General features: G+C 55.5%; 9 protein-coding genes across 17 annotated transcripts; 3 read left to right on the top strand and 6 right to left on the bottom strand.

The window, feature by feature from the left end:
* Positions 1-2,247: 2,247 nt before the first annotated feature.
* On the bottom strand, positions 2,248-17,724 carry ALKBH5 (alkB homolog 5, RNA demethylase; the record flags this gene model as incomplete). Its single annotated transcript, XM_082006852.1, has 4 exons — positions 2,248-3,646; positions 5,378-5,533; positions 10,551-10,631; positions 17,009-17,724. 4 exons carry the CDS (start codon positions 17,722-17,724, stop codon positions 3,463-3,465), a joined length of 1,137 nt encoding a protein of 378 aa, XP_081862978.1. The 3' UTR covers positions 2,248-3,462.
* Positions 17,725-19,064: 1,340 nt separating this feature from the next.
* MYO15A (myosin XVA) lies at positions 19,065-42,307 on the bottom strand (the record flags this gene model as incomplete). Its single annotated transcript, XM_082006746.1, has 64 exons — positions 40,209-42,307; positions 38,843-40,124; positions 37,822-37,904; positions 37,547-37,610; positions 37,342-37,451; positions 37,035-37,109; positions 36,719-36,809; positions 36,178-36,281; positions 35,602-35,665; positions 35,413-35,526; positions 35,051-35,212; positions 34,839-34,952; positions 34,671-34,729; positions 34,265-34,388; positions 34,080-34,175; positions 33,857-33,988; positions 33,286-33,411; positions 33,015-33,092; positions 32,486-32,640; positions 32,286-32,331; positions 32,024-32,148; positions 31,650-31,767; positions 31,397-31,572; positions 31,243-31,327; positions 30,887-30,940; positions 30,630-30,711; positions 30,410-30,540; positions 29,575-29,670; positions 29,249-29,484; positions 28,948-29,126; positions 28,752-28,824; positions 28,407-28,598; positions 28,154-28,233; positions 27,931-28,019; positions 27,710-27,836; positions 27,494-27,555; positions 27,308-27,371; positions 27,058-27,196; positions 26,690-26,780; positions 26,509-26,605; positions 26,133-26,254; positions 25,936-25,995; positions 25,620-25,695; positions 25,101-25,216; positions 24,899-25,017; positions 24,675-24,816; positions 24,314-24,425; positions 24,090-24,164; positions 23,472-23,677; positions 23,268-23,401; positions 23,123-23,189; positions 22,922-22,994; positions 22,610-22,683; positions 22,424-22,506; positions 22,070-22,200; positions 21,874-21,968; positions 21,378-21,455; positions 21,028-21,124; positions 20,781-20,941; positions 20,548-20,681; positions 20,325-20,458; positions 19,593-19,726; positions 19,256-19,396; positions 19,065-19,166 (listed from the first exon to the last, which is right to left on the bottom strand). The coding sequence occupies exons 1-64, from the start codon at positions 42,167-42,169 to the stop codon at positions 19,065-19,067; spliced, it is 10,002 nt and encodes a 3,333-aa protein (XP_081862872.1). The 5' UTR covers positions 42,170-42,307.
* A 7,247-nt stretch (positions 42,308-49,554) lies between these two features.
* On the bottom strand, positions 49,555-58,616 carry DRG2 (developmentally regulated GTP binding protein 2). Its single transcript, XM_082006699.1, has 13 exons — positions 58,289-58,616; positions 56,915-57,075; positions 56,389-56,478; positions 55,142-55,202; positions 54,045-54,135; positions 53,539-53,611; positions 53,296-53,386; positions 53,003-53,100; positions 52,304-52,380; positions 51,768-51,856; positions 50,758-50,816; positions 50,278-50,331; positions 49,555-50,191 (listed from the first exon to the last, which is right to left on the bottom strand). Exons 1-13 carry the CDS (start codon positions 58,350-58,352, stop codon positions 50,105-50,107), a joined length of 1,095 nt encoding a protein of 364 aa, XP_081862825.1. The 5' UTR covers positions 58,353-58,616; the 3' UTR covers positions 49,555-50,104.
* Positions 58,617-61,563: 2,947 nt separating this feature from the next.
* GID4 (GID complex subunit 4 homolog) lies at positions 61,564-68,738 on the bottom strand (the record flags this gene model as incomplete). Its single annotated transcript, XM_082006923.1, has 6 exons — positions 61,564-61,627; positions 62,822-62,952; positions 64,002-64,103; positions 64,874-64,981; positions 65,925-65,984; positions 68,526-68,738. The coding sequence occupies 6 exons, from the start codon at positions 68,736-68,738 to the stop codon at positions 61,564-61,566; spliced, it is 678 nt and encodes a 225-aa protein (XP_081863049.1).
* A 409-nt stretch (positions 68,739-69,147) lies between these two features.
* On the top strand, positions 69,148-76,347 carry ATPAF2 (ATP synthase mitochondrial F1 complex assembly factor 2; the record flags this gene model as incomplete). The annotated part of the gene is made up of 8 exons (XM_082006550.1): positions 69,148-69,277; positions 71,126-71,170; positions 71,520-71,665; positions 72,485-72,582; positions 73,537-73,617; positions 73,746-73,858; positions 75,315-75,430; positions 76,056-76,347. The coding sequence occupies 8 exons, from the start codon at positions 69,148-69,150 to the stop codon at positions 76,191-76,193; spliced, it is 867 nt and encodes a 288-aa protein (XP_081862676.1). The 3' UTR covers positions 76,194-76,347.
* A 1,421-nt stretch (positions 76,348-77,768) lies between these two features.
* Positions 77,769-92,641, bottom strand: DRC3 (dynein regulatory complex subunit 3; the record flags this gene model as incomplete). Its single annotated transcript, XM_082006603.1, has 10 exons — positions 77,769-77,882; positions 78,043-78,174; positions 81,902-82,033; positions 84,743-84,911; positions 86,200-86,324; positions 87,242-87,361; positions 88,549-88,695; positions 89,285-89,451; positions 90,964-91,080; positions 92,485-92,641. 10 exons carry the CDS (start codon positions 92,639-92,641, stop codon positions 77,769-77,771), a joined length of 1,380 nt encoding a protein of 459 aa, XP_081862729.1.
* Positions 92,642-94,576: 1,935 nt separating this feature from the next.
* Positions 94,577-147,366, top strand: TOM1L2 (target of myb1 like 2 membrane trafficking protein; the record flags this gene model as incomplete). 9 transcript variants are annotated; one of them, XM_082006571.1, is made up of 16 exons in its annotated part: positions 94,577-94,628; positions 114,800-114,884; positions 115,573-115,651; positions 117,324-117,473; positions 121,841-121,975; positions 122,960-123,118; positions 123,884-124,000; positions 126,613-126,746; positions 129,244-129,292; positions 130,083-130,206; positions 131,293-131,410; positions 133,316-133,391; positions 136,547-136,633; positions 143,976-144,035; positions 146,620-146,656; positions 147,186-147,366. In XM_082006571.1, the coding sequence occupies 16 exons, from the start codon at positions 94,577-94,579 to the stop codon at positions 147,332-147,334; spliced, it is 1,611 nt and encodes a 536-aa protein (XP_081862697.1). In that variant the 3' UTR covers positions 147,335-147,366. The 9 variants fall into 9 exon arrangements, with proteins under 9 accessions (XP_081862697.1, XP_081862698.1, XP_081862700.1 ...); XM_082006572.1 differs by lacking the exon at positions 136,547-136,633; XM_082006574.1 differs by lacking the exon at positions 122,960-123,118.
* A 9,664-nt stretch (positions 147,367-157,030) lies between these two features.
* SREBF1 (sterol regulatory element binding transcription factor 1) lies at positions 157,031-166,512 on the top strand (the record flags this gene model as incomplete). Its single annotated transcript, XM_082006472.1, has 19 exons — positions 157,031-157,136; positions 160,290-160,688; positions 160,848-161,017; positions 161,092-161,232; positions 161,311-161,529; positions 161,616-161,730; positions 161,823-162,034; positions 162,359-162,563; positions 163,064-163,248; positions 163,665-163,926; positions 164,009-164,175; positions 164,277-164,445; positions 164,527-164,635; positions 164,712-164,821; positions 164,918-165,050; positions 165,249-165,411; positions 165,679-165,864; positions 165,955-166,066; positions 166,280-166,512. The coding sequence occupies 19 exons, from the start codon at positions 157,031-157,033 to the stop codon at positions 166,501-166,503; spliced, it is 3,387 nt and encodes a 1,128-aa protein (XP_081862598.1). The 3' UTR covers positions 166,504-166,512.
* A 3,121-nt stretch (positions 166,513-169,633) lies between these two features.
* On the bottom strand, positions 169,634-177,346 carry RAI1 (retinoic acid induced 1; the record flags this gene model as incomplete). Its single annotated transcript, XM_082006747.1, has 4 exons — positions 169,634-169,648; positions 170,096-170,145; positions 170,474-170,567; positions 171,755-177,346. The coding sequence occupies 4 exons, from the start codon at positions 177,344-177,346 to the stop codon at positions 169,634-169,636; spliced, it is 5,751 nt and encodes a 1,916-aa protein (XP_081862873.1).
* Between the last annotated feature and the right edge of the window lie 90,012 nt (positions 177,347-267,358).

Consider the following 267,358-nt stretch of genomic DNA (forward strand, 5'->3'; position numbering starts at 1 on the left):
CCGCGTTGCCGTGTTATCTCATCCAGCTCTTAGTCAGGCAAGGGCTGTGATGCTGGGAGCTGCGATCCCAGTCCCGAGGCTTGGCTCATCCCAGTGGGGACCGAGCTGGCACCACGGGCGTCGGCTGTTATACCGCCTCCTGGTCGTGTCCGAACGGGGTGAATGAGGAGCCAGGCAGATGGGACAATGCTGACAGGGTCAGGTCTGTGCATGAGCCCATCCTGTGAAGCAGATGGGGAGAAGTTTTGCCTCCGAATTGGAGCTCACCACCCTCCATCCTCCACAGCAGACACATGCCACCGACCTGACCCAAAACCTGACACAGCCAGCAACAGAGAACAGGTACGGGCATCACCAGCATTTTTGAGCCACAGTTTTACCAGACAGGTTATAGGAAGAGATCTAGACATCTGGAGCCACATGAAAATGTGTCTTCTGGTTTCAAATCAAGGTTTCACTCCAATGTTGTTCAGTGCAAAAGAGTTAAAAAAACATGTTATCTACACATATACATCTGTGTGTATAGAAAATGTCTGTACAAGTGGGAAGATGGCCTGCCTACACGCTGGGGACTCCTTGCCCAAGAGATGCTACGGGTCAGACCGGTTGTGTCCCACTCTCTCCACGGTGTCAAGCCCCAACCAGTCAGGTTGAAAACCAAGTGCACGTAAGAACAGGCAGTAGCTGGAGAGCAGCTCCAGCGAGGAGCTCCTCCTGCCCCTCCAGCCACAGCTGCCAGCTCAGACCCACCGCACAGATGCGGGGCAGGGAAGAAGGAAGAAGAGGGGAGAGCTCCTAAGCCTGGCACATGGGAATACAGACACAAACTAGGAGAGGAAGGATACCTGTGCACGTACAGACTGCTCAAGGACTGGGATGAGGTGATGGTTGCTACCGGGCTAGAGGTAAGACCTCAGGATGCCTTGTTCAGCCTTCAGTGGAGATGGAGCCAACACCTTGTCCCACGGGAGCCCTGCTCTGGGAAGTGGCCCCAGAAGGGCAGGTTGCCTCCAGATTCATTTTGGAGTTGAGACACCAGGGTACAGTATCTGTATTGCAGAGGTAGGAGTAAAATTGGGAGCCAATGGAGGGGAGAGAATAGACTGCGCAGAGCCAAGACCTCTGGCAGTAACCACTGCCACCATCAGCAGCACCCACAGGAGAGCCTGACACCAAGGAGGGCACGGGGCACATCCAGGATGAATCCAGAAAGACAGTTAGAAACAGCCATTACTAGGTATCCTATCGCCAGCTTCCTGGAGATGTTTGCACCAGCCATAAGGAAGAGAAGAGATGCTGCTCCCAGCATGAGGGTTTTGCTATCAGGCAAATGCCAAGCTTTCCAAAACAGGGGGGTTGTAGACGAGAGCTGGCCCAGATTCTCTGCAGAAAGCTGGGAAGGTGCGGAACACAGCTTCAAACGCTAAGTGTGGTCTGAAAACGGCTTTTTAAAGGTTTCATAAGCAGAAGCATGAGCTTTCAGATCTCTGGGCAGACAAGACAGGTTCCTTCCAAGGCAGCCCGTGAGGCTGTGCCCATAGCTCCACAGCAAGCTGACAGGGGCTCTCACCAGAAAAGCCATCAGATAAAGAGAATCAGAGACAGGCACTGGGGACCTCACCTATGAAGCCCTTGCAGATCTGCGGTGCTGAAGGTAACTTCCTTTGCACTAATGTCACTGCTAGATCCAGCCTGAGCAGTAACCCAATCAATGGGCGAGTGGCACGAGCTGCAGAAGTCAACAGGGAATGAAAAGGATACCAAGACCCAGATATCAGCAAACATGCTTGATCGCCAAGGAACGGCACTCCAGGGAACAACGCCTAGGTTTTCCGGGTTGTTTTTTGGTTTTGTTTTTGACTGGGAGCCCCTCAAGACAGCAGCAAACAGGTTTCAAAATATATTACATCTTTTTATTGCCAAGCGTGCAGACCATGAAGTGTGTGGGGGACACAACACTAAGAAAAACTACAATTTGAGGGAGGGCAAAGCAGTAAAAATTTAAAAATAAGACTACTCCTTACAACTGCCAACACTTGGGTTCAAAGAATCAATTGGAGGAAGTTTCTTAAAAGTACAGTTCTAAATATGGTGTTGGGCCCCAAACTTTGAAAACACCGAGGCTTCGGTCTGGGCTAACGCAAACCGGGTGGGAAAAGAGGAGGAAAGCGGCAGACTTTCTAATACTAGCTCCACGGGGCCAAATACCCAATTCTTCTCAGCATTTTCTGTAGCAAACAGAAAACTCCCTACCCCAGGAATACAGGCAGGAATAAGCCGGGGGGGGCAGGCAACTGCTGCAGCACTAGCTGAACACACTGCACTGGGGCCAAACTAGACCCTTGCAGCATCCTCGCTCCCAGAGCCAGCCTAGGAGGGGACTGACCGCAGCTGAGCTGCCCGGCTCCCCCGAGGCCACGGCAGTACCTGGTCCTGCTCTGACAGAGCGCAGCCAGTCCCTCGGGATGGGACACTGTGCCGATACTCTCTCCACCTAAAAGGGGCAGGGGGCCAAAAGCCAGTCCCCCAGGCAGTGGAGAACAGCTCTTTTCAGGGGGACCAAGGCAAGCATCCTCATGCACACAGCACCTCTCCTGCTCCTCTTTGCTGTCTCAAGCTCTGGAAAGCAGCATGTACTCAATGCAATCACTCACTCAGCAGTCCCGGGGCTCCAATATGGACCTCGGGTCAATGCTGGGACAGCCTCAGTGAAGCCTGCCACGTTTCCTTCCTCCTCAACCAAAACATACCCTGGTCAGACCAGCACCGAGAAACCAGAGCTCAAGTACATTCTTCTCAGAGAGGGCGACACAAGGCTGCGAGCCTATGCTGGCTTGGGAAAAGGGACTGGAAAGGAAACCTACGGCATTAAAAACTGGTACTAAAGTGCAACAAAAATGTCCTAAACCCTTCAAAATCAACCTGCAAAGCTTCAAACTTCCAGTTACTGCAGGGCACCCTTAAAACAAACCCAACAACAACTAGGTAAGAGCAGACCAAGGAGCCCTTTGGTGAAGCAAGGAATATGAGGCCACCACAGAGAGTTTCAGCTCCTGGGGTCAAACATCATATTTAGAACATTTGGAAAGGAAGAAAGTTAAAGCAAAAAAAAACAAAAAAACAATTCTTGAATCTTGCGCAATGAAACAGTTAAACTTTTTGGTGTTTTCAAAAGAAATCCCAACAGACAGCCTGGCATAACTTTATCTGCTTCCTAAGGGAGAGATGCCCGTTTGACCCATGACTCAGGACACCATGTGCACTGGACATGTTCCATCCTTACATATGTCTCAGCATTCCTCCATTCATAAAAACAAATCGCTAGATCCTTCCTGTTTACTCTTCAGCCTGAAAGGAAAAACCAAAACTGAAGCTTAGATGGAAGATAGCCAGAGGGAGGAGAAAGTTTTCACAGACTGGAGGCCAATCTCATCAGCTCCATGAGCCTGGAAAGTGCAATCCTCAGTGTCGCCTCATTTTAACTTTCCTGGCTGGGCTGCCGTCCTCCTCTTCCTCGTCACAGTCCTCCGTGTACTCGTAAGACCTTCGCCAATAGTTCTCAGAGCTGAAGTTGCTCCGTCTCCTATGTTTTGGTAAGAGGACTGAGCGCCTGTTCTCCTCTTTATCCATTTCTAGAATCCGTGGCCTACAGAGAGAGAGAAAGAGGGAGTGAGAGCACATCCATGACAGGATTTAGGCATTCCTTGTGTGGACACTGTCTGCAGTTTTGCATACTTTGAGTGATATGACTGACTGTTTCCACATTGCTTTCCCAGTCCTGGGCACTCAGCAGAGCAGGAACAGATCACCAAGTTACACCTCCCATGGAGAGGCTGAGAACTTTGCTTTTGATGGTGCAAGTCTTTCCCCTTCCCAAGGCAAGTTTTGGTCTGGACCTCCACCAGGAACACTTCCAAACAGCCCAGTCACCTCTTTCTAAGTGCAGCTTGCAGCCCCAAGAAACACCCCTTGGGCAGAGGGGTCTGTCTCTCCAACAGCAGAACTCACAGCACAGAGCTGAACTCCTTTTTAAGCTGCTGGGATGCTTGTGGTACAGGACCAAACCACAGCTCTGAACTCCTCTATCCTCTCAGTAGTTCTCTCAAACGTTAGCACAGTGCAATTGTTATTTCTGCAGAGCTGCTTCTGCTCTCACCAGCCATCACTTCGTAGTAGGACCGGGCTGGTGGGCTACATGGACCATTTATTTTATCCTAGGTGGCAACTGCTGAGTTCCTCTAAGAGGTACCACTGTCTGTTATACATGCTATTTACCTATGTTATGCTGGAGTCTTTGAGGTCAAAGGAAGAGAAAAACATGTTTTTGATACCCATCTGCTGCAGGATTCTATGCAAGCCTCCTCAGCCCAATAAGGCCACATCAGGCAAAAAACAGTTCTCAAGGATCTGGAGGTTTGTCCTGCATGATCGCTTCTCTAATCACACACCGGCCCACTGCGTGCTCCGAGGTAAGCTTTCGTTTGCAGGCTGGCGTCTCTTCTTGATCTATCTTCCCAGTCAGCCTGAGTCCAGGTGAATGAACACCACTCATAAACAAGCCATCCCCACCCTCCTCCCTCCAGGGCAGGTTGAAACATGGGCTGGGGCCACACAGCAGCCAAGCCCCGGGACGAAGCCAAGTTTTGGTTTTTACACGATGCGCAGAGAATGCCGCCTCGATCCTCAGGAAGCTTTGGAATTGGAGAATACCAGAAATATTGCACGATAGCTGGCAGACCAGCTATCACTCACGGCTATCAGTACGTTCACACAGAGCGAGACGGTGTTTAAAGGAAGCCTTGCTGCAGAGCTCAAGCTGTCTGAAAGCTCAGCAAGGAGCTCCCCTGAAGGTCAGGCTTACGCATTCATACAGTCTGGTTACACACACAAAAATATACACATGCAGCTCTGGAACCAAAACAGGTCTGAGACACTTCCCAAGAAGACCTTCACCGTTCCCAGATAGCAAAACCCCACGTTCTCTCCCAAGATTGCTTTCATAATATAGTTTAACACAACTGCCCAGGTTGCTTAGCAATAGAGGTCAAAAATAATTAGCTGCAGGGAAACTATTGTTCTGAATGACTGCGTTATCAAGAGCCAGCCAAATCTATTGCTTCTTCATTATGCCACTCAGAGGATAAACAATGTAAGCTGCTTACAGCCAGAGCTTATACATTCCTCCTAGGCTTGCGGAGGCTAAAGAACCTCATTCTGATAAAACAGATCTGTACATCACAGTAAGCACCTGGGAGGTGAAAACTAGGATGTTTTTAAGCGTGCTGTGCAGTCTCTCTTGTCAGCAGCTAGGAACCACAGACATGCACTGACCTAGAAATACCAACCAAAACGTTGCTCTTAGGAGAGATCATCCTACCTGTGAGCAGCATCGGGATCTGCTTTGCGATGGGACCGCTTTGGTTTCAGGATCTGGTCCCGGTTGCTCCCCGACAGACGGTCAGAGTTATAACCTGGTGGCAACACAGAGCTACTCAGGGATTTTGTTTCCAATCGAGGTGCATCTAGTCTTGTTCTGCAAATATTTAAAGAGAAGAGAATTTGCAAGGAGTTTCTACAGAACCGCTAGCGTGCTGCAGCAGACGTTTGTCCTAGATGTGCTGAAGCAGAACCCTCAATCCCAGCCACACAGCTCAGGAAGAGAGTCAGGACTATTATGCTTAACAGCAGAACAAGCTGCAGCTTTCTGGTACTTGAAGCTTCAGCTTTAACCTTTGCTGCCTTGGTTAGAGGGAAGAGGAAGGCTTAGGAACACATGTAGTCATGAGGCGAGTATGAATGGTGTTATGGGATACAGAGTAGAGGCACTGGAGCCCCTGTGAAATCCTATGAAGTCACAGTGACTCGTCAATAACTTGCAGCTCCAGTTAAGCCACCTGTGAGATGCCCTGTGAAATTCATCATCACCTGCAACACTAATAACTGCTTCTATCTGGAAACTCCCTACTGTCTCGAGATCTCATGGGGTCAGGCGTTTCTCAACTTGACTAAGAGGTTTAAAGAGTTGAAGTACAAGGCAGGAGAAGGTCTAGCAAACAGAAGCTGCGCCACATCCCTTCCAGCAGCACAGAACCACCTTGATCATGCTGGGATAGAAACATGCTCAAGCCACACCAGAGAGCAAGCACAGCTTGTCCCAGAGCAGAACTGTCGCTGACCCAGGCACAACTGTAGCTGTACACACTTGGAGGGAGGCAGCAGACTGAGCAGCAGGAATGAAAACTCGACGGTGCAGCATCTCATCACAGCGCTATCATCATCTCCAAGCACAGCACAGTTACCAGTCTCAACTTAAAAGCACTGCTAAAGTCTATTTCAAAGATAGACTGAAGTCTAAGAATGGGCAAAACACACTAAAAGGGGGTACTAAGACTGCTAAAGTCTATTTCAAAGATAGACTGAAGTCTAAGAATGGGCAAAACACACTAAAAGGTGGTACTGGTGCTCTAGAGCTGCCAACTTCAGGAGGATCCATGTCACTTCCCAGAAGGCACCCTGATATTGTTGCTGCAGCTCATCTCCCTCCTTGGGATTAGGGGTGAATACTGAAGGGATCTGGGTGAAAGAAAGGGGAGAATCACTACCTGCTCTTTAGTGCTGAACTTCAGCTCCTGAGGGAGGTTTCCACGGGAGAATCCCAACCTAAACTCCTGTTGGGAAGGATGTCCAGTTGCCAAGCTTCCTCTCCGCCATTGGTGAGAGCCTCTTCAGCTAATCAGGGCGGTGCCAGGCTGGCACACGCGAAGCTGGGCACGGCACCCCAAGTGCGCCCAGCATGCCAGAAACAAGGAATACTTCCGTAGGCGGCTGCCAGGCTGCAGCCTGTGCTAGTCCACAACACCGTCGTCCTGAGCCCTTCTCGGCTCCAGGACTGGACTCAGTCCAGCCAGAACACCAAAGGCATTGCAGATCCTGCCCCAGACAAGTTAGGTGGTTTAAATACCTCTCAAATACAACAGCAACTACAGGCCTGCAATTAAAACAAACCACCAAATATACTGCAAGGGCAAGGGAACACCAGCCACGCTCTCTCTGTCCACAGAGCAACGCCGGTACAAGCTGCAGGAGCAGGTATGAGGAGAAGCTATGCTAAAATGGAGAGCAAATTACCTACCAAAGTTCAAGTTAAATAGAGTAACTCCTCCATGTAACTGCCTACAAAGAAGTACTTACAAATGGCAGCACAAACACTCTAAAACGACTGTCGTGGTTTAGCCCCAGCCAGCAACTAAGCACCACGCAGCCGCTCGCTTGCCTCCCCCTGCCAAGTGGGATGCGGGAGAGAACTGGAAAAAAAAACTTGTGAGTTGAGATAAAAATAGTTTAATAAGACAGCAAAGGATGAGGAATTCATAATAATAATAATGATAGTATTACTGATAAAGGAATATACAAAAAACAAGTGATGCACAACGCAGCAATTGCTCACCATCCAGCAATTGATAGCCCGTCCCTGAGCAGCGACTCCCACCCCTCGACCAACTCCAGTGTATATACCGAGGATGATGTTATCTCATAGGGAATATCTTTTGGCCAGTTGGGGTCCGCTGTCCTGGCTGAGCCCCCTCCCAGCTGCTTGTGCACCTCCCCGCTGGCAGAGCATGGGGAGCTGAAAAGTCCTTGACTGAGTATAAGCACTGCAACTACTTAACAACAACTAAAAACATCGGTGTGTTATCAACATTATTCTCACACTAAATCCAAAACACAGCATTGTACTAGCTATTAGGAGGAAAATTAACTGTAACCCAGCTGAAACCAGAAAAATTACTTTCAAGACCCGCTTCATCAATAGGTCTCATTTCTATCCCCTACCTCTTTCAGCATCTCATGAAATTGAGAGCATCGTTCCTCCCCCCCAGCCTCTTGCTCAAAGCACTTCCAAACCTTGTTGGCTCCCCACAGTCCTGCACTCCGATACGCAGGAAACACTGTAAATATCATCACACTACAGCACTGAAGTGTTTATGACCTACTAGGTAACCATGCCGCTCTCAAGCATCCTGCAAAACCCAGTCACTTCTCCAGCTCGCGCAGCTTTGTCCTCCTGCTGCTGCCAGCAAAAAACATCTCTAGAACCACGTGCCCGGAGTAGAGGCAAGAGCGGATCCAGACTCGAACGTCTGGGGCCCAGCAGGCTCTGGCAGCCTATTCAGAGCCAAGTGTCCCAGCTCCTAGCTGCCACAAAATTTATGCTGCTGTATGACCCAACTGATCTGACCCCGCTGGAAAGCTCGAGGCCGATTGCTACTACAAAGATGAGGAAGAGGAGTTCTACGAGGCCGCTGGCTGCTCCCAAGCCTCTCGGGCTAGCAGGCTACCCGCGGAAGTAACTGTTTTCCTGGTTGCATAACACGCTATTTCAGACTCCACAAAGTCGCATGATCCGGGACTAGGGAATGGCATTTGCTGCAGCAATACATGCCGTGGGGATGCAAGCGCATACAAAGGTCACCACAGCCCTGCTGCGCATGCATGCATGCACACAGGACTCAGCGAGGAGACTGCCACCGTCACAAGGGATAAGCAGCAATTAATAAGCTCTATTTGGCAGCAATCAGAGTGCACCCTTTGGCAAACAGGCAATTGCCATGTATTCACCAGGGCTGCTAAGCTCTACGGAGATTACACAAAAATAATTACCAGGGGGTTTCCACTTTGCTCAAGAGAAAAATCCCGTTGTGGTTTCATTCAGCCTGCCAGTCAAGTCAGCCCATCTTGCCTGCTTGTGACTGGGCAGAGATACTTCTCTAACCCCTAAAGCAAATCAGGCCCCTAAAATCGGGGGAAGACAGAAGGACACACTGCTAAGCAAACATAGCCAGTACAGCTCTGCTAGGAGCTAATGGGCCTTGTCTGTTCAGCAGTGATGTGCCAGGCCAGCCGCATAGGTGCTTGCCCAGCTGCACTTTGAGGGCAGTCAGGCTAGACTGAAATAACTCAACGCCTTTAGCTTACAGAGGCTGACAAAGGCAAGAGGTAGAGCCAGTTTAAACACGTACGTTAGACATCCACACCAATTTGGGCAGCTTTAGCTTATTTAGCCAAGTCTGTCTTTTCTAGGGAGCTGCTCCACAGCCTAGGACAGGCAGCTTCTCTATCCTAAAGCCCAACTAAAGCAGCTACAGGATTTGGAGATGCGTTCCACTGGTGCTTGTCAGCACTCATGCTGCTTTTCATTGGCTGTAGTAACCAGCAACATGAACATTTTTAGTTCTTCTAAGAACTTTTAGTTCTTATTGCAATCCTCTCACCTTAAACCTCACGTGGCAATAACCAAGTATTGCGTGGTTTGGTTCTAATCTTTCTTTCTTTGATCCCACTCTATCACCTGCCACGTCTCATCCTGCCTCCTTGGGTCTGTGCTGAATTTGCCTGGCTAACGCCTCAGGGCTGCTGTTTTTCCTGCCTTCATTTCATGGGTCTCTAACCAGATGTCCAACTCCACTCCACTGGCTTTGTGCCATATCTTCACAATGTTGCCAGACTTGTTTTGAAACCAATTAAGCTGTCCAAAGGCTCAGCAAGTCTGAATCTAGACCACTTGCCTGCTAGCCTTTATGCCGGCCTAGGCCACAGCTGCAGCCCTGCCCTCATGTCCACACTTTCGTCTGGGTTTACAGTACTCAAATCATGTGTGTTTTCCCTTGCAAAAAGATTACTTGACAGCAGAATTACTGCTAACACCTTCTAAGGCACAATCAACATGAGTCAACATGTGGCAATCACATTTTTTTGGTCTCCTAGTAGAAGGAACTGATGAGAGGGGACATTTCTGGGTACAAAAAAAAAAAGGTTATACTGAGGAGTTTGGGGTGAGGTTGGTTTGTTTGGGTTTTTTTTCCCCTCCATTTTCTTTTCTGAAGAGCTTAGGAACAGACACTGGCTGATGAAACGCCATCAGCTGACCAGGACAGCGTATCTCCTAAAACAGGAAGCGTGCGATACAGCTTACAGAGCTTGGCTTCCCAACACCGACTCGAAGGACGAGCTCTGTAAAGTGATCACTAAATTCACTGCATCCGCTTCCCTTCAAAGCCAGCATCTTCCTCTCTCTCCCCAGGAAATGAAAGCCAAGAAAACTTTATCTGCTTTGAAGGAGATTCTTCATCATAAGCATCAGCTTCAAAGGACTGTCCAGGTAACTTACACATGTGGGCATCATACGATCAGACATAGCCCAAAACTAGAGAGTTTGAAATCCTAGCTGTTTGGAGTTAGGAGGCCAATGAAAGCCAGGTGTTTGGACATGAACAGCACTTGCAAACCCAGACATTACAATGAAGTACTGCTGCACAGAGCCAAGAAGTGATTAACTCCGCAGTAACAAGTTCCATCTACTTCCACCAGCCAAGCGATGGGTACGGCAAGACACAAGTGAGCATTGCAGTGACATCTAAACAAGGTGTAAGATCAAGCCAGCAAATTAACAAGCATGGCAGTTTTAAAGCGTTTTCTTTAAAAGCACCTTAGGAAACATCACACCACCGTGTTCAAGTTTATCTTACTGTCCAGAGGGCTTCAACACTTACTTTCGAAGAATGATAACAGCTCTTCTCTCCTTGATGTCCTGTGGTCGAATACAGTGTGTAATTTCATCGGCTGCATATCCACTGACAACAAAAACAAAAAGCCGCTGTGAGAAAGATGATGGGCAGAAGCAGAAAGTGCTTGCCAGCGTCAACAACTCAGTTTGGACAGTCACTTCCTAACTTCCACCAGAAATTCCTCCTCCAAACACTATTGCCCAGGTACACAGGAGCTAGACTTATAGAAAGGAAGAAACTTCAGGAAAGAATGAAGACAGTCAGGGTTTGGGGTTTTTTTTTTTGTACTCAATTTTTTAGCGTACACCAGAGGAAACTGCCACCTGCCACAACACTGTGAAATAAGACTTGTAGAAAATGAGTTTATGGAGTGTAAATTCAGCCAATTCATTTATCAAGAAATTAGGGAGAAATATGGAAAAAAGATCAACACGTTGCCCCAAAGCATCTTCTCACACATGTCCCCAAGAAAAAACATCTCTCATGGCTGAGGTGCACAGCATACCCAGACACAAAGGTGTACCGGAGTAGATGAGAAGATTCATTAGTTGAGGAAGGGGTGCAGCAGTAGTAAGAGTCAAGTGTCTCACCCCCCTCACCTGGGCACAAGCACTGCCATCTCAGCATCCTCACTCTCTCCGCCATCCTGTGTGGCACATCTTCAGCCACATTATGAATGTCACTCCCAACACAGCCCAACCCCAACACAATGCACACAGGGTGACCTTCAAGTTCAGACCTGCAAACCAAACTGCACTCCTAAAACCTCCCTGCCACGGGGCTCACAAGGCAAGACAGCTACCTGGGCCGATGAAAATTACACCAGGCTCAAGCAGCTCCATGGCCACGCAGCAGCCGTTCTCAGGATTGTTTTGCTATATGAGATGACTTCACCTACATCACATTTCTAGCAGGCAGGAGGAAAGCCATGGCCAACAAGGGCTCCAGCTACCTGCCACACACAGGAGTGTATTTCTTGTGGCTGGCTGTTGTTCAGCACAACTCCTGGGGTCCAGCACAGCACATGAGATCACGGAAGGTCCGTGGAGAGTGGCCATCACACCTGCACACACAAACCACCCCGCCAGGCATGCATCTCATCACTCGCATGGGTGCTAGCAAGCACGTCTGAGAGGTGGGCCTGCCCTCTACCTGCTGTTTGGAGAGTGTCTGTTCACAAAAGAGCCTTCTAGAGTCCAGTACAGGGAAAAGAGCCTCCTGAAACGGCTGACAAGGACAGGAATGCCTTTGAAGGGTGAAGGCTGCTCAGGCCACACAAACCTAGCACGCCCCCACGCCAGTTTAACCTGAAGAAGAAGTCACTGAGCCCACTCTCCCCACAAGGCTTTACCGTGAAGCTGCTGCCACACCGGCTGCCAGCCTGCCCTCCAGGAGCATGGCTTGCAGGTTATTGAGGACGCTTAGAGCAGAGACGATCACGCACACGCAGGTCCTCTCTGGGGACAGGACCGGGTTTCCTTTATCTGGTTAGATAACCCACCCACTCACCGAGAAACACACACCTCTCAAAGATGGATTTACTGCTTTGAGAAAAGAGTTGGGAGTCTAAAACCTGATCAGTTAAAGCAGGGGGTGATGTCCATCCCCCCGTCCTCTGGGGCATTGCAGAACAAGACAGCGTTTTGCGAAAGGTCTTATAATGATGCTCTGTTATGTTCCAGGAATCTCTGCATCAAGCTCCAGCAAATTCATTAATGTCACCCATGTTAACATTCAACTCGGCACATCCTCAGCGACACCCTGAACATCAGGAAAAGGTCTGCTTCCAGACCTGCGCTCTCCATCATGAGAGGTCAGCCTGGCCACTCGTTCTCACTCCCCAGGCAGGAACCCGCTTTTCAGCTTGCTTTCAGAGCAGTGCCAGGCAGAGCTTGTGGTCCCACATGCACATGGGCAGCACCAAAGCACCAGCCCCAGCACCCTTGTCTGAGGCCCTAATGGGGACCCACCAGTCTGCCCCAGTGCCACACCTGTGTGGGAAAACCCAGCTTGCACCATATCAGATACAGTGATGGTGTCTCTCCGCATGGCCCTCCAGCAAAGGGGTTCACACAAGCATCAGGCAGAGAAATGGAAGAAAAAGATGGTTTGCTTGTGTCACGTTTGTTCTGCTTTGTGCCAGCATGAACTTCTCGCCCACTGCCAGGCCTTGCCGCATCCTGATGATGGGTGAAGGGGAAGATACTGAAACAAAACATGTGTAATGATATCAAGGGTCTACACAGAGATGTCTTGTCCAGACAACAAACCCAAAGCACAAGGTAAGAGATAACTTGCTAAGGAAAACCCTAAATTGCTGCCCACGAGAACACCCAAACATGTCATCTCCAGCCCAAAGCATTTTCCAGAAGAACATGGGGAGGTGCAGATGCTTTTCACACGGTCCCCCAACCAACACCGCAACTCCTAACCAACCTGCCAGATCTTACACCCCCCCAACTCCTCCCCAAGTCTCTTTTTCAGTCCATAAGAGCTGCTTCGAGCTGTGTCGAGTCACAAAATAACTGATTCACATAGAGATGAAAGCAGATTTTTCTGTACAAACATAACCAGAAAGGAGGCCCTGAAGTTCTGCAGAGTCTCAAATGAGAAATATTTCTAGGGATTGACAACAGCTCAGAGGCAGAGGGACCTCACACACTAACCCATCGCAGGGTTTGAGCAGCTCAAGGCTTTACTTGTGGTTCAGGAAAGCTCCTGCCACAAACCACGGATGTGACACCGACCAGTTCAAGCAGAGCTTGAACAAATATATTTGCCTCATCACCAGTGGCACACCCAGAACTTCCTCTGCACCAACGGCCTGTTCTGAGGGATCAGACTTTTCTGGAAAAGCATCTAATCCAGGCAGTTGCAGACAGATTCCTCCAGCTGGAAAGAAAGCAGGTTCACCCTCCAGAGACACCAATCAGCTCCGATTATGCTACCATCAGGCATGCCTTGAGACAACAGGAGAGACAAACATCATGATGTTTCCACCACTATCACAGTGGGGAGACAACCTGGAGCACCCACCAGCTGCAAAAGGAAACCCGTATGGCGTACAAGCTCTCAGAACTCAGGAAATATTACCTTTGACCATTCGTTCCTCTGGCTAACTGCAACTGCACTATTTCCAACCATGGGTAAATTCCTCCATCTCCTCCCCGCTGCTTCTATCGATTGATGCTTATCAAATTATTGTTAAAAAAAGAAAACCCACAAACGTGGTCCAGCCAGCAGCCCCCAACAGACAGCTGATGGTTCACAGGGCTGAAATCCAGCTTAGCTCCAACTGCCCGAGAGCAGCGCAGACCAAGGCACTGCTGCCGCTTCCCCTCAGCCTGGTTGGTGGGAGGACAAACCTGCAGGAGTACCCACTTGCGAGGGCTGGGGGAAAAGAGGGGACTGGAGGAGGTCTTCTTCTAGATGTCAAAACCTACAAGGACAAATCATCACCGCAGATGCAAAAGGAGAAGAAAAAGTGCCTTGCAAGAAGAGCAAAGGGCTCGTTAGCAGGTCGTGGAGTGGCTTAGCCTTTGTCCTGCTGGCAGAGGTGCACAAGCCCAGCTGGAAGAATCTCCAGTCCACCTTCCAAAAACTAACCTGTCATCCCAAGATCTGAATACTTTCCAGCAAGTTTGAGGAGGGTTCCGTGTTTGCAAACACTGCAGCCTGCTTCACGGTAGGCAAATAAAGTCAAGGGAGGGATATGGGGAAAGCCCCTCTGCAGAATCCCTGCCAGGTAGGTGGCTACGAAATAGGGAAGACAATTTGGAACAGGCTGCTGAGAGCAGGCACAGGACACAGGTGATCTGGGGAGAGTCAGGGAACGATGTGGGGGCAGAGAGATCTGACAGCTTTCTTTCGATCCTCACAATTTCCACACGGTAACCAAACGCATGCAGCTACCCTGGGTTCCCCAGAAAGGCGGCATGCCAGCAGCAGCCACTGACCCAGCAATATTTGAATCACAGACATTACAAGCATGCCATTTCTATCTGCGCCGTTTCCCTATCTCCAGGGCAACTGCCTTCAGTGACTGTTTACTGGGAGGAGAAAAAAGCCAAGTTTGGGGAGTTGACTTAAACAGGACCAAGGGCTGGATTTCAGAGATACACCCCTGAGAGCCTACCCACAGTCTGCACCTCTCCCCACTCCTCACAAATTGCTGGGGTTAGCGGGGAGACAAGGAGATCTGCCCAAGGAGTCGAGGAACTTGCATCCAGCCACGATCATACCATCACAGAACAATCACTTTGGCAGAATCTCTGTTAAGTGAGTGCTAAGTATCTGCTAACTGCTGTACCAAAATTGAAATAATCCCCCTTTTAAAGTTTATTATTTGCTGGAAAGCAGAACATCTTAACTGTGGATTAAGCTAGTGAATGCCTGTGGTGGGTCCATCAGAAAGCAACCTTCTATTTGGGGGGAAAAAAAGATATCTTCATCTGATTTGCACAGTTGCTTCAGCCACATTAATAAACTGATTATGGCACCCAGGTGATGCTGGCCAACAGCCCAAACACACAGGCCTGGGAGACACCCTGCTCCAATTCCAGGAGCACTGAGCCAGCTGCCTCTTCCCAGCAGCTCTGGGGGAAGATTGAGGTTCTGGGACAAGAAAACATCATTCTCTGGTCTCAGAGCAGAAAAAAGCACCTCTCCCACCATCCTCCCACTGCAAAGTCCCATTCCTCTTTCAGACACAAGGCCACGAGAGTTTTTTGACTACAAGACTACAGACAGACCCTGCAGTAACAGCCCCACCAGCATGCTTCTAAGGAACAAAAAACTCTCACCATCCTTAAAAATAAAAAAAAAATAAATAAAAGACCTCTGGCTGTGAAAGGAAGGACAACTATTTACTTCGACCCCCCTGGGGAAAGGCAGCACAGGGGTTTGCATCACCAATAGGAAAATTAGGGTAGAAAGTTTCCCTCCTCTTAGATATGAGGAGAGGACAGGGAGCGGAGCGCCCACCTCACTCCCAGCAGTCTCCATCCCCGGGACGGGGCTTGCTCTGCGGTAAAAGGGCATGTGGCAGGACTGGGCCCTCCCGGTCCCGTTTCACGAAGCCACCCTGACCTCTGCCTCCCCCTCCACCCTCCCTGCCCCAGCCAGTCCACCAGAGAAGGAGAAAATGTCCTCAGCGCCATTCCTGCTTCCCTCTGCGGCCTTCCTCGTCCCTCACTAATTCACAGAAGTTACCTAACACCGGGTGTATGGTGAGGATTCGTTAATGTTTGTGCAGCTTTTCTGAGATAAAAGCTACATGAGATCTCACCATTTATTATTGATGCACTAGTCAACGGTGTGAGGCTGTGTGTATGTGGGGGGGAAAAATTCCTTCCCAAGCCCTGCAGTGATCACTTTACAAGCCAAAGCAGGGGATTGTGTTACGGCCTGGGAGTCCTGAAAACCAGCCTGGACCTTCACTAGTCCAAAATAAAAACAAACCCAATACCACCAAAACCCCAAACTCCAAACGAGGATAGGCAGCTGGTAGCTTGAAGCACTGCTGGCAGAGGCCGGGTGATCCCTGCTCCTGGCAGGGAGCACTCTGACCTTCAGGACACGAGGGGCTGGTGCTCACTGAGTCCGGCAGCGCTGGCTTTCGAGCCACCCTCCCCAAGGCCTGGACAATAACGGGTCCGTAGGCACCAGCCTGCAGATGCCCTGTCTGTCCCCTTACCTGCCTGCTCTGCCCGCCCAGCACGTAGCGGGAGGCAGCGAGGATTAGGAAGCAGGCGTTTCCCAGTGCCAATCCCAGCTTTACTACCGACCAGCTGCATGACCTTGGGCAGGTCATTTCACCTCCACAGCTCTGCCCCCACTTGCAAGAACGCGCATGAAGCCCAGGACCCACTGCATTTCCAAGCGACAGTCCCATGGGGCTCTGCACTCCAGTCTCCCCATCGGCATTGGGCAGGGAAGGGTTTAGCATTCCCAGTTTACAGACTGGGAAGACAAGGCCATTCACACCTCCTGTCTACGTTTAAGGTCAGGTCAGGGAGGCACCAGCCGAGCTAAGAATAGAGCCAGGAGCCCCATCCCAACCAGCTGCTCCTCTGGTACGCTCTTGGGCAGAGGATCCATTTTGTGTCTTAATGTGTTATTTTAACGATTTACGGGAACTACAGCAAAGCTCAGCTCTGCATGTGACCGCGCTGCCACCAGAACTTGCCTTGAGCCCTGCAGAGGGGACAAAACTCCCCAAAAAAATCAATCACCCACCCAAATCCCCATCCGCCACGGCGGCAGGACACCCCCCCCAGATCTTTCCTTCATCCCTGCTGCCGCAGCGAGACCCCACATGCCCACAGGCAGGCAAGATCAAGGCCGAGCTGCTGTCAGGGTGTGCATCCGCGTGCCTCGTGACAAGCGTTACACAACCGAGCCTCGGCACGTTAGCAGAGGCCTCGGCAACGCGGGCGAGTTACCTGAGCACCGTGACGCTTCCCCTCTTCACGGGCAGGAAGAGAACGGGCTCCGAGACCCTGATGGGTTTGAACTGGAATTTACACCCGAAGCAGAGCGCCGAGTCGCTGAAGAAGGAGACGGAGACGATGGGCCTCTCAAAAATATGGATGGGGTCCACGTGGGAGACAATGCAGCCCCCCGGCTGGTAGTCGTTGATGACGGCACTGTTCACAAAGCCCTCGGGAATCACCCGGTGCTCCACCAGCTTCCTGATCACCAGGTCGTGCACCCACTCGGGAATGGCGTCCACCTCTCCCCGTGGGTACAGGCGCTCCTGGCCAGGGCCTCGTCTCTGCAGCTGAGACCCGTAGGTATAGCCCTCCCCAAAAAAATACTTGTTCCGCAGCGGCGCCCGATCCACTGTGTGCTCCTTGTAGAGCCCCTTCTCCGCCCGGGACACGACGTCCTCGATCCGAGCTTCGATCTTGGCGCACTCCTCGGCGCTGAAGAGGCGAAGCTGGCGGATGCCGCTTTTGACTTTCCGAGCTTCTTCCTCCTCCTTCTGCTCCTCGTAGTCGCTGGGCTCGGAGCCGGAGTCCTCCTGGTGCCGGCGCTTGCGATCGTAGGGGGGGTCAGAGGGCTCCCGCGGGAGGCCGCCGCCGCCTTTGTGGCTGTCCCGGTAGGGCATCATGGACTTGAGCTTCTCCCGCAGGTCGGTGTAGCCGCTGCCGGCCATAGTGCGTCCGCGGCCCCCGCCTCTATCGATCCCGGCGCTGCAGGCGGCGGCGGGCGGCGGCGGCGGGGGGGGACGCGCAGCTGCTATTCATGGCACCAGCCGCCCTGCTGGAAGAGCCCCGGAGGAACGGGGAGGTGAGGACGGAACTCTCGTAACCCCGGCACCGCGACCGGCCGAGCCGTGCCCGCAGCAGCCCCGGGCTCCCCCCCACCCACGCCCCGGGAGATGGGACACCCCCCCCCCGCCCCCGGCGGGCGGCACGGCTCCCGCCCGCTCCCTCCCTCCCTCCCGCCGCGACGCCTCTCCCGGGGGAAAGGGGGCGGCCCGGCGGACGCCACACTCACGGCTTCGCCCGGGGCGAGCGCGGACAATGCTGCCGGTGCCGCCGGCGGCGCTCACGCGGCGGCCGGGCCTGGCACATGCCCAGCGTTGGCCCCGGCACGGCACGGCGCCCTGCCCGCTCCCGCCGCCGCAGCGCGGCCCATGGCGGGGGGAGGGGGGGAGGCGCGCAAGGGAGGGGGGGGTCGGGCCGGGCCGGGGGGCGGCAGCGGCGGCCGAGGGTCTCGCGCGGCCCTTCCCGCGGCGCGCTACGTCACCAGGAGCCAGCCCGACATCCCGGATCGCCGCGGGGCCGCCCACCGCCGCCTGCCCCGCCCCGCCGCGCACGCGCCCCGCCGCCACCGCCCCCGGCCCCGCCCCTCGTACGGCACGTACGGCGACGCGGCGGCCCCGCCCCGCCCGGCCGCCGCCACCTCCGCCTGCGTCTCGCGCCGTAACGGGTACCGGCAGCGCTTCGACAGCCCGCCCCGCCTCCCGGCTCGGCGCTGATTGGCCGGGAGGGCGGGCGCGAGAGGCCCGAGCCGGCAGCTGATTGGGCAGTTGGCCGGGCGGCGCGGGGGCCTAGCAGGCGGGCGGGCGGGCGCGCGCGCGGCGGCGGGTGGGAGGGCGGGGGTGAGGAGTTGGGGTGGCCGCCGAGGTGCCTGCGGGCACGCGGCGGCGGGGCGCGACCGCCCCCTGGCGGCCGGGCTGGGGCGTGGGGAGCGGGTGTCACCCGGCCGGGGCTGCCGGCGGGAGACCCGGGCACGGGGCGGGGCTGATGCCTGGGAACTCGGGGGGAACTGAGGCACGGGGCGGGAGCACCTTCCCCAGCAGCGAGCGCAGCACAAAACCATGGACGCCGAGTCGGGCCGGGCTGACGGGCCTGTATAAACCCCGACAATGACAGCGAGGTGTGAGCAGCGCCCAGGGGACAGCGGCCACCGGCCGCGGCGGGGACGGCCCGGCACTGACGCATCCTCCGTCCCCCGTGGGGGGGGTCCGTGGCCGGAGTCCGCGGGGGGTCAGAGCAGGGTGATCTCGCTGGGCGGCAGCGTCAGCCTCTTCTCCCGTGCGCCCAGCAGCCTTTCCATGTGCGCGGCCACCACGCGGCACAGCTCCAGGCCCTGCCGAGGGGCACACGCCATCAACGGCCGTGCCACCGTCACCGGAGCCCCGGCAGGGTCCCCCCGGCCGCCCCCCGAGTGTCCCCTACCTGCTCCAGCTGCAGCTGGGTGATGCCCTGGGCCAGGAGGTTGCCCAGTGTGATCTCCACGTAGGGGTAGCTGGATCCGGCTGTCGGACGCTGCGTCCGCGTCGACTGGATCTCCTTCAGCGAGAACTTGGCGATGGGCTCCTGGGGGGACAGGGAGGGTGGCCCGCTCACTGCTGGGACGCGGGAACCCCATCAAAGGGACCGAGGACTGGAGCGGGTGCGGACGGGGGCAGGACGGAGGGTGCCAGCGATGCAGCCCCCTGCACAGGGTGGGCACGGGCGGGCCTGGCCCGGTGGTGTCCATGGGACCCCATGCCCCCCCCAGCCCCCCACCTACGTGGGTCTCCTTGCTGAGGAAGTTGAGGCCGTTCTGGTTGACAGCCAGGATGCAGGGCGAGACGATGGTATTGTTGCTGCAGCTCTGGATGTAGAAGAAGGATGAGCCGAACATGGGGTAGGCGCTCAGCAGCCCTGTGGGGCAGCGGAAGGGGGTCTCAGTGCCTGCTGCCACCCCCTCCCACCCGGGTCCTGGGGTGACTTGCACCCACGGGGGCTCCACTGAGGGTCTCATCCAGCCCAGTGCCTGGCAGGAGCTGTGTTGGCTCCCAGAGCCTCACACCACTTCAGGCCCCGGACTGGGAGCAGGATTGGACCAAGGAGCAGCCAAGGGGCCTGGCTGCTGTCAAAAAGGGTGGCCGAGCATGGGGCCCAGGAGCAGCCCGCCCTGCCTTGCCACTGCGGTCCTGTCACCCACACACAGCATCCTACTGGCCCCACAGCATCCTGGGCTCCACACAGGGCCAAGGTCTGCCTGTCCCAGCCTCCCTGCGGAGGAGCCACCCAGCAGCATCGCATCCCCGGCAGCATCGGCTCCTGGGCAGCATCACATCCTCAGCAGCATCGCGTCTCCAGCAACACTGCACCCTCATTAGCGTTGTGTCCTAATTAGCATTGCATCCCCGGCAGCACTGCATCCTCATTAGCGTTGTGTCTTCGTTAGCATTGCATCCCCGGCAGCACTGCATCGCCGTTAGCATCACCCCCCCAGCCCCGCCCTGTACCCGCTCACCCAGGAACTGTGCCCTGGCCTGGTGGGCGCTGAGCGCCTGGGCTTGCTGCATGTGCTGGGTCACCATGTGGAGCCAGGATTGGGCCTTCAGCAGGTGGAAGAGCTGCGGGGGGACGTAGTCCTGCACCTCCCGCCTGCAGGGAGCCGGAGGTCAGGGCCAGCACTGGCCAGTGGGTCCGATGCCCACACACGTGCCCCCCAGACCGCCTGCCCCGGGCCTTACACAGTGGGGAGGTGCTGGCGGTCCTTGGCTCGGTGCTGGAGGGCAGCCAGCTTGGCCACGTGTGGGAAGTGCTGCTCTCCTGGTCTCGCGGGCGGCAGGACGGTGAACAGCCCCTTGAGGTAGTCAGGGAGCACCTGGGGGGGACAGAGCGCAGGGACACGGCTCGGCAACGAAGGATGCTTGGGGGACACACACAGAGGTGGCCCCGGGGGAGCCTGGTGGAGTGGCCCAACCTGGTTGTAGTGGACGGTGACATAGAGCTCGTTATCGAACTTGAGGGGCTGGCCCCAGACCACGCGGCGGCACCAGAAGGTGTAGCCGGCGTCCCGGCGCTCTGTCTCGGTGGCCACGTCCAGGACGTACTCCCAGCGGGTCAGTGGCCGCACGCTTTGCCCTGCGCCGCCCCGGGAGCCTGAGCATGGCCATCAACGCGTGGCACCCGCCGGCGGCACGGCCGTCCCGTCCCCGCCAGCCCCTCACCTCTGTCAGTCACCACGAAGAGGATGTACTCGTCGAAGGCCTCAGGGTGCTGCAGCCCCATCTCGCAGCACAGCTCCTCGATCACATCCAGAGCCACCTGGGCACGGGGACAGGCAGCTGAGGCACTGCCACGTCCCCTTGCCACGCACGGGGCCACCAACGCATCCTGCATTGGGGCTCATCCCATGCGGCTCTTCAGGGAAGGGATCTCCCTTTCCCAGAGAAAAAAATCCCCAAGCTGGTTGACAGCCAGGAGTGCAGCCCCCCACATCTGCACTCTCAGGGTGCCCACAGCTGGGGGGGTCACCACAAGCCTGGGGTGCACAGAGCCTCTTGCCCATCCAACTCACTGAGCACGTCTTGATCTTGAGGTGCCTCTCGATGCCGCCGGGCAGGAGGAAGAGCTGGCGCTTGGCGCTGCGTCCAGCCTGTATGGGGGGCACACGTTGGGGGGCAGGAGGGCCCTTTGCACAGCAAGACCCCAAAGGACACCCCAAATCCCCAAGCTATCCCGTGGGCACCATCCCTTGGGGACCATCCTCTATCTTGCACATCCTGCAACGGATGGGCAATGAGCCGTCATGCCCCCTGCCCCACCTGCACAGAGCTGCATCCCCATTGGGGACCCCTGAAAGCTCAGGACACCCCCAAAGTGGTGCTCCTGGAGAGCAGACCTCCAAAATGACTGAGGTCCCCACACCAGTAAGTGGCCATCAACTCGGCCCCGGGGCAATGCCTGGGGGGGATCCCGAGCCCATGGTGGGATCCCAAACCTCCAGGGGGGATCTCAAGCTGGCATCAGCCCTGCCCCACACCCCATGGGCACCCGTGAGCACCCGGCCTCACCACCATGGCCTTGAGCTCCATGCTGCTGGGGAAGAGGCTGCGGCCGCCAAACTGCAGGGTTTTCCGCAGGTTTTGCTCGCAGGCTTTGGCGATGCCTGCAAGGGCGAGGAGCAGGGTGAAGGACGGGGCTGAGCCACCTCTCCAGAGCCCCGTGACACCCCTGGGTGTCCTTCCCCACCGTGCACCCAGCCCCTACCCTGGAAAGGCAGCTCTGGGTGGCTGCTAGCATCCTGCAGGAAGGCCAGGAGGAAGGGCCTGAGCACCTCGGAACACTTGTAGTAGGCGGCGAGGATGTAGAGCAGCCTCCAGCCCTTCTGGCAGCTGTCCCTGCCGGGAAGAGCCGGGGCTGAGCCCCCGGGGTGGGCGAGCGTACGCACAGCGGCTGCAACGGCACCCACCACCCCAGGGAGCAACGCAGCCTGCTGCGAGGGTGAGATCCCCGGGTCTCCCCTCGCATTGGGGCGGCTCAGCCCAGCCGGGGACGCAAGTGTCCCCAGTGCCAGCCTCTGCTGTCCCAGGCGGGGTGGACGGCAGGGCTGCAGGGACTCACGGCTTGGAGCTGGTGTTGTTGGTGACCTGCTTGATGATCTGGCAGTACACCTCGTCCCGCAGGACCTCGTGCTCCATGCACAGCTGGGGGACAGGCACAGCTCGCTCTGTGTCTGGGGGACGTCCCCAGCTGCCACCCTCCCACCCAGGCCACCCCCAGGACCCACCACCCCAGCGGGGGATTTACCTTGAGGATGGTGCAAACGGCGTCCAGCTCTGTCTGTCCCCGCAGAGGGTGGTCACCCATGAATTTCATCACAGCTGGGGACAACAAGCCGCATGGTGACACGGGTCCCTTCCCCAGGGACGTGCTCCCCTGGGCATGGGCAACATCCTGGGCTCCCAAACCACAATACATGGAGCAGCGGGGCTGGAGGAGCTACAGTCTTCCCGGGCCACCCCATCTGCCCACCCCATCCTGCCCCCACCCGCCTCCAAGGACAGGACTGGGAACGGCCCATGGGGCAGGGGGACGGGGCGCTCATGCCCCTCCAGCTACCTTGGAAAGCCTCGGCAGCCAGTTTGCTGATGCCACCATCCACAAATTCGATGAGCGACTCCTGGATGGGGGTCTGGAGGGGCAGAGGGTCAGCTCCCGGGAGCAGCCAGAAGGATGGGATGGGGGTTGGGGTGGCATTTGGGGAGCTCCCAAGCATGCCATGACCTTGGGGGGACCCCAATACACCTTGCTTCCCCACACCTTGGTGAACATCAGCATCTCCAGCACACTGGGCACGTCCTTCTTGGCCCTTGTCCCGCAAGAGTCCCTGGGAGAGGGACAAGGGAGCGGGTGGGCAGGGGTGTCCCCACCACGGGGTGTCCCCATCCCACCGCCAGGCACTCACGTGGTCCTGTGCCGTGCAGCGCGGAAATACCGCCGGGCGAAGGCCAGCATGGGGCAGGTCCCCACGCCGTCCCCGAGCCGCTCACCACCATCTCCCTCCAGACCCTCCACGAAGGCAGCGCTGGCAGGGGACACCTGCAGAGCGGGGCCATGAGCACCGGGCACAACCACACCGCTCTGGCAACGGCTCCAGGCCAATACCCACCTCGGTTTTCCGGTCCAGCTCCTGGGCCACGGCAGTGGAGGCCACGGCCACGGCCACGGCTGCCGAAGCTGCCACCTTGCCCTGCTTGTCCCTGGGCTCCTCTTTCCTCTCCGCCGTCAAATGGACGAAGTCGGGGGCCGCGACGGGCTGGACATACTCGACGGGGAAGAGCCCCGACCTGCCGTGGATGGCCCCAAACCTCCACCCTGCACCAGGCAGATGGTGGGGATGGCCCTGGGCTGGCAGCCCTGGGGGTCACCCCCAAAAAAGCCTCTGCTTGCTCCCGCCCGCTCCCTGAACCCCAAGCCCTTTCCAGGAGGACTGGCCACGAGTTTTGTCTGGAAACGGCTGCGGTTTGGCATTGCTTGAGGTAAAGGCACAGACCAGAGGCCACAAAGCCCATCGCCTGCAAGGATGTGGGGCAGCACCTTGGGTGCAGTTTTCCCAGGGTGGAAACTGGAGGGGAGGAACCACCTGCATGGGGTCAGTGCCAAAAAGAGCCAAAACCATGCTGCTGGGGGGTGACAGCGGCAGGATCCTGCCCCAGCCCCAGGAGGGGACAGGCTCAGGGCAGTGTACACGCACCAGGAACACGCACAGGGACAGCATGGCACCCACCAAAATCCTGGGTGCCCGTCTTCAGCTCTTCCAGGTACATCACCTTTTTGCGGACCACACAGCCATAGTAGTGGTCTGCAGGGACATCATGGGGACACGGGGTGTCACAGGATGCGAGGCCAGGGCATGGCCACCTCTGGGGCCAGTGAAGCCATCAGCCCTGCTGCCCCCCGTTACCCCTCATCGAGGGCGTTTCGACGTGGGGGGCCATGGGGGCCGCTCACCGCTCTCGGGGCACTCCAGCGGCTGCAGGTGGATGATGTCCCCTTTGTGGAAGCTGAGCTGGCCCCTGTCCTCCGGGCTGTAGTTCCTCACAGCCACCACGTACTGGGAGTCCTGGGCACAGGGGGGGCTGGCACAGCCCGTGCACGCAGGCACACGCAGGCACACCCACGCACACCCACACACACCCACACACACCCACACACACCCACGCACACCCATGCACACCCATGCACACCCAGCACAGGGACTTCAAGCACCCACACGACTGCAAAACCACCCCAGAGTTCTACGGGCACACAGGCAGAATCTGGCCCCCAGGACATGCCCCCAGCTGCCCCCCGGCCCTGGGGCACTCCCCACCTTCCTGAGCTCCGTGATGAAGTGATCGACCATGGCCTTGACCTGGGGGGCTTTGGGAGAGAAGAGGATGAGCTTCTCGCTGCGCAGGTTGAACTCCAACATGTTCCTGGACGGGGTGGTCACGAACAGCACGTCGGCGTAGCTGGGGCAGGACGAGGGGAGGCTGAAACATGCGGCGCCCACGGCCCCGTCCCACCCCGACCACCCGGGCTCCTCGCCCCTACCTGTACGCCCGCAGCACCCGCAGCTGCTCCCCGGGGACGTTGGTGCCCTTCACCAGCCGCAGCAGCTTGACGCCAGCGTGGGACACGGCCAGGATCTGCACACCCGTCCCCACGCTGCCCTGCGGGCAGGGACGCTGCCTCAGCCGGGGGCACGGGGCTGCAGTGTCCCCCACGTCGACCCACCCCACGACCGGACCCTCACCGTGGCGGGGAAGAGACGTGAGAAATACACCTCGCAGCCGTCCCGGGCTGCAGCGATGATCTCCCTCTTGACGCTCTCGGTGGCCACAGGGCTGAAGGAGTCCAGCTTGTTTGCCGCTGTGGGGAGAAATATCCGCTAGTGAGTGTCTCCCCCCTCCCCGGGGAGGATCCGGACACAGGGTTCAAGGTGAGAGCAGGGATGCTCATCCCCTTCCCCAGCCTGGCAGCACTGTGATGGTGAGACGGGTCCCCCCACCCCGGGGCACACCCTAAGGCAGCAAGCCTGTCTGAGACCTGACACAACTTGTGACTTTGTGGAGCACTAAATCACAGGGGGTTCATTGCATTTGGAGTCAAAATTACCCCAGCTTTAAGCAGAGACAAATGGGGCGTGGACACGCCCAGGAGATGAGGATAGGCACCAGAGTGGCTGGGTGTGAGCCCCCGAGGTTTGGGCCCCCCGGGGGTGAGCCCCCCAGCCAGGGAGCAGCAGGACACGGGGGGTGTGGGCAAGGGTTACCAAAGAGGGATTTCAAGCGGAGCCGCTCCTCCTGGCTGATCCGGATGCAGGTGTCGGAGAGCGTGTCGTTGAAGATCTGGGGAAGGGGATGAGGAGTGGTGGGGCCATAGGGGGGGCATTGTGTGCCCCCCAGCCCCTCCACCCTGCCCAATTTCACCCCCAGCAGCCGACGGGGACACCCCCTGCTCCTCCAGGGCAGCTCGGCAGGGGAAGACAGGACGGCCGCGCTGGGATAAGTAAACCATCGCCCTGGTGGGGGGATACCCCAGCTCCCATGGGACCCCCGGGGGACTTCGGGGCCATCTTGGTGCCTCACCTGCCGGAAGATGAGGTCGAGCAGCAACGGGTTGTTGATGCTGTCCTTGGGGTAGAAAACCTGCCAGGAGGGAGACCAGCCCGGCTCGCCGGCACCGCCGGCATCGCTCACCCTGCAGGGTCTCGGGCTCGGCGAACAGCCCCCTTTACCCCTGTAGCACTTTGACACCAGCCTGTCCCCGTCCCCCTGCCCCGCACCTCCTTGCGGATGTATATTTTCCAGGGCACGTTGTGGTAGGTGTAGAAGTCCTCGCTGCAGCTCCGGTGCAGCTGGGTCTGGACCTGCTGTGCCTCGGATGGGAGCTCCCGCGAGACCGAGACTGCGAAGGGACGGAAAGCCCTGCACGTCCCTGGGGGTGACCGCCAACAGCCCCTCGCACCCGGGGAAACTGAGGCACGGGGGCCAGCTGTGGGGCAGGGAGGGTTTAGCCGGACACAGCGGTTATCCCGTGAGGATGCTGTAGAGCCGGACCCGCTCCCGGACACAATCAGGCATCACCCGGTGCTGGTGGGGAGGATGAGGTGCCCCACTCCACCCTGGCCCCCCCAGTGCCGTGGCTCTGCCCTGCAATACCTGGGGGCTGGGTGGCTGCCGGACGTCCCGTTGGTGCTCGTGGCTGGTACCTGCCACTGGTGACCGGCTTCACCGCGGCCACTGTCTCCTTGGGCCCCTGCGAGGCAGAGAGTGGGCTGTGGTTGGGGCCGGAGGTTCCCCCAGCCCAGCACGGGGTACACGGGGGCAGCCGCATCCCTACCGCAGCCGCCGGCACCCGGGCTGCCGAGAGCTGCTCCTTCAGGATCTGCATGGCTTCCTCATGGGGGTCCAGCTTCTTCCCGAAGAGTTTGCTGCAGAGACAGCACCCCACATCACCTGCACCCCAAGTACCACCTGCACCCCCAGCATCACCTGCACCCCGGCATCACCTGCACCCCAGCATCACCTGCACGCTGGCATCGCCTGCACCCCGGCATCGCCTGCACCCCGGCATCGCCTGCACCCTGGCATTGCCTGCACCCCGGCATTGCCTGCACCCCGGCATCACCTGCACCCCAGCACCAGGGCGAACACATGCACCCACAGGCAGGAGAAGCCCGTGGCTGGGCTGGGGGCTGGGATGGGTACCTGGGGGGCTGGGGGCCACGCGAGGCTGGCTGGCACTGCCGGATGATGTTGCGGATGTCGTGTGTGGGCCGTGGGACGTGCTCCGAGTTGAGCCGGGAATGCCGCACCAGCTCGCCGGGCCACCGCCGGCCCACGGGCACTGCGGGGCCAAGCACGTGGCTCAGGGGTGGCCGGGCATCGCCCTCACGCCTGGGGCCTGGCTCTGTGCCGCAAGCCCCCGTTGCCACCCCGTTGCACCGGGACCCCTTACCGGCTTTCTGCAAGTAGGGCCGGGGCTGGGGGGCGCGGGCTGGCGTCCCCCCCGCGTCTCTGCCCTGCAAGGGACACCGCGCCGTGAGGACCCGGCACCCTCCAGCCGGCCCCATCCCCAGGGAGCTGCCTGGGAGAGCTGCCCTGCTCTCGACCCCTCCCGGCCCCCCGGCTCTGCCCCACTGACCGGGGTCCCAGGCGGCTGGTTGGCCTCTGCCCGGCGCTGCGGGGACGGGGCTGGCTCCGCGCCTGCAATGGCAGAGGGGAGCTCGGCCGGGGTGTCCTGCAAGCCCGTACCGGGGCTGTGGGGCCCTGGGTGCAGGGACGTCCCCCACACCAGGGATCGGGTGGGGAAACTGAGGCAGGAGCCGGGTCGGGATGCAGGAGTGCTCGGGGCGCTCACCCCTCGGCTGAGGCGTCTCCGCAGGCACGGGGGGTCCGCTCCGCTCGGCGTCACCGGCGCCGTCCCCCCCTCCCGCGCGACCTCCTCCCTTCATCCTCTGTGAGATGGCGGCCGGCTTCTCCAGCTCCTGGGGGGCAGGTGTCAGGGGGCAGAGGCCAAGCCACCTGCACCCCCAAAACACTGGACTCCATCTGCCTCGGGCAGGGGGACGCCCCTCTCACCCCATTGCCGTAGGAGAGCACGGGGTCAAAGAGGCTGTCCAGGTACCGGTCCAGGCCCTTCTGGCTGCGCGGCTCCCCAAATTCCCCATCTGCTGGGGGGCAAGGAGGGATGAGCCGCAGGTGGCAGGGCTTCACCGGCATGGCAGGGCTTCACCGGCATGGCAGGGCTTCACCGGCAGGGCCCCGCCAGCAGCGCTGGGGGACGGATGGGGGGATGCCTTACCGTGGGGGTGGTACGTCTCCGGGGATGGCAGCGTGGGGGCTTTGACGGCTGGGGGAGGAGGCACTTCATCCAAACCCAAACTGTGTCCCAGCACCCTGCAGAGAGGGAGGATGCGCTCATCGTGCACCCACTGGGTGCCAGACCTGCCCCTGGGGATCCTGACCCTCGCCTCTGCCGGCACCCATCCAGCCTGGTGCTGGCGTTTCCTCCACCAGCCCGGCAGCGGGGAACCCGTCCCTGCCCGGGTACCTACGCCCGCCTGTCCCCGTCGTGGCTCTCGGCCCCCTCCCATGCGACGAGGAAGCAGGACTTCTGTTTGGGGAAGTCCCGGAGCAGCTCGAGGTCGGAGATGAGGTCCAGGACATAGTCGTGGCCGGCCAGCTCGGCCCACCGGGCGCCTGCCTTCATGGCCACGGACCAGCCATGCCAGCCCTCCGCCAGCCCCCTGCAACAGCGGGACGCTGGGGACGGGCACAGGCTGACAGCGGTGCCCCGGCTCCACGGGCACTCCCTGCCCAGAAGCTGGGCATCCCGGCTCCCAGATCCGGGGATCACCCGACACGGCCCTGGGGTGATACTGTGCCGGTTCAGTGGGTACCTGTGCTTCAGGACATCCCCTGCCAGGTCCTCGCCCGTGCTCCAGGAGTGGACAGGGCAGGACAACTGGTCACCTGGGGAGGGACGGGCGGTGAGCGGGTCCTGCCGGTCCCCTGCTGCCCATGACGGTGGCAGGGTGGTCAAGCTGGGACCGACCCTCACTGCCACCGTGCCCCCAGCCCCGCGCTGCCCCGCACCGTTGAAGCAGTGGAGGTCGAGCGCCATGCTGGCTTGCTGCCGGTTCGCCGTCCACTCCAGCAGCGAGGGCGGGTAGGCGCGGGCGGCCGCGGCGCCCAGCTGCGACCGCGCCATGGCGTGCATCAGCTTGCGCTGGCACACCGGCTTGTAGCCGGCAAAGGCGTAGTCGGAGACAAACCTGTGGGCAAGGGAGGATGCCGCAGGAGGGACCCAGGCAGCACCGCCAGGCACGCGTGCCGGACTATCCCCGAGGGTCCCAGCCAGCCCCGGTCCCTCTCCCTGTCCCCAGCCCCGGCTCACTTGAGCAGGTACTTGTCGAAGGCGGCAGAGGGGGGGAAGGCGCCGAGGCAGGCGGCCAGCAGCAGCCAGCCCCGCTCCTCGTTGTTGACGTTGGTGTTACGCCAGACCTGGTTGGCGGCTTGTGCCAGGAGCTCGTCCCGCAGCCCCGGCGCCGACAGCCCCTTCTGCACGATGTAGTTGCCGAAGAGGGTCTCCTGTGGGCCGCCCAGCCCCGGGTCCCCCATGAACCGCAGGATCTGTCGCGGGGACAGCGAGGTCCTCCCTCCGGCCCCGGGCGGGGAACGGGCAGGGGACCGCGGTGCCGGAACCTGTGCCGTCCCACCTACCAGCTGGAAGAGGCTGAGCGCCTCGTGGCACAGCTCCTCGTCCAGCCGGGTAAGGGGGGCTGCCAGCGGGGCCGTCAGCATCCCGAATGCCGGTTCCTGCGGTGACACCCGCACCCGTGGCTACCCGGGCCCCGGGGACAGCCTCAGGCCACGAGGGCCGGCCCCAGGGCGCTGAGCGTGGCGTTGACGCTGGATGAGGACTATGGGGCTGCAAAAGGGCTGGGGTGCAGGATGGGGCCGGCAGCCTCCCGGCAGCAGGGCAGGGACGGGCTCAGGCTGTGCTGGCAGCACCAGAGATGCCAGCACCTCGGCGAGGCCGAGAGCAGGATCCGGCCCCGGCGCTGTCACTCGGGATGCTGGGGACTGGGAAACATACAGCAAAAATAGGGGCCAAGGAGGAGGAAGGGGGCAAAGCGACCGGGGATGGGGCTGGTGTCCCGGGAGCAAAGCCACCTGGTCTCCCGCCCCAGCATTTCCGGATCTGCCCCGCGTCAGGCGTCCAGGACGGCTCGGCGGGTCTCTCTCCGATAACCTCAGCGGGGTCCCCCCGGCCTCTGGAGACGACAGGAACCCACGGGGAGGGAGGGAGGTGGCGGCCGGCTCCCTGCAGCACCGCAGCCGCCCCGGATCCGGCCCCTCTCGCATCCCGTGGCATCCCCGGGGCCGACGCCGGGGCAGAGCCTGGTGGGATGGTGTGGGGAGCCGCCGGGCTGAGCCGCCGCGGGGACCCTGAACCTAACTGCTGCTCAGCCACGACCAGGGCGCCGAGGACTCCCCGAAAGCCAACTGCCCATCGGGGCAGGCTCCCCGCCGCTGGAACCGGCGCCCACCTTACCTGGAAGTGGCCCCGCACGTACTTGGCCATGGGGTAGTCGTTGATGTCGAGCGGGAGGGTGAGCTGGGAGTCGGGCTGCAGTGCCGGCGGCGGCACCAGGACCACGCAGCCGGCGTTCACCTCCTGGGCGGCTATGGCACAGCGGGCGGCTATGGCACAGCCACGGGGATGGGGATGAGGGGCTGGGAGCGGTGCCAGTAGCGGTGCAGGACCCGCTCACCTGCGGCCGCCTCCAGCAGCCCCATCAGCTCGGCCGGGATCTCCAGGTGGGTGACGTCCACCACCTCCCTCCTCGTCAGCTCCTGCCGGCGCAGCACAGGGATGCACCCACTTGCCACTCTGCTCGCTGCCCCAGCACCCATGGGTGCCTCGACCGGCAGCGCAGGGACGGGAGAGCACATGGCAGGGACGGGGCACAGCAACACGGGTTGCACGTGCATCACAGATGCGCGCTCCCCCGGCGCCGCACCCTGTTACCTGCTTCATCCTCTCCCTCTCCTCCTCCGCCCGCCGGCGGGCATCCTCCTTGCTCTGCAAGCAGAGCAGCCGCGCTAAGCCCCCGCCGGGAGGGAAGGAGGGAGACCCGGGGGCAGCAGGACCCCCCCGGGGTGCCATTGCCCCCCGGCATCGCCAGGCTTTCACCCCAAAGAGGCACTGCCCCCATGGGGCACGGAGGAGGTGGGGGGGATGGGGTCTGGAGGGGGCTCGGGGTCTGGAGGGGGGCTCAGGGTCTGGGGGTGCTGCTGTGCCCTCTCCAGACCCACCATGAAGCATGCAGCAGGGTGGGAGCGGGTGCTTGGGACCCCCCTGGGATGTGCCAGCCCCCGCCTCACCTTGAGGTACCGCCGGCGGTTCATGTAGATGTGCACCAGCGACCTGAACTTGATGAGCGTGTGCCGCATGCGCCGGTATCGCTGCCTGCAGGAGGGCACCCATCACCCTCTGCCACCCACCTGTGCCCACCCACCACCCCCCCGGGACCCCCACCTGGCCAGGTAGCCCCGTGCCCGGCTCTGCAAGAGGATGATCTTGCGGCGGAGGGAGCGGAAGCGCCTCTTGATGAAGAAGGTGCGAGCGTAGCGCTGGAGCGTGAGCGCGGCCAGGTGATGGGCGCGGGCTCGCTTGCTCTCCAGCGCCTGGTACAGCTGCTCCTTCAGGAAGAGCTGGGAGGGGGGGCGATGCCATGAGCCCCCGCCTCGGCCGCCCTCCCCCAGGGCATCGCCGGAGCCCGCGACGGTACCTTGCTGACACCGACGTAGTACATGCTGGGGTTGACGGGGCAGAGGTTCCTCAGCATCTCCACGCAGTTGGCTCCATTGGGAATGACGCTGGACCACATGTCGACGAGGCAGCGGTACCTGGGCAAGCCCAGGACACCGTCACCGTCACTGTCACCGCATGGGACCCCACCGGGACACTGGCATGGACCCTCCCTGCAGTGATGAGCACCATGTCTGGGATAGCAGCTTCTCCCGGTGCTGTGCACCAAAGCGGGGGGTTCCCAGCTCCCACTGTGGAGGAGCCCCAGGCCAAACACTGCCCCCCAAAACACCCACAAGCTGCGTGGTCTCCCCTCACCGGGATGGTGATACCCAACCCGCAGCCCCCAGGCACCTGTCGATGAAGACGAGGAAGGGGATGCGGATGGGGAAGCCTTCCTTGCGGATGCGGATGGTCTCCAGGATGCCCGAGTACCGCAGCTGGCTGCTGACCACGTCAGCCTCGAAGAGCCCCGGCTCCTTCGGGGGAGATGGGGAGAAGCCTCGGCGGCCGCGCAGACAAACCCCTGCCCACCACGCGCCCGCCACGCTCCGGCATCATCCCGCAGGCAGCACCGGCATCGCCGCAGGCAGGAAAGCCGCAGGCCAGCTCTCACCTTCTTGTTGTTGGGTTTGAGACAGCGCACGAAGAAGGGGTTGCACCTGCATTGGAAAGACCCCACCGGCCATGGGGGACAGGGGACAAAGCCAGCCTGGCCACCACGGGCTCGGCTGCGGCTGTCACCCTGCTCCTGCCAACCCGGTGCATGGCCTGGCTGCCTGCCCTGCCCGCCCTGCCTGTCCTGCCTGCCCTGACCTCTCCATCTTTTCCACTAGGTCCAGGAGGGACTGCTGGAACCGGGCGGCCACGGTGGGAGCCTTGTACCGCCGCGTCCTGGTGCTGCTCCTCCTGACCAGGCTCCTCTGCCGGGCCATCACCTGGGCATGGCCGAAGAAGAGGTTGGCCACCACCTTGGGGAGATGGGAAGGGTTAGGGAGCAGGAAGGTGGCCAGGATGGCGCAGCTCTCCTAGCTCCAATTCCCAGCCCGGTCACTGCCTTCTTGCCCAGCCTTGAACGAGTTGCATCCCCAATTTGTGGCTGGGGAAGCGCAAGAGCAGCCCACGTGCCATTTGTGCCAATGCTGGAGGGGGTCAAAGCCCAGAGGACCCGGTGGGAAGAGGGCACGGGGTGGAGCTGGAGGCATCCTCTGCTCCTGGTCCCCCAGCGCTTCACCGGCCATGGGGACACACGTCTGGGGACATGAGAAGTGGTGTGTATGGAAGGGGGCTACCTGTGCCCGGTGTCCCCCCAGCACTGCAGAGCCAGCGCTGGGCAGGGCCCTACCTTAGTCCTGCTGCTGATGAACAGGTCCAGCACGTCCTGACGGACCTGGTCATAGTTTTTATCCAAAAACTTGTGAACCTGGTAAAGAGCAAAACCTCACGGTGAGGAGCCCGGCGGCAGGGTAGGGGGAGGTGAGGAGCTCCAGGCTGGGATGGGGGGTCCCCAGCCAGACCCCCTGGGCTGCCCCTCATGCCCTGGTGCAGGACCAACCCCATAAACCTCTTCTTTAACCCTCCTTAAAACACCAGCTGGGCATCCCACTGCCGCACACCTGGTAGGTCACCTTCCCCGCGTAGTGCTTGATGGTGAACTCGGGCAGCGGCATCTTCGGCTTGGTGTACAGCGGGTTCATCCCGTGGTGGTAGTGACACTTCTGGAGGAACGTGTGGTCGGTGGCCTGAGGACGGATGCAGGGGTGAGGCATGGCTCGGGTGGTTCGGCAGCCCCAGGGATGCAGGCACTGGGATGGGGATGCCCGGACAACCGGCCAGACCCCGTTCTCGGCTCTGCCACCGAGCAGCCGTGAGGTCATGGGCATCTACCACTCTGTGCCTCAGTTTCCCCATCGGCAGAGAGGGTGCAACCACCCTTCTCTCTTTTATAGCGCAGCCGGGAGGGGCTTTTCAGTAATTCCTACAAAAGCAAGTCCTCTGGGGGAAGTCACTCCAGTAGCACCAACTTGGGATCTCCCAGGGCTTATTCAGCCCGGAGAAACTGGGGGGTCTCCCAGGTTGTCCGAGATAGCCCAAGAGTGAAGCAGCCCTGGGCCACGGTGTCACCCTGGGCATGGTGACCACGCGGTGCTGCCATCCCTGCCGCCTCGGGACCAGGCAGCCCCTCACCTGGGGAAAGCAGCTCTGGTCATCGAGGATCCGGAGGATGCCGAAGGGCTTCTGGGAGATGAGGTCAATGCAGGGCTGGTTGTCACTGAAGGGAATCTCCTTCCACTCGATCTGCTCCCGGAGGTACTCCTCCTGCGGGGCCGGCACTCGGTCAGCCCCGCGCCCCCGGCCCCGTGGCAACGCTCGGCACGGGGGCAGAGCCCGGCACCGCTTGCCGGCCCACCTGCTCCTCCTGGAAGACGATCTTGTTGAAGAAGAACTGCAGGTACTCGTTGGCGTAGTTGATGCATAATTGCTCAAAGCTGTTGAAGTTGAGGTCCTGCGAGAAGAAGCGGCCGGCGGAGCCTGAGACCCTGCAGCCCCGGGGCTGGTGGACAGGGGGATGGAGCTGGGATGGGTCCTGCTCACCTCGAAGCCGTAGATGTCCAGGATGGCGATGGAGAGAGCGTCCTGCCGCGGGTACACCAGCTTGTTGATGCGGTCCGTGAGCCAGCCGAAGAGCAGGGAGTAGAGGGTCTTGGCAATGGCGTCCCTGGGATGGGGCGAGACGAGCAGAGTGCTGGAGCTCCGGCACGGCGTGGCACAGCACGGCACAGCACCGCGCACAGCCCCACCACCATGGCCAGCACCCATCAGAGCCCCAAGTCGTGCACGGGGCCGCCCTTGGGGCTGCAGTTTTAAGCACCAGAGAGCCTAATCCGCACCGGGGGACCCGACCGTCCCCTTTCCCAGCCTGGCGTTTCACCTCCCACCCCATCGCAGGGGGCCGGACACCCCCGGTGCCCCCACGCAGCACAGCCCCCCTTCCCTCTACCTGGCATCCACGGCGCTTTCGACGGTCAGAGGGGTAAAAATCTTCTCCCGCAGCGTTTCCTGGTTGGGGCGCAAAAAACCAACGGCGTGATGGAGTTTCATCACCAGCCATGGTCCCCCAGAGATCAGGGACCCCCCGCTCCCTGCCTGTGCTCCCCCCCACACTCACCGTCACCTTGAAGGTGATGGCTTTCTGCAGCCCCTCAGGGGAGATCTGCAGCAGCTCAGCCACCGTCCGGATCTCCGTGGCGCTCACCACCGTGGCGACCTCCTGGCAGTCGGTCTGCGGGACGCGGTGAGACGGTGGGAGGCGGTGGCCCCCCGCTTCCGCCGCGTCCCGAATCGGGCCCGAGGGGCGCGGCTCGGCTCCCCTTGGGGTACCTCGTATTTTTCAAAGTAGACGTTGCCCAGGTGGAGGACGGAGGAGAGGATGCGGAAGATGCTGTTCTGCTCCTCCACGCTGAAGCTCAGCGCCTCCATGGTGCTGAGCAGCCGACGGAAATCCTCCGCGTCGTCCTTGCCGCGGATCTCACAGTTCCCACCCTGGCACGGCCCCCCTTGATGCCATCAGTGCGTTTTGGGGGGCAGCACCTGGGCGGGGGGGGGGGCGTGACACCCTGCCCTGAGCACCCTCCCCATCCGCACACCGAATCCAGGAGGACTCAGAAACCCGCCGGCGTTCCCGGCTTAGCCAGCCCCCCGAAAATTGGGTAGTGGGGGGGGCCGGGCGGGGGGCACGCTACCTGGTTCAGGTAGTAGTAGGTCTCGGCGCCCTGCAGGCAGTACCGCTGCCGCTGCTGGGCGGGCAGCCCTGCCAGCATCTCGTAGAAGATGTGGTAATTGCGCTCGCTCTTGGCCTGGGGAGCAGAGGACCAGGGTGTCAGAGGGGGCAGCTTGTGGGGGGCAGCGCCCGGGACCCCCTCATCACCCACCTGGAAGACGACGCGGGACTTCTCCAGCAGGTACTGCGAGGTTATGGCACCGCAGATCAAGCCACTGCGGGGGCGAGAGCGGGCACCCGGCTGGCAACCTCGGTGCGGGCACGGGCTGTGGGCCCCCCCCCGGCACCCACCCCTGCCCCGATGCTGCCCCCGGCACACGGGGGTCAGTGCCACCCACAGGTGCCCCCCACCAGGGCAGGGAGAGGTGCCTGCGCCCGGCTGCCGGCGAGGGCTGGAGCTGCTGCACCCCGGGGGGACATCAGGCAGCCCACGTTGGGATCAGTGGGGCTGAGCGAGGGTGGGACAAGCCGTGGGGACGGGGACGGGAGCGGTCAAGGTGCCAGCCCAGGGGACAGCATCCCTGCCCCTACCCCGGGCACAGAAAACGCTGCCTGTCTTCAGGTGACATCGCCTTTCCTCCACCAAGCTTTGTCCCCAAAAGTGTCCCCGTGTGTGTCCCACCCCAGAGCAGAGGGGCTGGGGGCTGAGTTGGCCACCGCGGGGGCAGGGAGAGGGGCATAGGGGGTGGGGGCCGGGCACACACGGGCGTTGCTGAGCATTACTTACTCCTCCAGAAAGATTTCCACAAACTTCCCAAACCTGCTGGAATTGTCGTTCCTCACGGTTTTGGCGTTGCCGAAGGATTCCAGCAAGGGGGTCGCCTCCAGGATCTGCCGCAGCGATGGAGAGAGCCGTGGGGTCAGCCCAACACATCACGGGATGTCCCCATGGCTAGGGGACCCCCCCCTTGTCACCCTGCCACCCATGCCACCCTCCCTGCTACCTCCTGCCCGTTGCAGACACCCACGGGTGCCAAAATTCGGGGTGTGCACCGCGGACGGGTTGCATGAGAGCGCAAGGACCCCAAGCGCGTGCATGCACCGAGCTCCGGCTTCCCCTCCCCGCCATCCCCCCGCAGCTGGGGTGACGTGGCAGAGATGCCACCACGATGCTCGGTCCCCTTGAACCGTCCCGGCCCACGTGTCCCCCCCGGTACCTCTATCTGCCGTGGTCCGCGTGGAAGCGTAGGGACAAGGAGAGAGCGGTGGAGCCATGAGCGGGGGAGAAGGGACAAGGGGACGGGGACGTCCCCAGAGCAGCGCCCTACCTGCGGGGCAGCGCTGCGTTTCTGGCTGACGGCTGCCAGGTAGCGCAGGATCAGCTTGGTGGCTTCGGTCTTCCCCGAGCCGCTCTCCCCACTGAAATGCAAAGCGGGGCGGGGGACACGGCCAGGGCCGTCACCAGCCGAGCAGGGGGCCGGGAGGCGCACCCATCCCAAATGCACCCAGCACCCCATCCTCAGAGGCGCCCATCATCCCCGGAGCCAGGCCAGGCCGGCGGCAGCATCCTGCAACCGGCCATTTTGGCAGCGCTGGTTAGGGGCCGTCGCGGGGGGGCCGTGCCGGGGGACAGCCGTGTCCCACCTGATGACGATACACTGGTTCTGTTTGGCATCCATCACTTTGGAGTAGGCGACGTTCGCGATGGCAAAGAGGTGCCTGGGCGGGGGGGAGCAGAGGTGGGGGGTGCGGTGCCGAGTCGCCCCGGCACGGGGACCCCCGCTGCGCCCCGAGCGTCCCCACGCATGGACACAGCCGCTCCAGCACCCTGTGACCGAGGGTCCTCGGAGCCCTGGGACCACCCAGCCGGGGGGCTGCTGTAGGACTCGGGGTGGGTGACGACGGGTAGTGGTGCCCCACGCAAGACGTTTGGGGACACCCCAGTACTCACGGTGGGTTCTCGCCCAGCGCTCTGCCTTCGTACTGCAGCACCTGCTCCGTCCCGTAGATGTTGTAGAGCCGGTACGGGTTCACCGACACCAGGATGCTGCCGATGTAGGTCTGTGGGAGAGCCAGGTTTGGGGCTGCGAGCGCTCGGAGAGCGATGACCCCCATGCCTGGGGTCTTCGGGGGACACTGTAAGCCCCTAAGCTTACGTAGATGAGCTGGCGCTCGAAACGCGTCCGGATGTTGCTCAGCACCGCGGCCTCCTGGAGGTCCCTGGCACGGAGCAGAGGCCGTGTTAGGGGGTGGCAGGGGGGCAGGAGGTGACTGCTGTCCCCAAGCGTGTCCCCAGCCCCGGGAGGCTGGAGCAGAGCCCGTGTGGGGACAGGATGGGCTGGGGAGCAGTGGGGGCCGTGGGGTGCATGGGGCGGGGTTGCAGCCCTGTTGGCCCCCTGCAGCGGGTGTCGGAGGGGAGGGGGACACTCACTCCAGCTGGGTCATGTCCTCCAGCCCGTCCTCCTCCTGCGGCTCCTGGTACCGCACGATGGGCAGGCTGCACAGCGACTGCATCTGCAGGGAGCAACCCAGCCCGGCTCCGTCACGGCAGGGCCACACCAGCCCCCTCTGGCATCCCACCCACCACCCCAAAACCACCGTCTGTGACCACAAACCGGAGATCCCGCAGCCAGCGACAGCAGGGACCCCGAGCAAGCATCCCACGGCCCTGAAGCGGGTCCCCCAGCAAGAGCGTCTCATGCCGGGGGAGAGCAGCAGTGCTGGAAACGGACATGGGGCCACCAAGGCATCCTTGGGGACCGTCCCAGGAAGGGCTGTCCCCAGCGAGTCCCGGTCCCGCTCGCCGTGGGCAGGCAGGAACAGGCAGAGGCGGCTGCGCTGCCGCCACCACAACATGCCGCAGCTCTCCCAGACCCCCACGGTGGCTGCAAGGGGTGGGTGACGGAGACCCCCGGGCAGGGTGGCACCTCCAAGGGAGATGATGGAAGGGGGCTGCGGTAGGGGCTGATCCGTGGGGCTGGGGGCTGCTCCCCACGGCCGTGCCCCACGGCCATGCGCAGAGGTGACGCGGGGCAGGTGGCTCGCAGGAGGCTGTGCTGGCGGCCGGCCAGGCGGCAGGCAGGAAAGCGGACACCCACCCGGTCAGCGTGCCACCCGTGCCCATCCCAGCCGGAGATCAGGTCTCAGCATTTCCATATGCCAGAGTCAAGTGTCCCCACGGGGGCCGTGCACGGGGGGGACATGGCACGGGTTATGACCACCCCCCTCCAGCCTGGTCCTCACGGCAGGACCCCCACCAGCACCCAGTGCACCCATAGTCATTTACCCCCCACCCTGGGCACTGCAAACCCCCCGGCTCTTGTGGCTTTGTGCCCCGGTGAGCCGGTAGCTACCTCAACACGCCACCCCATCCCGGGTCCCTCCGGCTGCTGGCTCGCCCCCCGGCTCCGTCCCACCGCCGGCACCCATGGCGGGCTCCCCACTGGCGTTACCTTGCTGCGCCAGGGCTGCTTGGTGCCCAGGTACCCGTCCGCCCACGGGTGCCTGTCCCGCCAACCGCCCGCCGGCGAGCTCTGGCTCAGGTATCGGGCGATGTCAGCTCCCCGCTGGCTCCCCCACCGCCGTCCACGTTGGGTGGGCTGCCGGGGGGCACCCTGCTCGGCCATCCAGGCGTCGGGCATCTCCCGCACCCGCACGACGTGCTGCGTGGACCAGTGCTGCTTGTACATGCGGGACGCCCGCCGGAAGGAGCCCAACCTTTGCACCTGCGGCGTCACCACCGCGTAGCGCCCCGCGCCCTCCTCACTGGCCGCCCCATTGCCCTCGATGGCCTCCACTGGTCCTGGGCCACAGACACCGCGACACAGGGAGGCCGGCGAGCTGGGGATTCGGTCGCAGGGGGCCGGGAAAGCGGTGCGACGCTGCGGTGAGGGGCTCCGGTCAGAGGAGGGGAGAACGGGGAGCCTGGCGTCAGCCCAGCCCCGGTGCCTCGCCGGTGTGTTTGATGGTCTGTGGGTGCTCCCGTCCCGCCGGGATGGGCGCTGGGGCGAGGAGGGTGAGCGGGAGGAGGGACGGCGGGCGGGCAGGGGGTGTTCAGCGGGGGCAATGGTCCCCACAAGCAGCGATGCCAGCGACTGCCCCCGCCCTGGGGGGGGACTGCGGCCCCCTGCTTCGGCCCGAGACGTCCTCGCCGGCAGGGAGCAGGGGGCCATCCCGGCGAGGGGCTGCCCAATGCGCTGGATGAAGGTTTTGGGAGTGCTGGGAGCGGGGCTGGGTGGGGGGGGCACCCCGGCGAGACCCTGAGCAGCGGCCTGCCAGGGGGGCAGCTCCTCGTCCCAGGAGGGGCCGGGGGGGCTGAGGCGGCGACTGCCGGGACGGGGGGTCGGTGCCAGGAAGGGGGTCCTCTGCAGCGGCTTCACCGCCTTGGTGGGGGGCTCGGGAAGCCGGGGCCAGGCCTGGGGGAGCGGGAGCCCGGGGGGGCTGCTCCGCCGCTGGGACAGGGGTCTTCCCGACCGCGCCGCCGGCACCCCTAAATGCCGCCGCGGGGGTCCCGGAGAGCCGGGCGGCTTGGGGCCGAGCCGCGGGGGGCTGGCCCCGGGGGGGGCCCGCGGGCTACCGGGCGGCGGCGGCGATGGGAAGCGCCCGGGGCTGGCGAAGGGGTTACGGGGCGGCTGCTCGCGGGAGGGGGGCTGCCCACCGGGCCCCGGCGGCGGGGGCGGGTCCCGGCCCCCTGGTCCGGCGCTCCCCACCCCCGCCAGCCTGCGGCCGGAGCGGCTGTAGGCGGACGGGGGGGCGCGGGGGTCCCGAAATCCCGCCGCCCCCCGAGGCGGGCGGCCGGGGGGCTGCGGGAGGGCGCGCGGGGGGCAGCGGGGGCCGGAGGCTGTCGGCGGCGCCTCGAACTCGTCGTAGTCGTCCTCGTCGCGGGTGGGGGGCAGGTGGGGGGACGGCGGGAGGGGGACATCCAGGCGTTCCCTGCCGAAAAGCTTGACCTGGGGCCGGGGGAAGAGCCTGAATTTCCTATTGAGGGAGAGCTTGGAGGAGAGCGTCTCCCTCATGCCCCGCAGCGAGGCGGCGCTGAGGATGGAGACGGGATAGTCCCCGTCCTCCTCCTCCTCCTCTTCCTCCCACTCCTCCGGCTCCTCGGCCTCGGCGATCTCCTCCAGGGCCAGGGCGTAGGGGTTGCAGGAGGACTGGGCGTGCGGCGCCCACCCCTCCTCGCTGTACTGGATGCGATGCTCAGGGTATTCACCCCCCGGGTACCCCCCGGTGAGGGGCTCCCCAAAGTCCTCGTAGGGGTCCCCCCCATAGCCGAAGGGCCCCGCCCCCTCCTCGCCGTACTCTGGGTCGCTGCTGTAAGGGTCGCAGATGCTGAGGGGGGACCTGCCGCCGAACAGTCCCTCATCCTCGAGCTCCGTGTAGCCGCAGGGGTGTCTCGGCGGGTCACCCTCCTCCCAAAACCCCCTGTAGAAGCCGTACTCCTCCTCCACCTGGTAGCCGGGGTAGGGAGTTGGCACTGCATCCTTGAAGCCGTACGCTGCTGGGTAGACTGGGGTTTGGATGTAGCCTTCCTCCTCCTCGGCGTAGCCATGCCAGGGGCCATAGGCTCCGTCCTCCTCCTTGGTGTAGCCACGCCAGGCACTGTAGGTGCCATCCTCCTCGGCGTAGGCATGCTGGGGGCCATAGGCTCCGTCCTCCTCCTTAGTATGGCCAAGGCGGGAGCCATAGGCTCCATCCTCCTCCTTGGTGTAGCCACGGTGGGAGCCATAGGCTCCATCTTCTTTCTTGGCATGGCCATGGCGGGAGTCGTAGGCTCCATCCTCCTCTTTGATGAAGCCACCCCGGCGGCTGTAGGCTTCATCCTCCTCCTCGGCCCACCCGTAACGTGGCACCGGCGGCTCCACAGGCACACGCTGGGATAGCCGCCGGGACGGACGCCGCACCGTGCTGCCATGACTCTCCTGGCCATGCTGTGCAGCGCCGGGGGCCGACAGCCTGCTGCCACCGGGGATCCGCTTCATGTTGGCCCGGTGCCTGAGGATCTCATCTTCCGCAGGGAACGGCAGCTTCCTGGCACCAATACGGGAGAGCCAGGCCATGTCGGCCGCCCGGCCGCCCCCCGCCAGCCGCCCACGCCGGGAGAGCACCTTCCTGGCCAGCCAGCCCGTGGCAGCGGCCGCCTTGCTCAGAACCTGCGCCCGCGGCTTGAATTTCCTTTCCGGGCGCCGGCGGAAGAGGGACGCGCCGTCCTCGGCCGCGTGCCCGCCCCGCCGCAGCAGCAGGAAGGACGGCTTCGCCGGCGGGGAGCTGCCGGCTGCCTCCTTCCTCTTCTTGCCCACGCGCTTGAAGCGGACCATCAGGTTGGAGGTGGACTTGAGCACTGCCTTGTTCTTTTTCTTCTTCTTCCTCTTGGTGCTGTGCTTCTGCAGGCCCCAGAAGAAGCGGGACGTGTTCTTGAACTGCCCCTTCTTGGGCCGATGCAGCCCCAGCTTCTTGAAGCCCAGGAAGAGCTTGGAGGTGCTACGGAGGCTCCGCTTCACCCGGGCCTTCGGTGCCACCTCTGCCTCCTCCTCCTCAGCCAGGCCGGGCTCTGCAGATTCTTTGGGCTGGCCCTTGGCCTCTGTGCCCTTGGCTCCCGCGCCCTTGGCCCCTTTCTTTTTCTTGGCATTGTTGGCCGCCAGCCCCATCACCAGCTTGGAGGTGCCCTTCAGGTTCTTCTTGGCCAGCGCAGCATCGCTCTCACCCTCCTCCTCCTCCTCCTCCTGCTCCAGCTGCACCTTCTTCCCTCGGCCAGGCTTCTTCACCACCACCCCCTTGAGCATCCCCTTCTTCTCCTTCCCCTTCCCCTTCTTGGGCTCCTCCGGAGCCGCCGCCTCCTCATCCTTCTCCTCCTCCACCGCCTCCACCTCCTCGCTCTCCTCTGCTTTCAGCAGCTCCGCGTCCGAGGTCTCCTCTGACTCGCTGGGCGCCTCCTTCTTGCCCTTCTTGCCATCCTTCCCTTTCCCTTTGCCCCCCTTCCCTTTGGCCTCCGCATCTTTTTTGGGCTCCCCCTTCCTGCCGACCATCCCGGCGGTGACGGGCGCTCATGCTCTGGCCCCGGCGGGGCCCTGGGAGATGATACCCCGTGCCGGCACGAGGCAGCTCCCGGCACACCGTCCAGCTCCCGACCCCGCAGCCTGCCCCGGGGGGGTATTTACCTGCACCCAGTTTCGGCAAGGCACGTGCCCGTGCGCGGCTCCCTCGGCCTCCAGCAGCCCCCCGCTTGGCATGGCGCTGGGGCGGCGGGATGGCAGCCCCGGCACAGCCCGGCGGGAGCTGCCTCCTGCCACCCGCGGTGCCCCGCGAGTTAGGCAGCGTGGCGCCTGCGGCCGGGCTCCAGCTGTAACCCAACCACCGGGGCTCGCGGCGGCATGAATAATGTAAGGGATGCGCCGCTCCGGCCCCGAGACTTTTCCGAAGGAGCAAGAAAGTGCGCTGCGGCGGGCGCGGGGGATGGCACAGAGCACCGTCACCACCCCAAAACTGGTCCCTGCCACCTCCCCACGCCTTGGAGCTCCCTGGGGAGTCAGCCTCTTCCTCCAGCCAGCATGGAGGAGGATGAAGCCCAGGGACCTGTTCGGCCCCACAAAGCCGAACTGCGGCACCGAGAATGAGATCGTTTTGCAGAGGCCAAGGCACGCGCCGCCCCGGCGCTGGGAGCACGGCCAAGGGGAGCACCGCGAAGGAGGAACCCAACACCAAACCAAGCCCTGCTGGGAAGCAGCGGGGAGCCCGGGAGCCCGCGGGGGTGCCCCCCATGCTGTGCCGTGCAGGTTGTGCGTGTGTGCGGGGTGCCACGCGTGCCCACACGCAGCTGGCGAGGGGGGTTGCGTGTGCCACACGTGCCCCGTGGTGGTGCCGGCAGCGTGTTTGCACACACGCGTGCCCGGGCGCAGGGTGACCACATCAAAAGTTAATGCCAGGGCTGGATTCCTGCGGCTGCAGGTTCATGAAAGTTTAAGCAGCCGCGGTGGGAACTTGCTGGCCCGCGCGGATCACCTGCGGGCAGCGGCAGGACCAGCGCGGGCAGGGGCAGCACCCGGACCACCCCCTCACAGGGGGTATTTGGGGAGGCCCATGGGAGGAGGAGCGGCAGTAGCATCCAGCTGTGCAGCAGCTTCGGGAACCCAAAACCCAGCAGCAGTCACTGGACCAAGCCCATTGGCCTCCCTCAGGCCCAGGAGAGCCCCGCAGCTGGCACCCCACGGCACGGTCTTCTCCCCAGCCTGGTCCCTCCCTGCCACGGTTGCGGCGGAGGAGGTATCAGCATGAAGTGATGGCTTTGGCCTCCTCCCTGCATTAATTTCTGGGTGGAGACGCCCCGGTGGGGTCCGCGCAGAGGGAGGTCACCCCAGAGCTGCAGGGAGAGCAGGGGGTCAGAGCAGGAGGGGAGGCACCCGGCGGGTGTCAGGAGAAGATCTATGGGGTGACAGAAACATAGGATCAGTGGGAAAGAGCATCAGCAGCGCCCGAGCCACGCGGGCAGCATCGCCTCGCATACCCTGCCGCGGCACCGGCACGGTCCACGCACGAGTTTGCCATCACCACCGTGCCGTAGGCGGCTGATGCAGCCTGCTCTGGCCGCAGGGCAGGAGCCTGGCCCAGCGCACCGCCCTGTCCCTCCTCCCGGCGTGGGCGCACGGAGCAACGCCCGGGCACCACGATGTGGCAGGGAACCACCACGGACGCTGACGCCGCCTCCTCGGTCCCCTGCTGCAGGTCCCCACCTCCGTCCCGCGGCGCTCGGCGGTCCCCACCTCTGTCCCCACCACCCTCGGGCGGGCCGGGCCATGGCCGTGCCGGCGGTGCCCGCCCGTGACGAGGGCGCACCCAGAGGAGACACGGAGGAAGGGAGAGCAAGGGGGAGCGGGCAGCCTGGCCTCAGCCCAGCAGGCTTCACCCCCACAGGGTCTGCCTTTCACAGTCCCAGCCCCCACGGGCCCCCGCCGCCTCCCTGGGTTGTTCACCAAGGGCAGAGCGCTCCCCGCCCGCCTTCGGCACGGCGGAGCTGGGCAAGGGGCAGCCAGGCGCAGGATGGTGGCAGATGCTGGGGGGCAGAGGGGGAACCCACAGCCATGAACCCCAAACCGTGGGGCACCCATTCGTGGTGGCTGTTTCCAGGGTGTCTGGGTACAGCCACATCCAGCAGCGGGACGAGGGAGGGTCCCAGATGCCCAGAGCATCCTCTGACCCCAACATCCCTGAACGGCTCCAGCCATGTGGCTGAGCCAGGGAAAGCCACCTCGCCCCAGGGACACGGCCCAGGGCAGCCCCTGCCCCACCACAGCCCGGGGCCGTGCCAGGGCTGGGTGCACAAAGGGGAAGGGAGACTTTGGCCACCAAAGTTCTGCTTCGCCCGCCCCAGCCCGGCACGACGTGCGGTGCCCGGGACCTCTGGAGCGCCGGCATCGGCGGGGCAGAGCTCCCGGGGCGGCAGATCTGTGGTGACCAGCTGGCCCCGGGTCCACTTACAGCCCGTTTCCAGTTACAGCCTGAGCAGGGCCGCGTGCCACCGCCCCATGCCACGCTGGCCCCACCGCTGCCGTGCCTCGTGGGAGCTCTGCACCCCGGCCCCATGGAGCCAGCCCCAGGCACCCCCCGGCTGCGGCATCTCTCGTCACATCCCCTTCCCCGTCGTCAGTTCTGTATCACTGCGCATCCACTTTTAAACGCCCGTGCGCAGGCAGGGCAGCCCTGCCACAGCTCTCGCAGCTCCAGCCACGAGCCCAGGAATGCCGGGAGCACCGGGACGGGCTGGACCCTTCCAGCGATGGGCACTGTGACAGCAGCACGGTCCTCCAAGCCCCCGAGGGGGTTTCTCTCCTTGCCCTCCTGAGCATCCATCACCCCCTGAGCCGACATCCACCCCCTCCCAGCTCCCCACTGCAAACCAAGGACAGGGACCCAGCCTCTCCCGGGGGCTGCAGACCGTGTCCCTGCCTGCTGGCCGCTGCCCAACACCGAGAGCTGCCCGCAAAGGAGGCGTTACGGGGAGGAGAGAGGCCGGAGCAGATGCTGGAAGCAGAGACCAGCTGGGCGCGAGGCGTCCTGGGCTTGGTGCTGGCATGCACCCAGAATGCTGGCTGGTGGCCTCGGAGCCGGGTCACTGCCCCATGCCATCGCCCCGGCGCCGAGCCCAGGGGCCCCGCAGAGCTTGGCTGCAGGGCCAGGCAGTTTTCCCGGGGTAAGATAGCCCCAAGGTAAGAGGAACGTGGGGAAGGGGTGGTAGGAGACATGAGGCGGAGGCTCCTGGGGAAGGAGGGGGCAGCAGGAACACCGGGCCTGTAGGGAAGGTGCGAGTCAGAAGGTGAGATAAGGGGTCTAAAGGCAGCAAAACAGGCGGGGACAACCAGACACGAGAGGACACCGTACGCCCTGACCCTGACGAGCCGAGCCCCACGCTGCAGCATTTGCATAGGACCAACATGGCACGCGAAGGTCCCTCCCTGGTCCTTCCTGTGAGCCCAGGGAACAAGGCGCCTGGCTGGGGGGCTCACAGCCACTCACCTGGGGTAGCCTAACTCGCCCGCATGGCACTGGACCGGCTCGGTGCTGCCCAAAGACCCCGGCTCTGCCAGCGTCGTGCTCTTGGCCTTGCTCTCCGCTGGGGATCGTCGCTCCCGCGGCAGCCGCGGGACCACATTTGCTGCATGGCAGCTGCAGGCTGCTGCTATCCAATGCATATTTGATGACGGCTATTATTCTCATCTCCACTCATGAGCAGAGGGACGGGAGCTAATCTTCCCTCTGCAGAGCTGGGGAACATCAGGGAGGGAGCGGCTGGAGGGGCGAGGGGTAGCCAGCTCTGGTCCCTGTCCTTTCTTTCCCCGGTGAGGCAGCTGGAGGGTCCCGCAGCCCCTTCCCTCCTGGGATGCAGATCTGTGCCACCTCGCAGTGTCCTGAACCCCAGATGTGAACAGCTGGTGAATGGCCCCGGCCCGCTCCTGCCCCCAAGCCAAGGCAAATTTAGGAGGAGAAGTCACAGGGACATGGGGATCCCTCTCCTCCAAAGCGGGTCTGGGACAACCCCCCAGCAGACCCCAGGCCAGGCAGGGAGGAGGGATCTAGACCACAGCATCATCCTGACAGTACCGGACCACCCTCTCCTCCCCAGGACAAGCAGGATGTTTCCACCTGCCTTCACAAAGCATCCAAGATCAGCCCCAAAGAGCCTTGGGAAAGCTTCATCCTCCCCCCTCCAGCACTGGGCTCCTGCACCACACCAAACCAGCGGCAGAGCCCGCGGCTCTCCCAAACGCGGGGGCAGCGGGAGCATCCTGCTGCAGGCGCTGCACCAGGAAAAACCTCCGCTTCTTTCTCCTCCGTGCAGGCACGTCCCTGCCGTAATGCGGCGGGTATTTATTATGCTGATTCCTCGGAAAGCGAGGGCTTAACTGCAAATTACAATCAATAGCCCCAATCCCCAAGGGGCAGGTTCATCATTTAGCAGACGCAACCAGAGGAATTCAAAACTATTTGCCAGCCATAAATCCTCCTCTCCGCAGCCTCCCGAGCCAGCCCCGCACGATGCGGGATGGCTGGTTGGGGTGACCCTTGTCAGCATTTGAAACAATTAAGCTGTCACTGCGGATCGTGACTCTTATATACAGCCCTGAGCAGCACTTTAAGATGTCAGCGTGAGGGGGTGAGGGAAGCTGGCTGAGGCGAGCCCGCCGCAGTAACTGTCTCTCATTGAATTAAATGAATGTATTTGGAGTCAGAGTCTCTTTTTATTACCTTGCAAACGATTCCCAACTAAATTAAATTATAAAAGGAGTGTTCAGCCAATCAAACCTGCTTGATTGCCTGGAACAGGCATTTTAAACAGAGCACGCCTCGGGCCGCCGCCGTTTCCAGGACTAGATGGAGGGTGGCTGATGGAGTGTGCCGAAGCCGATCCACCCCGCTTCACACCTGGAGCGCTGCTCAGCAGCGACGCACGGCCACACGTCGCAAGCGAGGCGGGCCCAGGGACAGGGCAGGATCAGCGCAGCCCTCCGGGCTCAGGGTACGGTGCTGATGAAACTGGAGCTGGCTGAAAGAGCAGAGGAATGGCAGGGGGGTGCAGCCCAGGAGAGCAGACCACCAGCCAGGCTGCTTGAGCATCGCGCAGCCAAGCCTTCCCTGCTGCGCTGCTCTTCATGGGGGCAAACACACAGCTCCTGCCTGCCTCATCCTTATCTTTTTTTTTTTTTTTTTTTTTTTTTTAAGAGAGCCTTTCTCCAAACACACTCAGCAAGGAGGCTCTGAGCACATCTCCCTTCACTAGCTCCCCGACAGAGCTAACGGGGGCCCTTGACCAACTCCATAAACCTCAGGAGGCTCCGGTACAATCCTAACACTGCAGTAGATTTCCCCCACCTTGCCCTTAGGACCTTACTTCCTCAGGATTCAGAGAGATCTTCAGGCAAACCTGCTCCTGCAACATTTGCAGCTTTTAACATTAGTGCAGAACAATTAGGGAAGCCGTCTGGAAGAATGAACACTGCAATTAAATGCAAGCGTTTTCAAATACAGCTATAAACTTGCTTGCAGAAAAGCTACTCCCACTAAAGAAAGAAGTTAGCTGCTTCTGGCTTAAGCCTTTTGACTTCATCCCCATTCCAAATTTAACCATACATCAGTTTGTTTTGAACAGGATGAAATGCCCAGTTTACTAAATGAAGAGTAAGGCTAATTAGATGATGGCACACTAGACTACAGAATTTGAAACCAGAACTCACCGAGAGGTAGGCACTAACCAAGGACATGTTTTAGCAGGCAATACTGTGCATTTCAGCTTCACACAAGCATCTGCCATTTCCCCAACTCCACACACCACCTGGCCCAAGGATGAAGCCCAAAAAGCAGTTCTGGCTGCCTGGTCGTGTGCCGGGGCTTGACAGGGTCCTAGGTTTGGAGTGAAAAGTCAGAAACACAGGGACAAAATGAAACCAAAGGAACTCTTTGTGCAGGCAGCTCTGCCTCTGCAACCTTCACAGGAAATTTAAAGGGCAAGTTAATGTGCTGGAACGGCATCCCACCCAGTGCACACAGAGAAGTGCCTGCTTTCTCCAGCCAGCTCCGGCATAATGCGGCTAATTTGGAGCTCATTCTCCACTAGCTGCCACCGCGGTCGGGATTTGCTCTGCACTCCAGCTGTGAACAAAGCCAGGGACAAGGAAGGGAACTTACAGAGTTCAAAGTCACCTTCTTAGCTTGGGTATTGCGTATAATATCTATTTATCTCCCATCAGGCCTCATCAATTCCCCTCCAGCCTCAGAGCCCTCCTGCAGCCGCTTCACAATCTACTCCCACCTACAACCTCCTGCAACAGCATCCAGGATTCCTCAGGTGGCCGAAGGTAAAAAAAAAAAGTCAGAAAACACACCAAACCGTCTACCCACTGCAGGCAGACACCTACAGTTCACATGAAATAGCAACTTTTATTTTCTCAAATAAAATAATCCTTCCATTTCTGCTCGATCAGTTTGAGAGGGGTGGGGAGGAGCACAAAGGAGAGGGAAGGAGCCCTGCTCAGACAAGTTTGCTATCAGACCTGTCCTCACAGTTAAGAATCCACATCAGACCGAACCCTTTTTCAATGAAAGAAAATAAAAGCTATTGGCAACTCTTGATCCCAGAAGGAAAGAGCTGTTCTCTATCAGGCACTCTGAATTGTTTAGCATCAGTATTCAATGAAAAAGCATGATTAGAAAAATCCCAGATTTCTGATGAAAAATACCCAGACAAGCAACAATGTTTAACAGGGCTGGGGTAAAACCCACGGCATGGGATGGTACACTGAGCTCAAAGAGCTGTTACTGGAATTTTAGGGGCATGACTGAGAAAACAGGAGATCCCCAGTAATACTCCTGGGGACTAACGGGGAGGACAAGGGCAAAGGAGGAAACTCCCGAGAGAGCTCCTCGATGAGGGATATGCCAGAAGCAAATCCCCACTGCAGTCTACGGCTCTTTGATCGTACCCTGCTGCAGTTTGCCCAGATTAATCATTCATTAACAAATTTTCATTTCTCATCTCTCTCAGTACCAGTTGGACCAAGATGTCCAACAAAGCCAACTGCAGAGCTAAGGAGAGGCATGCAGTGCCACGTTTTGATGTTAACTGAGGTGGGACCACTACAAATTCACCGGGGTTGTCTTGGACACAGAGATTCAAGTCTCCAACGGTGAAAGCTGCAGAGACAACGTGTCCAATAAGCAGGGGAGGGGAGAACTTTGTTTGTGTTTCAGATCAGTGCTTAAATTAAGTGACTAGATAAGCAGCAAAGCATTAGCAATGTTCTCTCAGCCCTGGCTCCCCTGTCCCAAAGCACAGGGCCAGACTTGTTCACACAAACTCATAAACTTCCCACTGGAAGTTTAACACACAGATCCATGTGCAAACCCTATAGGGGCAGGACATTGCTTGCTGTGAGAACTGTGTCCTAGAAGAACTGGCTTCATTTTTATTTTTAAGAAACGTTACTTTGCCTGAAATGCTGCAAGATGGAAACCCATCTTCCCCATCCCCACCTGCAAGTACAGTAGCCTCATTTTCTGCCTTTCTCCAAGAGAAGAAGCTTCACAGAAGCTTTCTTGCTTTCTTGGCTGTAGAACACTTCTCCCTTTTTCTTTTTTTTTTTTTTGTTTTCTTTTATTTGTTTTGTTTTGCTTTTATGTGGTCAGTTCCAATTCTAGTGATTAAAGACAAGGCCAGGCACCAGCAAAGAGGGTTACTTCTTTACGATCTGAATGACATCTTCATGCTCCATCATATGGGTTAAGCCCACTCTTTGAGGGCTGTATTTTGTGCTTGTGCCCTTCAAAGCAAAAGGGGGAGAAGGGTTAGGAGAAGACCAGTCAGAGACACACAGGACAGGGAATTTGTTTGCTGTTAAACACTTACCCACACCAAGGCATATTTGAACTGGCTGGCTAATGATCTGTGAATTCGATGGCACTGCAAGACAGACAGACAGCGTGTGAGGCAGTTCAATGACACTACTTTGCAAACAACTTGCTGAACATCCAGGAGTGAGAAGCCACTCAGGTCTATGTCAGAAATTACAATAGTGACTTTAGAAGCCAGTTAACAGAACTTGAAAGAATACAGAACAGACACACAGGAATCACCAGTCCACATAAAAAGCCCCATCCCACTGCTTCCATGTGCTTTTGCACTGGACCGCATTAAGCAATTTTATTTAAACCTTTCATAGCAACTAGGAAAGAAACCTGAGGCAGATGGAATCAGTAAAAATAACAAAAGGAGAAGCCCAACTAAACACTGACATATCCCAAGCTTTATGAAGCACAAATCATAGCAGGCTCCAAGAGGAACCTGCCTTCTACAGACAAGGAAACATAAAAGATGCAGAGAAATTACCACATGCTCCACAGAGGCCCCTTTCCGTAGAATAATGGCATCTGTAAAGTCTGGTCTCTCTGTGGAGAAGCAGGAGAGGGGGGAAAAAAAAGCATTAGACTTCCATCAAGTGTGTTCTAACATGCTGACACCACCTCACATTGCCATACTACTCCCAAATTCCTCCTCCGTTACACCTGCCAGCTCCAGACAGAACAGGTAGCTGCGTACTTGAAAGCATCAAATCAGTTCTGTAGACACTCCAGTACCCACAAGTACGGCTACCCACGTCACACAGTCAACAGCCTCCTCACAATTCACCCGCTCCAACTCCATTCCAAATACTTGACTTAGGACAAAAAAAAACTAGCCAAGTTTTACTTGAGCACACACCTGCTCAAGTAAAGCCAAACCACTCTGTAGTTTTCTGTAAAATCCCCAAGATTTCATCACTTAACAAGCTCATAGGAAGTTCCTTAATCTCCTCATATCCATCCAAGTTCAGAGTCACAGCTGTTCACAACCAAACAGGAACAAGTTATAGACATGCCTTCATCACTGGGAGAAGCTGCAAGTGAATTGTAAAGCAAAAGGAGGATCAAAGGCACTCCTGAGCCTCAGGAGCCTGGCACGGGAATCACCAAACCTCTCACAGCAGGAGCAGGAGACCTCTTCTGGGTAGTGATGGGATGAACAGTTCATCACAGAGTGCGCATAACAATGAAAAAAGCTGCGAACTTGCAGACTGTACTTCCTTGTATCATCATGCAAAGTCTTATGAAAATTCAGCTTTTCTAGTGCAGAGAGAATAGGAGGGCTGTGGGGGGATACACGCATGGCTGGATGAGATGGAACAGAAAGTGTTTCCCAAGAGCTGAAAGCTGGTTAGGGAAAGCGTAGCTGCAGCATTTCCAAGACACACAAGATCACTGACAGCCAGGCATCCGAGCCCCACTGGCAGCCTGTCTGCCTTTGACGAGCCACAGCCTTTTGTGCCTCTCGAACCTTCTGTTCAGCTAACGGTCACTTACGTCCTCGTTTCTTGGTGTAGATGCAGGTGAGTGCCAGGTATTCCCACAGCTTCTCCAGCAAGTAGTCCAGATTGAGTTTCATGCCACAGCTGCAAAACACCAGCAACATCTCCGTGTTTACTGCTGTTGTGCTTTAGAGATCCAGAAGAACAAGGTGAAACGTCTTATTAAAGTGCTAGGGAACAAGGGAAAATTCTTTAATGAGGCCAGCAAAGGAAAAACACAAGGTGAAATAAATATGGCTTTCAGAAGGGCAAGCAGCTTTGAAGCAGCAAAGCCCCAGTCAGATATATCAGCACTTCTAAGGAAACAAGCTAGACTAGCTTATGCTGGCCTGCAGAGAGTGTGGAGAAGCCAGTCTGCCTCTCTGGGGGAAGCAAGCCTGGAAAAAGCTGCCCAGCAGCTCTGCTTCTCATCCCAGCAGCTGCAGGCAGTGCTGGGAGAGGCCCCTTCTTGAGGGAATCTGGAGAAGGGAGAATGAAATGAACCACCACACCATCCGGGCCAGTACATCAGGCAGTGTGACAGGGTCCTACCTGATTACAACACTGTGGGGTCTCCGAGCAAGACGATCCACTTCCTCCATAGATATCTGATCAATCTTGTTATAAACCTAGATCAAAGGAAAAACAACACACCCTTTAGGAAGCCAATTCAGCACCATTGCAAGGAAGAAAGGCACATAGGCACAACAAGGTAGTTCCAGCATCTAAAACAGAATCTCAAATCCTGTCAGCCAGAGGACAAGCCAAGGCTCTTAGGAAAATAAACTGTTAAAATTCAGAAGCCTAAATGTAAGTTTGGGTCTTCTAAAGTTCACCCTTGGGATGACTTGCAACACGTTCTCCAGTATCTTGGATTTCACTATAGACCCAGCTGCTATCAAACAGAGCCGTTAAGTGACCTCTGGCATAAGGAACCAGTAGTGAAAGCCCAAGCCGCAGAGCTTGCAGCACAGGAACCGAAGGCTTTGCGCCGTGGGAGCAAACCCCACGCCACCAGGACACGCAGCTCGTGCTGCTCCACGGCAGCCAGCCACAAGAGGGCACAGGGAACACACACAGAGCACAGCCGCATGCATCAAGCTTACAAAAGGCTCCCTGTTGAGGTACGCTTTCCACCTCTTAAACCCCAAATCCTTACTGCTTTAGGAAGCAGGAAGACCCAGTGTTTCCTTCAGCAAAGAATGGAGATGCTCGGTGCTGCAGAAGGCAGGCTGTTTCTGAGATACTCACGTAGAGGCACGGCATGTAGACCCTGTTGCCTACAATCACGTCAATGAACTCGTCAGGGGAACAGTCCTCTCTGAAGAGGACCTCAGCATTGAAGATTTCTGAGATGAACATTGTCAAGGCCCAAATCCCAACACACCTACACACCACTGTAAGCCAACAGGCTGAGCTTGCTTGTGAAAGCCTGTTCTCAACCCAGCAAGCACCAAAGACACAGCAAGGCTGTCCTGCAGCAGGTACCACTTGACTCACGAGCTGCTGATGGCTCAGAGGTCTCCTGTTTTAGGAAAGGATACTATACTCATGGAGGATGAGCTGCACCAACTTCTCGGAGCACTGAGTCAATGTGACAGTTGAGTTGAAGGAGATACCTCCACCCTTCTTCGGCTGCAGGGAAGCAATAAAGCAACCTAAGAACAGTCTGCAAGATCCGCAACGCCCCTTCAGTCTGTCCAACAGGAGGGACAGCACACAGTGACCTTGGCTTTCAGGAGGCAGCCAGACACAAGCTGTGCTTGCAGCAGCCCAGGAAACCTCACCTTGAAGTAGATATTTGGTTTGCTTTTGTTCAGCCGGATCCCTACAGATTCCAGTTCTTTCTCCAGCAGGGCCCTGTAGGGACACTGCACATTAGCACCTGTGAGACTGGGCCAGTCAGGTGATGCCCACACCTTTCCTTTTTAACTATAGTAGATACAGCCTTGCCATAAGCTTTCACTGCAACCTAAAAACCACAGCTAACGCGGGACAGTCTGTGGTGGAAATCTAGATTGACATCCCCATCTCTGAAAGGCCATCCTGGGGGAATGATCCGTCAGCTGAGAAGCCCAAGTGGAGATCTGTAGAGAGCTCTGTAAACGCTGCTCCCAGTTAGCTAGAGTGCTTCTAGTGGAGTACAACCTCTGTCTCGCACTCAATAGCTTAAATACTGGTTGCCCAACATGCACAGGACATACAGGGAGCTGGCATGTTTTCTGGGCACGTGAGAACCCCTGAACCTGGCCCACCACCACCCAGCTCCAAGTGCCCAGCAGCACCCACTTACCTCTGTACTTCACCCTTTGTGGCATCCAGCATCATAATAACAACATCTGCTGTCCTGGCCACAGCTATCACCTGCCGACCTCTGCCCTTCCCTGAGAAGAGAGGAGATGGCCGTACATCAGGGAGAGAAACCATCTACGAGTTCTGCAACAGACTGGGACTCCTGCCCTGCACAGCTCCTTGGAAGCAAGGAAAAAGATCCTGCAATGCTGTACTGGCTGCAGTCAGTGGCTGGGGGGGCCCTGAGTGAGCATATCTGGTCCATCCGTATGGTCTTATGTCCAGCACAAGCCCTAACAAATACTCTTTGCTGCTGTTCCTGCACCACAGGTTGCATGAACCAGTGTGTGTAAAGCTATCTGAGTACAGCTGCACAGACGGAAATGACAGCTCTGCCAGCAGGACAGACATCCCCAGACATGTGCAATGGCAGCAGCTCCAGGCAGCAGAGACAGCTTACCCACAACAGTGATGTGGGCCTATGGCCCCTGTGCAGAAAGGTCATGTATGCTTTCTGGTCAATAAGGAGAGAGACATTACTAACCAGGCCATGCTCCTCAAAAAAAAAAAAAAAAATACACCAACAAAAACCCACACACATGAGACCATTAGGAGATTTTCCAAAGTTTCCTAAGGCATATTCTGACACAACTGGCCAATCTGGACAATGATGAAGCAAAGGGACAAAGCCAACACCTCTTCCCAGAATCAGGAGTCACAGGAGGACTGGCAGGAATTCACGAAATTAGTCAAAAGAGGTTACTGTTTAGCTGTAATTTCCCCCTCCGCCTCTCTAGCATCTTTCTTTAGATTTCCTCTGTACCACAAAACAGATGAGCAAGATAACACTCACGCAAAAAGGTGAGAAGTGACTGGCTTGCTTTGGCTCCCACCTCCAGAAAAGCATCTTTTCTGCTACATATAGAACCTTACGTGGGCTCAAGGATAAGAATCGTGCCTCACATAAGATCAAGGACCCTAAAATCTGGAAAGCAAATGAGGGAACTATTGGCCGAGGAAACCTGCTAATGTTTGAGACACCCAGGTACGCTATTGAGGGCAAATCCCTACTCTACATGAACACAGAGATCAGCCAACCTTGTGCTGCTCCTTCGATGATTCCAGGCAGATCCAGCAGCTGAATATTGGCTCCTTTGTACTGAAAAGGAAACGGAAGGACAGACAGCTGAAAGCCTTGTGCAGGGCACCTGAGCTACCTCAAAAGTCCCAAGCGTGTGCTGGGGATCCAAAGCTGGCAGAGAGTGGAACTGAATGAACCTGACAGAGCAGGACAACTTTGCACACAGTTGATGGCTCTGTTTTGTCAAGACAGCCTCCAGAGTGCTTCCTGTGAAGCTGTGTTCAACACCACATACTGCGGTATGTTAGGTCCTGGCCTCCTAAACCATCACATGATTGCAGTTTGACAAAGCACCAGGAAAACACCACAGTAGAAGTGTAGCGTTATCCTGAGTTGGTGAGATGAAAAGGAAAAAAAAAACCAAAACCCAACCTACTCTCTTGGTCTAGCAAGAAAGCACTGTGACAAGCAAGTGCCACCATCTCTTACTGCGATGGATCACAACCATTCAGATGTGTTGCATGTCTTACAACACCAGGAAACAACAGGAGACTTTCGTCCATCAGATCCACAGGGGCATTAGCTTTCAAGCTACTGTTGCAGTGATGCCCTCAGTAATGGCTTTAACGAGTGACTGCAGCTCAAGGCTGTGTTTGGATGTGCTACAATATTTGTGTTTATTTCAATATGAATACGGTTACTTTCATTATTTAACTCAGCTTCCAATTCTGACCCAAATTTTCTCATTGCTCTTGGACACTTTTCAGTTTTATGACCTTTATCATTTGCTTTACTTATGGATGCTTAGGCCACCACTAATACAACTCCTCAAGGACAGGAGTAGTTGGATTTTGTTTCCAAATTGATCACAGTACAGATTGCCTCTTTTAAAGCTTCATTAAAAACAAATCTGTCAAGGTTTCCAGCCATCTGGTCAATGGCGCCAATAGCGGTTATAAAAAATTCAGTTGAGAATTGTCGTATTGCTCTGGTCAGTCAAATGGCAGCATATGAAACCCCGCTCAGGCAGTCAATCCTGAAGAGTTGTGTAGCCAAGGGAAGCGCTAAATTAGCACTGCAGGTTGCAGAAGACCTGATACTGCAAGCATGCAAGACCTCCTAAAGTTTAAAGCAGAAGTCAGCACAGACCTTTGGATATCACTGCTTCTTACTGGTAGCACAAGTGTAACTGGTGTGAACAGACATATTTACACGTCTGGGTTTCTTACCATTTCTGTGCCAAAGGGATGAGAATCCTACTTACTTCTATGACTCCTGGGATACACGTCAGGGTTGTGAACTCGTAAGACGCAGCTTCACTGGCAGTTGAGGTCATTAAACTCAAAAATGTGGACTAAAATGCAAGAAATCAGCATCACTAAAGGTACACAAATGGAAGCACCGGTAAATGTTCAGCAAAACAAGCAACCCCAAAGTGTTCCTCAGCTTTTAGAAGTCGTGTTGTGGCTGTTCCAGGCACAGGGACCGAGGAGGTGATGGGACAGCCAGCACTTTCACTGAATGAAGGTAAATCCTGTACTCTCAGCTATTTTCTCAGCAGCGCTGTGGCTGGGCAAGACCAAGTTTCAGGCTGTTGCCACAGGGCACCGCACAGATGAAGAAGTGTTTCCCCCAGCTCTAACTTTCAGCTCTCAGCATATCATAACCTTCTGTTAACTCATGGCAAGAAGGTAAAAGACAAAGAGAAAATGGATATCTGCTTTACAGCCACTGGTAACCACAAACCTAGGAACACACATGCCACGTGGTTAACGTAGACACTCACTGACCTTACCCACAGAAGGAAAACCGATCAGCGCCACCCGGGCATCTCCAGATTTCATCACATCGAAGCCTTCCCCTTTAGCAGCCGAGGATTTGGAGGGTTCTAGTAACTGAGCTCTGTATTTTGCAAGCTTTGCCTTCAGCAGGCCGAGGTGGTACTCAGTGGCTGGAATAACATGAAGGCAACAACTGGTTGATGGAAAGTTGCTAGTAAGTCACTTCTAGAAATACGAACGTTCCTAAAAAGAAACGCTGTGGATCTCAGTCAAGGTCTTAACCACTGCCACACACACGAGCTACCCCACAGCTGTTCTGTAACCTTTTGAAATATCGTCCATTGAGAGCAAACCTTCTAGTAACCTGCACAGAAAGCCAGACTCAAGACAAATAAACAGCCAAAAAATTCCTGGTTAAAAGGAGCAAGCCAGAGGGAGAGCAGGTACAGGAATGAACGGGTGAAGGGAGGCAGTTCAGGACGGGGAGATCACAGGGGGAACGGCCGCTCCTTACATTCAGTCACATTCAGCACTGCAAAAATGCAAGATTTTTTTTTTTCCCCCACATGTTCTTGTCAATTTTTAAAGACATGTTTAACTTGGAGCTCACACACGTGAAAGTACTTTATTGACTTATTCTTAGCAAAACATTTGAATCTACATCTGATACAGAAAAAAAAAAAAGGTACTTATTTTTGTAGAACGTCTCTTTGTAACAGGGAAGGGCAAGAAACCCAAAAGCTTACGGGATTTCCTATTTTTCCTTTCCATTATTTACCACAGCCTAAAGCCTCCAGAAGCAGCAAGGTGCTAGGCACCCTCCCTGGCAGAACCAGAAGGGAGCTCTGCTCCCCGTCCCCTCCTCACGTTAAGGCCTTCCAACACCAGCCCGGGGGCCCCACAGCAGACAGCCCTGGACCCCCTGCGCCGGCAGCATTGGGGTCCCGGGCCCAGCTCCGAGGAGAGCTGAGGCACTGCCACGGCTCCAGACCTCACCTCCTCCAGCGTGCGGCCCGAGGCTTCCCCCCGCAGGGGCCCGGGCATCGACAGCGGGGAAAGAGGGTGGCTGCCAGGAGGGACAGCCCCCCCTACACCCCACCCCAGCCTCCGGGCTCACCCTGCCCCAGCCACCACCACCCCAAGCCCTTCAACCACCCCGATCCAGCCGCTTGTACCCCCACACCCGCTCCACAAGCCACCCCACATCCCGCCTCCCCCATGGCCCAGGCCGTCGCCTCTTCCCCCGGACCCTCTCCCACGCCCCCCATAACCCAGCAGCCTCCCTTACCCCCAGCCACCTCTTCCCCCGTACCCCCCCAAGGGCTCTACCCTGCCCGGTATCCTCAGGTAACTTAGCCCCTGGCCGCCCGCGCCGGCACGGACCTTTGTTCTTCTGCGTGCGAGCGATCTCCTTCTCGATCTCGGAGATCTTCTCCAGGATCCCCATGGCGGGGGCCGGCCCGGCCCGTTCCGCTCCCCAGGCCCGGCACGCCGCACGCCGGAAGCGCCGCCGGCCCGTCCGTCCCCTTCAAACGTCCGGGCCGACCCTCGGCGGGCTGTGCTGTGCACCCGCCGCGCCGCTCCGGCCGCCTCCCGCGCCGCGCGTTCCGCGTTCCGCCCGCGGCCACCCTTAGGGCACGGGTGGGCGCCCACGGACTCGCTGAAGCTGGCTGTCAGTGCGAGCTGCCCGGGAAATGAGGCTAAGGAGAGGGCTAGCGAGAGGTGCTTATAGGGAAAGGGCTAAGAAACCCAGTAGGTTTCACAGGGAGCCCACCACACCAGGCCTTGCTCCCTCCTGCTCCTCTAATTACGATCCTGCATTTAAGGCAATCAGCAGCTTACTGGATTCCTGGAGAAACCATCGAAGCAGGAAATGAAGCACGGCTCTCCCCCAGAACCGAGAAACGCTTTGGTCGACAAACACACACAGACACAGACCCCTTAAATACATTTCATGTTTAATTTGGACGTTGATCGCTCTGCAAAACGCCTCCTCAGCCCCTGCTCCGTCTGCCCACAAGTACACCCCTTCTGCAGCCAGCACAGTTAAAAAGAGACATTGCAACCTCTTCCAAGACCAAACACCCCACTTCTTACCTCCGTACCCAAGATCCTCCCTGGTCAGTTCTCTCTCACCACACCGCGACATACGTAACATCTCTCCTTAGCTCATCAAACAAGTCAAAGGAAAAGAAAACCAAAACGAAGGCTTTAGAGGAGGGAAGCTCTGAACACCGACAGACCCTGCAAACCTCTCGGCTCCATGACCTGCCACAAGCATCCCACAGGGTGGCATCACCCTGGCAGTTTTGGATTTCAGCCTAAATTGGCTGCAGGATGGTGGGAAGGAGACAGGCAGAGAGCAGGATGCCCCTTCCCCAGCCTTCTCACAACATACCAAGTCTCAAAGAAAAACTTCAGAGGTTTTGGGGTAGTTATACATATTAAACCACCCCAGGATCCTCCCTAACCCAGCTTCTGCCAACGACCAGTGTTACTTCAACTAAACCACGACCCAAGTGTCACGCTGGCACCGACAGCCCTGGGGAATGCAAGGAGCCTGGTGCTGCCACCAATATTGCACACAGACAGCTCTGGAGGGCTGCAAAGAGCCATTGGGAGCTGGGTCCCTGCAGCCACACAGCACCTGGGAGGAGGCTTCACCCCCACGCTTGGTCACAGTGGAACAGCACTGCCAATTTTTGCCTCTAAAATCAGGGTGTCTCCCAGCACCGTCCGTGAGGAAACCCCTCTGCCCACTGCCAAAAGGGCAGAGTTTCTCCAAGAGGAGCAAAATAAAATCCGCTTCCCAACTGCTCCGCTCGCAGCCACTCTCCCTCCGTGCCTCGAATCGCTCTCCCGCTTGCCTTCGTGCTACTCTACACATCTACCTGCAACGGCCAAGACAACGGTGCAGGCGTCCTTCATTGCGGCGGGACTCCTGCCCCACAGAACGGCCAGGTCTCCCTGCTTCTCCCGTAAGCTGGTCTCTCTCCATTTGTGCTGGGGAAAAGGATTCATCTGCGGCAAACAGCACATGCAAGGCAGGTGCTTTCCGCATCATCTTCCAAGACCAGCCTGGCCACTTGTCCCATCACACAAGATCCCAACTTGGAATAGAGGAAAGGGGCTCAGTGGACAGCTGAATACTTTCTTCTTAAGGCTTAAACCAGCAATTCAGCTGCTGCAATAAACAAGACATGCTGCCAAAAGGAAGAAAGTTAGTTAAAAAGAAGAAAACCCAAACCACCGTGGTGCTAGGCATGCGGAGGCTTTGCTTTCATCTTCCAGGTGGCAAACCAGTCCTCAACACCTACCCGGTCAGTGTGTGACACAAGCCTGCTTTAAGGGGGTTGTTTTTAAAACAGCCATAAAAACGCAAACTAAACTCTCACAAAAGCCCCGCAGGTGGGACTGTGACATTAAATATACAACCGAGGCCAACTTTTAAAATGTCTTTAAAAAAAAAAACCACACGCGCATACACACACACTTTGGCACACAAGCCTTAAGTTATATCACTTGAAACATTTCAAAGTCAGAGAAGAGCTACTGGGGTGTTTTTTGTTGGGTTTTTCTTCTCCTTTCTTTTTTTTGCCTTGTAAAAAGGTATCAAGCAGTGGTGTTGGTGAAGCATGACGTGCGAGTACAAGTGCTGAACAGTCCCAGTGCTGTTCCTGCGATGCTGCTCAACACTTGCACTCCGATTACTTTCCCAAAGCGGCTAGCTGGTTACATACACGTATATAAAAACTAACGCAGACATTCCCAGTTTTCAATGTGAAAACGGTAAAATGTAATTGAGTACTTGTGCATTTGCCATAGGGTCCTTGGGAAAAGGAACCATAAAAATATGTCCTTTAATAAAAGTCTTTTTTTTTCTTTTTTTTTTTTTTCTTTTTTTTTTTACCCTTAACTTAAGTAAAGAGCAAATATACACCTATAAGCAGAGTTCAGATCCACTTTACTGAGAGCCTGGAAGTCCATACATCAAATTAATTCCCAGTGGCATATCCAGACACTGGAATAGCTCCCAGCTCCAAAGGGCCAGCGTTCCTGAAAGATCTGCAGCTCTGGCTAACCTCGTTAGCCAAGGCGAAGCAAAGACTCATTCAAGCCTTATCTGTCCCAGCCAACGCTCCCCCACCAGGCTCTGCAGCTGAGCAGCTCTCTGCCAAGCAGAGCCTCACACACAGGACCCGGCTCTGGGAGCATCAGAGCTGGCAATCTGGGCAACAAACCCGAGTCCTGGTGATTTCAACCCATATCAGGCTGTAACAATGAAAATATAAGCACTGAGCTTATATTTTCTTATTACTCAGAGGACAAACCACTGATTCCAGCTACTGAGAAACAGCTTCCAGAGGACAGCCAGGAGGAATTTCAGTGATAGAGAAACTAGCTGTGCAATAAGAAAGTGCATTTAAAGATAGCTTAAAACCAGATTAAAGATCAAATCGCCACTCGACAGGAGGGAGAATCAAGCTCCAGCAGCCACGCTCCTTGGGCTGGGTGGGTTAACATTCAGGCTCTCTCTCGCGAGTCCGAGGGGCAGGAGAGAAGCGTGCATTCCTGTGCTCGACAGGGACACAGTTCTCCTGGCAGGCCATGCTCTCCTGCCCGGTTTGCTTCTGTGCGGTATCAGTTCTGGACAGCTGTCATCGGAATTCATAGATAGGAGCGCTGTGCTCAGGAACATGAGTTAAATTCAATGACTGATACCTGGGAGAGAGGAAAAAGATGGATGAGAGGATTACATAGAGCAACAGAACTCCCTTAGCACTCCCCAAGTTCCTGCTTGGCAGGAGAAGACATCCTGGTGGCTGGCTCCTCTCTTCCCCCTTAGGGTCTCAGAGGTATTCAGACACTCAACACCCACTTACCCCTGGTGCCAAAACCCCGTGAGGATTTGGCATCGTTCCTCATTTCCATTCCCATGCCTCTGAGCTACCTGCAGCCAGGCTGCATTCGAGGTGGGCTGACTGTGGTTTTTGGACACCATTTGAAGTTCAACAACTTTCATGTTCAAATGGTGTTTGCTACAACTGCAAATTACAATCAGGTCTTTCAAAGCATAGCTTGAGGGGATTCATCTGAAAGCCTCCCAGGTACCTTCCCTCCCCCTGCGACTTTCCAGATTCAGATTCACTTGCTGCATGTGACAAATATCCCAGGCTGTCAGAGGGAAAAGAGCTCTCCACAGCTACTTGTCAGGTGGCTCTAACAAGAAACCAAACAATTCACTTCAATTGTTCCCTGTTTCTTACAGCAACAGTCCAAGGACCTCAGACTACAAAGCACTGGCCTAGCAAGATTTCTGCCCGAAGGGAGCAGTAGCCAAGCTATTACATATGAGAAAGCACCAAGCTCCCTCTCAAAGGCCCCTCTGACAGCCTCTGAAGGGCCAAGGCATGGAGAAGCTTGAATCACTGAGCAAAGTACAAACTGAGGAAGCACAACCCTGCACACAAGACCAGGCTGCCCTACTCTTGCCTGTCCCCACGGGAGGGCAGGAGCAGGCAAGCCCTGCGAGTGTTTGGACTGGAGACCAGGCTTCTGGAGGGAAGCTTTTAGAGAACCACAGCTGGTGTCTGCCTCCCAGCATACCTCACAGAACCACCAGGCCATTGCTTTGCCGGGCCACACCACATCTCCAGACCTCTTGTTTCCCCTCCATCATGTTGCCAGCCCGGTTATCCCCAGCCATGCAAAAAGGGCTGCACTAGAATGCTGTGGCCAAGCATGGCACACACACCCTCCCTTCCGCCTCCAGGCCCAGCCGTCAGACTGAACCTCCTTCCCAGCCCAGAGAAGCACTGCCTGGACACTCCCAAGGCTGCAGACAAGCAGAAGAGGAGTCACTGCTTGGTTTGAGGAGCCACCTTTCAGTCTGCAGGAGGAAGGAAACTTCCTTACCATTCTGAACTTCTATGGTAGTAATAGCCCTCTATAGATGCTGCTGACTTCTGGAAGCAGATGTAATAGAAACCAGCAAAGGAAGCACCACTGATGTCTTTGATAGTGTGATCTGGGACTAGGAACTGTTCCTGCACACAAAACACAGACCGTATTTTAAAATGCCAGTAAAATACTAACCCCTCCGCTGCAATCTGCCCTCCCAAACTGAATATTGGCCCCCCTTAACACAAAGGCATTCCTGGCTGAGCACTCCCTGCACTCGCAGCAGCCCACACCACAGAGACCAGCGTGTGCTTTTGCCACCGTAGGCATCTTACAGGGAAGCAGACAACTGAGAACAGAACCAGTTTTAAGAGTGTATGAGATCAGTTTCAGTTCAACACCTGCCCCCTGAAAACTAGAGGCCTATTGCAAAATCAGAAATCAGAGCTGCCTGCTTGGTGAAGAGAAGGCTCCAGGGAAACCTTATTGCAGCCTTTCAATACTTATAGGGGGCTTATGAGAAAGATGGAGAGAGTTTTTTTTACCAAGGCCTGTAGTGACAGGACAAGGGGTAACAGTTTTAAACTAAAAGAAAGTAGATTTAGATTAAATACAAGGAAAAAATTCTTTACTATGAGGGTGGTGAGGCACTGGAACAGGTTGCCCAGAAGTTGTGGATGCCCCATTCTTGGAAGTGTTCAAGGTCAGGCTGGATGGGGCTTTGAGCAACCTGACCTAGTGGAAGGTGTCCCTGCCCATGGGGGACGGGGAGTGGGTGGACTTGATGATCTTTAAAGGTCCCTTCAAACCCAAACCGTTCTGTGATTCTATGATTTCCCTCCCAGCTGCACAAGGCTCATGTAAGGAGGGAAGAATCGATCCAGCTGAAGAGCAGAGAGCTGCAGGCTGACCAGTCTGCATCAAACACACAGGCCCCACACAGGGACTGGAGACACCAATTCTCTCATCCTCTGGAGCTTCACCAAGCAAGATTTTCCTGTTGTGTTTTAGCCATGACTGCAGTCCTTAAGGATGCAATTAGCTGGCTAGACAGGAGTCACACTGGAATTTGCAAGTATGGTGGGTTACAAGGTGGGTCGGGTGAGATCTGTCTTTAAACCAGCATAGCTTTCATGCACCACAAGCCTCTCAGTTACTTGTAAGCAGCTCAGAGAAGGAGACATGCAGAGTTTACCTTCCATCTCATGAAGACATAGTCCCCATTTTTCAGATCCTCATAATCAAAGTCATCAGAGTTAAATGTTTTTGCATACTGGTAAAAAGCCTGGAACTTCCCCTGAAACAAAAAAGAAAAAAACACCAGGATGCTTATTCCAGGAGCTGAGCTCAGTAGCATCAGCTGCTATTTAGGAGGGAAGAACTGCTACAGAACAGGACCTCCTCACCAAAAGGTCTGCTTTTCCCTTGGAGCAATGCTGAACGCACACCCCAGGACAAGCACAAGGAAACACAAAGGACTGCCAAAGACCCAGAGCCATATCCAACCTGGCTGGAGAAGCTCCTACACCTCCAGACGAAGGTATTTTGACAGAAACATAGTAAACATCAAAGTCTGGCAAACAATAGCAAAGGTCAAGGCAGCGAGGCAATGAGCTGGCTGCCGTGGCCCTGACCCAGGGCAGTGGCACACACACCCCGTCCCGAGCAGAGGACCAAGGTGGCTGGAAGCATGGCTGAGACACAGGTACCAACAGCCCTGCCTGTCCCAGAGGGGCACCTCTCCATTTTGCGATAAGCCTTCAACACAAGGAGCGTGTTCTCCTAGAGGGTCAAGAGACGGGGATTGCTCCTGCTCCCTTCCAACCCCGGGGCCAGCAAGGGGAAAACAAGACACCCTTTTCTCCTCTCCTGGATCACAGCCAACGCCTGCTGAAGGGACCTCTAGCTGCAGAGGTGCCGGTGGGGGAGAGAGACAGACACCCAAAAAGGAGAGGTTTCCAGGCCCTTCTGACAGCTCTTGCATGGGTACACGCTGCACCTCACCTCCAAACCAGCTGCTCAGCCAGGACTGCATCAGACCCACGTCTGCACCCCAGACTTATTTACCCAGTGTTTACGATCCACATCTTCGTCAGCATCCCACTTGCGTGTTAAGAAAGGGTGCTTTTTACTGATTATTTCCCCTTCAAAGAAAGTGGTGAGGGTTGGGTACTCCTAGGAGAGAAGAGAGATGAACAAGAGGTCAGAAGATTTGTCACCAAGAGACAAACACAAACACAGATAGAGGTGAATGCGCTCAGCAAAAAGCAGGATCTCGCAGCAAGAGCTCCGAGCAATCTGAGGCCGATGCTCCCGTCCCTCCAAGCAGCACCCTGACTCGTCCTGCCGTACATCTCAACCTGACTCGTACGCAAGCACAGCCTCTTATTCCAGCCTCTCTCTGCCTTTCTCTTCCCTTCATGAAACCAGAAGGAGCTGCATCAGAGCTGGATGATCACAAGTGACCATTTACAGCCAGCACCGCTCCTCAGTAGATACCCGGCAGTTGCTGCGTAACTAGCTACCAAGCCCAAAGGCTGGATTAAGTCACTTCCCAGGGAAGAAGGTGCTCCTCTTCAGCTCTGCATTGGCACCCAATTAGGAGAAGACAGGCAGGGAATAGCAGGCTCAGATGGGGTGAGCAGGCTTCTCCAAGCACTCCCGGGTAATGACAGACACGCAGTGCACTGCAGCCGAAAGAAGCATCACCCCTGGGAGACAGTTCTCACCGACTGTCCGACACCATGAGCAGATCTTAGAGAACTGATCAGGAAGGAAGTGTGTAAAAATCTGACTGTTTGGGTCCTGGTTCCTTTTCTTTCAGCAACACACCACCACTGGTAGAGTGCCTAAAGCTGACTGCAGGGTCAGATTTGGTTCTGCTCAGACCTTAAGGGATGCCAGATAAGCTTCCCTCATTCAGGACTCCCATTGAGGCCCACTGTACTTGCTCAGCGTGCCAAGAACAACAGAATGAAGCTATTAAACTACTCAGTGGTCAAATTTACTGTATGCTTAATCCCTCCACTTCCTATTTCTGGTGGCAGCTTCTCCCAGCTGACCAGGAAAAAGAACACCCTTTACATAGCACCTTTGTTATTTTGCAGTTAACACTCACCTCTGTAAGGCCTTTAATCTTCAAGTATCCACAGAGATAGGAGTTTTCCATATCCACATGCTAGAAAAGAGTGCAAAATCCAACCATAAGCATAGGCATGAAGGTACTCAATTGATCCACCCTCCAAGGCTAATTTCAGCTTCAACTGGTACAGACTGTCCAGCTCACACTGGCAGCCCTGCCCCATGGCTGGGAACCACTCAGAAAGATCATTCATAGGTGCCCAGCTCACCTCTGACAGCCTCGACATCCCAGGCCTGACAACACCACCCCCTCCCCTGCTTCCAGCTCCACCACACTGAGGCAGCACCCTCTGCCCGACAAGAAGCAAAGCCCCCCTCTCCACCCAAAAGGAGCACACTCACAGTTTTCTCCAAGCGAAAGCACCACTGGCATAATCACCCACACCCCCAGCCCACCGCTAGCAGCGAACTGGCATTCAGGTGAGAGAATAGTAAAAAACATCTATTTACTGCAGATAAGTCAGGCTAGAGGAAGAAAGCACAGCCCTGAACTTCACCATCTGCTTATTTAAGAGGCCTGACCCACAGCTCTCTAACATGCTACCTGTACTCTCTGCCTAGTACCTAGCCTGGCGGCACAGCGCACGCCAAAGCCGGCACAGAAGCCAGACAATGTCTCGTGCACTTTGAAAGAGGCCTTTCTCCCAGATCTAATGCTTTTATGCCACCCTTCTTTTGAGTTATGGGGCTGCACCTCACTGCTGCTGCGCAGGAATTAGGCAGCGGGCTGTGTCTGTTCCAAGCACCCGAAAAAACAGAGGATTTTCCAAGCTTTTGCCCAGTGTCTCCAGATCAGTTTTCAAAGCAAACAGCGAGTTATTTGGGGAAGAGCAAACATCAGTTGTGAGAAGATGGATCTTCCCCACCTGTGATCAAAGAAAAGCAACATTTCTCTGCACTCAGCACAGAGAGAGCAGGCAGCCACCTCAGCTGACACGCACAAAACAGCAGCATTTTTAGCACAAAGCCACAGCCAGCCCCTGCGAGAAGGCAGCATGCAGTGAAGCTGATCAGCCATAGGATGTCCCCATCACAGCAAACCACACCAGGTACGCTTGTGCTGTTGACAAGTGGAGGACCGTACATGAAAACAGACAGTCCGGTTCAAATTCTACCCCATCTGCTGACCCCGGGGCTCTGACACTACTCCACAACGCCAGCACACGCGTCAAGCTTCATTGCTGCACTTGCCACATGCTCAACCACCGTCCTTCAGATCCCGTGCCACCAAACTGGGAAGAAAGCTGTGACTCGCAGGGTGCTCTATAGGAAAGCGTGTATCAGATGTCTGGCTTGCCTGTGTACTAATGACTCCACACCTCACCAGCTCTGCCCAAAGTGATCGTGCCAATGCCTGGGACTAAAAATAAAGCACGCAGGGTGACAATGACTGCAGGGAGGACTGGGAAAGCCACACGAGCTAGCGTCCCGATTCCCTAGCACAGCTGGGCACTACAGCTCTCTGGCCGCATTCCTGCCAAAGAGAAACCACCGCGCTTTGCCCCAGGCTCCCTGCTCAGCCTGGGGGAGCCCCCAACACCCTAGGGATGGGGAACCCTGGGTCCCAGGTCCAGCCAGACTGTGCTCTGCCAGTCAGGGACTGGGGCCTGGATCCCTACTGATTTCCAGCCAGGCCTGTAATACAGGCTGTCCCACTGGTAAGGAGTTCCCAGGACACCACCCACTCTAAGGCAGGCTCTTACCCTTCCGCCCTGTGGGACACAGAGGTGCATGGCCACCCCAGAGCCTGAAGGGTGTATCCTGTAATCCCAGGGTAAGGATCCTGGGTTAGGAACCTTGCCAGGCCTGAGGGGAACGGGGAAAAGAAGTGTCGGGAGGAGAGGCTTGTGTTCGCTCCTCGGTGTTTGAGGGGAAGGGAGCAGGGCAGTGGCTCTGGGCCTCACTGGGTCTGAGGGAAAGGCACTGCTCCAGGGGCCTGTGGGGAATAGGACGGGGTCTTTTCCCTGGATCCTGAAAGGCAGGGAGAACACACAGGGGGTCAGAGATGTCTCCAGAGCCTGAGAACGCACAGCCATCACCGGACTTGATGGAACCAGGGGAAGCACAGCCAGGTCAGAGAGGAGAAGAGGCACAGAAGACCACAGGCCTTTCTAGGCCTGACGGGAAGTGTTCCCTGATGCCTCTGACACCCCAGTCCCACTCACTGGGGCTGAGGGGAATAGGGAAGCTGGGACTAAAGGAAAGGGGTCTCGCCCACCTCAGCCACAGGCCTCGCTGGGACTGTGCAGGGGGCACAACAACATCTGGGTTCTGAGGGAATAGTGGAAGGGCAGACACCGACCCGAGCCGGCAGGGGCCGGCAACCGGGGCCTGAGGTGAACGGGGCCAGAGAGGACGGCAGCCCCCGGGGGACGGAAGAAGGAGGAAAGGCGACTGGGCCTGAGAGGACGGGCGACTGAACGACCGCGGCCTTAGGGGGTCGGGAGGGAATAAGGTGGGGCGGCCGCGGCCTGAGGGGACCGGCGGGACGGGAACGGCGACCGCGGCCTGAGGAGAGCGGTGCCCCGCCGCGCCGGGCCCGGGGCGGGCGGGAGGCGGCCGCCGGCGGGCCCCTCACCTGCATGACGACCTCCACCTCGTAGGCATTGCCCTTGCTGCGCTGCTGCCCGCGGAACTTGGCGCCGCTGTAGAGCAGCGAGGTGGCCACGCCGGGCTGCGCCGTGTTGATCGGGGGCGGCGGCACCAGGCTGCTGGCGGCCGCCCCGGAGGGCGGCGAAGAGGCCGAACCCGCCGCCCCACCCGCACGGCACCGCTCGCTCCGCACCGGCATCTCGGGAGGGTCCCCGGGCGCCAGCGTGGCCGGGGCCGAGCGCGGCCGGGAGCGCCGCCCGCTCCGCTCCTCCGCTCCCCGCACGCCGAGGCCGTCGCCGCCGCCGCCTGGCTCGGGGCCTCCCGGCAGCGCCTCCGCGCGCTCCCATTGGCCCTCGCGGGCGCTGCGGGAGGGGCGGTGCCGGGCGCCGGTTGGCCGCGGGCGCGGGGCACGCGCTTCCTCCCGGCAGGCGCGGCCGCGGGCGCTGCTGGGAAGTGTAGTTTACGACATCACCTCCCCTGCGGGACGGGGCGGCCGAAGGGGCAAAGCGCGTTCGCGGCGCGGATTGGCTGTAGCCGCGGCAGCATGGCGGCGCCCGCGGAGCTGTGCTGAGCCGGGAGGGCGGCGACGGCGGCTTTTTCTCGTCGCGATGTGGCGCGGCTGTTGCCGGCTGCTGTGTGGCCGCTCCCCGCTCGCCCGGCTCCCCCGACCGCTTCCTGCCGCTGCCGGGACCGGCCCGGTGGGACCGGGTGGGGGCCGAACCTACGCCCCACCGGCAGGTGAGGGAGCGCCAGGCCGCCCGCGGCCTCTCCATCCCCGCTTCAGGGAGCGGGGGGCCTTCCCTGGCCCGGCAGGGCTGGTCCTGCTGGGGGATCCCCTAGCCCGGTGGGACCCCTCAAGGTCACCCTGGGACAGGGGAGGGCTGGGCTCGGCGCCCTCGGGGTGGGTGGAAACACGGGAACCGGTCACCGCCCCCGCGGCGCGGCCGGGAGCGTCGCCAGCGGAGCCCCGCGGAGGCCAGGCTCCCCGAGGCCTTTGAGCGGTCCGGGTAACGCGACCCAGGTGCGGGGCCTCCCCCCGCGCCCCTCTCCTGGCATCAGTGGGGTCTGGAGGGGGCTGCGCTGGCAACATGGCCGGGTCCTCAGTGCAGCAGTTTGCTGTTGTGTTTTGATGGCTTTTTAGGGATTTGGGGGGGAGCCAGCCAGGATGGTTCAAGCACATTGTGGGCTGTGTATCACTTCCACAGATTTTGCTGGAAGCATGCGAGTTTGAGGACAGTAAAATTGGTCTCATTTTGTCTGAGATGAGGTTGCGGAGTCGCGTTGGCCCATGGTGGGTGTCGGGACCCCACTGACATGACTCAGGACTCTTCTGGTCTACACACACGTTAATCTTTTCAGACCTGTGCCTTAACAGTGTGGTGTTTTCTGCGGCCCCAAAGCTCAGAGGTTGCTAAGCCTGAGCAAATCCTGTTGCATTTCCCCAGCGGGAATGTCCTTTGGTTAGCCTAGAATAACAGACCTGCAGCCAGGTGTGCTCGCTTCACCCTTCATGAGGTAGATTTATGGGTTTGGGATTTACAATCTAGTTGCTTTCATCAGGGGAATGGCTTGCGGATTCTTCCCGCCTTGTGTGAGAAAGAGAAGCTTTTGCAACACGTGTAATCCAACTCTCAGGTGTTGGGAGTGCATGTAGAAAAGGAGACTGCTCTTAAAACAGAGACCTGCAATCCCCTCAGGCTCACCTTGCTGGTAGAGCAGGCGTATTCCCAAGCTAGAGCGGGATGTGTGGGCTGGAGGCAGCTGTGGGAGGTGGTTCCTCCCTGGAGTGACTCAGTCGCATGCTGCAGTGTGTGCAGCGTGTCCCCACCACCATCCAGCTGTTACCGCGTGCACCTGCAATAAACCTGCCCCCATGGGCGGTCGGGGTGGAGGTAGCAGCGTCCTGCCCCTGCACGCTCCGAGCCTGCCGGCAGCTGTGGTTCTTCCAGTGGGTACATCAGCTGCAAGTCAGAGTGCAGAACGAGCAAGATGCACTGAGGGAGATCGTGCGGGCTGGCACTGTGTGGGTTTGTTGTCATCAGGGATGGAGAAAGAGGTTGCTGTGCCCTGCCCTGCCTCTAACCCAGCTCTGCTGGGTTTCTTGTTGCTCTGAGACAGAATATGCAGGGAGAGATAGTTAGCCAAGGCAGTTCAGGGATTAATTTGTCAAACATGATTGCAGTGGGAGAATCTTGAAAGATCGAGCCCAGAGTGAAACTCCAGAAGGAGTGCTGGCACAGGTCTGCTTTGGAAACCGCCCCTGCCAGGCCCTGTAGAAACTTGGTGCAGGCCAGTTCGAAGGGTGACGAGACCCCAGCCTGGCAGAAGGGAAGCTAGTCCTGTTCACTTGCCGGTTGTGCACAGCAACCCTGTGGTTCTCACCAGTTTCATGGCACTTCTCCAGTTGAGTGGAGCTCACTGAAACGCTGCAGTGCTTGGAAGCTGTGGATGAGTGGGCTGGATTTTTGTGGCCAGGCCACCTCAACAGCATCAACGGCTCCATCTGTTCTAGGCTGTGATGGGGAGCAGGGGAAAGGACTGAACCTTCTCTAACTGCCCTCTGAATGGCTCTATTTTTGCCCGCAGAGAGGAAGCGGTTTTACCAGAATGTGAGCATCTCGCAAGGAGAAGGTGAGTGCGGCCGCAGGGACAGGACGGAGGGTCTGGTTCCCGGGAGAGGCGTTATCACCCTACACCGCTTCAGCGAGAGCATGGCATACTCGCAACCCAGGCTGTGCGAGTGGGGTGTTTGTCACCAGCCTGCTATGCCCTTTCCTCATCTATAGCAAAGCTGTGTGACGGGAAACAGCTTCCAAGACCAAGTATGTCCAAATGATGGTGATGGTGGGAAACCTGAGTGTCCCTGGGCCCTTGCTCCTGTCAGCTCCAGCTCTGAATCTGCTCCGGCTGTGGGGTTGTCTGTTGTTCCTTAGTGCCTGCTCCTCTTTGATTCCCCAGGATTTCTACTCTGATTCCCCAGGAGGTTTTGAAATAAACCTGGACCACCGAAAGCTGAAAACACCCCAGGCCAAGCTCTTCACTGTCCCCAGTGAGGCCTTGGCCATTGCAGTGGCAACAGAGTGGGACTCCCAGAAAGACACCATCAAGTTCTACACTATGCATCTGGTGAGCACAGCAGGTTGGGATGCTGAGACCTCGGCAGGGCAGAATGCAGTGTGCTGGGAGCAGTCAGGTCAAGGAAGTCGGGTTTAAAGACAGGGAATCGAAATGCCAGGGGCTAAATATGGGTTTGCCAGCCACCGTGACCTGGCAAGGGCTTTGACAGCTGGCAGGATGGATTCCAGAGCAAGGGTTTAGAACCGCTTTGGGGTGTAAGTCTTGTGCTGGGATACATGAGATGGGGGCATCTTCTGAGAGTGCTTCCTTCTGTGTCCTGCTGCCCCCAGCTCTCACGAGTAATTGCAGCAGAATTGGCATGGCTTGGTTTAAAACGAGGGTGACTGTGTAGACATGAGAACGGTCTCCAAATGCAGAACATGGAGGGAGCAGGTTGTCCTAACGCCCATGGAAATGGGGAGCAGAGGTTGGGACTTTCGCTGTGCACTGGGGAGAACCTTGCAGTTGTGAGGGTGGTTAGATACTGGCTGGGTGACTGTCTAGGGGGAATCTCTGTCATTGGGGGGATTTGAGAAAGGGCTGGCCAGTGTTTTGGTGATAGACAGGGGCAGGAGGAAACGATGAGCTCTGGAGCAGCCTGTGAGCCCTCTTCCCTGGTGCTTAATGGGCCTGCTTCAAAGGCTTCTGAACTCAGTGAGAAGATTCCTATTATACAAGCTGTGTTCTGGCACTGCACCCCGCTTTAGCTGCGCCCTTCGGTTCTCTCTCTGCCGCAGATTCCTCTGCTGCTTCTTGGCTTTGGACAATGGAAGCTGTTGCTTCCACAAGCCTTGAATAACAGCGGTTTAAACTGCCTTTATCCCACAGACCACACTGTGCAACACGGCGCTGGACAATCCCACGCAGCGAAACAAAACACAGTTGATCCGTGCGGCTGTGAAGTTCCTGGAGACTGATACTGTCTGGTACGAGATGGGGTCCCGCTGGCACAGAGGCGAGGTTGTCTTGTCACAGTGCAGTTCTTGAAAAGGTGGTTGGGGGAAGTGAGGGAAAAGGTCTTCTGTGACGCAGTCAAGTCATGACCTGGTTTTGGCCTGAGGGTTTGAATTAGCTTAGGCCAGTCCTATGTCTACAAATCTAGTGGAAGTCAGTGCACCCAAAGGGCGTAGGTATGAGGGAGAATGGGGATCTGGTCCTCTGTTGAACTCTGTTTTGGAAACCTCCGTGCTGGGTAAGGGTGGGAGCAGCAGGAAGTGAAGATCTCGGGGAAAAGAAAATGTCTTTGAAAGGCCTGGGGGAATCTGTCAGCCCGGTCCCTGGTACTCCTGTGCCCGTACAGGCAGCTCAGATTACTTTTACCAGTAGCAAAATGCCCTTCGTTCCTTAAAGTCCCTGTGGGCTGCAGGATCAAGCCTGTTCATGCCCAAGCTCCTGTCTCACAGTCCCAGCCTCTGAGGTGTCCACTGGCAGCTGCTCAGCTCCGGTGGGGAGAGGGGAACAGGACTCCCCACATCTGCCCCTGTGGCAGTGGGCGTGCCAAGCTGAGCCGCTGGGCAAGGTAAGGCAGGAGGAGTGGCCCCATATAAAGAGTTCCAGTGGGATATGTCCCCTGCTCTAACCACTAAACCTTGCTGCATCCCATGGGTGGCTTGGGGCTACGTGCAATTTTCTGTTGGCTGGTTTGCTGCTCTGATTTGTAGTAAGATAGAATTGTGCTTCCTAGAACAACAAAAAGCTCAACTCAGGGAAGAGTGGGGGGATTGTTCCCAGTCACTGCTGCCGGTGCCTGACTGGACAGGAGGCCCTTGCTCCCCTTGCTATGGTCTGGGGAGGGGGCAGCTTCTTCCCAGAGGTGTGCCTCAGCAGTCTGGCAGCCTGGGAGTGAACATCCAGTGTGGTTTTGTTCTGCAATGTCCCAGCTATCGTGTGGAGGAGCCGGCTGCCTTGGCAGAGCTGCAGAAGAGTGAATGGGATCCCATTGTTGCCTGGGCTGAGAAAAGGTAAGAGGTCAAAGATATTTCTGTCTGCTCATGCCCTGCTGAGGCCAGGAGCTCTAATGCTTGTGACTGTTGGAGCTGCAGGGTTCATAAGCCCTCTGCTTTTCTAAGAGGCTGGGCGATTGTTCCAGGTACAACGTGGCAATTGGCTCCTCGACCAGCATCCTGGGGCCAAACATCCCAGCCAGCACCAAGGAGACCTTCGTCAGCCATCTGGCATCGTACAACATGTGGGCCCTGCAAGGTGAGAGGGGCTGAGCCAGGGAGCCCTCTGCTCAGGCTGTGCCAGTGGAGGAGGCGGTTCCTCTCCACAGGGAAGAAGGCTGTAACGTTTTTCCTCTTCTGCTGAGATAATTGGAGTGTTGAGGTTTATGTTTTAAATCTCCAGGCCAGTCCCTTAGCTGTGTTTGTTTGTTAAGGGTAGGGACTCTCCCTTTAGTGCTGCTAGTGTTCAGGTCTGACTGCACTGGCCTGCGAGCTATTTGCTCTACCCTAGCACAAATAACTTCTTTAATGCCAAACTCCCTAGTGACTTAGTGCCCAGCTTTGTTACCAGGAAAAGAAACGGGGTTTAGTGCTCCAAGTGTCTGTGGTTCTGTGTGCTGTCCTCACTTTTTCACCCGTATAGCCCACTTGACCTTACTTGATACTGCTGAATGACATTTAAAGATAAAGAAATTAAGTTATGTTTGCTTTGCTCAAGTCCTCAAATAGAAGACTTGAATGAGCAGCAGACAGTGGAACCCACAGGAGACACTAGCTGAGCAGCCAAGGAAAGTTAAGTGTTGGTTCCTGGGACAGGACTTGCAAAGCCTTTTCATTACCCCTGTAAAGATATTTTTTGATGAATCATTTCTTTTCCTCACAGTTTGTAATATGGGTAGGCAGGGTGGAAGGGAAAGGCATGTGCCTCCCCTGGGCAGTTAGTCAACTTTAGACCTGAAATTCAAGGTCTGGCCTAGATTGGTAGCACAGGGTGAGTCTGACTTCATTTCCTTCCGTAGACCCTGTCCATGCACAGGCACCTCCATTTCCCATCAGCTTGAACTGAACCGTGACTGTTCAACAGCTCAGAGTTTTGACCCCTTCTTTCCTCCTCCTCCTGGGTGTGCATGCCTGTGGGATTTGCTCCAGTCCCTCAGCCGCCAGGCACTCACTCTGCCCCCCTCAAGAGGGATGTCTTGCAAACCAGTAGCTGGTGGTGTGGCAGGAAAGAGCTCTGCTGTTTTATCAGCTGAGCCCAGCAGCTGTGTCCTTTGCTGACACAGTTCTTCCAGGGCATGGCACACCACACACATTTGCACAGTGTTTTTCTAGGAGCGGTTATAGATGTGAACAGCTCTTTTTAGCACCAAACAGTATACAAGTGCCTTTCATCCTGGACTTTCATCTGAACTCCAGAATACTGGGGCCTGGCTGGTTATCGCTTCCCTTTGCACAGGGCAGGTTTGTGGCAGAATAAAAGGAGGCAGTTTCCAAGGCAGGGCCTTTGTCACTGCAGTGACAGTGGCCAGAATAGCGCTTTGTGCCCGCTGTTAAGTGCGGATCTGATGCTTCAGTGCCCACATGGAAGTGGGAGGTTTCACTATCCCTGAGGAGATACCACACCCTGTCTGTCTCTTCAGAGCATGTGAAGATGCTGCTGTAATACTGCAGAAAACAACCATGAATCTTGTTTGTTTTGGGTTATTCCCTTCCAGGTATAGAATATGTAATCACCCAGCTGAAATCTCTGATTCTGTCCATGGGTCTGATTGACAGGCACATTACAGTAGAGAAAGCTGTGCTTCTGTCTCGCCTGGAGGAAGAATACCAGGTAAATTATGTTACAGAACAGCCCTATAATTCAAATAGCAATAATCTCAGCATGACAAATGCGTCTCCCACCACAAATAACTAGCAAGGGAAGTGCCTGCTATAGAGGTTCCACTCTGCTAGTCTCCTCATTTGAGAGAGTTTGGAGTGCGCTGCTGTAGAGCAACATCATGGGTGCAACAGCCCAGAGTGCTCCTGGGGCTGCCAGTTTCTTTTTGCAAAACCCAGATGGATGCTTTTCTCCCTCTCTAATCTGAAGTGCAAAGTCGTGGCTGGCTTCTCTTGCTGTGGGTTATCCAGCCTGGAGGTCTTGGTAGACACCAAGCTAATAACTTGCTTGCTGGAAGCTGGTCTGGTGTGAAGCTTTCCCTGACCCGAAAGTGGCTAAAGTTGATGGGAATCTTTTCATCTTCCCTTTAAGGGGCTTTGCCTCAGACCCCAGTACAGATGAAGCATGTCCTTTCACTGAACTCATCTGGAGATCTCCCTACCCCCATAATCAGGGATCAGCACAGCTCCTGGGGGCTTACCCGTGTTTCACAAACATGAAAAGGGAGGCTGAGAGTTGCTCAGCAGCTCTGCATATGATCGGTTCTGAACTGACTCGCATTCCTCCTCTCCTTCAGATTCAGCGGTGGGGCAGTGTGGAGTGGGCCCATGACTATGATCTGTGCGAGCTGCGTGCTCGTGCAGCAGCTGGGACTCTCTTTGTTCACCTCTGTTCAGAGAGCTCAACTGTAAAACACAAGCTGTTGCAAGACTGAGGCTGCTGGGCTGGGCGCAGGAGGAAATTGCCCAGCCGTGGCTTGCTGGCATGACCCAGTGGATGGTAACCACCCTTCTGCCACCAGGCCTTTCCTGGGATCATCGTCGTGCTGAGGAACTGCGACTTTGTGGGCAACTCCTCGCTTGGACTGCCTGCCGCAGTGCAGTGCCAGCAGTTTTGAGCCCACAAAGAGGAAAGGTCAAGGTGAACTTCCTCTGCATCCCCAAGACAGCAGCTCTGTCCTTTACCGATGTCTGTAACTCATCAGAGGAGCTCCCATGAAAGAAACAGCTTCCTGGGCAGGGCGCGGCACAGACATACCCAGCATATGCCACATGTCTTCATAGCTGCCAGCTCCTGACACACACTTGTTATGGAAATCTGAAAACAGACTCCATTGCATCTGTTCTTCATCCCTCAGTGTGCCTGTATGTAACACCAGGGTCTCTCTGTTTGATTAAAGGCACGCCCCTGCTAGATACTGAGAGCCAATGCTGCCGAGTATTTCTTTGTTTTAATTGCTAAACTGTGGTGTAGGTCCGGAGCTGCCTGGCTGCAGGCTGAAAAAAAACAGAGCAGAGCTGAGCAGACACTAACTAACAAACAGATCTGCTCCCTCCACATCTCTGCATGAGCCTCTCCCTGCTAGGTGCCCTGTCCTTGCAGCCAAGGAGTAGGAGGGAGCTGACTGTGCAGTCCTGGAGGAAGAGGGGGAGAACCTGGGCTCCTGCCATCTTCAGAAGCACAGGGTACTACGAGCTAAATCTGTGTATGACAGGCAGCACCAGCCACAGGGTTTTTGGAGAGACCTTGTCTCTCCCCAGAGTGTGTATGCAGCCACCCCCTCATTTAACCTTCCCACCTTTCTCCTTGCTGCTTGCCTTGAGCCGTGCCGCCCTGGCCAGCATCATTCCTCAGAAGCTGCCCACAAGTCAGCGTAGCAGCTGCTGTCATCGAGCAAGGAGGGGAATTAATGACTCCTTGCTTGGCTGTTGCGAGCGGCAGTGTGTGAGCTCCTGTGGAACCATTGATTTCCCTTCCTGCTAGCTGGGGGCTGCTCTGTTCACGCTGCAGAAAGCTGCTTTTGCGAGAGGTGGTGAGAAGACAAGGCTCCCAGGCACACAGAGCCCCCGCCAGCCTTGTGTTTGCTGAGCTGGAAACCTGCTGTTACCTTGGGAGTGGTTTGATGGAGAGCACTCCTCTGGCAGGCTGCTGCCACGTGCCTTTGGCTCACAGGTTCCTGCCACTGCGCTTGCAGGTACCAAAGCTTTCAGGCATGATATGCTATGATGATTTGGTTCAACCAGCTCACAGCTGATCCATAACCCCTTGTGACCAGGTCTGAGCTCTGTCTGCATGGGCTTCATGCCAACATGATGGAAGAGACAGAGCTTCATATGCTTTTCCGGAGTCAAGAAATATCTTTTTATTTTCAGTTTATGGTGGGATGGAAGAAGTATGCCTTTGGCCTGAAATGTCCCAGGCAGCTCAGGCACGTCCCTGCTGGGTGTGCTGCTGCTGGGGGCTGCCCTGTGTGCGCCCAGCTAAGGCAGCCGCCCGGCCAGTGGCAGACCTACTCCATAGGCTCCAGGATCTCCATGTTATCCAGCTCCTCCTGGAGACTGTCGATGTACTGAATGATCTCCCTGACACGGTCGCGGTTTCTGTCGATCTCGTTTTGGAAAGCCTGAACAGATTGATACCAAGCAGTGAATCCGTAGGCTTGTCAGGGTTCCTGGAGCCCAGAGGGCTCCAACAAAGGCTAGGGAGTGTCCTTCCTAGCTGTGTCCCCACCGTTTGGGCCAGACCTGGCTGTGCCCCAACCCCTGAGCGTGAGGGTCTCTTACCTTCTCTGTCACGGAGGCCTGCCAGCAGTAGGTGTTGCTGAGGATGTCGCTCTCTCGCTTATAGATCTTTAGCAGACGGATGCCATGGGACGTGTTGAGTGTGTTGACAATAGTGGTTTTGTCCACAAGAAGCTAGGAAGTAACGTGACTGGATGAGGGGAGGGGGCCGGGCATACAGCGAAAGCAGCGGAGCTTCGAACTAGCAGCAGGGTAACTGCAGCACTCGGTGAAAGAAAATCAGCCCTCTGTTTCAGCCAGACAAAGCCCTAGTTATCAGGAAGAATCCAGTGCTTTACCCTTGGCAAGGATGTGTCATGGCCTTGCTACAGTGTAATGGTGTATTATACCTAGTATGGGTGGGGAAACTGAGCCAGAGCAGGGAGCAAATGCCCACTGCTGAGTGCTCTGCTGCAGGCAGGCTGCCGCGCAGCACATGGCAGGCCCCTGCGGGCAGCTGGTGTTGAAGCAGGGCTGCATATGCTCCAGCACGCCTGGCCCAGCAGGTGTGGGAAGTGGAAAATTGCACTTGGAAGGGTCTCTTGCACTGGTGGCACTGGCTGTAAATCTTCATTTTTGGAGAGTCCCAGCTTCCAATCGAAGCAGTGACTTCCCCTGTGGCTCTAAATAGAGTGTGGCTTCGCTAAACCATAATGACTCTCCTCCTGCAGCCAAGTGCAGCTGTTGAACAAATGAAGATTGCTTCTCCGTGGAAATGGATTGCAGCAAGGCAAAATGGGTGCACAGCAACGGTGCGTAACTGCAGCCATCTGCACAGGCCATAAAGCAGGGAGCTCCCCCGGGGGAGGGCTGAGGGGTCTGGTTTGTGTCTGTCAGCTCTTGATTACCTGGAGTAATGGGGGGCTGGGATAATCTGTACAGAGCAAAACCATAGCAAATGCAAAACTCGAGTCATTTAGCCACTAAATGAAGGAATAACGAAGGCAAAAGGGTCAGTGGCATTGCTGACTGGAGCACTTGCAACTATCTTTGTGCTTTCTGAAAGGCCTCTGGGATCTTTGGTATCACAGCAAGACTGAGGGCGCAGTGGAAGGCTCCGTTTGAAATGTCATGTCCTGCCTCCAGATCAGCTCATGGGCTGGGGAGCTCTAGGAAGGGCTTCTGAAATCACTGAGGCAAACAGAGCCCTGATGTAAGAAAGTCAGAGTGGTGTTCAGATTCTCCTGGGGAAGCAGGCAGAATCTGAACAAAACCAGCTGCGAGTGCAGCAAAACTGCTGCCTAAGTGCCTGCTGGGTTGGGGCTGTCTGGAAATCAGCCAGAGAAGTGAGCTGTGCTGGAGGCAGGAGAGAGACTTTCTCACCACCTCTCCTGGGCTGCTGCCACCAGCTCTGGCAGCGCCCAGGGAAACCTGCAGTGCAGTTATCAGCGGAGATGTCCAGCGGCACTGCAGTTCAGCCAAGTGGCTGGGCCCATCTTGGGAGGAGGTTATGTTCTGGTTTAGGCATGGCTCTACCTGTACTAAGCCTCCTGGGAACCCTGTCCCTTCCGAGGAGAGGCTGTGGCCTCCTCTTCTTGCTGACTCCCTAACAGAGATGAACTTTTTTGGTGCCCTCACCATTTGAACATCAGCTGGCAAATCCTCATCAAGCTCATTCTTGACCAATTTCTCCAGTGTGGTGATGGAGATCTCTAGCAGCTTTTCATGGTGACGGTTTTCCAGGTCCCGGCACTGGGTCATTGTAGAGAAGATGGTTAAGGAAAAGGCTGACCACACCACTCACTTGTAGAGATTAAATGAGCTCCTGTAACTAGAGAATGAGTGTCCACACAGCGGGCCTCCACAGGAAAGAGCCTGGCTGCTGCCAGAAGCTGCTGTGATGTCAGGATATACACTTTCTGTTCTTAGTTGCAGCTCACGTACATCGGGTCTCATCCTCACCGCAATATATTACACAGAACTGAGAGTGGGCTTGGGTTTGCAAAGGAAATGGAAGGAAGCCTCCCACGATACAAGCTAAGCTCTGACTATGCCAATTATTGCACCAGGCTAACAGATAAATATATTTAAAGTAGTGTAATCTCTCACTGAAGTACTTCCCTTTGGTATTAGTATCTCACTTTGTTCCAGAAGACATCAACAACACAAAAATGAAGGCCATTTAAAGAAACTTCATGAAGAACTGCAGGTATTTCATTGGCTGCTATGGCAAGAATGTACACAGAAAACAGTCTAACCAGATCTTCCCAGGGTTGTGTTATGCCTGTCTGGAGAAGGAAGGAAGATTCCCAAGGGGGAGAAAGCTGCCTAAGTCCTACAGGCTTTCAGCACAGGAGAACTTAGATCCTTCTGTGCTCTCTAGAGTCTTCACAGAAAGAAGCTGGGCACCTTAAATGACCATTGCTGCAAAGCTGGCAAAAGACCTTTTCTGTTGATTAAAAAAAAAAAAAAATCTATACTGATGGCTCATTTCTGGATTTAGAAGTGAGATATACTTACATCACTGGGAAGTCCAGGCCAACATACTGTCAAAAGGATATATTCCTTTAATGTTTTCAATGAATGTTGATGCTATGACAGCAACATTTCCTTTAAAATCCTTTATTAGTTCCTTAACAGAGGGGAAAAAGAGGAAATATTACAATGAAAACTTGCATAAACATAAAAGGAAGTCAGGGAGTCTAGGAAGAATCTACAACTGATTATAATTTGGACTCACTGCTGTTATTAGCACAGTCAGAAACTGAACTGCCTCGAGCGTTTGAAGTGTTTTGAAAGTGCTGCAAGATTTTCTTTCCTCATTCAGGGACAGAAAATCAGAATCAGTTTATTGTAGAGAAGCTGACTGAATGATACCTTTACCTGGTGTGTGGAGCAAGCCAGCTGATCCTTTTTTACCTTCACCTAAGTAATGCAGAGTGTGCTGTATTCCCATATACTGCCATGCTGCAGTCTCCTTGTATGTATGAAGAGCCTCTTGTCAAAAGTATAACCAATGCCTGGGCTTACTGCAGCTTTTATTTTAGTCCTCACAAATTAAAATTGCTGCTGCCTATTCCCTCTCTCAAAAATGGCTGATGGGGAATCTGTGAAGTGTTGCACTTCAGTGTCTTGCTACAACAATTCAAATACAGCCACCTGAATCCTGCAAGTCCAGAAGGGCATGCAGGGAGAAATGCTTCTGCTTGTTCCATCGGTGACTGCAGATACATGAGCACCAAGTCAGAAAACACTAAAAGGCACAATCCTGATGCAGTGAGGAATCCATTTTGAGTTCCTGCTTTCTGTCATGCACATTCACAAAAGTAAACTGCTGCATCTGTTTGCACACAGGCCGCAGCTCCTGCCTGCTAATTTTTAAACAGGTTACTTTTTTTTTTTTTAATGAAGATGCACTTTAAAAGCCCTGCCCTAGTTTTTGAGGAAAAGTCTGGGGAGAAAAAAGGCTGCTATTATGCAAGCAAATGCAGTAAGCTGAGCAGGAATGTGTATAATCTTATTCATAGCAAAGATCAGCTTCAAAGAATTATACCTCTAGAATCCCAAATGCATATCCCATGCTATGCAGCAACTTCTGTACACAGACCTATAAAATGACTGAATGACCTCAAGTCCCTTTCTCTAAAGTCTAGGAAATCAACCTGGATAGATGCACAGGATATACTCCGCTCTGCTCTGAGAAACAGAAATGTGTTGCAATGGATCAATGTCCAGGGCCTGATCTCACCCAGATCATCTCTGAGCAGAGAAGGAGTAAGATGGAGACAAAACATTAGCCTGACTGGAAGATCTTTGCCCCCCTCTTTGTGCAATGGGCTGCTAAACAGAGGGGTGCAGCAACAGAAAAATGACCCCCCATGTTCTGGACGTGAGGTCTCACAGGTATGTGCTTGACCCTTACCTCCAGCTGGTCAGCTATCAGCATTTCCAAGGTCATGAGTGCTTCTGACAGCTGAAGTATGTCCTCCTTGTACTCGGCTCGTTTAGACTCAGCAATATCATAACTACTGGCATTATGAATCTCATCCAGCCTCTAAACACAGAGATACATAAATTACTTATAGTTTGTGTTCAGCACTCCAGTGCAATTTAATTAACTTGTTACATATGTGAGAAAAGTTCCTGCTGCTGATTAGCTGAAATGAAATGTGATGATTCAGGAAGTCTCCAGATTTACATACTGGGTAGTCAACAGTGCTGAGGTATGCTACTGCGCTAACGATCCGGGGGCAATGCAGTGGAATCGGTGAAAACGCTTCCTCATCCTCCAGTCAGCAGAAGAGTTTGCCCCTTCTATGCTTCCAACTTTGGTTCCCCTTCTGACACATTTCAGGTTAAAAAAAAAAAAAAAATTAGATTCTTGATGTTGCTGGCCATGAAGAGTAACAATTACTTTGCAGAAAGAAATGCACGCCTAAATCCTGATTCCCTTCATGTCAAGGAGAATCTTGATTGACTTCTGTAGGGTCAGGATTTAATATTCTGAATATGGAATACCTATCATTGCCTGCCTTCCTTTTACAGCAAGGATTTACTGCCCTTCAGAATTAAATATTGACGTCAGTTTTGTATCAAACAAGATTTATGATTTCTTGGATCAAAAAAAAAATCCTCTTGTGCTGAGCAATATATTATTTTCAAGTCTGTTCAAAATAAATTAACAATCAAATGTTAATAGGAGGGGAAAAAAAATACATGTTTTAAGGCATCTAATCCACTTCTGAGAGGGAATGGAACAGGCTAAAATAGATAACTCTGACAAAAATCATTGCCAAGACTTGTGTCTGAAAATGGACTAGATTACCCAAACTTTGCAGTGTTAAAAGGGAGGAAGGGGAGAGCAAGGTATCTTCTTTTCTAAGTAAACAAGTTAGGAAGATGAAGCAGCTCCCCAGCCATTCAAGCCGCACCTCTGGGAGCAATAATTTCAAAGTTCAAGGCCTTTAATGCTTCTTTGCTTCTTAACCAACTTGAAAGCAGAGTTATTTTACAGGTTACCCAAGCTCGCATGAAAGGATTACAGCGGGGCAAACAGCCCCCAAGAATGCTTGCTTACAAATTTCAGTCTGCTGGAACCTCTGCACCTTTTGAACTCTCCCAGCAATTTTAAATGAATGGGGAAATACTGTTAATATACAGCGTTCAGTTTTGACACCGACTCCTCCAGTATTTCTATGAAAACTGTCACGCTGACCATTGAGTCCTGTTGTTGCAGCTCAAACCCTCGCTGAGCCTGCAAGTCATCGGACAAAGACAAAGGGTCAAAATCTGGCCTCAGCCATGTTTCCTTGGGGTTTGGCGCTTTTTTGTTGGTTTGTTTGTGTGTGTGTGGTTTTGTGTTTTTGTTTTTAAATGAGGATATATTGGGAATTCAAGTGCAAGTTAACTGAATATGCATATCAATCTTTATGTGTCACCTTCTGGTAAGGCGGCAAACTCATGTCCTGATGCGAGCTGATGGAGTCGGTTTGCCAGCATGAGTCAGCAAGGTTCAAGGACCTGGGCGCAGAGTGACTCAGCAGGCTGCCAGTGTGTGACAAGGCACCTAAATAAAAGTGACCTGGTTTTCAAAGGGAGCCAGCGCTCGTGACTCTGCCCGGTGTCAGTTGTCAGGGACTTGCTCTGCTCAGCTGACAGCGTTACCAGGCTTTAGCCCTCCCTTATTTTTTCTGTGGAAACAAAATAGTGATCCACCTATTATACACAATCAGAAAGGGATCCAGCTAGAAGCTACGCCTTTAGCAGCCACAATGGGTAGCTGTAGTTGAACAGAATGAAAAAAGATAGTTACTGTAACGTATTTCTAATCTTTTTAGAGCAGAAACTATCTAATTTTTTGGTTAAAGTTCTTTGAGCTGTTGTTGACAAAATGAACTGAAGCAGAAAATTACTTGAAAACAAATTGAATACCCTCCAATCTCCTTCCTTTTCTTCCCATTTTTCAATGAAGGAAGAGCTATTGGAGGCCTCAAAGAGAAGCGGAGTGGCATTAAATCTGATAAATCTATCTATCTATGTTAAATCAACTTCATCAAAATTATTTAAACCAAGAGAAAGATTGAGTATTTCCATTTTCTTAAAGACCAGTAACTTTTCTGGATGGCAAAAAAAAGTAAAAAAACCTCAACATATTTAGCCACTTTTTTTCTGTAAAGCCTTGAAGGACAATAAGATAACACTCTGACATGTTAATTTTGTTCTATGCTGAATTTCCAGTATAAGCAAAGGCTGCCAGTGTTGGCTGGTTGTGGTTTGCCCAAAGGGTTGAAACTTCGATCCCCAAGTTCTTTTCCTGCATAAAGTACTAAAAAACTTGTAACATGCTGTTAGTTAATGACATTATATTAGCTAACACAACAATTTTTCTTGGTATAGATTTATACTGTAAGAAACATGTAAAGAAAGATCAGTGACTGAGCACTGGAAGAGGTTGCCCAGACATGCTGTGGAGTCTCCATCCTCAGAGGTAGTCAAAGGCTGTCTGGACATGGTCCCGGGCAGCCTGCTGTAGGTGGCCCTGCTTGAGCGGAAGGGTTGGACCAGATGCCCTCCGGAGGTCCCTGCCAACCTCAACCGCTCTGTGATTCTGCCCTTAGGGATCAAGTACTGATTCCTGTTATAGCAGTGTAAATCCAGATTAATTTTCCTAATTTTAATGGAGTTACCTTCACTCTCAGTGAAATTAAAAGCTGGCATATGATGTAGAGAAATCATGTATCAAACAGAAGTGTAACAACATTACCCTTTTGTTCCGATTTTCGAAGTCTAGGATTGTTTTCCTGCATTCTTGTTGGTTGGCTGTTAACGCTTCATGAAGGCTTTCGTAGAAATCCGAGACTTCAGCTTCTCGTTTTTCATACTCTTTCAGACCATAGTTAAATAGGTTCTCACAAACTGAGACAAACTCCTTCCTGTACGTGACATCAGAGTCAAGGTATTTTGCTTGTTCAGTGGAGCAATATGCTATGTTCCTTCTACTTCTGCAAATTTAAGCTACAAGAATTACAAGCTACTGTGATGTAAACTCCGTAGTTCTTGCTGGGAGCGGGCTGCCATACATTCTGTCTGTGGCAGGACTGGGTCACCCATTCACATATTGAGCACTGGATTTTGCTACTTTAAGGGTATGGAGAAAGCTATGGCAACTTGAGGAGAAAAAAGGCCTTGAGGAAAAAAAGGAAATACATATACTTCTCTGACTCTTTTTTGACACAGCAGCGGAATGAAGCATACAACCCTATCTGTCTTCAGAAGTGTGAATACAGTGCCTGCGTAGTTAATAAATACAGCTCTGGTCCCTACAGCCAGAGCACAGAATAAACTACTGACTTGGTAGCATCACAAAAATAACGTCAATTTTTCTTCTGCTATTATCTTGGCAATGGAATTGTTTCTAGACTCTATTGTAGTTAAGCCATGATGCATTTTTCCCCAACAGTGTAATGCAATTTTAAGGAAGGTCAAGTTACTGGCCTTGACAATGCTCTATTAATCTGAATGAGAAAAGAAAAAAGAAAAAAAAGTGTCTGCTTTCTGATCCTCCATGTAGGAGCAATGATCAGAAAAAAAGTGCTGGCCTGAAAACTTCATGTTGCTGTCTCTGGCAGGTTGTGAGATATGCGACTCATATCATTCTGATTAGTCTGTTCCTGTCTCCTACCACTTCAATTTCAACATGATTTTAGCAACTGCGCTCTTACAATCTAACTGACAGATTTATCTTATAGCTCATTTTAAACGTTAAGTGGATTTCAGACTTAAAGAAAGTACAAAGCCTTGATTCTCAAAGGGTCAGAAAAGAAGACTACCGAAATTGTGTTTGATCCAAGTGAAGGAAATGGAATATGGTAATTACAATGGTGAGAACTTAAAACGCTGGAATCTCATGATCTGTTGGTGATAGAAATGAGTGGTTTTACAAATGGGATGTTTCAAGCTGGATTGGCCAGCTTGCCAGTAATAAAAACCATTTGTTTGTAGCCCTCATATTTCATGAGATACCAAGCCTTAAAGCTGTCAGTGGTCTCACAGTCTTGCAGTGGTTTTTTTGGTACCATTCCAAAATTGAACACAGATCGTCTCAGATCTTAGATCAATGTAGCTTTCAGCCCTAGACAAAAGCAACGGATGAAGAGTCCCTGTGGATGCACCTCCTTCTTAACTCAAGGCATTACATTTTAGGTCTCGGTATTCTAAAGCCAGGAAGGATATGCCTGCAGCAGGTCACCCACTCCAGGGAGGTAAGCCAGTTTGGCAGCTTCCGTATCCTCTGCATACATACTGTCAAACAGGAACGATCCGTTCAGGTACTCAACAAAGGCTGTCTTTGAAGAGAATCAGAGCAATGTAAGTGAAATAAAGAGTGCCAACCTGCTGTCAGTCCTCAGGATGTGTCTCTCGTATAAGCAATTTGCTGGCAGAGGAGCACTGGTGCAGACACAGTGATACCAACACGATAGATATCCCAATCAGATCATGAAAGCACCCTGCAATCAGAGTGAGAACCATCCTGGTTCACATGTGACTTTGCTTCTAGAACTCTCTAGACTAAGGATAGAAAACACTGTTTAATCTTATATAAGACACTATCACATACAACCACATACTGCAAGGCTATTAAGCCTTTCAGATAAGGAGTCAGTGGACTTTGGGGAGGGATGGAGGGAAAAGCCGCGCGTGTCCTCCCTGCCACTTAACCGCCTCCTGCTTTTCAGCCAGTTTGATCTTCTAGAGGGCTGGAATACAGAGACAGACCATAACTGAAGGCACCATTCTGCCTGGTCTTGTTTTCAGTCTGTTTACAGGACTACAGTGATCTCTGAAAGCCCTGAAGAGTTTAACCATAAAACTAATAAAAAGCATTAACTTAGTCTGAAGGAGAAAAAAAGTCACAGCACCACGAAAATGCTAACAGTTCCCTCAGACCTGTAATTTTCTTAATCTCATGTCAGGCTGATAAGATTCTTGGGTATGATTTACTACATAGCTTCACAGTGTCTGTATCTGTAGTTTCATTGTTCAGCCAAAAGACTTATGTTCCCCCATTTCATGTGTATTCCACAGCGGTTCCTGTTTTCATTCAAAAGATGAGATTCAGAGATCACAGAGATTAATCCTAGCCTTAGTTTTAGCACAGTCGATGTTAACCTCTCATTAAATCTTCAAGCAGGTAAAAGAGAAGTCAATACATGTTGTGCTTGTTTCTCCTGAGACAATATACAACCAGCCAAAGAAAACATACCTCCTGGTACTCCATCTCTTTCTGCTTTGCCTGTTTTTCCTCCAGCTGAGCCAGGGCCTGAGTCTCCTGACGTTCCAACAGCTCAGTAAGATCTTGGTACTTTGAAACTGCAAATTCTCGCTGAGAAATACAAAGGAAGAAAATATCTTTATTCGATCATCCAGCAATGCTCAACAAATCTGGGCATAAGCATTTGATCTTTCTATAACATGCACCTGAATGACATCTGCATCTCCATTTGTGTGCTTTTTATAAACACTTACAAAGTTTCTAATCTATTCCTCATCCCATTTTTTGTTGACATACTACTCTGACTCTGCATTCAATGTATCTGAGCTGATTCAGCCCCAGGAAACTTTTCTCTCCCCATTTCCTCATCTTTAAGGTTGTTTTTTCTTTTTTAGCAGGAGGACTTGTTTTGACTTCTAGAATTTGAGCTCTGATTTGATCAACTAGCGAGTTTAATACATTTACAAGGGAGGAGAAGGCTTTTTGGAGGAGTGGATGGCAAAGTAGTAGCAGGGGCAAGAACCTAATTAGTTTGAAACTGAAGCTTGACAAATTTAAGTATGCAATTCTATGACGTACTGTCTGTATGAGCAGGGACTGGACTCAATGACCTGGAAAGCCCTTCCAGTCCTATGGTAAGAGCAATTTATATTCCAAGTACAGCTCCTGCTCTGTGCCCAGCAAATTTACAATTAATCATGTTCTTTTGTTACTAAAAAAACACAAACAAAAAAAAAAACCCTTCTTTGTTCCTTTGAGCTCTAGGATCAAAAAGCAGCCCCACAGGTTACTGGTGCAGATGCACTGTCCTGTCCTCAGAAATCAAGAGCGGGAAGTGTATTTGGTGGCATCTGCTTGCCTGGATAGTCCATTAGTCCGCTACCGAAACAAATTGTGCAGCAAGCAGCAGGACCACCAAGCCTCCCTTCCCCTGGATCCATGTCTCAAGTTTGATCTTCTCTGAGATTTTCTGATCTCTAAGGTGGCTTGCACTCACGCAGCCTCTCTGTGGCAACATTAACCAGGCCCCTCTCCCACGCACAGCTGCTGATTTTCACAAAATCTGTGAAGACATCATGCTTCTGACACCTCTACCTCTCTGTCAGATTTGATAGAATTTGGCCTACAGGTTCACAGCTGTTAGGTGGAGGCAGAATAAACACTGTGTGTTTCTGTAAGCCTAATTTCTGCAGGGAACCTGCCCTGAATGCTAGAATATTGCTGGCATACCAACAAAGCAAATGCTCTGTAAGATGCTGTTGCCCAATTTCACAAGCAGGGAATGCAGATATGCTTACCGTGGCATTACTCACGAGCTTGAAGTCCAAGTATACCAGGTCTGGAAGATGTGCAACAACAAACAGTGTATACTGCTCATCGTCACAGAACGGGTTCCCAGTGAGATTCAGTGTCCGTAAGCTTTTAAACCTCCTGAGGTAGATCACCTATGCTGAGAGAAAAGAGATGCTGTACTTCCCAGTGCTGGGGAAACACACAGCCTTGAAATTCACTGCTCTATTACAATTATGCAATACATATCCTGCTCTGCTGCCAAACACAGGTGACATTAAATTATGAGTTTCTGATGCTTTTAGGAAAGGAAATACTTAAATTCACATTGTGAATATATAAATGATGGATGTAGAGAGAAGGTGGATGGGGTGCACAAACCTCGGGTCTTAGACTGGTAAGCTGCGCTCAGAAGAACCCCAAATAAATCCTAGTCTCCACTTCCTCCTTTTCTCATATGTAGCTATTTATTTCTTTTCTAGCTTTCAGGGGAACAAGTAGGAATTTCGCCATGGCTGATAGCAGTCAACGAACCAGGCCCCCATGAGTCAATAAAAGAGAAATAGCTGTAGTAAGCACTTAGCACCAGGACAGTTTACCAAAACCATAACTCAGATTACAGAGGCAATGAAATCCTACAGAGAATCTTCTCCTCTAAGGAGGGGCTCAGACACAGTGGCAAAGTCAGTTTTAGAATATTTGATTCTTTGACAGGGAACATTTGCAAAGACAGGGAGCACTCACATCCTCCAGAGTGGTCAGGTTATTCTTTCCTATGGAGAAAATCTGTAGCTCTTGCAGTGCGTCCATGTGCTCAATTTTAGATATTCTGTTATTGTAGAGACTGAGGTCCTGCAGTTTGACAAGGGTATCCAGGCCCTCAATTACTTCAATATTGTTGAAGGACAAATCTGGGGAAGAGTTTAGAAATCAAAAGTTTTGCAAGCAAAAGTTAAATTATTTCTAGCAGAACACCCTGATTTAGACCTTGCATTTAGCCTGGTTCTTGATTTAGGAGTTTATGTACAGTATTTTCCTCAGAGGTGTTCAGAGTCCCACAGGAAAGGCTTGGCATTAAACCATCATTCGTTCATATCTCCTCCTTGCAACTGTCCATGCAACTTTCAAATGAGAGGAACAGTTGAAGGTACTCCATGCAGAGTCCACATACGCAACCTGAAAGTGATTTCTACCTTATGTGGAAACCCAAAATACAAGTGAAGAGATGGGGAAATGCCCTAAAAGGAGGGTATTTCTGTGACAAATTTGACACCCCCTGCCTTGTTTCATGCAGACTCTTGCCTGCCACTATCCACTGTCATGGTCATTCCCACAGTATCAACATATGCCAGCTCCACACTCAAAATCACCCTGTTGTCGATGGAGATACGCAAAGGCATACACTCACTTTAGCTATTTCACTCATTGAAATTTCCCCTTATCCTGCCAGAACATCTATCCTAACACCTACATTCATCATGACTAAGGACAGTATTTGCCCTCAGGCCAGTACTGAGCGATTCAGGAGTCCAAAGATGGTTGATGAGGCTACCAGCTGTCTTTGTAACCCCAACCCCTGGTTGGCTAAGACACTCATACACCAGCTGCTGAACCACTGCAGCCTTTGGGCAAACGAAACTCATGAGAATGCTTCAAAACACTCTGCTTACATTGTGGCGATCAGCTGTTGATTCACAAGTGCATTAGTCATCTGTGCAGCAGAACAGTGCAGAAGAACCCATTAGACGTTTCAAGATGTGCTTATGAACTGAAGCCCTGCATGCTATTTTCAAAGACGGCTGAGGATATATTTACACTGCTAGCCAACAATGTATCTGCAGTTCCCAGAGAATGCTCTAAGCTATGAATCTGTAGCAGCAAGCTCCCCGATCAGCCCAGCATCAAAACCTGCACCACCCTGTGATGCTGCTATCAACATCCTGAATTTTTAGTGGAAAGTAGTCACGTAAGACAACAAGGATGGGCACTTCTTGGGACAACAATGATGACAAGCCCTTAAGTATATAGGAGTAAAGATTGCGGGTTCTAGGCTCTGAAATACCTGCCTTAGTTTTGAAAACAGAATACAAGCTTCTAAATCACAGAGGTGTTTCCATAAATATTTCTGAAAGTCATCTCCAAATACAAGTACAAACCCTGGAAAGAACCTTGAAATCTCACCTTCCTGTTCCTGCCACACCAAATATATTAAAATCAGGTTTTAAACATTTGAAGAATAGTTTTGCAGCTCTGATATTCAGGCATTTTGACATTTAACAGTCAAATGAAGAAACACACAAACAGCTGACAGCCTTCCCTGGGAAAGCTCCTATCAGTTGTGTTTGAGAAGAAATGTGTCCTGGCTTTATCGCAGATTGTTTTGCACCTGTGAAGGCATCCAACCTCATACGCCTGTATCTCACCCAGCCATACAAGGTGAACCAGACTCTCGAGAGCTTCTATCTTCTCAATGATGTTGTTGTCCAGCTGCAGTTTAGTCAGATTCTCAAACTGCCACAGATTATCAATCTGCAGAATATCTAAAGCCACAGGAAAAAATACAAGAAAATTGCTTTTCATGTGAGACAGCTTTCAGTTTATCTGACACACTATTTTGCACAAGGAAAACATGTCCAGTCTTACCTCCAAAATGATTTTCAGCACATTATGATAGCGTGTGATGACTGCCCTAGAGAGCTGAGAGGTCCACTGGCTGGATGAGATTTCAATGAAACAGCCCAGTTAACCTCAGTGTCCCACACCAGCGCACGCTGCTCATCAGCGATGCCAATGAGTCGCTGAGGGGAAGCTGACTACAGCTCTGCAGTCAAGAGTGACTTTATGAATCCACTACCAGGAGGCCGTGACCTTCATTTTCCTTTCCAGCTCCAAGAGGGAGGTTTGGGATGAGACTCTGCTTTTCTCTGCGTTTGCAGGCTAGCGGTGGCCAGCTACTGCTTTTGTAAATTACTCTCCTACTCCTGGGATTCTCATCACAGGAGAGTAAGTTGGGGTCTACTCTTTCTGTGAAGGCTGCAGTTTAGAACTAATCAATATCCCTGCATTTAGCTTCCTCCAAAAACAGAATCACAAGGGCAGATCGTTAGGCACTACAGCAAAACATTAGGACCAAGGTGACAGAAAATACAGAACAGTCTCACTCCCAATTCTCTTCCCCCCGCAATGGCTTCCCAGAAGATTTCATTAACTGCTCTGCTGCTATCATTGTTTAGCGAGTGCAGAGTAAAGCAAGGAACTCCATGCACAAAATATTCACACAGTTCTATATTTTGTATTTGCAAACACACACATGCAGGATCAGATAACAGGGAGTCTGTTGTAAGGAACTCAACTAATACACACGTTATTTTACTGCAGCATGCAATGAATAATCAAAAGCAGATTTTTGCCCATGAAATTACATCCCCCCAAAATACTCAAATATTGAGCCAAATGTTCTTCCTTTTCATTTTTTGAATGCAAGTTTATGGCTGGTTTGACAGTAAAAGGCAAGCTGCAATAATGCTATGGATGACCAGAGGAAGCTACCAAATTGGACTGTAATCATCCTAATCTATCAAATAGCTCTCACATAATCACCAGCGATGGCGGAGCCTGCCCTGGGTTTGATTTGTCCACGTACAGAAGGGCCCAATAGGCCTGTGGCCTGTAGGTGTCACCACAATATAAATGTTAAATAAGAATTGCAGTGACAATAATAGCATCAAGTTAAGCATCTTTAAAGTTACCTATCAGCAAAGGCACCCAGCTCTCTCCATTGGAACTACTTCATACAGGTTTGACTAAAAATGTAAGTCCAGATGTTACTTTTCACATAACAAATCCAAGCTAATCATGATTGTTTAATTATCAGTCATTCTTAATTCTATTACCCTCTAACAAAAGAAGAAGAAGAAGAAAAAAGTATATATTCTGATACTCACTTCTAAAACTAAGCTGTAGCTCTGTCACATCCTTAAAGTTAATACCTTCCTGTTTGGCAAGCTTTCCTATGTCCTCTGGACATTGCTCTTCAACAGCTTTCTGAACCATTTCATCATCAATAATGTTCGGCTCAATGCTATTGTATAACTGACTCATTTTTAGGTGGTGTCGGCCTTAATGGACAGAAAAGAAAAATAAGTAAAATCTGGTAACTGCCTGGTTACTACTTCCAACATTCATTGAACAGGCACGACAATTCCAAGGAATTGAGAGCACAGCTGAGCATTAAGACCTAATACCTCACAGCTGCTATCAAAGACAGACTTGACTTCTATCACAAAGTCACAGACTCAACTCTAAGCACAGCCTTAGAGCCCCAGCACTGTAAAATAGCACGATTGCATGCAAACTTCGCACCATGTTTGAGTGTTTTCCATGACGAATGCCAGAATTTGGCCAGACAAATAGACCAGGAAAGGAGGCGCTGTGCAGCACCTATGAACAGCAATGGTCCATCTCATGGCAATTACCTGTTGCTGAAACCCGTCTTCCTGACGAGGGCATATTCAAGGCCCTATGCGCCATTTAATCTAGTTTTTAAAACTAAAAAGGTAAGTTTCTCATTATAGGCACGTTGGCTTTATGGAGTAAGAGGCATGTATTTATAGCATAGGAACATTAACAACAGCAGTTCACTAAATTTTGAACACCAACATCATAATAAAAGTGAAAACAAGGAAGGAGAAAAATGTATAAACAATAACAGCATTTTCTGAAAAAGGCACTTACTGCAGATCCATAGTAAAGGCTGACTAGTTCAATCAATATATAGTAAAGCACACAAACACCTTTGCTTGGGGAAACAGACAATTCTGTCAGTCAAAACTTTCTGTCCCAGCTTTGTTGCTTAAATATCCCTCATGTTGCCCAGAAGGCAATGAGGCTACTTATCCTTCTAGAACTGTGCACAGTTAATGAATCGGTAAGTAGGACTTGAATCATTCAACTTTTGCTTGTGTAAGATGTCTACAATTATGGAAGAAGCTCTGCTGATTTTTTTGCATAGGAGGACAGGAAGGATAAACGTCTGGGTTTAAAAAGTTATTTTCTCATCGTGGCTTTTAATTAACAAACCAAACCTCTCTGTGCTCAATACAGACCAAGGAGTAGCAGGTTTTGGGTTTATTAATCCTTGACCTGCCAGATTTTTCACTTCCCTTGTATTTGTCCGTTGTCTCTTTAGTCAATGTTGGTTCCACAGAGCTAATCACACTGCGCAGTCAGCGCCTCACTGCACCCCGTGGGAACAACGTGGGTGTCGGTGCGAGCAGCAGGCCGGCCACCCAGACAAGAAGCTGCTGCTCACAGCCGAGGCCTGGGAAGCAGCGCCACGTCTCCGACACCCCCCCGGCCCTGCAGGGCCCGCGATGGGGACCCTGACTATGCTCCGACCCAGGTGGGCTGCCCCTTTCCCTCCGCGACCTATCCACAGGCCCAGATCCCGGCCCCTCCGGCCTCTCACCCCCCAGGTCCCCAAGGCTCCAGGCCCGCTCCGCGCCCCCGGTGCCTGGCCCGGCCCGGCCCGGCCCCGGGGCTCAACGCCGGCTGCTAAGGAAGCCGAGGCACGTTGCTAAGGGCGGCCACGTGACAAGTTCAGCCGCCAATGGTCAGGGGGAGGGTGGGAAGATTGGCTGCTAATCAGAGCGCGAGAAATCCGTGTCAGCCAATCAGCGTCGGCACCGTGCCCTCGGGGCGGGAGGAGGCTCGCATAATTGACGTTTCTTTTGCCCAATAATATTAGAGAATCGTTTGGCTGTTGCCCAATGGAGAATGGCAGTAGTAGTGTCCCTGCTGTCCATCAACTGGAGGGCGTGGAAAGGGCCGGGACGACTGCGGGGGCGGGGCCCTCACTTGACAGTGATAGGCACGGTCTCTAGCCTATGACTCCACGGGGCGTCCAGCCACTGCCCAATCGAATGCAAGGAGGCGGGCCAGGCTTGGCAGAGCAAGCTGCGGTTGGTGACCGTGGGTGCCAGTCAGGGCGGGGAAGGGGGGGGTGGCCGCCGGGCCACTGTTTGTTGTCATCCCAAGATGGAGTTTCTGCTGGGGAACCCGTTCAGCACCCCAGTGGGTCAGAGCCTCGGTAAGGCGGCCCGGGGGGTGCAGGGAGCGCCAGGGGGACCTGGAGGGGCTGGGGGACTCCAGGTAGCGGGGGGCTCTGGAGGCAGCGGGGGGCTCTGGGGGTCGGTGAGGTGCTGTGGTGGCGATGGAGGGGTCTGTGAGGGCCCGCGGGGTGCTCTGGAGTCAGTGGCGGGCGGGGCTGTGGGGTTTAGTGGAAGTCTTTGGTTGTTGTGGGCATCTCGGGGGGTTAATGGGGGGCTCTGGAGGCGGTGAGGCATCTGTGGGGGCTAGTGGGGGTTCTGGAGGTATGGGAGGGCCTCTGGGGGTAGCAGGAATTTTGGGGTTAGTGGCAACTCTGGAGGGGTGGTGGTGGGCTTTCAGGGTTGGTGCGTGCTGCAGGCCTTAGTGGGGGTCGCTGTGGGCAGCAGAGGCCTGTGGGAGTAGTGATGGCTTTGGGCAAGCTGTTTGCCATGAGGAAGGGGAAACTCCGCTTCAAGGTGGTTGACGGATGAAGGAAAGTTGTTGCATTCCCCAGCTCCTTTTCTTGAGAGTGAGTGCCTTGTTACAGAGCAGCTCTGTCATTCAGCCACGTTTTTCCTAAAGTGTTGAAACCTCCCTGGGCATATGCACGGAGGGTGATGTGGTTTAGAGATAGAAGTATGTGCTCTATTTTCAGCCCAGAGCTTGAATTGTGGTTTTACTAATGTTATGGTGACATTAGGCAGGTTATTTTGAGTGGGCTTTCACTACGCAGCTAGCCAAGGCCTTCCTGGGTTGCTGTGTCTACTCCCTGCCTCCCACAGTTGTGTTTGGTCTCAACTGTGGCAAGTGTGGTTTCGGTCTGGGTTGCCACAGCCAGGGCAATGGGAGAAAGCCTGGGCACCACTTCTTCGGAGTTTGATAACTTGCCCACAGTTGGGTGGGCCGTCATTGCCTTCCGCTTTCTTCTCTTAGGCCCTGAAGAAGTACAAGATCTCTCACATTGTGGTGGGAAAGCACAACAGACTGGCTCAGGTTCCCGCAGTGCGTGGACCGTGGCATACAGTCCCAGAAGCCAAGGCAATATTCAATTGAATGCACTTGGCGCTAGCATCCCTCTCCAGTGAAACCATGCTCTTAGTTTCCTTGATTTGCTTTATAAGCAGCAGTAATTCTAATGCCTTATTTAGGGGTTATATATAGTCTAATGTATAGCCATGTATAGTCCAGGCTATAGCTATTCTACATTGATTTATGGAAGACTTGTGTCTTTGGAAATTGAAGTGGAAAAATTTTGCAGAGTATTTGGTTGTGGCCTCAATCCCTGGAAGTTCTTTTATCATAGTCTCCTCACCCGCACATGCAGAGACACCCCTTTGTAAAGGTAAAAGGCCCTTAAATGGGTAAGTCTCACACTGTGCTTTGAAGATGGCTGGACTCTTGCTTTGTCAGACTATATGAAGCATATGTATAGCTTGCTGTTTTTCTTTAGCCATCTGGGGTGTTTATTTCTTCTGCTTAGGGAGAGAAGTGCCGAGAGTTGGAGGATCATAATGAGAACAGTGAAAGTTAAACATGGTTTTAAAGTGAATTTGCTTAGTTATGTTTGGCCATCTGACCACATCTGCCAGGACAGCTGGCTGCTTTGCAGCTTGGACAAGCCTTCTACAATGAGTGTTGTTAAGGCAAGGCAATAATTTCTCATCTATTTATTGTCGGTTCCTTTTGGCATAAGTAAGTGGTTTAAAGGGGCTTCCTTAAGACTTAAGAATTGTTGGGAGGGGTTAGCAGTAAAATCTGCTTTTCTAGTCTTCTGCCTTTCTAACTCTGGAGCGCAAAGATTTTCATAGCTCTTACATCCCCTTGCTCTCTTTGAAGGAGCAGTTGCTGTCAACTTAGAGGCTTCGAACACAAGGCTCTGAGGGAGCTGCTTTCATCAGATAAGGTTAGGTGTATGTGAGGGGCTTATAATGCAACTTCCCTCAATGCAAAATTCAGCTGCACTTGAGAATGTTTTTTCATTCCCGGGGGGAAGAGATAGCTGCAGATTTTATTTTGGAAGAAAAATTGTCTGCTTCTCATAACACTGCCAGTTATCCCTTTCTGAGACAACAGCAAAACAAAAGCATGCCTTGTTCTCAGGCAGTGCTATTTGCCCAGTGTTTCCACAGTTTTTTTTTCAATGAGCTTGTGGAATACAATTTTCACTTATGTTTCTCTTCATTCTTTAAAAGAAATGGAATAATTTTGTATTTCTGTTTAAACATATTGTGTTGAACACAGTTGTGATGTTTTCAAGCAAGGCCTAACACTCACCATAAGGGAGAAATGCAGAAAATTATGTAGGTCCATCAGCACACCAAGAATGCGTGTTCTCTGCCAGGAAGTAGCAATGGTTCACAGGAAGATTTAATTAGGGCTAGACAATGTCTTCAGATAAATGCCAGGTTTGAAAGAACAAAGATGTCAGGGAACGTTTGGGGAGAGCTGAGAGAGGTAATACAAGGGATTTTCTCTTTTCTCCTTCTCTTTATCTGGATAATGTCTGAAGCTAGACAGGCTTTTTATGTTAACTCTTTTGCTTAATGTGCAAAAGTAATGCTAGGATGAGCTCAGAGGATTTGTAATGGAGATGGATAGAGTCTCCTGCATCTAAAGTGCCAGTTTAAATGGCAGCCAGGTTCCTCATCACTGAAAGCTGCCTGATTTTTGGACTGGCTTGTGTGGTAGCCTCTAGTTTCCATTGGTAGCATAACAGAAACTGTATAAGCCATCACCATAGCTACTAATTACAAACCTCACTTAATTTTTCTTTAATACTTCAATTGACCCGTGAGTGCTGAACTGTCCTTATGTCTCTAGCAAGGTCCTTTACTGAGCCGAGGGGTGGTTTTTGAGAGGGCTGTTGTATGGAAGGCAGTCAGCTGCTGTGGTGTGCCTAGGAGATTCCTGAAATTAAAATCCATTTTGCCATTTGGCTTTTAACCTGGAGGTTGCAGTGAAGGGAGGTAGGTAATAGCACCATTTTACATATAAGCTACAAATCTCATCCAGGATTATATGGCAGAATCCATTGCTTCCAAAAGGCTTTGTGAGCAAACGCTGCCATTTCAGCGTCCCACGGGACTTAGAAGAAGTCTTCATGGTCGCTTCACCCCTTCACAGTGTCGCTTTTGTTTGTGGTCAGTGCTTTCTAGCAAGCCTCCTCGGGAAGATCCCTGAGCAGGGGTTGTGTGTGTGGAGGCCGATGTGCTGCTGGTGCTTTTAACTGGTGCTGCGTGCTCCAGGCCCGGTGAATCCAGCAGCCATGCTGGATGAGAAGCCCCGGGGGGACACCGGAGCTTTCACTGGCAGCTTGTGCTGCACGGCTCTGCCCAGCTGAGGAGTGGTTGTGCCACCAGCCCTGGCGAAGGTCTTTGTGAAAGCTGGCAAGAGTCTAGAGGGTGGAATTGGGTGCCGTGGGTTTTGTAGGCTGCCGAGTATGTCAGGGCTGACAAGATCCTTTGTGGCACTGGGTGCTGGCCCATTTCTTAGGACTGAACTGTTTTATTTTTTCCAGTTAATACGATAGACTAGATGCTTAGAGGAGGACTATTTTGAAGAATACTCCTGATCAGTAAAGAGGAGGAATACAGGAAGATGTGTAGTAAAACAGCGAAGACAGACTGCTTGCTATCGAGAGAGGGGCTGACCTAGGGAAAAAGCCGCAGTTTACAGTAGCGGGAATTTGCCTTGAGATTCAACATCCTGCCATAAATTGTGTTTTTATCTTTCTTTGTTCAGGGGAGCCATCTTTAAAGTGTCACCACTCTATTCAAGGTTATTAGAACAAATACCCTTACCGTAGGTTAGTGAAAACATCTTTAGATGATTAAAGCTGATTGAATTACAAGAATGTAGAGTACTGGTGACTTTTTTTGCTCATTGTGCTTATTTGATGTAAGCCGTATGGCTTGCACATGAGGACACAGTAAAACCAGTTACATTTTATAGGCTGTTTTTTTTGTTTTTTTTTTTTACTCTGGACTTTGCAATGGCTTTGGGAGAGTGTTTATTTTTTTAAATCCAAACCAAGTCTTGCTGCTGGCCCCTCCAGCTCCCTCAGGTGTGAAGGGCTGAGCTGGGGCAGCAATGTGTGAAATGGGCTTCTCATGGGGTGACGGACAGGAGCGTCGAGTTCCGTTTTGGTAAGGGCTCTGGTCAGGGCTGTGTGTGCTGCTGAAGTCAGCCGTTCTTGCCACAGCCTGAAGTCTGCTTGACTCGGAGCCAAGACCTCCAGGGAGAGAGTTCCAGCACCTGAGTTAAATACACAGAGACCTGAAAGTTAATTTTTAACAATATGGTAGAAATTAAGGTGTCCTGCAAAACTGGATGCAGGGATGTTGATCAGACAATGTTGGTTGAGTTCCCTGATGGCTGTTGGTGAAGGGAGATTTGAATGAGGGGTGCCAGTCTGGGCAATTGCTTTGGAGTCTTTTTTCGGAGGACAAACAGTATGGTGATTTAATACAGAGTATTGTTTAAGGAGACTGCAAAAACAAGGTTTCAGCAAAAGATACAGAGGCACTTTCTTGAAGTAACAGTGAGGCAGACAGCTTTTTGATTGATTTTTATCAAAGCACTTGCAGTTTCCATTCAAGGCTGTTAAATTGATAATAAATATGGTGGACAGAGTCTTGCTTCCAGAGCTGCTGTTTTGTTCCCCCCTCTTTTTTTTTAATAAGAAAATTCCTCAGCTTGGGGGGTGTATAAACACCTTTTTATTTTCCTTTCCATAAGAAGCACTTAAGACCTTTCTTCAGGTTTCTTATATCTTAAGATTTTTATGAGTCTTGGAATAAAAATAGTTCCTAAATAAATGAGTTGATGGCTACATGCAGGAATAGAGAAATGTATTACAGTGAGCAGCCCATGGTGATCCTGCAGGAGGAGTTTTTTTCTTGTCCACATACACAATTTGCCTAAGTTCCCTTCAGAGTAAATTTACTACTTTGCTGTTCTGTAAGTAAAACCTTTTTTAAAAAAAAGACAAACCTTTTCCCAATGCCAGAAGTCAGTGCTTAAAGTGCACACCATAATCTTAGGATCTGGTACCAATAAAATTTCCTGTTTGCAGCGTAATGTTGGGGTCTGAATCATCTCTCTTTTCATTAATTGCAATATAATAAAATAAAAAGTCCTAAGAAAGATGCTTGGATTTACCCATAACCACTGTTGTGCCCTGTTCTAAGGGAAGCTTTTCTCACTTCTAGCTAGCAGTAACTTTTCTTGCTATCAGATGCCCACAGCATCAAAAAGATTAATTTTGTCTTTTCCCATGGGGAAGAGGGCACAAAAAGTGCTCTCCTCAGAGTTTAAGTACATTTATAGGTACTCCTGTAGCTGGTCACTCATTTAAAATCCAGCCCCTAACTGTTCATGTAGAATTGTGCTAGTCATGCAAAAGAGAGTCTGATAAAATACTTTTAGTTTTATAAGATTATTTGGATCTGCTTTCACTTCATGACAATGGATTATGTTGTAAGGAAAATCTCCATGAAATATGAAAATGGATATCTTTGCTTTTAAAGGAGCAAATAAATACTGAGTCATGAATCTGGCAACTTGGAGAAACTACATACATGTGTGAAGCTGGATAATTAGTATAATACCATTTAATACTAGGTTTCTAAGACTGGATTTATTTTACAGGCACAAAAGCAGATTGTAGTTCATGAAGGTATTATAGCATGTATTTTTGAGTAATGCAGTTTTATCTCTTCCAGCACAGTACACTTAAATGTATATTCCATATGCTTCTAATATAAATCTATACATGAGAGGTTGCAGTGTGAGGACAGCTCGTTCCCAGTTTGATACTGCTTTGTTCCTGTACCCGGCAGATTTTTTAAACTGCATATTTAAAATATGCTTGACAACACACAGTTAGAAAATCCCCACAGACCCTTCCAACTGATTTTGTATTTCATCCAAAACAATTTTCACCAAAAAAAGAAGTATTGTATGTTTGCCATAGTTGAATTAAGAACAATTTTAAATTAGTCAGACTTTCCTTTGGTTTTGTAATCTGTGTTGGGTTTTTAATTAAGCATTCTGTGAAGGTGATCAAGGCGTTTGGTAGTATCCTCAGTGATCACGGTCGGTGGAGGGACAGCAGCAGTTGTTGCAGAAATTTCAGTGAGATGATCATGGGGAAGGATGCTGCATAGTACCTGCAGGGCTGGTGCTCTTCAGGGCTGGCCTGGCAATCTCTTTCCTCATCTGATATTTCATATTTGACTCTGGGTAAATCATTTCACACCTTGTGTTTTGGTTTAAAAATCTGTGCAATGTGTAGGTGATGAAAAGCATGCTGTTTGGAGAACACAGGGGAGAAGGAAGCGTTCTAAGAGCCCTGAGAAGTTAAGAAGCGACCTGAAAGGCCAGCCTGCCTAACACCATTTTCCCCCATATGAGTCTGCACAGATCAACCAGAAGTAGTTTTCCATTTTCTCGTTTGCACCCACCTGGGGAATTAATAGTTTTCTACATAAAAGAAACTTTGCTGAGTATAAAAATCCTATCTAGGATAGATAGGCATTATCTTCCATATTTGCTTAGTCATTCTGCTGACAGTTCTCCATGAGTGTTTTGCTCATTTGCTTCTGTTATCATCAGTGGGAAAGGGCTCTTTTAAAACTGATGGTTCTTGAGCAAAAGATGCTGGTCTAAAGACTTTGCTACAGCCTGGTCTCTCTTCCCTTAGGAGCAGGTCCTTTGCTACAGGTAAACATTTCTTTACCTAACTCATGGACCAGATTTTCCAATCGGTAGGTACTCAGCCTGTTGCTGAGGAAGGGGAGATGCAAATAAATTCAGCCAGTCTGTTACTGATAGCACTGTGTTTAAATTTAAATGTACTCTCTATGATTGTTCTGTACCTGCCAGAATTATAAGGCAGGCCCCATGGTGTAGTAACCCATTTCAAAATCAAGGATTAGGGAAGAAAGTAAGTCTATGTATGTATGTATGTATGTATACCCTGTCTGTGTTTGGGCAATTCCTGGCACGGCTATGTATAGACTATTTACCCGTGCTTCTGAATGGCTCAGTTGAGAGAAACGCTTTGACAGCTCAGTGTTTGCAGTGTAGTCTCAGAGAGTATCAGGAGACTCAAAAAATGAGTAGATATTCAGGAGAAACCTGTTGAAGGATTTGCTTAGTTGGGAAGCCTGCTTGTTCTTTGAGAGTAAGCCAGTCTGTTCCCCAGCTGGTCCGCAGAAGCCTTCTGGGTTAGATTTACTTTGGGAAGAAATTCTTTGTTCAAATTCAGATCAAAGAAAACATACACAAAGTAAAGGCACAGATCAGTGTTATAAACTGTGTTTGAACCCCAAGAACTTGGCAGAGCATCGGTTTCTTATTCTTAAGGCAAGAAAGACTTCGTTACATCCCAAATGTGGTCAGGAATGTTGAAGATATTGTTAACTTGGGTATGTTGCATCCTCTGTATTTTCATGGGATACATCTATTGCAAGAAGTGTGACCAGCTTTGTATTTGACCTAAATAACAAAAAATTCACACACATTTCTTGCATAGCTGAGTAAATGCAGAAAAAGTGCCTTTTTAAAATCTGGTGTTCCCTGACTTTTTTTTTTTTAACTTTAGCTTTGTCTCAAATATAGCTTTCTGCATTTATTTTCCTTTTGGAAGGAAAAGGGCATCCTTCCTTGCCTATACACACAAAAAGCTAACTTGAGCAGATTAAATAAACTGCAAGCTTCAGCAGCTTTGCCAGCAAATTTTGGAAGGTCCTTATGCTCTACTAGGCCTACAGGCTAGCGGTATTTGATAGCTTCCAATCACTTTGTCTTCTCAGACTAACAAATATGTCTGTATGTTTTAATAAATGCATTTTACTTAAACTGTGATGACCAAATACTTACTGAAATACAGATTAATTTTTTTTTCAGACATCGTAAGGCTTTAATTAGTAATCTTGTCCAAAAAGTCAAGCCTGAAGTAAGTTTTTGACTGAGGTGATGCAGAGATGAGATACTATATTGTAACTCTTCCTTCCAAAACATCTTTCATTGCAATTGGTAGATTGAATATGTGTTGGGCTCAATACAAACACTTTTCCCTCTTTTATATGGTGCTGGCGAGAATCTGAACTCCTCAGTGTTCACCGAAAAGTGCTCCTATCGGTTAACAGAATGTTATTGAATTTCACCAGTTAATTGGTTCCTAATTTAAAAGTAGGAGAGAAAATTTGCAAACTTTACAGGAATATTTCATGTGGCGTGAACATTGAACTCGGTCTCTGCATTGTGACCAGTTATTACCGGAATGCTGTCTCTCATTTTTCTGAGTAGTTCTTATGGGATATAGGTATGATAATAAGATGTTTGATAGTGAAAGGTAGGGATTAAGCAGGATCCAGCATGTATTTGGGTTTGGGGTACCCTTATCTCATGTTTAAGCTGTTGTAGTAAATAGCTTGTTTTTTCATTATCTTTGAGCTGCCCTTTCTCTACTGATTTTCGGTTCTTCTAATTAGAAGGGTATTTTAGTGAAAAGAGCGATCTCAGACCTTTGTGAAATTTTCTGCTAGTACAAATAATGGTAAATCTGAAATCACTTATTAGACAAGAAGTTGTTATGGCAACTATAAGACGGTTAGCTAATCAGAGAGTGAGATCAGTTTTTATTTACAAGCGTAATGAGCAATTAAGTTTGAGCAGCTGTCAGACTTGGAAAGTGATTAAAGTTCAGCAAACAACCCAAATGGGTCAGTGTTCAGTTCTGGTCGTTTTCTGACACTGCAGCTTGATCATGTGTCGGTTTTACCAACTATAATTAAAACTGCCTTTAAAATCCCCATCTATGCCAATGACTTGGCATAGCCAGTGAGTAATGAAAAATCCCTCTTCCAACCAGGTTCCTTAAAGGGTATTGGCCTTGAGTCTTGCAGCAGCTAATGAGGTACTTCACGTGTAGCATCCCTTAAAGCAAGCCTTAGTTTGCATGCTGGCTTGCAGAATCGTCTCCAGGCCGTTGATGATCACCAGGAGAGAGCTGAAACGGTGCAGCCTCACTCAGGCAAGCTTTACACCTCCAAAGGGCACTCTTTCATAAAAGGCATCATTATACTGTTGTTGGTTGCTTAGGAAGCTGCTGCTGGGCTCAGAGGAAGGCTGTGCACTGTGTAGAGGAATGTAAAACCCAAAAGAAGTTGAGAAGGTCTTGATTCACCCAGAAACATAAGGGAAGGCTCAGGAGAGGCTAACCTCAGCAGGAGCTGGTGAAGCTCAGTCATTCAGCTGGCCACCAGTGAACGGGGCCGGGCTAGCACCTCTGCTGGTGCTCATTGCTTTCCCAAGCAGGAGCAGTGATGCTAACATATATCAGCGTCACACTGCCAAAAAGGCTTCAGAAGGTTTTGTATTCGTTATTCAGTATCCTGTGACTTCTCCTGTATTGTTGATTAACAAGCTGTAAGCAGCAAAGACCAGAGAGCTGGGTCGCTGTAGATTCCAGAAGATCGCATATGTTTGCATTGGGAAAGTTACCTTCCCATCCATACTCTGCAGTTTTCAGGATGCACTAGATCAACCCTTTTCATTTGTTAGGGTTTTCTTCCCTGCTACCATGCTTAAAATCCATATTCTAATTAGAATTTTAACCGTCCAAGGACCAATATAGTTATTTTCCAAAAGTATGCTGCAGTCCCTTGATAGATTTACATTGTTTTTAATTTTACCACACTAACAGTATCATGTAATATAGGTGATTGCAGTGGAATGTGAAATACATTGGGACAGTTCCTGACCTGAAGAATTTACAAAGTCGTATAACCAGATAACACCAGTTGGTGAGCAGGGACTTAGGAGAAAGTTAAAATGACAGTCTCAGAAATAGGCATTTGCATACTTGATCTAAACTTCTGGTATTTACATTTTCTATTTATCAGTCTTTTTCAGGCTTGTCTACAGCAGTGGCACATGAGAAACAGGGTTGTAGAAATGGAGCAGAATTTTTAGTAGGGTTATTAGAGACTAAGAAATCCGCATTTCTCAGCCCATAAAAGACAGAATGGCACACATGTATCTCGTTATTATTGTTGCCTGATTTGCACTCAGGTTTCCTGAGAAGATTGGAAGTGTTTACCTGCTAAGCTTTTACAGGCATAGCAAGCTTGGCTTGTTGAAACGGGCAGCTGGCAATAGAGCCCTTCAATGACGGCAGCATTGGCAAAAGTGATTCCTGTTACCTAGTGGAACAGGAGCCAGCTCTCCCTGCTTCCTGTGGTGAAAACGCTTACAATATTCCAGACATTGGTCTTCAAGCCGTGGGGATATTGGAGAGTTTGAATGGGATCGGAACAAGCTGCCTCTTGCACAGGCCTGCTGTCATCTTGTAGAGCAGTGTGAGGGAAGGCTGCAAAATTGAAAAGCGCGCTGAAGCATTTCACACTAGGAAACGTGAGCTGTCAGCCCTCAAAAGCTGCAGACTCCTTGCTGTCTAATTCACTTCTGTGTGTGGGATAATCGTGGTTTTCCAGAGGACACAGCTCTCACCTTCGTAGTTGTAGATATAGAGGAGAGCTGGGTGTGAACACGCACATGAAATACGTCTACTGCAAGAGTTGTTTCTTTTCATTCGTAACACATTATAATTATTGTGCATGAACATTTACTTAAGAATCTGCTGTAGCGTGCTGCAAGTAAGGAGTAAATGTGTGCTTGTGACTACTTTCTTTGTAGGAATGAAAGATTTTGCCTTTTTCGCCCTCACTAAATGTAATTAGTGTTTTCAGTTTATTTTAAGCATGTGAGAATGTGGGCAATTGACTTTAGGAGTAACCTGCAAAAAAATAATATAAATAATACTAATGTAGGAGCCTGATGGATTATCTTTGCCTTATAGTTTGTTTGCAGCAAACAACATGTTACGAGTGGGTGGGAGGGGGAGTTTTAAATATACGGGGATGGATTTTTAGAGTTTGCAGCTGATGTGGATTAAAAATTCTTAGAACATTTCATCCATGAAAGGCAATTAGTTTTGTTTTATGAATATGAAAAGCACGTAGCTTGTAAGTACTGGAGTGAAGTCCCAAGTGAGTTATTAGAACTTGCTTTTCTCATGTAGTACAAAATTAGCCATCAAGAGCTGATAGATTTCAAATATAGCTCACTGACACACTGATCATCCATAACTTTCCATAAAGACGTTTTTTCGGTCACACCTGTAATTACTGGATGCTGTTGAAGTCCTGAACAGGGGCAGCTAGCAGCTAGTCACAGATCAGGACACCTCCTTGCTCTTGATGGTGCTTGCAACGTTTTGTAATAGTAATACCGCGCTGCCTGCAATTCTGGGTGGTGAAACCGCATCCGCAACCGATGCGTAGAATATTCCTCTTTCTCTTACCTCCTGGTAGTATCTTACTGGACAAAAACATTCTTCTGCTTTGTATGTGTGGTATTGTTTTTCTGCCTTTTTGGGGGAATGTTTAAAAAGCAGTTTGCAACAGTTTATTTAAGGAACTGTCATACTGGTGTTCTTATAAATAACAAACCTTCTGTAATAAACCCTTTAGGCACACTTGCTAACAAAGAAGTTGAGAAATAAATCACTACTTTCAGCTGCCCCTTTTCTCAGATCTGTAAGTTAAGGGTGATAAAGTGAATGGAGTCTGCATATTTTTTAGCGTTGTTTTTTGGCTTTAGGACAAATTCATGTATATGTATTAGTTGTTTAAGAGCTTTTTTGAAGATTGGGGTTGTCTGTAGTGAGTTGTCTTTCTGGTGTAATAGCTTCTCTGCTACTAAGAGGTATTTGGAAGAAGACTACTTTTTCAGCTTCCTTGGATAGTTTTTTTGTCTGGCTTTTTTTTTTTTTTTTTTTTAAGAACTGGCATTCTTCATCCAGTAGGTCAGTGTTTTAATACCTGAGATTCTCAATTAAGGAACTGGTAGCCCAAATTAAGGAACAGGGTATCAAACCCCCCCCAGTCATCCCAATTTCTTGGTGAAATTAAAACAATATAAAAACCCTTTGGCAAGTAGTAGGCTATAATCCAATTTCTGCCTATGGAAATGACTAAATGTTGGTGCGATTTGGTATAGAGCGCCGGCTGCCTTACTGTGGTCAGAGGAGGAGGAGATTCGGGTAGCCATCCCAGTTCACTGACCTGTTTAAACAACACTGTGCTGATAAGTTCTCCCATACGGAGTCAATATATACATATTCTCCCATACAGTCGCAGTCAAATTCAGAAAAGGCAAATCTGAGGGAGAAATTTCGTCACTCGAAAGGTTTTAATTTATGCTTTCATGCCTCTCATCTAGAGAAGAAAGGTGGACACTCGGAGTGTGATATTAGACTACTGGAAGTGTTGCCTAATAGATCAGAGGTTTGTGAAGTGGCAAGCCATCATCTCCACCAATACAACAGTACAAGGGGACAGTCCGTCATGAGACGTGACATGTCATAAAAGAACATCGATTTGTTTCTCCCCTGCAGTAAATCACACGGTAAACATCTCCATTCAAATCCATTAAAATCCATTAATACAGGATGTATATTTTAAAACTGCTTTGACATTTCTGATTGAAGGCTTTAGCATATTGATTTCTGACCTGAGCAGGTCTTTGTTTGTCAATCGTAAAGCAGCACCATACTTTGAATATCGTGGGTTTGCAGTGAGATGGGAATCTGGCCAAGGTCACTGCTGAAAGAGGTGAAGAAACGTGTGGTGCAGGCTGAGTTTTAGGGAAGAGTGCCTCCGAGCACTTGGCTTGATGAGCTGGGGAGCTGCTGCCGTATGACCTAGCTCTGAAGGACAGCTATTTACAGTACATGGGTCAACACGTTAGCATTAGTGAGTGTACAGTACATAGGAGGAAGGCGTTTTTTTGTGGTTTGTTTTTAAAGCTGTGTAGAATGAAAAAGTCAAAGGGATTTCACTTTGTTTTAAAGAAGCAGTAGTCTCTGCCATCTGTTTTGAAAGAGAGCAACTTATATACACATGTCATTCAGCAGAGCATGCTGTCAGCAGCAACAATTTCTGCTGATGGGGGAACTTCAGTGAGAAGATTCATAACAAAAGTCTTCATCGTATAGAAACACACCATTCTGCTTGGGATCCAGATTCCAAATGCTTTTGAAGACTATGACTAAACCATCATTTGTGGCTGAGATGAAGGACATCTGAGTACAGAAACTGCTTGGACGAGGCTACCCTGTCAGGCCATTTCGGTACAACACAATAGCGCAGGACTGGAAGGTCCATCTGGTTTTACAACCTGCAAATGTATTGAAACTAATGAGTTGTGGTAAACTAAGTGAGTGAGGCTGATACGCTCCCTTGCCTACTCTGATATTGCTATAAGGATTTCTGTTTTGTTTTTCCTTTTGTTCAGGTGAAGCTCTGAGTATGAAAGAAAAATCTTCTTTGTTGTACAGTTGTTAATATTTGTTTAATATGTATTAATCCATTCACCTTCTCTGCTTCTGAAACTGCTGCGCAGCTATGCTCACTTAATCAGCTATAGTTTCCTGCTCCTGAGAGGCTGAATCTGTGGGAGACGTTGGGCGATGTCTTTTCTGCAGCATATCTAAATCACAGGAATGTTGTAGCATAACTGTGAATGCCATGTGGTCTTTAAAAAGGCACAGTAATTGCATATTACATATTCATGATTGCAGGTAAGTGTGGTCTGGAAAGCAGGTTTGAAGAGGTTTGGAGTTTGGGCGGCAGCTTCAAAAAGAAGAAAACCTGAAAGTTAATTGGAGAAAATGACAGTTTGTCACTGTGCCTTCAAACAGCATTCAAGCTAAATACTCATTATGATTACACATATGCATGTCCACAGCTTCTCTTGTTATTTTGTTTTAACATAGACTCGGCAGTCATTATAAACTATGATTATTCATTTATTCAGCCCCAGAAACTTTGGCAAAACAATCAGTGGAGGATAGATGACTTCATCCCAAAGCATCTTGATGTAAGCATAGCTAAATCAATTGAAAAGTCACAACGGTCAAAGTGGATGTCCAGTGCCGCAGCAGTACAACCCAAATCACGTTTTTCTGTAATGCCTTGCAGTTCAGATTGAGCCCGTTTGTTCTAGCTGACTGACTTTTTCTTTGGAAGTGTGAAGCTCAGCATTTTCAGAACAGTGTGAAATAAGGAATGTAGAAAAAGGACTTGGAGCAGTGAGGTGGCTAATTGAAAAATGCTATTGGAGCTGTGCTTTCCAACAAAGAAACTGGCAGGTTTTTATGAGGAAGTCACTTCGGAGTTGAGTTTTGATCTTGAATTTTGAATGAGTCACATTTATTTTTTAATAGCAGTATTCTGATGAAAAAACCTCCTGTTGGTTACGATAATGTCTAAGTGTCCATGACTGTCTTTCTAAAAGCAAATATAGAGAAAGCAAGAATAGACTGTTAGGTCCAGCAGTATGCAAGTGTGTTATTCTAGTGTATCTCTGCCTTCTAAGCGAAATGTCTTGGACTCAGCAACAATGCGAATGCTGCGGATCTTTAGTCTCATCTTCATAATGCCTGGACAGCTGAAATAGTTTCCATGGTCTCTGTACAGTCTTTCCCCAGGTCTTATTGACGGTGCTGTGCAGGTCATTGATGATTTGTTGAATCCAAGAGAGACAACTGCAGTCACAAAACGTAATGATGCTTTAAAGCAAAACAATTCTATAAGCTACAGCTCAGAGGAGAGATGTTATCGTCTCATTCAATAGCTTATCTTCTCTTGTGAGCTATCTTGTGTGTTTTGCACTGCCTTGCAAAACTCTTTCTTTTTTTCCTGAAAGACCTTTGTCCATTCTATAAAAGCATTTTGCATTTGACCTCAGCTGATAGCTCTTGCTTCTGAGAGAGCTCCACTGTGCCAAAGGGAGGGGGACCAGTACGATGGAAGTAAAAGCCTGCTAATACTGTGGCTGCTTCTGTTCCCTGTCACCTATTATGCAGCGTGAAAATATAACACAACTGACTGTTTGATTTTGTAATTTCAGTCTTGGAGCACAGCTGGTAGGCAGGTGGACTGTTAAGAGGCAAGACAAAGATCTAAGATCCACAATCTTCTGAAGTTCCATGTAAAAAAAACCCATGATGTTTTATGCTGCTTGAACACCAAATGCTGTTGGAGGGGAGAAATTTGGAATCAGAACTTCCTTGCTTTGGGATCAATACGGTGCTTTGGTGTGCATGTTTCTTGCATAAACAGAAGGTCATTTTTCATGTGTAATTCTTCCCAAACGTATGAATTGAGAGTCTCTCAAGCAACATCTGGAGAAGTCCCAAGAGAGAAAACTGTGATTTCTCTCAACACAAAGATCTGTTCATTCACGAGATTCTGGTATTCAGACAGAAAACAGGGCAGTTCTCCCATTTTCATTTAATATGATTTCTAGCTAGTGCAACATTTAACTTTGACTTTTGCCTTTTTCTTCCAAGAACATTATGCAGCACCACAATCACTTATTGGTACTTACAGATAGACCTTTCAGGGAAATTTTTACCCTGACTGTGTCTGCTGTCATCATTCAGCTAGAGTAGCTGTTCTCCGTGCATCCAGCAGTTAGTTTTTCAGTCTCAGCTGCATAAACATGCATATGGCATGGGAGTTAAACAGCATACAGACTTCAACGTGGGCAGTCACAATCCTGACGAAAGTCTTCAGGCTGTCTCCATCGCCAGGTTCAGTATTATGGCCAGAGATGAGCAGTGGAACGGGGAAGCAGGGAAGAGCGAAGAGTTCTGCTTTATCTTAGCTGTGTCTGAAGAAAGTAAAATTTTAAAGTGTGTCATCAACATTGAACTGTAACTTTGAAACAAAATCAGTATGGACTGTAAAGGGCTATGAGAGTAGCTTCTCGAGGACGGCCAGTGTTTGCATTTCTTTGTTAGGTGACTTTTGAGCTGGGTTCAAGATGGGTGGTAAAAGTTCTTCTGTTTTTTTTTCCTGCATGTAAAAGAGCATTCCTGTCCTGCCCTGCACAGCCTGTTTATTACGTGGCGGTCACACAGGCATCTCTGACTTGATTTCCTTGGGGTGACATCTCTCAGGTCAGAGCAGAGGGAAGAGGCTTGGCTGGGAGGGGTGTGCACCGAGGCTGTTTACACTGAAAACTTTACGCTACTGAGCAGCGCACCTTCTAAATGCCATCAACTATACACGATGTCAGTGTGAGCGGGGAAATACTGATACTGCCATTTGTCAGAGTGTGGAAATGTGACCACAAGAGTTAGAGCTCAGAGGGAAGGTGTGAATGAAAAAATAGCACAATTTTTTTCTCCTTCTCTTTGCAGCCTAGAGATAAGCTTATGCTTGCGTGTGCATATGCAGTGTCCAAGGTCTGCAGCATGTCAGGCGTGGAGTGCCAGATTGTCTTTCTTTCTACCAGAACATTTATGCTTTAATTTGGGAAATGTGGTGGGAACTGATAGCATCTTGTTTCTGAGAGAGACTTTCTGATAATCTCGCTGGTGGTATCATGTCTCTGTGTGAGACACTTAACTCCTGGTCCCTGCTGCGGTGATGAAGTCAGCAGTAACACAGCGCTTGGACTTGCTCTCGGGTCAGAAGCTGTGCAAGGCGCCCTTGGCACCCAGGCTGGGAGTTGCCAGCCCTTTTGTTACGCAATTAAACTATACCATAAACTCTTCAGTTCACTGAGGGGAGAGGCAGGAGGGAGTCATACTCATTGCCTTTTTTCTTGTCTGATTTAACATTTCTTATGTCACCTTGGAATCCTTTGGTCATGTTGCAGAGTCCTTGTGTGAACTAGTGCTATTGAGATGCCTTTTAATGAGCTTGAAAGGGATTGAGGAACTGGTGACTTTTTTAAAGGGTATTTGCATGATTTCCATGCCATTCCTTTGCAGTTCTGTGATAGTTTCCAAAATCAGTTTAATCTTGTCAGTCATATCTACTTGCTGTTTGAGGAGGAGCCTCAGAGAGAGGCACGGCTTCCAAAATGTCCATTAAGTACTGGACAGGTTAATGAGTATTTTTAATTTACTGCAGTTTGGATATGTTGGGCAGGGATTCTCTTACCGGTGGGTGCAGGCAGAGCTGTTTCACCAGAAATCCAGAATTACAGCCTGCTGCTTTTTGGTTCTAGAAGAGCTCTATAGGCTCTCAATTTATCACAGCATAATACTGTTCTTCAAACAAATCACACACAAACTCGTATGCCTTCTCTGCAGTCAGTTAACTCCTTTGTAACAGTTGAGAGAGCATTGCAGCAGCAAATCTGGGTCACACACCCTACAAAGGACAAACGACTACAGATGACATGTGCTTCTGTGCTTTCCGTTGCTGAAGAAGAGACTAAAATTAGCTTCCAACTCTTATTCAAATTAAAAATTGCCCAAGGGGAAAAGAACTAATTCTCAAAAAGACAACTGTTAACGTCTTAAACCCACACAGTCTCAACCACGCGTTACTCCAACTAAAGAACAGAAATGCAAAAATAAAAAGGCGGTAACCAAACTTCCTGGGAGAAAGGGGATTTCAATTTCCCTAGTGTAGCTCAGAAGGGAAATACGAATAAGGTTGCTGGGGACCCCAGACGAATGTTCCAGTGCTACACTCCACACAGTGATGCAGCAGCATCTCTTCACTCTGCCATCTCCAAAACATCAGTTTAGCTGTGGAGTACTGCCATGTACACATTTTGACAAAATAAACCTTAACTAAATGGGTTTTACAAGACGAATGAATGAATTGGCTGCTAGCACAACTTTGTGCAGGATCAGCGTTTTCCACAATCATTTATAAAAAGTGATTATAGCAGACCAGAGAGTATGAACGTTGCTAAGTTGCTGCCTGATGCCAAATGCTGTCAAGAACACGCAAATTTGTTAATATAGTTTTAGATGAAGAAAACAAATCATATGCCCAGCTTAAGGAATACTTTCTATTTTAAGGCATAATCTCTTATTTTGCAGCACTGTGCTTAATGCAGCTTTGAGGATCACCTTCTCCAGCAGAGCAGATGTAGTGATTTTTTTAATGTCTCTGAATATTGAAGTTTCTTTCTAATGCTAAATAAAATGTTTTCCTAAGCAACAAGGTCTATATGGAGGTGAAGGCAGATCACATTCTGCAGCAATAAAGCCTTATGTACAGTGTAAGAACAAAATGCAACTAATAAGAGTGATTATTACAAGTAGATGTGCACAAAGACGAATTTCTGTATCCCAGAAAACATTAAACAGCTCTGCCTGCACTCTTCCTTAAGAGAATCCCAGCCTAACATAGCCTAAATGCAGTAAATTAAAAATTCGCAATAGCCTGTCCAATATTTATTGGACATTTTGGAAGCCAGGCCTCTCTCTGAGGCTCCTCCTCAAACAGAAAGAGTTTTCATTGCCAAAGTGAGCTCGACCATGAGGTGGTGATGGCTGAAAAAGATCCAGAGGTGAAGATGGCACAGCTGGGAGTTTTGCAGCCTCTGTTTCCTCCCCGGTGGGTGAGACGCTGTGCAGTGATCTGCGTGCCTTGCAGCACTGCCTTTCTGAATGGGAAGCGAGGCCTGCAAAGAATGATCTCCGGCTCCATAATCTCCTTTTCTATGGTGTCCTCTCCGTTCTGGAGATAGATGGCTGCTTTTCAGCAGTCTCTGCTTAGATTTTGCATAGCTGTCTAGTGTGTCTTGGACTTCTGTAATTACTGTCCTTGGTGGAGCTGCTTTATCCATGATTCTGGTGTAGACAAGTCACTGAAACTTGAATTACCCAGACATACAGTCTTTCTCTAAATAATGTCCCAAAACTATGGCCTGTGGGCATCTGTATCCTCTGTCACAGTGATAGAATGTTAATGGGAAAAACATCTTTGGTAAACGGAAAAAGAGCTGTGTGAAGACCTTGGAGCCTGATGTTCTCAAACAAAATCTGCCTTGTTCTGGGGACAAATTGGGGTCTGATGTAAAGACAGAAGGATAGTTGGAGAAGACTATACCTGTGTTTTTGTTTCTGCTTTAAAATGTTTAAAATTTGTTGTTTTTCTTGGTTTATTTTAAATTTTTTAAATGCTTTTGTTTACCCTGTTTACCTTCAAACATTGGATGCCAAGGATCCATAGAAGAACCTAGACTAATTTAGAGGAGAAGGTTGTGTTGAGCTCTAAGGTCCCCTTTTTAGGTCTCTCTGGTGGCAGGCTTTACATTCAACTCGATAGCATTTCTGAATGTGGGTAGTGTAATGCAGACAGGGTTTGAATGCTGCAAGTGAGAAGTGTGAAGAATTCAGGGGGTGTTCTAGGCACCACTAGACAGAACTATATTGATTTAGGAGGAAATCCCAAGGAGGAAATAGTTCTTGTCAACTAATTACTTGAAGTTATGGTTATGCTACTCTTGCAGTCGTCCATAAATTAAAGTGCCAACAGTTGGCATCTGCCACTGTCACAGAGCTGTAGGTCATCCTTCCTGTAGAATTTGGTCCGATGCCGGAGTGACTTACCTGCCACGCAAATAGTGAGGGAGCATTTGGGGGTCATGAGGAAAGCAGATTGTGCTTGGGAAATATGTACGTAGCCCCAGCATGGTGAGGAGATTGGGGACATAGCGTGGGACAGAGGGAAGCCGTGCCCAGCCCCCTGGCAGGCAGATACTGAGGGACTGCAGTACAGGAGTCAGAGTCCTGGGCAAAAAGGGGTGCCCATGAATGATATCGTGATCTGAACTGTCATGTGCGAAAGGTTTTCATGTGCTGGTGGTTCTTTTCATGCTGAAATTCTGGACTTCCTTGAATTCTGTCTCCAAGTTGCTATCTTTCCTCCCTCGATTCATGTGGAGGCATCACCTACTAAAACAGGGAGGAGGTCATGTTGATTTTGGGGAGATTTTCCTACCTCATAACTTGCCGACAATGCAGCATCTGAGAAGTTTAAGTTGGAATTAGCTGACATTTTCCTACTCTCCCAGGAATTTAGGAGTCTTTGAAGAAGAGCCCATCTATGTGGGCTGAAGGTAATGAGCTTGAGGGATAATTGATTCTGTCTGGAAACCTCTATGCTGATCCCTAAAACCAGGAGGGAAGGTTTGACATTACTTACAGTCAGTGGGATTTTTTTTTTTTCCCCCCTATCTTTTTTTTACTGGGTAATTTCAGCTCAGAGTAACTGAATATGGATTGAACTATAGTACCTAATCAAGAAGATTTGAAAAGATTTATTTTTCTTTACTTTACAGAAAAGGCCACAGATGGCTCCCTGCAGAGTGAAGACTGGACCCTTAACATGGAGATCTGTGACATTATCAATGAGACAGAAGAAGGGTATGTGCTATTTCAGCAAATGTTGAAAGGTTCATGAACACAATCTTCATCCAGTCTTACTCAGCATGTGAGGAGGTGCAGTGAGTCTGGGAGCAGATGCTCATAGTTTGAATGCAGTTTGTATACGAGTTGCTTAGTTTTCCTGCTCCTTAGACATTTCAGAAAACTACTGTATGATGCAGCACTTTCTGTGGTCAGTCTCTGCTTGGGAGGGCTGGCATGAAAAAGGTGGTGTTGGAGAGGGTACCGAGTTTGTACTTCTGGGGTTCTTGTCTTCAGCAGATGTATATCTTTGCAGTGCTGCAATGTAATTCCAGCCATTGAACAGAGAGCTTCTCTGATACATCTCCTTTAGCATCAGAAAAGCTGTGCTGCTTGAAGTTTGCAGGAGAACTGACCACTGGTCTTATGCCCTGGGCTTTTTTATGAATGACTGTCAGTCTTTCCTGCTTGGTCAACATCCTGCCTTTTTGAAGGCCTTGGGCATTGCTCTGGTCTTGACTTCTGTGATATCTTGTCTCCTTATATAATTCTACATGACCCTAGTTTGGTTGTAGTCAAGTAATCTGAAGTTAACACACGTGCTTATGTCCAGCTGAAAATTGTAAAGGATTCTTTTTCCCACAGTATATGGCATGTGAAAAGCATGTCTGAACTGTTTTTTAAAAATGGTATGTTTCCCCTTCAGTCCAAAGGATGCCATTCGAGCACTGAAGAAGAGGCTGAATGGAAATAAGAATTACAGAGAAGTCATGCTGGCGCTGACGGTGAGTAGGGACAGCTGGAATGCCTCAAAAGGGCAGAGCCCTTTTCTTTTGTCATTTTCCTTTTCCTGGCACTCTCTTGAATGTACACAGTATTTGCATTAACAGCCACTGCTCTGCCCTTTTCTTCTCTTCAGTTGCTTCCTCACTTCCTTGGGGAGAGTTGCTGGAAGCTTTGCATAGCGTTTTTCTGACTCAGTTGGTTTCTACATGTTTTGGGGCTCTTATTCATCCCAAGTACTGACTGAGGAAAGTTAAAGTAGCCCAAATGGTTCTGTGTACCCTTTGGGGCTTTCCCTTCTACTCTCATCTTCCTGTGTCCAACCGTTTCCCCACTCCAAGGCAACCGCTGTGGGCATGTCTACAAGTGGGGATGATGAACTTGCCTTACCTTCAGCTTCCTAGGTAGCTGATGCACAATTTTCCTTGTGAGTGGATCTCTGTAGAAGACTCACATTCATTTATGCTGATCCAATTCCACTCAGTAAAGTGTAAATTACAGTCTGTGCATTTAGGCAGCACTGCTAAGGTGTGAGATAATTTGCCAGTGATCTTTCTTACAGTGAACTTTCTTACTGATGACTGTAGCTAGGGGTTTCCTGGGTAATGCAGTGCTCCTGAAGGTGTGGTGCTGGGCAGGCTCTGCGCCACAGCAGTCTGAGCAATGAGCAGCAGTAACTAGATCGAGTTCTACAGCTATGGGTAGGTGATCTGTATGATTCTTTCACAGAGCTCTTGTTGCATCTCCCTGATGAAGCGTGACTGTACGTTCTGTCTTTTTGCCATTTCCTATCCTGGATTGTCATTTTGACAGATTACCTAAGACCAAACCATGAGATTATCCATTGTGCAGGAAAGAGCGAAATTCATCAGGAATGAGTCCGTGTCATCAGGGCTGATGAAAGTAGCTGAAGTAGGAGAGTAATTACAGACGACTCAGATACAGAGTCGCAGTGGTTATTAGGCATGGCTGTAAGGAGAGGTGACGCATTGGATTTATCTCCATGCTAATCATGTTCTTCAGAGAAAAATCAACAGCTGTGCTTCCATGGCAGTTGAATGGCAAGTGGAAGGTGCCTCTAGCTAGGTTGCAGGGGGAAAATGTCTCAAAGTATAACCTGTCAGAGCATTCACAAGGGAGTGTTTTGAATGAGTGAAGATCATTCACCTGAATTCCCAACTCTAAAACATGGCTTGTAGCTCAGAGCAACTGGGTCCAGCTGTGTTCCAGGTACATAGAAAATGGTGGAGTGCCACAGCATGATAATATCTCACTGTGACAGGATGTCCTCTGTCTTACCTGCTTTTGAGGCGATGCTGTATACTTAGCTGTTCGGCTGCGCAGGTTGGAAAGTTCTGCTTTGAAGAGAAAGAAACTTTATATTTCTTTACCTTGAAAACAGGCAAAGGTAGATCACAAAAGTGCCCAATATGTTAATTGTGGGTGAGGTACATCTAAATGTGTCTGTAGAGAGGAAGCTTGTTGGTAAAATTGGGGAAGAAAAGAAGAATTAAGTGTGTAAGTGTAATTTCTCCTCTATCTTCTCTCCCTCCCATAAAAAACTTTAAAATAAATTAAAAAAAAAACAACCCACAATCGGAAACCAACCACATAGGTGCTGTGTGTGTGATCAAGCTTTGCTCCAACAATGAATGTATTTCTGTGTGTGTGTAGGTGTTGGAGACCTGTGTGAAGAACTGTGGCCATCGCTTTCATGTCTTAGTGGCAAACCGTGACTTCATAGATGGTGTCCTGGTGAAAATCATCTCGCCCAAGAATAATCCCCCCACTATTGTCCAGGATAAAGTACTAGCGCTGATTCAGGTACACAGCTTGTCTCTGCTTCCATATGTTGCTGCCTGAAATAAGGACTGTCTGCTTCAGTGCTACGCATCGCTAAACATGCTGTCATCATTAAAAATGTGGCAAGTTTTTTATATGTAAAAACAAACAATATATCCAGATTGGCAGGGAAGAGCAGACATGCACACACATAGATATTTTATCCAGGTAGAAATGTCTGGATTCTTGTTAGAGAAGTACCGCTCTACTCTAAAACAAGAGGACTTAATAAATGATAAATGGATGACTTTGCAATTTAACAGTCACATCTAGAAGCTGGAGACCTACTTCTGTGATGGGCTTGTCATCTGAGACCAGGAAATTTTAGAGGATTGCGCTTTCACTGTCAGTTGCAGAACACTTACCTTTCTGTATCTGTTTCCCTGACCATAAAATGAAGCTGTTTCCCTCCATTAGAAAGCATTCTGAATTCTTTTTAAAGATGATTATAGAAAAGTAAATGACCATATAGGAGTTAAAATGGTTTTGGTGTCTTTTCTCTGGTTATTGTGCAGTAAAAGTGCGCTGTCACATCCTTGCCTGCAGTGGGGAAGTTCAGACATAGGCCTGTCTGCCACTTCTTCTTCTGTGCAGCATAACAATAAACAGCCATGTTAACTCCACAAACCATTAGCAACACATGAGGAAACATTGGTGCCTGCCTGCAGGAAATCTGACAATTATAGGAAGCTTTATCACTAAGCTCCTACAGGCTGTTGCATACACCAGAGACGAAAAGACACTGTGTATTTAAAATGATATAAACCTGCTGCAGTGTTTCTTGTGGGAAAGTATTTACAAATGCGCAGCATAGTTTTCCAGAAATACTTCTGATTTTTGTGGCAAAGCATGCAGTTGAATTTCTGCTGGTTTATTTGTTATTTGGGTACACGGATAGGACATTGTTACAGCATGAAAATGTAAATAAGTTATTGCCAAACCAGAAATGGGCTGGGTGGGGAAATCAGGTGGGAATTGCACTGGGGTCTGTGGAGTCTCTTTACTTCTGGTCTCTGATCTCAAGGCTTTTTTAAAAAAAAGCACAAAAATAATTAAACTATTAAAGCAATTCTTGTGCATCTGACTGAGCCCTCAGGTGTGTCTGCCTGCTTTGGTGGGAGAGCTGATGCATATGGTCACCAGGAGATGAGGTTACATACTGTCCTATAAAGAGAAACTGCGCATGTTTCCATACTGTTTGCTCTGCTACAGCGTTTTAGAGGATGTTGGTTATGTGGGGTCCTGGATTTAAGTGCAAGTAAAATGGAAGTGTTTGTAGCATAACCAAAAAGCTGCAGTCATTGCCTGAGTGTATTAAACAGAGCTTTATCTCAGTAGACTTAGTGCAGTAATACTAAAAGCCTCACTCTGGGTACTAAATGCCTTTTGGTATAAAAAGCCTAAGAATTATGAAAGTTGCCTGTGGGTGGGTTCTGTTAGTGTCGCTTTAGCTGGAGGTGGTAGCGGACTTTGTTTTCCAGATTGCCTGACAAGTTTGAGAAAGTGATTGCAGTCACTCAACTCAGCTGCCCTATGGACACGCACACCCAAAATATCCCGTACGTCATGGCCACTTTGCTCAGCTTAGACTTTCCTCTTTAGAGCTCCCTGTAGTTAGAGTTAACTCCATTCCAGGGGACTGATCTCTTCTCAGCTCTGCTCCACTGACATTACATTTATCCCCTTCTGTAGACTTTTTACAATTTGATATCAGGGAATTAATAAGAACAGAAATGAGAGGATTAATAGCACTTGGAAGTATGGAAAAAAGCTGTACAAACAGCGTATGTCTTCAACCATACTGCTCTTGTACTCCTGGGCCTTTACATAGCAAGAGTAGATGAAGCTGCCATCCAATTTCTTACCTAGAGACTGGACTGTTTTGAGACTTTGGGCATCCTGAGTCTCACTTTCTCAACCTCTTTCCCAGCGTACATGAATTAGCGTTTATTACATATTGCTTATCCTTCCTTCGCCTTGCGAAAAGGCCTTGAAATATTCCTTATCGCTGTGCCTCTGGTGAGAGCTTGCATATCACCTCGGAGTTCATACTGCCTTGCTGCCCAGTAGCTGAGCACTGTCATCAAAGATGAAAGATGGGGAAACTTTTAGGGGCATGGCAAATTCTTCTGAGGGTACCTGTGTTAAAACGTGTCTGACACTGGAAAAATTGTCTTAGGATGGTCACTGATTTAGGGGGCAGATTTGCGATGGTATGTAATTAACCTGTTTGGGCACACTGACGTTCCAAGTGGGATTTATACAGCAGCATCCTTAATTATCTGCCTTTGATAGTCTGTCCCAAAGTCTTAGAAGATCCAAATTCAATCTCACCTCTGTCATATTCTTGTTTGGACAATGGGCAAGTGGGCAAGTCTCCTGAGCTCTGTGTGTAGCTCCTTATCCGTAAAGTAGAGCTAATATTACTGTTGTCTAGTCGAATTGTAAGCTGTCTAGGACAGGGATTGTCTTACAATGTGTATAGACAGCACTTAAGACAATAGTGCCTGGTCCTGGTTGTGACCTCTGAGAGACATGCTAATATAGATAATGCTCCCAGCTCAGGTGAAGAATAATGCAAATGAAAGTGTCTCCTTTCTCCAGGGAAGAAAGTTGCAGAAGAGAGAGTATATTAAAAAGGTAAAATGCAAATGAAGTGAGTTCACTATGACAAAATCTATAGGAAGCCAGTGAAAGAGGTGATGCATTAGTACATCCTCCTGGGCAAACAAGCCTCGTTAAAAGTTGGGGGCAGCAATACAGCATACTTTTGCCTGTTAAGTTTCTTTTGAGACATTATTAAATAGACCATCCCTTGCTTAACATTTTTCACTCTTACTTGCAGATAGAGTTGAAGTGGGGAACACACTATGTAGAAGCATCATTCAGATGACTTCTTCTGTAAATCAAAAATGCAGAGAAGGTGCAAGGGTAGAGTTACTTGTACAGTCAATATCTCCATCAGAATTAGGGATGGTTTTAGAAGGTCAGTTCCAGGGAAACAGAATGGCTCTTTGCAGTGGGGGCTATTTTCTCTGGCTCACACAGGGCTGTTTGGACTTGCACTGCATCAGAACAGTTGATGCAGTTAATTTACTCTTTAACAAAGCTGAGAAGCAAACTCAGTATTGTTAGCTTGCAGCTGATAATGGATTGTCTCCTGGGCACGTAGGGTGGGAAATGCCCTTTCTTAGAATTGAACAGAATAGGAATGTAAGTAAAATATTAATCTTATTTTTTATCTTGTTTTGCTATCTTTTATTTCTCTCCTCTCAAATATAAAAAGTGGTTAAAAACAGCTTTTAAAGTAAAAATAGTCAAAGAACTAGTGTAAAAGTGAAGACTAAATGAATTAAGTTCAGAGCCCACACACACGTCTCACAGTAGTTCTGGATCCAGCACACTGATACTCTCCCTCACATATGTGGGGGCTTGGGGAATGCTTCATTATTAATTGAGTCATAATAATTTTTCCTTCCCCTAAATTTTTAATACTTGGCTAATTTCCAGCAAAAGTGAAAGGAGGTAGAGGCTTTCAAGATATTACACTCCTAGCAGCTTCATGAGTACAGGAGGCTGGCTAGCGAAGAGAAACATATAGTACTCTCTCTGAAGGAAAAGCTCAAATGTGAACTGAAGTCTTTTTAGACACCAGAAAATTCATGCGGGAGAGATACTATGAGTGTTCTGGCTGTGGGAAATTCTCCCTTTAAACTTGTTCTTTCTGACACACCGGGATGTCTAAGTGTTGGATATGCTCCTTAAGAACCCAGGCTTCATTAGTTCTGCTGCTCATGGGACTACATGTTTCACAATATAAGAGCCTCAGAAACTGCCTTTTTTATTTAAGTTTGGTCCACATAAAACACTGAAGAAAACTTGACAGCTGTGTTTTTTCATTGGCAACAAATAAGGGTGTTTCACAAAGTAAATTGAGATTACCTAAGATTATTGTAGGACTTTAAATTGATCTAAGCAAAATTCATAATCTTTTATACAGGTTTTTGGTGGGTTGTTGGCCATAGAATATGCAAGAAAAGATCAGCGTGCAGTCAGTGCTAAGTAGAAGAGATTGGAAGAGGCTTTCATTTACATTTACAGATTTTGATGATGTCAAGGGCTAGACATAGCTACTGTGCACTGGGTTCCTGTCTCTTTTATATTTGAATAAAATGTGTATGTGACTGTCTTACTAATTAGTACTTGCAGGATCTTTTAGACCAGGTCTAATGATTACAGCTTGCCTTTCAAGCTGAAATACATGAAAGCTTTTGTAGTCAGTATCTGAGGTCAGGGTGGAGCTGGAACTTCGTTTGGAACCTTTATGGATAATCCCTCATGTTTTCCAGGCTTGGGCTGATGCCTTTCGAAGTAGCCCTGATTTAACTGGAGTAGTGCATATTTATGAAGAACTGAAAAGGAAAGGCGTAGAGTTTCCGATGGCAGATCTTGATGCTCTGTCTCCAATACACACACCACAGAGGGTAAGCTGCAGTGTTGCAATTCCACGGTTATTCTCCCAAGATGTCTAAATAGTTGGATAACTACTGTTCTTTCCCATTCTGTTGCTCTGAATTTGTCTCATTTTCTCATTCTTGGAAGGACTTTTTTAATAGTGAAAGGGCATGTAGGAGAAGCATAATACAGCTGGATTTGACAGGCTGATAAGCTAATGGTATCTCCTCCCTGGAGTCAAACATGAATCTGAGAAGAGAAGAGAGTTTGGAGGAGGTTTGTACACTTGTCTTGTACCACAGAACCACCAGACAAATGCAACTAATTTGTTCAGAGAGACTCCAGCAGGATATATGATTGAGATTTACTTCTTTTGCTCAAAAGTGTGGTTGTTTCTGTTGGTGACAACACTGAACCAAGTCTTGCCTGTCTTTCAAAGGTGTACAGAGTCTGAATCTCTCATTGATCCCACAGTAATGTGAGATCTTCACACCTCTGAAAACTTAGGTCTGGAAAGTTGACAGAACTGCTGGTAGGAAGTAACTTAATGATCACAGGTGTTCTCATTATTCACTCTGAAAACTGAAGTCAATGAATCTTTGAAGTGGTAAATGCAAGTGTTCAAGGACTGAAAGATTACAGTTCTTGTGTCAAGATTAATTAAATTCAGTATCTATGTATCACATCATCTTTTGTAAGCCTGCAACTTAATTCCTAGTCTAAAATAATTTATAATTATTTGTCTTTGGCTCTTGTTTTTATTTGCTTCTCACTTTTTTTGTAAAGGTAAATTGACTTAAATGCATGTGGGTTAGATCAAGAGATATGGGCGTGCATTTTTGTTGCAGCTGTCTGTTTATGGGCTGGCCTGCCCCTCTGTTCTCGTAACTACACTGACCTTTTCTACAAGGTGCAATTATGTTCTGTATTTGAGCATATTTGGCCTGAGGTTGCTGACAAAGCAAGTGCTGTCACAATTCAGCTTTTGAACTCCTGTCTTTCTGATGTGGCAGAGTGTTCCTGAAGTTGATCCTGCAGCAAATATGCACAATTCACAGTCTCAGCAAAGGATGAGCACCAGTTCCTATTCTTCATCTTCTCCAACGGCGTATTCTGCTCCTCAGGCCCCAGCTCTGAATGTCACTGGTCCCATCACTGCTAATTCTGAACAGGTATTGGGATGATGATTCTTTTGAGTGAGGCTCTTTTAGCAGATCAAACTAGAAACCAATTTGTAGAGGAACTTTCATCTTAACTATTTTGACTTTGCCTCCTAGGTCTGGTTCTACTTAGTAATCTTTCCTCCTCCTGTTATACTGTAAAATCTAGGCTTTCGATTTGTATGTATGGCCTCCTAATGGCAGCAGTTAAAAACCTCACAATCTGATATACCAGTCCACTCTGTGGTTGTGCAGTGAGTTAGCAGTTATTCTCATTATACCCCCTCCTTTAAAGGTACAGAATGTCTTGCAGATGCAGGAAGTCTAACAGGGAGTTAAGTCTGCATCCATAAGACCCTTGCAAATGCCCTAATAGAGGATCTTCTTTTCTCTCTGCAAAAGTAATAATTTCAGAGCCAAAGGTCCTGCTGAAAATTTGTACATCTTTCCCCACGCTTGAGTGAGGTGTGCAAGGTGTACTGCAACTGAAGTCTGTTTTTAGCTGCCATTTTCAATTGCTTCCCTTCCATACAAGCATAGCACGTCTGGGTTTTTTGTGATAGTGGTTCTATAAAGTTCTTTTCTTTTTCTGTTCCTTTTCTAAAATTCTCTGCTGGGTAACCTTTTACCTTTAGATTTTTTTTCCCTGCTAGAATGTCCAGAGCCTCAGATATCCAGTCAAACAGAACCAGACATATCACAAAGTCAGTTCTTGAAAATGATCTGCTTAGACCAAAAGATTATACAGTATTTTGCTGTCTTTTTACGCAAATCTAGATTGCCCGGCTGCGCAGTGAACTGGATATTGTTCGTGGGAATACAAAAGTGATGTCTGAAATGCTGACAGAAATGGTACCTGGGCAAGAGGATTCCTCAGACCTCGAGTTACTCCAGGTGACAGTTTCCTAGCAAATATGATTCTCATCCTTTCTGTGCTTGAGTTTATCTGTGGGGTGTGGTTTTTGTAGTTTACTTCACTGCCTTGGCTTGCTTTGTTTACATAATGAATGTGGGCTATGCTTGACCCTGGTTAGTCTCATCACTTGATGTTCTTCATTTGTTAAAGCTTCCAGTGACAAGGATTTCCTAACTTCCCTTGAAACTTGTTCCCGTGCTGCCTTCTCCGTGCAGCTAGAGAATTTTCCCAATGTTGAATGTAAGGTCTCCTTTACCACAGAGCAGCTTAGAATTGCTATAGGCTCTGTAAGCTCTGAGCATTTCTGCTTCTTTTACAGCCTCCACCATCACTCATACAGCGTCAAAACATTCCCAGTCATTGTGCAGGAAAAAAGCACTCCATGTTTCTAGCTGGATGAAGTATTTCCAAGGTTCTGGGGATTCTTTGCCACTTAGAATCTTACATACGAGCTAACTGTCTTTCCAGAAGATGTGCTGTTGCTTCTCCTGAAGGTAGTGTCTTAAGGCAGGCGCCCAGGCGAAGCTTCATGCTGTCCGGAGGGTTGGACTGGGTAATCAGAAGGGATTTCTTTGCTGGAAAGTCTCAATCCACTGCAGCATTTATTATCTCAAGAGGGCAAATGGTATAAGTTGAGCTCATGTCTTAGGCTTCATACCTGTTTCCCTACACCGGTGGTAGCAGGGTGGCCTTTTGGCTGAGGAAAGTAATACAGTACCACATGCAACACCGATGAGGAATACTGTGATCTAGCATTCCAGCTGCTACCCTTAACGTGGTATTTGCTTTTCCGTAGCTTCAGAAATAGGCTTCTGTTTTGACCCTCCAGCAGAGAGGATGGACTCCTACAGCAGCATATTTGGAGGAAGGCAGGGAATTGCTCTCTGTTTGAAATCCATCCAAAAACTGGTCTCTCCCATGCAGCGGTATTGTGTGTTTGTCTCAGAGCCATCGTGGCAGCTGATGAGAGGCATTGCAAGAGCTTTTCAGTTACTGCCCATTTGGGTCGGACTGCTCAAAACAAAAGAAGCTTCCAGGAAACCATGACAGACCAAAACAGTGTCGAACAGTTTGCTTACATTCAGAAACAACTACTAACATCTTGACAGCGTAACCTCACAGTGTAGCTTTAAGGTGAAAGAACTTGATCATAAAGTGGACTGACAGCAATGATTCTTTCTTCCAGCTGGTTCCCTTCTTTGACTGATGCATCCAGAATCTGAATCACAGAGCTGGGGAGAACCCATTTTTGATCACAAAGGATGGTTAGTCTTTTGAAAGCCGTTGAGCTGGGTGCTGCATGCAAGGACTCCTTGCTTTGAGGTTTATATAGCCCTCCTCCTTAAATAATTCCTGACATTTTCTCCAACAATCAAATGTAAACAGCTTGCTAGAGAGCCAGCTCTGAGCAGAATAGATAGGTACTGTCAGGCCTTTCAGAAAGGCAGCAAACAAACCTCTGAAATGTCACAATCTGCTTCTAAAGTGATGGGATCAAAACTGACATTGGAGAACACATTCCTCAAGCTGTTAAGGCAGCTGGATTGCACTAGGTGAAATTTATCCAGAGCTTAGGATGTCAGACCAAGGAAGGAAAACAAACACATTTTTGCTTTCATCCCGAAGGTTGTGTACCAACAAGTCATCCTTGTTTAGTGCTGAATTTTTGCTGTGAAGTGGAGCTGGGGGGGTGGGTAGAAGATGACAGAGGGACATGCTTTAGTTGAAATGTCAATGCTTATTGAAGTAAAACCGTGGGCCTAATCAGTGGCGCCATGCCATATGTCACGTTTCTTCTTGTAGTTCCTCCTCAACAGACCAGTTTTGACCTTTGGTCTTGAGGCCTTTCAGGAGTAAAGACTTGTGCTAAGTAATTGGTGATGGAAGAGATGTCCTGGAAGCATGAGAATTCCTGGTTTTGGCAAACTCAAATCTAGATTTCTTGGCATGAGAGACTTCTACACTAAATGCCCTTACTCTATATTCTTTAAATTTCTTCTGAAACTCCCCACTGCCCTTTTGCAGTCTCTTGTCTGTAGACTTGCTCAGTTGAAGGGAATGTTCAGTACTGAAGTGTGTGTGGAGTACTCATCTTTTCATGCTCCTGCTCCTTGTTTTGTGTTCACCCTCATGTTCTTGGTAGTTGGTAAGTTCTGTGTCCCCAACACTTTTTGATGAACTTTTTTTTCCCCCACTTGTTCCACCATGTGCATCTTTTAGTTTTTAAGGATGATATTGCCAAAAAGAGCAGATTGAGTTTTCCTTGAAAGCTATCTTCTAGAAAGCTGTTGTATTAATATGTTTTATTCTTAAAACAGATCACTAAAACATAGATATTTATTTTCTGAAGTGCTCAGAGTTAAAGAATCAGGATGTTGAATTGTAAATAGGCTCTCAAGGTTTTATGCCATCATCTCTTGAAGGGCATGTTTGATTAGATGTGCTTTTGGGTGACATTTAATCATGCAAAGATAGACTTGTCTTAGTGTTTCTCAGCTGGGGGATATGTTTGGCTGTGAACAGAGCTCAACTAAATCTACTTATTGCTAACTGCTTATCAGAATGTGTGTGCACAATGCATTCCTCCTAGGAACTGAACCGAACCTGTAGAGCTATGCAGCAGAGAATTGTGGAGCTTATCTCACGAGTGTCCAATGAAGAAGTCACAGAGGAACTTCTGCATGTGAATGATGATTTAAATAATGTTTTCCTCCGATATGAAAGGTAGGGCACCTTTTCCGTCAACTATTTACATTCGTTCTGGGTTTTCACCCAAAGTGAAAAAGTGTCAAATAGGTCAGCTGACAAGAGTTGGCCATCTGGGCCAATGGTCCAACGTAACAAAATGCAGAGAACCAAACCACAGAAAGCAGTTGCAAAGTCTTTTTATGGTCTTCTATGGCAACATTCCTGTCTCAGTTGTTTCCTTTGGTACTATGATTTTTTTTTTTTTTTTTTTTTTTTTTTTTTTTTTTTTTTTTTGGTCCTAGCCACTGTGTTTTTGTGGAGCATATCCATAAAACGCAGGGCAACCTTGTGTAAAATGCTGTGAACTAGCAGAGACTTGAGTCTGGAAGTCCCTGTTGTGTGGTGCTGTACAGATGTAGGGACTTGGGACCGAAAATAGCACAGCCACAGTTGCTAGTTCTACTTGCTAGCTTGAGCTCTGCAGAGATCCTTGTGCTGCTTCCTGGCTTAGGGAGGCTCCCATGAGCTCTCTCTGTCTTCTGATCTCTGAGCTTTCTAGTTCTAGTACTGGTGCAAGGGGAGCTGTCTGAGGTGGGTGTGACCTTCATTCCTGTAAAGGGTTTTGTTTTTAAGTAACACTTTAAATCTTGAAAAAAGCTTGTCTTGCACAGACCTGAGGTTTTGAAGAGTTGGCGGGAATCATCCCCAGGGGTGGGACGTGGGTCATAGGACTTCCGACATGTTAGACAAAGGCGCTGTCAGCCACATCTGCTGCCATAGGTGACACGTGATACAGCAGTCTTGGGAAAGTTTAATCTTCCCCTTAATGACAGGCCTGGGGAGTGAGGCACTAAAGAGTACCCTTTGTTCCTTGCTCTTAGCGCAGGGCTTTGTTTCTCAAGCCTTTAAAAATAAATTAGACTCTAGATCTGTGAATCTGTGCTGTCACAGCAAAGGCTGGAAAGAAGACTCAGTGGCCTCGATTTTGCCTTTGATTTAGTCGTTCAGAGGAGATCAGGGCAAACTTTGAAACAAATGCTGGCTTTTTATGTGAAATGGTATGTGTTTCATGCACGAGCATGATTCTGCAGGTGGCAGAGTGTAACTGTCACTAAGGCTTAGTCTGGTAACCCTTAATATTTTTTCTATTTTCCCCATCTGTGACTTTGCTGACTGGGGCTAATGTATTTGTAGTCATTATACACTGAAAGGTGAACTGAGTGACGTTAGCGAGCTATTTGTGGCAGAATAGCTGCACTGGTCTGAGCGTTTCAATAAATTCCAGTTCCTCCTCTGCTATTCCAAAAGACCCACATTCATCACGCTGATTTCTAGTATGGGTACAGAGCTCTGTCAGTCACTCAAGCAGGAGCTCTGGCCTTCACTGTGAAGCCTTGGATGTAAACGAATGTGTGGTGAGAATTTTGTAGCCTTTGGGTGAGAAATATGAGGTGGGAGGTGTCTTAGGTTTCCAGCTAAGGGAGCTGGATTTCCAGTAATAGTAGACACCCACAGGTTCCTAAAATTGAAATTTGGGCCTGAATTTGTTTTTGCTGCCTTTTAAGTCTGCATTTTCCTCTGTTACATTAAGAAAACATTTTAGTTTACTTGAGATTCCCTGTTGTATTTTGTCTATCTGGGAGAAAACCCACAGGATTATACGAATGTTATGGGCTTTTTACTGAAAAGAGAGGCTACATGTGAAACTACTTTTAATGAGGAAAAACTCTAGCCTCAGAGAAATCACGGTGTTTTTCCTGGTAAGGAAGGAGATTGGACTGGCCTCAGACAGGCCTTGGGAGGAGGTAGTTCCCCCTGCTCTTTTGAGTTTATGAAAGTTGGGCTTAGGTTTGCGGCCCCAGATGCACAGCTGGTTGGGGAAGGAGTAGAGAAGAGACCAGATCTTGACTAGCCAGATTTCGTCCCCTAAAAAGTATGAGGATTTTTATCCAACATTGTAACTTTTCGTTCTTCAAAAGTACCAAGCTATTTGAACATAGGCTCTGACAATCTTTGAGCTGACCCAGAATGTTTTAAGAAATGAATCTGCTAAGCATTGTTTCTCTTACTGCCTGGGTAAGGCTCTGCTAGCATGCATATGGCTTCTAATTTACATGTATTGCAGCAAGAGGGAGCTGTTAAGTGGGAGTAAGACTTGCTGCGGTGCTCAGTTTATTTATCTGGGAGCATCAATCTTGCTGCAGTTCCTCCTGTCCCTTGGCTAACAGAATAGGCTATCACGAAGCACTTAATGAAAAAAAAAAAGGCAAAGACAAATCCTATTTTTCAGGCACGTGTGTGCTGCAAGATCAGATTAGTCAACTTAATATCCACATTTGCTAAGAATGCAATTTCTGCAACTATCCTCCCTTTGTACTAGCTTGGAGTTAAAGCTTTCAGGGTTCCCTCTTGAACCAACAAAAACTAAGTTCAGTGGCAAGCATGATTTTGCTATAAACTTGTGTTTTTCATTGTTCATTGGTGGCTTTGGTAGTCCATGTTGGGGTTTTTTTGTTGTTTTTTTTCTAAGCAGATTTGAACGATACAGATCGGGACGTTCAACACAAAATGCCAGCAATGGAGTAAGTACCTAACTCCATTTATTATATCAGCAACTACACCATACTAGCCATACTGATACCACTGGTATCAGACTTTTTATCTGTCCAGCCCTATGTCCTGCCTGTAGTGGCTAATAGTGGTTACCAAGAAAAGTGCATAAGAATGTGACAAACCTCAGGTGACAACTTCTAGCTCGGGAAGATGCTACACTAAAACATCTCTGTGTTTACAATCCCTGATGGATTTTTTTCCTCTGTTAACTTTTTTGATTGCTTTTGCGTCCATGAAAACTTTAGAGATTCACAATGTCCTTAAGCAGTGAGTTCCACAGTTTCACTACACTTTTTTACATATTTATGTGAGTATGTATATACAATAAATAATTTGTTTACATTTTAACAAGTCACTTAATGATTTTTATTTGATGCACTTAATCCTTCTTCACTGTGTCTTACCATACCGCTGTTCCGATTTATTTTCTTCATGCCACTCATAATTTTAGGAACCTCTCTGATCTCCTTTTTCAACAGCCCATTTCCAAGCTGAAGAGTTACAGTTCTAATTATTCTTTCAATGAAAACTATATTATAGTTCTTTTATAGTATTCAAGATCTGAGTTCATGAGTTTTTTTGGTGACTGACCCATTTTATTTTACAGTCTCACCATTGTATTCAAGAGACTGGTTCATTTGGCAGTATGCAAGAGAGATCTTTTTAGGAAGCACCCATTATTTTTTGGTGTTTAATGTTGCACTGCAAGAAGAAATCTCTGGCATGTGTGAACTTGCTGTGTTTTTTGTGTCCCAACAGGTACTGAATGAGGTGACAGAAGATAACTTAATAGATTTGGGTCCTGGCTCTCCAGCTGTAGTGAGCCCAATGGTCGGAAACTCAGCACCACCGTCTTCACTTTCTTCACAGCTTGCAGGGCTTGGTGAGTACCTGATCTAAACAGTGCTGATGAACAGGAGGCTGCAAGGCATGGACCTTTTCAAGCCTGACCAGTCTGTGGGCCTTGGACAGTGTGCAGGGGCTGCTAGATAATCCAGGTGTGTGATTGTGGGAGCAAGTCTGAGTGGTTGCTGTGACCAGCCTGAACACCAAGTGCAAGCTCTTATCACAGTGGACTGTTGGGATTTATGAGGAGCCATTTTTCACTTGTGGGTCAGGAATTTTCTGCTTGCTTTGGCTCTCTACTACATGATTAATGTTGCCATGTAGCCTTCTGAAGGTTTGGGTACACGGCTTACAGGATTAGGAGGACCTTCCCACCCCCTGGCACTGTAGCAATCTGTAATTGGGAACCAGCCTGGGACACAGGCAGGGATTTATTAACCGAAGGGGAGACTGAAGGAAAGGGTGCAGGTTCTTGTTCATGGTAAACCTTGTGCTACTACTTTTCTTTCTGCTTAGATACAGCTCTCCATGAAATCAATTTGGTAAATGTTCTTGATTCCCCTTCTACAAATAATACTGGAAATCTTTGGATGAAAGGCTGTATGAAACTGTTAGGTGTTTTACATTAAAGCAAACCAAAGACTGCTTGATAGATCACTTGATTTGACTGAAGGTTCTCCACCTCCTCCAGCACTGTGCCCGTATCATATCACTTGATTTGAAACTGTTGGTTTCTCAGTCAATAGCTGAGAGACAACATTGTGGAGAAGACTAGTATCCATGCCCAAAATTTTGGACCATATTAGTGAATAGTAAATATCTCGGGATGAGATAGGCAGCAGGTGCACACCAATTCCGAAATGCTGGCTTCTTGATGAGGAGTACTCACGGTGTGGTGCTTCCAGGAGGAATAAGACAATCTCTACATTTTTCTTTTAAGAAATGCATGCTTAGCAGCCTCCAGCCTCTTCTGAACAGAGCTGTGCTCAGTGCTGCAGCTATTAACTAGATGATATCTGTAGCTGTCCTGTATTGTTAATGACTTCCTCTGTAACGAACGTATGGTGGTGCCTGCATATGGTTTGCTATTTCATTGGTTCGCTTTTTTTGCCTCTGGTTGCAGACTTGGGTACAAACAGCGTCAGTGGCACACTCAGCTCTCTACAGCACTGTAATCCTCGTGATGACTTCGACATGTTTGCACAGACAAGAGGCAGTTCCTTGGCTGAGCAGCGAAAGAAGTATGTTGGAGTTTGTCTTTAGTGCTGTTTGACTCACAGCATTGCTTTTTTCTAGGGGCATAAATCTGAAACTTCTTGACTTCATTCCAGATTAAAAAAGTAGTTTTGGTGTATGTTTTTCTGCTTTTAATCCAGTCCTTATCCTGTTGGTCATTATTAGTATGAGCAAGTGAAGAAGTTCCTGCTGCTGGGCAGAGCAGACTGTCTGAGTTATGTTATTTCACTGTCTTAGTTAATGAGCTCACTGGAAACTTGGAAATGAACTTGCTTTTACTTCCACAGATGCTTCCTCTCAGAAAGGCTTGACATCCCATCCACCCGACTGGTGCTTGAGATATAGGAGCATAAGTGTCCTTCACCTGAAGGTCATGGATATACTTTGGTGACTGAATTACTGTCATCAAGGGCTTGGAAACAGAATTACCATCCAGTTAAACTTTCCCTTTGGCCCAGCAGTCAGACTCTCGCAGGCTGTCAAGGCAGCGTAGATTGCCCGGCTGCCATACTATCCCTAATTTGTTTATATGCATAGGGCTTGCATCTCTAGAGCTGCAAATCTGGCACTTTCAGGGGCATTTAACAGATCAAATTATTTTAATGTAAAATAAGCCTATTCACTTATTTAAAAATCCTTTGATCCCTGTCAAGTGATACTCAGTAAAAGACACACTCAGGTATATTTCTTTCATATATTATTTCTTGCCTCCTTCTGGTTTCAGATTCTAGAGGAGGTAGTGGCTACCAACAGTCAGAACATCATCAATATCTTGCCTCAAACTAAGAAGTGTTGTTAAATATTTTAGCTCGAACCTTAGCAGATTATCAAAAACTCACCAGCTCTGTAAAACTTGAGCCAGCAAATTTATTAGGATCTTTTATTTGCAGTTATCAATATAGCTATTGGTACTGCCTCAAGTGTAGTATCAGTGTTGAGAAGACATGCTCTGCTGTAGAGGCGTACATTACCACTGGAGATTTCAGGCTGAGCACCCTAATGTATAGTCAGAAAGGAGATGCATTGCAGAGAGATCTAATGGAGGTCCCTCTGTCTGTTGTGCTAAATGAAGCACAAAACTTGTCTTCCCACACTGCACCTCTATCTCCTTCTGTGAGCTAATGGAACAAGTAGCACACATCAGTCCATGATTTCACGAGGGAGGCTTGCTGTATCTTACTTGGATTGTACGCTGTATAAATGGAGCATCAGTAAAGATGCAAGTGTGACTTCGCGCAGTATGTAGGTGAGAGCCTCTGGGTGCTGTGCTCAGAGCTTGGGAGAAACCAGCACGCTGGAGGGGAATGCGCTCCTCCCACTCAGACATGCAGCTGAATTTATGGGCAGCTGTTAGCATCTGCTTCAGCTCATGGTTCACCATTGTGCTCTGAGAAATGATGCTATTGCCTCTGTCACCTGACTGCTGCATGCCCCTTTTGCAATTTAAGAAGTTTTTTTACACATCCAACCCCTGTAAATGGTGCATTTCTTTGTATGCTTTGCTGTAGTTGCTTAGTTATGTTTCATCTGTCTTTGAGTCTCCCTCTGCCTCCCCACATGCACACGTCAAATTCAGGCTTCCAAATGTCATCTTCAGAGCTTTGCAAAACGTATTCCGTAATCAGGCCTCTTTTCATAGTCCCCTGGAAGCTCTTGGACATGCTTATGATGCCTCGTAACCTGTTTGCCAGTCTTACTCTTTTTGCTTCAACACACTCACTGAAACTGATGGATGGTCTTCATACAGAGCATACTCCTCTTCTTGGAATACACTTGGTACACTTGAAGTCTTGTTAAGAAAAAGAATGTGCTTTCTGATTTCCAGGGGGGTAAATCAGAGTAGCAAGCGTGTTGTGCATGGGTGACTGCTGGACTTCCTTCTAGTTCTGTGGTTTGTTCCTTTCTTTCAGCGTGACGTATGAGGATCCACAGGCTGTCAAAGGACTAGCATCTGCCCTGGATGTTCGAAAACAGAACACAGGAGGGGTAGGTCACTGCTCTGTGTTTTGTTATCTGAAGCCCTGCGTGGAATCCAAGCTGTAGGCAGCTGCTTTGACCTAGACTTCTTATTCTGTATTCCAGTGACATGCTAGTACTGGCTATTTTGAAATTGATATCTAGGAGCAAGTACTTGCTCAGTAATGATCTCTAGAGAGCCGCTACTTAGCACACCAGCCTAAAAGACTTCAAAATCATAGTGGGTAAATTCTCCTGTGTTCTTGCAGCTTGCCTGGGGGGTCTGGCTCTTTGACTGGAATCACTGCTGAAAAGAATAAGTGGGGAACGTCTTGTGAACACTGGTGTGCATTTGTTTGGTTTGGTTTTGCTTATGAAAATTGGTGCATTCTTAATCTACTAGACTTTGCTCTGAGTGTACGGATACACAAGCAAGTTACAGGGGGAGAAATTATGTAGACTTTTAATGTTTTATGTGCCTTGCCATAAGTGCCCCTGCATGCAGTCTGTTCTGTCTGTCCCAGGGCAGGCTCCTGCTGTCTTGTGTGGGCAGAAGAGGCTTGTGCACTGCCACCTCACAGCAGCTGATGCTAGAAACATGTTTGAGAGAGTGAGCTTGGCCAGCTTTGTCTGCACACCTTGGTGAAGGCAGAAGTTAAAAGAGCTTTCAGATCGTCCCTCAACCCCTTTCTACCCCCTGTTTTTTTAAAACTGTCCTGCTCTTTAGTACTCAGCTGTGTGTAAGTTTTTAGATGACTAAGTTCAGAGCCTTTTCCTAGTCTAATTTTGGTCTGTACTGACCACTAGGGAGCATGGCAGAGCCAGTGTAGCATAGGAGAGCTAGTGCAGCATGCACACGGCTCCCTCCATGGAGAATTGCCTCCCCATTCCTTGGCTGATCCCTCCCTGGTTCTTTCATAAGTGGAAATGGGAGTGCTGGGGGCAGCTGGCATGCCTGGCAGCTTGTGCTCTGAGCCAGGGAGAATTTGCTTTTGGAGCCAGCTGGGGTCAGATCACAGCTGCCTGCCTGCCTGGGCCATAGTTCAGTGGTAGCAGGGCTTCAGCAATGATTTTTTAAGGAGCATCCTCCCACCCTGCAAATCTGTCTGCTTGTTCCTGTCCTCCTGCAAAAAAGGGTTATTTATAACCCAGATCATCCCCGTGACCAGTTTCAAGCTCGGCCCCAGAAAAACTCATGCCAGCAGTACTTACTGGGGTAAGAAAAAGGGGAAGCATGGGGAGGCAGGGGCAGGAGTATATGAAGGTGGGTGAAAGAGGAATTCCTGAAGCCAGTGTGACAACCCAAGCCCCCAGTATCACTGAGCTGTGTTATTGTCAGGACCTGGGAAAGGATTTGAGATTCTGCTCTTTGTTCCTGGCTAACCAAATGCAAGGGGCTTGCATTTAGCTACTGGTCAAGGGGGCTATATTCCCTTGGTGGCCACAGGGTCATGTCCTTATTTATTAACGCTTTTGTTCTCAGCCAATTCTGCTTGAGGCACCAATGAGATGTGTCATTCACACCAGCAAAGCTGCTGCTCTGCCTGAAGTGGTGTCAGTTCAAAGGGCTGTGTCTGAGCTAATCTTGACAGTCAAAGTTTTTTGGGGCAAACACTTTATGGGTTGTGGAACTTTGGGCTCTGAGATGTTGTAGAGACTTTCAGCCTCTTTTCAAAGGTCCTGATGACTGTATCGTGTAATCAGAATAGCTTGTTTTGAAATGCAGTCTTTTGGAATTGGTAAACACTACTTTTTGTCAAGTGTTAATGAGGCTTGTGGCTGTCTCTTCTTAAAGGAAATAAAAATTAAACTCTCCTAAAGTTACCAGCCCCAGCATGTGTAGCAAAAAACTGGCAGTGCTCAGTAAACGAAAGACATGCGTTAATTTGGGTAGAGAGCTAATTTAAGAATAGCTCTAGGGAGGAGCCAGAAGCTTCACAACACATTCTTCACACACATCTTGTTCCAGCACAGTTGTCCAGTGGTAAAATTCAGCACATCCGACATTTCTAATGTAGTCATTCTCAGAATGATCTGTAGAGAGATGGCTGATCACGTGGCATTAGCTGTCTTTTAATATGATTTAGCAGCTGGAAAGAAGAGGAGCTAAAAATACGGTTTTCTTAATATTGCTTTTCCATGTTGGGAATTGCTTTTGCTGCCACAGAGTTGTTGCATGATCACAACTGGGAGGAGAGGTGTCCAAGAAACAATTCTCTGGTGTTACACAGATAGTAGATGAAGTTGGAGTGATTTTTGCCCCTGTTTTTTTCTCAGCACAAGTACTGAAATGAGGCATAAAAGATTACAGCTGATTCTCATTATCTGTGGTAATGGGGACAGGAGAGGTATCTCATGTATACGGGTATCTGGGTAAACACATCAGGGGCTTTCTGCTGAGCTAGCCTAGTTCTGGCAGGGTCGGTGGGCTGGAACCACTGCGCTCTGCCGGTCCCAAGCAAGCCTCTCCAGAGCTAGAAATTACTCTGCTTCTGGGCCCTGGCTCCCAGATGAGATGCTGAAGGACAAGAAGCCATCTTGAGAGTCTTTGTGTTGCTGTGCCATGCGGTCTGCAACTTGCAACCTGCTCCGCGTTGCAGTTGGATGCATCAGCGGTCCTTTTAACCTCTGCCGCTTTTAGAGAGGGGCAGTTTGAAAGACTGCCAGAAGACTGCAGTAAACTGCCATTACTTACCCTCCTGCTCAGCGCCATCATTAGAGCTGTCGTACTGCTAGTGTTTGGGGCAGAGTCTGTCTGCTGAGATCAAGGAGGTAAGTAGGGTGTGCTGCAACTCACAGCTTCGTAAGCAAGGGAAACTCCACAGCACATGCGAGTGTATCCATTAAAGTCTGACTGATTTTTAGTAGCTTGTATAGCCTACATTTTTTCTTCTTCTAAGAAGATGTCAAACATCAGCCTCAGTATTAGTGTTTTTGTTTTTTTTTTTTTAATATCACTATTATGGAGGAAGTGCTAAAATTCTGTGAACTGTCTGTAGGAAGTGCAGAGGTCGGGGTGAGGCCTGTCCCTCCACAGACAGGACTGACAAGCAGCAGAGGGGGATACAGCTGCTGCCAGAAGCTACTGCAGGCAACTCTGTGTGTCTATGTGTATGTGAAGTTTTTAACTTGATGCTGTTACATTACTTTATCACGGGTTGTTGCTGTGGTTTCTCTCTTTATGGACCTTTCTGTTCTCAACACAGAGGAGAGGTAAAGGTGGGAACTCAGACATGGAGCCCATAGACAAGTGGCTAATTACACAAGGAATGGTGAGGACTTCACCAGTGAAGCGATTCCTACTACCCACCCCAGTCCCTTTACCTAGAATAACTATCCTCCATTCACCTCTCATCCTGCCCTACTGAACCACTTAAATCAGACAGTACAAGGAGTTTATTTCCCACCTACATCATTACCTGGGGCAAAGGGAAAGATTTGCACCAATTTCTGCTTTATACAACACAAAGGCCTGTAACCAGCTGAATCATTTGTAGGCCGCATCACCTTCAGAAGAGGCCTGGGGATCCAATTGGTTCCTTATACTGTCTTGATTTATTTATGCAGTATCCACTTTTCGAGGGATAAACACAAGTCTCACGGATCTTGTTCATAAAGAGGACAATTTCTACACATCTTTAAAGCAGCCTTTTCTGGTAGTGCTTAACTTCGTGGACTGGAATAAACATATGGAAGTTGTAGGATCATACCTAATTGAATTGAGTCATGTAGGGATAATTCTTTATGAAAAGAAGGGAATTGGATAACTGCTACCCAGATTGACATCTTCTACCTCGCTGACATTAGGATTCAGACTCCAAAACGTACAATAGTGTTTCTGGCTTTAAGGATTTAATTCCCATGTCTAGTGATGCCAGGGCTCTGATAAAATCAAGCTTCTGAAGATCCCTGAATCGGTGCACGTTTTGACCTTGTTTCAAGTTGTCCTTCATCAACATGGTTGCAGAGAGAAGTTCAAAAGCCTGCTTTAAGTGCAGAAGTCAGAGGTAGATAAAAAATAGCCTCAGCTATGCCTTAAAGCCAAGTTCTAAGACCAATTTTGTATTTTTGGATGACATAACCCATCACTTTAAGCGTTTGAGATTAGTACCAGTAATGTGACCTAACTGTACAAAGTCCTTCTGAGGCAGTCCTGACTGCAGCTGAGTTCAGAAGGGTGCAGTGCAGAACTCCCTTTGGGCTGGGGTGTGCTTGCAGTCCAGCATGTGGGGCTGGGCAGCAGGAGGCCCATGGAGCAGGAATGCCTCAATCCAGGGAAGCCTTGAATGTCCCAGACTAAGCTGCTCAGTGCTTAAAAAGAGAAACATCCCAGAGAGTTTAAGGTTGAGAAAATCCAGAGCACGCAATATCAAAATGCACCAACTCTGTGAAACGCTTTCCATTTATTCTTCTAGACTTAGGGCTAATGCAGATTATTTCTGAGGGCCATCTTGTGAATTTGTCATAATTTTGCATGGCTGGTGCATGCACAGTGCATATATATGGTTGGATCTGCCTGCCTGTGCAAGCACCCAAAAGCAGTTCTGTGTCGGCTAGCACATGTGGGTAAGCCCAGCTGTAGGTACAGATCCTTGGGAGCCAGAGTTTCGTTTCAGTGCTTGTCAGAGACCCACAGCTCGTAACATGAGAGTCAAAGAGCTGTAAAGTGAGCAGCGCTTGCTTTGCCTCTGATACTGTTGACTGTGGTTCACAGAGGCTCTTGCTGTTCAGTGGCTCTGTTGCAGCCAGAGATGTGCTGTGCCACTGTTAGATGTTCATCCATAATGAATAATCCAGTGATTGAGTTAGTTCCTCATCTTTGCCTGTCCACTGTTTACAGGAGCAGGGAAGCATGAAATCAGCACCCCTACTGTTCATACCACTCACACCACTGCTTTATTAAAAAAAACAAACACAATATTCGTTCATTGGCTTGTGGTTATTCAGTCTGGAAAAAGGATACTGCAGCATTCATGGAGGCATATGGATTTGGGGAGGGAAGGGGGTCTGGCTGTCCAGCCAGTTGTTGCTCTTACAAGCTTGTCACCTTGTTTGTATGCTCAATATGAGAGAGAAATACCTAAAATAAAACTAAACTAATCATTAACTCCGTTTCTCTCTTAACTGGCTGTAGTTCTTAACCGTATTTATTAATACGACTTTGTAGCATTTGCAGTACCAGTGGAATAACTAGCATTCCAGGTATGAACTTGATGTGCACATTCTTTGGTAACTTTTTGTACTTTTGAGATGAGGGGGAAGAGAGCAGTGAGCTGACATTGCCATTACCTGTGCCAGTACAACACTGAGACCACTGAAAGGGTGTTCTCTACCTGCCGGAGTGGTACTCATAAGTGGTACCTTATGACCTGACGTTGTTCTTTCCAAACAAGTTTAAGCTTAGGGTTGAGTTCTTCCCAATTCTTTTCTGTGGATCCCGGTTCACCAACACACCTTTGCAGAGGGAGGGTCATCCAGGGCTCCGTGTGTACTCTCCCAGTGCATTTGGCAGCATTGGTTCTGTTTCAGCTTAATCTACAGCTTAGTTCTGCTGACAAGGTGATGCCAGGATGGCGGAGACACAAACCACACCTTTATCCATTCCAGCTATGCCTACAAAAATAACGTAGACAAAATGATAACTGCAGAAAATGTTCCTGGTTCAAACGTGACTTAGGCATGTTAGCTGAGATGTTCCAGTACCAGATCTGTTTGCAGTGTAAGGTCTGGGTTTTTGCAAGTTAGGCCATGCAGGTGTCATACAGGAGTCTGTATCAGCAGCTCTTAGGCACAGACTTTACCATAAGGCCACCACATTTTAGTGCAGGTAATTCCAGCTCCCTTCTCATGAATTTGGGCAGCTATTGAGATTTGCATGAATATATTCATTTGTTAGAATAATCTGTCATCCTGCTCACATGCCAAATGGATATTTATTACAAAAGTGAGAAGCGGGTATTGCTTAAGCCACCGCATCAGGACAGAGACTTTGGGACAGTGGCAGGGGAGGAATGAAACTGAACCAGAATGCACAGAAAAGTGATACAAACAACTTTCAGCATTGCATCTGGACCACCAGCGGCATGCCTGGCTACAGAGGAGATTCCTCTCTGTAGTAAAGGTGCATGAGTAAAGGTTGAATGAGACCTTTGCTGAGATGTTGTTAATTCGTAACAAAGTGGGATGCCGCTATGTATGCCTTCAATAGGGAGATAGGATCTAAGATGTGGAAATGACTTGGGTAACATGAGACTCTTGAAATACATCATCTCGTTGGAGACTAAATTGCTTGAATTGTGGACAAACTGAGAAATAAACGTGTGAAGATCTCATTTCTTCTGTGTGGTAGGATCCTTCTCCCTTTTGAAGGCAAGCAGGCATGTTCCCTTGTTCTGAAGACCACGTGGGTTTCGTTACCTGTCTGGCCATGGCCGGCGTTTCACAGAGCACTCTTAACAAGGACAATCTGAACGAAAGCTTTTGGTGTCTGGACATGCCTATCAGATCCAGAGTGGCTGGCTGTTGTACGGGCACAACAGGCTGTGTTGGGGAACATACTGCACCTGAGCGCTTGCCTTCCCTACCTATGCGATGTCTAAATGCAGTTACAAGTAATCAAGTAGCTAATTCAGTCCTTATATGTAAAGTCAAATGTGTTCTAATAGTGAGGGCAGGGAGCTATTTCACGATCACAACAGGTTTAAATAGATGGTAAGGCTGTAGTAGTAAGCTGGAGTAGACTGCTAGTGTGCACCTTAGTGCTCTCCTTCTGCTACCATAGGAATGACAGACCTTTCTTTACTATTGCTAACTAACGGGGGGAGTGAATAGCAGTTAATAAGTATTGGTGTCAGCTTTGTTAAACGTACAGAAAGAAGTGGAATTAACTAAGCTACTACAAGACAGTAGTCTAGTAACAATTAGCATGAACCTTGTTAAACATTTTAAGAACATTAATGAGCTCACCTGGAGACCTGAATTGTCATTTCATACCTGCTGCTTTTCCAGTGGGATCACTTTTAATAGAAATAAAATGTGATAATAATAACCTTAAACTGTCTTTTTAAGGGTAGAATATTGGATTTTATGACTTCTGAGGAAATATATTGGCAATACTCTTTGGCTTTTGATTGCTAGTGAGAACACCAACACAGTCTAACTTAGATGAGTATGAACTTGAATTCTGGGTTCCAGTGGGTTTTGTGGGATTGAACGCTTGCTTTTGTTCTCCCAGCCCTCCTTTTCCTTTTTCCTTTCAGGACTGTTGAGATGATCCCATTTGTAGGATTTTCCAAAAACTAAAAAAAAAGAATTCGAACAACGAGCCCAACTTTTAATTAAAGCCAGTTGCTTAAAGTACCCCAAAAATCTTTTGTGACTTAATTTCCATTTACTTTGAGTATAGACTTTTAAAAATGAAATCACAATATCATTATAAAAACAGCTCTTGCAGCCAACACTGACTATCTAGGGAGCTGTCTTGCCAAGACAGAGAGCTTCACTAGGCCATGTATGTTTGCATAATCAAAGTATTAACAAGACAGTATCGCATTCTGGAGCCATTTCCATGTAATGTGTGGCTGCCACTGCTGTTTGTTTCCCCAAAATTTTGTCTTTTGAATGTGTAAACTAGCTAATTTATTTTTACATTGCTTCTGTTGTGTTTTAGGGGATTAGTTTTCACAAAACTCCCCTCCACATTTTTCAGTTTGGGGCTTGTGGAAGGGGGAAACTTGCCAAATATACAACTGACTGGCAACAAATGAACTTCTGTGTGTGGTCAGTTTCCAATGAAATATAAATGGTAAAACGTTATAGTTAAAATACTTTAAAACATACGGTTACTCTTGAGAGTTCCCCCACACACACACTTTATTCTTGAACAAATTAAACTTGATACATTTAATCCATGTTTTATGGGGAAAATGGGGCTCAGAGTCTGAGTAAATTGGAAGTTTGAGCACGGAAGGAGCAATAGATACAAACCCTTGGCTCTCCTGTAAGCGTGCTGGAAGATGGGGAAGCTTTTTAAAAGGCCAGTGCTGACCAGCAAACAGCTGACATGCTCAAACGTTTATCTTGCAGCTCTCTCTGCTTCTTACATATGACCTGTGAGAAGTGTTCTTGCACTTCTGAGGTTTTTGTTTGTTTGTTATATAAAGTAGGACTGTCTGAAAGTAGAATTCCTTTTTTTTCTTTTTTAATCTCACAAAACACAGCAGCGCAGACTCCTATACTGCTGAGCTGTTCTTCAAGGACTCCTGCAAACTTGAGTCGTGCAATTCTCAGGAATCCATTACTTTCTCAGTCATCTCTTGTGTTTTCAGGATAACCAAGATTTGAATTGCTGTCCCTCCTAATACAGGGACCACAGTACCACCATGCTTTTTAGAACGCCTGCTTTTATTTTGTTCAAAGAAAAATAAAAAATCTCTTCTGTTTACCTCCTCCTCTCCATACAGATTTTCTTATCCTTAAAAAAACGTAAGTACCTTTCTGAGCTGCAAACTAGCCAACAGCTCTGAAGGCTACACCTACCAAAGCGTTACTTATTGTGCAGAGTGTTAAGCAATACAGGAGAGAGACAGCAGTGAAACTTCGGCAGTAGGTTTTAGGCTGCTGTAGGCTGAATAAATTCATTGCTTTGTATTTCTGAAGCCAGTATTTTCCAAAGCTGTTAAACTAACAAGCCAGTTCAACAAGATGCAACTTGTCCTTGGGAAGGAACTTGCTGGAAGATGTCTACAGAGCCGTCCTCTCGTTAATGGCTATCTGGGCCAGCTCGCAGCAGCTTCAGCACGCTGCGTTAGTGTTGTACATGCATGATTCAGCTCACCATTGCAAATTAAAAAGGGGCAATTATCCTACATCTGTCCCATTCCAAAGAAAGCTGTGGGAACTTATCTTCTGTTTGGCATCTTCATGTATTAGCTGAAAGCAAAATGATAACTTGCACCTCTGACCCTTCTTGGATCTGTCACGTGCACTTTGTCCAGCAACCTGCAGAGTTGGAGCCAAGCCGTCTTCCCGGTGCCTCTCTTGGTGGGTGATGCCTTGGATTGAGCCCTGGATTTCCAGTCCTTTGACAAAACTAACCCACCTTAGCAGACCTCACCTCAAGCAAGGGTTTAACTGACCTCCTCAGTGCAAAGGGCCACTCAATTAGAAAAAAAAACTCTTGAGGAGCTCTGCTAAGCAGTGTCAGCCTGTGCTGCTGCCTCTGTAATTCAGCGTCTGTCTTCCTCTGCCAGAAGTCCCTGAGAAAACTACATCTCCCAGCAAATTCATTTGCAGAGCCTCTTTCAGCTCTCCTTCCCATAAGGAGTTTCAGGCAAAGCTGTGGACAACCCCTGACACCTTTTCTTCCTAGAAGAGCCTCTCCAGCACCACGAGCTCTCTTGCCTGCCAGCCCTGCTGCTTGGCTGCCGTGCTCTGGCCTGGAATCTGCGTGTCTGACATTGCTTTCCAAGTGTTTTTCTGGGTGTCCTTACGAGAGCTATTATGGTGTTTTCCTGTTTACTTCTGCAGCTCTCTGTTATATTTAAGCGGTGTAGTTAAATCAGGAAATTCTACACCTAATACATGGTAATTTCCCTTCGCTGACCCAGTTGCCTGTAGTGCTTTGTGAAATAGCTGCACTTCAGCACTTGGCGCGCTGCATCTGCGCTGCCTGTCGCAATCGCACAGCGTAACGTGAGCGGTTTTATTGCAGGAGGAGAGGCAAACCTTCCATGCCTTTTTGTTAAACCATCCCTGGAGGCCTGACGGGCCGGCTCTGGTGAGCCTTGCTGCAGCACTGCAAGGTGTTGCCGGTGCTGGAGCAAGAGGGGAGAGGAGCGCGTGCTGTGCTCTCCTCCTCTGCCTGCGCCAGGAGCTGCTGCCCCATCCTCCTCCTCACCTTCACCTGTGAGACTCCGGACTTTGCACTGGCACACGTTGGGTTCTGCTGCCTCCACTACGAGAGGGTCACCTTTGGCAGAGGAGTGGGGCTGCGGAGCCGGGACAGTTTTGCTTTAAACTGGTGTGCTGAGGCTTGCCAAAGCTCGGTGGTGGGGTGGGAGGAGGAAGGATCTGGAAGGAAACATGACTGTGTACCCTGAGCTCTGACTGCCTCCACCTGCGGAGAAAATCAAATTGTTTTCGTAGGAGTGGTGCCTGAAGACTTTAAGCCCTTTTTTTGCTAACCCTTCACTGTAGCTAATACCCATTTTAAAAATAAAAGGTGTAAATTTAACATTCCAAAACCTAACTGATATCCAGTATTCTACCCTTAAAAGCTTTTCACGATCAAGATTAGAATCATCAGTCCATCTTGATGGTTTTAATATGTGGTCGAGAAGTTACCCGTCTTGCGCTGGCATCAAGTCACGTCATTCCCCATAATCTTTCTCTTGGTTTTTTTTAGCCTTGTTGTTCATAATTTCCTTTCCAAGTGTTTCTTTATTTGAAATGCCATTTATATTTTGTTGCCTTTTTCTGTTCCAGCACATCTTACATCTTTGTTTTTGTTTTGTTTTTAATCTTATTTCTGGCGTTTTCCATCGCTCTGTGGCCATGATTGTGGATGTGTTTTGGTTTTTGCCTGCCTTGCTGTTCTCTCGCTGCACTCCCTAGATCCCTGTTGCACAGTCCTCTGTCATGGATGACATTGAGGAGTGGCTCAGTACCGACTTGGTGAGACTCTTTATATTTTCATTTTTCACATGAGCAATAGCACTTGTACGGATAACTTTCAATGCATTGCTGAGTTACTGGTACTTGTCGTAACAGGAGGCAGTGGAATTTCCAAATCATATAGCTCATTTCCCTTCAAAGGGAATATCTAAGCAGGAGGAGATAGGGTCATGTTCAGCAATTCAATCAAAACATTTTTTTCTGAGTTGTTTTATTTTCACTTCTCCATCTTAACATCACAGAACAGCATGTGTTCCAGAAATCGTGTGTTTCTGTCCCCATATAGGAAGACATTTAAACATGTGCTGAAGTTTACCTGTGTTCTCCACCAGACTTGAAGTGCATGTTTAAGGCTGCATTAGCTTTGACAGGATCTAAGTACATGCTTAGGTTGAGGCATGATTGCTTGCCATGTTTCATAATAGTAATAATAAAAGTTTATAACAGTCTCTCTTCAATGTTTATAACTTTCAGTTTTTCCTATATTATTATTGTCTGGTAATTATTAAACAAACAAACAAACAAAAGACAGAACTAAAAGTAGCTTTTTCTTCATTCTCGAGTTTGTTTTGCTGTACCAATGCACGTTTGATTTAAACAGTGGTACGGCTAGTACGCATTTCTTCTGGTCTCTTTTTTTAATGTAAGCATCTGACTCAAATTAACCAAATGCATTTTGGGGACCGGTGGTGGGTTGCGCTTCGGACTGTTCTTTTAAACATGGTTTTAGTGAACTGAACTGTTTCCTTGTGGTCACCATATCCCTAAGGATTGTCTCTTTCCGTTACTTCTTATGACTTCAGATATTGTCCCTAGATCACTCCCTACTCCTTGAGGTCTCCCCCAGCGCCTTGCTATTGCCTGCTCAGGGTTCAGGCTCCGTTCCCCAGCTCTGGCAGCGGTGCTGCAGGCGTGCTCCGGCATGTCAGCCCTCCGCTCCAGCACCGGAGCAGCTGACTGTACTGAAAGGAAGAAAATGCTCCTGCTCTCCAAAGCTGCCTGAAGTGCTTAAACAGATTCTGGGTTTCAGTGTTCAAGTTTGGCAGGCTGACTGGCTGTCTTTGAAACATCACTGATTTTCAGCTGCAGGTAGTTTTTTCAGGCCTTGGTACAGGCAGTCATTTTCAAATTTAATTACAAACTGGCCTCATTTTGTTAAAGAAATACAGTAAATGTAGCATGCCCACTCTGCTTAAAAAAAAAACTTTTGTCTTTGCCATTTAAATTAATTTAGCAGGAGAGAAGATCTTATGGAGACATATCGAGGTAGCTCTGTACATCTGTCATCCCCTAGATAGTCTTGCTCAAAAAGAGCAAAGGAGAGAAGTGCCGTGTAAATGCCTGCACAAGCCTGGAGATCTCACGCGCTGTGGCTGTGACTGTACCGGCTCCCCTTCTCCCTGATACCTGGGTCCCCATCCTGACCATATGTGGGTGCAGCTTAGAGATGCCCTCTGAGAAAGTTTGGACTGGATTTTTGTTTTTCGCTCTGGGTTCCCCCTCTCCTTTTTTTGTTAATGGTTCATTTGAGTTCTCTGCTTCCCAGCTGAGGAAGTTACAGATCAGGTTAGCTAATTGTTGTTTATTTCTTTACCCTTTTTGGGGTACATTGGAACAAACAGTACCTCTGCATGTGAAGCAGTGTGTGTACCTTAGGAAACCTCTGTGCAGTTTACTAGAAAGCTAGTAGATGCTAGGTGGCATTAAAATGGCATTAAAACCCTTTGTGAGGCCAATCAGTATCTTCCCACTCTCCTGGGAGAGAAACCAGGGTATAGACAAATACTTTTCTTTTTCAAAGCAGGTCGAACATGAGGTTTTCAAGTAGTATTTTCGTCCATTTTGAACATCCTGATAAACTGATGATGCCACATCCTCAGAGTTTTGATTTCCTTCTTAAAGCACTGCTGGAAATTCACATGTTGAAATGCACACGGCTGGTAGAAATGCACTGACCCTCCTGCATCCCAGCCTTTGTGTCTCATGGACAGATACTAACTGCCCATCAGTATCCTTCGTCTAGCCCACCCTGGCCTTGTCTTTGTAGAGCATGGGCGCCAGGAAAGCTGCTGTATTTTTGTATGAAATCTAAAATGAACTCCCACTCCGCACTATTTTGTGGCATGTGTACTTTGTCAGCTAAAAGTGCATTTTATTTGAAGACGCAATGCAAACCACAGTCCTGACTTTTTAAAGAACTGTGTGACAAAAGATGGCATCTTGTACAGTGTTTGTATGACTCACACAGCTCAGTTTTTGACCAGGCCTACTGTCTGAAGTGGAAGCTGGGCTGCCATTCAGGTCCGATGGGGAAAGTTTAGCTCTTCACCAGCAATCTGCAGAAGCATCTCTAGTGCAGAGATGCACTCTCTCATCCTTTTGCTCCGCAGTGCAGTGAAATGTCAGTTACCACTGGCCTCCCGACACGGAAGCCGTGCGATTTTCCCCAGGTTGCCCTGTTCAAATAGTCAGCACGTGGAAATGAGCAGTGGTAACTTTCCAGTTGTATTAAATGTGTGTAGAAGATAATAGTGAAGGTGAAGCGCTGCCTGTGTGTTCACATGCCTTTTTGTTCCAATTGCAGAAAGGAGACGAACTGGAAGAAGGAGTGACCAGTGAAGGTAAGCAGAGATGCCTGTGGCTATGAGCCGTTCCCAGGTTAGTGCGCAGACTGAATTATCTGCTTTGATCCCTGCTGAGATGTTGACTTCTCCAAGCCTGATGTTCCCCAGCAAATGCTTCTGCACTCGGAAAGGCGGGAGGAGAGCATTTCAGAGCAAAAAGTTAGTATTTATGGTGTGAGGAGCCCTCCTGGCTGTAAGTGCTTTCCTGCCATCTTCCTTGGCTGTGCACTGTGTTTGTGCCAGCAGGAATGCATCCCCAAGCTACTCAGCCCTTTGGAATGATGTTTCCCTGCTTCTGTCGCAGCCAATGGTGTAGCGTGGTTTGATTCCCTCTGCTGCCTGAGCTAGGGTGTCTCAAAGGACGTCTGTACTTTTTCCTGAGGAAGTCAGTAGAAGTATGTGTGCCTGCGAACATAGCCCGACGGGACACCAGGCGCTGGAATTTCAGACCCTACTAACCTCTGTCCCCAGGACTAAACGTACAGCTCCAGTTCTTACCTGTCTTCCTTCTTTTTTTGCATTGCAGAGTTTGACAAATTTTTAGAAGAGCGAGCCAAAGCAGCGGAGATGGTTCCCAATCTGCCATCCCCTCCCCTGGAAGCCCCCACCCCTCCGACAAATCCTTCCAGCAGGAAAAAGCAAGAGCGCTCGGAGGATGCCCTCTTTGCACTGTGAAGATTGCTCTTAGCTGCCCTCCCATCCCCATGTTCTGCAGGCAAATGTCGCTGTACAGCCACTTTGTCCTCCCACAGTACTTGGCTAACAACGACCCTCTTCCTCCCGATTTCATAGATTGCTTCTCCTTCCCCCTCTCCCCAAACAATCCACCCCCACAAGCTGACTCTTTCTATTTAAGTCCAACACTATTCCTGCCAGACCACGATTCTCCAGCACTGCTTAATCCCATCCTTCCTATCCCAGCTGCACAAAACCAGCTCTTGATGCTGAAAACCCCTTTAGAATGCATGAGTACGTCACACTGTGTTGAAACAAAAGCCCAGAGGGGAGAGAGCAGCCTTGCCCTTCAATTTATGTAGGGATCATCCTCTTCTGTAGGCAGGTCCTGCCAAGTAGACTGCTCTGTCGATCAGCATGTAATTGCCTGAGCTGGAATGTTCAGGAGGAGTGTGTCTTTATTTTTAGATAAAATGTTAATGTATTGGCTTTCGTGTCAGATTCGACAGCAAGGAACAACTGTTCCCCTTTCAACATGTGCTTCACAAGTTAAAATCCTTTACTCTCCCACTCACACATCTCCTGGTACCATATGGTGGTCGCTTTTCCCCACTTTGTGCAGCACTTCATATTCTAAATCTCACAGGGTATTTTTTTCCTTGTGTTTTATCTGGGCTTGCTCTAATTTGAAAGCAGTCTGTTGGCCATGTCCAGTAGCTCTGGCAGTTGACGAGAATGAAAAACGCTGAGCTAAATGGATGCTGTAACGTTAGCGCATGAAGCATTTTGCTCTTTGGGAGAGCATTGTCACATGAGGATTTTTTCTAGTGTGTTTGCCTTTTAAAATAGCTAGGTTATTTTTTCCTTACCTTAGATTCCTTCTTCAGTGACTGTAGAGCTCTGCATTTGTGTCAGCTGTTGTAAATAACATCCATGCAGATGGATGGGACTTGCTCATGGACTGGGTGTGAACTGAGGTTCCTGGATTCCCTGCCATGCCTGGTAGGATAGACATGCCGGTTCTTGGTGGTAGGCATGAGAAAAGGAGGTAAACCCCACACAGGCTTGTAAAAAATGCTGAGGGAGATGGTTACCATGGAGGGGTTAGCCATGCCTGCCTGTGCAGGAGGTGAAACTCCTTGTTTCCTTCTAGGTCTGGGCCTGAGAAAGTGTTGAATGATTGTGCCCATACTATTTGTAATTTTTGGAGTGTCCTTTGATACCTCTGCCCCTTTATTAACTCCCAAGTCCTACGGGGCCGCAGTCTCCCTCCTGTCTGTGCAAACAAGCATATTCCCTTGCTTGCCAGAGGCATGGCTGAGAGTGCTGCTCTTCCTGGAGCTGCCAGAAGGGATTCCAGCATGTGTGCCTGCCTTGCTGGGCTGACAAGCAGAGCTAGAGCAGGCAGCTCCAGCCATCACTGCATCCCCCAGCATGTTCCTTGGTAGGAAGCCAGTGGCGCGAGATGGCAGTATCAAAGAGAGCGCGGAACGCTGCATGGCGGGGAGAATCTCCTGTCCTGACAGAGAGGCACTTTATCAGATGAACACCCATGCAGGCAGCAGCGCTCAAGCCCCTCTTCCTCAAGGCGCTCATTGTCTTAGGCAACCAGCTGCTTTGTTCTGACTTGGCATGTCTGAGCTTCCCAGGATACTGCTGTGTGTTGAGCTCTCTCAGGAGTTGTTCTAGACCAAGAAGCTGCGCTATAAGCAGCTGATGTGAAAGTCATAGAAGTTTTTATCTAAGCATAGTTACTTCAGCTCATAACATACTCCCTAGGGTACACCATGCTTTGGTAGGTTGGGACACATAAAACCTTTTACCAAATGGTCCGATTGCAACACTGATGGTCTTTTGAGAGTGCTCACGTTAATCTTCAGAGGGAAGCGTTGTTTGGTGCAGGATTTCCAAGCCGTCCCAGGTCATATGTCACTCTGTGCTGTCCGTGCTCATCCTCTCTGTCCTGCCCTGCCTGCATCCTCTTCCAGGATCTGTCTGTACATAGCTGGGCCCAGGCAAGGCTGCCCTGCCACCCCTCTGGCACTGACTTGGCACCTCGTCGCTGCTCCGTAGCTCACTGCTCCCTGTCAGCTCTGCACTGTGCAGAAAATAGCATGGCTTGCAAGTGGATGGGGAAAATCAGTCTAAGGATGGAGATAGCTTGGGGATCAAGCTGCCTCTTCTCCCTACTTGCTGGCCCTTTTCCCAGTTGAAGCCCTTCTGTGTGGGTCTGCAGAGAGTTTCTCTCTATTTCATCTGCTCTGGGGCTAATGGAAAGTGCCAGGACAGTCTGCCTTGGTTGCATGGATGCGCTGCTGCTCTCGCCCCCCTGCCCTCGCTGTTTGGCACAAGGTGAGCCCAATACTCAGGCACTGGCTGCCAGACACCCCGCTGCCAGCTCCTGCCAGACCCTGCCTTGCTGCAGCACGTCAGATGTGGCCACCAGCTCCCAGAAACCTGAGGAAACTTCTGTTGTGTGCTGATTTGATTTCAGACAGTGTCTGGTGATTGCCTGAGCAGACTTGCCAGCACAGAATGAATTGTTGGTATTCCTGTCAATGCAAAAAGCTCTGTGGGTGTTTTAAGTGTGTATTTTCTCTTCTAAATCTTTGAAACACATTGACCCTGTAAATGGCTACATCAGGTGATTCTAAGCATGTTAATCCAGCTTCCCTGCCAAGCCGGAGGAGATAATCGCATTGCTCAAGCATGGGGACATTGTCAAATGATGCTGAGTGGCAAGGATATCACCAGCGCTGTCACCGAGGCCCCCTGCAGAGTCTCACTGCTGCGGATTTGCTGGCCCTTTTCCCTCGCCCCTAAGCAAAAAGGGCGGCGGGGGCGTATGCTGTTAACGCCGCTGCTTTCTGTTGTGCTAAACCTGTCCTGGGACTTCCAAGTTGTTGCTTTAGAGAGAATTTGATCCCTTTCTGGAAGATCTTGCAGAGCTGTCAGTGACTGCTCCCTCCAACCGGGTAGGAAAAGAGTTGAAGCAAGAAGGCTGGGTCTGAGGGGAGGGTGTGTTGGCACAACTCGAGGGACTCTCTTCTGTGCTGGCAACCTCAGGCGCTCCGTGGTCCGCACTGATGCCCCACGTTATCTGCTGGAAAGCAAGGGCAGTGTTTGCAGGGGGTGGCAGTGCCGTCGGCACAAGCAGTGGCTTTGCTGGAAGTAGGGCAGCACTCGGGACATGCCTTCCTTGGGAGGTGTGTGCCCAGCCTGGGGCAAGGGCTAAACGTTCTTTTGCTGGGACCCTTGATGGGTCTGGTAAAAGCGCAGCCCTGCCATGAGTTCAATTTGGAGCCCGAATCCATCAGACCTGGCTCTTGTGGCCTGAGCACGTTGGGGGCTGGAAGCACCAAAGGGGACAGAGCATGTGGCAGAATGGATGGTTTAGCCCAAACCTTCTTTAACAAATGTAAGAGCTATGCTAGAGCTTCCCTAATGTCCTGTATCAGGATCTCTCATCTTCCCCATTCTCTCGTGGTCTGCAGAAAACCTGAGTGGTGGATACTGTTTGAGGGAAAGGGAAGGGGTTTTTCACTTCAGAAGACCAACCTCTCGATTTATTCTTCCTTTGCTTTCACTCTGAGTGGTTCCTCTGTGCAAGTGGGCAGAGGGCTTGTGTGGCTCCGATGCTTTCGAGAAGAGGGATGGAGCTGCAGCCTGATCCACTTTCCATAAGAAATACCGTCCCAGCGCTTTCGAGGCATATTAGGAATCACAGCTTGACTCTCAATGACACTAAATTATTATTGGGGTCCTTTGTAAGTTCTAATCATACCCTATTCTAGGTTAAAATATTTATTTTGTCTATATATTTTCTTTTTGGTGTGTTTTTTAACCTCTTCTGTTAACCCTTCATGTACTGAGATGTAAGAAATTAATGGTTTCTATTTAAATACATCCTTTCGGGTTTTTTAATTGTTATGTGTAGATTTCAGCTGCATCCTTGGCAGGTGTAGTAGATAACAATGTGCTGTACAGACATTTAGGGTGTTTAGTATGTAGGTAAGGCTCATAGGAGAATTGCTCATAAAAACGTAGCACGGTGTCTCTTAAAGGGAACAGCATAAATGCAGAGACCGGTCCTTACCGGGACCCTCATGTAGCCTCCAACATAACTTTCCCCTTCCGATTATCACAGCCTCCGTCGCTGAAATGTGCTGATGAAATCAGCTCTGCTGTTTTCAGGGCTGTTGTTACACTTCCAAGCTGAAGAGGGATTTTAGTGGGGGTTTCCATTCGTTAGACTCCGTTCGGCTTTTTTTTTTTAATGGGATACATTGGCTGTTTCCACTTTTAAATGGAGGACTCAGCAGAGCTGGCTGTGGTGGCGAGATGTTTCCCTCCAGTGGTGGAAGAACAGATCCAGACAGTGGTTTCAGACCCAGGGCAGGGGTGATGGTCCCCCTCTGTACGCAGCCGCAGGAGCTGGGCCCACGCTCTCCCGGCACCCCGGCCAACGCAGCCTGTTCCTGGTCCTCTCTATTCAATGCTCTCCTGCTTTCACCCATGAGGACAGGACATGCAGACCAGGAGAGCAAACAGCAGCGTTTTCAGCAGTCTTTTTCATCCGATGAGCTGCCAGGTCTCTTGCGGCTGCTGGGAGTCCTGTGGAGTGGGAACTGGTGTGCTATCTCCATCCCCAGGCCAGCCTCAGCCGGCTCAGTCATTGTTTACCTCCTGAACACTAACCGCGAGGCTTGCGGAGCCTAGCCTGGAAAAAAACAGCTCAGGACAGTTATTTTGATGGAAATAATGAAGCAGGCAAAGAGTGAGTGGATTTATAGCCTTCTTGGAGGTAACCCTTCAGCTGCTGGGGGCATCCACCCCCCCTGACCCACCAGCAGAGAGGAGGAGGCTGGAATCCCCGTGCCTGGCACCCAGAGGCGTTGCTGGTGCCCGCGCAGCACCGTCCGCTCATCCCTCCCGATCTGCAGCCTCGGGAGCGGGCTGTGCCTGGCTGCTCCGTGCCCAGGCGTCCAGCCCCAGCCTCCCCGCAGCGTGCGCCAGGTTGCTCCTCCACCCAGAGGAGAGGTGAGGCTGCGTTTCACCGAGAGCCGGCTGGCTTTCGAGCGACGCCGAGCTCCGGTGCTGGTTCTCTTTAGCCCACGGCAAACCTGCACCAAACCCTGCTCTGTGTTTTTATGAGTACGAGCTCCTCATTCTGTACATGTTATTATGAGCTATCGTTAACCCTACAAATGTAACCTGTGTAATAGCTTCTCTGTATATTACAGCTGTAGGCTTTCCAGATAAAAGTGGATAATATTTATTTACTGAAGATATTGGATATTTTTTTGTTTGGGAATGGGGTAGGGGGAGAAGGGGGACATAACTGTTTAAAGAGATTGACTATATAAAGAGAAACAAAATACACAAAAAGCAAAGAAACCCAACACTAAAATGTTGCTGTATTCACGTAGAAGATGTTTACGTTAAGGACGATACAACTGTATTAATCTGCCATTGTTTAACTTGCTCCAGAAATCATCTCTACTTTGGTTCCTGCATGTGAGATACTCCAATAAATACACTACTGGTGTGACCTGGAGGATGGTATCCGTCTGTCTCTCGGGTGGTGTCCCGCTCTGCTTCACTGCCCGGCCTGAACACACGGTACGAGTGAGCGCGGGAGACACGCACGGTCTGTAGCTGCTGTTGGGTGCCTGTCAGATGTCAAAACACGACGCAGCCTTTTGGGAATCCTCTGTTTCCTCCAGTTGACAGAGACCCGGCTATTCTCACCGGGAGAAGGGTTGTCCCCAGTAGAAGATGCTCTTTATGTCTTTACGTGGGTCTTGCTCTGCACGGCGGTGTGTTGCCGCTGCCGGTAAATTTGTTCCCCACTAAATCTTTGGCACATCTTTTGTGGCTGACATCAGACGGGCACACGGGTGACAACCTTGGCGTTTGGGGGGACGCCTGCCTGCCTTGCAGGGCTTGCCAGATGGTCCTTGGGGCGTAACGTCAGATCGCCTGCCTCAGTGACCTAGAAAATGACGGGAAAGGAGCTGTTGTGCACTGCAATGCAGGTGATGTTCCCGCCCCCAGGCGACTTTTCCTGACTCATCTGGCAGGAATTTGTTCCAACATCTTCATTTATGACGGTGGTTGTGATGGGCAGAGGAGAAGGAAGAGCAGCCATCTAGGAACCCCGGAGAAGTGACGTGGCATTACTTTGGCCAAAGACGAACCAATGTATCAGAATCATGCCCTCCATCTCACACACGCAGGTCAAAACTGTGGTTTAAAAGCTGCTTTGGGGAAGGAGTGTGTGTGGAACAGCTTGAAAGATGAGTTTCCCCTCCTTGTAGCTGCAGATTAGCATGCATTAAATCCAGCTCTGCCCCAGCTTGTTTACCATCGCACTGATCACGTGCCTGACTCCGTGTCGGATCTATTCGGGTAAGTTCATGGCCCAGCTCTGTTGAGAAAGGTGCGGAGCTACCGCTGCCCTGACAGAGCAGAAATCGCACAAAAAGTCATAAATTCCCAGCGCTGTGCCAGGGGAAGGCGGCCAGAGCAGGGGTCTGCTGCCTTCGGGGGGCTGCACCACGCCGTCTTCTGCAGCCCCACGGTTAAACGCGTGAGGCAGAGATCCCTCTAACCCCACATTCTGTCTTCAACAGGGGCCAAAGCGGGTGCAAAGGGAAGAGCGTAAGAGCAGTATGGGCATGCGGGGCCATTTCACACGCATGCTCCCCCACACGTGACTCCCCAAACCAAGTGTGGCTTCCCTGGGTTTGTGAACCCTGGTGGGCTTCTCGTCTCCAAACCTACCTGGGATCCCGCAGAGACCGCGCCAGCTCCCAGCATGGGCTGGGGCTTCCACAGATCACCGTCCCCCACCGTGGGCCACCGAGCCCCGGCACAGAGCGCGCTGCAGAGCCCGGCAAGGGCTGAGCCTCGGACAGGGTGCGTGTCGCTGCTTTTTGGCTTTGGGCACCGAGTTTGGATCCCAGTGTGAATGGGAGGTGACCACACGCGTGTTTGCCTTTTCCCATTTCACCTTGGGGTGAACAAACCCCAAGCCGGGGCTGCGTGTTTACCCAAGCCGTGGCTCAGGAAGGGACAGTTGACAAAGCAGAGTTACAGGTAGCGAAGGAGAGAAGAGGCTTTGAATCTGTTTGCGACATGAAGTAATGATTAACGCCGCGCTCTGCCGTAGCACAACAAACCCCGGAGCACGAGGGATGCTGGGGGCTGGGAGCGGGGCACGTCAGCAGAGCCCTGTGCTGGCAGGGCTGCCTTCAGCGCAGGGTTACGGTGCGCTGGCGGGCGGCGGACGTCCGGGGGCTCGCGTCTGGCTGGGGACAGCGTTTTGGGGGAGCCCACCCGGCTGAGCGAAGAGGCGGAGAGATGGAGGATGCTCCATGCAGGGTGCCCGGGGCTGCCGCATTTGGGCTCTGCAGCTGAAGCACAGCACGTCCGGGAGCCTGTCGCTGCCGCCGGTGCAGCTCGGGGCGATGCTCCGCGCTGCCGGCGAGCCCCACGCAGCCACCCGAGCCCGCTGCAGCCGTGCGAGCCTGCCCGGCCGGCTCGGCGGCCAGAGCCCAACCGTCCTGGGGCCGGTTTGTTTTCTGTCTCATCCCTGCGGTTTCCCTCCCAGCCTGCGCTCAGGAAAACGTCTCAGCGACTCTGGAGCAACCACGTGGCCCCGCTGCCATCCCCGCAGGACCGACATGATGTAATCACAGGCCCTGAGCCGTGATGCAGAATCACTCCACTCCGGGCCGCTGCGCTTATTGGCTGCGTGGCCCTGGTCCTACAGGCGGGGTTTTCCCTGCCCCACAACCAAGCTTACCCCGGGGAGCCCCACCCCGCGTGGCATCCATCGGCCTCCGAACCCACCCCGTCCCACGGAGCTGCCGGGGTGCTTAATCCTTCATCCGTTGCGCAGAGGATGCTGCTGCTTTGCTTTGATCCCCAGGAGCAGGGGGAATAAACCGTGTGTGGGTCCCCGGGGTGCACGGACCCTCCGGCTCAGGGGGACGCTCGGGGTGAGGGAAGGGGCCCTGCGAAATCTGGCTTTGCCTGCACCTTGTGTGTAAATAAAACTGTGTCCCGGGTCTTGCGTGGGTTATTAAAGGCGCGTGAGCCCCACATTGGCGTGGGGCTGTCCTAAAACCTCGCAGGGCCACAGCACATCCATCCCCCTGGCCCTGGAAACCTGCCCGCTCCTCCTGTGGCACACGGGCTGCTGCAAGGGCTTTCCTGAATGCCAAGGGAAAGCTCTGGCCGCCACGGAGCCTGGCTTCTCCCCGGTGACCCGAACAAAGATGTGTGTGGGGAGCACAGGGCCCCCCTGCACGCCCCATGGCAAGTTGTGGATCCCTGGAAGGTTTTTCTTGCTGTGGGTGAGAGACGCCCGGGTGGCTGCCAGCGGCCTGCGTGCAGGCGACGCTGCCCCAGCGCAGAGCTGAGCCAAGACTCCCTGGGCTCGTCCCCAGCTCGGGCACAGGTTAATGTCCCCGGCTGGAGGAGGCTCGAGTGGGGGTGAGGGTGCAGAGGGACCGGCAGGGCTGCGCACCCATGGCTCTGCCACCACCCCGCACACACAGGAGGTACTCTGCGTGGTCCCTGCTGAGCCCCACAGCTGCACTGGGGTGCCCCGTGCCATGCAGGGGATCCCCGGTATTGCGCAGGGGTGCCCGCTGTGCCACCACGTGGAAACCAGTGAAGCTGGGGGGGTTGGTTAATGGTGCAGCCAGGTTTGATTAGTGCACAAGTAGCCTCAGATGGTGCTCGGTGGCGCAAAAGAGGAAAGGGCAAAATTTCAGGGGGCTGATGTTGCAGCGCATTTTCTTTTCCTAAATTATTTCTGGCAGCAAGACAAACCCCGCAGTGCTGCAGGGCACAGCGATACTGCTGTGGCATTGCCCTGGTGCAAGACCCCCACGCTGAGACCCACCACCCGTGGGGCAGCCACGGGGCTGACCCCAATGGCACCAGCAGTATTCCTGGTTCCCACAGCTCATGGCACTCAGGAGTGTGCGTGAGCCCAGCCAGGGCTCACAGGGCGGCATTGGCCCTTCAGCATCCCCCAACCGGGGGCACGGGAACTTCTCCCACCCTGAGCCATGCCATGGTCGGGCAGCGGTGCTGGGACGTCCTCCAAACCCCGGAGCTGGGAGGGGGAAGGCAAAGGAACCTCAAGAGGTGATGTGGTGGCCCAAGCTCACCCCACAGCACGTGGCTTCCATGAGGTGCTGGGGGCTACTCCAGCCACGGTCACCACCTTCTGCCCACGCCAGCCCAACTGCCTGCTCCCACGTGTGCCCCGATCCGGGGCCAAATGGTATTTAATGCCCACCCCAGGTGTTCGGTGCCTGTCCCCGGGGCTCGATGGCTTTCCCTGGGGCTCAGTGCCTGCCGCCGGGGAACTGCTGCCCCTCTCAGGGGCTGCAGCCTGCCTCGCTCCCCGCCCGGTTCCGCCGGGGGTCCCGGCGCGCTGCAGGCGGTGCGGGGCGGGGAGGCGGCGGCGGCGGCGGGGCGGGACGTGGCGGCGGATCCGCCTCCGTCCCCTCCCTCCCCTGCCCGGTAGCAGGTCTGGGCACGGTTCGCGGGAGCAAGTTGGCGGCTCGTCCCCTTCCTCCCTCTCCCCGGGCCAGCGCGGCCATGGCGGGCGCGGGCGGGCGGCCCTGCCGCTCCTAGAGCCGCAGCCGCCGCTCGGGAGCCGCCGCCGCCGGGATGAGCACCCTCGCCTTCGACGACGCGGCCCTGGAGGGGCTGGCGCCGTCCCTCGGCCTCGCCGGGGCCAGCGACATCGACACGGCCCTGCTCAGCGACATCGACGGTGCGTCCCGACCCGGGCAGCGGCGAGCGGGGCCGGGGTCGGGGCACGTCCGGGACCGGGCTGGGGGTATAAGCGGGGCTCGGGGCACGGCCGGGACGAGGCCCAGTGCGTGGCCGGCGAGCTGAGGGGACCTGGCTCGGTGCAGGGTCAAGGAACCGTGGACGGGGACATGGCCGGGGGAGCGGGCTCGGTGCACAACCGGGGCTCGGTACGTGGCCGGCGGGGGTGAGTGCGGTACACAGCCGGGGCTCGGTGCCGGGCCCGGCGTGGCGGGGGACACACCGAGCTGCCGGAGCGCGGAGTCGGTGCAGAGCCGGGCGGATCGGGCCCGCTCCGTTACCGGGGGCCGGCTCCGATAAGGTGGCCGGCCCATGGCGGAGTAGTCGGGAATGAGCAGAGTCCCGGCGCGGGGGGAGAGGGGCGAAGCAGGACAGCGGGACCCCCGGGCTGGAGGTGCCGGTGCCGGGACAGCCCCGACGGGGCCCCCGCCGACCGCAGGATCGTGTCGCCTCTAGCTCCGCCCCTCCGTGACGTCACCGGCGGGGTTACTCCCGGTCATTCCCTCCAGGCCGCCTGGGTTCCCCGCGCTCTTCAACCGCGACGGGGGGGGGTGTCATCCCCGGGGCTGGGACCCATCGGCACCCACCTCCCCGCCGAGCTGGGGGTCCGCGGGATGGGGATGCTGCCGAGGTGAACCCACTCCCCAAGGAGACCCCACTCCCCAGTGCCGAGGTGAACCCACTCCCCAAGGAGACCCCACTCCCCAGTGCCGAGGGCACCCACTCCCCAAGGGGACCCACTCCTCACCGCCATGGCACCAAGGTCTTACCAGTACTGAGTGCAGCGTTACCATGGCTTTAGTCAAAAAATTGGGTTTCCCGGCCCTCGGCCAGCCCCACGCCTGCCTTGCCGCATGCTCCACCGGCTCTGCCGGTCTGCACCACCGGCAGAGCCGGTGGAGCATGCGGAGAGGCGGGTACGGGGCTGGCCGAGCCCTCCAACGGTGCCAGGAGCCATATCTCCTCCAGCAGCCGGGATGGAGGTGGCGTCCCAGGCTTGGAGGCTCATCCCAATGGTGGTCGGGTTGTATCAGGGCAGATCTGGGTGCCATCTCCTTCCACGGGTGAAGTTTTGGTGTGGGCAGGGAAGGATGGTAACCGCAGGCAGGAGCGGTGGTCTGAAGCTGTGTCCATGTCCCCTTGGCTCTCCTGGGACCCGTGCCAGGGCTGAGTGATGCCCAGTGCAGACTGGCCGTGTGGGGTGAGGGTGTCCTGCCGTGGGGTTTTGCCGCGCTCCTTTGCGTCACAGCCATCCCGGCCAGCCCGTGCCCCACAGTTCAGCCACGTGGCTTGACCCTCCACAGGCCGTGGGTTGGCCACCGGTCCCTGGGTGGCCACAGGTGAGTCCCTTGTCCCCGTGTCCACCCCAGGGTGACTGTGGGATGCCCTGTGCCCGCTGGGACCTGGACAGGACCCACAGCCATGCGGCTCTGCCCCACGGGCTCCCACGGCCTGAAGCAGCGGGGTGGGGGCAGCTGTGGCACCCCTGGGTGCCCATGTCATGCTGATGGTGTGGGTGGCAGCGGGTGCCAGGGGATAGAAATATCTGGCAGGTGCTGAGCGGCTGGGAGAGCCATGCCCACCGCCGGGGCTGGGCAGCAGGAAGGGGGGGCCAGGAGGGAGCACCCCACCTCTGCACCCCCAAACTTGCTCTCTTGCCCCTGGACCATGGGGGAGCCTTTGGGGGGGTCTCTTGAGCAGGGCTGAGGCTGGGAGCGCCCCTGGGAGAAAACCCACCGGCGTAGAGACGGGTGCTGAGAGCTGCGTGTCTTGTGGGGGGGAAACGCGGCTGCGCAAAGACCTTGATCCTTGTGGGGTGTCTCCTCCGGGTGCTGGACAATGAGTGGGGAGCATCACGTGGGGCTGGCCCGACGCGGGGGGCGATGGGGCGCGGGGCGAAGGGGTTAAGGCTGGCTGACCCCGAGTAACCGCCGGCGGGTTACGGCAGGGTGCCCGGCAGTAACCCGCTGCCGGGCTCACCTTGGCACGGCCGCGGGGCTGTCTGGGGGCGGCGGGCGCGCGGGCGGCGATTGGCGGAGTCGCATCACCCCATCGCCGGCCTGGCTGCGGGCCTGGCGCGGGCAGCGGCGGGGAGGGCCGGCGGGGAGGCGGCGAGAAGATGGCTTTAAAATATCCCGGTGCCTCGCCGCGGCACGGGGCTGAGCGAGGGCCGCAGCCTGCTCCTGGGGACCCCCCCGCACCCCCCGGCATGGAGTGCACCTTCGAAGGTACCCCCTCCTCACCATCCTCCTCCTCCTCCCTGCCTGGCGGGGTCACCGCCGCGGCACCTCCCCAGGGTGCTGCACCCCACGGGGGGCGTCTGGGGGCTGTGCGCCTCGGTGGGGGCACCCGGGGGTGCGTGGGGGGGGGTGTGCCTGGGGGTACCGCGGCAGGGGCATCCTGGGGTGCTGTGGTGGGAGCATCCCAGGACACCTCGGTGGGGGCACCTCAGGACACCCCGATGTGTGCGGGGTCTCTGGGCGTGTTGACGGGGACCTGCCGGGGCACCCGGGTCCCATGGAGTGGGGCAGACACCCCCCCCCCAGCCCAGCACTATTTAACCCCGTGCTTGCCCAGCTGCCCTCCCGGGGGGTGCCGGGGCCAGCACACCCAGCACAAGGGTCCAGCATGTCCTGGCTGTGCCACCCCCCTGTCCCAGCCCGAGCACCCCCAGACCCTGATACAGGGGCTGTGTTGGGGGTTGTTGGGGTTTCCAGTAAGGGATAAATGAATAAGGTGGCACGAGCTCGTCTCTGCCCCCCTCAACCTCAGAAGCAGGCTGAGATCTGCGCTGGCACCCCAAGACCAAGCTGGAAACCTCCGAATGCTGGTGGCCAGACCCTGGCAGCCCCATTGCAAGTGCTGTGCCTCAGTTTCCCCACTGGCGGGGTGGCCAGGGAGGCTGTGAGGAGCAGGGCACAGCTGCTTCCTGGGCTTTTTGGGGAATTTTGCCCCTGGGTTATGGAGGTCTCTCCCCAGAGTGCTGAGGTGTGCACTCTGTGGGGTGGGCAGCATGGGGCTGGGACTTTGGGGGCCCCTTGTGAGGTGTGGGGCCGGGGCAGCCGCTCACAGCACTGGGGGGGTTGTTTTGCAGACATGCTCCAGCTGATCAACACGCCGGACAATGACTTCTCGGGGCTGTTTGACTTGCCATTCGGTGCCCCCGACAGCGCTGTGCCCCCGGGGCTCCCCCCCGCCCCGGGCACCCTCAGCACCTACCTGGGGCCCAGCAAGCCGCCCCCCGCCGCCCCCACCGGCAGCGTCTACCCGGGGTCCCCCGGGATGGCGGCCTTCGCCCCGCAGCCCCCGGCCCCGCAGCCCCCGGCCCCGCTCCTGCCGGCGCTGGCCCCGGGTGTCAAGGAGGAGCCGGCAGCCGTGCCCAGCAGCCAGCCCCAGCCCGGTGTGATGCTGGCCCCCAGCTTCGTGCCCGCGTCCCCCGGGCAGTTCAGCCCCCAGCCCTTGGTGGGCTACCAGAACCAGCACAGCTTCTCCGGTGAGGATTTGGGGGTACAGGGGGGGTCAGGGCTCCCTGGGTGGGGAATTGTTGGGGGGGGCTCTCCTGGAAGGGGGGATGCATCCCTGCGGGACAGGGGTGCCCAGGGTGGGACAGTACCGGGGGGTCCGGTAACGCTGTCCTCTGCTCCATGTCCAGCCGTGCAGCCTGGGGGTGCGGGGCAGGCCCTGCCCAGCCCCCTGCCTGCCCCACAGCCGGGTCAGCCCGTGGCACTGCCCGGCCCCGTGCCGAGCGTGGCACCCCAGCAGCTCCTGGCCCCCACCGCTCCTGCCGCCCAGTCCGTCTCGCCCCAGATCCAGCCGGTGCCGGTAAGCCCAGGGCCAGTGGTGGTGGGGGTCCCAATGGCCCCCCCACCAGCCCCACTGATGCCCCTGCCCCCCAGGTCCTGCTGCAGCCCCATTTCATCAAGGCTGACTCCCTGCTGCTGACGGCCGTCAAGACAGATGCCGGCAGCGCCAAGACCTCCAGCATCGCCTCCCTGGCCACCAGCGCCAGCGGCTCTGCCGCCCCGCTGCAGATGCCGGTAGGTCCCACTGCCGGGGAGCGCTGGGGTGGGGGGATTCCCTGGGACCCCCACCAATGCCACCCCGCATCCTCGCAGGCGCTGGTGAGCGGAGGTACCATCCTGGCCACGGTGCCGCTGGTGGTGGACACCGAGAAGCTGCCCATCAACCGGCTGACGCCCAGCGGGAAGCCGGCACTGGTGCAGAGCCGGGGGGAAAAGCGCACGGCGCACAACGCCATCGAGAAACGTTACCGCTCCTCCATCAACGACAAGATCGTGGAGCTCAAGGACCTGGTGGTGGGAACCGAGGCCAAGGTGGGAGCCTGGGGGCGGTGGGGCAGGGGCGGGCAGGGGAGGGCTTCGCCCAGCATTTGGGCTGAGCCGTCCCTGCCCGCCGGCAGCTCAACAAGTCGGCGATCCTGAGGAAGGCGATCGAGTACATCCGCTTCCTGCAGCAGAGCAACCAGAAGCTGAAGCAGGAGAACCTAGCCCTGAAGATGGCCATGCAGAAGAACCGTGAGTGGAGGGGCAGGTCCCGGGGTGGCTCAGCCTCAGCGCCGGGGCTGCCGTACCCCCCAGCAGCCCTCAGCGCGCTCTGCTCCCTGCAGAGTCCCTGAAGGACCTGGTGGCCTCCTGCAGCGGGGGGGCCAAGGCGGAGGCCCCCATGGAGGTGGTGAAGGCGGAGGTGATGGAGATGCTGACGCCGCCGCCCTCGGACGTGGGCTCGCCGTCCCACAACAGCCCGCTCTCGCTCAGCGGGGGCAGCGGCAACAGCAGCAGCGACTCGGAGCCCGACAGCCCCCTCTGCGACCACGGCAAGGTGTGGGGGGGCTGCGGGGGGGATCCCCCCTCCCCGAGTGTGGTGGGGGATCCCTTGCATCACCCTGGGGTTGCCAAGACCAAAGTGTGCCAGATGTCGGCATGGGGAAAGGAGCTGAGAGCCCTGAGCTGCTCCTCACCCAATTTGGGGCTGGAGGGAGGGGTGTGGGGGCGTTCTGGGGTGCAGTGGGCTGCTGCGCCCCATGCGCCATGCTCTCTACCCCAAAATGCGCCCTGTGCCCCGTGCCTATACCCGGCACTCCATGCCCTGTGTTCCATGCCCGTGCCCACATCCCAGGGCTGACGGCAAGTTCTGCCCGTGCAGGTGAAGCAGGAGCGCCCGCTGCCCTCGCCCAGCAGCCAGGGCATGCTGGACCGCTCCCGCATGGCCCTCTGCGCCTTCGTCTTCCTCTGCCTCTCCTTCAACCCCCTGGCCTCCCTCCTCCGGGGCTCTGGTGCCCCAGCTCCCGTAGGGAGTCCGGGGACTGTTGGCCCCGGCAGGAGCATCATGGCTGAGTCTGGCACTGTGGGTAAGCTCTGGCAGGCGTGGAGGCCACTGGGATGGAGGCAATCAGGGTGGTGGTTGTTGGGGTGGGCCATTGGGATGGACATCACTGGGATGGAGACCGTTGGGATCGGTGTAGCAGGAGGCTGTCAGGGTGGGCGTGGGGAAAAGGCTATTGGGGTGGAGGCTGCTGAGGTGAAGACTCTCGGGGTGCAGGATGTTGGGGTGGGTGTGTGTCAGGGGCTACCTGGGTTGAGGCTGTTGGGGTGGAGCTCATTGGGGTGGAGGCTGTTCGGGTGGGCATGGGGTGAGGGCCATGGGGATGGAGGCCATTGAAGTGGAGAACATTGGGGTGGACATGGGGTGAAGATCATCAGGAGGGGGCTCTCGGTGTAGGTCTGAGGTGGGAGATGATCAGGGTGGAGGATGGTGGGGTGGATGCGGGGCAGAGGCCATTAGGTGGAGGCTGCTGGGGTGGGCGCAGAGTGGGGGCGGCAGGGTGGCGCTGACCCCCTCGCCGCGCAGAGGAGCTGTGGGGCTGGTCGCAGTGGCTGTGGCCCACGCTGGCCTTCTGGGTGCTGAACGCGGCGCTGGTGCTGGGGGCGGTGGTGCGGCTCTTCGTCTGCGGGGAGCCCGTCACCCGCCCCCACTCGGAGCCCTCCGTCCTCTTCTGGCGGCACCGCCGGCAGGCTGACCTCGACCTTGACCGGGTAAGCCCCGCCCCTTGTCCCACCCTGCATGATGTCACCTGCCCCACCCAACCTGGCCACGCCCCACTTGGGCCTACCAGCCCGCTGTCCCAGGACCTGCTCTGGGTTAGCCACGCCCATTTCACTGTGCCCCGCCCATTCCATCGGCATTAGCCACTCCCACCTGGGATAGCCCCACCCACTCTAGGCTACGCTATCTGGCCACACCCCAGCACCACGGGTTGCCCAGCCCACCTGCCCCAGCCCCACCTGTTCAACCTGGGCTAGCCCCACCCACCCCATCTAAGCTTAGCCCACCTATCCCTATAGGCCCCGCCCCTACACCCCTGCCGCTACTGTAGTCCCGCCCCTCGCGAGTAGCCCCACCCACCCGCCCAGTCCCTGCCCCCCGCTGACCCGCCGTTTTCGGGGCGCAGGGCGACTTCGCGCAGGGCGCCCAGCACCTGCGCACGGCGCTGGGGGCGCTGGGGCGGCCGCTGCCCGCCTCCCACGGCGACCTGGCCTGCAGCCTGCTCTGGAGCCTGCTGCGGCACCTGCTCCAGCGCCTCTGGGTGGGCCGCTGGCTGGCCGCCCGCGCCGGGGGGCTGCGCCCCGACCCCCCGCCCCCCGCCCACGTCCGCCAGAGCGCCCGCGACGCCGCCATGGCCTACCACCGCCTGCACCAGCTCCACCTCGCCGGTATGGCCCCGCGCTACGGGGGGCTGGGGGACGAGACCCCCCGTGCCCCGCATGCCCCCTGAGCCCCTCCCCGTCCCCGCAGGGAAGCAGGCCGGGGGGCACCTGCTGGCCATCAACCTGGCGCTGAGCGCCGTCAACCTGGCCGAGTGCGCCGGCGACGCCATCTCTGTGGCCGCCCTGGCCGAAATCTACGTGGCGGCCGCCCTGCGGGTCAAGGCCAGCCTGCACCGCTGCTTCCACTTCTTGGCTGTGAGTGCGGGGCAAGTCCCCTCCACTGTGCGGCAGGGGGTTTCGAGTGTCCCCCGGGACACAGTTTTGGGTCCCCTCCCGACCTCTCCCTCTCCCCGCAGCGCCCCTTCCTCTGCAGCGCCCGGCGTGTGGCCTTGTCCCACGGCGGGGCTGTGCCCCCCAGTATGCAGTGGCTGTGCCACCCCTTGGGCCACCGCTTCTTCGTCGATGGGGACTGGGCTGTCAAGGGTGTCCCGAGGGAGACCATCTACAGCTCTGCCAGCAACCCAGGTAACCCTGGTGCCCCTAGGACCCCCAAGCCCCCAGTTTTGGGGTGGAGGCATGCCTGCTCACCACCCCTCTGTGTCGCAGTGGACCCACTGGCACAGGTGACCCAGCTCTTCCGTGAGCACCTCCTGGAGAAGGCGCTGTGTTGCGTGGCCATGCCTGAGCCCGGCCGCCCCGCTGCCCAGGGAGAGGGGTAGGTGCCGGGGTGGGGACCCCGCTCCCTTCGCCCGATGTGGGGCCGGCCCCGCTCACGGCCCCTCTCCCGGCAGGCGGTTCTCCAGTGCTCTCGAGTACCTCCAGCTGCTCAATGGCTGCTCTGATGCCAGCGGCACGCCCGGCCCCACACCCTCCATCAGCTCTGGCTTGGCGGCCATCACAGGTGAGGCCGGTGTGTCCTCCCCCAGGGACATTTCATGTGGGGGACCACAGCAGTGGTGGACACCACACTCCCACCCGTGTCCCTCCCACCCCGCAGGCACCGACCCCGTGTCCAAGTGGTGGGCGTCCATCATTGGCACAGTTATTCACTGGCTGCAGGGAGACGAGGAGGGGGCCGAGCGCTTCTACCCGCTGGTGGAGACCATGCCCCGGGCGCTGCAGAGCTCTGAGTGAGTGCCGGGGCCATCGGGGACGGGGTGGGGGGTGACAGCTCATGGCACGCGTCCCATCCTTTTCAGGTTGGCACAGCCCCTGCTAATGCACCCTGAACACTGCGGCTGTGCTGCCCGGTGTCTGCTGAGGGGGGGCACGGCCGCGCGCAGCGAGGGGCCTGCAGCGACTGTGTGTCGTGTCCCCCCCCTTTGCAGGAAGCCCCTGCCCCGCGCCGCCCTGCACTCCTTCAGGGCCGTCCGAGCCATGCTGAGCAAGCAGGACGGGAGCCAGGCCAGCCTGGGCCACTGCGAGAAGGCCAGCAGCTGCCTGCGGGAGAGCCTGGAGCTCGGCAGCCCCGCCAAGGGCACCATAGACAAGGTGAGCCGGGGTGGGGGGGCGAGCTGGCCGCCCGCCCTGGGCAGGGGGGAGCGCCCGGCTCTCGCGGGAGGTGCCCCCGGCCCTCGCGGGGGTGCATTGTAGTTGCATTGCATGTGTCAGACTGGGAGTGCAATGCCCCTGCCATGCAGCCCGGCGGGGGCCCCGCGCAGCAACGCCTGCCCGCAGGGACCTCCTCGGCCCCCCCGCCGTCCCTCTGTCCATCTGTCCGTCCCCCCCAGCTCACTCAGCTCCTCTCACCCGCCCCAGGCGGTTCAGCTCCTGCTGTGCGACCTGCTCCTCGTCACCCGCACCAACCTGTGGCAGCAGCAGATGAGCGTCAGCCAGCAGCGCAGCTGCCTCTACCAGGCATCTGCCCTCGAGCTCCGCGGCTTCCAGCAAGACCTCAGCAGCCTGCGGCGCCTGGCCCAGACCCTCCGCCCTGCCATGCACCGGGTAAGTCCCCCGACCCTCATCCTCGGGGGTCCCCTCGTCCCCTGCCTCCAGCTGTGCTCACTGTGTCCGTTCCCCCCCCCCCGACTCCAGGTGTTCCTGCACGAAGCCACCGCCAGGCTCATGGCCCGGGCCAGCCCCACGCGCACCCACCAGCTGCTGGACCGCAGCCTGCGGAGGAGAGGGGTGCAGGGCAGCAAAACAGGTGGGACACGGTGCTGCACCCCCCTGGGGACACCCTGCTCCCCCCCCACTCGCAGCACCCAAGCAGCGCTGGAGCTTCCTGCCCACGCTTTGGCGGTGGCATCTGCCCTGGGGTGGGCGAACGGCCCCGTCGCCATGCCAGAGCACCCAAGGGAGGGTCGGCGGCTTCCAGGAGCACCCTTGGGCCTGACACCCGCTCTCCCCTCCCTTGCAGCCGGCGAGCCGGAGAGCCACCCCACACCACGGGAGCACGCCGAGGCCCTGCTCCTGGCCTGCTGCTACCTCCCGCCCGGCTTCCTCTCGGGGCCGGGCCAGCGCGTGGGCATGCTGGCCGAGGCCGCCCGCACGCTGGAGAAGCTGGGCGACAAACGGACGCTGCACGACTGCCAGCAGATGATCATCAAACTGGGCAGCGGTACCACCGTCACGTCGGGCTAGCCGGGGAGGTGGGGCACGCTGCCAGCCCCTCTGCTAGCCCCCCGCTGGCTCCGTGGCTGGGGGTGACGGGGAGGCACGTGCCTCAGTTTCCCCCTGCTGTGGGACAGTGTTAGGGAGCGGTTTTTAAGGGGAGGGGGTGGGAGGTTGGGGAGGGGCAGGGTGATGCCCGGGGGTGTGGGGGCTCCCGGCGTAGGACAGCCACGCGTGGGGCTCCCCGCGTGGGCTCGGCCCACCCCATGGCTGGGTCCCTGGCCCCAGCCCGCTGGGTGGTGGGACGTGGGGACCTCTAGTGACACTGTCCAGTATTGCACGGCACTGGGATGCTCGGCCTGCCTGTCCCAGTATGCCCCAGTGCCCTGGCACGGGGCGGGGCCCGTCCTCCCCCCCATCTCCTGGTGTCCCTGCCCGGCCCCCCGTGGGTCCCACTGCCACGGGGGGGCTTGGGGCGCCTCGATTTTGCCCCCATTATGGGGGGAGGAGGTTTGGCCCCACCGTGGCGGCTACAGACCCTCTCCCCAGCTATGCCCATGCAAGAGGAGACCCCCAGCCTGTCCTCTCCGACTCCCCAGCACTGACCAGTCCCCCCAGTTAGGAGCTGCCACCCCCCCCGGGCACGGCCGGGCCTGAGCGCTTTCGGAGAAGGGATGGGAGGGTGGCACCAGGCTCCGGGGGGCTGGTGGGTGCCCCTGTCCCCTTGCTGCACCCCCACCCCTTGTACATAGCCCCCCGCCTCAGCGTCCCCCCTGGCCTTGCCTTTTTAAACGGTATTTTCATAGTTGGAGAGTTTTGTACAGACAATTAAAGCTGATTATTTATACTGGTGTGTGCTGGACTGGGGGGGTGGACACTGAACTTGGGGGGCACACAGAGCCTGGCTGGAGCCAGGGGAACCCCCCCCCCCCGGCTGGGCATCCCCAGCTGTGGGTCCTGCCTTGCCCCCCCAGGGGAGCGCTGTAGGGGATGGGGGGGATAAGGGTGGCAGGGAGGGGGACACTGGCTGCCAAGGGGCCCCAAACACACCCTCCTTACCCCAAGATGAGCTGGGGGGGTGCTGCCCCTGCATACCCCAGCCCCCACCGCAGCGGCATCCCCTACAGCGAGACCCCACGGTGCTGGTGGTACTGGTGGTACCTGGGGGGTCAGGTCAGGCAGAGGCTGGCATGGCCCGGGGGGACCCCCGGCAGCCCCCCGGGAGAAAGAGAGGCTACGAGCAGGGCGCCACGTACTTCCAAAACAATCGTTGTATCTTTATTGACGCTCTGAATGCAATGACCTGGTTTTTACTCTTAAGGAAAATAAACATCTTTTAGAAACAGCTTGTTACACACAATCTTCAGTGTGAAGCAATATACTAATAAGAACACTAGTCTTAACATTTACAGTCTTCATATATATTATATATATGTATATGTATACATATATATACACTATATAATGAGGCAATATATAATACACACGGTTTACCATTTTACAGTCATATGTACAAGATGTCACTAAAAATAGCCAGATTTCAGGCAACACTGCCAGGGACACTGGGATTTTTATTTTTGTCTTTAAATTAATTCTTTTTATTATTCTTTTTTTTTTTTCCCCTCCTTTTTTGTGTTTTTCACTCCCGTGTCCGAGGCACGCTGCTGAAACGACATTTTGTGGCCAGCAAACCTTGAGGGTGAGGGCTGGGTGGGACGGAGGGGACGCAACAGCCGGCGGGGACACGGGGCGCTGGCTCTGTGGGGTCGAGGGGGGCCCAGCGCTGTGCCCCCCACTTTGCAGGATGCTTTGCAGGTGGGGGGCGGCTGGCGGCTCACTTTTTAGGATGGGATTTGGGCTTGGTTCACCCTGGGTTGGTCATTTGCTACCTGTGCCAGGGTGTGGAAGGTGCAAGGCTGGGGTGTGCAGGGTGCAGAGGTTGGGGAGTCATGCAGGGCACCCTGCTGGGACACGGGCGGGGGGCGATCCCAGCGCTGGGCAGCCCCCCAGCTCCACCGAGGTGGTCGGGAAGGGAAGCAAAAGCTGAGGGAGCTGAGTGAACCCGGCACCCAGGGCAGCGAGAGGCAAGCCAAGGCCATGCAGAGGGAGGAAGCAAGTGCCTCCTCCTCCTCCAGCAAGGACCCTGCTGCCAGCTGGAAGCCATTTCTGGGCTGCTTGCATCCTTTTGCACCAGGATAAAACCCTGGGGTTTGCACCAGAGCCTGGGGTTCAGCACCCAGAGCCCTGGGGTCTGCAGAAGCACAATGCCTGTCCCCAGCAAGTGGAGCCGCAGAGGAGGTGCTGGCGAGGCCGACCAGAAGGAAGAGGGTCGGTCTTTGGGGTCCCAGAGAGCAGGACCAGGTATCCCCAGCCCAGCAGCGCCAGCACCCCATGAGGCGGGAGGGCGGTGGGTGCAATGGGCTGGGGGCCAGAGGGAGGGATTGGGCTGGGGCAGCCCGGTGGGCACCCACCAGCCCGGCCAAGTGCCCTTTTCACCGATGGGACCCGGCTGCCCGGCGCAGGGGCTGGCACCCCAGGAGAGGCACGGTGGGTGCGGGTGGGGGCAGACAGGAGATGGAAGAACAAAACGGAAAAAGCAGAGTGGTGTTTCAAACAGCAGGCCGTTGTTTGTCTTTTTTTTTCTCTCTTTTTTTTTTTTTGTCCTTTTTTTTTGTCTTTTTTTTTCCTTTTCTCCGCCGCACGTATATACAGACACCGTGAGGTTTGCTGAAGGCAACATCTCAGATCAGATCAGTGTGAGTTATGGAGAGCCAGGACCCGCGGGGGGGTCCGGCGGCCCCACAGTAAGACAACATCGCCGGGACCCCCTTGTACACGGCCCCCACCCCCCGGATCCTCCCCTCCCTCCCCTCCCCCTGTGCAGCCATCCCGGGCCGAGGGATCCCGTTCCGGGGGATCCCGTTCCGCCTCCCGGGCAGCCAGGCCGGGTTTTGCCGGGGCCCGGCGAGGGGGGGAGGAAAACCCGGCGCTGGCTCTGCCCGCCCGGAACGGGCTCGGGGAGGAGGGCGCGGGGTGGGGGGGACACGGGGGGCGGCAGAGGGGCGGTTCCCGGGGAGCCCGGCCCGGCCCCGCTCCGCTCCCGGGGCGCTGCCTGCTCCGCCGGTCCCTCGCTGGCGGCGGGGCGGGTGCCCGCGGGGCGCTACACCGGCTGCCTCTGCAGGGAGAAGGGGGGTGTCAGCCCGGTGGTCCCGCTTGGGACGGGGGGTGTGTGTGTGTGTTTGACCCCTGGGTCTGGTTCCCCGCTGGCGCCATCAGCAGCCATCCTGCCCACCCGTGAACAACTGCCCACCCACCCGAGATGAGGCGCTTTTAGCAGGGATTCAATTCCCCCCACCCCACCCTGTCAGCGCTCAGGGAAGGGGGGTAAAACCCCCGTGGCCCCGCTGGGGGTCCCAGAGCTGGGGGTCCCAGAGCAGGGGGGGCCCAGGTGGCCTGGTATCCCCCAGGGACATGACACCCCACCGCAACACCCCCGTGCCACGTGGGGCTGAGCGCCTGGAGTGGGTATGCTGTGGAGCAGGGTGTCCCTGGGGGGACGTGGTCCAGAGGCAGGACCCCCCACCCCAGGGGCTGCAAAGCACTGGGGGGGCTCTGGGCTTACCTTATGTTTGGGACATTTCAGAGAGAAGCTCTCTTCGGTTAATATGCAACCTGCAAGGAGAAGAGAAGGCCGTGTCAGGGGGGTCCCAGCACTGCGGGATGGCTGTCCCCCGAGTGGTGGGGACACCAGCCCACAGCCTCCCGCCAGTGTCTGGACTAGCCGCAGCGTTTGCATGAAGGGTTCAGCTGAGGCCGGCCAAACTCAGGGCACCAGCTGGCGCTGCCGGCGTAGGGGGCATCGCCATCCCAGTTGGCAAGGAGCCACGAGCCCACCCTGCCCTTGGGTGGGCTCAAGTGTTGCGGAGCTGCCGGCCCCATGGCCAGCCCGGTCAAAGGGTGCCGGAGGTCCCCGCACCCCTGTCCCCGCAGCCGGGCTCACCTGTGTCGATGGCACACGCGTAGTGGTAGGTGTGGGGACACCCCTTCTGGCAGCAGCCCACCGTGGCTCCCGCTTGCTGGCAGCTCGAGCACTTCTTTAAATGCACCCAGGAATTTGGAGCAGGGAAGGAGAGATGCAGAGAGACAGAGAGACCCCATCAGAGCCCAGCTTGAGATCTCGCAAAGCGCCCCGATGTCTCCGGCCACGAGGGTAACGTGCCGGTGTCCCTGTTCCTCTCCAGCCCCACGCTGCCTCCCCGGGCAGCATCTTTCCTCCCATGCCGGCACACCGTGGGCAGTGCCGTGCCTCTTGCTCGGCTGCCACGCAGCCACGCACGAGGTTTCTACCCGCCGTATCGCTCCCCTGGATGGCACTGAGCCCGCAGCCATCCTCCATGGGGCAGGAGGTGTGGAGGTGAAGGGACATGGCCTGGGCCGTGCCATGGCTTGGTGGGAGCAGTGGCGGAGGACCACGGTGTTCCCCACCTCCTGCCCCGTCCCTAACGGGGGCTGCAGGGGTGGGAAGCCCCAGCCCCGCGGTGCGTGCAGGGAGAAGGCAGCAGCCTCTGCACAGCCACATCACGAGCACGCATGCCTGGGGACGACAGGAAGGACGCGGCCAGCCCCAAACCTGGTACCAGGGGGCTTGCTGGAGGCCCCCTCCCAGCCTCTGCCAGATGGCTGTCCCCTCCCTCTCCCCAGCACAGAAGTCCCGTGTCCCCGTGGTGGTCTCCCAGCAGCATCCTCCCCTCATCTGTGCACCAGAGTGAGAGGGGCAGGGCAGGGCCATCCGCTCCCTTCAGCTCCCCTTCCCCTGTTGCCCATCATCATGGCATCAGGCCACATCGTGCCCATTTTCATCACCCATCCTGCCTTAACAGGCTGCGTCTGTCCCACTCCGAGCCACCCCCTGCGACGCACGGCTGGGCTGGGGGATGCGACCCGCTGGGCTGAGCAGTCTCGTGGTCCCGGGGGGACCTTCCCGCCCTCCCAAAACACAACAACAAATAAGCTTCTATGCCCAAAACGGGGGGGTTTAGGAGCTGTCAGAGACGCGGCAGCACAAATCTCACGGGAAGCCAGCGGGGTTCATGGCACCTGAACACCCAGCCCGCTCTCCCAGGGCGACTCGTTGTGCCCGGATGCTCGTGGGCCAACCCTATTAATTTTCGTCCTGGCCAGAGGTGCAGCCACTGGAGCGGCTTCGGTGGAAGGAGGCTGGTGGGAGATGCCACCCCGGGATGCCGTGCCGTGTCAGGCGGGCGGGCGGCCGAGCTCTTACCAGGTCGGCAGCCGCCTTGACGGCCTCCTGCAGCCCGTAGAGCTTCCCCGCCACCAGGAAAACCCCAGCGGTCCATACGGCACAGGCCTCATGCAGCCAGTGCTCCTGCGTGTCGCCCGCCGGCTCCTGCGGCGGGGACTCGGCCTTGTGACATTCGTGCCGCCGGGGCTTTTCGGCCACCTCCTCGCCCTCTGTCCTCTCGTCACAGCAGTAGCAGCTCTGCAGCCTACGAAACATGCCCCGCGGGCTGGAGCGCAGCGCGCTCTGCTTGGCCGCCTCGGCGGCACCCTCCGGCCGCGCCGCCTTGCCGCCGGCACCGCAGCCTCCCTCTGTCCCTCGAGGCGCCCGCTCGGCTGCGGCGGGTGGGATGGCGTCCTCGCCCGGCCCCTCCGCCCGCGACTTCTCCTTCAGCCGCGACTTCTTCTTGGGCAGGCAGTCCTCGGGGTAGTAGGGCCCGCAGAGGTCCCCCAGGTCCTTGTAGTTGGCGGGGCTGCGGCACAGGCAGCAGACCAGGCAGGCGGCACTCAGCGCTTTCGACACCACCGGCCCCATGTGCATGGTGGAGGAGGCGGGCAGGGCTGCCCGCGGTCGCGGCGCCGGCCCGGCCGGTCCCCGTTGCAGCCGGGCCTCCTCGCCGGGCGAGTTGACGACGGTGCAGGCGGTGGTGAACTCGCCGTGCCGCTCCACGCGGACGTAGGGGGCAAAGGGGGGGGCCCGGCTGTCCGCCCGCAGCCGCTTGCAGGAGATGTACTTCAGCCGGATCTCGGGCTCGGTGGGGTGCAGCAGCGGGGCCTGCTGGGCCTGCCGCCGCCGCTTGCCGCGGCTCTTGCACCGCGCCGGCACCGCCTTGGCCTTGCCGTGGGCCAGACGCTTCCGCTGCCGCTTGGAGTAGCCGTTGTAGTTGGAGTGGTTGGCCCGCGGCTTTGGCCCCCGCGCCGGTCCGGCAGCGGGGCGTCCCTCGGGGGGGCCCTCGCCACCCGCCGCCTCCTTCTCCTCGCTCTTTGGTTTCTTCCCCTCCCGCGGCGCCTCCTCCCCGCCGCCCGGGCCGGCCGCACGCTCCCGGGGCAGCGGCGGCGGCACGGGGCCCAGCGGCCCCTTGGCCATGCCCAGCGTCGCTGCCTTGCCCTTGCGGTTCCTCTTCTTGGGCAGGAGCCCCAGGCTCTTGGCTGCCATGGTGGAGCTGGGCTGGGCCCCCGGGGCGGGCGCACAGGCCTCGCCCTGGCAGCCATCGGCAGAGAGCTTCTTCCCACCGCCCAGCTTCCCCTTCAGTGCTCGGCCGTTGGGGTTTCGGCAGAGCTGCTCGGCTGCCGGCATGGTGGATGCCTTCTGCGCTGCCGCTGGTTTGGGCAGCCGCGCGTCGCCCACCGCCAGGGCCACCCCGCCGTGCTTTACCACCCGCTCCCTCTCCACACCCGCCAGGCTCAGGGAGGTGCCGTAGGCAACCGTCGTGGCTGCCGCCGCCGCCGCTGCTGTGGTTGCCGGTTTGCACGCGAACTTCTTCAGGTTGGGCGAGGTGATCTTCTGGACGATGGCCTCCAGCTTGAGACCGCGGCCCTTGCGGGGAGGCAGCACTTTGGTCTTGGTGGCCTCCTGGAAGGCCGCCCGGGAGGTGATCTTGATGCAGACGTCGGGGGCCTCCTTTGGCGGAGGGGGCTTTGGGACGGCTTCGCCGGAGCTCTTGGGGGGCAGCTTGGCTTTCACCTTCTTGGCCACGGGCATCTTCTTGAAGAGGCTGGGGGGGCCCTCCGGCTTCTCCTCCTTCACGCTGCCGCTGTTGCTGCGCAGGACCAGGTTCCTCTTCTTGGCGGGGATGGGGGAGATGAAGGTAGACTTCCTCTTCAGCGAGTGCAGGGGCCGCTCGGACATCTTGCCCCCCACACCCGGCCCTGCTTTGGGCAGCTTCATCCGGGTGCCCACCTTGCCCTCCTTGTGGGGGCTGCCCGGGGCCGCCAGCTTGAAGGCAGGCGGGAGGTGGGTGTTGGAGATGAGCTTCTTGGGCGCCTTGCAGTTCTTCAGCCGCACGTCGGCCGCCCGCTTGCCCCGCCGCCTCTTGGTGTAGAAAACCTCCTGCGTCTTCGTCCGGGAGCGCAGGATCATCGACCGCTGGTCCCTCTCCCCCACCTCCACCGCATCCCCCTCCGGCGGCGTCGGCCCCGCCACCCCCTCCGCCGCCACCAAGCTGGGCACCAGAAGGGTGGCATCGCTGGTGTTTTGGACCACCTTGGGGGCCGGCCGGCTGCTGCGCTTCCTGGCTTTGAAAGCCACCCGCTGCTTCACGCCGCAGGCGGGCTTCTTCCCCAGCTTCTCCTGGTGCGCGGGGGCCTTCAGCCCCTCCAGCGGGGCCTGGGCGCGGGGCTCGGCAAGGGCGGTGAAGGAGCGGGTGCACATGCGTGCTGGCAGGCCCTCGGCTGGAAACCGGGGCGTTTGGCTGTGGGCGTTCTTGCTCGGTATCTCCACCTGGCCGTCTGGCCCGAGGCAGGCGCTGGCCACACCGCCAGCTGCAGGCAGGTCATCGAAGGGGCTCGGCACGGCACTGCCGGGCCCGTCCCCCTCTGGCAGCCGGCAGTGGACCCTCTTGTTGCGGATGCTCTTGCCCCGTGCGACAGGCTCCGTCTTCCCCAGCGTGTTTTCGGGCACAAGTTGCTGCTTCATCGCGACCAACAGGGCGGATTCGGCATCGGCCACCTCTGGATGGGACGTCTCCCCTCCACTGCTCTCCTCCTCGGGCTGAATGTGGGGCAGGGAGGACTTGAACCAGCTCTTCACCTTGGTCTCTGTGCCCACGGCAGGGCCCAGCAGGATGACAGACTGGCCGGAGAGGCGCGCGGCAGGAGCCGAGCTCTCCTTCTCCACCGTGCTGACGGTCTCCTCGGCAGACACGGGCACCTCGCTGGAGGACAGCACGGCGGGCATCTCCGGGGGCTTGGGCGGCGACGCGTCATACGTCACCGACTTCTGCTCCGAGCCAGCCAGGTCGCAGAGCGAGGAGTATTCCTCTGCCTCCAGGTCCGACTCCTTCAGCTCCGGAGAAGAGATGATGGGGATCTCACTGAAGTCCCCGGCTGAGCAGCAGTGCCGGGTGTCCTGCAGCCACCTCTCGCTGTCCGCCTTTGCTGCTTCGTCGTAGGTCAGCGTCTCCTCCTCCTCCTCCTCCATTGCCTGCTGGCTGAAGTCCCGAGCAAGCTCGCTCTTGGCCGGCTGCTCGCCGTCGCACAGATCCAAGCCGCAGGCATTTTTTTTCTCCTTGCAGGAGCCCACCAATTTGCTGGGAAACAAGCCCTTGGGGAGGTCGGTGGCTTGCAGCTCCTTCCACCGCAGGCACGCCTCACCCAGGCTCTCCTCTGGCCACTCAAAGTGCTCCATGGCGTTCTCGGACCCCACTGAGTTGGCGGTGGTGTTCGAGTAGCAGCTGTAGCTGGCGGCTCCCGCGCTCGACGTCGCCGCCGGGATGCTGGGCTTGGAGTTGAAGGCCAGCGGGGCAGCGTCCTTCAGCGCGTCCTTGGTCTCGGCGGCCGTGAACTCCACCTGGGCACCTTCGTACACCTCCTCCCCGAAGTCCTTCCCTGTGCTGGCCCCCGAAGCCTTGTCCAGCTTGAGGGGCTCGGTGAGCGTGCTGGAGTCACCCTGGCTGGGCCAGGTGCCCTTCACCATGGAGTCCAGGCAGGGCCGGTGGTTCTCCAGCTGGAATGGGGACTTGGTGGCCTCCTTGCTCAGCATGGGTGAGTTGGCCCAGGCTTTGTCCGCCTTCTCGCTGATGGCATCCTGCAGGACGATGATCTCGGAAGCCAGCTCCTCCTGGGACAGGGCACTGAGTAGCAGCCGGGGACAGTCCCGTTCGTTGGTCACATACTTGGTGAAGGTGTCCAGGGGCAGGCTGGCATGGATGCTCTGGAAGGAGTCGTCTGACTTGGTAGACATGTCGTCTGGGGACGTCACGGAGCAGGTGGACACCGACTCGGGCTTTGTCTTGGAGTTGCTGTTGACGCGGGCAGGGCTGCGGTTCTGGTTGCAGTACAGGAAACTCCTCTCCAGCTGGTCCTCCGACCCACTGAGATAGTCGGCATCCTGCGTCTCGGCGTGGACAGACTGGGGGGTGCTGAGCGGGTCAGATAGGGGAGTCCCCACCTGCTCCGCCGAGTAGGTGCTGCTCTCAGGGCTGCAGTGCTGCCCCTTGAGCTGCTCAGGGGTCCTCGCTGGGGTCTTGATGCCCTTTTTCTGGGGCACGGCTGCTTTGGAGAGCAGCAGCTGCTGGACGGTGTTGGAGATGTTCTCCACCTGGGAGGTGAGCGCCGTCAGGCTCTGCAGGCTCAGATCCGACAGCAGGTTTTCGGGCAGCTTCTCCTTCTGCAAGTTTTTGCAGTTCCCAGACTGAGCGTCGGGGCTCGTCCCATCAGTGGGAGAAGGGTTCAGCAGCGGCATGAAATGGCTGTGGTCGGCAATGCCGGCCGGGAAGGCTCCGGCGCTCAGCGGCTGCTGGCTGTACTGGAAGTTCTCCAGGTTGGGCATCAGCGGGGAGGGAGTGGAGCTGTAGGACGGGGACCTGCCGACAGAGCGAGCCGGCGAATGGCTGGCGCTGGGGCTGAAGGTCTGGTAGTACTGCTCCGGCGTCCGGACGGGCGGCGCGTCGCCCTGGCAGTAGGTCTGGCCTGGCTGGTTGTAATGTTGGTACTTGGCCAGGTTTTGGTAGTGGAGGGTCTCTGGGGCGTGATGCCGCCCCTGCAAGGGCTGCGGCGGCTGCGGGGGCTGCGGCGGCTGCGGGGGCTGTGGCGGCGGGGGCTGCGGGGGCTGCGGCGGTGGCTGCGGGGGCTGCTCGTAGCCGATGCGGTTGGGCTGGTAGCCATGCAGGTTGGGCACGCGGGGGCCGGGGGCCAGGCTGGCGGCGCTGCCCAGGGGCCGCTCCAGCGGCGGCTGCCCCGAGGGCGCCGTGCAGCTCTTGTAGGAGTGCGCCGGCTGGCTGCCCCCCGGCACCGAGGAGTAGGTGGAGGAGGCGGGGAAGGACTGCGAGTGCTGCCCGAAGTGGGGGCTCTGCGAGAAGGGCATGGGCGAGGAGACATCGTTCGGCAGCTTCTGCCGCTGCAGCTTGGGGTAGGGGAGCGCGGGCGGCTGCTGCTGCTGCTGCTGCTGAAAGTGAGTCCGGAAGGGCAGCGAGGCGGCTGCCGGCTCGTGGTACGCCCGCCCGCCCGCCAGCGCCGTCGTCTTCTTCATCAGGCTGTCCTCATACTTGGCCACGCCGCCGGGCAGCGCCTGCGGCTGGCCGCCCCACGCCTGCAAGCTCTCGTCCCCCGAATAACGGGTCGGGTAGGGGCTGTTCTCCTGCACGGCGTAATTGGAAAAGGCCGGCCTGCCTTGCAGCTGCTGCCCGGCTAATTGCTTGTTTCCCCGGTGGTATTTCTCCACGGCGCTGTTCTCGTAGCCCGAGTACGGCAGTTGCTGCTGACTGTAGTACTCCTTCGCCACCAGCCTCTGCCGCTCGCAGTTCGGCCCTGCCTGACTTTGATGCCTGTAATTCTCCAGGCGTGATGTATCTTGTGAAGTCGGCTGGTAGCTCTGCTGGTTGCCATGGAAACCACACCTTTCTCGAAAGGACTGCATGGCGCGGGCTCGTTATCTGCGAAGAGAGAGAGGCGAGAATTCAAATGAAGCATCGCCACCGCGGCGGGCCGGGGAGCGCGGCCGCGCGCGGAGAGGGGCAGCGTGGCGTGCGCCGCCGGGGCATCGCCTTCGCTTGCCGTGGCGTCGCCCCGCTGGCCGGGTGTCACCTCGCCGCCGCCGTGGCGCGCGGCACCTGGCGCTGCGTCGCCTCGCGTCGCCTCACATCGCATCGCGTCGCCCCGCATCGCCTTGCATTTCATCTCCCTGCATCGTGTTGCCTTGCACGGCATCGCCCTGCGTTGCATCGCCCTGCATCACATCGCTCAGCATCACATTGCCTTGCATTGCATCACCCTGCTTCGCATGACCCTGCGTTGCATCGCCTTACATTGCCCTGCATCGTACCACATCCCATCGCATCGCATCGCCCTGCATCGCATCGCCTTGCATCCCGCCGCCCTGTTTTGCCCTCGGTCGCGGCAGCTGGCTTTGCAGCGCCTTGCACTGCCCCGCGTCGCATCGTGTCACCCCTCAGCACATCGCTTGCCATTGCATCACCTCACCTTGCACCGCCCTGCATCATCCTCTACCGTATCTCCTTGCATCGCCCCATGCTGCACCGCCCCGCTCCGCAGCCCGGGGCCCACGAGCAGGGGGGTGGCTGGGGTCCGGCTGCCTCCCCCCTGCCTGCAGCGTGCCCAGCCAGCCCTCCTGACCCTGCTGATGGGAGCCTTCCCCGTCTCTGCCGCCCACCCGGCTTCGCAGGGCAAACCAACCCCCTCCCTGCCTGACCTGCGTGGGGCAGTGACCCCCTGCACTGTGCTGGGGTCCCCCAGCCCCGGTGCTCTGCACTTCACATGCCCGCTGCCCCTCGCCTCTGCAAATCACTTACCCGGCTCCTCGCACGCCCTCCCCGGGGATGCCGGGATCCTGCGAGCCCCTCCAAACACCCTGCTTATCGCCATTCTTTTTAATTATTGGACTAATTACTGGAAGCAGCGGTGTGGAGGGCCAGAACCGCAGGCTCTGCTACAAAAAAAGTCATTTCAACTTGCTGGCTCTGCCTGTCTCTGCCTGCTGCTGCCTCCCGCAGCCCCCCCAGCCCCAGCCGATCCCCCTGCCCCGGCGCGATACCATCTGGACGCTGTCTGCTCCTGCCAGCAGCCATCTATTAGCCGAGCGCCTCACCACCGGTGTCAGGAAAGCTCCCCGTCCCCTAGCCCCACGCGCGTTAGGTGCGGGGAAGCTCCCGGCTCACCGGTTTGATCTCGGAGGCAGCCAAGTGGCTTGCGGGGGCTAACGAAGGGCTCAGAGGCAGGGGGGATGCGTCCTGCCCGTCCCCAGCACCGGTGGGTCGGAGGCGCTGGGATGAACACGAGCCTGTTTCGGCAGCGGCTTGAGATTTGGGTGTCTGGGTTAGGGCAGCCCCAAGGGTCTGCCGGGGTCCTCCCCGGTGCTGCTCCCTTAGCACTGTGCCGCGGCGGTGACCCCAGTGCTGGCCGTCTCTGGCACCCAGCACCCGCCGGCAGAGCCAAGCCCAGCCGTGCTCCCTGGCACACCTCCCCGCGGTGCCAGCCCTGAGCCGGGGCGGGGATGTGTGTGTGTCCCCACGTGTCCCCCCCTTCACTCTCCTGCCACCGCCACAACATGCCAAACGGCGCGTGGCTCCGGACAGTCCCTTTCACGGCGGCTCTGCCATAGCCACTCAAACTGCGCCGCAGGTTTGTTCAGTCCCAGCTCGGCCTCGTTTCCTCGCAGCACCCCGTGGCCACCGGTAACGTCTCAGCGCCTTGTCAGGGTCTACGTACGCACACGGGGCTTTATTTTGCTATATTGCCGTAACCGCCAGCAGCTCAGGGTTGCACCGTTCACACCGTGCCCTCTGGCATCACTGGAGCCAGCCTCAGTGCCACCCATGCCAGCCTGGCACCCCGTCCCCCCATCCCCTTTTTGGATGCTTTCCGTGTTGCTCCCCCATATTGCAGCTGCATCTCGCGGGCTGCACGGGCAACTGGCTGCGGTTAAAGCCTAAACCCCGGAGAAACGACGGGTCAGAGAAAAAGCCGGTGAGGTCGGTGTGAAAGTCCCTACCGCGGTGCGGGCACGGTGCTGCCCTGTCCTGCGCCGGGGCTGCTGGAACAAAGGCAGCAAAATCAAAGCCAGGCCTCTGGGGCAGCCTTGGGCAGCAGCGAGAAAATTAAAGGGAGAAAAGGGCCCCTCACACTCCACAAGGAAGTGGGTTTGGGAAATGAAATTGGCTTGAGAAGACCCTGGGCTGGTGCTTTATGGGGAGCTTTTTTCCCCCCTTTCTCTTTTATTATTAATTATTGTTATTAATTAATTATTGATACTTTTCCAAACAGCTGGGACAACGCCAGGCTGAGCAAATGCACCCGGTGCAAGGGGATGGGTCGCTCGCCGGCACACAGAGGTGGGGATGCGCAAAGGGAGCATGTTCGTGGGGCGTGCACGCGTGCGGGGTCTGCACGCGTATGCAGGGCGTGCGCGCAGGCGGTGTGCGCGTGCACGCAGGGTGTGCGTGCCCGCAGGGTGTGCGTGCCCGCAGGGTGTGCGTGCATGCAGGGTGTGCGTGCATGCAGGGCGTGCACGCCCACAGAGCGTGCAGCGCTGTGAACACCAGTGGGGTGTGCACGTGTGTGGGTGGGAGGAAGGCCCTGGGTAGGATCAGGCCATGGCTCTGCCTGCGGGCTAACCCCAGCCGGGGACAGCCGGCCACGTCCCAGTGCCTTGCAAGGCCTGCAGCTAATCCTGCGCCCCGGGGCATCTTCGTACAGGGGTCGCAGCACGAGGGGCTGGAGGAGGCCTGTGGGGCAGGAGACCTGGCTGGGGCTGCCCGTCAGTCCCGTGCTGAGCGAGGCGCCTCGCGCGCAGCCGCGGCCCCATCTCCCGGCCGGCCGGCCGGGCACCGGGCTCTGCCGGGGGTCAGATGCCGCCATTCAGGGCCGGGAGGGGACATGCTCTTCCCCGGCAGCACCCGGACCCGTCGGCAGAGCCGGAGGCCAGCTCAGCCCTGGGCTCTGCCGCAGCTTTGCCGGAGCAGGGCTGTAACAGATGTTGCCGCCTGATGTAGGCTGTTTCCGAGCAAACGCTTTAATGGCATCAAACCAAGCTGTCGACAGCAGGGAGGTTACGGCCCTTCCCGGGGGCCCTGCGCACTCGCTCCCTTGCCACGTTCCCCAGCGCCGAAGAAGTTTCCAGCCCGGCTCCCGCTGCCCTCGCGAAGGGAACGGATACGCGGCCGTCGGCGCGTGGCTCCCCGGGAGGGGTTCCCCAGGACACTCGTGGGAGAAGGCTGGGACTTGGGGCCATCGCGGTGCCCAGAGCCAGCGTGACCCTGTTCCGGCAAGGCAAGGAGCCATGCTCACCTCCGGCTACGGCCACCCCGGAGCATCCCGTCCCCCCAGTGCCCGGGGACGTGTGGACAGCCCAGCTGGCCCCACAGCTCCCAGCACAGCCCCGGTGTCACCCTTCGGGGACACTCAGGACCCGCTGCACCTCCCAGAGCCGGCGCGTGACCCGGCGCGGTGCCGCGGCGCGCGAGGCCGCGTTGCAGCGCGCGGGGCTGACGCGGCGCAGGGGGCTGACGCGGTGCGTGGCGCCGATGCGGTGCTCAGGGCCGGTGCTGGGAGCCGAGCCGGGGCAGCGTGCGGCGCTGCCAGGCCAGCGCAGCCCCGCTGCCGCAGACGCCCGCCTGCGCGGTGGCTCGCAGCCTGCCTGCTGCTCGGGAGGATTTGTGCTGCGTGGCTGGGTTTGGTGTTATTTTCCTCCCCCCACGCCATCCCTCCTTCCTTCCCTGCCTTCTCCCCTTTCCTCCCCCTTCCCTTGGCTGGCAGGGACACGGCGGGGCCGGATCCGGAGCCCTCTGAAGGCAGCCCAGGACTTTTCGTGGCAGGGGACCCTCGGTAAGCACCCAAGACCCCCAACGCCTCAGCCCTGGGTGGGGGGAGCAGGCATCCCCTGGCCCCCCGCACCCCAGCCTCGCTTCCCGGCTGCTGCTCATCCCGTGGGGCCGGATCCAGGACCCCCCAGTCCGGCTGCGTCTCCGGCTGCTCCTCGCCTTTGCCGCTGCGCCATCAACAAGGACGCAAGGACTAAAAATAGCAGCACCGCTCTCGCAGGGGGATGCTTCGCCATCGGAGTGGCGCCGGCACCGCGGACCCCCGCTCCCCCCCTCCAAAACCCCTGCACCAAACTCCCATCCCAGCCCTCGTCCCCCACCCAGGGGTGCAGCCCCACACGGTGAGGCGGCATCAGAGCGGGGGAGCGAAGGGGTAAGACCCCCCCCAGCCCCTCTCGGTGGCTCTCGGGGGGAATAAGCGCCTATCAAGGAGTGTCAGCCCGGATTTGTTTAATTGTGAGCTGGTGGAGTTTAAAGAAACCCTTTCTGGCCGGCTGCCACACCGCAAACTGCTCCGGAGAATGGGATTATTAAGGGAGGAGAGAAGAGGGGAGCCTGGGGAGGGGGAGCGTGGGACAGCCTGCACCCTGCCCCAGGAGCTGGGATGAGAGGAACAGGGAGGGCAGACGGACAGACAGACAGACCCCCCAGCAGTGCAGAGGGACCCACGGGGCTGCCCCGGGGCGGGGTCAAAGCCTGCGGGCGGTTGTGGAGCTGCTGCCGTCCGTCTGTCCCTGAACCCCGCGGACGCCCCTGCGGTGCCTGGCACTGGGCGACGGCACCCAGCTCGGAGGGGTTGGGCACCCCGGTCGTGTGCACCCGCTGTCAAGGCACCCCCCGTTCCATGCACCCTCTAATGCCCCCCGTTAATGCAGCCTCTCTCCAGTGCACCCCGCTAATGCACCTGCCCGCAGTGAACCCTTTAATACACCCTCCCTCCAATGAACCTCTTTAATACGCTCCATCCCCATGCACCCCGTTAATGCATCTTCCCTCAACGATCCCTTTTAATATACACTCTCCCCAATGAAGCCCTTTAATACACCCTCTCTCCAATGCACTCCCTTAATCCACCCTCTCCCTAATGAACCCCTTTAACAACACCCTCTCCCCAATGCACCCCCATTAACATACCCTCTCCCCAATCCCCCCGCTCCCCCTCCCACAACGCCAACGCTCCATTCCAGTGCAGCGACCGGGGCGGGGGGGGGGGTACCCACAGGGCAGCCCCCAGCCCGCCGCTCCCCCCGCCATCGCCGCGGTCCCCCCCTTTTCGGCGCTCAGCCGACCGGAGCAGCTGTTCCCTGCACACTTCACTTGCCCGCAGATGATGATAAATGGAGCTGGGGCTGCGCCGCCCATTGCGCCGGGGTTGGGCGGATGCGGGTAGCGAGGAGGAGGAGGAGGAGGGATGGGGTCCCCATCTCCTGCAGCCCCCCCAGATCATGCTGCTCCTCCCATCCAGCTGCTGGGGAATTCCCTGGGCAGCCCCCCACACCCCCCCACGAGGGGGAGTTTGGCGGGGGGGACACACACCTGCCCAGGGAATCCCCATTGCAATGGGGTGCATCCCATTAACAGCTCAACGCCCCATTTGGGGGGCACAGTCCTTCATCCCTGCCCCCTCCCAGCTCCGCTCCTCCTCAGCGAGGAATTTTATTCAGGGAAAAAAAAACCCCATCGCCTGCGAACCGCACTCATGACTCAACGTTTCTGCTGGCCCCGGTTCTCCGTCGCTTGCCAGGGGAAGCCCGTGGCCTCCCCAGCCTCATCCCCTCGCATGGAAATCCGGCTCATCCGCCAGCTCCATCCTCTCTCCCCTTGGTTTTTCCTCCTTTATTTTGGAGGGGGGGCGGATTCTGGGTCCCTGATGCCAGGGCTGGGAGGTTTGTAGAAGGGTGGTTGGGCTGGGGAGGAAGGGGGGAAGGCTCTGAGAGTCAGCAAGTTGCCGTTTTTTCTTGCTGCTGGAAAATGCCAGCTGGCAAGAAAGGATTTGAAAAGGAAGGGAGGGGGGAAAAAAAAAGGAAAAAAAGGAAAAAGAGGGGGGAAAAAGGGAAAAAAAGAAAAGGAAAAAAGAGAAAAAGAAAAAAGGAAGGAAAAGAAAAAAGGGAAAAGAAAGAAAAAAAGAAAATACAAGGGAAAAAAAGAAGAGGAAAACAGAAAGAAGTAAGAAAAAAGGCCAAAAAGAAGAAAAGGAAAAGAAGGATTGGGGAAAAAAAAGAAGACAAACAAGGCTGGCAGCTCACTGCAAAGCAGATGCTCAGCCTGAGTCTTCCTGGGCAAATTCCCTCTCCGGTGGGAAAGCGTGCTCCGGAGCAAAATTCATCGCCGGACGTAACATGGAGGGCGGGGGCCGCCTGCTCTCGCTCCCCAGCAAGGGGGTTGGCATCAGCCTGGAGGCGCCGGCAGGGAGAGGAGAACAAGCCGGTCACCAGGCTGGGAATCCGGCCGAGGTTACGGAGGACCCGGCTCGCCCAGCCTCCGCGCCCACGTCGCGCCGCAGCCCTGCCTGCAGCTGCCAGCGCGGGCGGACGGCGGCAGGACGGGCGAAACGAGCCCGTGCCGGGGGCACCGACGGGCACAGCCGCGGCCGTGGGGTGGCCGTGGGGCGGCCGCTCACCGCCGCGCTCACCTTCAGCCAACCCTACAGCCTCAGCGCAAGTGAGCGGCCCGGTGCCAGCGCGGCGCCGGCGTGAGGCGACAGCCCGGCCGGGGCTCGGCACGCTCCCGTTTTTCTTCTTTACTCGTTTTCTGCCTGACGGGTTGGGATCCTTCGTCCTTCCTGCCTCCCCTCCCACTCTCGGCCTGACTCACTTCGACTGCAATAATAATTAACCATTCCAATCATTACTGCGACAGCTAATATTACCCCCCCCGCCCCGTTTCGCCGCCTGCCTCAGTTTCCCCTCGAAGCCGGACAGAAACCGCATCCCTGCAAGGAAAGGGATGGGATGGGGAGCAGAGCGACCGGAGCGATGCCGGCCATCGCCGCCCGTGATGAAGCGCTGCTCTGCGGTCTCCGGATGCGGCCCGCCGGCCGTGCCGCCCAGGGCCGACGCCGGCTGATCGCTCGCAATATTTCGTGCGCGGCTCGTATGCAAATCACCAGCGAGACCCTCCCCGCAGAGCAGCCTCCCCACTGCTCGCTCATCGGCACGGCCGCCGGACAAGCTGTTTCGCTGAAACTATATGAACACGGTGCTGGTTCGTTACCGGCAGGAAAGCGGGTGCTGGCCGCCCGAGGCGCGGCCGGACCCCCCTTGCTGGGTGAGGAAAGCAGGATGCCCCACGGGGTTCGCACCGAAGCTGAGGCCCCACGGGGTTCACGCCGCTTGCAGCAAAAAGAAAAGCAAATAAAAGCTCTCCCAAGGACGGGGCGCAGGGCCCGCTCCCCCAGCAGCTGGTTCCCCGCAGCGTTGCTGGAAGTTTTTCCCAGTGGAAAAAACCACTGCGGAGGCCATCATGACCTGGGTGGCCCCCGTCCAGGGCGGACACCCGCTGGGAGGAGGTCGGGGACCCCACCACGGGCTGGCCCACGCTGTGCTGGCCCGGCAAAAACACACCAAACCCGGCGGCAGGACCCGGCACCCGCCCAGCACCGCGGCTCGGAGCTGGCCTGCACCCCACACCGGGAACCTGGCTGGGATGGGACCGCTCTCCAGCTGTGCCTCAGTTTCCCCACCTCTGGGCTGCTCCGCGTTTGTGCGTGGTGCTGGGGGTCCCGGCCCCTGCCAGTACCGCCGGGCCGGGAAACGCCGGGCTGGGAGATGCCGGGTGGGGAGCACAGGGACGGAGCGGGCTGAAGCCCCAGCCCCGTGGTGGGGTCCCCGACCTCCTCCCCAGCGGGTGTCTCCATCCCCGGCAGCCCTGGAGACCCCAGAGGGTGACGGGTGGCCATCACCCCCAGGTCATTTCCAGCTTTCCTGAACGTGCCGCTGGGTCCACCCCGCTTTGGTGGGTCGGGCTCTGCTCCGGCCGCAGCCGGTTTTTCCACTGGGAAAAACTTCCAGCAAATTCACGCTGCGGCGGCCGAAACCAGCTGCTGGGGGACGGGTGCCGACGGGCAAAGAACTGACCCTGGCACCCGGCTGCGCCCCGTCCCCCTCCCTCGCTCCCGTTCCAGGCCCAGCTTTAACCAGGGTGATGGGGCTTTGCCACTGGTGACCCCATGTCCCCGCTGTGTCCCCGCCGTGTCCCCTCCCTGCTGGCTGGCACACAGGGAGATTTATGCCCATGCTTCAGATGAGCATCTTTGAGTGCTACCGGTGGTCCCAGTCCCATTGAGACCCCCTTGCCGGGAGCCACCGCTATGGGGGGCATCACCCCATCCCCTCTCTGCCTTCCCGTAGTCCGGTTTTGCAGCATCTCCTGCCTTCGCTTTTGGGGCGGCCGCTCTGCCGTGCCAAATCGCACCGCCCAAGCCGGAGACCCGGCGACTGCCGGCTCCCCACCGCCAGCACGACAAACCCCCTGGTCACGAGCACCCCACGGATGCCGAGTTTTGGCGTCTGCCTGCAGACAGGTCTGTCCGCCGGAGACGAATTCGGCTGTGCCGCTGCCAGGCTCTGCCCTCAAAGTCATCTCCCGCCAGCAGCAGACAGCTCGGTAATGAAGCGTAATGCTCCGACACTCCCCTGAGTGACAGTGGCCAGCACCGGCTGCGTCCCGGCGGCTCGGCACAGCCTCCTCTGCCTGCTGCAGGGGGGAAAGAATGGGGAAAAATGAGCAGCCTCTTACCACGAGCGGGGCTGGGGGCTGTGGAGCAGTACATCTCCCACCCAGTACCCCCAGCTGGGCCACTGCTAGGGGATGCTGAGCAGGAATCCCCTGGGAAAAAGGAAAAAAAAAAAGAACAAAAAGGGGTTGAAAAAAATAGACCGAGGTAAAAAGAAAAAACAACCCAGAATAAAAGGGGTCTGAAAAAAATAAATCGAGGTTTGATGTCGTGTGATAAATTATTTTGGTATTATACATTCCTCGTCTCCAAATCCCAAAGACAAATACGGGGGCAGGTGAACTGGGGAAGCAGATTTCCAAAAACCTTCTCCTGGTTCCCGGTTATTGAGTCTGTCAATCACCGCGGGCGCCGTCCCAACCTTTCGCACCCCGCAAAATCTGCTCCTTTTGTTCCTGCTGAAAAACCGGGGGGGTCGAAAGAGGAGGGGAGAGGAATTTGGGGCAGGGAACTTCCAAAAGGGATGATTAAGGAGTTAATCTGCCTGAAATAGATAAGGAGCTTAGAGCTGCTGGTATTTGACTGTCCAAGTTTGGATTCAGCGTGTCTTAAACACTGGCTGGAATGTACTTAGATATGACCAAAGTACATGTCCCCCCGAGGAATTACCAGGTTGCCAATTAGATTTGCTTCCCAGATTCACTCAAACCTTCACAAGCTTCTTCAGAGCAGGAAAATTGCTGCCTGTCCCCGGGGAGGCGGCGGAGCAGCCGCTGCCGCCCAGCCCCGCAGCCGGCACGACACGGCAGAGATTCCGGCGGCGTGTGGGCAGCCACCGGGATTCGGGGGAAGGCGGCACAGCCAGGGTGATGGCGAGGCGGCCATGCGTGGGGGCACCGGGCATGGCCTGGCGGGTGCTTCCGGGGAGATTCGGGTGGTTTTGGGTGCTTGGGGATGTGGGCGTGCGCCTCGCGGCGGTCATGGCTCGGCACCGGGGATGCCGGTGCGCTGGCTGGGCTCTCACCGGACCAGGCTCAGCATCCCACGGGGTTGCAGAGCTGGGGCTCTCCCTGCCTTTGATCAGGTTCCCGGTGCTGCCGCGCAGCCAAATCCAACCCAAACTACCCCAAACCCGCTCCCCCTGAGCCGCTGGCAGCCAGAGCCATCCCGGCCTCTGGGCAGGGAGCACAACGCCGAGTGCAGCCGCGACAGGAAGGCAAACAAGCACCAGCGGCGAACGCCCAGCTCCCGGTCCCCGCAGGCACCCGGCACACCACGAGCTCACCGTGAGCCCGACGCTCAGATCAGCACAACCCACTGCCCGCGCCGGGGTGGGGGTCACCAGCCGGGTGGCACAACCACAACCACCGCCGGGGCGAAGCGGCGGTAGAAAAGCAAACGCCATCCCTGCCAAAAACGCGTCTCTCATCCATTTTAACTACTCCGTTCCCATCCTCATTATTTACGGTCCTCCCTAACGCGATGCTGAGATTAATGAAGTTTGGGGGTTACACGACCATCATGGAGGGAGGACCATAGCGGGGGACCCGCACCACCGGCTCCCGCACCCCAGCACGCAGGCGCTGAGCTCCTTTCCCACCCCGGCAGCACAGCCGGGCTGCACTCACTAAACCCGAGCCGGGTTTCTCTGCTGGCATCCCAATCCCACGGAAAGGCGTCGGGAGTGGCAGCACGTCTCACCGGGCCGGTGTCAGCATCGCCGGAGTGACGGCGGCATGATGGAAAGTTGCTGGAACATCAGCTTCGGATGCCGAGTCCTGGTAACAGTTGCTATGTGAAACATTCAGAGGTGGAATTTACTGTCACAGTTAATAATAGATGAAGGTTTTAGAATTTTTGATGCTTTACATTTTAAGCCGTTTGATTTATAATGTTTCAGAAAAGGAGGGGAAAGGCGGGGGGGAGAAAGGCAGTTGCCGAATGGCAGCGCGTGGTAAACACGCCGAGCGGGGAGGCGGGCGGGGGGGCTCCATCCATCCCCCTGCCCACGCTGGGGACACGGGCGAGACCCCCTCAACCACAGCCGTCGGGACAGGGTCTCCCCGCCAAGCACAGGGACCAGGGAGCATCCCTACGGAAAAACAGGGTGCGATTGGGACCAACCCCCTCAATCACCAGATCGCGCTTCATTTTTCTTTTTTTTTTTTTAAATCCTTAATCCTTCTCATTCTGCCCGCGTGCCCCCACCGGTGTTTTTATTCCGGCGGGTTGCTGGGTTATTTACTTGCTGGCGCTCCTCTCCCCTCTTGCAGGTGTATTTCAAGTAGGCTCCTTAAATAGCAGTGAGCCGCGCGCCCGCGGCGGTGCGCGCTGGGTCGTGCTGATTAGCAACACGCTGCCAAAAACCAGAAGGGTCTTATTCCCCCGCCGAGCTGCCGCCGCGTTGGCGCAAAGAGGCGCCGATGCCCCGGCGCGCGGGGACGCTGCGGCCGGATCCGGAGGGGCTGGTGCTGCCGTGTCCGCTCCGCGCCCGAGATCTCCTTCCTGGAAAGAAGCAGCGAGCACCCGCGCCGGCACCGTGTGAGGGACCTCGGCGTCCCCTGGCGTCCCTTGGCATCCCTTGGTGTCCCTTGGTGTCCCTTGGCGTCCCTTGGCGTCCCTCAGTGTCCTTTGATGGGCCCCAAAGCCGCCCGGCAGCTCTGGCACCTTGCTCCAGCTTCTCCCAAACCCTGGAGCATCCCGACATCCCGAACGTGCGTGATCAGGATTTAATCCCAGCTCAGCGGCACTTCAGGTCAGGCACGAGGCGGGGAGCAGAGGACCCCGTGCCTCCGCCACCAGCGCTGGGCACGCAGCGATGTCTCGATAGAACTGGGGGGGGTCGTGGATGAGACGGGATTTCCCCTCCGCTCCCCCAAACCAAGGGAGGTGCGGCGGCGCAGCGGGCAGGAGCCACGTCGCGGTGCTGTCGGGAGGACTCGAAGGGGAGGACAAGGGGGCTGGGGCCGGGATGCTGGAGCGTTCCGCCCCTCCAGCACCGGGAGACATGGAGCCCTAAACAGCTCCGTGACTCCTGCCAAGGCCCCGGGCGGATGCCGGGGCTGCCGGACACCAGGAGGTGGCTGGGGCGCATCCCCCTCCAGTCCCTCCGCACGGCACGTCTTGGTGTGGAAACCATTCAACCCTTCCCAAAAAGCAGCTCCAGGAAAAGAGAGATCGAGGCCCGCGCGGCTCCGGCATCCCCTGGTACCCACAAGGTCCCTGCTCAAAACACTGAACCCTCGATGTCCTTGTCCGAGCGGGTACCCGCTCTCTGCCACGGCCCCGACCGAAGACACCGTTCCCACCGGGCACAGGCTCAGCCGCCGTGGCGGCTGCCAGCCATCAGCCCCACATCACCACAACCGCCTTCTTAAAAAACATTAAAGGGCTTTAAAACCCGGGACTTCCCCAAGAGCAAGTCTCTCCCTGCAGAGCCCCAACAAATTCAGCGCACCGGTTCAACCCTGCCACTCCCCCCCAGCCCCCTGCGGGGACCCCCGTTAGCGGCGGGTGCCTCGTTAGCCAGCGCCGTGCCGGCGATTGGCTGAAACTCGTTTGCGGCGTCAAGCGGCTCTGCCCCAGACACCTTCTCATACGACCGGAGGCGCAGTACGTCCCAGGGCACTGTCACAAGATATTAAGACGCGGCGCTAAAAATAAGCGACGGCAAAAATAAGCAAGGAAATCACAGTCCCTGCCTGCCCCTGCCGGCCTCGTGCGGGCAGAGCCCCCGCCGCCGCACGCGAGCTGGGGAAGCACAGCAGGAAAGAGAGGATTTTGCTGGGTTTTATTAAAATGACGTGTTTTTCCCTTCCCTCCGCCCCCATCTCCAGCCTCACCGGGGAGCGAGCCCGGCGGTGACACACAGGACTTGGTGACAAACCATCCCGGGGACGGGGGGAGTTTCCCCACACGCTGGTGGTTCGGGGCTGGAGCAGACCCCTCGCCCACCCCACGCAGCCCGAGACGAGCTCTGCCCCCCGCCGGGGCCATCCCCAGGGCTGCCGAGCCGGGAGCCGCGGGCGCAGCGCCACGTGCCCGGCCACGCTTTGCCGCCGAAGGACGGACGGGTTTTGGCCAGCCCGGTGCTAGACGCAACGCCCAGGCTGGTGCCCCGCAGCCGTCCCCATCCCGGCAGCTCCCCAGCGGGGTACCCATCTGCAGACACCCCATTTTCCCCGCTCGCTGCCACGCGGGCGCGCGAGCGCCGGCGCGGCACAGCCCGTGGGGTGGCGGCTGGGAGCACCCCTCCTCCCCGGGGAGGCATTTTGCACCGGAGCACCCGGGGAGGGGGCAGACGTGGGCAAGCGGCTGCCCGCACCCATCCCGCTGCCCGCACCCCGCCGGTCCCGTCCTCCGTGCCGGGTCCCGCGGGGACGTGGCAGGGACCAGCGGGGACACGGCCCCGGCCATCTTCGGGAGATGAAAGGGCAGCTCCGGGCTCGGGGACGGCTCCGTGCCTGCAGCCGACGGCGCGCGGCCGCCCTGCGGCCTCGGCTGCGGCTGGAACGCGTGCACGCACATACCTCTGCCCCGGCACGGGTGTTTGCTCTTCTCTTCCGCGGCTGTGATTGATTAAAGGATCAGGGACATCTGAGAATGGAGGCAGCAGCGGCAGCAGCAGAAGCAGCTCCCTTTGGACTTGGAGAGCTTCCTTGCCTGCTGCTTGCTGCTGCCGTTGCCTGTCAGGCAGCTTTTAATCAAGGTTTGCTTATATCTGCAAAGGCCTTTCCCAGAGGGATGAAGGGAGGAAAAGAGGGGGGGAGAGTATATTAACATGCCAGCCACCCTCCCTCTCGCTCTCCTTTGTTTATGGAGAGGGTCAGTGCTTGGAAATGGCTGGCGGGGACCGGGAAAGGCGCTTTGGGGGTGCTGGGGGCTCCGATGGCACGGTGCAGCTCTCGGCGGGTCCGGGTATGGCATCGGCACCTGGCTGAGACGTGCTCGGCAGCGGTGCACCGAGGGAGCGCGACCCGGCGGCCGGGGCTCGGCGGCTTCGGGCGCGTGGCCCTGCACATGTGGCATGTCCCCATGGGTGCTGCGGTGGGCACGGTGGGGACACAGGGACCAAGCCGGACACCCCCGAATCAGGGTCTCAGCCCGGAGAGACCCGCACTGTCCACACGGCCAGACCCGCACCATCCATACGGCCAGACCTGCACCGTCCATACAGCCAGACCCTCACCGTCCATACGGCCAGACCCGCACTGTCCATACGGCCAGACCCGCAGCGTCCATACGGCCAGACCCTCACCGTCCATACGGCCAGACCCGCAGCGTCCATACGGCCAGACCCTCACCGTCCATACGGCCAGACCCGCACTGTCCATACGGCCAGACCCGCAGCGTCCATACGCCCAGACCCACACTGTCCATACGGCCAGACCCGCAGCGTCCATACGGCCAGACCCGCAGCGTCCATACGCCCAGACCCTCACCGTCCATACAGCCAGACCCGCAGCGTCCATACGGCCAGACCCGCAGCGTCCATACAGCCAGACCCTCACCGTCCATACAGCCAGACCCGCAGCGTCCATACGGCCAGACCCGCAGCGTCCATACGGCCAGACCCGCAGCGTCCATACGCCCAGACCCTCACCGTCCATAGGGCCAGACCCGCAGCGTCCATACGCCGAGACGGCCCAGGCGGGGGGAACCCGGGCCTCGCCATCCCTCCCCCAGCCCTGCAGAGAGTCGGGGTCTTCCGTCCTACAGCAGCACCAGGGCCGCAGCCGGGACCCCCGGGGTGGCCACGTCACAACACCCCATCTCTCGCTTGGGCAGCGATACCGAGGCTGCAGAGGGACCGATGCCGGCCCCAAACCTGCCCCGCAGCACCCCAGGGATGGGTTTGCAGCCCCGGCAGCGCCCGCATCGCCACCGTCACCGGCTCCAGCCGCCACCGGAGCCCGCGCACGCCCGTGCAAGCGGTGCAGGGGGGCAGGCGACCCCCAGCCCCGCGTCCCCCCGTCGAGCGATGCGTTTGCCTCTGCTGCCGCTGGCACGCATCACTTGGGCTCTCCGCATTATCTTATTGCTCAGCTAATGACCTGCTAAAAGTATTATGTGAAAAACCGCACTCTTAGCCAGCCATTAAACTGGTTAGGACCAGCGGGTCATGCTTTATTGCTTTAATAACTGAGTTTATGAAAGGTCGTCTCATAACTGATAACATGCATAATTTTTGTAACTTAATTAATGCTGCTAATATACTGGAGTCTCCATCAGCTGCTGTTGCAGCCAATGTGCAGTTTGCATCCAGAGCGGGGCCGGGTTGCGCATCCCGGGCCAGGCTCTGCTCCGCTGTCCCGGCCAGGCGGCACCCGTGATGGAATCCGCACCGACACCCTGCCGTGCCACTTCTCCACGTTGGAGCATCCCGTTCGGAAATGCTCCAGCTGGGAAGGGGATTGCTGTGAGTGAGCAGAGAGGGAACGGGGCCAGACCCCGGCTCCAGACCCGATGAGGCTGTATAGAAGCGATTCCTTTGCTTCCCCCGTGCGCAGCCAGCGCAGCCGCCGAGGGCGGACGTGGGACCTGCAATCAGGGGGAGTTCCGCCTGCGGAAAGACCAAAGACCTCTGCGGGATGGGAGTCGCTCCAGCAATCCCATACATCCCCACCTGGAGTTAAAACCAAGCAAAGGAGCTTTGCCCGGAGTGGGGATTTGGAGTCGTGCCCCGGGAGGGAGCCCCAGGACTGACCCCGCTCCTCCCGGCGATGCCGCGGGCAGCCGGGCTGGCACAGGGCAGGCTCCCGTGTGCCGCGCATCAATCGCGGCCCCGCGGAGGTAAATGTCACGGAGCCGTCCTCCTTTCTTCCCAGCGCTGTATTTTTTAAGGACAACCTCCCTGACAAGAACACGTTTTTCTCATTAAAGGGGGAAAAAAAATAAAGCAGCAAACAACTTCTCCCCATGGGCCCTCGCGCACACCTGGGGGGCTGAGCGTCGGCGGCGGGAGCTGGCAACCGGAGGCATTTTCCGGGCAGCAAAACTGGACCCTTCCCTTTGGGGGAAAAAAAAAAAAAAAGTAAATAGGAGCCCAGGTGCATGCGGTGTGCGAGTCCCTGATATGCTGCCACCAGCAAATCTGGTGAGCTGCGAATCCCCGGCACCGCGCATCCAGCGCCGCAAATCCGAGCTGCTCCCGTCGCCTGCTTAGTTTTGCAAATTCTTTCCTGCTGGCTGAGAAAAGCCAATATGTCTGCTGCTCCCGCTCCAGCGCAATAATTGTTCAGCGCTGGTTATCATCCTGCCAGAAAGGCACGAGCTACCGCTGGGGCACTCTGCTTGCTGTAAATGCAGCGAGATGATTTCCTAGCAAATGCAAGTTTTCCAAGGAAGTGGGTGGAATCTGCTCGCCTCTGATTAGACAGCTTGGGGTTTTTGTTTTCCTGGTGCTTTAGAGAGAAGGCGGGGGGGGGGAAAAAAGGAGGCATAAACTATGTGGCTTTCCATCCCCTCTGCCCTGAAACGCAGGCTCGCACGCATCCCGGCGATGGTCCCCGCGGGACGCGCAGCTTTGCCCACACTCTGAGCAATGATCCCGTGGAATGAGGCTATGATCTGTCATCAATCACTGCCGAGCGCTTCTCCCTCCCGTGCCCCCTCCCCGGGCCGCGTCCGCCGTGAGCGCGCGGCCCCGCGGCTCCGTTTTCCCTCCTCGCCTCCCAAAATCGAAGGGTGCGGGGTTGGCCGCCCCAGCACCCGTGAGGTCAGGACCCTGCTCGGGGCCGGGGGGCACAGGGCAGCCCCTCCGCCACCCTCCCGGCTCAGCAGGACCGAGGGAGGGGATGCGGGATGCCGGGGAGCCCTTCTGCAAGGAGAGGCTTGCCGGACCGCTGCTCGCGGGCAGGGCGAACCCCGAATCCCGGGGCAGTATCCAGGGATGCTGCCAGGAAGGTGGGATCAGGACAAGCCCTGAGGCTGCAGAGAGGCAGGTCTGCCTCCCCGCCCTTGCCGGGGGAGGAAAAATGACTTGAAATTAAGATTTCCTGATGTTCGGGGGCTTGGAGACCTTGACACCCTCTGCGTCCATCTGGCTCTTCCCCTCTCGCGGCGGCTCGCTCCCGCGTCCCCGTCTACCCGTGAATACCAATTATGGTTTAGGAGAATGTATATCTGAGATGTGCAAATACAAAAGGCAGGAAATAAAAGTCATCTCTTACTGAAGAGGAGAGGTAACCATGACTACCTGGGACCTCATTTAAAACTGTGCCGGCCGCAGGCTAAAAGGCAATGCTTCCTATTGTTACACACGTTTACGGAAAGCTTTGAAAACCCGTTTCGCCCCCAAAACCAGCTGGGAAGTAAGAATGAAAACGAGAATTGGAGGGGGGGAGGATGTCGAAGTTATTTATTGGTGTTTGCGGGCTGGTTTTGCATCTCCCCTGTGTGAAAAACAGCCGGTGAGCTGAAACTTCAAATGAGCAACTCGGAGGGAGACGGAGCTCCGGCGGCTGCGGCATCGTGGCTCCAGCGCCACGTGGCAGCCGGCCGGGAGCCCGCGCGGCAAAGGCAGAGCCACGGCTTGAGTGCTCGGAGAGAAGCGCACCCCGGGAGGAACGTGGGGAGCGAGCAAGCCCGTGAAGGGCTCCTGATGCCCCAAGTGCGGCCGGGATGCGCCGGGGACTTGGGGGGAGCTGGAAGGAGCTGGTGGCTCTCGGTGCCGGCCCCAGCCACACTGCACCGTTGCTGCCGGCTGCGCCACGGCCGGCACCCGGGCACGCTTTGCCCGCCGGCACAGCCTGTGGCCGGGGGGATCGCGGGGGTGCCCCGGGCAGCCGGGGCTCGCCGAGCTCTCTTCTGCCATGGGCAGGAGTTGCATGCCGGATCCCGCACCGGGAGGGACCTCGCAGGGTGGGGGATGACCGGGAAGCACCGGCTGCCTGGCTGACTCTCCTCACCAGCCGGGTCCGCAGTGCCAGCGCAGACCCGGACACGGGCTCGCTGCCCCGGGGCCTCGCACCGCCCTTGAACTTGTGGTTGCAAGGCCAATGACGGGGCAATTAAATTCCCTGGTTTTTGGTTGAAGAGCCATCCCACCTGCCACGCTAGCAGCGTGCCCCTCGCCAAGGCGAAGCCGGGAAGCAGCGAGCCTGTGCCAGTGCTCGCCCTTCCCCGCCATCCCGTGAGCGGCCGCCAAGTCCCGGGGTTTCGGGGACGGCTCTTCCTCTGGGGGACGGGACCAGGACGGCCGCCCCTGCATCAAGCACAGCCAGCCGCTGCCAGCGAGGGATGTCTCGGCGGGGCCATCAGCGGGAGTTGGTGCCCCTGGGGAGGAGCCAGCACGGGGAGGAGAGGGGAGCAGCCGCTCCGGCACGTCCGGGGCCGTGGGAGGTGCCAGCGGTTCCCACCTGGGTGATACGAGGTTCCTGCTCCAGCCTTACCCCGTCTGACGCGAGGAAGACTCGCCTCCCTGCGCGCACAGATTTGCTGCGCCCGAAGGAGGGATCAGTGCCGGCCGGCACCGTGCCAATTCCCCACCGGGATAAAGCCACCGGAGCAAAGCCCTGTTCCTGCTGCCGCACGCTGTGCAGCGAGCACCGCTGTGGTCTGCACCTCGTCCCCCACACCCGGGGTCACAAAATCCTTTCCCGGCACGGAGGGCACGAGGGAAGGGCCCCGCGGGTCTGCGTGCCCCCGAGCCGCCACGGCACGGCTCACGGGCGCGCACAGCCGGCGCAAATCACCTCGAAGCCAGACGCCGCTTTCGCAGGGAGCCGTGTTTGGTGCGCGGCACCCAGAGGCATCGCTGCGGTTGTAGCCGAACGCGGCGCTCGCCTTCACCCCCAGCGTCCCCAGGTTGCTGCCGCGGGCTCCTGCCGGCAAAGCTCTCCTCTGCCGGCTGCCGGCGTGGCCGTGGCCCTCCGTGCCCCCCTGCCAGCGCTCCGGCCCCACACCTAGGACCACACAACGGGGCTGCAGGCAGGAGCCCAAGCCAGGAATTACGGTCTGTACAAAAGACAATGACAGTGAATCTTGTTACTGGCTTTTCAGCAAACGTAATTCCTTTTTATTAGAAAATTAAAGGGTATGAAAAGCTTTCCAAGGCTGAAGAGCTGAAATGTGCTTTCATAAAATATGCGGCGTCTGATAAAACGGATTTGCTTGTCTGCCTACCCCGGCCCCTTCCCCCTCCCGGTTATTATTCCTACCGGCAAGGTGATGCCTTTTGCCAAAACGCCGATCCCGGTGTGGCCGGCTCTCACCCGCGGAGACCCTTGGGGACCAGCGCTGCTGGCTGGCACCCCGGCCATCCGGCCGCGAGGCACCACGCAGCTTGCGCCTGTTTGGGGTTTTTTTTCGCTAAATAAAACTCGGAAGGGCAGTTTTTCCTGTCCGGGGCTGCAGGTAAAGGCTGATGACGACCCAAACCACCACCCCGAGCCCAGCCGCGAGGATGCAGCAGTTGCAGGCAGGAGGAGAGGTGAAGCCAGGCGACGGCGGACAGAAAGCGGTGGATTCCCCCCAGCCATGGCACAAACAGCAACTATTAAACACCGCCCGGGGAGCCCCCTCCCGAAGAGGAAGCCGTGCCACCCTCCCGAGCACCGGCACCGAGCTGCGTGCCAGAGGTGCCGAGGGCCCGCGAGTTGCCGGCATCAGGCAGCGGGCAGCTAACGTAACGCGAGGATTCTCGTTTTCTTCCCTTTAATTGTTCCCTCTCTCTGGCTTTTTCGTCTTTCCGACGGTCCAAGTCAACCTCCCAGGTCTGCGAGGTTAAGGATTTCTCGTTCTCTCCCACGCGGGCTTGCGGGGCTGGCACAGGGACCGCGGCACCGTGGAGCGATGCTCGCAGCCAGCGCTGCCTCTTCCACCTTCCCTGGGCAGAACGGCCTCGCCAGCCCTCCACCGACACGGGCCGCGATGCCGGGGCCTGGCTCGACCCTCCGGGTTTTGTATTTCCATCCCGTCACCGGGGTCAGTTTTGCCTCTGCAAGTCCCCGGGGATGAACGGCAGTGGGACGCATCCGTCCCCGTGCAGCGATCACCATGACGCAGAGAGGGTGCGCGGGGACCTTGCCGTGACCACCGCGCTGGCAGGCACGGGGCCGGCACCCTCCGGCAGTTTGTCACCCTTGGCATGGCGGGGACTGGGGAGGCGAAACAACGTCCCCTGGGTGCCATCGGGGAGCCGACGCCTCGGCTGGGCGAGGACCCGGCGGCCCTGGCCGCCGTCCCCAGATGACTCCAGCCCCGGCGATGTGACACAGGGGCAGGCAGCGAGGGGACGGCAGCACCGCCGGCATGCTGCAGCGTGCGGGACGAGCCACCGGCCACGGGGCCACGGGGCCGGTGGCAACAGGGACAGGCAGCACCCAGCCGTCTCCCCGCCACCGTGCCAGGCATCAGCACCGCCGCGGTGGGGAGAAGCAACCCCGGTGCCAGCGGATCGTGCGTCCCCGAGTGCTCCCTCCCTCCCCTCGTAAGCAAGCGCGCCGCGACCCAGCTACGGTGGCTTCTCCTTTCCACCCCATCCGCCCCGGCGGCCGCGGCCTCCCCGTGCCGCCGGCAGCGCCGTGCGTGTGACGCCTCGCCGGCTATTACCACAGGAAGAGCTGTAACGCTACAGCAAACCTCCGCGCTCAGCTCTGCTACAAATCAGGGTCAGGCGGCAGCGCTGTTAGACAGAGCCTGCTGCTACGTGCTCCTGCTCCTAATGTCCTCCCGGCACGCTTAACGGGGACGCAGAGGAGAGCGGCGCGCTGAGACGCCGGCTCGGCCCCGCTGCCCATCCGGGGGTTGCTGGCCTCCGACCCGGCTCCCCCGCTAGCCACGCTGGCTCTGAGCCGGGGCCGGCAGCGCCAAGGGTTAACGCCTGGGAGGCACGGCCAGGGATGTTTTCTCCCCCAGGGCTGCTCTGGCTTTACCTTTAACATCTGCAAATGTGGTTAAAAGTTTGCCGAGCCTATTTTTAGAGCCTCTCGCCACATGCGATTTCTCCATCGTGAGACAGGAAACGCTGATGAGGTTGTTCGCCACGGAGCTGCTTTCTCCTCCCCGGACGGCCTCCGAGCTCCCCCAGTCCGCGCGGTGCTGCCACGCCGCCGGCACGCTGGCCGCCACCGCCCGGCGAGGGGATCGCGTCCTGCGGCGGCAGCTACGGCAAGCCTGAGAGCCAGGACAGCTGCCCGCATGCCACCAGCTTGCCCCGTGCCTCAGTTTCCCCAAAGCAACAGCAGCGCCCAAGGCTCGGCAGCCGCCGCATCTCCTCGACCAGGGGATGCATCGATGCCTTGGCACCGGGCGCGGGGGCTGCCAGCAAGGAGACCCCGGCGGGGATGGCCACCAGCCACCCCCCGTGCCTGCCGCCCACGGCACGGGCTGCTCGGCGTGTCCCCGCCGTCACGCTTAACACGAAATGCTTTGGAGCCGAAGCCGATCCCGGCTGCCCCATCGGGCACCGGCCCTTCTGCCGCCTGCCACAGCCCCGTGCCTGAATACGCGACGCGGGCTCGACAGCCCGCGAGCGCGGCTGCGGCTGGGCGGCGTGGGTACCTGCTGTTTGAATGTCAACACCTCATTTATACATCTTGATTGGCTCTCATCAGCCATGCTGCGTTACACCTGATTGCTCCGAGCCGGCGCGGGGTGCCAGACTGCAGCGCCTAATTTCATTTAATTGGCCCTCCATCTGAAGCAAAACAGAAATAGAGGAATAAAGAAACAATAAAGCATCCTCCCCCCTAAAAAAAAATAATAAAATCTCTGCGTTTTGGGGGTTGGTTTTAGTTGGCGACCGTGAGCAGGCCGTGCCGTGGGCTGTGGGAATCCCTTCCCGGCGGTGCCGGACCCCACGCGAGCTGCGAGATGCTTTGCCACCCCGCGGGCTCGGGGTGCTCGCGCTCCCCCTCGGCCCATGACGAGCCCCGCGCTCCTGTCACGCTCGCCTGTGCTCCTTCTCCCGCCCGCTCTCGCAAACCACTGAGGCTGAAATTTCAATTAAGAAAGAGAAATAATTACCCGCCGCTTCACATTTCCTCTAAAATGGTAGCCAATGCCAGCAAGCCGAGTCACCGCCTCCCGCCGCGTCCTGGCGCTCACCGGCGGGCTGGCGTTTGGCTGACATTTCCAGGATAATGCCGGCCCAGCCGCCGCTCGCCGGTGGCCGCTATCGCAGCCGTGCCGGGAGGCCAGCGCCGTGCGGATGCTTGGATGAGACGCTCGCTGCCGCGGCGAGAGCGGGGCTGCCATGAGCCCCCGCCACCCCGGCTCGACCTTGTGCCGGGTCCGACCCCTCCGCCCGAAGCTGCCCGCACCCGGCCGTGCCCCGGGCGGGGGTCCCGGCGCCTGGCGGAGGTGACCCGCGGTACTGCCTTGGCTTGCGTCCTCCCGCGCCGCGCACCGTGGGGAACCGCCACGCTGCCGTCCCCAACGGCCTCCGTGCACGGGGATGGGGCGCACGGGAGGGCAGGAACAAGAGGACAGGCAGCGCCGGGGCGGGCAGCAGCCTCGGCTGCAACGGCGGCACCGCCGGCGTGTGGGGAAGCACCGGGGAAGGGCAGATGGACCCACCTTTGGGACGTGTCCCCGGCTTGGGGACACCAGCGGCGCGGCTGTATCAGCCTCACCCACGGCGCTGCTCTGGGCAGGTGCCCCAACCCAGGGCACGCCGGGCACCTCGGAGTGCCCACAGCCCCCGGGAACGGCTCCGCTCGCACTCACCCCGACCACGTTCCCGAAACCACGGTCTTGCATGGTTTTATTTTAGTGCAGCCAGAAGTAAAAGAGGAACAAACCCCACTGGGGCTGGAAAGGGCGCAAACCCCCTTCGGAGGACGCGGCAGAATCCCACAAGTGTTCCGGCAGCTTCTCCTCGCCAGCCAGCCTGCTCCGGCTCCGGCTCGCGCCCCGCTGGGGTGGCACCACCCTGTCACAGACCCCCGTGGTCTGTCCCCGGCCGGCGCAGCCGCGGGCGCGAGATGCAAAGCCTAGGAGAGGGCAAAGATGGTCACTGGCCTGGGCACAGGAGGCTCCGCCATGATGAGGATGAGGAGGAGGAAGAGGAGGAGGAGGAGGAGGAGGAGGAGGAGGAGGAGGAGGAGGAGGAGGAGGAGGAGGAGGAGGAGGAGGAGGAGGAGGAAAGGAGGAGCATGATGCACCGGGCTGGCCTTGGGTTTTATGCACCTTGCAGGGCTGCGGCTCCCACCCGCACACACCACCCCAGGCTTGAGCCCCTCCTGCTCCAGCCAAAACCCGCGCTGGGCACCAAAAGGCATGAAACACCGACCGGCCCGCGCCGAGCTCAGCTCGGGGAGGTGCCACGTTCGGGCGGCGGGGGCCAGGACGGAGCTCCAGGAGCGAGAAGGCGGTGCCGGCGAGAATCGCCGGGGAAAGGGGTGCTCCCTGCACCCCAACAGCTACAAATACGCTGCTGCCCAGCGACTCCAGGGTAATCGGCTTGTGCCACCGTACGCTGCGGGAACCGTACCTTGAGCGAACGGTCCTTACGCTCCTACAGCCCAGGGAGCTCCCGGGTGCTGCCAGGATCCACGCTGCTGCAGAGCACGCCAGTGTGGGCGACGCGGCGCGTCCCCCGAACCGGACCCTCTGCAATCAATGGGGACGACGTCTGATTTTCTCTGGGTGTTTTCCCGTTCCTCTTCCCGTAAGCTGGAGGGCCGGGGGGGCTGCAGCGAAGGCTGTGAGTCCCGTGACTCCGGCGGCAGGAGCTGCAGGAGCCCCAGGCAGCAATCACAAGAACGGGGAAAGCAGCAACCTCAGGTTGCAGATTAGCTTCATTTTATAGCCAGGGAGGCAGAAACCTCCCGTGGTTCAACATCTCGCCCGAGACCACACAGGGAGCCGGGGGAAAGCCAGAGAGAGGTCGAGGGTCTCCGTGAGGTGAGAGCATCCTCTCCGTGGGGAGGAGGGAGCTCGCAGCCAGCGGGACCCCGCGGCTCCCCCAACCCCCCGCCGCACCCCAAACTTCAAGCGGGGCCACGCGTCGCACCCCTTCCCCCTACGACCCCGAACGCCCCCCTCCGCAATCCCGGCGGGGGCTGCAGAAACCAGTTTGGCGGAGAGAGGCTCTTTAACCAAGTTTAAATGCACTTCCCTTGACTCGGTTCCCAGTTCAGTCTAGAGGAGACCCAACTTGGCCGGCAGCCACGGCGCTCAGCTATGCACGTCCCTACCCAGAGACACATTCCTCAGCACTGCAGCTAAGTGCAGCGCAGCCTCGGAGGCCTTCACCCCTCCTTCAATGATAATTTATGCCCTCTGACCCAACTCCCCCTTTTAAATCAGGCTGATCAATAGAGAAATCAGACAATCCTTTTAAGAAACTATCTCATCTGATCCTTCCAGCTAATGATCTCTGCTCTTCTTACAGCTGTTTGCAGATATGTAGCCCAGGCTGCTGGGGGAAGCGGGAGGAAGAAAAGCCACCGGGCCAAATTTCTCCTTCCCCAGTCCAAGCAGGAGCAGCGGCGTCGCTCCCAGTTTGCGCAGGAGCAAAAGGGGAAGACGCCAACCCCCGTCTTTCAGAAAACTGGAGCACGGGCTCCCGTCGGCAGGCTGACGGCTCCTCCGGCGACACCGCACGCCGGCGCGCGCTGCCGAACGTCGTGCTGCAGGGAAGCACCGGCTCCAAAAATCTGCCCCCTCGCCCAGCTCGCTGCCGAACGCGCCCTTCTCCCAGCTCGGGAGCCCTCCGAGGATCTTCTCCTTCATCCATGCTCCTCCTGCAGGCTCCAGCCTCCCGGCGCGGCTTTCCACCGCCTCCCCTCCAAAAAAACACCCAGCAACACAAAGCACCAGCCCCGAATCCTCTTCCTGGCTGAGCCGCGGTCACCGGCACCCCGTGCTGTGCCCAACGGTGGCACCGCGGCTCCCGGCGGGCAAGCGGGGAGCACTGGGGTCTCCATCGCCCGGCCGGCAAACCCTCACCCCTCGTGGGACCCTCGCTTCGTCACGGCAGCAAAAGCTCACGGATTCAGCCGCCTTCTGCGCGCGGAGGAGCTAAACCGGAGCGGTGGAAGAGGGAGCGTTGTCCGGCGCGGCACCTCCGCGGGGAGGAGAACGGCAGCAAATGTCCACAGCGGAGCCTCCAGAAGGGCTTTATTGATGGCGGCTGCATTTCTATTTAACTGGCGAAGGAACAGGGTTAACCAGCGAGGAGGAAAGCGTCGGAGAACCCTTTAAGTCTTCAAAGTAAATCAGCTCCTGGAACAAACGCGCTCGGTAGCCAAATGTCCCCTTCTCCTTGGGCTTTTGACATTTATTACACTGCCCGAGAGCCACCAGAGAAAGGACGCTTTTCTTGCATCTAAGGGCCGTTTCGCACCCTGGCACACTCGGACGGGGATTTCTCCCCTGCCCAGGCAGGGTCTGACCCCCAGCACCCCCTCCCCACAGGGACCTCACCCTGCAAACCACCCAGGAGACAGGATGGGACCGTGCCCCAGGGGTGCTCCGCACCCTCCCCGCGCCCGCTGGGAGCTGGGGAGCAGGCTCCGAGCCCGGGGTACCTCCGAGGTCCCCCCACCCCCATGTGTCCCCTCTCTCCCAGCCCTTGTTCTGGGGCCAGAGAGCAGATGGAGAAGCCAAAGGGTCTGAGGGGCTGCCACAGCGCAGCACGGTACGGGTCCTGCCACAGCAGTCACAGCGAATTACAAGGTATTAGAGCCCCACGCCGCCGTGCCTCTTGTGCGGCAGCAGTCACGGTGAGGGACATGCTATGATAGGACTAGAGGCTCCTCTGGCAAATCCAGTCGCCGGCCCGGTGAAAGGCGGCGGTACGAAGAGGCCAGCCCTGGTCTATAGATCACACAGCGACAGGCATGGTGAAGGACACGCTATTACGGGACGAGGCGGTGCGGGGTTTTGCCCAGCGACAACCAAGGACGCGGTGCTTGGGGGGGACGGCCGTGCCTCGCTGGATCAGTGAGCGCCCACGCCTTCGCCAGCCAGCAGCCGTGAACGTTTTTAATTATTCTTTCCTACTTTATTGAGCATCTCGTTTTCAGTGACGCGCTGGCTATCTCCACCTGAGGAGGTGGCTGGTGTCACTCCCTTCCAGCACGAGCCGGATGGGAGTCAGCGGAGCTGGAGGTCCGTCCCCGGCACAGGGGATCCATCCGGTGACCGACCTGCCCTGCACCTCCTCTGCACGCCCCACGTCATGTCAGGGACCGTAACGGAGCCGGGCAGAGCCTCCCTGATGCTCAATGTCCCTCCCCGCCGGAGCACAAGCACCGAGCGCCAATGTTAGTGGCTGCCATAAATGCAGCAGGAGCGGTGTCCCCTGGTGAGGCATCGAGCGGTGACTAAGAGCGGAGATGACAATAAAGCGGAGGAAGCGAGGTCTGACTGCAAAGCAGCAAACCAACCCCCCGAATCCAGCTCGGAGGCTCTGACTGACGACGCTCCCCCAAACCAGAACGGAGCCCGAGCCCCGCACACGGGCACGAGGCGAGCCGGCAACGGGGAGCCGGGCTTGCTTGGGCTCGCGCTGAGCTCAGTGCTGGCGCAGGCTCGGTTTGGGTGGAAATCCCGTAAACGGGAGGGGAGAAAGGATTCCCCACATCAGGACGCTGGGACGGAGTTCAAGCCTCCTTAGCAAAGCACACGGGGAGACGGCTGCACAGCTCCTACGTACAAATCTACCCCCGTAACATCTTCCTGGTGGCAAACGTGGTAGAGATCGTGCACGACTCGACGGATCAACGCGTATTTATGGTGCTTTGGCACAAGGGATACAACCAGTTGGGATTTTTGCTCAGCTCTACCACTTGGGCATAGCGCAGCCACAACAAACCCATTTGAATAACTCTTGTTTCAACCAAGGCAGAGATCCAGCCTATTCCCGGCGGAGCAAGCACCAGAACTTGGGCCAAATTAATCTCCGATGGATCTCCATCAACTTCACGGAGTTACAACCACAATTTGGCCCATGCGTGACATGTAAATCTGTTCATTTTTCTTCCGAATGGTCCAAATACCGCAGCGTTCGTTAGCGCAGGGAGAGGGACGCATCCTCCGGGAGAAACCTCTTTGGATACCGCGCCAGCCCTTCCTTTTTTTATTTCCTTTGCTGTCTGGGATAAAAGGCGAGCGAGACGGTCTGTAGTATGTGTCTGAGCTGTTTGGGAAAGGAATAGGAATTTCCTCCTACCATTCCCAGTCTTTCGATAGGCAGGCGGGATGCGAGCAGGAATAACTCAATCAAGACAGAGCAATTTTTAATTAATTTGTGGATCCCTTCGCCGGCTGATCGCCTTGGAGACAAAAGGGAAGCCTCTCCTTTAACACTTGTGTGTGCCTGGTACTCTGAGCCTCCCCTTTTCACCGGCGCATCTTTGGTCTTGAAAGCTGCACAAAAGGAAGAATTCCTTGATCTTTTGCCTCAGCTTTTGCTAAGACGGAGACACACACGAGGGGGAGCTGGATTGGGGTTTTTTTTTGGTGGCTTTTGTATTTTTTTGAGAATATTAGAGCCCAGAATGCACACAGAGTAGGGTGGGGAAGGAAAGAAAAAGAAGGAAAGGGTAGGAAAAAAAAACCCCCAAACCTAAGAAAGCAGAGCGTTTTCCCCTCGCGCTGTTGACACCTCCTGCCCAGCCCGCTCCATCCCCAAGGGGAGGGAGTTGAAAGGTTCAAGCTACATCAAGCGGTGAGTAATGCAGCGGGAGGCTGCTGCTCGGGGCCGGGCTCTCGCCCTGCGCCATCGCTCCCTGCCCCGTGCCCGACGCGGCGTGGGGCAGAGCCGAGCTCTCGCCCTCCCCTTCTCCCCACCTCCACCAGCGACAGTGGGGATGCGGGAGCTTCCCAGGCAGTGACTGACACTACAATTATCGATTGCCGGCTGCAAAGGCTTGCTTTCGCCTCCCCCCTTCTTCTCACTTGTTTTCTTCTGTGCAGCAGAGTGCCAGCCTTCAGAGACTGCTGCTGTAAAAGGCTCGGATTGACGGGGTGTCAAGATAGCTGCTGCCCCCGGCTTTTAACGTTCCCTTGCAGGGGGGAGCGGGAAGAGCCCCTGCACCGGTGAGGGGAGCTCGGCTAGCTCCAAAAGAAAGGGAGGAATGAAAAGCCTTCCCCTCTCCTCCGTCGAGGAGATGCTCTTGAACCGCAAGCGGCTTTTTCAGTCTCAGCTTGGCTGCGTGCATCTCGGAAATCTCAAGATGCTGGGAAGGAGGAGAGGCGGCGTGCCAGCCGGTCCCTGCCAGCGGCTTCGTCCTGCCCAAAATCAAGGCACCCAAAAAACCCACCGCCCTCCCCACCAGGTCTCCGTGGGGTGGCACGCACACATGACCGCGTGCCCACCAGACCTGGCAGTGGCCATGTCAGAGGCCGGGAGGGCAAGATGCATCTCGGCCAGACGAGGTCACGCGGCAAAGGCTGCAGAAGGACCAGGACTCCCCAGCCCGGGTGCGTTCTCTGCTGCTCGGCACCGACGGCACGGGGGGATCGGACCGGAGGGTTTTCCCAGCGACGACAAGCAAAGCAGGAGCTCCCGGTGCTCCGCCAAAGGCCAGGACGGCACCGCGGGTGGCCACCCTACCCGATGGCCCCGACTCAGCCAGCCGCCCCTGGCAAGTGCCACCCCTGCCACAAAACGGGGATGGCAACCTGCCGGCAAAGCCTGGTGGCACCCTGGGACCGCGGCTAAGTGTTCCGCGCTGGAGCCAGAGGCCTGAAATTAAAGCTGGCTCCACAACCATCGGTGTCGACACCTGGTGATGGGAGGAGAGGGATCGATGATGGAGAGTCTGTCGCTCCTGATGCATCGCTGTCAGGGTCAATACACAATTCCCGGGGAGATCAGATGGCCAGGTTAACCGCTTTGCCTCCGCGCTAAGCCGACGGGCTGCTGGAGCCCCGTCCTGCTCACCGGCCAGACTCAACCCCGTGGCCACCAAACGCCACCGAGAGCGTCCCCAGGGCTCGTGGCTCTCGTGTTCATCCACGCAGAGCTCAGGTGTAGCTGCAAAAGGTGTCCAGGGCTGGGGGAGGGACATGAGGGCAATAGGGACCTGCCCCTCCGCCCCAGGAGCTTTCGGCTGCACCAAACCAGCCCACTGCCAGGCGCGGCACTGCCGTGGGACCGCGTGGGGACACGGGGCCTGGGGACAGCCACCCCCCTCCCCGCCATCACAGAGACACCGGCCGCCCAAGTGGGCAGGGGGAATGGGAGTGATGAGACCCCCGTCGGGGGGAGCCCGTCCCCATCCCGAATTGCTGGGCGATGGAAAAGGCGGGAGAGGGGGGAACCGCGCCTCTCCTGCCCGGCACGGGTCCTGCTGGCTCGGTGGCCGCGGCCCACTCGGCACCCTGGACGGGCAGGGGATCCGCGCGGCGCCGGCACGACGCCTGTCCCCTCCAGGTGACGCTCCGGCTGCAGAGAGCCACCCCGGACCCCCCCGGGCCACGAGAGCCGTGACAGCGGGGCCGCATTGCGCCCTTTGCACCGAGTGGGCTTGCGGCACCCCCGCGGCACCCCGCGGCACCCCGCGGCAGCGTGGGGCCCCCCGCTATTGCAGCAAGCCCAGGCAGGAGGCACAGACACCGCTTTGCACCCTCCCCGCGGGCCGCGCCGGGCAGGATCCGTCCCGCAGCCCCGGGGGTCCAGCCGTGCTGCGGCGTCTCACCCCCCCGCTGCCGGGGGCTTCAGCCGCACGTCTCCTCCTCGAGCACGGCACGGCCAGCAGCAGCCACGAGACCCCCTGGACCCCCCAGCGTGCCCCACCCGGGGGGGTCCAGGGGGGTCTTACCTGCTGGCAAGCCCACCCGGCCGGCTTGGGGGACACGCACACGGCACGGCACCCCAACCCTGGCGCAGCCAGACTTGCGCCAGCCCCCCCAAAACCCCCAGAAAACAGAGCGCGCGGCATGAATAACAAAAGCAGCGATCAGTAAAGACTCTCCCAAGGGGCTGCAAGTTCTTCAATTAGAGCTCTCATTATAGGAACGAGAAACTCCACGCCGTCTTCTGTACGGCTAACACTTTTTTCCCCCTCTCTTTTAAAGAAAAAAGGGAGGGAGGGAGGGGAAGGCTGCATCTCTAATGCAACAGACAGGTCTGCTGAGATTCACTTTGGCTCTTATTTTGACTTTCATCTAAAAGAGCTGCCCTGGGAATCCATTAAGTCCAATTTAAATCGGCTCTCCGCCCTCGCGGCTTCTCCCCGCCTTCGCGCCCCCCCCGGCTCCCTTCTCCCCCCCCCTTGGAAGCAAACAAACACAAAAGCAAGGCCAGGCAGGGCAGGCAGCGAAGGGCAGCACCGGTGCGGTTTCGGAGCCGTTCCCGGGGGGATTACAGCCCTTCCCGGGGCAGTTGCTCGATCTTTATTTCTGCCCAAATCCACGCAATCCGGCCACGTTTGGATACCGCCTCAGTGTCACCCACCTCAGCGGGGGGGTGTTGGGGGGCTGACAGGGTTTCAGGACCCGCTTCTGCTCCCCACACATCTCCCCCCTCCACGCACAGGCGTATTTTCCTCCGATTTTATTATTTTCGAGTACAATTAGCTCCATCAACGCCGCAGCCGGCAAAGTTGGATGGGGTATAACCGCATACTTCACTCCAGGTTTTTGGGTTTTTGGTTTGGGTTTTTTTTTTTTTTTTCCCCCAGAGAGTTTCCCCACCCCAAGATCATTCCTCTGCCTTTGGGAATCGCCCCCCCCACCGCAGCCCCCGGCCGGGCGAGGGACGGACCCCTCGCCTTTCATCTCACCACACTCATTCAAGCTCCGCTTCTGTCGTATAAGCAGTTTTCCAGCTCTTCCCCCCCCGCCGTAACACACCCGCTCTGCATTGCATCCTATTCATATGTTTTCAATCATCGCCGTTTCGTTATTTAAAACAAAAGCACACGGGCCCCCCCCGGCCGCAGGCTTCCAGCCCCCTCGCCGAGCTGCTCGGTTATTCCCGGGTTGGTTTGTTTATTAACGTCAACGGAGGATTTTGGGGGGCAAAATTTGCCGCGGGAGAAAGGGAGCGGGAGGTGAAAGTCCCACCGAGGGGTTTTCCGAAGGCGCAGCCAGATGTGCAAACCCCGCGATTCCTTGGGTTATCTGCTAGATCCATTTTTTCCTGCCCCTCCAGCCACCAAATAAAAGAAAGAAAATCCATCAAGTCAGCGTTCTCACGTGCAGACAACGGCAAGGAGAGACAGGCGCCCGACCGCGGCACCGCCGCAACTTTTGTAAGTATAAAACCACGTACATTGATAACTCTTAAATTAAATAAGCCTCCCCTGGAAGATTTCCCTCTGCAGAGGCTTCCGCAGCCCTCTGCCCGTTATTATTTTAACTTTGGAAAAGTAGGAGTCAGGACAAGCAAAACGAATCCATCCCTTACACACACAAATATTCCGAGTCTCAGCTGTATCTTTGTTCAGACACCCATCAATCGGCAAGTCAGGAGGATTTTTGGACCGGTTGCAAATTTCTTTATTACTTCCAGAAAAGCAAAACACCCCCCCCCTTCCCTCTGCCGCTGCTGCAAATAGGACACACACACACACACACACACACGTACATACACCCCCCCAAACTCCGTGATGCCGGAGCCGTGCATCCATTCAATCGCAGCGGCACACGAGTTGCACAAGAGAAAAATAAATCCGGAAAAAGCTCCGTTCGCACCCCCCTCCCCCCCTCCCAATTCTGCTGCGGCTTCAATAAAAAAAAAAAAAAAAGACAGAAAAAAGGAGGAAAAAAAAAAAGAGCACAAAGATGTAGCTTGCAACAATACCTGCGATGGTCCTCGCTCTCTCCTCTCTCTCCTGCTGGCTCGCTCTCCTCCTCTTCCAGAGCACAGTAGCCAGATTAGATCCTTAGAAAAAAAAATGTGAGAAATAGCACAATTCTCTTTCTTTTTTTTTTTTTTTTTTTTTTTTTTGCTTCCCTTCTCAGCAGCCCTTCTGAGCTCCTTCACTAACCATTATTCATAGACCACTAGGGGATATAAGGTAATTAGAAACGGCCCTATAGCATCCAGCCTGAAAATGTAATGCCAGCGGTAGGAGTGGTGGAGGGCTCTGGCTGCGGGTGGCTCCGGCAGAAAGTGCTCGGTGGAGCTGGGGACGAGGTGAGAAGTGGGGTGGAGGAGAGGGCGAGCGGCCCCGGGTGCTGGCGGCTCTCCTTGCAGAGACCAGGGTGGTCAGGGATGCCGAGGGGCAGCGGCACCGGTTTGGTTTGGGGATGGTTGGGGGTTTTGGGTTTTTTTGGGGTTTTGGGGGTTTTTTTTGGAGTGGGCTCGCCGTGCCCGTGTGAGCCGTGCTGGGGCTGTGTGTGTGTGTGTGTGTGTGTGTTTGTGCCAGGAATAGCAATCAGCAGAGGCAGCACACAGAGCGCAAAAATGCCATCATGCAGGGTCAACAGAAAGCTGCAGACATATTTTTTTTTTTCCTTTTTTTTTTTTTTTGGTAGGCTTAATCCTCTGGAGCGGGGGAGAGGGAAAAGGAGGAGGCTGCTGCCTTCTTTATAGTTTTGATTTTTTTCCTCTTCCAGCCTCGTAGGATCAGATTAACCCCCCCCTCCCCTCCACGCACACACACACACGCCAGCCCCAGCGATCCCGACACTGCACCGGGGAGATGCCGGAGTCGGCGTGGGGCGGGATGAGGGTCTCGCCGCTGCGATGAGCCGGGTGGGATGAGCTAGGTGGGCTCGCGCGGCGGCGGGGAAGGCAAGCAAGAGGGAGGCAGCGCGGGGAGGGTGGAGGCAAATGAACAAATCACACCTGCAGCTTTCGGCGTGCCGTAGCCAGCTGCAGCCCGGGCAGGGACCAGCAGGAAAAACACAGGCGCGCGGGCTCCCGGCGCCGCGCATCTGCGGGGATTTAGGCGCACGGAGAGCTGACTGTAGCTCGTCGCTGGGAGTGATGGCTCTTGGGGGGGCCGTTTCCCGAGGGAGGGGGAAAGGGAGACGGTAACAAAGCGCAATCCTTCCCCGCACACCGCTTTTTCCAAGGGGTAAATAAAATCCGGTGTAGAGGCGAGGAGGGGGAGCTGGTCCCCCCTCGTGAAGGGAAGCACAGTGCTGCTCGCCAGCGAGGGCTTTGGTGGCCCTGGCACACCGGGACGCCCGGCCAGCGGTGCCCACGCGAGCTGGCCGAGGCGGCTGCCGCGCAGCGCCGTGCGCGCCGGCTCCTGCCCGAAGGGTGCAAACGCCCAGCCCTGCCTGCTCCCACCACCCCGCTCTGAGCCTCTCTTTAACTGAACCGAAGCTGTTCACCTTGATAAAGCAGCACGGCAGCGAGTTTCCGAGCCGTACGCGGGGGGCTGGAGAGCTATTTGATCCACTTCCAAGGGGCTGCCTTTCAATTCAACCCCGTGCTCTTGAAGGGTGGATAGCCAGGCCCCCGCTTTTCCCTGTTAATTACTCGAGGTAGCAGGCACCAAGCTGCAAAACAGACCAAACCTCGTAAGGGGGTCCAGCATCTGCCAAAGCAGAGCGCCTGCTCTCGCCTCCCCGGTCCCCTTTCTCCTCATCCTCATCCCCATTCCCATCCCAGCCCCAGCCTGGCTGTTCGTAGCTAATACACCACAGCACACTCCCGGCCACCTCCCACTTCACACGTGGCTTCGGCCGGACAGTAAACCGAGCCGGGACCTCAGGGCTCTCTGGGGACTCGGTATTTATCCCCCATAACCACTGATCCCCCCTGCCCTTCACGGGGAAGAGCTCCTCCACCGTTTGGCACCACGACTGCCACCCTAGTAAAGCCAAGGTGGGACATACCCAATGGACATCACCCCCAGCTTCTCCTCCGGGACTCAGAGAAGACTAAAGGACTTGTTATTTTTACACTACAATGCCATAAATTCAGAAATCTGGTCCATCCAGATCGTTTCCCGGCTCTGACAGGTTTGAAATCCCCACCTCCAGGAGTCCTGTGATTTCAGAAGAACCTCAGCCCTGTCCTTAAACCCTGACCTCACCGTGGTGAGCAGAAAGGTTGAAACCACAGGCCCCCAAGAGCCCCATATGCAAATTAAATTGCCACCAAACCCTTTGTTTATTAAACGCTGTGATTTTTCCGGCAGCTTTCTAGTTCTGCGGCTGCGATTTACGGGTTCACAAAGGCCGATTTCATGACTTCTCGGCACTTCTGAGGTGCCGGCACCCGCATCACCTCCACCTGCGTGACATGGCCGTGTCTGTCTCGGCCCCACCATTGCCTATCGCAGCAATTAACTTTATTCTTTAAAGCCCCCGAGCTCGTAGAGGATGCTGCTGCGCGGTTGAGCGGATGGGAAAGTTTCCATCCTCTTGATGAAATCCGGCTCCGGAGCATCCCCGTGCGTGGCGCACAGCCCCCGCCACGGGCGCAGATACGGCCCCGCGCCCCTTTGCCTCCGCGGAGCAGATCTCAGCCCGAACTACCGCAAATCCAGGACAACCGGCATGGAAAAGCCTCTCCCCGTCTTGCCTACCGCGAGGACGGGGCTCGCCTTGCCGATCAAAGTTGGAGGCTTCCCTGGAAGCGATCCCCCACCTCCTGCCCCAGGGCGGGCTGAAAAATAAGGACTCATCGCAATGTCATTTCTGGAGCTGCTAAAACGAAGGTGCTCCGGCTCCCTCAGCGTCTCGCCACTGCGACCTACAAAGATGAGGCTTCCTCCTCAGCGCTGAGAAAAATGAGCTTTTCCCCACCAGCCTCCCCTGCCGCCTCGCCCTGCTCCGCGCTCCGCTGGCCCGGCGTCCCCGGGACCTCCCCGGCGCCTACGTGGGATGCTCTGAGCCGGCTCTTCCTCCGTCCTCTTCCTCTCATCCCTCTTCCTGGCTGACTTCCCCCCAGCCCTGCTCCTCACGATCCCAATGGATTGCTCTCGTTCCCCGGCCCAGGTGACACCCCGCACCCGGTGCCGCACGCCCCGCGCTCGCAGCTCCTTGCAGGCAGGGAGCAGGCAGGGAGCAGGCAGCTCCCCAACTCTCATCAAGCGCCGCGCACCGGCTCCGAGCGGATCCGATGGATTTTCATTTCCTAACTTTGCCCTTCAGGCTATTTCTAACGAGCTTCCTCGTGCTTAGTTAAAAAAAAAAAAAAAATCCTTCATCTTGCAGCGCGGTGTCAGAGCGGCAACGCTCAGGACGAGCGTGCCCGCGAGGAGGCTCGAAATTAACTCTCTCTCGGTCACTTTAGGTAGGACGGCCACCGCCCTGACCTCGGACCGGCTCCCGTCCGGGACCCTGGGCACAGAAACCCCCTCCCAGAGCAAAGAGGCTTTTTTTGGCCTTGAAAAATGTATTTTCGTGGTGTGACGCTCGGCTGGCGCAGCGTGGCCCCAGCGAGGAGCCGCCGACCTCCTCCTCCAACCCTTCCCCTCGCCGCACGCCACGTCCCCCGCCCCGAGCCTCTGCCCGCAGCCCCGGCTCCATCCACCCTGCTGGACTCGTCCCTCCCGTCAAGAGAGAGGAATCGGTCCCGGGTGCCTTCGTTTCTGCTAATCAGCTGTTTTAATGAGTTTCTCAACGCCCGGCGCATCACCGCTTCACGCCATCGCCCCCGCCGAGGCCGGCCCCGCTCCCGCGGCGTGCCGAGGCCCCCGTCGCCTCGAAGGCTTTCCTTGGTGGGAGAGCAGCGATTATTTCTCTCAAAAGGTCTCTTATAATGGAAACCATCTCTCCATCCCTCCTTGGTCTCCTCCTGCCGTGACCCAGGCTCCGTCGAGAGGAGCTCTGCTCCAAGGCAGTGCCGTGTTTCCATGGAAAGAGTGAATAGCAGAGTCTTCCCAGCGGTTTATTAGAATTCCTTTTACTTCGATGGAGAGTTTTAGAGCAAAGTAAAAAGGCTTTAATGTGGGGCTAATGGAGCCCCTGGGAAGTCCAGGAAGGAAATCTCCCCTGGAGAAGAGGAGGCGTGAGGAGAGGGAGGGCAACTTTCAAGACAAATTCCTGGACAGGTTGAAATATTTTGCAGAAGCCATCTCAGGCAGCAAGAAATGGAAATGAATGTTTGTTTTATTTTTAACAGATGTTACAAAAGACCTGCCAGTAATTCAGTGAACGATGCAAAACCTAGATCCCACTCACTTTTCCCGGCATGTCTTCCATCCCCTCCCTCTCCCGCTCGGTACGAACGCTTATTTGCATTTAGCATCTCATATTTAAAAAAAAAAAAAAAAAATTAAGCAATAAAATAACAATCATAAGCTACTTCATTTCCTCCCTCCCTAAGGCTTTGGTTTCAGTTTAAAGCCTCGGCTGTAGCAGCTATTAATTGTTTTTAATAAATTTTTCTGTCTCTTCACATTTCCCAAGCCCATCCGCTCGCCCGCTTTGGGGTTCCCCTCTTTCCCGGCCCCCGTCCCGCTCGCTCCCTGCCGCTCCCTCAAGGGACGTGACAGTTCTTGACTCTGCAACGTGTTCGGAGCACAACGACCGCCGCTCTCTGCCTGGGGACGCCCCAGTGTGAAATACAGCCTGCAGCCTCCTTTTGGGGGGAAAACACAGGGATTTGGCTGTGGTTAAGAGAGGGGGAGATGGAAAGGGAAGGAGGTATGACGGGGAGTCCTAAAACCATCCAGCCAGTAGCTGAAACAGGAGTAAGAGTCCGGCCCCTTTGCACCTCCGAAAAATGAGGTGCAGACACCCATACACACACGGCAGCGCTTGGCCGGCTGGCGGGCAACTTCGACGTCGATCTACGACTGACCGTGACACCAGAGCGGTATTTGCGGCACTTGTGAGTGTCACACACGAAAACCAGACCTGGGAGGATGGTGACAGCCCTGGGCAGAGGAGCCCTGAGTCCCACGGATGCCAGATCTCCTGAAAATGAGCACGTTGGGCAGCTCCTGGTTTAACGCTTGACGGCAAAACACAAGCTGCAAGTGCTCCTCCTTTCGACTCATAAGTGTGGAAAACCACTCTTCTCCTCCCAACACCCAGCTTTCCAAAGAGCAAGGTCCCACGGAAACCTGGACCGGGCAAATCCACGTGCAGAGCCGCGCGTGCGGGTCACGTCTCCCACGCGTCTCCCACGCAGGAATGCCTGGGAGAGGCCGCAGCTTCGCACGCTGTACAAGGGACGGTGCTCTTCCAGCGCGGACTGACGAGACGAAGGGCAGGAAACCCAGGGTGATTTTCTGCCTCGCTTCTCATCGGCACCTCTGCGTGCCCCGACCCGAACGGGGCACGCTCCGCAGCCCGTCATCCCGCACGCCGGCACGTCTTGCACCGGATTCATGCGGCACCGATGCCTTGTTTGCAGGATCCCGAGCCAAAAAGACGCCAGGCTCCAGGGAGCAGCTACAGGGCAGTGCTGATAGTAACGGGGCGTCCCTACACTCTTCATAAATCCCAAACCCGTTCCCTGCCTGGTTTCCAGGCAGAAAATGGCATCCGTGTGCATTTCCAGGTGACGGAGGAAAACTGGCTGTTTTCACCGAGCTTTCTCCTCTTCCCGTCACAATTCCGCACCTGGTTAGCAACCGTCGGAAAGAGGTTAATCACAGCCCTTAAATCAGGAACCGCGTTGCGGTGTGCTCGGGATGCACATCTGCGCTCTCCACGGCTCACCCCCAGCGGCATTTGGGAGAAGGCAATATGCCAACCCCCTCCCAAAACAAGCCAAATCCCCCCCCACCCCCCCAAAACGAGCAACAAGGATCCCAGGGCGCGGGACCCCGCTAATTCCTTGAGCCGGTGCTGCGGGAGGTGCGAAGTGGTCGCTGTGCCCCCAGCCCCGCCACGGCTGCGGCTTAAAGGCATCTCGGTTCACGCGGTGTCGGCACGGCCGGCACGCCGCAGAAGAGGCTCTTCAGGGGGGTCGGTTTTCGCTCGCCGGCCAGCCCTGCGATGAAGGGGAGGAGGTGTCACCTCGAAACGCCCGGGGAGCAGGGAGCCATCCGTGGGGCCCCAGGCCCAGAGCTCAGCCCCGCGCCGGGTCGGCCCTTGGCAGAGGAAAGGCTGGAGCTCCGGCAACCGCCGAGCGCCCGCCTTTGCTCCTGGTTTTCAAGCGTCGCAGAGCCTGGCCTGGCCTTGCTATTTCTAGGCCTGTCCCAAGGGATTACCCTGCTCTCCCTGTTTTGGGAAAAAGAAGCCTTTCGGAGCGTCGGAGCCCTTCGGAGGAGGGCCTGGCTGGTAGCCGGCCGGGCCGCTCGCGCTGCAGAGCCGGCGGAGCTACCCACCGGAGACGGAGGCTGTTACGCGCGTGCACGCACACGCATGTGCACAGCCCGGAAAATGGAGAGGAATTGATCCCGGAGGCAAATCTCTTTTGTTCTTAACCCCGTTGCTGTAACTGGATCTCCTCAGGTTCTCGGCTCAGGAGCCGCGGCGGATCGCATCGCTTTCATGCCTTCTCCCAGTTCGTCACATTCCCTCGTCGCCGGCGGCGGGGAGGGGACGAGCGAGAAGGGGAGGCATGGCTCACGGCGCTTGTTTACCTCGCCGCCGCGCACGAGGGGAGCTCGGCGGTAACGAGCGAAAACCGAGCGGGAGCAGATCGCAGACCCGCGGCACGAGACCGCCCCCGACTCACAGGCTGCCCCTTTTTTAAACGAGGACCCCCCCATCCTCCTCCCCGCCGGGCTCCCCGCGCCCCGCCGGCCTCCCGCCTTTCCCCGCTGTCTCCTTTCCGCTGCAGAAATGCTGATTCACAGAGCCCGGCGCGGGAGGCGTGCGGGAGGCAGAGAGAGGAGCGACCCGGCTGCTGCTGCCTGCGCAGGCAGCGCTGCCTCTGCGCGACGCCGCCCGAAAGCACCCCACCTCCCCGGGCGCTTTCGCACCGGCCGGCGGCGGCAGCGGAGTCGCTGCGGATTAACCCGCTCCGCGCTTGTTCCAGCAGCTCTTACCCAGCGGCTCCCTCGCCTCTCAGCAAGGTGAATTCAAGCCCCCCCCCCGCTCCCCGGGGCAGCTCGTGCCCTGGTTTTTCTCCCCCGTCCGCAAGGTGAAAGATTTCACGCCGCGCGCCCGGGGCCGCGCAGCGAGATGCCGGGACTCCCGGGATGGGGACGGCGCGGACGGGGCGGTGCGGGAGGTGGGGTGGACGACACATGGGTCTCCGGGGAAGCGCTTTGCTTTCCAAGCCGTGGGGCAAAGCAAACGGCCCGCCGGCCCGCCGCCGCGCGTGTCAGAGTCCTCGCTCGCGGACGCTTCGCTGCATCACCAGCGACCCGGGCCCGATCTCCTCCTTCCGGGGCAGCCAGCGCCCGGCGGCGGGCTCCGCGCCCCGGCTGGCCTCCTGGCCTCGGAAGCCGCGTCAAGGGCGCTGCGCCGTGACAGCAGCCGGCATGAGCCGAAGCTGCTGGCCGCGTCTCGCCTCCCCTCTCCTGCCAGCGCGGCGCGTCTGGTGCAGCCCCTGCCCGCAGCAAGCCTGAACTCGGAGACGGCAAAATGATGCTTTTTCAGGGCAGGCTGTGGGGACGGTGTCCCCAGCAGCCCGGGCAGGCAAATGGCCGCAAAAGCAGGGGTTGGCTGTCCAAGCATCCCGCTTCTCCAAAGCCCAGGTCCCTTCCCTCTGGGACAGCCACGACACCTTGCAGAAGAGCTCGGGTAAACACATCCGGCCCATTTTACTCCGTCCTGCGTGTTCGGTGGCATTCAGCGACCCCCTTTACTTCTCCTCCTCGAGGCCACGCTTCATCCCGAAGTCGCCCGCGGCGCCGGGATGGATGCAAACGCTCTGGGACCTGGTGGGCCGAACAGCGCAACGTGACGCCGACCTTCCCACCACCCTCACGCTCCTCGCCGTGCCGCATCCCTCCGGGCCGCGCGGACCAGGCAGGATCCAGCGCAGAGCAGGGGATGCAGGAGGTAAATCTGGTAAGCCAGGCAGGGAAGGCGATATCGTATCCACCTCCGCAAGCTCACGGGCACACGCCGGATGGGGACACCGGGGCATCAGGAGGACACCCCTCACCGCTGCCGTGCTGCCGCACGGGTCCCCTGATCCCCTCCGCACGGGTGACCGCCTGCCCGCGGCCGAGTGGGGAGAGCTGGCCTGCTCATCGTGGCTCAGTGAAAAGCCGTGGCGCATCTGAACAGATTTCCACCATGCAAATGTAAAGGCCCCAGTGGGTTTGAATAGAAGCCCTTGAGGTATTATCTCAGCAGGGCCTCGAGGCAACCACCTGAATCCTTCTGTGACGGCTGCACAAACCCGAAATGTCTCCAGCAGCTGGGGATTACGGACAGACCTTGCAGAGGAGCGCCCAGGCCGCCGCAGCCCGCACCCTCAGCTCCCAGATGCCCCCACATGTGCCCAGCCCTCGAAAAACAAGGCACGGTGATGCTAAGATGACCGAGGCCCAGATGCCAAGGCAGGAAACCAAGCTGAAGTTTTCACATTAATCATATCGAGCTCTATTCTTTTTCATCTATTTCAAGGCAAGTCAAAAAGCGGTTCACACTCTCCCCTGGCAAACCACAGAGGATGACGTGAGCCTGTCTCTTGCATTGCAACTAGAGTGTGTCAAGCAATTAGCAAGTAATCAGGAATTCAGACAGGGTGGGCAGGATACGATCCCTCAAAGCGCTGGCAGGAGCAAAACCCACCCCGGAGTTTCCCATCAGGTGTGGAAGGCGGCAGAGGGAGCAGGGGCTGTTGGTGAGCTCGCGGGGAGCAGAGCAGACACGGCGCCGGCCGAGCCCGCTGCCATAAACCATCTTGCGTTCAGCGGGTGCTGCGGCTAAAAGGCCCCAGGCGTTCAAGCATAGATTTTTCCCTCGCTCCTTCCCAACCTCAGCAAGGTGGCCAAGGGCAATTCAAAGTGCCGGTCTCCAGGCGTCCTGCAGACCCGCACCCCTGTGCACGTCCCTTCCCCGGGAGTTTCGGCGTTGCGTTAGCTCTCGCCGCCGTCACCAGTTTGACTCCCTGCAGCTCCGACCGTCGTTTCTGCTCAGCATCCTCCCAGCAGCCCAAATCCCGCTCTCCTGGAAGTTAGTGGCACAACCGATGCGAGAGCAGGAGCAAGCCTTCAGCGCCCGCTCCGGGAGGCTGTTCCCACTTCGGTCCCCCGGTCCCGCTCAGAAAACCCCGTCACGCAAAGCCCTGGCACAGCACACAAGCGGTGCGGTACCATTCCACCCCGCGGGGCTCTGCCAGCACGGCGCGTGCCGAGAGCACCCCGGCGTGGGGACGCGCCGGCTCGCGGCCCCCCCAGACACCTCACCGGTCCCCACGAGCACCCAACCAGCCCCGCAAGCAGAGAGGGAGGACTATTCCAGGGTGGGAGCCGCCAACCGGGGTGCACGCCTCCCTCCGGGCGCAGGGCCCGGGGCGCAGAAGGAGCCGGCGTGACGGGCGCGTCGCAAAGGGGACGCCGGATCTGCCACCCGCCCTTTCTCCTCTCCATTGCCAAGGTAGCCGCAGACAATGCTATCTGCCGGGCTGTCAGCCGTCCCTCCTCCCGCCGTCTCTTTAGCCAGAAAACTCTCCATCTGTCTCCAGATGGGGTGTTTCTACCACTCCAGTCAAACCGATTCAGAGTGGAACAATGATGCTTTGTTAACAAAACAATTTTTGTGTGTCAAGCCCTCCTTCTTGCGGTTTTTTTTCCCCTCAGTCCCCAGTGGGTCAGCTTTGTGTGGCGTCCTACATTTTGTTGTTTCTTTCACATTTTAAAGGCTCCGTATTTTAGTACAAAAGGTGCCTGCGGAGCAGCTTTTATCTGCGAGGCAAGATTTGACACATACGCAGATCACAATTGCGACAGGAGGTTCGTGATGTGGTGGTTAAGGGTGGTGTCAGGACCTTCAGAGTGATGAAGCATTATTTCCAGTGATTTTTGCCTCCAGGATAAAAATTAGAGCTGGTCCTGTGCCGCTTATAAGGCTTCTGTGATCTGGAATCCCCCAAGGGCTCATGGAGGGAGCAGCGAGGGAAAGTTTGAGCTTGCTTTGGTGCCGGGCAGGCGTCGGCCGTGTCCACCCGTCCCTCTCGCATCCTCCTGTCCTTCTCGCGTCCTCCTGTACAGCACAGGGCACCCTCTCGGCTTGCGAGGGGACGGGACGGGTGCGCAGAGCAAATCCGCGTGCCTCTGTGTAAACCACAACCCTCTCCCCAGCACAAACCTCATGGCGGTCAGGAAGGCAAAACCTCAGCCCTCCCGTGGCCAGACCCCCCCCGAGCGAAGATCCTGGGGTATGCTTGACTTCTCCCCAGTTACCCGGGGTGGAAGTAGCCCCCTCGACCCGCTCCCTCACCCAGCAGCAGGCAGATCTCTCTTTGCTCCTCCAAAGACATCTCCACTGCACAAGGCCTCCAAGAAAATCAGCTCTTCCCTTTTTTTTTTTTTTTGGTCTCGCTTTTTTTTTTGCCCTGAAGAAACAAGCACACAAACCACCTTCTGCTCTGCACATAACCAGCAACTCACAGCAAATAACCAGCCCGCTGGCTCCAGAGCAAACAGCTTTGTGCTCCTAAGCGGGCTGGCAACCTCTACACAAGCGGGACTTTTTTCTTCCAGCTCCCCCCTTCTCGTTTGCAGGGAAGTCCCCTCCTCCTTCCTGTCCTCAGGTAACTGCATCTTCATGGAAACACCAATATTTTTATGAGTCACCTCCTCCTGCTCTGTGGCCAACACCCCTCTGCTTTCGAGATCAAAGCCGAAGGGGACCAGCTGCGTCGCGTCCTTTCCTCTCCAGCCCTTTCCATCTCCATTTGCAGCCGTCGCCAGCGCGAGCCCCTGCTGTTCCGACAGCGCTTTGTGCCGCCCGTTCAGTGCCGCAGCTCTGTGCCCACCGTCTGCTCCCACTCCATCCCGCTCCCGCCACCCCCGCTCCCGCCCCGGCCGCAGCGGGAACACAGGGAACGCTCCGGAGCTCAGTCCCCTCCGTCACGCACGGGAGCTGCCCCGCCGGCCACCTCGGCCGCTGCTCTGACTGTCATGTGCTGCTTGGGGGGAAGAAATGTGCTCAGAGACGGGAGAAATGGGATAATCCGCTTCCACTGAAATCCCATCCTAATTCCCCGTGTTTGGAGAGTCCTCCGCAGACCGAAGCACGAGACTGCATCTCCCTCCCAAACCAACAACTCCATGGGGACCTTCGCTCCGGGCTCCTTTCGGCACAGGCGCAATTTCAGCTGGGAAAGTCCAGGTACTTTCTGAGAAAGCGACTTCCATGTGCAAAAGGTTGAACCTTTTGAGCCCTCCATGCTGCAGCAGGGATTTGCAATGCGACGGGACGATCAGCGTCAGCGCCGCGCTACACGCGTCCGAGGGAGCGCCGCTCACGCGTGCTCGACGGAGGCTTACTTCCACTTGCAGGTCTGACGGGTCCGTCCTCGGGGAGTACCCCCCATTCTTCGTGGCACCTCGTCTCCACCGCGCCACGTGCACCTCCTGCGCGCTGCGATCCTACGTTGAGCAGCGTTCCGATCCCCGCTTCCCAACACCTCGCTGCAACTCTTCGCCAAAACCCAGCTTGGAGTTGTCTTTTCTACAAGGACTTTGAAGAAAGCATTGCACAGAATTAAGTCTCAGTGCTTTTTATATGCAAAACACTGAATTTAGCTGCTAATGGCAACTCCCAGCAGAAAAGGACGGTTAGTAATGGCAGGTATATTTATGAATACTTTTTCAGCAAATGCCGTGAGGCAGGAAATCTATCGGTCCTTGTGGAAAGCTCCCCGGTTTGCTGCTGCAGGCATCTAAATGCAAAAAGTTTCAGCATGGCTTTTGCGTTGTGTGCTCCGCTACACACATTCCTCTCGAATCTCTTTTCTCAGAAACGGTTTCTTGGCCTCTCTCCCGCGGTCACGCGTGTGTCACCGTGACCTGCTCGGCTCAGGGAGGGAGGCAGCATCTCCGTCCTTCACCAGACACTCCACTGACTTGTCGGTAAATAAAAGTCAGGAGATCTACTTCACCGGTCTCCCCAGCTGCTCTCTCCAACGTGGTAAAGGGCTGACGCATAAAATACCCATGTCCCGGATTTCTGGGAGGTTTTCACTGAGAGCGCATTGTTTTTCCCCAGCAAAGCCAGGAAAGAATTTACAGTTGGTCAGGGCAGCGAGATTGCTCTGCTTTCTCTTTCCTGGGACAGAAACCCAGTCTGAAACAGATTGCTAGCAGCTAAATGCAAGTTCCTTAGCAGCTTCCAGGGTGAAAATATTCCCTCTCCAGATCTCCTTTTATGTCCACAACACATTTTTCCGGTGGAGGGCTCTCTTGCTAAGAAAAGCTGTGATAACTCCCGGCCCTGTCTCCAAAGTGGTTCAGGTATGGGAGCCAGCTCCCCTGCAAGCATCCCTTGGTCCTACCGCCCAGCTGAGATGTCCTTAATTCCTCCATCTGTCCCCTCCAGGCTCTGGCTGGCTCAGCTCTCAGACGGTGAATAAATACAGCAGGCTGCAAGGCGGCTTCTCCTAAATGTACGCTTCTCCCGCAGCTTCAGAAGAAACGACGCCTGCTACGTCCCCCAGCCCGCTCCTGGGTGCTTCTGGGGCTTTCCATGTGAAGCCGCCTTTGTCCCGTACATCGCATGCAGGCAGACAGGAGGTTCACACCAAAACCCGCCTCTCCTCTCTGCCTTTAACTGAACCAAAACAAAAAACAGATGGAAAAATCAAATGCTGGCAGTGTGAAGCATGTGGGCTGCACTTGCAGCAGCCCTCCTGGAGCTGCAGAGTGTATTCCCTCCTGCGCCGGGGTCCCAGGGCAAAGCCAGCCTTCCCCAACAGGGTTATTGCTGGGGGGGGTCCTGCTACTCCCCCCTGCCAACCACTGAGCAGCGGGGAGGTGGAAGGGACAGAGGGAAGGAAGGGAAGGCAAGAGGTGAGAGCAGACTTAGCGTTTTAGGGTAGTCCAGGAGGAACAATTTCATCCTCCAAGCAGGATTTGCATGAGGCACTGGGGTTGCAGATCGAGTAGTGGGGGACAGCCACGTACTGGACACTCGGCTGCTTTTAGCTGGGCTCCATCCATCCCACACTCCCTGAGGCAGAGCCCCTGCCGAAGGACCAGCTTGTGACCGTAGAATTAAGACTGCGCCCTAGTGAATGCACGCCACTGTGCCGGACGTAAGCCACCCAGGTGTCTTTAATACTGGGATTCCTTACGCGCTCCGTGCCTGACTCGGTAACCTTAATCATGTATTTTTTGGCGGTGCTTTTGTGGACACGTGAGCTTATCTTCTTTTACCGTGGCCTCTTCTTTTCACCACCTTTCTAGGACTCTTCCACGTCCCTCCTTGAGAGCCCGTCAGTGCCCCCAAACTTCCCTGAACGCTCCTCGATTTTGCAGTCGCCCCTCCAAACTGGGGTGAGCCGTGACGCGCAGCGACGGGGCTGTTGCAGACTTGACCCCAGCTCCCGCCGGAGCCTTCCTCGCCCGCCGATGCTCGGCGGTCGCTCCCACGTAAGGACGAGCGCCGGACAACCCCTGCGCCACGCCAACGCTCGCCGCGCGGCGCGGCGGCACGAAGAGAGGGAGCGGAGAAAGCCAGTGATGGGGGCAGGGGCGGACGGCGTGTTTGTGGAGTAACACTCAAACTGCCGTAACGGATTGCCTTGTTTACACTGGGCGCAGGGAAAAACACTCCGGGGATGGAGACGGAGAAACGTCCAGAAGCCTCCGAGAGCAGGCGAAGCTCTGCGTCCTCCTGCCTCTTACTTTTGCTTTCAAAACCGTCCCCCCCACCATCGCTGCCGAGGCGTGGAAGCTTTAAAATCACCGCGGTAAGCACAGGAAGGAAAGGAAAGGAAAAGAGTCGTCCGATGGGACTGTGGCTCCTCCGCGGGAGCACGGGCTCCCCCTCGCCGAAAGGAGCCCTCGGTACCCAAGGATGCACCAAGAAGGGTCGCCGGGCCCGGGGCTGCTGCGAGGAGTTGCCATGACACGCTGGGAGAGGGAGAAGAAGGAATAGGAACCACCTTAAGGGAGGGGAGCCGCCGGCAGAACAGTTAAAAATGACTAAATACTTTCCCAATATCGCTCCTCCACGTAAGCACTGCTGTAATCGCCCTTGGGATGTTGCACAACGGCGAGAGGGAGGGGCAGGTGCCGGCAGGGCGGGCAGGCAGGCGTCCCCGGCCGGCTGCCGCACCAAAAGGCGTGCAAACCTCCGTCCCGGGCGCTGCTGTCATCGAGGAGAGACGCTCGGCGCTGCCGCATGGATGCCTCTGCCACCGCGGGGCCCCGCTGCTGGATTTAGCCCCCGAGGGGCCATTCCTCACGTGAGGACTCCCGGGTGGACGCACTCCTCGTGCCTCTGAGACACAGCGGGCTGCCCCACGGAGCAAGAGCAAAAGGCGAGGAGGAACAGAGCCCACGTTGCACTGTGTGGCAATAAAGAAAAAAAAAAAAAAGGCAAAAGAGAGAGCTATAAGGGCTTCATTCAAGCGCTCTCGCTCTCTGCAAGTCTCACGCAGAGCAGCTGGTCTTTAAGACAGTCGCAAGCACGACATGCAAGCACAGAGCGATTACATTTCTGGGTGCTTTTATTAGTGACACTCAGACAGGGGCATCCACTCGACCCCCGCGCGAAGGAAAACGGCTGACTCATGCTTCCAGCGATGCTCGAGAGCAGGACACGGCGCTCCGTAGCAGCAGCGCGAGTCCCTTCCCGCTTCGTAAGCCAGATCACCGGATCCGGGCTCGGACGCCACGCACGTACGCAAGGCACCAGCTAATCCGCAGATGCTCCGGGTCCCTGGATAGAGCATCCGCAGCCTTTGCTTCCAAAAGCAGCCCGCTGGGGCTCGAGTTGAAAGGGAAACCTCTGAGAGATGCAAGTCACAAGGTTTAAAACATCTGTGGGCCACCAGCCATTAAATAGGATGCTATGCTGGTTTGCTGCTATCGGGTCTTACGCCAGGTTCATCGCTGTGCCGGCTGGGTACCGTCCAGCAACGCATTAAGTGATGTGACTATTTCTGTTCTCATCACATGTTTGCTCTCGTCCTCTCCAGGGGGTGTGCGGGGGGGGAAAAAAACACACACTCGTTACGGAGCGTCTCAGTTTGGTAAGGCTTTTTCCTTTCTCTGCGTAACGCGTGCTGCTGTTGCCAGTGGAGAAGGGGGATTTTATTTTCCTAATATCCACGTACTCAGGTATTTCTGGTAGAGGAGGCAAAGTCAAAGAAATGCTAATCAAATATCCAGGAGTGCACAGTGCTGACATCTGCACCTCGCTACTATATGGCCTTTCATTAGCATTACCTAAATGTACAACCATACGAAGAGCAGATTTCCTTAGCAACAGGGCTGCCTTCATATTTCCTCCCCACTACCCCCTGCCCTTAGCAGAAAAATGACTCCAGCTCTTTCGCAGAGCCGTGCTCGCAGCCACTCTGCGACGCAGCAGCGCTGTACGACGCTGCCAGGCTTACTGCACGCCACATCTGGGACGCTTTCCTCTCCACGCCGGGATCCGCGAGCCATAAAGCAACCTCTTGACTTAGCTCTGCCGCACAGCCACAATAAAACTCCTCTCTTCTCCTAACGGAGCAGATGCAAAACAGCCCTGTAAGGGCAGAGCGGGGATCCTCTCCTCCGGAAGACTTACAGCTCCCCTCGCCGAGGGAGGATGCCCAGCACCCATGGCAGCGCCGGCAGCGCCGGCTGCCACCTCCTCTGCTCCTGGCCACCGCCTGCCCTCCTCCCCAGACCGCACTTTAAGCCACCTTCGCCTTGGGCAGGGAGCTGCCAACCCTCCCCACTCCCCGGATCTGGGCCAGAAAGACTGAACGCTTCATCCTCTGCGCTCTCCCCCGGTGCCACAGCCTGGTGCGCTGGGCTATTTTAAGAGCTCGTCTGGGAGACTGGCACACACACCGCGCTGCCGGGAACTCCCTGCTTCTGTTTCAGAAAAAAGCTGGAGGCTGGGAGCCTGCTGGGACTCACCCCTGTGATTCCCAGGGTCTGACCCTCCTCTCGCTGGGACTGGCGCAACGCTGCTGAGTCAAACGGAATTAGTCCCAATTAGCACCGGTGAAACGGGAGGAGAATTGTGCCCTCCCCGGCATTTCAACCGCTCCGCCGGACGCTGTGACCACTGAGCCTCCCCCTCCAGCTATGCCCCTGCTTTCCGCCTCCCTGCTCTCAAACCCGCTCGTTCAGTGTCGCCGTTCCCTGCCTTTCCCACACGGATACTCTCTCTCTTTCCCATTACGATAGGGTCTTTGATTGCACGATCGCATAACTATAATGAGGCAAATATTTATTTTGCAGATATGGGTTAATCAGACCGAAGGTATAGAAATATTTCATGCGCTAATCAGAGTACCTTCAGCAATCAGTATAGTAAATAACTCAGGTAAATTAACATAGGAGAGTTCCCTTATCAGGTTTTAGTCTAAGATATATGTGCATTAAGGACTAATTTGCCCTCCCCCCTCAGATTTGGGCTGGAGCCCAAGATGAGGTTCAGACCAAGGTTCCCTCCCATCAGCTTTCACGGGAGCTGTGCGGGCTTTGCTCCTGGCAGGATCAGACGCCGGGATGAATATTCAGCAGCAGCACGATCGCCTGGCCTTTTGTTTTCTCTGCTCTGCACCTTTAAATTTCCAAGGGCTCCGCTCTTCGCAGCTCAGACAGCCTTTTTGCATTCAGTCCGTCGCAGGCTGACACAGAAGACACGACGGAGCAGGTTGTGCCTCCTGCTCTGAGCCCTTCACGCCGCTCTGGCAGCGTTCAGGGGCCATATTAAGAGCCGCGAGTAATTAGCGAATCCCTCCCGCCCCGGCGCGGCGCGGCGCTGCCGTACGCAGCACCTCGTGGCAGGCTGGCGGCGGGCGGCCGGCCGCACGCGGCGCCCAGCGCTGCAGCAGCGGCTGCGGGGACGCTGGGAGCCCGTGCGCGGCCGGAGCGGCCGAGAGCAGAACGAGCCAAGCGAGAGCCCGAGAGCGGCTCTTCGCTGACACGGGCCTTCCCGGGGTGCTCGCCCAACTCCTGGAGCGGGCCCAGGAGACACCTCGTGTCTGAGCGCAAGAGCTGCCCAGATCCCCCGGCCTCAGTGTCCCTTCCTCTGGTGTCCCCAAACCAGAAGTGGCTGTGCTCCTGCCCCGAAGCAGCTCCTACAACCGCGTTTTCCTGGTTTCGCTCAGAAAAAGCTCCCGCGGAGGAAACATGGAGGACCTGGAGATTCTGCCCTCGCCTCTGTCGTGTTTTGGGATGCCTGAGAACACAAAGCACTGGAGGAATGGCAGGCATTATAGTAACGATGGTGACAAATTTAATTAGAGCAGGAAGCTCTGGAGTGGATTTCAAATGGCAACACGGCATTTTGTGTGAAAGCGTTGCCTCGCTTTCCCCCCTCCCCTCCCCGCCTCCGCCCCACGGCTCCATCCAAACGCACCCCAACCCCGCGGGATGCGTCCCTCTAATTCTCCCACATGTCGTCCCCTTCATCCCCCCCCCCTCCAAGCACCGACACATTCCCGCGGTCTGGAAAACGCAACCGTAGAGCAATTCAATAATACAGCGGCCAGATGTGCAACAGTATATCCAACGTGTCATTCAAAGGACCCCTTCAGCGGAGCCGAGACATGCTATCCCGCAATCTTAACTAATACATCCTGGGGCCCTGGAGGAGTTGATGGATGTATACAATTCCCTTTCCTACAGCTGTGGTCCCTTTTAGAGGGGGCATCCAGACTCAACAATAGCCCTGCTGTTGCTTTCAAGACAGAACCTCTTCAGACAAACTGGGCTTAATCCTGACCCCGTTTTACGCCCGCCCGGGCTCTGGCGAGGTCGGTGGGGTTTTGGATCCGAGGGCTGGGGGCAGGATCCGGCCTCGCGGAGACGATGTCTGCCGCTTCCCCGTGTGCTACAGCCTCCGAGAAACCTTGGTAACTGGTTGGAATAGAACCACCTTGGGGAGAAGGCAAGCGGAGAGGAGCAGGTAATAAGATTTCTAACTGGTGCTGGTAGAAAGAAGGAAGTAATATAACAGTTTAATTAATCTATGCCTATTAGCGTTATTAAAGAAAACAGGGAGCTATTGGAGATTTACCTCGGAGAATATCATCAAACGGGGACCTTCTGCGGGGAATTTTATGTCTCTGTGCCCAATTTATAACCAGCACGGAGGTGTGGTGTTAGTGACAGCCAGCGCTGAAATGTCACAGTGCTTAGAAGTCATTAGCTGGGGACACGGGGAGAGAGAAAGAGAGGATGGAGGAGGGGACAAGGGAGAAATGGGGAAGGAAGGAAAAGGAATTAATTTAATTAAAAATATCTTTAGAGCCTGTCTCTTGATTTGTGTGGTTTTGGGGCTTGGCAGAGCTGCTGAGAACGGTGTGGAAGGAAAATCAAGGTTGCTGGGGCTTTTTGAAGCTGATGAAAAAAAAATAAGCACACTTTTCATGTTCAGGAAGATAAATCCCCATTTTCTCAGTCTCAAGACAATCCAGTTATTTACTGACAGTTTTACTGTGAAATAAAAAGGGCTTTAAGCTTCTTTCTACTTGATGTCTCCATAGCCTGAATATTATTAGATCCCAGCCTGGTGCAGCTGGAGTTTTGGTTAATAAATTTAACGTCATTAGACAGAAAAGCCTTCTACTGAATGTTGCAATTCTCTTTTTTCCTTTTTTTTTTCTTTTCTTTTTTTTTTTTTTTTGCCGTTGCAGTCAGACTGTATGTAGGTGGTAAGAATCAAAAGAAAGGAAGTACGCTTGGCAAATAGGGGAGTGCTAAAAAAAGGTTTCGCTCGGGCTCGGGTTCGGCACAAGGGTGTTTCGCCCGCAGACGAAGGCTGAGCCCCCCCGGGCGGACGCACCCCACCACCGCGGCGGCGCCGGTTTCGCAGCATCTCCCTGCAAAACGCTCCTGCTTTCACGGCGATGGGGTGTTCCGGGTGCTCGGCCCACCCCAAGGGACGGCACGGCCGGCGGCCGTGCCTGCCGGGACGGCGAGGTCTTGTCTGGCGGCGTTACGCCGGGGATGGTCTCTTGGGAGCGGCAACGCCATGACGCTCAGGGGCTGCCTTGGCACCGCCACCACGGGGCTGTGCTTCGGGTGGCTTTTTCCACCCAAAGTCTGGCTCGGGGCCATCACAAGGCCAAGGGTTGGCGCAGCAAAACACGCCTCGGTGGGACAAGGCGGGGGAACAGCCACGATGTGGGTGGGTGAAGAGAAGGCAGATGGCAGCGAGGCCTCCATCTTCCCCACAGGCAGCCAGGCAGCTGCGGCCCCTCAGTGTGGGGCTCGCTCCCATGGAAGGGGCTCCTACCCCAAAGCAGGCAGGGCCCCGTTCTCCCCTCAGGGTAGCCACCATCTTCCATCAGCCCCTGCCACCCCCCATCCTCAGCTGCTGCCCTCCTGCCGCCACCCCCGCCATGGCCGTGCGCCTTCTCCTGCCCGGAAACACGCCAGCTGGGAGGAAGACAGTGAGGAAGATGCTGAGGAAGATGCCGCAAGCACTCTTGTCCCCACACCACACACCCAGCCTGCTTCTTTCCCAGCTCCTGTCCGGCTGCCATGGCTGGGCCCCCCCTCCCTGCCAACAGGCCTCAAGTGTGGCAGGGTCAGGAATTTGCTTCATTTTGGGGAGCTGGTCCGTGGGTTGGCTAAAACATGTCCCGCATGGTGGGTTTCTAACCCCAAAACCCTGTGGGTGTCGCGGACACCAGGAGAGGACTTTCATGGTGGGAGCGGGGCCGTGAGTCACCTCCCACCCTGCGGCCCCATGGCCGCCGGTTTCACCCCAAGCAGAAAGAGCCTCCACGTCTGAGATAAGCCCTTTAACAAAACAAATAGCGGCGGCTGGAAGTGGAGAAGCAGAAGAGGGGTCTCGAAGAGATAGCGAGGGGCCAAGGCTGGCCAGGGCCGGGCAGGGGACGGTTGCGGAGCTGGGGGCTGCCGGGACGGGAAGGAAGTGGTTGTTGTGGGAGTAACGTCAGGAAGAGCCTCCGCTGGGGCCCGGGCGGGCAGGGAGAGGGGAAGATCAGAGAGTTCATGGGACGGGGACAGGGAGGAAGCGCTTGAGGGAGAGGAAGGCCGAGGGGAAGGGTCCGGTGTGGGGACGAGGAGGGGGGCAAGTCCCCAGGCAGCGGCGGGCTGGGAGACGCCTGTCCTGGGAGCACAACCGACTCCAAAATGCTGCTGGATTTGGTTTATTCCCCTGCCCCAAGCGACTTCTAAAAAACGTTGCGCTTTTTTTTCCCCTTTTTTTTTTTTTTTAAAATCCCTCCAGTGAATAAAACCAAAACAAATAATCGCGAGAAGCGAGGCCGGCTCATTAGCGGCCGATGGTTGGCGACGACAGGTACCTTCATACCTGTGCACCCCTCCTTACCAGCCTTCGCACTTGGAGGTGCTCCCAGACCCGCCGCGCTCGCCAGCTGAACCGTCGCAGCCCGGCTAGAGGCACCGATGCAGGAGCGCAGACAGCAGCGCCCTGAGCTGCTTTAGGGAAATCCAGTTTAGAGCCAAGGCAATGCATGCAGAGTCATTAATCTAGGTCTAGTGCCAATAGGGATGGCTTTGCATTAGCGCCGGGCCCCTTTGTAGTTCAGACAATCGGTCGTATTCAAACAGCGCGAGATAACACTGCAGAAAGCTGAGACCGTCGCAGCTCGTTCCTCCTGTAAGGGGCGGGGGGAGAGGATTTACAGGCAAAATAGCATTGCATTAATGGGACTGCTCAGTATTCTGCACAGACACTCGTGGATAATGTCTTTGCAAACTAACTGCAATAAATTAATTAAATTAATCGACTATGCCGCGCTTGTCCCCACCCAACATCAAATTCAAGGATGATCAGGGCTTGCCTTATCCTCCATAGCCTACGAAAGAATCTGATCTCACTTGCTCTAGAGTTTCTGAGGCACTGAATTGCAAAGTACCACCTGCCTCACTAAACTAATCACCAGCCTGGTGGTTTAGATCACATCAGTTTTACATGTAATTAAGACTGTCCAGGAGGGCATGCAGCTGCTTACATGGTCGTTCCCTCTTATACAGCAACGTGCCTCCTGCTCAGATAGGTGCAATTAAACAAGCCTGTTCACAGTCATTAAGCATTAATGCACCTCATTAGCATAAGAACTGGAAGAAGCTTTGATGCAGGGAACCCCGCAGGAGAAGGAGATAGAGAGAGATGTACATACAGACAGGAAGGCGAAGGGCTGGGCCACCACCTCCTCCTGGCCCCGACCAACCATTCCAGCTCCATTTCTCCAAAGCAATGAGCCATGCCATGCCCTCCTCCCCAGAAATGGGACTGGGTTATCTTTCTCTCCCCCTCCTCCACCCTTTCTAAATTATGCTGGTGGAAAAAAAAAAAAAAAAAAAGGAAAAAAACCACCAAACTGTTGGGATATTAACCTAGCGAATCCATTAATAAGCTGAACTCTCTGTTGGCTTTGACACAGCACACTAAAGCTTTAAAGAGACAGGGCCCCAGACACTGGAGATAGGGGCAGAGACAACAGCGCTAACAAAGAGCCACTGTTGCCACGGCCGTGGCCATCTCGGGTAGGTCCAGCTGTCTTTGGTGTTCTGTTTTCCAGACACAAAGAGCAGACTGAACCGTTTTGGTCTGAATGGCTTTCATTTGATGGTAGAGAAAATGAGAGGGAAAAAAGAACCTAAGTAAAGTGTCCAGGAGAGCGAAGGGCGGGGGGGGGGGGAGAGAAAGAAAAAAAAAAAGACCATGATTTTCTGCAGGTCTTCGGTGAGAAAGGCTGCAGCTCCCCGGAGCACAAAATGGGTCTGTCTCGGGGCGCAAAGGAAAGGCGACGTCGCGATTTCGGAGCAGTGCGTGCCACCGCGAGCGAGGAACTGTGGGTAAGCGAGGATGTACGCTCCAGAGGAGCCGGGACGGACGCTGCCTTGTCTCTTACACGCTCGCCCAACGCTTTGCACAGCGACGCACAGGTCTCTCAGCGTTGCCAGACCACAGACAACAACCAGCTTGTCTAACTTGGCTTTAACCTCAAGGGAACAACCTGTGTTTGTACAGCTCCTGGCATCACCGGGCTCGGAGCCCGTTAGGAGACCGTAGCCTGGACCGCTGCATGTCAGTATGCAGAGCCTCAGCGAGCTTTACTATCATCACGGCAAGAAATGGGCTTGCACCGGGAACGTGAATCAGCTGGAAAAAGTGAATCTCCAAGTGAAATGGCTTCAAGGAATCACCACGCTCACGTGCTACCACGGGGCTGTTCCAAATCCATACCTCAGCCCAAACCGTATCCCAAGGCTCCATCCCGGGATGGGATGGGGATGTGCCCACCCTGAACAACCCTTCTGCTGCAGCCTCAAGACGCCCAAGCCATGCCCTTGCATCTCTACCAGAGGCCAAGCTTGCATCGCATAAGCTTGAAAAACAGGTCTGAAATGCCCAGTCCAGACTCTTCTGTTACAAAGCGCAGCTCTGAAGAGGCAGAAATGGAAGCTGAGACCTGTTAAATCTGTAGACCCACCCGCTGGAGAGCCATGCAGGCTCATCCCTGCAGTGCGTTCCCTGGTCCTCCGTCTAGTCCAGTTCGTAAGTGATAAAAGCGTCCACGACTGCAGCTCTCATCTGGGAAGAAGAACGAACAACTCAAGCAGATCTTACCACTGGGAAATGGTTTCTAAGGGTCTCCAGAGATATCCTCTTTCCTACGCTCATTCCATTAGTGCTGTACATGCTCCATTGTCCCAGTCTCTCCCTCCTTAGCAGTTACATCCTACAAATACAAACAGATTTCGAATCCCCTGTAGCTACTTGGCCCATGTTGGTAATAATTCTCCCTCCTTGAGCACCTTTTATCTAGAGATCTGGAAGCATCTCCCTGGCATTAATAGTTACCAGCTTCCCCACCACCATGCAACGTCGGGTTAGCACCGTCACATTTTACAGCTCAGAGGAACGCGGGCACAGCACGGTTAGAGGTTCAGTCCTGCCAAGCAGTGCATCCTCTCATGCCCTCTGGAATGGCACGGGGATGGCAGCGTTCAGCCCCTCGCTGAATCCTTGCTGAATCGGGCCCTAAAGGATTTGGCAGCAGTGTCAGGGAGAAGAAGAGATCCCAGGTTTGTGCCTGAGTCACCAAACCCTCTGTTTTCCCTTCTGCGCCTAGAGAAGTCCATGGAAAGTCTCCCATGGATGGCAATGGGAAGTTCTTGCTTTTTGAGTCAGTCGAAACAGCTTTTTTTTTTTTTCTTTTTGGGCAAAGAGGCTTTCACTGCGCAGTCGTTTTGACAAACCACGGAGCCGGGCTTTTACCCAGCAACAGGCTGGGAGAATGACTGATGGAGACCACGACCCCAGTGAACCACAGCCCTGCTCCCCCAGTCCCTTCCCATTTGCCTTTTGTGATTACAATTAGTAGTGGGGGCCGGCAGGTGGGGGGAAAAAAATAAAATAAAATAAAATAAAGCCCCCCCGGCCTCGCTCCCACCCCCTCATTGTCTGCGTGAGGCTGGCTGAGCCTCTGCACACTGCAGTCCTCTGCCCATTGTACTGCTGAGAACATGCGAACAGACGCTCTCGGGCGATGGGTTTTATTGAACGCAACTTCAATGGCAAACGGAGGCGGGGGGAGGAAAAAAAAAACCCAAACCCCAAGCCTTGACAATCCATGCCAAAAAAAAGAGGTGGGGAGGGTGTTTTTTAATGCAATCAATGGCTCCTTCCTATAACTCTGCCTGTTGTGAGGAAATTTCTTTCCAGTAGCAGCCAGCAGCAGTCCCAAGGCTGTGACATTGCTGTAACGCTTGGAGCTCAGCTCTCTATCTCTGGCAGCAGCCCCATCTTTTTGTCATTATTGGCTGTGATCGCAGGGGTGCACGCCAGCTCGCCGAGCGCCGAGATATTGCTGTCTTCCCCTCCCTCTGGACAACCTGCCCTCCGAGAGGAGTTTGGGAGGGCGGTGGGGAGGAGATGGGGGTGAAAGAGGGAGCTGAATTCACTCTGCCTCCCCTGAGTAAGCTCCTATCCAAACCCACACGGATAGGTAGAGTTCCCCAAGGCCCTTTCGGAAAGCTCATTAGGAAAGTAGTGACAGATGCATTAGCTATTAAAAAAAGGGGGGGAGAAGCTATCATAGAACTTTAAAAAAAAAGCAGCAGCAGCCGCCCGACGGTTTTATTGCTGTCAGATCCTTTTTTTCCGATGGGCATGTTGCAAAGCAGGAGAGGTTTGGGGAAATATCTGACGCACACACGCTCTGCCCGTGCCCTGGGCTGTCAGTACGCCAGCCAGGGTAGTTCTCACAGCCCCAGGAGGGAGCTGCCAGCTCTGCCCGTTGCCCCTGCAACCGCTCGCCCTCCCTATCCATCCCAGCACCTCCCGGAGAGGAGTTTTTGGGACAGGCATGTCTGGCCACACGTGAGGCTGCGGGAAGAACCCGCCGGGATGCCACGGGGGGCCAAAAAACCTGGGCGTCAGCTGCCGCCATCGCCGACTCCGAGCTGCAGCCTGGGGAGGACAGGTCTTGGCATGAGATGTTCCCTCCTGATCTAAGCAGAGGCCGCCGAGATGGTGATAGAGTCCTGCGTGCCGGGACCTGCTGTCCCTGCAAGCTCCGGCAAGGCGCTCCACGGAAGGACGGGTACGGGTCACATTGTGCAACCGCATCGGACGCGCAGTCGGGCTCCTGGCCCCGTCTCAGCCCAGGCCGCCCATCACTCCTGCACAAGGTTACAACCCGCAGCCCTCGGAGCTCGGGGAACAAGCGTATGCACATGCTAGCGGGGTGCTAGGAACACAGCAGGAGGAATCGCCTCCCTGTACCGAAGGTGAGCAACACATCTGGCAGCAGCTGGCAGCCATGGAGCCCCACGTAGGGACTGGGGACCAGGCACGGGGCAGGGTAGAAAATGGTGAAGACTGGATGCCCCGGGTGGTGGTCTGGGCTGGAGAGCTCCAGCAGGCAGGGGCGCAGATGACGGGAAGGATGGGGAGGCAGGATCAAGGTGATGGTGTGGGTTTGGTGTCCCCCCCATCCTATGAACCAAAAAGGCCACCACTGCTCTTACACCTGCGTGAAGAGCAGAGCCCAGGTAATAACGGCACAACAGATGTTGCACCTGCGTGACGGCTCCCGAACGGCGCCAGACGAGCCGGGATTCACATCTGAGCCGCAACAGCAAAGCTCTTCCCGCAGACAGCGGCGGGAAGCGGCGATCAAAACGCCACTTCCACAACCACGCTCCCAGCACCACGTCCTGCCTCCCCACGCCGCGTCCTCCACGGACCAGCCTCGCGGCTACAGGACACTCATGCCAGGCACGAGCGGGCTCCCTCCGAGGGGGGGACCTCAGCATCCCACAGAAAGGGGCACAGCTATTTCAAAAGCAACCAGGGGGTATCGGAGGCAGCCGTCAGCCCGTGCCCCCCAACCTCCCCTCCTGCCGCCTCCTGACCGCGGTCAGGAGGCAGAAACCTCACCAGAGGAAAACAGCAGCAGCAGAAACCATCCCCCTCGGTCGAGTTTTAAATGGCTCTCGGATCCCTTCAAACAAATCTAAATGCACCGATCCTATTGTGTGCATAAATCTTTGCACTGGGGCCTGCACGCCTCCACACTATTGATAAAGAGAAACGAGTCTTAAATATTTAATGAGCGAATAAACCCGTTAAGAGGATATGATTAACTGCACGCCACAGCTCTGCATTTAAGGTGTCCCTGCTGTACCTTTAGAGGGGTTTTATTTTTAAGGGAAACCGGCAGCAGCAGCTGGTGGAAGCGAGCAGCCGGGGCGCGCGGGTGCCGCACGAGCGGGAACGTCGGCGCAACGCTCCACTTCGGAGGCATAAATATGCCACGGGAGCCCGTGCTGCGAAGGGGGGACGGGTGGGGCTGTATTGACTCAGCCCGATGGCGAGGGAGCAGAAAATAGAGCCAAGGAGGTTTTACGAGAGGTGGCAGGAGCCAGGCTGTCGGTTAGAGAAAACATCTGAACTCTGCACCTTTCCGTCTCACCTCGCGGCAGGAGGGGGCTGCTGGGGGGATCGGGAGACCTCGGAGCTGTTTCCAGCTGGAGCAGGGAGCTGGAGCGCGACCTTGGGCAAGTCGCTTACGGTCACCCGCTGCCTGGAGCCCAGCTCCGCGCGAGACAACCGGAGCCTTGTCCGCCGCGGGCGCGGATGAAGGCGGCGCGTGGAGCCAGGCTGGTTGCACGTTCCTCCCCTCCGCCGCCGCCACGCCGGCAGCGGCCCCAGCGCCGAGCGGGGCCGGGGTACCGGCTCGCCGCCGCACGCCGGCCAGCCCACAGGATGTTTCGCAGGCACGTAGAGAGCCGTCGGTGGAAGATTCTATGAAACCAAGTGCTACAAACGTCCCCTTGCTATGTGACTTTTTATGTCGCTAAATTATTTTGATCGTTATTTTTACCCGAGCGAGGCGAACAATACAAAACAAACCACCGTGAATCATCACTCCAGTTTTCAGATATGTTAAATTTAGCTGTTTTGGTGCCACCTTTTTGTTTATATTCTCCAAGTGTTTCTTGTCAACAAGTTACCGGCAGGGATTTTTGGCCAGGAAGGCGGGGAGAGGGGGAGGAAAAAAAAAAAAAAAGACAAGACAGACTGTTAATAAGCAGCAACTGAAGATATTGGAAGAAAGTGAATTTCAAATTCTTAATTGCAAGTTCCCTCCCCAAACCTCAAGTCTAAAAATTAAGCCTGCCCAATCGGGAAGCCGATATCCATCATGTGATATAAGATCCCAATTAAAACGACTCTCATTCTTGAGACCGCGTATCCACAAAAGAGCGAAGACCGCGAATTATTTGCAGAAATTATCTGGAGAACAATTTTGAATAATGAATACGATGGGGGAAATCGCAGTCGCTTTGAATACTTAACGCAACTACAAAAAAATCACGAACAATTTGTGAATAGAAAAGAGGTGAAACGCGTGGAATAGATCATTTATCACAGTCCTGCCGCCATCAGCGATTATTACGTAGGAACGATGCCTCTGTACGGCTGTAAACGCTGCGGAAATTAGCTATAGCGACTGACGGACAGATGGAAGTCATGCTTGGAAATACACCTAATCGAAGAGGCTGCGCTACCACGGCCAAGCAAGGGACCGCGCACCCATGACCTGGCGTAAATCAAGGCGAAACACCTCGGGAAACGGGGTGTACAAAGCGAGCCCAGGCAGGAGGACGGGATGCTCTGGGGGACGCAGCCGAGCGGAGGGCAGCTTAGAGGAAGAGGCGCGTAGCCCTGACACACGCTGGCCAAATCCCGACAGGCTCTAGCGCAGGGTAACATCGAGGACGAGCTTCGGGACCGTGACGGGTAGACGGGGTGGGAGATGCCTGCGCCCCTCGCGCGCACGGCCGGCGAGCAGGGCAGCGGCAGGGCGAGGAGAGGCTCCAGGCAGGTCTGCGTCAAGCATGGGCGGATGCCGCTTCACCAAATGCCGGCCCGGCAACGGGAAATACCGTCCCGCTGGCCAGGGACCGCGAGCATCCAGACATCTGCGGGGCCCGAAGCTGAGAGCTGGGGCTTCACCAGATCCCACCCGTCTCGGCCACCTCTCCTCAAGCCCCGGGCTGAGCCAGACCCCGGCTTCACCCCCCGAGCTGCTCCCATGGCCGTCTTTGATGCTCGGAGCGTGCAGGACCGGAAAAGCAGGCATCTGCTAAAACCCGAACAGTCGCTCTTGCCTGGGAGCCAAACTCCACGTCTTTGTTAGATGTACTTTATCGCAGCGTTAGCGCTGCACTGCATCTACCGGCACCGAGCACGGCGGCCAAGCTCTCACCAGGCTTGCTTTTCGGCAAACGGGGGTTCCGCTGGGAGGGAGGAGCTGAGGGGAGGAGGCAGGGAGAGTTTGGGGGGCAGGAGTAAGTAAAGAAGGAGGGAGGGTGCTGGAGGACTTCGGAGGCCAGCGCAGGGTGTGGAGGAGCTGGCAGAAGGCACCAGCGCGAGGAAGCCGGGCAGGCGGCTGCAGAGGACGTGGCACGATCGTGACACTGCTGAAGTGGGAACGAGTGCCCCTGAGCAGCCCTGATGGTGAGGTCCGGCCACGCCGCTTCAGTAACACTGGGTTGGTTTTTCTTCCCCCCTCTCTGGGGCACAGACTCTCTGCAGACCACCCACCCCGGCAAAGACCCCTTCGTCCCAGGCTGGATCACCGCGCTCCCCGATGGTTGCTGCCACCGACTTCAGCACGGGCAAAAACCGCTCTTGCAGTCGCTGCCTGCGCTGTCCTGCGGCGAGAGCGCGCAACCGCGCCGGCGCCGGGCAAAGTCTGCGAACACCGCTGGGGGGGAGACGCCGGGCCTCTTCCTGCCCGAATACTGCGCGCGAGGCAGCGCAGCAACGGTCTGGTGGAGATGGAGCCCTTTTTTTTTTGTAAAAAACATCCCGGGCCGGTCAGCTGACGTTTATCGGGGTAACAAAAGGTTACAGCCCGCTCACAAGACAGGCTGACAATGCATCTTCCCCTTCTGGGGAGGAAAGTCAAGCACGAAAGTTGTAAAAGGAGTCCGGTCATCTTTCGTATCTTCTTTTGCCTGCAGTTGGACATGTGGGGAGATGGTTCCTCTCATCTTCCTTTGAAATGAAAGAGGAAAGGAAAGTGCAAAAAATTCTGCATTTTAGGTGCAAGAATTAAAAAAAAAAAAGTAGTAGATCAAGTTCTTCTAATGTTATGGGTCAATTATTCCCCAAAGCTTCTGTTGTGGTACTCTAAGAAAGCAGAGGCTGGATCTCGTGAATTCACTTGAATTCAGGATGTTTCCATCAATTCGTACCAGCATTTCAACAAGCCTGGCTGCGTGCGCACAGGAAAGCCTGGCTGTTACACGCCCGGACTGAGGCATCGAGAGAACCGCTCATGAGCTGAGAGTCATTATTCATTATTAACACACCTGGAATCTATGATTTCTTACATGTTATTTTGCTACTTGGCTGCAGAGTGAAACAGCTCCTTTAAAAAAGAAAAAAAAAAAAAGGAAAAAGCGAATCATCCACTAGTGCAGGATCATCTTTCCAGTGGATTCTAGCAGGTCACCGGCAACCTGGATCACAAGCAATTAAGGCCGTCCTGGTGGCTTCAGGCTTTTCTTCTTGTGCCCCTTTATTTCTTTATTTACCGTAGATTCCCTCTGTGGCAGCACTAACCAGCCCCTGCAGAGATCGCCCAGCTCCAGCCTCCTGATTTTCCAGGTTCGGGCAGGCGCTGGGTGGTGCATTTGGCTGTTTTTGGTGCATTTGGCTGGTTTTGGATCACGGGGTTTGCTTCACGTGTCCTTGTAGAGCTGAGTCCCCTCGGAAAGGCCCTTCCAAGGCAGGAAACTGCCGCTGCTCCTGATCAGGGAACTGCATGGGGAAAATCAGTTGCTCTTTCTTTTAAAAAAGCCTCTGAGGAGTTTGTTCTGGAGAGATGGAGAACTGCAGAGATCCCACGGGCTCTGCTCCTGCCTGTCCAACGGATTCCCCCCAGCACCAATTTGGCTAATACGGTGGCTGCCGTAATGATTTTTTAGGGATAACGATTTGTTGGGATAACAACTCGCTGGGATAACGACTTAAGGTGCACAGGGCACTTCTATGCCCCAGCTCTCTCACAGCATTTGCATGTTTTCTTGCTGACTTTGCAGACGGGGAAACCGAGGCACAGCGCTGGCTCTGGACATGGCCGAGGCTCCAGCTGTGTCTCCAGCTGCAGCACTCGGATGCTCCAACGATGCTGCCCACGTGCTGCGATACCAGTGTATCGCCCACAACCCAGCTGAACGTCCCCAAGGTCCCCCGACGACGGATCTCCTGCGTCCCCTCCGTCCCCAGCGCAGCCGCCGCGAGCCGCCGGCCTCGGTCCCGCTCTCTCGCTGGTGTTTCCGATGCCGGCACCCGACGGGCGCCTCTCCCGGCAGCCGGACTCTGCCCCGCTGCTGCTCAGGGTCCCACCTTTCTCCCCACCATCCCAAGGACGGCATCACAGCAGGGCCGGCGCATCCCGGCCCTGGCTGCTGACGGCAGGGCGGACAATGACATTTGCTGCAGGAGCCTGACATTGAACCCAGCCAGTCAGAACGGTGTTCTGCTGGCAAGGGTAGCGGCTCCGCTCCGACACCATCAGCGAGGGGACAGGAGAGGGAGGGGAAGGGAAAAAAAAAGACGAAGCAGCAGCCAGACAGCTGCCTCTTCCTCCTCCTCCTTTTGTGCAGAAATGTGTTTTTGTTTGTCAGTCAAACAGATTGTTTTCTCCTTCTTTGCAGGCCAATTGTTTCTGCTCCTGCAAGATAAGGGATTGAAAAGGGCTATATTTTTATGGCACTGAATCTAGGCCCTCCGAATTGGAGGGGAGACATCAAGTGGGAGGAGATTCCTGTTCAAACCAAGGCTCTTCTCCCCAGTTCTACTCTCCAGTCCTATTTCCACCCCCATTTTCCTTTTTTCTCCTTCCTTCTCCCTCCTGCAACTGCCTCTCAGCCCTCTCGCTATTTAATCTCCATCTCTCTGGTGGATCTGGGAGGTTTACGCAGCTTTGTCCTCTTTGCACCATCTGCTGAAAAGAATCCGTCTCTCCCCTCGCCGCTCCGGCCAGCGGCTCCTCCTGCCATCCTCCCCCGCAAAATGGGGAGCACGGAGCTGGTGCCACCGCACGTGTGCGTCCAGATGAACAAAACCCAGGACGGGGGCTTTCCTTTTCTGTGAAGGGTTTGCCCAGAAAGCCCCTTGGGAGAGCCAGACCCCAGCGTGGGGAGCAGGAAGCAGAGACGAGAGAGGAAAATGGTCAGTAAGAGCACGCCCGGGATAAGACAGCAGGTTCCTCTCCCAGCTTCCAGCGCGCGTTCGAGGAGCCTGTGTCCAGCCTTCTTCCTTTCTCTTGTTGGACTCCTCCAAATCCGCAATCCAGGTGGGATGTCATGACTGGTGGTGACGGTGGAGAGCAGAAACACCGGAGCGCTGACTACCGAACGACCGTCGGCGTCGTATTCACGCCATCGGAGCAGGTCCTCCAGCCAAGGGCCCTGGTGAGGGTCCTTGCTCCTTGCTCCGGGGACAGTCGGGGCTGGAAGCAACCCCAGCCTTGCAAGCGCTGGGGATGCCTGTACCCCAAGCACGAGTCCTTTGCTCCTGTGCGCTGCTCACATCGCGCTTCGTTGTTCGGCGCTGAGGACCGGAGGGAGGGTTTGCCTCCCCGCCGCGGGGGATGACAGCCTGGGAGGGGGCAGAGCGGTTCATATCCAGCTCATAAGCCTCTCAGAGCTCAGGCTTGAGGACTGAGATTCACTCAATTAATTTTGCTTTGGCAAAAAGTCCATTTTTATTGCTATTTCATGCCTTCAGTATAGATTTTCCCTGCTCATCTCAAAGGGATAATAAAACCCAACTCGTTCTTTTTATAAAAGTCTCGCACTCCCTCTCTCACCAGGCTCCGTGTTCCCCAGCTAGAGATGTAAATTTAAAGGGGAAATGCTGTCATTTAAAACAAAACAAAACCAAAAAAAGCAACTCAGAAAGCCCATCTTTGAGCATATTCCAGCTCTCAAAACTAGGCCGCGCAACCGAAGCAAAAACCAAGCAGTTGCTTTTCCCGCAGCAAAGCGGCCTCCCCGCGGCGATGCCCACCCTCCCGCCGGGGGCCGGGGGTGGCTGCCAGCCCCAGGAAGCCGCTCTCCATCTCGGTGGCCCTCGGCGTGCTAAGTGGCAACTGCTGCTCGGATCTGGCTCTTTGCGCTCGGCCATGACGCCGGCTCCCCAGCGCCCGCACCTGCCTCCCTCCTCTTCCTCCTCCTCTGCTCCGGGCCCAGGGTGAAGGCCTCGCTGCTGCCGGCCCCGAGCAGCTGGATGAGCTCACCCGGAGGAAATCCCAAATCCACATGATGCTGAGCAGGTGGATTCTGAGCGTGTTTCCAAGCGGGTGGTGGGACAGGACGCCGGCAGGATGATGCACGGGTCTGCTCCCTCCGCCCCAGCTGGGATGCATCCTGCCCGGCCTTCGGAAGGGCTGTCGCTGCGGAGCATCCCCACGAGAGCTGAAGGAGGGAAAGGGAAACTGCCTTTCCTCTGCCCCGTGCCCTGCTGCGGGGGACAGGACGTGAGCGGAAGCCAGGTCGCACTCCTGGAAGTCTGCCATTAGTGAGTGGCAGCAATTGCCTGGGGACAAGGTGGGGTGCCCAGCACCCACAGTTTTTAAGAGCAGATTAGACCCAGGTGCCCGCCGGGCACTGCCTGAGGAGGGACTCAAGGCGGCTTCCCCCCGCCCTGGCCGCGCGTCTGATTCAGTGACATGCATAAATCCGCCGCCGCCGGGACTCTTCCTGCCTCGGCGGAAAGCAGGAGCGAATCCAAAGCAGAGCAAAGCCGTGCGAGGCATGAGGAGACGTGCGCGTGCCTGCGCCGTGCCAGCCGGCGTGCCGTCGCTGCACCAGCCCGGCACTCAGCCCCACGCCGCAACACGGGACCGGACCTGCCGGGAACAGGCTGAGGGGTGACAGCCGAGCCCCTCACGTGCAAGTGTTTCTCCTTCTCCCCATCCTTTTCCCTTTGCCTGTGCCCCACGGCGAAGCTGCCTGCAGACTCCGGCTGCTGGGAACAAAAAGCCCTGCCTGCATCTGGCAGGGCAGGCAGCGCCCACGGCGAGAGGAAACCCGCAGCTTGCTCTGTTCCTGCAGGTGAGCCGCCAACCGACAAAAGTTTTACGGCAACTTGTGCTGGGATGGGCAGGAGGGGAAAGACGAGGGTGAGGAAACCCCCAGCGATATCACGCTCCCTGGCTAACTGATGGCCCGTCATCTCCGGGCTCAGCTCGCCGTGCCCCCGGCGAGGCTGTGGTGCAGCTCCATCAGTTAAACCAAAGTTGTGCCGTTTCCTCTGATGGCAGAACAAACCGTCCTTCCCTGCCGCGAGCTGCCAAGCCTGAGGGATGCTACAGAAAATAATTCTGCAGCTCCCCCATTTTGGAGGAAATCAGTCGGGGTCCCTAGATTTTCCCCGCAGAGCCCTCACAAGACCCGACCTTCCAGGCTGAAAAATCCTTAGCAAGCTGCAACAACCTCTGCAGCTCAGGCAGAGGCGAGAGATGATTAAGACTGGCTGAAATCTCACAGGACTCTGACGTCTGAGAGGCCCCACGCGAGACAGAGAAACACCCCGGACTGCTCCTTGCAACCTGCGACTCCCCTCACCTTAGCACGGGGCCGAAGGGAGACCGGGGACCGAGCGAGGCCAGGAACCAGGTCACTGCCGCTGGTTTCCAGGCAGCAAAGGTTTGGAAGAGCAGAGGATCATTTAGCAGAGCAACAGTGAAGGTTCAGAGCAGAGCCTTCAAATTACACGCTACAGAGCACTTTTCCTGCCTAAAAGGTCTCTGTAATGACTGTGGCGGCTCTGAAACGAAGCACTCTGTATGCAATTGTTCCCTGGGGCTTGCAGAGGAGACAGGGCTGGGAGAGGAGAGGTGGGTCTGCGGTCCCCGGCACCGGCAGCTCCTCTTCAGACGAGGATGCACGCTTCTTCTGGGCTCCACGGCACCGCCGTGCCGCTTCCCTCAACCTCCCCGGCAGTTTCTACCGGTCACGGTATTTTTTTTTATTTTTTTATTTTCACTTCCTGCCTTGAACTTCACACAGCTCCTGGCCCCAGGCTGCACATCTGCCGCTTCGGGTGTGGGTGCCCCCAGCGCAGGCTCCGAGCCCCGTGCGCAGACCCGCGCTGAACCCCTCCACCACCACAGCTCTCGCCTTGCCTCGAGGCACACCTCAATCCCGCAGGGAACGGGGAGGGAAGAGCGCTCGGGGGGAACATCTCCTTTTCTCCATCTCACTTGGCTCCTTCCCATCCTCCTCCACTCCATCCCCCAGCAGCTCGAAGTCCATTTTCATCAGCTAGTGACAGACACCAGGAGATGCGGTCTCAGCACCGGCTGTGCACCTGACCGTGCAGCGCTGGGGCACCGTGCACAGCCAACCTCTGCCTCATCCCCTGCCGCGGGTCCCTCCACCTTCTCCCACCGACACACGGGTGACAGCACCCATATCCGCAGAGCCACCACGGCGCTGCTCACCCACCTGGGGAGACGCAACCTGCCACCGGGGAAGGCAGCTGTGGGGTAGGAGTGCTCTGCGAAGTCCCAGCACCCAGCAGAAAACCATTTCTGGACCCTCAAGGAGGCTCCAGCGATGCCCAGGAGCTGGGGCAGCCAGAGCTGAGCTGGGAGAGCCTTCAGAAGGTGCTGGCACCACCAGAGGTGCCTTCCCTCTGCTTGCACAGGGCCCTGGGAGCGCTCTCCCATGCAAAACCCCCCCTGTTGTTTTTGTTCCTCCAAAACATCACTTTGGGAGGTCACCCGAGGGCAGCCAGCCCCGGCACCGCTCGCAGCCAAGGGCAGAGCAGGCAGGAACCGGTGGCCACAAGAGCTTTTTGCCAATCCAAATTTGCTCACATCTAAGGGATGGCATCGCGCTCCCTCAAAGGCGGCGGGGAACGAACGCACACCCCAGCATCTCTGCTCTGACGTCAATGCAAACCTCCGGCAGGTCTGCGACGTCAGCCGCGACGCTTCGCCACCGGGATGCCGGCCCCTGGGCCGGGGGCAGAGGCCAGTCAGCATCTCCGGTGGGATCCCGGGTGGGACAAGCACCACGGTGCTCAGGCTGCTGTTCCAGCTGCGCATTTCCAGGGGACGGTGGGAGTGGGACACCCCCCACCCCCACACACACCCCCCACCCCCCCACACACCACCCCACACACATACACACGCTGGAATTTAGCTGGAATTTAGCAGCTTAAAAGCAGCTGCAGCAGCAGTAGGGCCCGGGAGAGAGGGGTGGTCCGGGGCTCCCCACCCGCCTTCCTCCAGGGGGGCTTCACATGCGCCGAGCCCCCCCTCCGCATGGCGGGAGCACCGCGACCACCCGCGGGCTGCGCGCACCCGTGGGGCCGGGGAGCCCCTCGCTGCCCCCCCGTGACGTCACTGAGCTAGGGCTCGCGCTTGGCGGGGGGGTGGGGGGGGTCGAGGCGGGGAGGGGGGGGCCGGAACGGGCCGCGGTGGCGAATGCGGGCGGAATAGGGAAGGGAAGGGAAGGGAAGGGAAGGGAAGGGAAGGGAAGGGAAGGGAAGGGAAGGGAAGGGAAGGGAAAGGAAGGGAAGGGAAGGGACCGGCAGCGCGGCGGGGACGCGCTGCCGCCGTCACCCCAGCGGCAGCGGGAACGCAGCCGGGCCCGGCGGGAGCTGCGGCTGCAGCCGCCGTTGCGACGCGAAGCAAGCGAGGTGGCAAGGCGGAGCGGCGGGCAGGGCCCCCCCGCAGCACCGGAGCTGCGGCCCCCGCGCCGCTCGGGCAGCCCCTCTCCCCCCTCCCGCCTCCACCGCCAGACAACGACTGTCACCCCCCCACCCCTCCCGGGGCCCGGCCTCGGCGGCGGGGCAGGGCCGGGGCCCACCCGGACCGCCGGACCCCCCGAGCCGGAGCCTGCTTACCTGGCGGGCCGTGCCCCGCTGCGTCTCAGCGGCGGCGCTGGGCGGGGGCGGCCCCGGCGGCCATCCCCGGGCGGCCGCGCCGCTCTCCGCCGCGCCGTGCGAGCCGCCTCGGCGGTGTCAGCGGGCGGGAGCCCCGCGCGGCGCCGGGAGGGAGGGGAGGAAAGTCGGGGGCATGACCGAGCGCCGTCGGAAATGCACGCGCGCCCGCCGCCCCTGCCCGCGACGGCGGCGACACCTGCCGGCGGCACCGCGCGCCGCCGGTAACGGGCACCGGGTTATGGCAGCGGGGGCCGGGTGCGACGGACACTGCGCATCCGCCCGCCGGGGAGCGGGGACCCCGCGCCAGCCGCCGGGCACGGCGCACCGGGCACCGGGACCCGGCAGCAGCAGGCATCGTACGGCGGCTGCTGGGCACCGGGCACCGCAGGGTGGGCGCCGGTACTGGGTGCAGGGCACCGGGTGCGGCACGGCGGGGTGAGGTCCCCGGTCGGGCTTAGGTCGGGATTTGGATCCGGGCCTGTCCCTGGACTTGGACCCGCATTTGGATCGGGGCCGGACCGCACGTGGGTCTGCACTTGGAGCTGGGTCTGGATTTCGATCAGAATTTGGATCCGCACCTGGATGCACGTTTGGAGCTGGGTCCGGATCCCCATCTGGGTCCGCGTTCGCATCTGAGTCTGGAACACGCATCCTTTGCAAAGGGCAGAGGTGGCACCTCCGACCCGCCGCTCTCCGAGCGTCCCACCGCAGCCCCAACGGATGCACAGAGCACCCTCATGGCACGGGGTGCTCACCCTCCCAAAGGGTGCTCCCCGCCTACCCTGCCCCAGGCGGCTCGGGGAGCCCCGGGGGAAGGCTGGGGTCTGCAGCAGCCGTGGCAGGAGCCCTGGCCTCCGAGCCGAGGGGAGGGACAAAATGGCAGCGGTCCCGCTGGCCTTGGCTGTTGCTCAGCGGTGCGTCTGGGGCTGAACGTGCTCCAAGGAGGAGCTGAGGTCAGGGAGGGGGACGAGTGCAGGAAATGTATTAAGCGAGGAAAATTGGCTGCAGCCCGCGCTGCTAACGCCTGCTTGGGATTTTCCTCTCCATCAGGTACCTGGTGTAAGCCCTTGCTCCTCAACGCTTGCAGCCGGTGAGCCGCTTGCATCTCGGAGGTGCCACCGGCCGCCAGCGGCAGCTCTGCACCGAGGGGGGTGACACCCAGGACCCCTCCTTGCTTGTGTCCCTGGTGCTGACACCCAGCTTCAGCCACAGCCACATGTGCCGGTATTTTAACGGGAAGATTCCAGGCTCTCGCAGCCCCAGCTGCTAATTTATAATCCCGTTTTCCTATTAAAATAAAAGCCTCTCTCTTATTCCCGAATGTGAGAGCCAAAGCGAAACTATGAGGAAGTGCCCTGTTTGCAGAACACGCTGTGAAACGCACAAAGGAAACGAGGCGAAAACAGCGTTTTGCACGTTTTTTAGCCTCGTTTTAGCTGGGACTTGGAACCACAGAAAGGAAATCTTTTCCAGCAGGATGTGCACAGCTGTGGGGGGGGCTGCGTCGAGCCACTGGTGTCCCTTTGGAGCAGGGCCACCTGCCTGCCGAGGGTCGGCAACCTCCGCGGGTCCCCGCTTTGTCCCTGAGGGGTGTCGTGTCCCTTGGGGGTCCCAGGGACACGGGCTGGAGCAGCGCGTCCCCTGCGGGGATGGCCAAGCGGGGATGGCGGCCGATGGCAGGAAATACCTGCTGCTCGGCCGCTTCCCCGGCCAAAGCGAACAAGAGGGAGAGTGTTCAGAAGGCGGCTGCGGCCGCATGCGGCAGCAGGAGCCTCCGAGGGACACACGGGCCATTGTTCCTTGAGTGTGCGGGGCGGAAATTCGGATGGACCCGTTGTGGGCCAGCCTCCCAGCACTGCCGGGGACTGATCCGGGGCTGTGAGCCGGAGCTGGGAGCTGCCGAAGCGGATCAGGCTGGGAGTTCGTCAAACCGTGTCTGGCGGCTGAGCTGCTCGTGGTGGGGCAGCTCCGCTCCAGGGGGTTCTCCTGCTCCTCGCTGCTGGAGCGTGGCATGCGCTCAAGGACTCTCAGCTTTTCCAGACCTCTGACTGATGTTTGTCACGGTCCTGCGACAGCGCTGCCGTCTGTCCGTCCGTGCCCCCGCCAGCAGCCTCGCGGTCACCTGGAAAGACATTTATTATGGTCTGGTTTTGATCTGGGCTTTGCCGATTCTTTAAGCACTCCCTGGTGTTTTCCTTTTGCTCGTACAGTGCCTTTTACCACCAACGCTCCCCCATTTCTTCAGAAAGAAAAAAAAAAAAAAAAAAGACTTGCAGAATACGCCCAGCCTTGCAAATCCCTAATTACCCTCCGCACGTCCTAGCAAACGGGCTTCCCTTCGAGCAGCGCGGCAGTCGGCGGGGAAGGGCTGCTGCTCTCCCCGAAGCGCCCGGTGACGCTGGTCCTCCCCGCTGCGCTTGCAGGGAGGGCAAAGAGGGGTTTGTCGCACTGCTCCCCGCCGGCTCCGCTCTCCTTCCCCCCCTGCACCCGTCCCCGCGTGGCTTCCAGATCTGAAGAGGTTTTGTGGGAGGGAGGCTGCAAAAGCGGGGAGAGAAGAGAACACGCTGCTCTCCTCCCTTTGCCCTTTCTCAGGAACCGGCCAGATTGTTTCCATTAGGAGAAGCTGAGGATCCAAGTGTTTGTCAATGGCCAGCAGAAGATTTGCTGATCGTAACTGCCGTTCCCTAGAATAATGTCGAGCGAGGTGCTTGGCGCGTAACCATCCTTTTATGGTAAAATTAGGGACAAACACTTGGTGAATTTGCATTTGAAGTTGATTGATACGTGGCATTAATGCACGCGCAAGTGATTTTGTATTTTGAGATTGCTGAGCAAGGAATAATTTTTATTTTGGGTCAAAGATAAGGGCATTGTGTTGAGATGAAATATGCAGGGGTTTTGATCTGTGTCACAGGCGGTGCGTTTTTCTCTGCTGGGTGAGGTGATGGCAGGCCCGCATTAGCCATTCCTGCCCTTGCTTTTAAGTGCCTTGGGTCTGTGCCCGATGCGAGGAGTAATCCCCCGCTGTCACTTAACACCAGGACACGGTTCCAACTTTCTGAACTTTGGAGTTTCCCATTATTAAAAAAAAAAAAAAAAAAGAAAGAAAAAGAAACCTCTGTTGTATTTTTTTTATTTATTTTTGTGCAGGCAGAAGGCTGTGCCACTGAGAAACTTTAATTAATTAGAGCGGTGCGGCTTGATGGGTACGGGAAAGGTACGGGCAGAGTATTGCCAAGTCGGTGACGCCTTTCAAACCCACCTCTGGCAACCTGGTCTGAAGCCGTCGGCAGCCCCTCGGCCCTCCCGGCTGCTCCCTGCCGCTGTGCCAGCCCTCATGGCACGTCCTGCGTCGGGTGGCGCGGCCGGTGGCGCGCCGGAGGCACGCAGGGCTGTTGGGCCCCTCGCGTCGCTCGGCCTCTCCGGGTTGCCGCGTGCTGAATGCGATCGGGCTTTTGGGAAGCTGGAGCTGGGGTACGTCCCCCTCAGGAGGGCATCCCTCCCCTTCGCAGTAAGGACATGGGCTCAGCCCCCCTGGGGACTTGGGGGTGGAGAAGAGGGGCTCCCCTTCGGGTCCCCCAGGCGCAAGGGCCAAGGAGCTGGGGGCTGCTTTGCTAAATGCATCGGCACAGGGTGTCACCTCCAGACACGAGACGTCATCCATCTCTCCCTCCCTCCCTTCATCCCTCCATCCCTCCATCTCTCCCTCGCTCCCTCCCTCTCCCAGAGGAGGCTCCAGGAGGGTGGCTTCCAGCTGGAGCCGTTCCGGCAGCGGCAGGCAGCACGAGGCGATGCCATCCGTGGCGCAGAGGCAGGTCTAACGAGAAGGAACGGTGCAGGCGTTAATTAGGCAGGCGGTGAGCTCCTCAGGGGCAGGTAGCTCAGCAAAAGCAGCGGGCCACGTGCACGCAGGAGGTGGCAAGCGGACCCTCCTTGCCCCTTTGGTCGCGTCCCAGAGCCACCGCAGCTGGTGGGGCAGGGGCTGGGGGCAGGGGGCTGCGTGGTAAACCCCCTCCTCCTCCGAAGCAGGTGGGGGGAGGAAAAAAGGAAGGGGAAGGAGGAGAGAGCAAGAGCTGAGGAACAAAATAAGCTGCGCTACAAAGTGCCCCGAGCAGTCACTTACGCTTGAGGCCATCCCCGCTGCGTGGCCGCGTGGCTTTTTCCAGGCCTGGCAGGAGAAGCCTGGAGGGGTGGGGAGGGGGACGGGGGCGCGGGGAGGAGGGAGACGGCCCCGGCCGAGCCAACGCGCATTGGAGCCTCGGTGGGTTTCGGAGGCTGCGGCGTGTTTCGGGGGTGAAAGCTGCCCCGGGGCCCCTCCCAGCGAGCAGCAGCGCTGCGAGCCGCGGGCATCGCGGTTGCCTGGCTGGCCGCTTCCTTCTTACGCTGCGAACGCTATTAGAAAAAAAAAAAAAAAGAAGAAAAAAAGGCAAAACCTACAACAACAAAAAATATAGCACCAGCCCCCCTCCATCCCCCGTCTCCACCACCCAACAACCACCAAGAAAGGCAAGATCTTTCATAAGCCCGGAAGATGTCACCATAGAAACAGAAATCAGACCCACTCCAAGGATCCCGCCGCCTGGGAAGGCGATAAAATGTTTTCCATCGATTGCTGTCGGGAAAGTCACTGCTGATAAGCCACCCGAGGAGAAATGGAGCGGGGATGCAGGGACACGGCAGCTCTTCAAACGAGCCGTCAGGTGGTCCCTCGGCTGCCCCTGCGCGGCGGTCGGGGGCCGAGGGACGCCGGGCTCGCCGGGGATGGCTGCCCTGCCCCGGGCTGGTGCCCGCGCGTGCGTGCAGAAGAGGAGGTGTGAGCGTTCGTGCCTTTGGCGCGGCGATGTGCGCGTGCCCCGGCTGCTATAAGCACGAAGCGGGAAGCCCACCGGCTGCTGGCCCGTTTGCTTTTGCAGCAGAGCAGCTGTTCCGGGCGAGAACGCGCCGTGCCGGGGCGGCCGGCGGCGGCGGCTGAGCTTTCCCTCGGCTCCTGGCACGGCGCCGCCAGGGTTTGGCATCCCCCTGCCCTCGCCTTGGTACCAGCGGCGCTACGCCCCGTGGCGCAGGGGGTCCCTGCCAGCCTCGTGCCCTCGCAGGACTTGGGTCCCCGGTCGCCATTTGCACGCAGGCGGCCGCTCTGCAGCTGGGAGCATCCTTGCGGCTGCGGTGCCGGCCGGGGAGCGCGGGATCTTCCCGGCGGCTCTTCCCAGGGCGCCGCACAGCACCGGGGCCCGGCTCGCGCGCCCTTTGAAGAGACGGAAAATCCTATTATCTGCTCATTCTTCTCGCAGCGTGGAGCCTCAGAGCATTCAGCAGCAGCCGAGTGTGGTCGGCTGCCGGCAGCCCCCCGCTGCCGCCGCTCCCACCCGCGCGGGCAGGTCTCCGGGTCACCACCGACGGGCATCACCTCCGCATCACCCGCGCGCGCCAGGACTCGGGGAGACAGCAGTCCCCACGACGCCGTCCGCAGCATCCAGCTGTGGGGGGCAAAGGAGGGGGTGTGCAGGGAAGCGGGGGGGGGGGGGGGCTGCCGGCTGATCCCCCCCTCCGCTCCGGGGGGGGCTGAGGCTGCCGCCGCAGCCTGCGAAACCTCACGTCGTTAGGTCTGGGAAGGTGGTAACCCATCTTGCACGCTCCATCCCCGCGGCGCCTTTGCTGCCAGTAATTGGCAGCAATAAAAGAGGCGGCTAATCCAGGCCAGCGTGGGACGCGGGCACGTTGGTGTCTGCGGTGAGAGGCACCCGGGCAAGGAGGAGCTGGGGAAGAATACGCTCCCGGGCACAATTTGCAGCCCTGGAGAGCTGGTTGGATGCCACGGGGAGCATTTGCTGGGGATTTTGTTAATGACGCCGGCGCAGCCTTCCCAACTCGGCCTGTGCTAAAGCCCTGGCTCAAGCAAGCTGAGGCTGTTTGGCTGGAACTTGGACCAGCTGCTTTCCACTGGCTGTGGGATATTTTTCTCGTTACTGGGTGGCTCCGTGCAGGAGATAAACAAAGGAGCAGTTAGTGGGGGATTTCACCTTGGTGGGGTCGTTTAGAGGGGGAAGGAAGGGTTAAACCGGGTCTTGTTAAGCAGTTATTTTAGGATGGTAGCGCTGAAGGGACTGCGAGAGGATTTCTCTGCACATGGGAAGATGGAATTTAATCAATACTGACAAGAGCCATTCACCAAAACAAGCTCATGCGCTAATGAAAGCCAGACCTGGTGACTCCCCAGGGAAGGACGGCTTTGGGAAAGAGGGGAAGGAGGCACTGGGAAAGCCAAGGCTCCCTCTCCCATGCCGCTGGTTCTTACGAAACCAGCTGCATTTGGGGTTGATTTTCCCAGCACGGAAAGGCTTTGGTTGGTTGCCTCGTAGGTGCAGGATGACCAGGACCGGCCGGCGAAGCAACGTCCCCATCCCCACCCGGGGACCTGGGTCCGCGTCACCCCGTGAGCGCCAACGTCCCAGCGTCAGGTGGAGGCTGGGGCACGTGCAACGGCAGCCAAGCAGCCCCAGACCCACGGCGTGGGGTACCGCGGGGCAGGACGGAGGCGCAGGGCTTTGCCCTCCCGCTTGGACCGTAGCGAGCCAGGCGTCCCCACGCGGTGAAATCTCCCTCCGTCAGCGGAGACGTTTCCATCCGAGCCGTGTAATCTCTTGGGCTTTCTAGCACCCGTTTAAGTCAAACACTCACCGATGTGGTGGGAGAAAAATGCTTCTATCAGAGTTTTGTGTGTTCACCTCTGTCCTTGCAATTAAAAGCAGAAAATAGCTGAGACACCTCTGAGACCAGCTTCGACACAGCACATGGAGAAGAAACCTAATTTCTGTGGCTGGCAGCTGGTATTTCCCCATCGCTGCCAGCTCTGTGCCCTGGAGCCGAGCTGAGCTCAGTGTCGCACAGCGTCGGGGGCTGCTCCAAACCCCGCCGGCACAGCCGGGGGCTCGGGCATCGTCCGGGGGCTGCCGGACCAGGACCTGCCTGGGGATTTCCCTGGGCACGCAGGGGACTGCCACCGGGCTGAGCCACGGCCAGCTGGCGTGATCTTGCAAGCACTCCAGTACCTGCGGCTGCCTCCTGGCCTCCAAAATCACTAGTCCGGGCTTATTGGGCTGTAAGCTCGACTCGGAGATTTAGGGTTTGACAAAAATTCCGGGTGTTCACCCCCTGCGTGTCTCCAGCTTCCTGGAAAGCCACGGAAGATGGCAAGCCTGGGAATCCTCCGGCTCCATCCCAGCATCGCGCAGTGCGGCGACCCATCCCCGCCACGCGCAGGGGTCGGCTTAATTCGTTGGGCACTTTTTTTTTCCTCCTAAAAGGCGGCATCGTGTCCCCAGCCTTCTGGGGCCGCTCCCGGAGCGGGGCGGGCTGAGCGGGGTACAATTGGAAAGAAGGAAGATTTTGATCCCCTGCTAAGCCTGCACAATCCCGTCCAAGTTCACACGGGCAGACAATGAGCTTTAATGAGCAGGCCACGCACACTGGTAAGTGATCCCAGAACCGTCTGTGGCAGAGGCGAGGGAACAGCAGTGGCAGCTCCGGGCGAGGAGGGGGCCAGGGCTGTGCAGCCCCCAGCGCTCCGGGGCTGCCTGGAGCAAGGGCTCTGCCAGCGGGGATTGCAAGCAGGACCGTGAGCAGTCCCTCGGTGCCCAGCCGGCTTCGCAATCATCACCGGGGTGAGATGCGTGAGCAAAAAGAGCCGTGGGAATAGCCGTGCCTCTTGCTCCTGAGCTCTTTAGCAGTGAAAAATGGGGCGCAGGGAGCCGGAGGCTTTTGCACCGCGGGGTGGTGAGCGGCCGGTCAGCCCTTGAACCCGGAGCAGGGCAGGGCGAGCCCGGGTGGCCGGCCCGAGCAGGCAGACACGTGCTGCTGCCAAGGCAGTCCTCATCAGAGATCACTGTGAATTCCCCTCTCAAATGGAGTGGAAAAACGCTCTTAAGCTAATATAACATCACAGGGGAAGGACGTTCTGCCGTCGCGGTCTCCAGGGAATTGAGCCGTAATGAGTGGAAGGAGCAGGAGATGACAGCAGCCGGCATGCTCGGGGCGGTGGGAGCGCAGACCGGCTCCGGACCCCCCAGCCCTGCTTTGCTGTGCCCTGCCTCAGTTTCCCCATGTCACCAAGGGACAGTGAGCGCCTGGCAACCAGGAGGCCCCAGGAGCTGGGTGAAGGGCTTATTTGCCAGCGACCCACTGCACAGTCTGGGAAAACTGAGGCACGGGAGAGCTTGCCAGAGTCAGCCAGGAGATCAAGGACAGCAGCAGGATCCTGCATCCCCTGCGTGCCTCGGTGCCACATTCCCTAGGGAAAAGGAAGAACCTTGTTTAAATAGAAACATGTCCAGGAGGGCAGCTGGAGCTGGGGTCACCCAAACTGTCGGCTTTGGGGTGCCTGTGCCGGCTGGTCCGTGGTGTTGCTGCTGGGGGCCAGCTCGACTGATGTTGGAAAACACGACGGTGGCTGATGCGGGCAGTGCCCGGGGAGGGACGAAGGCGTTCATCAGCTGCCTCGGGGGTGCAGGGCTGGCCCAGGCAGTGGGGTGAGGTCTGTCAGCACCCCAAGGAACAGGGCAGGGGGGTGGAGGAACATGAGCCCCATCAGCAGGAATGAGCCAGGCCATCATTAGATGGGAGCACCCGCATCCAGGGCGGGCTGGGCTCTGCCCTGGGAGGCAGGGGGGAGCTCAGGGCACCCCGGGGTGTGAGCGGGAGCCTGGGGACCCTCCAAGGAGCAGAGGGGTGGCCTGTCCCCGACCATAGGCGCTCTGCCAGGTCCCTGCAGCAGCCGTGCTCCCTCCCAACACTGAGTGGCAGCCTCTGCCCAGCTTTGGGGCAGCCCTGGGCATCCTCGGGGGGGCCCAGCATCCTGGGGGTCCTAGGACTCCCAGCCTGGCTGATACCTCGCCAGGCGATGTCCTCACCCACACAGCCATGGGTGTCAGGCTGAGCCCCGCTCGGGGTTAGACTGGGTCAACGCTGCCTGCTAGGAGGGAGATAAGAAGCAGGGTTGGCAGCTGTCGGTGCCATCTGCTGAATTAGAATCACAATGCACTAAACAAATAGTGTCTTGGGATAAAAATGTGCTGCTTAAGGCAGGGAGGTATTTCTGCTGCAGGTATTGCTATGGCCTGGTAACCCAGCGCGGGGGCTTGCGGCGCTGGGAAGCAGCACAGGGATGTAAGTGAGCCGCGGGAGCTGTATCCCGCCTGCGTGCCCGTGCCTGTGGAAGCACGTCGGGTCTTGTGCCGCATGAAGTGCCGACACTTTGGGGAAAAGCTGCTCCGGATTTTCTGCAGCACAGAAGGTGGCGGCGGGGGAGGCAGAGGGCGAATAAAAACCAAAGTTACCATCATGGGAGGTTTGGTGGAAGCCACCGGTTCAGCCCCACGTGAGAGATCGAAGAGATGGGCAGCGTGACACCAGGGCAGCCCCCACGCCCTCCCAGGCACTGCCCTTGGCACCACACTAAATTCTACCCTTGGGAATTGCAGCCAGCCTGCCAAGATATTCCTGTGCAGAGCAGAAACCCTCACTCCCACACCGAGCTGCTGCTGGTCCCGCAGCCTGTCCTGCGCCATCGGGGCACAAAACGCCCTGTGGGAGGTCGGGATCTCCCCAGCCCTGTTCTACCCCAGCATGTGCAGGTAAAACCATCCTGCGTGGAATTCTCGAAATAGCTATAGCAGGCTATTTTATATACGCACCTCAACTCTGTAGTCATCTAGAGGAGTAAGTGTAACCTTTAAGTCTGCAGACAGCTTTTTCCCTGGGTTGGGGACAGGTACAGCTGATGGTCACCCCAGGACGTGGTGGCTTTTGGCAGCACGCAGGTCCCAGCCAGCCCCGCTCCCCAGAGCCATCGCCGCCGCTTCGCGGCTGCAAACGCCGATAAAGCGCAGCCTGACTCACACACGCGTGAGCTGGCGGCCGGCAAACCCCTCGGTGCCGATGCTTTGTCACAGCTGAGCGCTCACGCCGGGTTTAACGCGGCCCAGTCGGCTGGCACGCATTCCACTTCGCATTTATCCCTTCCAATTTTGGAGCAACCAGCCGCTCACAACCGTTCGCCCTGCTGCAAACAGCCTGGGCCGAGCTGGGTGCCGGCTCGCCCCGTCCTGTGCCACCCGCGCTCTGAGAGGCTGCATCTCCTGCAGGACAAATGAGGTGCATAGCAAACCCCCCGAAAATCCTGGGGAAACCCAGCCTTCAGCAGGCCTGGGAGATCTCCAGGGAGATCTCTTCTCCCTGGTATCCGGTGATAGGATGCATGGGAATGGTTCAAAGCTGCACCGGGAGGGGTTTAGACCGGACTTTAGGAAGCGTTTCTTTACCGAGAGGGGGGTCACACGCTGGCACAGGCTGCCTAGAGAGGGGGGCGATGCCCCACGCCTGTCCAAACGCCTCTTAAGCCCTGACAATGTCCTCGACAACACGCTTTAACTTTTGGTCAGCCCTGAAGTGCTCGGGCAGTTGGGCTGGATGATGGTTGCAGGTCCCTTCCAACTGAAAATATTGTATTCTAGCCTAAATTTTGAAACTCATTCCCAGAGCCGCTCCTTTGGCTTTACACACCTCCCTCCTGCCTCACGCCCGAGCTCGGGCTGCGGAGTTACCTCCATCGCCGGCAGACGGTTTGTGGCCGCCTGCCACCGCGCAGAGGACAGGGATGAGCCACCCAGCATCTCCCCCCGCCCCGGCGTAAATCAGCACAACGCCGCCGGTGTCAGCGGGGCTGATTTACGCCGGCAGACGGACGCTCCAAAGTACAGCCATGATTTAGCAATCCCATTAGGACCTTGCCACTTCTGCAGAAGAGGCTCAGCTGGTCGGTTTGTCTTTCCCTCCCGGAGAGAAAGATGCAGCAATGAGCGGTGATGGCACTGGCAGCCGGACGTGCCGCCGCTCCCGGCCAGTTCCAGAAGGATCGGTGCTCCGGGAGCACGGCTTCATCCCAGGAAGGTAAAACCTCCTCTGCGATTTATAGCAGGCAGGAGAAGCCAGTCCCATCTGCTACCCCAGGCACCTACTCTCTTTTTTTTTTTAAAGCATGAAAGCTAACTGTGAGAAACAACAAAGCTGCAGGAAAAGTGTCTTTCACGGGCATGGGTCTTGGGGAGGCAAAAGCTGCAAGGCAGCGGGAGCTGAATTTACCTCCACGGAAGCCCTGGAGAAGATGAGCATCATTTTGCAAATGGGAGAGCGAGGCAGACAAGCCAAAAAAGTCACCCGGAAAAAAAGAAAACCTCCTCTCAGCACTCTCTCATCCTCCTTTCCTGACCCTTCCTCTGGTCCCCGTACAGACCAAAGGGCATTTTACCCGACACGATGCTCTGCGGCGGCTGCGTGTGCACGCAAGCAGAGCACAGCCGCACACATCACCCCTCGGCCAGGCTAACAAACGACTGAACGCCGCGAAGGCGCTTTGCAGCATCGTTTTTCCAACGGATTTAGCAGCAGACTGGCTTTTACAGTGCAGCCCTCCCTTCAGTCACTTTATCCAGCCTCCATAATGTACCACCCCCTCAAGAAAAATAAAAAAAAATTAAAAAAAAAAAGGAAAGCAGTTAAAAACCGGGCCATTTCAGAGAAACTGTACCCACATACAAAATGGCTCCTCGAGGGCTGCTGCAGCCCTCCGCGCTCTGATTTAAAGGCCAAGCAATTAGCGCAGCAAGCGGGGAGAGCACTTACAGCAGCGGTCAGGTAGGAGGTTTGCTGCTGCCGTTTCGGGGTCCTGGGGAGCCGGAGCCAAGCCGCCGGCGCTCCGATCGGCGTGGGGGTCGGGGTGCGGTTTGCAGGTCCCGCCGGTGGGAAGGGTCGCTGAAGGTGAGGGAGAACTCCCTGGAGGATGCAGCGGGGAAAGAGGAGCATCGGCTGCAGCTCCTGGGCTGGGTGCTGGGTGCCCCGGTTGAAGGAGCCCCTGGGAAACGCTGGGGTGTAGGGTGGCTCGGGCCGACCCAGGTAAGACCAGCCCAGCCAGCAGAAGGGTGTTAAACTCCCCACCGGCAAAACCCGTCTCTCGCCTGGCTCGGCCGGCTTTCCCCCCGTGCCTCGTTCACCTCAGAGGTGGCCTCAACGTTGTGGGCTTCTCCATGCATTTTTTTGGGGAGAAGGTTCCCGCTGCATTGCCCCAGTAAACAGCCAGGTCCCACCCAGCACAGCCTCTCCCCTGGACCCCCCAAAGGCTGGTTTACGTTCTCATGGCACCGTCGCCGCTGGGAGCGGCGCATCTACAGAATCACAGAATCGCTAAGGTTGGAAGGGACCTTCAAGATCATCGAGTCCAACCATTAATCCAGCACCACCATGTTCCCTAAACCATGTCTACAGAATCACTAGGTTGGAAGGGACCTTCAAGATCATCAAGATCATCTCGCACATCTTCCCTCGCTTCTTGGCGGCAACATCACCAGGATGCCCCATCCTTGTCCCCAGAGGTGGGGGACCCACAGGGCCACCCCTTCCCCATCACCTTCCTCAGCTTTGAGGTGAGCAGTGACTCAGGAGCCGCAGGATTGACGGCAGGGAAAAAGGCTTTCCTGGGGAAGGGTTAATTGAGATTAATTGAGCTATGGGGAAATGATTTGCATTTGCCAAATCAATCACCTGCTGCTCATCACCCCGGGTGCATTTTGCTCACAAGCCGCTGCTGGACCAGGGCACGTGGCCGGCATTGAGCTTTCCTGGCGTTACACCCCAAAACATGCTCCCGTTTCCCTTCCCGGTGGCTTTCCCTCCGCTCCCCTGTCCCAAAGACCCCCCGAGACTTTTGCCAGGCAGATGCGTCTCCTCCCAGGGGAGAGGTTTGCTTTCCCAGCCCTCTCCCCTCGGCTTCTCCCCTCGGCATCTCATGGCTTTGGGGACCCCCTCGCACCCCCAGCCCCCTTCCCCGGGCACTCGCCTGCGGGGACAGCTGCCCCAGCACGGCTGGCTCAGGTTGGTGGCACTGCCAGAGCCCTGCGTGACGCCGGGGCGGCCGTGGGTGCCTGCGCCGCGGCAGTGCCCTCCCAGTGCTCTCTTCTTGGGGAAATTTAGTGACATTTTGGTTCATTTTTCACAGAATCACAGAATCATCAGGGTTGGAAAAGACCTTTAAGATCATCAAGTCCAACCACCAAGGCAACACCCCCATGCCCACTAAACCATGTGCAAAGCGCCACGTCCACACGTTTTTTGAACACCTCCAGTGACGGTGACTCCACCACCTCCCTGGGCAGCCTGTGCCAATGCTTGACCACTCTCTCCATAAAGACATTTTTCCCAATATCCAGTCTAAACCTCCCCTGGCGCAACTTGAGGCCGTTTCCTCTCATCCTGTCGCTGGTTACTTGGGAGAAGAGACCAGCGCCCACCTCACCACAACCCCCTTTCAGGTAGTTGTAGAGAGCGATGAGGGCTCCCCTCAGCCTCCTCTTCTCCAGACTGAACACCCCCAGTTCCCTCAGCTGCTCCTCATCAGACTCGTGCTCCAGCCCCCTCCCCAGCTCTGTTGCCCTTCTCTGGACACGCTCCAGCACCTCAACGTCCTTCTTGTCGTGAGGGGCCCAACACTGAACCCAGGATTTGAGCTGCAGCCTCACCAGTGCCGAGTCCAGGGGCACGATCCCTGCCCTGCTCCTGCTGGCCACACTAGTGCTGATACAGGCCAGGACGCTGTTGGCCTTCTTGGCCACCTGGGCACACTGCCGGCTCGTGTTCATGGCTGTCAACCAGCACCCCCAGCTCCTTTTCCGCCGGGCAGCTCTCCAGCCACTCCTCCCCAAGCCTGTAGCGTTGCCTGGGGTTGTTGTGACGCAAGTGCAGGACCCGGCACTTGGCCTTGTTAAACCTCATACAGTTGACCTTGGCCCATCGATCCAGCCTGTCCAGATCCCTCTGCAGAGCCCTCCTACCCTCCAGCAGATCAACACTCCCACCCAACTTGGTGTCATCTGCAAACTTACTGAGGGAGCACTCGATCCCCTCATCCAGGTCATCCATGAAGATATTGAACAAGACCGGCCCCAAAACTGAGCCCCGGGGAAGAACTTTTGCAGCTTGCTGTAACAAATGTCCTCAGGTTGTTTTTTTCAGTGCTTAAAGACATTATACATGTGCTGGTGTGCCTGCGTGGCAGCCTGAGGTGGGGTTTTGTGGGGTATCCATCCTCCCTTTCCCCTCGCCTCTGCTGATGGCAGGATCAGGCCAAGCCACCAGCTCCTCTCCCCGGTGTCCCCAAGCTCAGCGCTGTCATCAGCTGCATTTTGGCGGGTGGGAGGGCAGCAGGGGGGGAGAGGAGCTGGGAGCTCTGGGGGGGACACCCAGGGCAGCCCAGGGACAGCCCCAGCCCCCAGGGCAGGATTTGACCTCCATGGGCCCCTTTCTCCACCACCATCATCCTTCCCTTCCTCCTCCAGGAAAACAAAACTTCAGTGGCTCATCTCCTGCAGAGCTTGGGCTGGGGCGATGCTGTGCCAGCAGCCGCAGCCTTGGAGAGCCGGGATGCGCCATCCCTCCGGGGAAACTCCCTGAAAAGTCAAGGCCAGGTTGGCACCACATCCAGCGCGCTCGGAGGAGGCTGGATTTACTTCTGACCATAATAATTGCATAATGTCACAGCCTTGCCATGCGCCCTTGGTCACATCCCTCGTTCCTGGTGCTCCCCAGCGATGATGATGCTGTTGGACATCATGGGTGGAAATATCAGCGTGATGGAGGGACGGAGCATGAGGCTGGCGGCCACACGCTGCGCTCCTGGCAAGGCTGGGAGCTGCAGACGTGTAACGCCGCTTCTCCCTCGCGGTCTCTAGGATTAGCTTAATAGCACGGGGAAATAATAGGATGAAAAATTTGCTCCCCTTCAAGCACTAAAAGCCAAGTTTCAAGGTTAATTGTCTGCCCTGTAGGAATAGCTTTTGCACGCTGTGAGGGGCTTAATTAGTATCATTTTAGCCAAGCAGAGAGAGCGCGCCCTGAACCCATACCCCATGCCCCCAAGCCTATTTCCCTCTCCACGCGCCGGGCGGAGAGGTGATAGATTGCAGGCAGCTTCCCTCCACCAGCACCCGGCGGGGCCGGATTTGGGACCGATCATGAAACCCCAAGACGCTCCTCGGCACTGCTGTGGCCTCGTGCCCCATCCCTGCGCCCGTGGGTCCTGCGCCCGGTGTTTTGCGAGCCTGCTGGGGTTGTCTGGTCACGCTCTGAGGTGATGGAGCCGGGGGAAAGCGTCTGGATGCGACCGCACGGGGAATAGCCAACACGGGGGGATGAAAGGCAGCGTGGAAGGAAAGCCGGAGCGGGCTTAACGGTGGGTGCAGCACAGCTCGTCCTGCCCGGCGCCACGGAGGCGATGCCTGGCTGCCACGCGCTGATGTGCTGCAGAGTGGCTGGATCCCGCTTCCTTCCCCACATGCACCCACGTGCGCCCCGGCCGGGGTGCACCCGTCCTCGCCGAGCACCCGCCTGGGAGAAAAAGCACACGCTGCCAGGCTTGGCTTTAGTGAGAGGCACAAGGAGACGGAGGTGATTTCCCTTCCCAGTTAGCGTTGTCCTGCACACTCTGACCAGCTGCGGGACACGACCGCTCTCCACGCAGCTGAGACTTGTGTGGAGCCCAGCGCCGATCCCTGGCAGCCGGTGTGGGGCCAGACACTGCCCGGCACCGAGGGAGGAGGAGAGGCGGCTGCTTTGAGCCCTGCCTTGGAAACCAGGGCCGGTGCCAGCAGCGGGGGCTCCGGTGGCACAGGGGCAGCCCGTCCGCCGGGGTGACCAAGCGCTTTCCCAGCCCAGGGCAGCTGCTTCCCATCGCGGCACCCTCGGCAGCGGGGGGGGGAGCAGCGGGGGGAGAGTCCCCGTGCCCTGGCGTGGAGCCACTGGCCGCCCCCGAGGCACGGTTTCCCATCACCCGGCATCCATCCTCGCTGGGCTCCAGCTCGCAGAGCCCGCGGGGACAGCCATGACCTCCTGCGCAATCCAGGCCAGGAGCTCCCTGGACGCCTGCCCGTCTGGGCTGGAGCAGACCTTGGAGAGGAGCAGCCTGTTGGGATTTAAAGTTTTCTCCATACCGAAGAATTCACGGCAGCCCCCGCTAAACCCATCTGCTGGCAAAGCCTCCTTGTTCCTGCTCCGGCAGCGCTTCCAGCCGGGCTGTCCCCCTCCCACCCCTGCCGTGCCCACGTCCCATGCCCTGCCATGGGGCTGCGGCCGGTGGGTGCTGGGGCCACCCCATGCTCCCAGCCCCACTCCAGCCTCTCCTCCTTCCCCCTCTGCCCTTTGGATTCGATTTCTCCCCCAGCAGCCGATGTCCAAACGGGGCCCCAGGGGCTCCCCATCAGCAAAAACAAACCGCGGCACAAAACACCCGTCCCGACGGCTGGGGCCGGCGCGGAGCCTCCGCACCCCTCCCCAGCAGCGACCTGCAGCCCAGCCAGTTGCCCTTTTTATGGAGATCTGCAAAAAAACCCCCAGTTCTTGGCAAGTGGGTGATGCTGCAGGCAGGCACTCTGGCAAAGGGGACGGCTGGGTTTCGGTGCTTCCAGGCGGTTTCTGGCTTCTCCGGGTGTGGGAAGAAGGAGGGATGTGTGGAGGAGGGAGCGGGACCAGCATCTTGTCTTTAGCAATAAGGGGATTAAATGCCTTAAAGAAGGTAACCAGTCTGCTTTGCTTTAGGTGGGGAAACCCCAGATCTTTTGTTTCAGGTCGTTTTCTGCAACGCAAAGTTCAGTTTGTGCTCGGTGTTCTTCATCTTGCTGAAAAGGTGAGGAAGAGAATTAAAAAGTTGGCTCCAGCAGCTTCTTTTTGCTGAATCGGCACCCAGCAGTGGCACCCAGTAATGCCCCGCAGCTCCCAGTCTGCCTACGGGGAGGGTTGTGGCAGCAAAGCCCGGTTGCTCGATTTGGGGGGGGTCCAAGGGCCAAGGGCCAAGGGAGGAGCCACCCCCCTGCCCCATGGCTGGGTGGGGAGGGGGTCAGTGGGGCGGCCGGCTCTCACGGCTCGCCCTCCCCTCCTGCAACGGCAATTCAGGGCTTCGGGCTCATGCTGGTGAGGAGCAATGTATTTTTAATTTGTTTAAGGGAATTAAGCTTGTCCATGTCTGACTACTCACACTGCCTCCGCTTTCATTAATTTCTGAGCCGCTTGCCTGGTTTCCTTTGGCTCTGGCAGGCTTTGGCATCTCAGGGAGACCAATTTCCTGCAAATTCGACAATTGCCGGTGGCTGGAGCGCAGCAGGAGACCGCGTTAGCCCCGTCCCCGTGGTGGGGGGTACTTCTGGTCACCCACCACATCTGTCCCCTGGGGACATTCCGCCTCATGACCAGCCACTGATGCAGGGAGGGCACAAGGAGGTGGCCTTGCCGGGAGCTGGCAGCGTCGGTACTGGGCTGCAGCCGAGTGGGACTGGTTCATCCCGGCGGAGGAAAGCGTCTGGCCAAAGGTTGGGTGGAAGCGGAGCAGAAAGCCCCTGGGATGCGCCGGGGAGAAGGTGGGAAAGGCTCTGCTGGGCTTCTCCACCCCTTCTGCTTTTAATATCAGTCCAGCCTGGGGCCAGCGTGATGCCCAGCGTGCGGCAGCTCCCTGCTCAGGGGGCTGCCGTGCCCCTCGCCGGTGGGATGCGAGGGCAGAGCTCTTGCCCATGGGAGGGCACAGTGCTGGGAGCCGGGGAACTTGCTGGCCATGGGGTCTCTGCCCTCCCGGGGTCTCCAACCTTCTTCCCAGGGTTCTTGACCTTCTTTCCATCTTCCTTTTGAGATGTTTCTGCGATGCGGCTCGTAAACAGCCACAAAAGCAGAGGGGAAAGAGCAGAAGTTAAAAATAACAGCAGCAGGAGTGGGTTTGAAGTAAATAACAGCAAAACATCAAAGAGAAGGGGGAGTGATGCTCTGAGAGGTATTTATAGCCAGCTCTGTGGTTCCTGGGGATAAACCTGAGTGCCTCCATGGAAGCCTCTTCCCTGGCCCTCACGAGCACATGTTTGTGTCCAAGACCCGCAAGTCAGCCCTTCCCCAGGGGCTCCCCGGCTGGTTTAAGCCCGGAGGCAGAGCACATCCCCGCAGCTTTGTGAGTCTGCTTGGGGAAGGGCTGATGCCCCGAATAGGCTCCGAGCCCAGCTCTCCGCGGCGCTGAGCACCGGCGCCGTCACACACGGCACAAAGCAGCTCCCGCTACCAAGTCCTCAGTGAGGGTTTTTTTCTCTCCACAGCTTTCCTGGGTGTCAGATCTGAGAGCAAGGCTGATTGCCTGGGAAAAGCCGGCCGCCAGCGGAGCGAGGGATGAGAGGTGGCCATAGAGGTGATGCTGGGCGCCGTGACTCAGCTCTCTCCATCATCCCGGCCGTGGCGAGCATTAGGCGAGCACAGGGATGGCTCGACATCCAAAACCTGGCTGCTCGGCTAATGGGGACACCCTGATTACGTGTGTCTGGAGCAATGCCCCATATCGCTGGGCTGGTAATGTGCTGGGATGTTTTTCAGAGGCTGGTTCAGCCCTCTGCAGCTTGCACCGTATGGGCAAAGGTGCTGGGGGTGCTCAGGGTGGTTTGTAGGTGCAGAGAGGACCAGGAGGTGCAGGCAGCCTTAGGGAAAGCTGCCCAGCCTCCTTGGATGGACCCAGGGGGCAATGGGGGCTGTTTCCCCCCTCCAGCGTGGGACACGCTTGCGGCCGGGGGATGTGGTAGCAGTGACTTTTTCAGCTGCCTCCTGTTTTGGGAGGCCCCAGCTTCCCTTAAAGCATCTGTCCCCATGAGAGGTACTTCAGAGGGATTTAAAGGGTTTGGGGGATTTAGGGCTTTGAGGGAGAGCAGACTGGCAATAAACCCTCCAGCCAGCTGTGCAGAGCCAGGACCTTTCAGAGAAGAGAAAGCCAAGGGGATTTCCACCCTCCTGGACCCCGAAACATCCTCCCTCCTCGCAGCCATCTCCCAGGCTGGGTGAGCAGCCGCCACGCTGCCGGGCTGCGGTTAGCAAGGGCTTCTGCGTGCCCTCGCTGCTGCTCTCTAATCAGACACGGGGTTTGCAATTAAGCGGCACAGAGTACCCTGGGGACAGAGCCTGCTGTTTGAGCCGAGCTCAGACGAGTTTGGGGAGGGAGAGACCTGATTTTCCACTTAGCAGACAGGTCACGATCGGTGGATTCATTGATCCCAGAAAGTAAAGCCTCCTCTTCATTAGAGACACGCTGGTGATGGATGCGGCCTCGGGGCGCGAGGAAGCTGCTGTGAATCCTTCCCCAAGTGTTGTCTCCACCGGGCTCAGCACGCAGATGCTGGGAAGCTCCTCCGACAGCGTGGCTTCCTTCGGAGAGAGCCGGCTCCTTCCCACAGCGCCCATCACGCAGACGGCTCCTGGGGCACCGGAGCTCCTGGGAAATGGGCTGAGGCTGGAGAGATGCATCTTCATGCCTGTGTGTCCGTCCTGTCCCTCTGCGGTTCTCCCCACCGACGCGACGCGGGCACGATGCCCCGGTTACAGCAATGCAAGCTGCGGCTCCTGCCAGGGCAGAGCCCCGAGGCGAGACCCGCAGGTCCGAGCCACCGACGTAAGGTGTACCTGGGGTCAGCTGGGGGGTTCCCAAAGCCTGGGGTGCTCACCGGGGCTGTTTGCCCAGAAACACAGACACGGCAGGGCTTTGGAGAGCCCGTTCAGGTGCAGGCAGCACAGGCAGGGCAGAGAAAAGGCAGCCGCAGGCGATCAGGGCACGGGGATGCTTGGCAAGACCCTCGTGCAAGGTGCTGCCTGCTCCGCTCCCGAGCCAGGACCTTGTGTACACAAAATGTTTTGCCTGTAAAGGCAAAGGGGCTGTTGTTACTCCCCTCTGCCTGCAGGAAGGACAGATCCTGCTCTGTCCTCTGATGCGTTTCTGATTTGCCTTCCCCAGATCAGCTCTCCCCGGAGGGAGGTTTCCTCGCTGGCTCCTGCCAAGAGTTACTGGCAATAACTTCTCGGTGCCCTTCAATGCAGCTGCTCAAGACAGCAGATGGGGACGTGGGTTGTAGCCGTGCCAAACCGGTTGCTCTGCAAGCCTGGTTCAGGATAAGCTGTGCTTATGCAAGTAGCTCCATCTGCACCCGAAGCTCCCATCCCCTCCTGTAAATACCTATGGAGATACTGGTGTAGTGACCGGGAGCACAGCAGGAGCAGCTTCACCAGGGCTGAACGTTGCCCACAAGCTGGAGCAGGGCCCCGTACCGTCCCCTTCGCTGCATCACGACTCTGCACGATAACAACACCCACAGGCGAGAAAGCAAGGGAAGGACTGTGAGCCTTCGACGTGGAAATTTTGGAGGTTTTCTGGGTTCTCTGCATGAGGGGAGCCATGCAGGGGACACAGCTTTTAGGGAGGTTTCTGCTCCGAGGAATCACGCTGTGCTGTTGGTTTGGGGCAGGGATGCGTCATCCCGCTCCTGTGGGTGTTAGGACTTCTTATGGCTAATTCTTTCTTTCAAGAAAGCATCTCCCATGGGCAAACCTGCCTGGCAGGACGCCCTAACGCCAACACAGGCATCCTCAGCTTTCAACAGCGACACGCCTCCCACGCCATGCCACGTCCCCTTCACAGGGGCTGTTGTTCGACAACTGCTCTACGGGCAGATCTCGAGCTCCCAAGCATTTGGCTCTGGTTTCTGGCTCATGCCGACACACGGAGGAGCTGGAAGCAAAGCATCCTCTTCCCAGCCTGGCTTTCAGTTTGGGAGCATCTCGGGCTTTTGCAGAATTTAGGCACGTGGAGTCGATCTTGGTTGCTCTCTGCATCCCTGGGCATTTAAGGGAAGGCAAGGAGCAGTCGGGGCATGGAAAGAAGGAAAGGAGCAGCTGCCTCTCCGGATCAGCAGCCGAGCGAGTCCCCAGCATTAACCAGGGTGTAACTGGGAGCAGAGTCTGACTCACGCACCATATGTTCCCAATCCGCCGCGTTCAATCAAGCCTAATAAAATTGATAGGGGAGCATTGAAAATCTCGTGATTAATTCTTTATGATCTGTAATAGGGGAGCTGTGTGCCAATTACTCAAGTAAATCATTCATCAGAATATAAATAGAGCTAACCTCCAGCACAAACACTAGAGGATTTCCACTAGGATTGCAGGTCTGGATTGCAGCATTGCACCGCTGGTGACAACGTGTTATCTGATGGAGGACAGAAGAATATCTGCAATTTTGCTGCTTCTGCCCAAGGTTTCAGCTCTGTGCTCCAGTCTTATTTGCTTCTCTCTAGGCCTGCAACGCCGTCCTTTACCGTGTGCTTTGATGCTCCGTCCTTGATCTCCGTGACCTGTCAGTCCCAGCCCTTGTAGGTTTGCAAGGGTCAAACCCATGGGGATTTATTTCAGGACAGGTTTGAACATGTGGACCATGAAGCAGCGCTCAGGGAAGGGGACACAAAGGATTGGGAAAAAGGCCCCAGCCTCACGCTGCGCCCACGGGACCTCTATCAGCAAGAGATGATGCTGGGATGGGAACAGGCGGATTGCAAGCTCAGATACAAGAAACCAGCAGCCCTTCCTGGTGGCCACCAAGGCTTGCTGGGGACAGCCGTGAAGTCTGGTTCACCTGGCCGGAGCGATGGGTGAGGGGGTGTTACAGGAGCAGCAGGCAAGCAGAGGAGTTCATGAGCTTGTCCTGCTTTGCAGAGGATCGCAGCAAGAGCTGCCTGCGGAGAGTATAAAGCTGTGGGTGCTTTATACCCCCTTTTTCCTTTTTCTCAGCAAGGAAACCAATCCTTTGGCCTGGCAGCTTTCTCCTGGGCTTGTAAGGAGAGATGTCCCTCTGTGCTGAAGTTTACCTGGCTGCAGTTTCCCAGCCAGTGTCCCATTTCCAAGGGAAACCCACCCGATAGCACTCCCTGTCCTAGATTTCTGTGAGTCGGGAGTCCCCTGGGTCTCTTTGTGCTCGAAATGCTCCTGAGCAAACTGCAGCTCGCAGAGCCGCAGCGTCCTGCTAACTCACAGGCAGCGAGCATCCTTCACTGGACTGACGCACACAGGCTTGGCTGAGCTGCAGCAGTGGGCATGTCAAGCGCACGGAAACCCTTCAGTGCCGCTGCAGCAGATGCCCGCAGAAGCAACGGCGGCTGCATGAGCCCTTTGTGCCGTTAACAGCTACCGACCGGCCAGCCGGCTCCCCGTCCTCCCTCCGACAGGGCAGCTCGTCGCCGCCGTTACGAATGACTTCGTTTAAATGCTTTCTGCCCACGCAGGCATTTGCAACGCCACATTCATCGGGGAGCTCTCGGGGCCGTGGTGGGATTTCAAAGGGCACTGGCGGGGTTCAAGCTGAGAAGGGACTTGGGAAAGCAGAGGGCAATGCCCTCTTCCTTAGCTCGGTGCTCGGAAACGGAGAGCTGGATAAAAGGCACGCCATGGGGAGAAGGGGAGGGATGGGGACACAAAGAAAATCCAGCCTTGCAGAAAGCCCTCTTTGTCTCCTCCACAGCTGCTGGGATGCTTCTGAGGCGGGATGGAGGCCGGCATGGAGGGGCCCTGCTGCCGCAAACACCCCCGTCCCTCCTCCACAGAAAATGCTCCCTGGACAGGGGATTTGGCAGCGGTGTGGGGGCTCCGGTGTGATTCCCTGCCCCAAACACATCCAAGCTGGTGGCAGGGCACTGGGTCCTGCAGCACGTCTTCGCTGGATGTTCCCCAATGTGGGGACAGGACAGACATGTCCATGACAGCCCAGCTCCGCTGGCCTCGAGCGAGGAGCCAGCGAGCCAGCCCACGCCTCTGCACCTCCTCCCCATCCATCCCTCCCTCCGTTCCTTAGCCAGACCCATTCCTCCTCCCAGCCTGCCATGGCATCCTTGTCTTTTCCCAGCTGGCAGCGCTGCCAGCACCGGGACGTCCTCCCTTTGCAGCAGCGAGGACGGTTTGGAGAAGGCTTCTCCCTGTTAATTCCCTCCCCGGCGGGAAGTTTCCTCCTCTGTGAACACAGCCATCATGGCTTTCCCCATTGCGTCCCCTTCGCCCTCTCTGCTGCCCCAAGCACCCAGCTGGTGGGACTCGCAAAATAAACCTCCTTCCATCTGCTCCCGCGTCCCAGCCTGGGAGATGACAGAGGCGATAATTACACACTCGGCACAGCAAAATTACGCAGCGCGAGGAAGAAGAGGCCGGAAGCAGCTGGAGATCATCCATGGGGAACGCTGCTCCCGCCCACGGCGCCTTCGTGCGCATCCCACCCCAAATC

This window comes from Phaethon aethereus (genome assembly GCF_964289735.1).
Source record: "Phaethon aethereus genome assembly, chromosome: 15".
Lineage (NCBI taxonomy): Eukaryota > Metazoa > Chordata > Aves > Phaethontiformes > Phaethontidae > Phaethon > Phaethon aethereus.

Coding starts and splice junctions, on each gene's coding strand:
- DRG2 (XM_082006699.1), bottom strand. CDS start 58,352: ATGGGGATCCTGGAGAAGATCTCCGAGATCGAGAAGGAGATCGCTCGC. Junction 54,136..55,141: donor CATCGAAGGAGCAGCACAAG/GTTGGCTGATCT, acceptor CTCTCTTCTCAG/GGAAGGGCAGAGGTCGGCAG. Junction 53,612..54,044: donor ACAAAGGGTGAAGTACAGAG/GTAAGTGGGTGC, acceptor GTGTCCCTACAG/GGCCCTGCTGGAGAAAGAAC.